The sequence below is a fragment of the Rhyacophila brunnea genome, unplaced genomic scaffold (genome assembly GCF_057557595.1).
Source record: "Rhyacophila brunnea isolate RB1 unplaced genomic scaffold, BYU_Rbru_1.0 scaffold_22, whole genome shotgun sequence".
NCBI lineage: Eukaryota > Metazoa > Arthropoda > Insecta > Trichoptera > Rhyacophilidae > Rhyacophila > Rhyacophila brunnea.
Window position 1 is genome coordinate 9,492,576 of NW_028232882.1, and position 288,358 is coordinate 9,780,933.

The following is a 288,358-nucleotide window of genomic DNA, read 5'->3' on the forward strand; positions in this document are numbered from 1 at the left end:
ATTATAGCCTCTGAGGGTCTCAAAGATTGGGTAAAGCCAGCAGAGCATCTCCCACCCGGAGCCAGTCTTGGGTACCGTACATGGAAAGCCCTAAACAGACTGAGAGCCATGGTAGGGCGCACTCGAGACAACATGGTGAAGTGGGGGTGAAATGCAAAGCATGGAGCACCTTTTTTCATGCAAGGCTTGCCCAGTGAGCTGTAATTTCGACGAGATCCTACAAGCCGAGGAAAATGGTGTTGACTTCGCCAACTTATGGAGCTATTGAAGACCTGACACGGCGAAGAAGATATTATTATCTGTGTATGAAGAAATGGGAGATAAATTTAATCTTAAAATTGAAAAATTAGTTGAATGTGTATAATCAGATACGTAAAATAGTAAAAGTCGAATCAACGCCACTGGAATTGTAAATTTCACAATATATAAACATAAAGTGGTCAAAAACTCAATTTTCTTTTGGCTATATTGAAATGTAGTGATTTTAGACTTATCGCCTGTTTTCCTTTCATTGACAGATTTATTGTTTCAAGCTATTCTCACGAGATTTTACTACAGAGGTACCTAGCTACCTATTAGCACTTCCATTATCGCATTAGCATTTATGCAGTTCAGAAAAAATACCTTCTAATGAATCTATAAACTGTTTTGCAATTAAAACATAAGCATACAGTAATTAAAAACTTTGTATATAAATGTTCGTTTGTTGAATGAATTCATACTATTTTATGGTTATTTTTATCGTCGTAAAGGACGTAAAGTGTAGTTTGATAATCAATGATAAATAAAATTCTCTCGAATGATTACGAAGATAATATATTATTATTTATAACTGTTCATAGTTTCAATATTTATTTAAAAACAATAAATAAATCCATCCGTCTTTATAGAAAATAAAAATGTGTGTAATTTGAAATTCTTTGTATTTATTTCGAAACGATTTTTAGTGCGTTATTGATTATTTCAAAAGAAGATTATCAGTAAAATGTATTACAATGTGACGTCATATGATGTAAAGCAGGTCATACGTTGTTTGGGGGCGGCGAACGATGTAACTAATACGATCATTACAACTTTTGAAAGCAGTGGCTGTTTTCCATAAATCGGATGATGCGGTCACTTTTAGGACTTTAGAAAGTACCAACATCTCAGTTTTAAAACTCATAAGGGGGCCTCCAAACTTGTCACTCTGTTTTGGAGTAGGTTTCGTAGAAATGTTCTAATCTTCAATGGCTGATATGAATATAATTTTTTTGAAGATTTGTAAATTTGTAAAAAAGAAGAGTGTGTAATTTCACGTATTTGGTCCATCTGCCACGCTGGGCCCCTCTAAGTCTGGGGCCCCAGGCTAGAGCCCTGCCAGCCCCCCCTTGTCCCCATGTCCCCTTGTACCCATGGGTAGTTATGGAATTAACAACTTTGCATGCAATTTGAAGCTAAATAATTACAAGGGTTACCGGGTTCAGGAAGGGCCCGGTGTGGCAAGTCGACCCGATAAATGAGATAAATACAAATCACAAATTTGCTCTAATGATAAAAAAGGTCGCCTGCGGCGCTATTTTACTTAAATGATATAAATAATTTAAAATATTTGATTTTACGATGCAATTTTTATTTAATTCAAATGGATGTAAGTACATAATAAAAAATACACAAAAAAACGCTAAAAATACACCTTAATTTTACCGCGTACACCATTTTGGAAAACGCTACTGTAGCGCGTCACACTGCCTTTAATCTTAGCGATAGGTAGGGGGTGGCACTAACCATCCCAGCCTGGGGGCCCGCTTCAGGATGTGGGGTCATGAGTCCACTATTCCATTGCAGCAGCAGGATAATTTTATATTACGGTAATGATGCGGATAGACGACAACCGAATTGCAATAATTGTGTTTAGCATAATTTACATTTGTTTTGATTTCCTGCACTACTTGCAACGTGTTCAATAATCTTGCAGAAGATTTAATGCAACATTATTGAGGCATGTTCATTTTTATTAAATAATGTGATCATAGCATATACGTAGACGTGTCAATGGTCGGTCACTGCATTTGAATCGCTGCCAACAATTTATTTATTATTATTTTTGTTTTCTTATCATCACGTCCTGACACTGGCTGACATAATGGACTTTATTTTTAAACATCGATTCTATACATTCATAACAATATTATTATGTCAATCAATTATGTAATTGTATATTTTACACAGACGTCGGCAACAGTTCTGAAACTGAGATGCAAAGTGGGTCATAGTAAACAAGCATTTTTTATAGTGGTAAGCTTCATCAAATCTAGCTTGCAAATATTGCATCTGGAGTATGGCGTTAAATCTAGCGTTTTGGGAATGGGATGACTGGCCTCCGGACAATTGGACGCCGCACTGTCGTAGACACGTATACAGAACGTAGACGAGGTATTTTAATCAGTTTCTATCTACTACTTAGTAGTTTGAATTCATTTTAATGTTAACATAATGTATTCTTTATCGCGGATTGAGAATTACCATGCCTAAGGCTTTATATAAAAAAAAAAAACTCTTTTTTCGTCGGAACTTAAACATATGCACGATTAAATCATTGTTTACGTCTGCATATTTACATTCTCACCAACTATTAAATCATAATATAATCATTTAAATATAAATAATAATATTGAATATACCTATATGTACCTAACGTCTATTTATTTTAGAATTCCGTGGCGTCCAGTTGTCCGGTGCCAAATCGTCCTAGACCCTTTTTTGTTACCCCGGCAACAGCTTAAAACTTATCATAATAAAGCTAGAATATTATACCAGATTTGCATGAAAATCTATATGCTGGTCTTCTGTATTTTATATCTGATGAATGTGACATACAAAATGATGAGTAAATTTTTATTTTCTTACTTGTATTAAAAATTAATATTGTTTTATTAGTTGTGAAGTTCAAAATTCCTCTTCGATCTTTCTTCTTCTAAAAAATAGATTAATAATTAAGAAATATTTTTTTGAACTATAGTATCTAGACATTTTTGAGTTTTGAAAGAATCTAGCATTTTTACTGCCATTTGGCTCATTTTCTTAGAGGTATTTCGTTCTACAGGGACAATGTTGTACGCTAAAAACGATTTGCAGTTGTGTTGGTGTTTTTTGGTAGTATTGACACAGGGTGTGCATGAAGAATTACGGTAAATAAGCATATTTTTACGACTTATTGTTTTCATAAAATATGGAATAAAAATGCGTACATTAGAACGTAGGTACCAGTATATTATTTACTTATACTGATAGTTACAATTCAATGAAAACATCGTGTATTTTATTTATTTAGTTGGAATTGGGAATATACTACAATGTTTTGGAATTTATCTGGCATATTTTTGTGAATGCCATTTGGCAATATTGGCATATGAGATGTCAGTTGCAAGCGGTGTTCGACTCGGGTCTATTATTATGTTAAGCAAAATTTTCGGTTAGGTACATGTTCAAACACGCACGTTAACATCATTTGACTCCCTACTTCAATTATAGTTTGTCAATTTATGGCTACGGCCGTATGTTGTAGCTTAACCACTGGGGAATGCCAAAATAAATGGCGTATTTCAAAAAAACACTACCTTATTCTTAGGTGAATAATTATTATTATAAAGCAATCATTATTCGTAGGATGTTTATCACACTTAAATGATCAAAAACATAGCTTATAATGAGTATCTTTAGAATTATCTTCAAATGTGTTAATCTTGCCCATTTTTTGAACAATAAAATGCCTAATTCTTGTCAAATTTGGTATCACAGAGATTATCAATATAATTTTATATCGTAAATATTTCACTATAATAATGTCGATATAAATTATACTGATGGTTTTATAAATGCGTTTAAAAATTAATAAATGTTAAAAATCTTAACACCACTGACTGCACATAGATGTACTGAAATATGACTATATTCTAAAACATTAGAGCGAAAGGTTTAAAAGAATACTATTTTATGTAATAAAAATACTTTATGCAGTCATCAAATGTTTAAAATAAATATAAAGGATAATAAGGCTTCAAAATTATGTAAATATATTATCTACAACGTTTAAGGAATGTCCAGGATCATGCTTTGAAAATAGAAAAAAGCTCCATTTTGACCCACGCTGAGCACGTCCGCCCTTAATCGATAATAAAATTGTAAAATAGAATTACTATTTTTTTGTATAAACAGGTATTGTCTCGATAGTTATATTCTCACGGTAAAGGGGTTGGCAGTAATTCCATGCACGTGTAGTGGAGCTAATAGATACTTTTTGGTATGGATCGTTCTTTGGATTTATTTCAGAGTTTTTATTGAATAAACGGCACTCGAGAATAACCTGTTTCCAATCACTGAATAATTATATGGTAGCATTATTGATTAGCTAATTAATTTAATCATAAAATCATTATTTTCAATACTATGAAGATCCCTGATCCATACAATGAGTTAATATCTCATTAAATAATATAACATTGTGTTTCTATGGCAACAACAAATTTGTATGTTCCAAAAAAGTTCAACTTCTATATTTATAAGGTAGGTACATAGTCAGAATAAAATGAATATTTTTTGTATATAACACATTTTAGTAGATAATGTGTTTGAAATTGTGACTTATTCGAGAATTATTATTTTCTTTGTTGGCAGAATTGAATGCTTGATTTAAAATATAATATTATTATCACTAAATTGGTCGTTTTGTTTTAGCGATTTTGAAACACCTTCAATGACACAGATGTTAGATAAGTCATAGGCGTCTGTCAATTCACGGGATAAAAACACTCAATCCGACAATGAGATACAAATTCAAAATGATGTAATATATGTACCTACTTATATAATATCATAGTGAACAGGGAACACAGAATTAACTGTTCTGTGATAGTGAACATGAAAAATTAAGAAGCATTTACAACATAACATACAAAACAAAGAAAATAAGTGTTAACAATGTTTAATTACTAGAAAATAATACCGGGTGGCAGTGTCACCTGACAACATTCTTGTCGATGCGCCTAATGCATTCAATGTGTTCAATGCGCGGGTAGAGAAGTAGTGTATGTGTGCGTGTTCAGTGCTGTACTGCGTTACAGACAGATAAATATATTATACTCAATGTAAAAAGACAGGTTAAATAAGGTGTGGTATTCGAATCCTGTTTATTTATTATAACATGTATGTTTTTGAGGTTTTTATAAAAATCTCACATGCCTCGTTAAATCATGTTTTTTGTGTTCTGTTTCGAACAAAAAAAAAAAAGTATTTATAAATTTCATCGATTATTATAAATGTATATTTTATTTACCTACTTTAAAACGAACTCTGCTTTTTCTGTCAGATGTCGAAAAGTTACTTAACACTTTCTTCAAAAACTACGCATTTTCTGTTCAGTTAGTCAGTTAGTGTGTGCCGTATGGAATATTATAATAACGTAGACATTTTGAATGTTTTTAACACAATTAAAAAGCATTTTCTTTCAGTACAGTCCTGGCAAATTGATCTCGCGGAATTTTATAATTATTAATCATTGTCATCTTTATTACACATGTATAGTAAGTACTTATCTATATTTAAAGAAAAGTGGGTAAATATAGTATATCTGAAAATCAAATAATATTAATACTCACGTGTATAACTTTTGTATTGAAATCTTCAAAATTGTACTGTTTTTGTTTTATTGATGTAAAATTATAGTATAATAATTTACGAATATACATTTAGCGTGGAAGTAAAATAATTATAGTACAGTTGGTAACACTATTGAATATAGGTAGTTATACAATCTATATTAATTGTGTTATATTATATGTCATATTAAGTACTGTATTTTTTGTGTATTAAGCATAACAAATAAAATTGTCTCTAAAAAGTAGGCGTCAAATAGTAGGTAGGTTCTCTCTGTATTGTTTTGTTTTTAAAGCAATCGCACGCGTTATATTTGGGAGTATGTTTTTGATAAAAATCAAAATATAAGCACAGTAAAACTGCCATTGTTTCATTTTAGATTAAATTATTTACGAAATATTCTCATTATCGTATGAATGTGTAGGTTATAGGTACCTACGTACGTGAAAGAAACATGTAACTGTGAAAAATATTAATACATTGCTCTCTTTTCCATTGCAGTTGCTGGTCCGTGATAAGACGAGTCGCTTCTGTCCAAGATAAGAGCTGATTGCTGCGGAGAGTCCTATGGTTATCCAGATAACACCGTTATCTCACTACCACGTGACTCAAGATAGAAGTGAACAGTGCTCTGTGGACTAGTCGACGCGATGCTGACATCCTAGTCGGCGGCGGATCACGGAACCAAGCCCTAGTTCACGAGAGCTGGCCGCCAACCATTCAGCTGACTTGCAATGTGCTGTGAAATCGCCGATCCGAGGCACGTCCATCGACCAGCCGACAGACCAACCACCATCCAGCCAGAACCCCCCGACAAGCCTACAACAAAGACCGTTGTTGTCACGCACCCTTCAAAGTCTAGGAGAAAAGGTATCGGAGCGGGGGAGAAAACTGTACGAGAAAACAGAGAAGTTTGCGGTCAGACCCGATGACGCGGATAGTTACCAAGTCCAACGCAGCGGCGGAAAGATAAAGTTGAAACTGTCTCCGCCTCCTGGTGACGTGTCGGAGAATCTTCGCGTCGATACGCGCTCGATTAGCATCGCTAATAATAATAATAACATCGTAAATAATACAAACAAGTGTTTTTGCGGCGCGCATGCCGGAGGGGCCAGTCGCAGATCATCCCACCTCGCGGCGAGTTGGTCGCGAAGAGTCATGAAACTGAAGGAGCGCATCATCGTCGGGCTCAGCGTGTCCGTGGTCCTGTTCACCCTGCTCCTGGTGATAGACCTGCAGATGGACTACGGCTTCACGGGGCACAGGCTGGTGCCATCGCACGGCCGCGTCAAGTACAAGACGGACAAGGACGTCAAGGGGTCCGCTTACAACGGATTCAGGAAGATGTTCTTGCAGAAATCTCAAAGGTAAGAAAAACATAATAAAATAAACACTATTTAAATTTGTAATGTAACGTCTCTATCAAGTAATCATCTGTGACCTAATTACCTGAATACCATTTACTAAAATATATCACAGTATTATATAATCTTACTAATTAACTATTCTACATCATTATTAAATAATGTTCAGGACCGGTTTGCTCCGTTTTAATATAGTATGTAATTTAAACTAATATTACTATATACTAACTAATTAAATACGACTTTCTAAGAGAATACAATTAAATTTACTGAGATTTAAAAATTGATATATAAATGTATAATGTGTTTTTATTATTTGTAAACTATGTGGAATAATTACTATTATATACATATTATAGTATTTTAATTTAAATAATACAAGGTATTTCTCACAATAAATAATTGACAGTTAGCAAATGTATTAATGAAGTCTCAGGTAATATACTAAGTTTTACTACTATAGATACTGTAGTTTTTTATTCACTTTTTTGAGACATGTAATTAACCAAATAATGGGAAAATGATAACCAATTCATTACATTAATTAATTAACGTTTAATTAACTAAGTACCTGATTAGTAGATATTATCCGTTTTTTCAACGTGTAGTTTTATTACCTGTCATAAAATCGTATCTAACGTGCAATATGTAGTTTGATTCGTAATTCAAAATTAAAGAAGTTCATCTGACTTATAAGTAGAAGTGTTTAATTTATTACACCATTTAAGTACAATCAATTCTTGACATGGTTTCCAATGCATATGAATTGTTTTAATTCTCAGCTCCTTACGTTATTTATATTCACCAGATACTTCTTACAATGTGTCACCTATCAGACACGCATTGATCGAATGTGTGTTGGGCAAACGAAAGCAGTCTGTATAAATAATGAGAATAAAAACCACTGGATATGTGTGTGTAAAAAAATTACGAAATATAAAGAAAATTTAGACAGGTAAACATATAAATTTATGTCACCTCCAACTAAGCAATATTGTACCGATTTAATTATTATATTAAAAGCAATTAATTATTCATAACATTAAAACCGTACTTAAGTGAATCGTTAAGCATCACTGAAAATCAGAGCAATTTAGACCATATTATTAACATAAAATGTCTATTTAAAAAATATATTTTAATATAATACTTATGTCTTATATAAAAGATTTACTTAATAACGACAGTTTTTTTGAAGTTATACTTCTTTTAGCGCGTTTGGGAAATCAGATCAGAGTGTATATTTGGCGTTTCACACGAAAAAAAACGCATTCGATTGGATTCGAACCACTGATTGTTCAGTTATCAGCCGAACGCACTACCTTTACGCCCCAGTATGATACTGCAATCGTGACGATTATACAGTATAATATTATAGTTTAGAATTGTTCCGTTGCATAGGCAGCGAATTTATTATTGTCGGCAATTTGCAATTCCTTACGTAAACAAACGATTAAATGTCAGAGTGACATTTGGTGCTTTAAAAATAAAAACAACTAGAAACTATTATATAATTTAGTAAAGTGTATAGAAATAAACCAACGGCGTTTCAATAAGCGGTCCTTTTTCTTGAGTGTGTAATTTACCAAGACAATAAAGAGCTAGTCAAAGAATCTATTTCATCACAAGTTTTGTTACGCAAAAGAAGTATAACTTCTAACGCGCGTACATAAGGACACACACCGTTTTTTTTGGTTTCTATTGGTACAAGTCGGTTTACAGGAAGCCAGGCGAGAACCGCGCTAATTTTCATAGACGATTTTGGCAAAATTCATGAATTTAAGAATGAAACCCTAACCTAACCTAACATATTATAATCCGGTACCTATATCAGCTATTTCCAAAAATTATTTGCCGACGGTTTTCTGTAAGCCGACAAGAACTAAATAATTAAAAAAAATCTATGGTAATTCATGATAATTAAAAATAATCTGTATTACCACATAAAATGAATATTCATACTTTTAAGTATCAACTTTTTTTGTGTTTTGACTTTAAAATCTAAGATAATTATTGTGAAAACTATATAATGCGAAAAAGTGGTGGTTGTTAAATTTTAAAACTACAATAAAATTGAGTATTAGGGTGGTAATTTATAAAGAGAAAATAGTAAAAAATGCAGACTAATTACGATTTAAATCGTTTTTTTTTTTTATTAATAGAAATTCTAATATATTCACTTTGCCCCCTCATAGTATTGACAATAATACATGTATCTACTACAATATTAACCGTAACGTTAAAAAATGGCACAAGTACTTGGTAAAGTTTCCTATATTTAGAATAAGTGATGGGATATTCGGGGCGCTAGGTCAAGATATACCTATTATAAAATATGGAAATCATTTTTCTGGTATACGACGAGGGTACTTTGAAAAGATTTGGTAAACTAAAGCGAGTAATAGGTACTTATACATTACTTTGTTTGTCTTTGTATATTGTTTTGATAGCTGTTTGGACTTGGTGTATAGTAATTGATCCAAGTTTTGTCAACATTGATGCAAAAAGTGTTTCGGATTGCGATCGCCAAACACTGCGCGGAATTATCTATTCGATTGTGTTTGTGGTCCATATTGAAGTTAATCCCTCCAAACCAAAACCCGCCATGCCAATGCATTCTTTTAGCCATCTTTTAGCAGAATTGATTCATTTTCAGTTAATTCTGTTTTGTATGGAAAGTTATTTCAGAAAAATCCGTAAAACGTAAAAGACTATTATTGGTTGCTAAGGGGGTGGTCCTAGCAACTAATTTTTTAATATATACGTGCGCTACTATGGAAATCAAAATAAAATGTCAAAATGACATTTCAGTATTCTATATTTGTTTAGTTTTTATTTACTTCATATCAAGTACAAGTCATATAGGTAGCTATTTTATTTCTTAATTCATTTATTGCAATATTCAGGGACTATAATTCTCTTGCGGACTAATTCGCAAGAATCTTCCCGTTTACGTCAGTAAGATAGACGCTGGACAGCAATCCGTATTAATTGTGTTAATAAAATTACAAAATATATTACTTAAAAACTCTATGTTTGCACTAAAAAAATTAAAAATTTCAATAAATATTTTCCTAGTATGGAAATAATGAAAAAACAATAACGATAGCTTTAAATTTATTACACGCATCATTTTGCGACTAATGTATAGGCTAAACAATAAATTCCCAACTCTTCTCAATTTCGTCAGTAACATATACGCTGTCAGCAACTTGTATCATATGTTATGTTAATAAATTTACAAAATACATTAAACTACTTAAAAACTCTATGTTTGCACTAAAACATTTTAAAAATGCAATGAACATTTTCCCAGCATGGAGATAATGAAAAAAAACGATAGGTTTAAATTTATTATAAGCATCATTTTGCGACCAGTCTATAGCTAAACATCAATTATATCGGTTCCGATTTTCAAATAAGTGGTACAAAATCTTTTTCGCAACCTGTAGCTATCGCGATATCAATAATTATGCGCGATAACCTTATATGTCAATGCAGATATTCATTGCCATTACATCAATAAACATTCTGTACATTATAATATTATTATATACATATAACAAGCACACTACATCTGATACAATATTGCTAAAAAATCAATACTTGTCAATGTAGAGTATCGGCCATATTAATATAATCGCAATGTTTTAAATAATGTTGCCTCTCAAATTACGTGTTCGACAAATTTGTGTATCAATCAATTAACATTGTAAAAAATGATAACATAAAAATATATTATGATGTAGTTGTAAATACAAATTAACAATCGGGAAATTGATTAACATACATTTAACTACAAAGTAGAATGAATGAGATAGATTAAAGGTGAAGAGTAATGTGTAATGTGTATTGAAGGTTAAACGATATAATTTAATGTGTTATTTTTATAATGGGTATACTATGGTATACTAGGTACTTTAAATGTAATGATTGATTCCCTAATAGCGTACTTAATGAATGATGTCAACGATCGTGAACTACTGAACGAAGCGTTCGACCCTTCCGTCTAGTCTAGGTCTAGAGGTTGTGATCGAGAAATCTCGCCCCAAGAATTCTCGAGATATAAAAAATAATATTCAGAAATTTTGCAAAATGCAGATACAGGTTATTATTATGGTTGGTATTATTGCTAGACTGCATTTATATCAAGCAAATTGTATCACTTTCCCTCGCTCGGTGTCTTATAATAATACTATACGGCCGGTAACGATGATGATAGATCTTTTATTCTTCTTCTTTTTCTTGTCACGTCATCACCTAACAAAGGTCGGCCACCATCAGGGCGATCTTTTCTTTATCGTCTGCTGCTCGGAACAGTTCGAGCTACACTCTTATCAATCATGTTGGTTCTTAAGCAGCGTCGTCTTCTGTTACGTTTATCGTTAATTTTTGATTGAACTTGGGGAATTTTGTACTTTATCCTCGCAAAATGTGGCGGACGTGATATAGGTAGATTTCTGGTTTTGATACTACGCAAAACTTATCGGTCCTTTCCCATTGTACCTACTGAGCACCTCAACTCTTTCACCCGGCCAGTGGAATTTTGAGGATACGAATTTTACCACTTACTCAGTTTAAAATACGAAATTTTGAAAAAAAACTCAGTAATAATTAGAAATAATTACAAGATAAAAAGAACTTTTTATATATAACGTTTTTAAATTTTCTGTTGAATCATATAAACTTGACTTGACTAGCTTAAACGATCCAAAAAAATTGTACTTGATAGAAATAATACTGAAATGTCATTTTGACATGTCATATTGATATCCATAGTAACGCACGTATATATTAATAATTTAGTTGCTAGGACCCCAGACCCCAGCAACTAATAATGGTGTCGAAATAACTTTTCATACAAAACAGAATTAACTGAAAATGAATTCAATTCTACTTAAAGATGGCTAAAAGTATTAAAAATGCATTGGCATCGTGTTATAATATATTCTAAAAGTTTCAAATGCCTAGCTAGTCGGGAAGTTAGTTAAAAATCGATTGCAAGATTTGTACCGGACAAATTAATAAGAAACTGAGCTGAGAAAAACGTTGTAAAAAATCCTATAAAAAAAATCAATTGGGATTTGAACTATCGATAATGATTCATCCGAATTATTACGAATAGCGATGCTGGTTTACGTGTTATAAATTCCGTCAGAGATGGCGACTAACTTTGTAATTTCAACCAATGTATTATAACATGTACCGTTTAAAAAAACGGTTAGATACATGTTCAAACACGCGCGTTAACATCATTTTACTCCCTACTTCAATTATAGTTTGTCAATTTATGGCTACGGCCGTATGTTGCAGCTTAACCACTGGGGAATGCCAAAAGAAATGGCGTATTTCAAAAAAACTCTACCTTATTCTTAGGTCAATAATTATTATAAAACAATCATTATTCGTAGGATGTTTATCATACTTGAATGGTCAAAGATATAGCTTATATAGCGAGAGGTTTAAAAGAATACTATTTTATGTAATAAAAATACTTTATGCAGTCATCAAATGTTTAAAATAAATATAAAATATAATAAGGCTTCAAAATTATATAAATAGATTATCTACAACGTTTAAGGTATGTCCAGGATCATGCTTTTAAAATAGAACAAAAGCTCCATTTTGACCTACGCTGAGCATGTCCCCCCTTAACATACGGTATTCATACACAGTACAAAAATTAAATTATATTAATGTTTATACACTTACTAACGAAACAACTGTTGCGTATTTGTTCGGGCTACGGTGTGTATACAAGTGGCAAAAAATATAAAGCAGTTATACAAATTTTAAATAATTTAAAATTCAATGAAATTGTTTAATATTTTCATGGCAGGTAACACGACTTTTGTAGGTAGGTATATACTAATAAAAATATTATTAAACACAGTTGTTTTCGTGTTATGATAGAACTTGTTTCTAAATAATATCGTTTGTCAAACTTCGCACGTGGAAATAATGCAATACGCCGTTTATGAATCAGTTATTTATAAACCATAGACAAAATTCTACGAGGTTAGTGTCGCTGCCAAGATAGTAAATACTACATTGAAGATAAATCCCGAAAATGTGTTATGTAATGCATCTGTATTTAGTTGGTGTGTAACGCATGTAAATTTATAAAACAGAAATCACATCTGTCCAATTGGGTCGTTATATGAACTACTTTTGCTATTTGTTTTGTTTATTGTTTATCTAGCCGAATACCGAAATACAAAGTAGATACAACACAATAAAATAAATAAAATGATTTGATTTTTTTTTTTTTTTTAATTTTTGCTGCTCTTCACACATCTAAAGCGTCAATTACATTGAGTTTCTTTACGAGCTGTTTGTTGGCGAATTGAAAAGCGGGCGATTCAGCTACTGCGATTTGATGATTACACACATTGATATACTACTGGATGAATCATATGCTTCTTAAAATGACGCCCGATTTTCAGCCACTCGGCCAGTGTTAAAACTTACTGTTTTAATATCAGCGAACTTAACTCGATATAAGCTCACTTAATATTTGTCTCTAAAACGACCTGGCAATAATTATGAGTAAGCCCGACCTAGCTTGCATCTTACTCTAACTAATAGTCAGCGCATGACGACTTGCTCTGTCCTCCAGACATGAATTTTTGGTAGCTTGCAAGCTTTGGGTTGCAGACACCCTTAGGGTCACTATTCCAAGAACGCAAATTTAGTTTTACAGACAGGGCAATACGGGTGAAATTCGGGAATCCATGTTAACGGTCATAACGCTTTATACATACAAGGAAATATTATAAGACGATATTCGTAATATCTTCTTTTGTGGTACATTTTTTAAATGACACTTGTATGGGAACTCCTCATTTAGTAGTATATCAATGATTACACATAAAACTTTCCATTTGCTGAGAAGCCACAAGCCAGCGACTATTTTGACAGAACGTAGTTCGTTTTTTTACCGGGAGGTTGCTACTGCGCTCTACTGCGCAGACGTAGTAGGCCCACACGCCGGCGTGTAGCGTGTAAAGTTGACCGGCTTTAAACTTTTCTTGGTAGAGTGTTTACAACCTGCTTGTTAGCTTGTTCGATGATTACACTGGGCGACTTTACAGGCAGATTATAAATTCGCCAACAAACAGCTCGTAAAGAAGCTCAATGTAATTGACGCTTAACTTCTGATTACTTTAACTACTCGTGATGAATAGTTGCAAGTGTGTTATTTTCGTGAAGTTTAAGATATTACAAATTAAACGGTACAAGTCGGTTTACCGGAAGCCAGGCGGAAACCGCGCCAATTTTCATAAACGATTCTGGCAAAATTCATGAATAATTAAAAAATGAAAACCTTACCTAACCTAACCCAACTTAACCTAACCGAACCTTACAAATAATTCAGTATATTGGGTATTTTCAACATTTTTATATGTCGATGGCTTCCCTTAAACCGACAAGAACTAATTAATTATTAAAGTATACTAAACTACTTGGTAACAACAATGCAGTCTAATAATAAGCTACTTATATCAGTTTCATAAATATTGGTAAAGCTTATATGAGTTATAACGGAATAAACAAATAGACAGATAAATAGAATTAAAAAAAAAGTTTTTAGTTAGGTATCATGGAAATCAGTATCAGATATCAGAACTCTGAGCAAAAGCCAAATATTTAGAAATCAGTAATGTTAACAGGTAGTAGTGCCACCACATAAATTTGTGAAATACTTGAAGTATTGAGTAGTGCATTGGTTTTCAAACTTGTTCGTGTCACGGTGCCCAATATAGTTTTTCGCAATATTTATAGTGGGCTATATGGCTACACGCATATAGCCCTCATGCACTGACACATTTATAATAGGCTGATGCTTATTAAGTATTCTCCTACGAGGGGGGTTATGTAGGGTTTCGGCTCAAGTGAGTCTGTGGCAATCCTCGGCACTGTCAACAACACAGTCACAAGTTATCCCACGTTACAACGCGAACGTTTATAATTTACAATTTTTATAACGTAATCATCTCAAACGGATATTAACTGTGTTTTACTTTGTAATCCTGTCAAACCAATCCTACAAACGTTAACTGGATTTTTTAAAGCATGTTGAGATGCACAGTTTGAATAACACTGCGGCATGATAAATACAGAGTTAACATTGAGACAGATGGAGCCTTTCACAGGGAGATAGTCGTGCTTAGTAAGTAGCCTCCGTAACGTCATACATACCAGTATCAGTTACGTGAATCCTCCGTGTGAAACCGCTCTTACAATTTGCGTAATTAATTAACTCATTGCCAAATAACAGAATGACGAATGAAGGCAATGAAAGAATTTAGCTTTTTACTACAACTGATAAACATAATGATGCTTTACCCTTCAGGTTTAGATTGTAATTATTAGAAAGCATAATACTGTTTATGAAACACTATAACAGTGATATGATGTATACTAATAAGTTAACTGAGAGATAATACAATCTACTAATAATTATTGAGTTATTATATTTGTTATGTACTTATAGAAAAGTCTGTATAAAATTAGGTTTTAAACCAATAGATATTTAGATACCATTAACGAGATTCTTTATCGACCTTTTGTGTCTATACCATCCATCAAAACACGATAAGAGTAGGGATTGCAATACCGAATTAAAATACCAACACCGGTATTTCCTATTGAATATCGGTATTAATACTGGTATTCGTAAAATATATTGAAAGAAACAGTATCTAAAAATATAAACATTTATCACATTAAATTTGATGTCTCATATCTAATGTAAATAAACAATTAATATTATGTATTAATTAATTACATACTTAAATTATTTTACATTTTCTCCATAAACTTTGTTATTTTCAAGATCCGCAGCTAAGTTTTAAGTATGTATAAGTACAATACACAGTGTAAATATCCATGACATAGATGGCCTTTAAATATTATGATATATCAAGTAATTTATGAAATGTATTAATTTGTAAGTTATTATTAGTATATCACCAAGGTTTTTCATTTTAATACTGCAACAGTCAATGAGGATCAAGGATTGTTGTAGTTACTGTGAAACAATTAAAGAAAAACACAAGCTTTGAGAAAATCACATACATACGAGACTATCGTACGAGAATCAATAAATTGTAGAGCCCCCTGTTGAGTAACCAATACCTTGGGGCATGTGACATATCCGCGCTGTCTTAACATATTACGGATACGAAACAAATTTTGAATATTATTATTAATGAATAGTTACATTTTAGCTTGATTTTGGCTGACTGTCTCGTAGTCAACAATTACAATATTTCTATGAGTCTTGGTCCACGTTGGTGGCATTAAAGAGACGAGATCGCGAGGGCGTGCGCCTTCCAGACGGAGCGATATAATGTATAAAATGACTGAATCAATTAGATCAGTGCAGGGTTTGAAAACTATAGTTTAGTTTTTAAAGTTCTTTGGACCACTTTTAGAATGGTTTACAGTTCAAAACTGCACTAACTTTGAATATACATTAATACATAATATGTGGTTTTAACGGGATGGAACCAAATCTTACACCACGTAACAAACAATAGTAGTGTTAATATGTTCTAGAGTAATAGAGTTGTTCTCTGATCATTTAATTTCACTTTCAGCGGCATGTGGGTACCTGCCAATAAAATCACCTAATTTAGCAATCCCAATATAATTTTTGCAAAGTGAAAAGGTATGCCACGGATATCGGAACAGTTGTAGGAAGTTTAGTGTTTTAGAACATTAGTGTTCTCCATATTTTTATACGGAGTCGAGTCATGGACCCTGAAGGCAAGGGAGCGGAAGGTAGTTGATGCCACTGAGGTGTGGTGTTGGCGCCGAATGCTTCGCATTTCTTGGACGGAGCACAGGATGAACCAGTCAACCATCCAGAGACTGCAGATAAAGTAACGGCTCTCGACAATATGTCTGAGACGAATTCTGCAGTTTTTTGGCCATATTGTCCGGTGCGGACCGGACAAACTGGTGGTTTTGGGTGACCTCCAGGGAAGCCGAAGCAGAGGAAGAGTGTCTGCGTGCTAGAGCGACCAAGTGAAAGAGCTGACTGGGGGCACCATTCATTCTGCCCTGAGAGAAGCGGAAGATCGAGAAGGATGGAAATTCTTGGTCGCTCAAAGGATGGCAAAATTAAAAAGTGATCACGATCCTCAGCCATGAGTGTACGACCAATAAGAGTAGAAAGTTTGTGAATAAATCGAGATTTTAAGGACCAACAGGCAGTGATGAAAAATGCCATAACGTTCACACTTAGAGCGATAAAAAATATAGTAATTAAATATTAAATAAACACATTTAAAAAATAAACAACAGTTATACCTATTTAATATTATTTTCAATATTATTGGGTCACCAAATCAGATGATGTCATTCGTCATATATAATAATACAATGTAAAAGATTTTCTCAATTAAATAAATTCTTAATTTGTATCAATCGGTCCCGAGGTAAAAAAAATAATAAAAATTTGTTTTTTTTTCAAGTAATCAGAAAAATAACAGTTGTTCATAAATCAACACTCACAAACAAAGCATATATTTATTAATTCGTCCCAATTCTTGTAAAACAGCAAGCAATTATTATTTTAATTATATATACGTATAATATATCGTCACTGTTCTGGCAGAAGACACTAATTCGAAAAAATGACATATTGAGTTTCCTATACCAAAATGTTCCTTATTTCAAACTTTACGATCTGGAAACCTTCTTAATAAATAAACAGTCTTTATTTTAAAGTCATTCCTTTTACGATTACTTAATAAACTCATATGATAGACCATTTCAAACATCTTAAAAGCTTCAAAGTCAAATTACTCAAAACTAGTATTCTCCAGTTAGTGTGTTCTGCCAGAACAGAGACGATATATGTGATGTCAGTCATTATCGGTTCAAGCGTGTTGTAATTAAATTGATAAATATTAACATCAACTTTTGTATGTGGAGTGATAACATATTATAATATGACTGTATAAAAGAAAGAAAACTATGACGAACGTGTAAAAAAAAATATATATGTATATTATATATATCAGTCGCGAAAGATAGGTAGGCTATTAGATTCGACATAAATAGTACACACTAAACTTTGTCAGTCACACTTATTTGTTTTCATTAAAATAAGATTATAACGTATATTATGTAGACTGTAGATAGGATTTGTTAGTTTTTAAAATTCAATCAAACCCTGCCCAATCCAAGACATACTAGATAATAGTAAATACAATTCGTTTATCTATAAAATATCTAAAATTATGCCATTAAACCATACATAATTTTAGACATTTTTTGGATAGATGAATATGATTTATTGATTATGGTTTGGTTTAGCAGGGCTAATGAATTTAAAAAATAAACTAACTAACACCATTATTTTTTGTAATATGTATTCTTAATTCATTGAAAACAAATAAGTATAACTGAAAAAATGTGCACTATTTTGTCGGATCGCCCATAGTATAACTTCGCTATTATGGTTTGGTTTAGGCAGGATTTAATTGAATTTTAATAACTTAACAGCACTATCTGCGAATTGTATTCTTAGTTCAATGAAAACAAATAAGTATGACCGACAAAGTTTATTGTGCACTGTTTATGTCGAATCTTAACAGAATACCTCCACCCTTTGCCATATATATATATATATAGCTCGGAGAAGAAACAATCGCTGGACAAATCTAGTCATTAAGTTCTGCAAAAGTACATGGCAACGCAATACACAGGACTGGAAGCGGAATCAGCTTGGTGAGGCCTTCATCCAGCAATGGATAGATTCAGGTTGATGATGATAGATATCATCCAGATAATTTAATAATGATGATAACAGTTTCGTTTGCTTGGGTGATGAACGTTGCTGAGACTATTCTGACAAGATAATATATTGAAGATTGAAGTGTACTGTTTGGTGTATGAATGCGAACGCCGCTCTAAGTGTGCTAAAAGGGATATGTTCACTTGAGAGCAAGCAAAGTATAAAACTAGTTTTGTAACAATTAGCCACCCCAATTACGATAAACTATCGTCGATAGTCGCCTTGTGTATATAATATGTATACCCACTGGTATGTTTATACAACCTAAATAGCTGTGCAATTAAAAATATATTATAGATAAACCATTTCTTTTATTCAACGAATAATTCACAAGATTTTGAGAATGTAACATTGTATTGAACACACATAACTTGAAAACACCTCAGACATACACCAGATACCACAGATATATACCACGTATATCGGCAATTAATATTCCTTGATTTAATACACAAAAAACGACAGTTAACAATAAGGCTACTTGATAAGGATTTCATGTATGATATACTAGTTTAAATTGTCGCAATTAGATAGGAGGCACAGTTGGCGCGATACCAGTGGTTATACGGATTCAAATCCCGTCGAGCATCGTATTTTTATTTTAACCCTTTATAGGACAACTTTTTTTTTTAAAGATATGTGCTTAATTATTTTTTTTTATGTATTCTATATTCATTTTGATGAACAGAAAAAAATTTTTTTTTTTTGAAATGTATATAGTTTTTTCGTAATTATCAATTTCCCAGCGGTCAGTTTTCTGACCGGTGTCCATTTAGGTAAAAAAAATATTTGTTCACAGAATTTTTTTTAATAATTTTTTTTAGGAAAAAATTATAATTTCATTTATTTCTGTAACAATAATAATTACTCTATTAATTTTATAGAAGTTTCTCAAAATAATAAACATTTCTAAGGCCTTGTTGGCTTTTTCTTTTGTTCAGATAATTGATACGGCATAAAACACGGTATGCAAATGGATACTTTGCAATTTGTTACCGAGCTTCGTATCACTTTCAGCGTAGTGCTGCAATAACCACATCTACGAAGTGTACATTTTTCTGGATAATGATTTGAATTGATATCGTCAGGAAATGAAGGTCGACCAACCCTTTTTCGTGAAGTAAAAGATCCTATCAGCTGATCAGCCAACTTGTTTTTAAAGTGAAGACGTGTAATAGGTTTTCTTTTCATTATCCAACATATATTGGTATTCTGTAATTCCTTCAAATAATCTCAGGAATGCGTCTTTACCCATGTCTTCAAGGTCTTTCGCACTAAAACCTCCGTTTCTCCCATTTTCCAACCTCAGAAAATAAAAACAAAATTTTGTTCTGCAATATAGGTTTCTACTTATACATATAACATTCCATAACTATTTTATTTCATTCTGAGATATTTATTTCAAAAAATTATTACAGTTTGAATGAAAACAAAAACAATTATTTTTACCCGCGATTTTTATGGAAAACATTTTTTCAAAGAATGACACATATCATCAAATAACTCGATAGCGACTAATTATCCACAAAAAATAAATAGTAATTGTGAAAGTTCACTATATTGTTATATGAAATTAGATGTATTGTGGTTTAGAAATTATTTTTAGTGTTTATATTATGTAAATCAAAAAGGATCCAAATTATACAATTTGAGGTTAGATTTTCGACATGCCACTCAATAATTTGATATTATTTTACTATAACACATACAATTTATAGGTGAAATATAAAAAACTATATATTTTTATGTATAGTATAAATATGCATACTTTGTTTTCAGTAGAAAAGTCACAATTTTCGAAAAACAAGAACTTAAAAACACTGTTGTTGAAAAACTGGCAGCTATCATGTCGCTAAATGAACACCGGTCAGATAACTGACCGGGACACATTTTTCGTAATATACTCAATATGTGCGAACTTCAGGGCAATTGGTCAGATTCAAGACCTCTGTGCATTATCTGAGAATGATTAAAACCCATAAGGGTGATTATAACTTGTAAAATTATAGAAATATAGACCTTAATGTTGCCGGTCTCAAAACTATCCGTTTTTCGCTTATGACCTATAAAGGGTTAAATATGATTTTTTCCAGTGGCTATATATCTGAGTTGTTTTCAAGATATATAATATGTTCAATATATTATTATAGAATTTAATATGATTTATATTAATATTTTGTAAAACGGAATTCTGCCAAATAAATACTGATTAAATAAATAAATTATAGATATTGTATTTTTATTAGTTGGTTTAATTTTTAAAAATATAATATAATGGCAAGTATTTTTATTGAAATTTGTTTCAGTCAAACATTACTAATTGTGCATCTAAAACAAACACCATCAAAATTTGAATTCAATAACGTTATATTAATTTTGAATTTAAAACGTGTACATTAATCAGAATCTCGACAATTTAATTTGTTTAGCTTTGTTCAATTTCGATGCGGCATTATTATTTATTTTGTGCAATTATTAGGCATTTAAAATCAGTGACGTCCCTAGGCAAAGTGCCACCCTTAATCAGACTTATAGTATTTTTTTATATACAACGTTTTAAAATTTTCTGTTGAATTATATATACTTGACTTGACTAGCTTAGACTATCAAAAAATATGTATATGATAGAAATAATACTGAAATGTCATTTTGACACTCATATTGATATATATGCATATCCATAGTAACGCACGTATATATTAATAATTTCCTAGCAACTAATAATAGTGGATTGGAAAACGGATTTATTCCGAAATAACTTTTCAAACAAAACAGAATTAACTGAAAATGAATTTAATTCTACTTAAAGATGGCTAAAATTATTTAAAAAAATGCATTGGCATCGTGTTCTGATATATTCTAAAAGTTCCAAATGTCTAGCTTGTCGGAAAGTTAATTAAAGATCGATTGCAAGATTTGTACCAGACAAAAAACCACCGGAAAAATAAGAATACGACCTAATAAAAACGTTGTAAAAATAGAAACACTTCTGGTTTCAGTATTTATTGAGAGTTAACAGAGTTGACTCAACAATAATTGAGAATACTTCAAACGAATTAACAAGATAATATGACTCGCTCGACCAAAATAACCAGATGAACTTGCAAAAGGATTAGTTCAGTTCAAGTAGCTATCACATTTGACAACTAGAAACCACACTTATCACGTAAGGTGCTTAGTTTCAAAATAGAGGACCTGTATGATCAAAACGGTCAGAGCTAATCAGACTAAGATGACTGACTGTAAGACTGTGAGAGATAAAAATTACGAAGTAAACATAGAGTTAAATCCTAATCTGTCTACATAGCGCTTGTGGCATCCAGTCAATGGTGCGCGCCATCTATGGGTCTCTTTTCGAAATCAAGCCGCTACAAACTTTAAATCCCATGCCCTTTCATTTTTATTTTTAAATTATCAGCAAACTCGTTAGATACCTCAGCATATACTCAGCTATTTAATTATTTATTTTCAGCTATCTTAAACAGACAAATAAATCTTTTTATTATCGTGATTCCCCCTAACGGATGCTAGCTACCATTAGACCGATCTTTACCTTAGTATTTGCTACGCAGAGCATTTCTAATTTTGCGGTAGCATTTTCTTCACGAAGTCAGCTATATCCCGTACGGATTATTTCTGGGTACGCTACTGGTATTTGGTTCACGTGGAAATCAATACGTATGTTTTAAATGAATCAATACTGGCATATGACGTGGTCGAATAGTATGTGATATTATTTCTCTATAATATTTATTTTAACGATAAAATAATAAATTTAATGGCATTGGAAATTTGCATACACAAAATGAAAATTCGCGATTAGTTTTTGTTGCAGACAAATAATATTTACAAATAGTCTGTGGACGCGCACCTCAAGAATTATTGTGTTTGAACAAGTGCATTCTATATTGCACCAGATACTCTTTGAAATAAATTATTACCTACTCATTTTATTCAGATTCTCAACAGCTTCAAGAACATTGTGTCCTAATTGCAATGTATTGTTAACGTGACCTAAACCAAAAAATATTACAACTCTTTCAAAACATTAATATTTTACATTTTAAAACACTGGTTTTCAATCTTTTATAATTTGAGATCCTTTGTTATAACAGCGTAACCTGCGAACCTCCATCTTTTACATATTGTGTAGAATGTTCTCTGTTAGGTGTGCACACCTACCAAAATGTGTCCGCACCAGCGCTCGGAATGGACAGGAACGCACCGGAGCGCCGTTGTGGTTCGTGGAATTCCAAAATATACCGCTCCGGCTCGTGGATTCATTTAAAATTGCGTTGCGGTTCGTTAGATTGAGATAATTATATATGAATGTATCTTTTAAAGTTTTTCTCAAAATTAAAAATTAACGAAGTTATGTTATGCCGGGCGTGCAAGGGTTAAAAATAAAAATTATGACATCCCTAAATTTCTTTCAACCTTCTTATTTTGTGTCGATATGTCCATGCCTAAATGCATTGTCTAAATAACAAGAAACAACCAGCTGCAAGCGTAAATTACTTTATTACCCAAAAAAATGTGCCTTGCTGACACTATTTGAAAACTCTTAAAAAATAAAGTATACATTGTTTAATAATTTCTAAAGGATGAAACATTTCAAATCTCAATACAATCTTGCCTTTGACTTACGCATTGTTAATTTACTTACCTACTAATTTATTATACGAGGGTGGGTCAATAATTCCTTAGAAAAAAGCATTAAAACAGTTTTTATTTTTGTATTTTTTTTTTATTTCTCAACATAATCTCCTTGGAGCTCAATACACTTGGTTAGACGTTTCTCAATTTTTTTTAAACCGTCAGAAAAATAAGTTTTCGGAAGGTCCTCAAAATAAGCGTTTGTCCGATCGATGACTTCTTCATTTGAAAAAAAACGTTGTCCACTTAGCCATTTTTTTAAGTTTGGGAAAAGGAAAAAGTCACTGGGGGCTAAATCTGGCGAATACGGTGGGTGGTCGACCAATTCGAACTTCAATTCTTCAATTTTAGCCATTGATCGTAAACATGTGTGAACACGGGCATTGTCCTGATGAAAGAGGATTTTTTTCCTGTTTAAATGAGGCCGTTTTTCTTCAATTTTGTTTTTTAGCTGGTCCAGTAAAGATGCATAATAATCCCCTGTTATTGTTTTTCCTTTTTCCAAATAGTCAACGAAAATAATTTCACGTGCATCCCAAAATACAGTAGCCATAACCTTACCAGCTGATTTTACGGTTTTCGCCTTCTTTGGACATGGTTTGCCTTCGCAATCCACTGCTTTGACTGTTCTTTCGTCTCGGGAGTATAGTGGTGTATCCATGTTTCATCTACAGTCACAAAGCGACGAAAAAATTCATCCGGATTGCGTTGCATGAGCGACAACAGGGCTTTAGAGGCCACCACCCTATTGCGTTTATTGTCGACTGTGAGCAAACGCGGCACCCATCTTGCAGAAATTTTTTTCATGCCCAATTTGTCATGTAAAATAGAAATGACGCTACCTTTTGAGATCCCTGTAACCTCAATTATCTCACTCAACTTTAATCTTCGGTCACTTAACACCATATCGTGGATTTTATTGATCATTTCTGGTGTAGTCACGTCTACAGGACGTCCTGAGCGTGGTTCATCCTTTGTTGATGTACGACCACGTTTAAATTCATTTAACCAGTTATAAATAGTTGCAAGTGAAGGAGCAGATATGCCGTGAACTAAATCCAACTCATTTTTTATTTCCTTTGCTGTTAACCCTTTTATATTAAAATGTTTAATAACAGCTCTAAACTCAATTTTCTCCATTTTCCATTTTTCCATTTTCCACAAGCAATTTTTTTTTTAAATGTACGAGAAACACACAACAACCCGACCAATCTGATTGAAACTTCGCAGCATACTGAATCGGTAGTGCCGCTGCATGAAAACAAACCGCTTACAGTACTAGTCGCGCCACCTGTCGGCTTTTCTAAGGACTTATTGACCCACCCTCGTATTATTTTATTCGGAGTGACAAAAATTATTACTTCGCCATTTATTTTCGGGTGAATGAATTGTGTTTTCGATGGTTAAATTAGTACAAAAAAGTTTGATAATTTGACTCGTGCAATCCGCTATAATATTCCTATTAGTTGCCTTTTAAAATATTTTGTATTATTTAAGATATAAATACGTTTCTAAACAAAATTGTTTATTTTATTAGTTTGGTGTTTTTTTGCTACATTCTAGTAAGTTTTGTGTTTTAATTTTAACGTGTGTGTTTAACTTGATTTTTTAATAAAAAATTGTTCTAAAAGTTGGTCAAAAATGTCATCAGGCGAAACGTGTTAACCGAAACTATTGAAAAATATTTTGTCGCAGGTAACGTAACGCTGGCCACATACCTACACAATTTGATCATTTAAAAAATGATATTGAGTGGTTATTTATAAAAATAATGAAGGTATAATAAAGTAGTAGGTAATTCGTGTAAATCTGCTAAAACCACATTACATTACATTAGGAATTCACTCCAATAACCATTGAAGTGGCAACAGATGGTATTCATCTCAACAATTAACTTTTGTTAAAAAAAGCTTATGACGTGTCGTAAACCCCTCTTTTTACGATGTTTACATTTGTTTTGTAATTTACATTATTGTTGAATTGCGACTATAGTACAATAAATCTTGTGATATAACTACTACATTCATTCATTTATTTGCCATAGGTCATGATGAGTATCCTTTTTTGTAAGTGAATTTTGTTGCTTCTGGTAAGTTTTGTGTTTTAATTTTAACTTTGTGTTGAACATATTTTTAATAACAATTTGTTCTCTTAAAAGTTAGTTAAAATTCTCAGCAGGCGATACGAATACCTTTATATCGTCGGTGTATTGTAAAAATGGCGAATTAACCAAAATACTATTACAGGAGGAGAATTTTTAACCTTTGACATTTATTTATTAATTACCTGTGGATGAATACTTTCCTTATAATAGGCTTTATAATATAATATTTTAAAAAGTCTATTATGTTAAATTCGCTTTTTCTTCGTAACACTAAGTGGATAATCACCCTTACAATTATCGTTTTTAATAAGTACTTTCCTGTGGGATACAAATTCGCCATTTTTACATAATTATATTATTACATATATACCTATATACTATTGTCGCTGGTATCCAAACTGATTTAAGATAATTCTGGCCACACGCACAATTTGATAATTTTGTGGATATTTATAAAAATAATGAAGGCTTAATTACGTAGTAGGTACTTCGTGTAAATCTGCTAAAACATTAGGAATTCTTTCCGGTGGACAATACAGTGGCAACATCTGTTCTGTGATTCAATAATTATTATCATCTCAACAACTTGACTTGTGTTAAAAAAATATTTATGATAAGTCGTAAACCCCAATTTTCACAATGAATAATGAATGATTTTTTCTACAAAAATGTGTTTGGGCCATTGATGGTTTGGGCAGAAAATATTGAATAGCCTTCTGCAGAGTTTATTTATTTGGGACGTTCCTATTGTATTACAATTATTATTACATGCATTGTAGCTTGTGACTTTAAAAATAATAGAAATAATACATAGGTAGTGTGGAGAGAACTTTTACTTCATTTTTGTTTGTAAATTTGTTTAAAAAAAATATAGGAATATCCTTTAATAAAAATGTACGACTATCATAATATCTGTATTGTATGTAGGTACCTATTATCATTTCCATGGCAATAATAACGTGAGTAGGGAAGGACAAACAACATAGATTGAATCGTTTAGAATAAGTAGGTACTAACAAATTAAGTACCTATGTGTCCAGTGCGGACATCTAATTATCTTAGGTGGTGTTAGTCATAGATTATTAAATAAATACGGTGGTAGATGTATATTACAATAATTGTAACCAAAGCATCACCATTGTAACATAACATGCATACAATACAATATTAGTCCTTATAATGTTGAATATAGTAGGTACTAATTAATGACAATTTTATATTATTCTATAAGAATCGCGCTTAGCAACCTGAGTTTCACCTTCCGTCATGTTTTATCTTATATAAATGAAAATGACACACCATTGGTAATTTAATTACAAATAATGCTATGTTTACGTTGTTTGGATGACTTGAAACTTTTATTAGATGTAGGTACGGCCTTATGCCCCTTATAGTGGAGAAGGTTCAAAATAAATCTTTGAGAATCCTTTAAAGCTGTGTGGATAGTGGATACTATCCATGGTTTTATCCGATTGATTTCTCAAGACGTATGCTTACATACTGTATTCTGAAAGTTAAAAAGAGAGCTAGGTATTTAGGCTACGTACTTTTTCCAACTTATATCTACCCAGTACAAATGAGAACTCTGCCATTATTGGTACTTAGTATTGATTTTATTATATATTATTTTATAACTTTCTTGATAATCTAAGTTGTTTGTTCTGCCAAGGTGCAATAATTGCTAATGATAATTGGGCAGGAAATAACTATGTTCAACCAAATCGCTTCGGATAATCGTATATTCCACCTGCGTGAGAACGAGTTTATGTGAACGCTATTTTATAAATTCTTGGTATAGGTAGGCACTTACTGTTTTTTCTAATACTATTTCTTTATTTTTTAAACACTATTTTAATACTATTTCTTGATGTTTGATATTCTGTGCTCGTATTTAAATGGAATTTGTAAAATTTTCTATAAGTACGTAAATATTTTTTTAATTTGAATCTATAAGGTACTTATGTGGATATGTTGTTTGTTATGACTAATTAATTACAATCTTATCTATCCCAAATGAGACAGTAAGTTATAATCAGTGACGAGTGGTGGTAAAGGTATCATGCACTGGTTATAGTGGTAGATAAAGTAAAAATAAAGAATAATACAATTTTTGACGGTATACTTTGTTAAAACAAGATTATTTCGCCTGCGGCGCTGACAATCCTTACCAACCTGCCCAATATAGATCCACGTAAGAAGTTTAAAGTTTATTGTTGCATTTTTATATCAAAAGTACGTACGTACGTAAAGAAAGGATTAGCATAAGTACTTAGTTTCGGAAAATTATACAGCGTTCCTGTTCGTGAAATTTTCCATTTCGAGCACTGGTCCGCACACATGTTTTCATCCCCCGTACAGTCTTCACACGTAATAAATAACTACAGGTGTGTTCAGTGTACGTAATAAACAAATCAAGTGAATAATTTAATTCCTTGCACAGTTATATAATATATAGTACAATTATTATACTTATTAATTATAGAAAACTTATCCCCTAAAAATGTCAAAAAGGATTGGAGAAATGCGATCATTAAAAAGAAACCTTGCGATAAATATAAATTGGAATGGCTCTCTGAATTCTTCGAAACAGAAATGCCATCTTCAATACATTCGCAAAAAGTAAAAAAATGGTGATGTATTATTGTTTATTCGGAAACAGATGATTGTGTCAAATGCATAATATGCTACGCAGCACATATGCAAGGAGAATTCACGTCTGGAAAGAAGTGGATTGAATGAAGGTTGTATCTTTTAAAAAGGCATTTAAGACAAAAAGTACTCCGGGATGGGATGCTGTTACGAAATTGAAAAGTTTGAAAAGAGGTGGACTTTTGAAAATAATGACGAAAACACCCAAAGAACGAAAGAATAGGATTGAGATCGCTGAGCGCATAAAAAAATCGTTGTCAGTCTCATTATTATATAAAATCACAGAAATTAATAAATACCTTAAAATATAAGTTTTAATGAAAAATTGTATGTGTCTGTGCTTGTGGGTGGTGGGAGAGGGGGTGTAAATTTACCGCACCGGATGACATCAACCCTAGTTACGCCACTGCTCAGAAGCGTTGATGATCTGCACACACAATAGAAATATTAGAGGGAACGTTGATCGTGTATTAACTTCATTGATTGCGGTACAGCCTATATAAAGACGTGGCTGTCTCCGCCTTCAAGACGACGGATCAACCCAATAAGCTACCGACGACCATAGTAATAACCTTGCATTTATTGTGTTATACATACACTATACGAGGTGTTTCAAATTCTGCCAATACTAACTTAAGTCATAGATGGTATTAGAATTCTTCAAAATAACGCCTTTGTGATTAGAGATATCACCCTGGAAACAAAATACGTGAATTCAAATCCCATTTGATCCACGAATGTGTCTAAGGCATAAAGCCCACCAAAAAAGCGCTCGACGCGCTCACTACTGAGTAGGCCCCCTCCCACCCGCGCATTACCCTTCACCTATGTTATAAGGGGCCCAAGAAGCACAAAATAATTATTATTACAGCGTCTCTCATAACAAAGCAATAAAAATATTATATTATTTCTCGGCGCTTGTAATTAAAATCGGACACGCAATAACTAAACAAAGAGTACACTGTTCTTATATAATGGCTTCTCGCCCGTCTTATCGACGACGCTTCGAGGAGCGTGATTTTGCTTGCTGTGTTCAATGCATAATGGACTACGTTGTATTTTCGTTAATTCGTATAGCTGAGAAGCGAAAAACAGTGACTCATGGGGCAGGCGGGCACAAGGCGTCGTCAAATCCAGTGTGCGCTGGCGTATTTGATTACGTTGTATTTCCGATGATTTACGCGCCACTTGTAGAAATTTTGCGCGAGCGCCCCACTCGCTGCGTCAATGGGTTTTATGCCTTATGGGTACAGTGCTGTCGCGTGGAGGTAGGCAGATTGAGCGTCGCTTTGAGATGGCAGTTACTCGAAGGGCGGCAAATCGAGTAGAATCATTCGGTATACACATATAGAAATAGCTACCTAAGCTTAGTAATACCTAACGAAAATATCTTTCCATTAACAGGACTGTAATTTTTATCGGGTTCGCAATGTCTAGTTAACTTCCGTTGCCCTTCATCGTCCATGGTCATCAGAAACGACACGTGCACGGATGATAAAAAATACTGTATACAAAAATGGGGCGGCATTTTGGCGCTGCTCAGGGGCGGCTATTTGTCTAGGGACGTCACTGAATGGTATGTTTCAGAGGTTTTCCTAAGTTACGTATTTTCGCGACATATTTAATAATGCTCGACCAAAGCAACTGAATAGTGTTTTGAATGAAGCCAATACCCGCCAAGGATTGTAATTAATAATGCTATGAATGAATTTTTGTTAAAGAATCTTACATTCTTAAAAATCGTCTCTGTTATGGCAGAAAACACTAACTAGAGAATACTAGTTTTGAGTAATTTGACTTTGAAGTTGTTAAAATGTTTGAAATGGTCTATAATGTGAGTTTATTAAGTAATCGTAAAAAGGATGACTTTAAAATAAAGACTGTTTATTTATTAAGAAGGCTTCCAGACGGTAAAGTTTGAAATAAGGAACATTTTGGTATAACTAACTCAATATGTCATTTTTTCGAATTAGTGTCTTCTGCCAGAACAGTGACGAAATATTGTGTATATTCTCTTGAATAAAATCAGACTAATAATATTTGTTTGTTCCAGTGCCAACACTTCAAGGGAAACAGACGAGACTGCATCTGCACATCCTCACATAGCAAGCCTACAGGCTGCTCTCGGCGGAGAGCATCCCCACCTTCCACCAGGCCGAGGGGTCCCGTCTCCAGCGCCTTCGGTGGCAACGCCTCCGGAGCCGCACGATCCGTTCAAAGACATTCAGTTATCTCTGAGGGTACTTTTAAGAGACAAGAAGCACAAGACTTCAGTGAATAAAGTGATAGTGAGACCCGCTGATGATGGGAACGCATTCAGATCTGATAATCCAACGATTACCGACATGATGGACGTGGATCCTTCGTAAGTCACTTTTATTTTATCAAATTTGTTTGTGAGCATTCATTGTCATATGTTTTAGCTAGAGTTATTACCTTGTATTTTCTTTTATGTAGCGATGTCATAATGGAACCGCATTATCCACGGTGTGTATTGCTAACTATGTTTAGGTCGCGTCTATTGGCGTCACTTCCATTATTTTTTTTCTTTCCTGCCAAGTTGGCCAAGTTGTCAAACTTTACGGTAATTCCATACGCTTATAGTGCAAGGCATGGCCCCCGCATCCTGAAGCAGCCCCCCAGGCTATGATATTTGGCGGGCCCTCCATCCTATCGCTAAGGTTAAGGGCAGTATAATGTCCTACAGTTACCCAAATGGTATTCGGCAGAACTCTAGGATTCCGTATATTTTTAGCGATTTTTGGTATTTCCAAATAAATACACTTGAATGTCGTATTATGATTAATATTATTATGAAGCACTGATCGCGACCCCTTTTGTGATAGCCAAATAACACGTGACCATTTGCCATATTGGGTAAATAGTCATTTTTATTAATCAAGAAACAATAAAAATAATTTATAAATAAAATTCTATTCGTTAAATAGCGTTGCGCCGCAGGCAATTTTTTTTTATTATTATAGTAAATTTGTGATGTGTGCACACTTAACTGGTCGACCTGCTACGTCGTTCTAGAGTCGGACTAGTCAGGCTAGAGCCCTGTCAGCCCCCCTCTTGTGGGGGCCATGGTGCAAGTATAAATATTTGACAATCAATAAAATTGCGCGCACAGGTAAATAAACCTTACAAGTAATCAGCAGTTAATTTTCATTTAATTACATTAAATATCTAACACTATTATTCTACGTATTGTGTTTATAAGTCAAAGTAAGTAATACGATGTCTTTTAGTTACCTACCACAGCCGAACTACCTTCAACAAGCACCCTTCACCACTCATATATTATGTAGAATTTCATTATTTAATACTCCCGTTCCTGTTAGGGATTGCTATACCGGTATCCCAATATTTTTTGATACCGAAATACCGGTTTTTAAAATCAGACAATACCGATATATTCGTTATTGAAAGTGGAAACATAATGAATCTATTAACATGAAAGTTGTTGCAGTTATCGGGTGTATTTTTAGATGTAGGTACGACATGTTTTAGTCTTTACTGCCCCTTGTTTGGTTGTTGGTGAAATCAGTAATACGCACGATGATTGGCTGAATGGTTTACACACACTTAACGAACGCCACGTCGATGTGGCATCGCCGCCTCAGTCACCCTACTATCGCTAATACACTACAGTCTTACCTACAGTCACTAATACATAAAAAAGGTCATCAAAAGCTGGAACAGAAAGTACCTATCTGAAATCGCTTCGTTTGTATAATCATTAGTAACCTCAGCCCTTGTGGGAAATATGAGCGATGCTGAAGAGTAGCTTATACAACAATGTAGAAATATTTTTTTTAAACAAAAAAGTGAAAAATATTGTGTTTGGTTTTACTTCTTACAGGATAAAAGTAAAGAAAATTCTAAGTGGAAAAAGTGCAATAAGTATACCAATTGAATACGTGTATTAAATAAGGCTCTAAGTACCAACAAGTAGTATTGCCTGTAGTTACAAAATACCGAGTCATTGCAGTAAAATTTCATGAAGCAGACCTTTTGAAAAGTGTAGTTTTACAGTGTGAAGCAATACGGCAGCTTCTATAATTTTAGGTATTAAGAACTCGGAAGTGTCAACACACCATCGTCAGCTATTTTATATTGAATGCCGTTGACCACTGCAGTGCTACTTACACCATTATAAATGAAACACGCCAACGGACTTACAACGTCGACAGGTTTAATTATTTTTCTGTATTTTTTTGACTTGCTTGAGGCACTTAGACTATAATTGAAGTTATTTTCGTTGGTATGTAGAACATTTTTCTATAAAAATGTCAGTTTTTATTATTTTGGTACTTAGCGCCTTAATTAATACACGTATTCAATTTATATTTATAATATTAATATCTATATTTAGTGATAGATACTTCTGTGTGTTTTTCATATATTTTACGAATACCGGTATTCAACAACAAATACCTAAATACCGGTATTGGAATTTTAATTTGGTATTGCAATCCCTAGTTACTGTAATATCACATTGGGTTAACCAGTCTATTAAACTGCAAATATTTCTGTTAATGGGCACTTGGTCATCTTAATATTTCAGCTCTTCCTAGAATTACTATTATTATATTTAATTTTTATTATAATCTGTATTATAATATTTACAAAATCGATAGCATTATCATGTCAATTTTCAGATGCTCAGATTTCATTTACCTGTCGTTAATTATAAATACACATTGCAAACAGCATCGTTTTCCATTTCCAAAGAGATACATCTAAAATTCTAAAAGTACCTATATGCGACAAAATAAACATACTTAATTGTGAGAAAGATATATGTGAGTAAAAACGTGTACAAATACTATAAAGTATATGTTACTAATTATCAAAATGTTTCATCATTTTTTTAGATACAAAAAATAGCAAATAATGACGATGTAATGATTATTAGACTTATTTATGTTGCCAAAATAACCATTTTTCTTTACTGTAATATTGTCAACTTTGTACGGTAACCTAAGGTGACATGACCAGAATGGACGTAGTTTATTAGCATCGTAAAAGGAAGGTTAAATACAATTCGCAATAATTATTAATACAATGCAATGTTACTTAAATCAAAAAGCATGTTCGTTCATTTGAACGGTGACATCAGCAGAATTTTCTTACTACTCTGATTAAAATTTACATATATCGATTATATCGATCTAATATTTCGTGAAATTTAATTTCTTCCAATCAATAAGTACAATACAAACGACGGGTTACGTAGAACGCCTGCGACCGCTTGTAATAGTCACTAACGCACGCTGTGATAACCATTTCTCGAAATCGGCCGCAACTTACAATGTAACTCGTGTTGATCACGGGGATGTATACAACTAGTGATAAGAGAGATAACATTGTGCTGATTATAGCAGAATATTGAGTAGAAATTCAACCGACGGTTATCAGATGATAATTTGCATGGTAGGGTTATGCAGAAAGGAAAATATCACAAATAATAAAACTGTCGTCATAGCAAATACAGGACTAAAGCCGACGGTCAATTTCTCGACAACACGATGCCGAAATACCATAATGCCGAAATCCCCCTATTTTAAATTTATTTATTAAAAAAAAAAACAAAACATCGTGGGCATAACAAATTCAGGACGTTCACAACATGAGATTTAAATTGAAAAAAAACCTTGTTCTAATCAAATAAAGTTGCGAAACGGCAAATAATTTTCAACTGTATGTAGAACGAAATTACGGCCGCGTTGTCATTCGGAGAGCGATAGTCGAGGCGTCTGCACGTCGATTCGTTTTGTCATGGCGTCGGATGAAAATATTCTTAAATCGTGTAAAGATGACAAAAAAACTTGACGTATGTACTTAAAAAAGAAAACATATCAATGAATATACTATTAATATTACGAATATAATAATAAACATAACATAAAAAGGACGCATGTTGAACTTTTATGGCAAATTATATTTCTTTCGGCTTCCGTCATTTGCACCCGTGACCCGCATTCCGCGCATCGCCTAGTCACGATCTTAGACCATGCCTCAGCTGAGGTATATATAGCCTTAAATGAAATACAATATACTTGTATAGCAAACATTATACAATAAAATAAAATTTCAAAATCTAAATACACAGCATCACTGAAAATGTATATATTTTTGGGGAGTGCATTGTCTAGTCTTGCACCTCTTACTAATGGTGCTTGATAAGCTTGACACAAGGAAACGGTCGTGGCCCAGAATAAGTCATGGCTGCGTAATTGAGAAGTTCCAATTATTTAGGACGCCAGGATTGGAAACCTTCCGTCGTCTTTAACAGACGATAATGTCTCAAGAGCAGAAGTGACCTACGAGAGTCAAGAGTGAAAGGCGAGCATGCCTTGTAGAATGGCAGTCGGAAAATAATCGTTTGACGAATTATCGAAATGAAAATAGTTAAATAAAGGAAAATAATATATTGTATTTTATCATGATCATCAGCCGGCATTGCTGGATGAAGGCTTCCCCTACCTCCTTCCACAATTATATGTTTAGTGTCATTTGCATACCAAGTCATGACAGCATTTATCCAGCGGTTGTCCACTTACCCAGCGACATATCTACCCCATGGTTATTTCATCTGATTAGCAACCTCTATCACATCGCGTATTTTTTGTCTACCTCTTTATCTATTGGTTTATTTTATGGTCTTTCCGCGTTATGCCCAACATGCACATTTCTACCCCACGTTGCGAGTCGTATTTTTAGATTTATCTTACATTGAGGGTCAACGTTACAAATATGCATACTAATTGTAGTATACATCGGTTAAACAATAGTCTAAGGTTGACAACTTTACGCCGAAGACACACTGAGGTCAGTTTTGAAAATATTACTCTGGCGCCCAAATGCGCTGCTTGCCAGTTTGACCCATTGAGAAAACTCGTCATAAATACTCGTAGCACCGTCAATTGACATTTGATATACAGTCGAACTCGGTTATCACGGAAATAGCGAGATCTCGGATGTAATGAGAAAACATTCATTGGCATTTTCGTTTAGGATTTTCTCCATACATTTATTCACTTTTATAACGAGCTGCTTTTCGGGTATACCGAGCAAAAATATCGTCAAAAATTTTCTTAAAACTGTTAATGTGTCGATCGTTTAAAAACATTTTCGACCTTAAGCAATAAAGTCCGACCGGGCAGGATGCCGCCGGGATCGGATTACGTTTATGACACTAGTTAAGTGTTTAAGTACCTAATTGGTGTTTTCGCCGACAACACTGAAAAAGTATTCACGCATATGGTTGAAATTGCATGTAAAAAATTAGGCAGCGGCTTAGCATTTCATTATAATAAACAACTTCTTTTGTGGTTTATGAATGCCATGCTTGTTTCGGGGATTTTTGCAATGGTTTTCAGATTTTTTTATGTTATATGCTGAAATTGAACTAGGCGCGAAAAATTTTATATAACGAGTAATGCTTATAACGTGCAAATTCAGTCGGTCCCATCTTCTTCGTAATAACCAAGCTCGACTGTACGTTGTTATTTACTCCCTCGATTTAAGTACCATTGATGAGAATTGCTCTCGGTTCAGCAAAGGATTATATCATATGGTATGTAAATTTGGTAAAACAGCCCGAAAACATTTAGGTAAATGTTTTATGTGGACCCCTAATTAGACATAGTTATGCAGAAAGTAGCCAGTCCACAAAAAATAAAAAAAATGAGATATGATATAGATCAAATGCGAGAAGGTTTTCTCTACGTTCTGCTGAAAATAGCCAAGCAGCAAAAAAATATTCTTGAAATAAAATACTATTTACAATTTTACATTTTGCATTTTACATAAATTTTTAATCATCAAGTTATTGCTAAAGTGCCATTATCTCAGCTCGACATTATTGTGGACTGGCTACATTCTGCATAACTACGTTCAATTTGTATTAGCCCAGGGTCCCAGCGTAAATCCCTGCCTATGTCTATTTTTTCCACTTACGCTTGTTTATATTTTTGTATGATATTGGTTAGTTTTAAAAAGTCAAATGAACCCTGCCTAAACCAAACCATAATAGTTTTGATATATTTTGGGCAATTGTTTGTATATTTTGGGCAACACAAAATTGTGGACACTTTTTCTTTCATACTTATTTGTTTTCGTTGGATTAAGACATTACATAATTATTACACGTATTGTTGGTTCATTTTATATTTTATTTTATTTCGTGTATATTATTTCATATTTTAAATGGTTTGGTTTAGGCAGGGCTTAATTGATTTTTAAAAACTAACCAATACCATCTATTAATTATTGTAGTCTTAGTTCAATAAAAACAAATACGTATGACTGACAAAGTTTAGTGTGCACTATTTATAGCGGATCTTAACAGCCTACCTCCACCCTTCGCTACTGGTACATAGTACATAAAGGGATACGATTTGACACTAACTTTTGCTATTAAATAAATATAATGACTACTTGGAATTCAAACATATTATGTAAATGTTAATATATATTTATGTTAATTAATAATAGTCTTCCATTCAAGAAAACTGATAAAAGTAGCACACCGGCATTATCTATGTGTAAGTAAAATGTTTCGTATCAATTGAGCTGATAAGAGAAAATATTATGCAGTCAGAAATTCTCAAAAGGACAACTCGTGTAAACAATGCAACTCTGCAATATTAGACAAATCTTCCGACATCAGCTGACATAATTGATGAAAACACTGTGTTAATTTTTACCCAGTTCAATAACAAGGAAATATGTAGATACATAAACTGTTATTGTGTATCACTAAGATTATTATCAATAAAATTTGCTACACGTCATACTAATATCTATTAATTCAACAAGCGCTTTCTCAAAACTGAGACAACATGCATCAAAGGTTTACCTTCCATATTCACTGTATAAAGATAAAAATTAAAGAATTATTCAGACTATTTTTAGGAGCAAGCATGAAAATCTGTAGGCTCTGAATATATGTATTATATATTTTAAATTACATTCATAAAAATATATTATAACGAAAATAGTTAGAGAAACACAATGTATTTAATTATAAAATAATCATTTTATGATAAATACTAACTTCAAGGCAGACAGTATCTAAAATCACATATTATTATACTTAAATTTTACCTTTAAGGCGATGTCTTTACCTACCAGAGGCACATAGCGGAAAAATACGAAGCTTGCAATTTGAGAAATTTTTTTGATAATTTACAATTTCAACACTGAGTTAATTAGTACATAATAATAATGTACATTGATCATTAAAAAGAAAAATATTTTTTTATTTTAAATCAAAAATAAACTTACAATTATTGTAAAAAAAATGTGAATTGGCAAATGACCATCTTAAATTTAGTTTATTAAGTTTTACATGTTGTACCTAAGAGATTTTTGACTAATTCGTAGGTGTTAATATTTTTTTATATTTATTTTATAAAACATAAATTTTTATATAAATATAAATGTGTATTCTTAACTTGAAATCATTTTTATTTAGCATTAGTAGTTTTATTACCTATTCGATAGGTTCCCAACCTTATTTTCATCAGGACCACATTTATAGCCAAAATAGAGAATACTGCATTTAAATTTAAACTAGATTTAAATAGCATGCTAATTATATAGAATGACCACCTTAATCGTTACGCGCTGGGCGCGTCTTTAGCGTCCAATGTATTAATGAAGTAAAATATTATTAAATAAACATAATTCGCTTATTTAAAAATACATCAAACAACACAAAATTCAATAATTGCAATTATTTTTAAATCGATTTAGTACCTAGATACTAAGTATATATTTGTGTCTTTATAATGTACAAATGAGTCTGTGGGCACATTCCAAAACTGTTCGCGGGCACCTACGTGGTTGGGAATTCCTGACCTATTTATTAATTTAATTGTAATACACATGGTATAACGCTAATAAATAATTTTTATAATGAATTTTTGTATTTGTAAGTATTTTTAGCTAGGATTTCAATTCCGGTATTTCCAAACCGGTATTCATTTTTTTATCGATACCGAAAGACCGGTTTCAAAAATCCAAAATACCGGTATTAAGAAAGCATACACTTGTATGTTTTTTCATTACTTACTACTGTATTGTGTATTAAATTTAGTGTATAAGACGTTTTATGCTGCCAAAACGTAAATATATTAACTGAAGCCAACAATTAATGTTAAATAATATTAAAAAAAATCCCCAAATATACTTTATAGAATTATTTCGAATAAGAAAATATTCGTGGAAAATATTTCCAATTATTCTATAACTATTGATGCAACGTTGATAGAACGTCCAACAAACGTTGAATTTCACACAGATTTTTTTGTACCCGGACTTAAGTATTTGTAAATATTATTTAAAGTTATAATCGATACATATTTACAAATGTCAATATAATCAACGTAGGTAGGTACTTAAGGTTGGTATAAAATAGTATGTTAAATAGATTTTGTTAGTTATATTAAAATTTATTCACAGGCACCTACTTATTTTTCTATAATATGTTTTGAGGAATACCGGTATTCAATAGGAAATACCGGTATTGATATATCCATTTGATATTGCAATCCCTATTTTTAGCGTCACTTTTATTTATTTTAGCTTCGTCTATTTGCCATGAGACAAATTTCTTTTTTGATTATACCTATCTATATCCAATTTGCTATCTCTCTAAGCAAGTAATTTAAATTTTTAAACAGCCTACCCTGTTATATTGCTGTGTTAAGTGCATAGGGTATCCATATAATTCTAATTCATTAGTTAAGTGTAATCCAAAATCTACCTGCTCGCACTCCTGGGAAATGACTGAGAGTGAAACGTGTTTGCTGAAGAGCAATAGAACCTTTTGTTTACCCTGAATATCTTTAAGACTTTATTGCAATCAGAAGAGATAAGCAATTTTGCTAAATTCAAGAATGGGGTAGGTTTCTACTCATATATTATTATAATAAGAAAGAACGCTGATATGCAGAATTTTTCGAGTTACTCCGAAAATATTAATACATAAATTATCACGCGTTGCTAATTTATCAATGTTTGAAAATTGGAAAGGTATTAATATAAACGGGCTAAATAAAAATGTATATAATGTGAATTTTGCGTAAAAATGTAATTTTCATGTAATTTACTATCTCCACCACAGAAAATGAGTTCCCTGATCCCCACTAGGCCCACGATAGCCGAGCGGCTTTGCGTCAGCAGGTTTGAATTCTGGGTCTGGCAAGTACACACTAATATTTTTTTTAAATTTGTGTTTGAGTCAGAGTATGGGTCTAATCGTATCGGAGAGGATGAGGAAAAGCTCCCTTCTGATGAATGGACCAAACCATAAATTCACACGCCCTGCGTTTCGAGGAATGCCGAGAGATGTGAAGAAGTATGCTATTCGACTATGATTAAGTGATACCATCGCAATAATATATCGACGACACGTGTGAAGCAATATTTTATTGTAATTGCGATCGATTAATCAAACGATGACCGAGCGGCTTACGCGTCGGCTTTATAATGTCGTGGGTCCCAGGTTCAAATCCTGTGTCTGGAAAGTACACATACATATTGTTTTTAAATTTGTGTTTCAGTCATAGTATGAGCCTAATAGGTTAAGCAAGTGGCTAACATCCATTTATCGTAAAAACAGAAATCTGTTAATACAAACGTCAACTTTGTGGAGGCACATATGATCTTATTAGAATCGAATATGATCACAAGAAAGAAGAATACAGAATTACATTTTCGATACTTAATCCATAAAATAAAAAATCGATAAGTAAATACCTGTAACGCACGCGATGGCTGAGCGGCTTACGCGTTGGCTTATAATCTAGTAGGTCCCAGGTACTGGGTCTGGCAAATACACACATTGTTTTTAAATTTGTGTTTGAGTCAGAGTATTGGCCTAATAGGTGGAGCAAGTGGCTAACACTAATTTCTCGTATATACAAAAATCTGTTAATACAAAACTTCCAATCTGTGGAGGCCCATATGATCATATTAGAATCGAACATGGTCAAAAGAAAGAAGAAAGCAGAATTACTAATCGGTGTCAGGATCTCAGGTATATGATCTTATTAGGATCGGACATGGCTTAAAAAAAATCTACTTGACAAAAGTTGTATTATTCGTATTTCTTCCTTAATCTGTCGTCCTTGTAGAATGTCTTGCCCTATGCAATGCACGACCTGCCTACCTGTACAGTATGTCATTTCCAGTAGGGTTATTTTTCTTCTTTCGACCATGTCCGATCCTAATAGGATCATATGGTCCTCCACGGAGTGGAGGTTTGTATTAACAAATTAATTTTTTACGAGAAATGGATGTCAGCCACTTGCTCAACCTATTTGGTCCATACTCTGACTCATACACAAATTGAAAAACAATATGTGTACTTGCCAGACCCAGGATTCGAACCTGGGACCTTCGACACTATAGACCGGCGCTTAAGCCACGCGGTCATCGTTAGTGTAAGTAGAGTTAGGGTTAGGGTTAAGTAGGGATATGTCAGTAGGATTAGTATGCATTAAATAGTAGGTATATACGTATTAAAAACCATCTCAACGTTATCTACTAATCAATTTTAAATGCAATTAAATTCCTCAATTTCAGTTATCGTTGTGATTTCAATTCACAATCAATAATTATTATTAATCGGCGTTATTTGTGTATTTTTAATTACGAGCATTTAATAAAATATCGAACACCGTTGTGTTACTTACAATTTACTTTACTTAACTTATTACTTAGATCTGCACGTGTTTCATAATTGTCAATTAAAATACATTGAAAAAGTTACTAAGTTGGAGTTGAATTTTCACGTTTTCCTGGCCGTCTGGGCTGCTGAAAAACACCCAAAAGTTTCAATTTGAAAAGTGCCACGAACAAAATTTAAAATACAAGCATTTCTAATTAATATTTCTTATACAGTAGTAAATAATTTTTTCCATTAAGAATGCACTGACGCGTCAGACGTAACCATAGTTTTGTTTAGTATTTTTTTTGTAATTATATCACCGCAATCATAACTCGAGAAATGAGGCGTCTAATTCCAAAAAGCGATAAGTCCACATTTGGTCAAAATCGAGAAAAAAATACGCACGCATCTTTGTATAATTTTACACAATATGTATTGATCTATAAATTCCAAAACGCGACATAACCCTACGAAAAAAAATATTTTAAGTCTCGATTTATTACAAAAAGCGCCAAGTCCGTGTTTCAGATTATTTAAAGGTTGGTTGATTTCGCGCGTGTTTAAGTCAACCAATAAGGGAACGTTCAATATTCGAAAGGGCGTCTCCCATGCTGTAGCATCTGGTAAACTCATGACAGTGCCATGGAAATATTATGTGCCTTATGCGGAGTAAATTAAAAAATGAGGTACAAATAGCGCTACGTCCAATTTTATTTTGCCTATATTTATTGCATTTAAGAGTTTATCGGCTGAAACAAATTGCCACTTGGTTCTAATTTCGACATAGAATAATACAACGGAAAAAAATAATCTCACGTTAAAACAAATAATAATTGAAGCTTGAAACATAAAAACTTTGTTTCCCGAAAATATTGAATTGTGGACTTATCGCTTTTGTAATTAGACGCCTCAAATGTAGTGTAAAATCAGAATAATATCGCAATTCGTAATTTCTGAAATAGTAGTCCTGTGGCTGTCATCGGATTCATGTGACCCAGATCTAAATTATAATATCATTTATTAAATATTCATTTTCACGTAGAATCAGTCAGTATTATATAATATGATTTCGTAATATTATGAGATAGCGGATCCGCAATTTATTGCATAATCATTTCAACATATTATTCCATAGTGTGCCGGTCAATAAATAGCAGGTCATAATTGATTGGACGTGTCACTCGATTATAAGTTTCCGTTAGAAACACATCTCACCGAATTGTCATTCATTACTAATTATATTTATTATATGTATCGAAATTTGCGGCGTCTTACTGCGGCGTGAATATCTCTTCACATATTTTTTGCTGTCCGTATAGAATATATAGTTTTATATTGTGATATATTATTTTTAATTCATTTTCTATTTGTTAATTCTCTGCGCCTTTTATCTCCCCAGCTCACTTGAAGACTTGGGTAACTGCTCCTGATTCCACAAATATTAATGTTTCATTTTTCCTCTGGCTGTTCTGTTTTGTCACTGTTCTGTTTTTTCATGGAACCGTGTGATGTCGCTAAATGTTCAAATATGATAAATTGATAAATAATATTGTATTCATATGACTTAAAAATGATACGATTTCTAATTTGAAATAAATCCACGGCATAAAGACATTATTAATATAATATGGTCTCCATTCGCGAATTTAAATGGAAATACGGGCAGCATGTTATTAGCTTTTATTGACGGAAATTGACTAAACACAATAGCCGAACGACATCTTATTTTCGTATATCGTTTTGCAATAATGTCGGTTGAATGGAGAACTGAGCTATCAAATTCACAAAAATAGTTAGATACACAACGAATACGTATCGTTGCCATGTCGTTGCCCGTGCTGGTGTTCCGTGATATAAATCTATTAGATTTTAATGCATTTGACGATGTTATATGCAAATAATAATATTGTATATTCTTTCATCGCTTGCGTAGGTTGTCTTATCATGTCTCTATGACTTTAAGGCCACTTAAACGAGCAGGTAAAACGCTGCGGTTCACCCGCTACCTACCGCGCCGTCTATTGGTTAACATGGATGGGAATAAATCGCACACCAGGTTAGTCAGAATTCTCACCAACAAAAAATATTCAAGTATATATATAAAAGTGAATATCTACCATTTCACGATTGTCTATCATTTGTGAAACCATTCAATTCCAATGTGAATTTCATCTTTTTAAATGTTGTCGGAATTTGTGAAAACAGTTTATTTAATTATGCGAATATATATTCCCTGTATAATATTAACTGGTGTGTCAGAAGACATATTTTTAATCCATAGATATACCAGACACCGCCTCTATTAATATATCCTGCAATTACAAAATTTGTGAGAGAATCGAATAATACATTCGGGAAGTCAGATTTTCAGCAACTAATTAAAGCTTATATTTATGTTGACCTGTCATCTGTAAAGCTGCATATTATAAAATATACTTATATGTAATCCTTTAAAATGGCATGTTAATCAATAGAACATAACAGTAAAAGTTACCCATCTCACGTCCCAGGAAAAACTTTGCTGGTTGGGTCGATCGTAGTGGCCCTCATTCCTTTCTTCCCACCTCCCTCGAATCCTTATTTATTATTATCACAAGACCACCAGTGACGGGTCATGATTGACCGTAATGAAAATTAAGTTCAGTCTAAATCTGTTACGGTTTGAGTGAACGTCGCATCTATATCATCCATCCTGAACTTATCATTATTATTCATCAACCTCTTATTCGAAAGCGCACCGTCCGTTTACCAGTGCGTGAAAGCGTAAACACCGAAGCGGCTCCAGGGCGCGCCAACCTTCTCGACATAAATGTCAGTGTCTGGCATCCTGTGTAAATCCCCCACCCCTGCTAGATCCGTAATCTATCTACCATTACCTTCAAATTACAGTCCACTGCTAAAAGCGCCAACACTTTGCAATTCCCTGACTACATTGAATGAGCGGTTGAGTGTGAAAGATTCGTATTTCGATTTCTGTGTGACTCCACTAATCTATTAAACTCTGAATAGATGTAAACAGTTTTGTTCAAATATGCGAGGTTAATTAATTATTTTATTGTAATTAACGGCAGCTTAAATATTACAATAATAATTGATAAGGCGTCGGCCATAAACGAACGGGCTGAAAACTGGAGCTTTTACGAGCTTTCGCGAAGGCTTACTGTCTTGAGGCGGCCATAAGCTTTTGCAAATAGTCACTCGGCCCGAACAACGGAGCTGGAAAACTAGCTTTAAGTCCGAAATTATTGCTACACCACATTTCAGATTGTTTTAATTACCCCCTGTAATTTTAGGAACGGCGTAAAATTACCAAAGCGCGCCATTTTAAGCGAATTTAATTAGGGAAAGTTTCTCTGTAATATGTCTGAGTGAAAAGTGCTTACGATTTCCGGTTGGCGCGCTTCGATAGTGACAAATTAGGCAATGTATTACAAGAGTTTCGCAAGACTTTGTCATAAATGATAATATCAAGTCGTCTCGGTCAAAGTAAACAATCCGTACTTGCATTATAATAATAGTATACCTTTCTGCTTCTTTCTGTGCTGTATCCGTTATCAGGTGTCGACGATGATTTTGGACATCGCTCATTTTAGAGCTCGCGGGTAACTGTAAAATGAGGCAGTGACCTATGTCTAATATTAATTTTAAAATTAGTTGCATCTCAATTTTCAATATTTAATTGACGTACTCTATAAAACAGTTAGCACGGTCATGAGAGGCCGTGTTAAAAGATAGTACGTTTGACGGTTAACTTCCCGTGATGATAACTGCGTGTGGGTCTATTCTATAGGTACACAAGGCGGAGAGTTTATCATATTTATGTATTGAGGCGCTAATTGTTACAATAAGTTAACCGTCTAAACTCTAAACTATGAACAAGTGCTATGTTTTAACAGACCCTCTCTTGGCTGTGTTAACTTTTAGAGTGAGATAGACAGTTTATACGACTAACTAATTGTTACAATTATAATAGGTACCTTAATTTTTTTTAGCAGTTGACTGTAATTTTAAGATGCTGGTGGGTGGATTACGGATCTAGGGGTGGGGGTTACCTAGGATGCTAGACACTGACCTTTTTATGTTGAGGGCTGGCGCGCGCCGGAGCCTGTTCGGTGTTCACGCACTCACGCACTGGTAAACGGACGGTTCGGAATATCACTCTCGCGGATTTTGGGATCAACGAGAATGATAAGTTGAGAATGGATGATAGACGTGACGTTCGCTCAAACCGTATCAGATTTAGCGCAACAAAGGTCAAACATATGCCTTTTGATTCACTCTGTGGTTAACGACGGCTAAGCTGTAACAAGCCCGCACACGATCGCCCTGGTCTTGTGACAATAATAAATAAGGATGTGAGGTAGGTGGGGAAATAAGGAATGGCGGTGACCACAATTGGCCCAATTATAGAAATATGATAATCTAGGTACCTTCAAAATCTACCGATAGCCGCCTCGTGTATAGAATAGACCCACTAAATACACAAAGTGATAAATGCGATATCTTTATAACATATATCACTTTTTTATTGCTTTTAGAGTATAGTGATAATATGTTAGAATAGCCTCGCCGGAACTGGTAAAGTGATTCGTAAGAAGAAAAATGTCGTTCTTAGTGACTTAAATGATCAGAATAAGACATGCAAATATATAATTGTCGCAAACACTTATAGTCACATTAAATCGACTCATTTTTCATCACTACTGTGTTGGCTCTAATGTTATATACATAATGATAATAGCAGATATTTTCTTTATAGATAGGTAATGTTCCAAGCCTTAATCGGATTCTTTCTCTCTCTTTTCCCTGTAATATCTCATTGACATGCAATTATTACGAGGATATAGAGCCCATTATACCAACATCCACTTTTTGTATAATAAGAATATAGATTTAAAATAGGTAATCGCGTGGAATAATGGCACAGCGAAGTGTCCTAGTAGTCGGCCATTGTTTTGCGGGTATTAAAGCGCCCTTAATGGAAAATCGATCCAAATGGTTTGCATTCAAAATGGAAATTAAAACTTTCAAACATGCTTTTGAGATATCCTAAGGTTTCGCCTCAGATGGTACGTTTACACAGCCATATGGGATGTAAACAAAACTGTGAATAGTAAAGTATTTCGTCACCCCAATTCGTCATTGGGATTTATTAGTTTTGAGTTAGATAGTGGAATTAAAATATTGAATTCAAATAATATGTACGATGTTATTCACCCTAGATACATGACTAACCTTACATTGGTGATTCCAATTGGGAGTAAAATAATAGTGCTTAACCAATTTTTTTTTTAAATAGCGTCATCACAAAGAAAAATTCTTCTACATAATAATATGTTTTGCTCACATGGTGAGCTTCACTTAGTATGTGTAAAATTTACTTTAAATTTCATGACGTTTCAATATCAAAATTACAATACGTAAGGCCTTGGCCATTCTTTCGGGAGTTTCAGGCTCAAACCCGGTGAGGTCACAATATATTTTTTTATCTGATTTTCTCAAAGATTGGGTATTTGTGTTTGTTTTACTTCTATTACTAATTACACTCACTAGTATTTACCACTACATTAGGAGCTGTCATTGGGCCACATGGCCTGGTGTCGTGTCAGAAAAGAATATATGTATATATATATTTATTAAACAAATTAGCATTATAAACTCAAACGTAAAATTTAGGTACTTATTTGATAAAATTCACCACGTGAGTGAAACACGTTTTTTTATATATGGCGAATACCATGCGAGAAACACATTTTGTGAATTATCATTGTGTTTATAATATGTCCTTTTATCAAGTACCCACGTTGACCCAGTTGGCCATTAAACTACAAATAATTTTAGATATTTTGTAGATAACTGAATATTTTTGAACTATTATCTAGCTGGCTTGGAGTAGGTAGGGCTTGATTAAATTTTAAAACCATCTACACACTGTAGTATTAGTTCAATGAAAATAAATTTGTTTTACTGGAAAAGTTTAGTGTGTACCTACCTGCTATTCATTTCGCATCTTAACATACTACCTACACCCTTCGCCACAGAAATATATAAATGAACTGAGAGTATTGCAATAAAAAACGGTACAGTTCGGTTATGAGGAATACAGCGGATAACACATTTTGAAAATACCCGATATACTGGATTATTTGTTAGTTGGGGTTGGTTTTTTTTTTTTTTTTTAATAATAACCATACCCTTGCTTTTTCGTACAAGGTGGTTGGGTGGGTTAGTTGCATTGATGTGTGGCTAATTAGGTGCCTCCATTTATATCTTTAATTTTCTTTATGGCCAGGATAAAATATTTTGTGTAGTGTTCTTGTGTTGTTCTATTTCTTAGTGCTTCGTGAGGCTTTTCGAGGTCAATTTCGTGATTATGTTGTCTACACCGAGTCCTGAGAGTCCATCGCTCCCTTTCTAGTATAGGGCAGTCGTTGATGACATGCCACACAGTTTGAGATGTGTTGCCGTCACATGGACAACAGTCGTCATCCCTCAATTTAAATCTTTTTAGATAAGCTCGCACCGATCCGTGGCCTGTTAGTATCTGTGTGAGTTCGTGTGATATTTTTAAGTTCCTGGCAAGAGTGATGGCACAGTTTATGTTTGGAATAAATTTCTTCGTTATTGATCCTGTGGCGGATGTTGTGTATCTGTGGTTCCATAGCTCTATGGTATCTTCGTTTAGTTTTTGTTTTGCGTAACTCAGAGGGAAGTGTGTATAGGTTAAAGGTCTTTTATCTGTTGTGGCTTGTTTAGCGTATTTATCAGCTTCCTCGTTTTCGGCTATCCCTGTGTGACTTCTTATCCAGAAGAATCTGGGGTTTGTTCCTATCATTCGAAGCTGTGTTGACAGTGTTAAAATGTCTCTTACAAGTGGGTGTGTCGATGATGGGTTTTGGAGAGCTACCAGACTGGATTGGCTATCTGAGAATATGTTTACATAGTCGTGTCTGTGGAACTTTAATCTTTTGAGTGTCCACTCGAGAGATTCTCTGATAGCAAATATTTCTGCTTGGAAAACAGTGCAGTAGCTTTCGAGCTTAAATTTTCGGGGGGTTATTAATGTTCCATTTTCGTAGGCTACAAAAGCTGCCCCTACTTTGTTATCGATTAGACTGCCATCTGTGTAGATCTCCAATCCTGTGATGTGGTATTTTGTTTTAGTGTCTTCGTCAACTGGGGTTGGTTTAGGTTGGGTTAGGTTAGGTTAGGTTAGGTTAGGCTTGGTTAGGTTAACTTAACAAATAATCCAGTATATCGGCTATTTTCAAAATGTGTTTGCCGCTGTATTCCTCATAACCAAACTGTACCGAAAAAACATTTCATAAGTCTCCATTTAGCTATAGTTCAAAATATTAAGTTTAATTATTTAATATGTTATCGATATTATCATTTTGTTTTAGTGCAAACTCTTTGGTTAGACCTTAGAGATATTTTTGCTTTACCGAGACTGTGAATAAACTTGTTACTATTGTCATTAGTCTCCTGTTATAAATGGTGAATAAATAATATTGGTTAAGATATTAACTGTTAATATCTTAAATGCTCTAGATGGAAAATTTATACACTACTAGCGACAGTTACTAAATCATTCTGAGAAATGGTAAGCGAGGCATGGGTGCTCAACCACCTAAATGTGGTTAGAAATTAATTAATTTCTTTGGTAATACTTCGAAATTAACTCAATGGATTCTGTATCGAAATAGACTGACTTATTGTGTATAATTATTTACCTCTTCACACAACGGCATTACCTTCTAAATATTTGTCTTGAATTATCTGTAACGCTCGATAGAAAATATATGAAACTCTGTAACTGAGAAAGCGAGGCAGGACAATACGTATTAACCACAGACGTATAATAGGCAAATTTTAAATTTGAAAAATCGTAAAAATCGTTTGTTTAATCGGGTCGTGAAAGAAAACAAATTATATTTTCATAATAGATTGACAGATGCTTACAGTGCAGTAATAGCATATCGAATGATTAAAGTATCCAGAAATTAGTGTGTTATCCAAAGGATTTAGGGGTAATTATAATAGGGATGAGATACTGTACCTAAACCCCATTTACGCGTGCATGGATTAACTTCTGACAGTACGTATTATCGCGGCCATAATCAGAAAATCCACGTGAAGTCATGTATTTTCCTGCAAGTTGCAAGATTCCATGCATGAATCAAAAAAGTTCGGAAGCTTCTGAATTTTCACGTGACACTTGGGACTTGTTGTATATCTCGCTTGCGCAGTAAAACGATAGTAGCGAATCTACCGGTAAAAAAACTAACTACATCACGCAGACTCATTTTGAGGTTAACCGATTTTCTCGACCTGTTAAATAGTACTATAAAATGACAACATTGCGTCTTGCTTACTCTCGAAGAATGAGATTGGCGAGACAGTCAGCACTGTTACATGTGAATTAAAATACACAATATTAAGTATTTCCCCCCCCCCCCATATAGTGAACATTACAAATTATTAATTTAAGACGTTCACAACATGACATTTGGAAACAAATAAATAATATTAAAACAGTATTAGAAAAAAAGATCAGTATTAAGTTATTAACAGTAGAAAAGTGTAAATACAAAAAATATATAAATTAGATAGGTATGTACAAGGAAATACACCGAATGAGCTACGAGTAAGCAGAATTGATAAAACAACGTCCTCACGTAGGTGGAATATATCAACATCCGAAGCGATTTGGTTGAACAGAGTTACCGCCCTCCCAATTGGCCATAACCAGACCTTATGATATCGTGTATATTTATAACATCCTCATCATATTTCTTTTTTGTCTTCATAATTTATTGGCCTCAACGAGCTTTTTGTGCTTGATTGTATTGGGTTCATATTTCGAATCTATAAAAAAAACATATTAGGTGGAATTTGTATTATATTACCATTTTAAATAAAATGTAGATAACTTAATTATCGAATAAAATACCGAATAATATGTACTTTATAAGCACATTACTTAGTAGCAATCAGGGTCGGTTTCGTTTTTATTTAAATTATATTTTATATATAATATCAAACTGTTAAAGAATAAAAGGATTTAGTTCCCCTGAATCAAAGTGACCCAATGATATCTACATTTTGTGGTTCGAAATATGCTTCCAATAAGTAACGTAGGGAGAAGGGGTCGATTTCGGGAAATGAAAAACGTAAGTTATGGCAACCCTGAGGCTTCACTGAACGGTCAACCGCGTTTTCCTCTATCGCAAGAAATTTCCTCGGCCATTTACCATACCGGTCCGGTACCTATCTGTATACTTGATAAAAAAAAATCTCAAATATTACCAATGTGACATTGGTGGACTAGACTTGCTTAGCTAATGAATACATGCATCTAGAGTTGGGTATTTCCCGAGAAAATCTCAATCTCGAGATTCAGGATTTCCAGAAAAGAATTCTCGAGAATTCTCGAGATATTGGGAAATTAAAAAAAAAACTGTAAAAACCTTAAAATCAGTGTAAAAACAGACTAATTCCATTATTTATGTAAGAAGACAAACAAAATAGAAGTAGGAAAACAAAAATAATTCAAAACATTACTTATTAAAATGTAATTTCAAAAAACACAGACTGTCAAAAGCTGCGTCGGATAATCGCGTACTCTTTTGAGACACAAAATTTCCCAATGTTGCAAAAATTGCGCTCATTTTGAGTCGACGTTGGCTTAATTTTGCTAAATGCCCCGATCATTCTTTGGACGTTTTGTGTTTTCTGTACACTTTTGTCATATAGAAAATCGTTTTTTCGATTAATATTTGATAATAAAGAAATCCCGAATCTCGAGAAAAGATTCTCGAGATCCGAGATTTCCCGAAATGTTAAAAATTTCAATTCTCGAGATTCGGGATGGATAATCTCGAAAATTTCTCGAGAATTCCCGCCGAGAAATTCCCGAAACCCAACTCTACATGCATCCAACATCAATGATAATTGATCACTAATCAGTTTTATTCAACGAATAATTCACAAGATTTAAAAATGTACCATTCTAATTGTTGAACATACATAATTTTGAAAAACACTTTCTGAGAAAATATAATATAACCAAATTTGGTCTCAGAAAATGTTTTTCAAAATTATGTATGTTCAATAATTAGAATGGTATATTCTTAAATCTTGTGAATTATTCGTTGAATAAAAGAAATAGTTAATTATAAATTATTAACAAGTTAAAGTAAGTTACATCTTAAAAAATATTGGAGAAATCCACGATGTCGGTTAGTGATTGAAGTAATAGGTATTTACTTTGATTCAATAAACAAAGATTGATTGCCAAAGTAGCTTGATTTAGAAGAGCGCTGATGAGTGGGTAATAAAAGTGGCCAATAGCTAAAATTTGTCGCAATTGGTATGTCACCGCGTAGCATAGAGGTAATGCGCGGATGGGGCGTAAACCCGGGAGATGCAGGGTGGCTTACTTTTTTCAAAAAAGATTTTTCTATTGATTATAATATATTTTCTCAGAAAGTGTTTTTCAAAATTATGTATGTTCAATTATTTTTAAAGTTTATTTAGACATAGTTTCATCTAATAAACCAGCATTTTTCTATATTTTAGGCAATAATAAGCTATAATATTCAAGCATTTTGTTGATTTATTCATTGTTTTGTTTATGTAGGTATTACTATTAAAATACTATTATCGAAATAACAAAATATTGATAAACATAAAATCAGTCGACCTAAATTAATATTACATTTACATGATAAAACAATATTTGTAGATATTAAATAATAAATAATAAAATATAAAAGCCCTACAAAAATATAATATTCAGATAGTAAAATGCACTGCTGTTTATTAACCAGTAGATAAACAATATTTGTTTTTATTATTTTATAGGAATACGAAAATAATAAAACATTTCATTGGAAAAATTATAATTGTTTTGTCAGACTTTTTGCCACAGATATTTCATACATGTATTGCAAAATTAATTGGTTCGACAGGCGTAACTTTGAACGACGTTTTTAATTAGTCAATAACGTTGTCGAGTATTAAAAAAAATATACTGATTTCGATATTAACGTTCATCAGATATACGCATTGTCTATCTTCAGGCAAAATGAGCTAACTATACATTTTTTATTTGTATAAAATAATCATTAAGGCGATACTTCAGTGAAACGGCAAATAATTTTCAACTATAGGCGCAACGAAATTTTGGACTCGCTGGCAGTCTGAGAGCGAACGTCGAGGTGTGAATACGTCAATTTATTTCGTGATGGCGCGGGGGTATTGATTCTTAAATAGTGTAAAGATGACTAAAAACACTATCCATTTACTTTAAAAAGAAAACATGTCAATGAATATTTTATTATTGTTACTAAAATAACAATAAACAGAACATTAAATGGACGCATGTTGGATTTATATGACAAATTATATTTCGGTCGACATGCGTCATTTGCACCGCGACCCGCAATCCGCGCATCGCCTAGCCACGATCTTTTTAGACCATGCCTCAACTGAGGTACCTATAACCTTAACAACTTATTAACATACATAACTTGAAAACACCCACTAGAAAAATCACATTTCAAAAAAATACGATGCTCGACGGGTTTGAACCCGTATATCCACTGGTATCGCGCCAATATGCTTTAATCAATTAAACTACAAGCCTCCTACCTAATTGCTATAATTTAAACTTATAGGTTCTACATAAAATGCTTATCAAATTGCGTTATTATTGACTATCGGTTTTTGTGTTTTAAATGCTACATTCTCAAATCTTGTGAATTATTATTTGAATAAAAGAAATGGTTTATTAACAACTACTTAATTAATTAGATGTTTTGTCAAAATGTTAAAGTTACAATTTTTGATTAAAATTTTGAACACTAGACTAGACCAGACTAGAAGACTAGTCCATATCATGAAATCAAACTCAATATTTCAAGAAAAATACTGTTGTTTAAAAGTATAAAATAGACTAAAGTATGTCAAATAAGCAAAGTAGACCCTGTTTAGGAATTTATGGACCAATTTCTACCTAAACTCATTCTCACGTATGTGGAATATGTACATATCTGAAACGATTTTGTTTCACACATTTAATGTCTGCCAAATTGTCATTACCAATGGTATGATAGCTAAGCATCATGGGAGAATGAATAACTGATGTTTCCGATTTTTACCAGAAACATACACTTCGAGACTTTCAATAACAGTTTAGTTCTCGTGTATACCGCGCATAAATCAGAAATAATTACAAGATAAAAAGAACTTTTTATATACAACGTTTTTAAATTTTCTGTTAAATTATTATGCTCAATTTGCTCAAACTTGTACTTGATATGAAGTAGATAAAAAACAAACAAACAATCAATAATACAGAATACTGAAATGTCATTTTGACATTTCATTTTGATTTCTATAGTAACGCACGTATATATTAAAAATTTAGTTGCTAGGACCACGCCGTTAGCAACCAATAATTCTGGATTGGATTACGGATTTCTTCCGAAATAACTTTTCATACAAAACAGAATTAACTGAAAATGAATTCAATTCTACAAAGATGGCTAAAAGTATTAAACGAATGCATTGGCATCGTGTTCTGATATATTCTAAAAGTTTCAAATGTCTAGCTAGTCGGGAAGTTAGTTAAAAATCGATTGCAAGATTTGTACTGGATAAACAACCATCGGACAAACAACAATACGAGCTAATAAAAACGCTTGTAAAATACGTAGCCAATTCGAGACATAGGTCTAGGCCAGCGGGGGGCAAACTGTGGCCCGCCGGGTATTTTTTTGCGGCCCGCCATCATTAATTGTACTTCTGATTACGAATAACTTTTTTATATATTTTTAAAAAATATTGACAATAGATTAAAATTTTAAGAATTTCTTGTTTCGTAAATGTATTATCTCAGTACGTCTTCCTTGCGTCTCGTCTCACACTATGTAACCACTATTTTCTACGTTGAACATCGATTTCAATAGATATTGATAGTGTGCCGACAGAGCTACAACTTGAGATTATTGATCTGCAGTGTGACACTGATTTACGAGAATTGCATCGTCGTGAAGAAATCTCCATATTTTACAATGCCCTTAATTCAGACAATTTCGACCAACTTAAAGATTATGAAAGAAAAATGTTCGTTATTTTTGGATCAACCTATATATGTGAACAAACATTTTCGATCATGAACCTCAATAAAAATTCTTTACGATCAAATATCTCCGATGCCCATTTAGAAGCAGCTTTGAGAATATCAACTACAAAATTAACACCTGAATTTAAAAAAATGTTAAAAAAGGTACATCAGTTTCATTTTTCTCATTAATTTTTTGTAATGTTTATTTTTCGTGATAATAAATAGTGTATATCTAAAAATGGTATTTTCCTTGCGGCCCGCCGCTCATTTTTAATTCTTGAATTTGGCCCTCCATCCAAAAAGTTTGCCCCCCCCCTGGTCTAGGCACTTGATAGTGAGCGTTCAGGTGATATATAATACCCATACGGGTGTTAAAGAAATATACCATTTGAGAACTTGGGGTTTTCAAGGTGTGGCTGTATCAGCGTGCCAATGAGTAAACTTAATTAAGACGATACAATAAAACAAAATAATTTATAAAGTATGTAGAGAATTCCTCAGTGATGCAACCTTCATAAGTGACTCAGTATACATGGCGTTGGGGATGAGATACGACTAACCCACTTTTGTTCTTTCCACACGTCATATTTGTTCTTTCCCAATGTCCATTGGCGATTGGAGGTAACAAGTTTGACTCCCGACTATCACACCAGTCAATTCTTGACTGGGCACGGTGGATTCACTGCGAAGTTTTTTGAGTTTGGACTTGTCCGCCGATAAACATGTCCATGTGGCGGAGAACTACAGGATGCAAACCACATCCTTTGGAGTATCCGAAAATTTGCACCGATAGGGAATAGATGGTCAAATCAGTCCAATGTGGTCGCCATAAAGGCCAACTATAGCGCTTTTAAAAATATAATTGCGGACGTGAAGATCTCTTCACATAATTCAGTATAACCGTATTATTTTAGCTTTATTTTTACATATATGTAAATTAATTAGATTAATTAATTTTTGTTAATTCTCTATGATCCTCTCTCTTACATGGGCACTTTAATTAGAAAGTCTCTGTAAACCCGGTCAAAGCACACTTGAATGCGTGGCGACCTCAGTCTTAGGCATCTGCTACTGAGACATACGAAGAGCGTCGTGATACGCTCGATTAGAACTACGGATTTCAATCCCGAGATCCCGAGCTATTTTCGATACCTATGAATCCCGGGATTGGTAAACATAATCCCGAAACTTTCGGGATTGATTTTTTTATCGATTTTTATGGAAAATAAAATAAAAACGAAAATATAACAGAAAATATACTTTTAATAACAAATAACTACATTAGAAATAAACTGAGTTTGAATGAAGTTTGACTTATACCCGTATTGTGTAAGTTGCCGATCCATTTTATTTTTTCACATACATTAATAAAAATGAGAAAGATTGGAAAAAACAATGCTTTGCACTTTTAACAAAGTAATTCCACCATGATCTCATACGTTTTACGGCAGTTTCATAGTTTGCTGACTAATTAGATTTATGAAGCGGAGAGGCCATACACCATGATTTGCTTTACTATTTTGCTAACCCATACATTAAGTCTTTACTATCACAAACAGCAATCTCATATTAAAATCACATTATTATTTATATTAGAATATTATTTACTCCAACTTATGTATTTGTTAAATGTCTTAAATAGTATAAATTATACAAGATTTTTTTATCAATTTTATCAATGCTATTTGCAAATATAAAATTTTTATATTAACTATGGAAAAAAATGCCAATCCCGGGATTGTCAAATTGTAATCCCGAAATCCCGGGATCAGAATTTTGGCTCGGGATTGGATTCCCTAATTAGGACTGAGTATGGTGCGGGGTGGCTTGGTTTAGAGGAAACTATTAGAAAATGACCCACTGCACTAAAGACGTCAAAAATCTTAACTTACGTTTTTGGACATTTTAGACAATCTAGTATATATATTAGAGTAAAGCTTTTTTAGAGTTTGTTTTGTGACAAATCATTTGTCCATGATTGGAAAACCCGAAACAACTTTCAACAATACTGACTTAAATCTATTGAAGAGCTAGTTATGTTATCTTCTTGTCATATAATATTATTTTGTGTTTAGTCAAACCTTTATATTATTTTGCTTAAGAAATTGTCTGAAGTGCGTCCTGGCTTTTTCCAGCAATTTCATCCATCTACACTTATCCGCAGTGACTGTTTTGTGAGACAAACGATTATGTTAATGATTAACTATAGGTTATTACTTGTTATTATATTTTGATTTTAAGCTATAACCATGTATTACTTTTTTCCTTCTTTCATCGACGTTTCTCAGAATAATCTTTCCCTTTAAAATTATCCCAAAATGTGGGTGAAGGACCAAGAACTAAAAATACGTGATAACACCAAAAAACAAAGTACAATAAACTAATTAGATTTCTATTGTCTACATCTGGTATTGTGAAATTATATCGATCAACACTTAATTACTTACTCAATTAAAACATTTTACTTGCAATTAAAAATACGTCAAAATAGCCAAAATTATCGCTCTGCAGTATGCTACTTTCAAACATTCGTAGAAGCGAAGTTTTAATTTTATTAGTTTCTCATAAAACTAAAAAGTTTTCTGCTACACTGTGTTTAATAGGCTTTGAATACTTACTAAATTCAAGATAATATTCTTGCAAAAGTTTTCAGAGGAAGTTCTTAATAAAGTGATGTACTATCACTACGGATAACTTTATTTATCAGTGAAACTTTGTCCTGATTAAAAAAAAATCTTTATTCTCTAATATCAGTTGCACAAATGAATCAGCCCGTTTGATGCAAAGCCACATAACACACATTGTTAAAATATTTCATAATCAAATTAATATGCATATCATAATTGATCATTGGCAAAACAAAGACAATAATTACAAGATAAAAAGAACTTTTTATATACAACGTTTTAAAATTTTCTGTTGAATTATTATGCTCAATATGATCAAACTTGTATTTGATATGAAGTAACTAAAAAACAAACAAATATAGAATACTGAAATGTCATTTTGATTCCCATAGTAACGCACGTATATATTAATAATTTAGCTGCTAGGACCACCCCCTTAGCAACCAATAATAGTGGATTGAATTACGGATTTCTTCCGAAATAACTTTTCATACAAAACAGAATTAACTGAAAATGAATTCAATTCTACTTAAAGAGGGCTAAAAGTATTAAAAGAATGCATTGGCATCGTGTTCTGATATATTCTAAAAGTTTCAAATGTCTAGCTAGTAGGCGGCTCTCGTGGTGCAGCGCGTAAGGCGCTAGCCTTTAACCCGAGAGTTCTGGGTTCGATTCCCGGTGAGGACACAACGTTTATGTGTTTATCTCAAAGCCTGGGTGTTTGTGATTGTTAAAAAAATGTCTAGCTGGTCGGGAAGTTAGTTGAAAATCGATTGCAAGATTTGTACTGGATAAACAACCACCGGACAAACAAGAATACGAGCTAATAAAAACGTTGTAAAAAATATGTACGTCGTGGATTCCTGCTAAAAGTTTGTAAATCTCAGACATGTTATGGAGTTATGGCCATTTTAATGTTTGACATATTTCATAAAAAAATCAGTCTTAGTCTAAATCTAATTGGATTTAGGTTTTTTTTATTTTTAAATAGATTTAAGCATATTCAATTATTTCAGTATGCTAAATAGTCCACACCCTCTACAAATTATATACAACTAAATGTTGTGTATTAACAAACTGTCATACTTACCATCCTTTGGTACATCGAGTGTACCAAGAATGTATATCACGGAAAGACTTATCACTATGGTCTTGTTTTCAGTGTATTTGATTCAATTATTTCGGTAGTTAAGTTAGATCAACCATGTAATATTTGTAATAATATATTATTATAATGCTTTAATTTTTATCCACAATAATGGGACTAGTAATTTATGTCTTCCAGGGATGACAAAATTGACATTGAAAAAAAGCATCAATTACTCTATTACATAAAACAAACTTTGTCAATATAGTTAAAAACTTTTGGCATAATATTTTTTGACTTATATAAAATACTATATTTGGCACCAAGTTTTACATAAGAATACTGTAATTGGTATTACAAACTTTTTGCTGTAGGTACATATATATTCGGTAAAAGTTTAACAATAATTGAACTTAAAGATATTGGTAGATAAGTGTTTACTTACTATTTTTCCCCTGACCACATATTGAAAAATCAGTAATTACAAACTTTTATCAATAATATTACTACCTGAAATTATTACTACCTGAAATTATTATTAATATTATTACTAGTCTGAAAAAAAATATTTCCGTGGACTATCAGCAGGGCTATTCTAAATAGTTTACACTGTAACACGGTTCCGTTATTTTTATTGCTCCAAAATAACACGAATATCACTCGGAGTAATTCCGGAGTATTTTGACGCCGACGATGGCCGCGCGGCTTAAGCATCGCCTATAACGTCGTTGGTCCCAGGTACGAATCCTGGGTCTGGAAACCCGTTTCTCGTAAAAACAAAACCTCCACTCCGTAGAGGCCCATATAATCTTATTAGAATCTGACATGGTAATTCCATAAACAAGGCGCTAATCTACAATATTAAGTAGGTATTAACAAAGTTAACACGTCTCCCATCAGAATCTCTTTGAATCCCATTAGAATTGGATAAACAAAAAGTTTAATGGGAGTGTTAACTGTGTTGCTTAATGACATTTGACAGTCGGCCGTGTTACAAAATATCACCCCTGACAGCTGATAACTTCCCGGGATAATTGACTGCATGAATACGACATATCATATTTATTATTTATTTTTTTACTAATTTTGGAGTTAAGTGATATGTTAGAATTCATTTTTGTTATTTCAATTTTAATTTCAATTTCAATTTTAATTTATTTTACATATTGTGGACATTACAAATTATAAGTTCAAGACGTTCACAACATGACATTTAGAAACAAATAAATATTATTAAAAAAAGTATTATGTAATATTGTAATTATGCAATATTAAGATATTCTATAGTATAAATGTGTAAATACAAAAAATATGAAGTATATAGGTACAAGGAAGTACACCGGATGAGTAAAGCAGACCCTATTTTAAGAATTTATAAAATAACGTCCACCTATACTCATTCTCACGTAGATGGAATATATCAACATCCGAAGCAATTTGGTTGAACAGAGTTATTGCTCTACCAATTGGCATCACCAATGGCAGGTTAGTTCTGCTCCTCGGGAGAACAAACAACTGATGCTCCCGATTTCTAAGATAGTTATCAGGGACACAAGTCAATATTACCAAGAATGGCAGAGTTCTCATTCACACCACGTATTAGTCGAAAAAAGTACGTGGCCAAATATTGATATCTTCTAGCACTTAAACTACAGTATGTTAGCATACCTAAGAGAAAGTCAGTTGGATAAAGCCACGGATAGTATCCATATAACCTCAAATAAAGGAGTCTCAAAAATTTCTTTATTATGTTAGAACCTGTATTTTAATTTTGAAATACTCTTATATTGGGCTACTATTTTGGTAACAGACTGCGACTTTACGTGACGGAACAATATTTTTAACATTGTAAGATTAAGGTTAATGTATCGTTTGTACAAAGATTAACAAGCATAAGATTTGGTTAATGTGTACTCTTTGATCTAATAAAATGTGACCTAATATCATTTCTCCTTCCACTTTCTTCCTGTGAATAGGATTTGCAAACAGGAAACAGATAATTATTGCCATAACAACAGTAACAAAGGTAACACTGTGGAAGATATTGAATGTATGTTTATGCCTTCATGAACAGTATAATTACTAATAATATGAAATTCTACAAAATTAGTTTCTTGTAAATAGATATTTCGGTTGTAACACTGTTGTGAAGATACGATTTGTCCTTGCTTACAATTATTATATTTTACTTATAGAGATAAAATCTCTTTCAAATCTCTTTCAAATCAAATATAATTGTTTAACTAATAACTTTTAAAGACTGATATATCATAGATATATCTCATTAGTTGACTCCATTTAACACAATCACTGCTGACTTTTTAATTACCTTTTAATTACCACATTTAAATACCACGTTAATTATATCTAATGGCCAAGTTATCCAAACGCGCCAGTCGCGGTGTTAGCACTAAACGAGTTAATTCCCAATACGTTACCATTGTTCCCAGAATGGATGATTTTACGCCTCTTGAGTGTAGTATTTTTATTGTTTATAATTAATTACTAATGATCTATTATTAGGTTTTGACGATTGATTATACGCTTATCGAGTGTATTATTGTATTGGTGTGTCATATAAGTTAGAGTTAATAGTATTAATTGTCAGTGTGTGTTTGCCTTTTGGTGAGTATACACAGTGGCTGAAAATGCCGAAAGGCGAAACTCTGGTCGCAAAAAAATACTCAAATAGAATAGTACAATACTTTAATCCATTAGATTTTAAATTCAAATTCCATCAAGTACCTTCGATTGATAGTATTAATATTAATAAATATAAAGTACATTAAACTATGAATAATGCAATAATTTATTTATGACCAACCAACAAAAATATTCAGGCCGTTACACTAAATTACGAATTACAATAGTAAGTAGTGCTAGTTATTATTACATTGTGGTAACCAATTCACAATAAATTAAGTTTTTTTGATTGCATATTTTGTTCAAATTATTACCATTTATTACAATATGCAACGATCATCATATTTTACAAATAGTTTACCATATTGCATTCGAAGTATGAGCAATAAATAGCACACTACCATCAAAGTTTACAGTTTCGTGTCATGGCTTAACTATTGTGAACATTTGATAAAAAAATTACATAATAAAATGTTTTAACATAAAACCGCTGTTCAGTGAAAGCACATTTTATATCATTTTTTTTTATATTATAAGTTTATCGTTGAATATATTTTTTTTTCCCATTTTAATGATTTCAGATAGGTAAATTTATATTATATTGCATATATAAAAGTCTATCACTAGATACCGCTAAAACTTCCTTAGCACTGCACTTTTTTTACCATGTCCGATTTTAAGAAGATCATATTTTGGGCCTTCACAGATTGGACGTTGTATTAACAAATTATTTTGAATTTACGAGAAATGGATGTTTGCCACTTGCTCAATCTATTAGATTCATACTCTAGGTCCAACCACACATTGAAAAATAATGTGACTTTTTTGCCAGACCCAAGATTCGAATCCGAGACCAACGGCATTATAGGCCGACACGTTAGCCGCTCAGCCATAGTGGGTATACTTTAACTAAATAAATGTGATTACTGTGTTATTAGAGGTTATTTATGATCAATTTATTTTTTGATAGTTTTCTATTAAGTTCAATCTGTTTTAATAAATTTAATATTAGCCTTATTTAAAAAAATGCACGCTTTCAGAGTTCATTAAAACTTCGCAATTAATTGGAATTGTTTTTACCCTCCCTCGGTACACATAATATTGCATACTCAGAATTGTTATCCAATCAGAGTAGTGGGATGTGAAAATATCCCGCTAAGTGGTTAAGTTGTCAAGAGGGAAATGGCAAACGTGCTAATTGAGATAGAGAGAGAAAATATTTACATGAAATTGTGTATTAACTGTACAGAGTTTGGAATATACCTGTGAATCCAGAAATAATCATGTAAATATATATATTGTAATACTTGACAGCGATTTCAAAAAGAATTTGGTATAGTTGAATTGGTAACATTAAAAAAATTAGTATGTTTACGTTTTCAGGATTATTTGTAAATGAAAAATATCATGGCCTGTTTTGTTTTACTTGCCAAATTAATACTATTGTAAATTTCTACATTTTTACGACAAATAGTTAGTTTAATTCCTAAAATCTACAAAAAAACTATAAAAGTATTGTATAATAATAATTGAGTTATTTATGATTGAATAAAAACTAATAACTAATCAACTTCAAAGTTAAATAATAATATGCAAATAAAATTTCAATGTAATTAACTGTTTCAAAATATAATATATGGTAAACGAGGTTCTATTTTCAAATAATTTAAGAAAAACATTTGTGTATCATTATTAAATTCAAGTTTTATGATATTTTAGTGTTTGAAGGTTTTCATGTTTAAATAACTAAAAAAAACTGCTCTAAAATATTTTTTACACAATTTAGAATATATATATACCGCGTTCCAATTCCATAGAATTATTAACAGATAGATTCTATTCCAGAATAAGATTAGAAGAAGACAGCATAGATATAAAAAAATATAAATTTAAATTTAAAAATACAATCATGAAAACCAGTATTGCTTCTACGGAGCGTAGAAGCGATAGTGTAGCAGCTCTACGCCGTCCCCTCTACGTTTCTCTACGACACGCCGTAGCATGTTTTATTTGCGGTAACCCTTATCTTTTTGTGAATTGAGAACGAAACGGTGACCTATCCTCGCAGAGGGTCTACGCCAGTCGACTAGTTCCCCACAACGAGCTTGCCATCCTGACCTTTCATTGCTTTGAGATGGATCGAGGGTTTAATGTCATATCGTCGAGGATTTGTTTCCCTTTTTATATTATTTAGTGCATTGTCGGGTTGAAAAACTGACTTTTGACACTTTATCTGGGTGTATGAACCATTTCACGTGAAATACACACACATACAATTATTATTGCAATTAAAATGTGAAAAAACACATTAAAAAAAAATCGGTGTGTGTACTTATGTACGCGCGTTAGAAGTTATAATTCTTTGGCGTAACAAAACAAAAACAAAACTTGTGATAAACTACATTCTTTGACTAGCTCTTAATTATCTTGTTAAATTACACACTCAAGAAAAAGAACCGCTTATTGGAACGCCGTTGGTTTATTTCTATACACTTTAACTTATATTACTAAATTATATAATGGTTTCTCGTTGTTTTTATTCTTAAAGTACCAACTGTCACTCTAACGTTTAATCGTTTGATTACGTAAGCAATTGCAAATGGCCGACAATAATAAATTCGCTGCCTAGGCAATGGAACAATTATAAACTATAATATTATACTGTGTAATTGTCACCATTGCATTATCATACTGTGACGTAAAGGTAGTGCGTTCGGCTGATAACCGTTACTTCGTTTTTTCGTGTGAAAAAATAAATAATTATGTGTTACATGTCACACGCCAAAAATATACTCTGATTTGATTTCCCAAACGCGCCAAAAGAAATATAACTTAAAAAATCATTATTTTTTGTATTAATTAGGTAGGGACTCTTTAAAAATGAAGTTTTGAAAAAACCTTACTAACCAACCAAATCAAGTAACAAAAAATGAGTGTCACAAAGACATGTGAGAGAATTAAAACCTTTTATTTTCGGATATATAAGTTACTAGTGCCGGCCGAAATAAATTGCATTAGTATTTTAATGTAATTTTTATTTTTATTGGAAATAAAATATTTTATTAACATTGGAATGTATACTGCCACCCATTAAATTCTAACACAAATATAACAAGTTTATATCAACGCCTGTTAATATTATCATAAAATGGACGATTTATTAGTTTAATTATAAAATTATAATTGTTTCTATAGCGATGAAGGAAAATAATTTAGGTTAAAAACTGTCACTCGCTCGATGGTCAGAATTGCATAATAGGCAGCGTACGCACTTGCTAATCGAAAAGTATATGGATCGATCTCGCTCGTTGATTTTTGGTCTTTTAGTCTGACAAATGTCTTTATACAGTAATACTCAATAGGTAAAAATGTTTTCAGGGTCACTCCGTTATTATTTAGTGCAGTGGAATCATTTATTTATTTCTTTATTAGAAGAGTATTATACCATTACAGTTATTCTTTTATGTGCATATAATACATATACACATAACACATACCTATAATACATAATAAAATACAGTAAGTATACAATTATAAATTGAAAAAAAGACAAATTAATTTATAATAACCAAAATAATACACTAAAGAAAAAAAATAAGTAGTAAGTTTTTATGTAAATATTAAAATAAAAATAATAATAACAATTACATATAAATTTAACTTATTTAAAACATTATAATACAGTTGTAAAAAAATATCCTTTATGGTGCTGTCAATTAGGCTAATAATATAGAAGAAAAAAAACTATTGGTCAGCTGCATTAGAACGAGCCAGAGAAGGCAAATATTTACAAAATGATACTACGAATATTACAAACGAACTATATAATGTTTGTGGACATGTTAAATAGGTTACATTTATAATTGTATATATTATCATGTTTCTTTAATATTTACATAAACACATGCTGTCTTTTCTACTTTCTTGTTATATTAGTTGTTATTTGTAATTCAGATATCTTTATAATTTTGTATTTATTATGTATTATGGCGCATTGGCCAATCGCTGTAATGCCGTAATACTCTTCTTCTAAATAAATAAAATAAAATAAAATAAAAATTAATATAAGTTAGGGGAGCAAGGGGGAATTGGAGCCTACTAAGGAAATTGTTGAAAAAAAGTAACAAAATGTTCTAATCGTTTATTATTAAGACTTGAAACGAGTCCTTTGGTTACATAGTAATAATATTACTGCAATTTCCACTCAAAAATTCTATAACTAAGGTACAAAAAAAAACGTTTTCCCAAAAAACACATTTGGCTCCAATTACCCCACATTGAGAGCCAAAAAATTACCAAATATGTAATGGGAACTTCATATTTTAATATGCTTACAAACACTTATACACATTATAACAGACATAGGTACAATAAAATGTTAAATATTTACTAATGTAATTCAACAAAAATATGCTCTAGTACTAAAAATATCAAAAGAATCAACAAGTCATGTTATGGAACTAAGCAAAAAACACAAATATAATCTTTCTGGTTTTAGAGGGCATTTTCCAACGAAGTCACCGTCCAACCAGCCTTGAAAATCGTCAGCTTTCTATTTCTGGGCATCTGGAACAATTAAAATCTTGTCTACTAGTAAAAGAGGTGTGGAATTTATATAGGGGTAATGGGAGCCCCTACGATCCAATTATCCGAATGTCAACCACTTTGAAGGTTGATAAATAGCGTAACCAAACCATTTTAAACCTTGATTCAGAAACTACTAAACAAAAATACATGTATCTGGCTATACAATGGACACAAAATATGATTTTATGTATGTACTTACGTTGATGTTTATGTATTGTAAATTGATATAAGCACCTAGCCCAAAACACACTTCCACTCGCCACGCGCGTGCACGTGCCACTAAGCAGCCGACAGCGATCGACGGGCTTAGCCGACGATTGACGAAGATGTTTTGGTTATTTCCAAGTCATTTTAGTGTTAGATGGTACCTGTTTTGCAGTCGCTCCCATTACCCGCAAGCTCCCATTACCCCACGCTCCCCTAATCATAATATTAAGAAAAAATATTAGCGATATGAAAACCAATGAGATATTACCAAGTTTATAATTAAAAAGGTCATCCAAAATTTGCGATATTATATTATAGACTTTTCTTTCACTCTCAATTTTTACATACTTTTCATAATATACTCCGGACTAGACATTGTGTACATAATTACTAATGTAGTGACAATAATATATTCTATTGATGTATCATCTTTGATTCATAATCTATATTTTATTAACTGTTCATAGTTTTACAATTATAATAATTTTGTTATACAATTTTAATGAGTTGTGCCTGTTATGAATTGTGAGGAAATAGTTTTCAGAATACTGACCTAATGAAGAGACCAAAACATCAGTCAATATTATGAAGATATCGAAGTAAGAGTATTATAATTACATTACTGACCCAATTAATCATTACGATAACTATCACATGTGGCACGATGATACTGTTTTGAATTAAGGCAACCCCACTATGACATCGTCGTAAATAAGATCGTCATTACATATTAATATGAGGTTGCGTGTAAATTTTTGTTTAATTAAGAATTGTAATTGGTAGATTTCAGATAGGTATCAAAAATCTAAGTAACGTATATCCAGTTTTAGCGAAATTGACTTATTTTACACAAATCGCCTGTTTTTATGCTGTAAAAATATTCTAATGGATTTAAGTTTTGTACTATTCCGTTTGAGTCATTTTTTGCGACCGTGTTGCTGTGTGCACTCGCAAGTAAACCATCATAATATAGATAGAATATAGCAATAGGCTATTAGGAAAGCTAAGTTGATCATTCAATTCAATTACCAGTATTGACGATTTTACACCTCTTGAATGTAGTATTTATTGATTATTATTTAGTTTAACGCTCCATTATTAGGCTTTGACGATCTATACGCCTATTGATTGTATTATTAGTGATATGGGTTTTTCACAAACACTTCAACTATTCATAATTTGTTGGATATTTTTATTGTGATCCTTGACTTAATAGGTGGGTGATAATTTTTTTACATACTTATTGTATTAATTTATTATATAAGTTATAATTAATTGTATTCGTTGTCAGTGTATATTTATTTACCTTTTGGTGAGTGCACATAGTGCCTGAGGATGCTGAAAGGCGAAACCCGGGTCGCAAAAAACGACTCAAATGGAATAGTACAAAACATAAATCCATTAGAATTTAAATTCAAATTCCATGAAGTACCTTCAATCGATAGTATTAATATTGTAAAATAATGTATTTCTAACTCAGGTAATTAAGACGATATTACAGTGAAACGGAAAATAATTTGCAACTATAGGCGCGACGAAATTTTGGACTCGCTGGCAGTCGGAGAGTGAACGTCGAGGTGTGAATACATCAATTAGTTTCGTGATGGCGACGGGGGTATTAATTCTTAAATCGTGTAAAGATAACTAAAAACGTTACCCATTTACTTGAAAAAGAAAACATGTCAATGAATATATTATTATTATTACTAATAGAATAATAAACAGAACATTAAATGGACGCATGTTGAATTTATATGACAAATTATATTTCGTTCGGCATGCGTCATTTGCACCCGCGACCCGCAATCCGCGCATCGCCTAGCCATGATCTTTTTAGACCATGCCTCAATTGAGGTATAGCCTTAAGGTAATATTGACTCATTTAAATACGTATAAATATATTAAGTTAATTTAACTTTCGATTTTTAATATATATAAACCTAAATATATATATATATATATAAATTAGATTTCTCAAAATATACAACACTGTAAATTATGACGTAACACAATATGTATATACGTTAATTCTTAGATATTGTCTACATTGATATAATCACTATAACCCAATCAAAGTTCAAATTAAGTAAGGTTAGAAGAAATCATACAATACATTATGCAAACATGTAACATAGAATTACTTCTATCACCGTAATTACCAAAACATCGCCAAAAATCAACCCTAAATAAAAGGGTTCTCGAAACAATTACCCAAATTAACTGGGTAGACCTGCGCATTATAATAATATGTAGAGCGTTACAGATACCTACGACTGGGATATTATTATTTGTCCAAAACCACACATAAAATTGGCTATCAGACAAGCGGCCCATTCCCTGTACCTCCATACCTAGTGTTATTATCTTACAAGCCTTAACACCGGTTCTGCCCTGGAGACAGTGGCGTTCTATATCAATGTATTCAAAATATACAGACTTTGAAAAGAACTCAGAGAAATATATAACCATTATAAAAAATCTTCAAAGACTCGAATGCGTGTCTCTGGGACTCGCGCGCATACGCTCTACCAACGATATGTGCGTCCTATCCAATTGCGACGAGATTAATTGATAGTTTTTACACTACTGTCTGAAGCGTTTTCTAAAGTTCGTTAATTGTTGGCAGTTGACTTTTGTATTTTAAATTAAAGTATTGGTATTACCATAATTACTAATCGGTATCAGGATCTCTCTAAATTTCAGTTATAACGTACTTGCACTAATTGCTAATGATTTAATAAAAAACATTTGTTGAATAAAAACATATTTTGTTGTATTAAATTTAAATTATAATTATTTATTTATTTACTATGTTCCGTGAGTATAAATCGGTTAAATTTGTAGTTATTTTTATCATTTTACTTTAATATTTACATAACATAATTTCTCTTGTAATAGTGATTATTATTTGTAATTAAATCATCTTTATATTTTGTATTTATTATGTATTATGGCGCATTGGCCAATATCTGTAATGCCATCATGGCCCCCACGAGGGGGATGGGCTGACAGGGCTCTAGCCTGGGGGCCCGGGCTAAGGGAGGGCCCGGCGTGGCGAGCCGACCAGATAAGTGAGATAAACACAGATCACAAATTTGCTCTAATGGTAAAAAAGTCACCCGCGGCGCTATTTTACTTGATAATATTACTAACTAAAACTATTTGGTTGTACGATGCAATTTTTTCCTGTGTGCCGATACTCGACAACTCCATAATTCAAATGGATGTACTCGTACATATTAAAAATATAAAAAATCGCTAAATATACACCATATGGATAACGCTTCTGCAGCGAGTCACACTGACTTTACCCTTAGCGATAGGTAGGGGGGTCTGCCAAACATCCTAGCCTGGGGGCCCGCTTCAGGATGTAGGGGCCATGAATGCCATAATAGGTACTCTTGTTTTCTAAATAAACAAATATATTCTATTGAGGACTATAAAATGTTTTTACAGGTAAAATGTAATCTACTAATAGTAGAATGATGGTTGTTTTAAAAGAAAAAGTTTTTGTTAAAAATGTTGACGCATGTTTCAGGCAATACACATATTACCAGAACGTGCCAAAGAAACCACACTATATTGTATTTGAGAAGGCTAGTACCCGTCTTTGGTTGTGGAACCAATTATTATAATATAAAGTCGAATGGTCCTTTCCTGCCACTGTAAAATCGCCTCTCAGTGGCGAGAGAGAGCCACCCCTAAAATAACAATAACTTAGAACCCTCCATAAAGCTGTGTGTCTCCCGAAAAACGTGCACTATGACCCTTACCGCAATAAATAGATAATCTGTAACCCCCTTCCCTCTCCCACTCCACACTCGACCGAAAGTTATGGTTTTGCTAGCGCCTGCCGAACGGGGTACAAAAAACCGTCCAGTTTAATTTATATGTGATTTGTTTTCGCCAGTTGCAAATTAATAGCTTGTTTCTTGGAGTGTGGCAACATTAACATAATGAAGAGTCATACGTCTTCATCATCAGGGTTGTTAGATGGGTTCTGGTTTCCTCAAACAACCTTCTCCGCATGTGCCTATCGATAGTGGCCGCTTTCTGCTTCGGTAGTCATTAATAGCTCAATTTAACCACCGATTTTTTTTCTGTCTTTATTTCTGAGTTATGCTCAAATTACATTGACAGATTGCGTCTGGCCCGATCGTCTTCCACGATTGCCAAAATCTATTATCTGTGGTTTTCCGGGATCGTGAACGATAGTGAGCAAATTGGAACCAATCCTATTTCCGTCTGCTACGATTCACGAAGATTGTCGAGAACGTACGAAGCTATCGCCCGCTTGCGAGGTAGGTTTGACAGCTGAGTTTTGACGTAAAATTGCGAGGGAAAACTGTTCAGTGTAGCCACCAATCTAATGAAGAAATAGTTTTCGGTCAATCTATATTTTTAATAATAGCAACACTATGTTTATTTTAAACCAATCAAAAGCAAGGACATAAAACATATTTTAACAACTAGTAAAATAGAGTAAACAGCTATGTTGTTAGCAAGGACGGCTATTTTTGTATACATAGTCATAAAGGGTTAATATATGACACTGCCAACTATATTCTATTTGGCATGCTGTAACATGTAACCTATACAGAAGGCAGTAAGCGAGCATACGGGGATTGAGATCTGGGATTTTTTTACTACATGTACTCGTTCCATTGGACATACTTGTACAATTTACTGGATGAATTATGTGCATATAGGATGCTCTAAAAATGACTACACGATAAACAGACGTTTAAATAAATATAATTGTAATAAGTTTTCAAAAAACTAACTTTATATACAGACTGAAAAATTGTTGCTAACTGAATCTATTTAGGGTTACGATTTAAAAGTAATTCAAACGAAGATAATGAATATGATTTTTAGTTATATACCTAAAACAATAAAAATAATTTATTAATCTGTTTTATTGTTTATTCAGTTTGAATGAAAATAATACAATCTATATTAATTTAGTTAGCTGTCAATCCTTGTTGATCTTTTAAATATAATAATAAAAAAAAACACTTCAAATGCCAATTTGTCATAATATAAAATTAGTAATTCAGAAATTATTCCTAATATTATGTACCTACCTACATTGTCTGATTATATTTTTATGCATAGTCATTTGACGATCGGCTTATAATGTCGTGGGTCCCGATTTCGAATCCTGGGTCTAACAAAATATACATATTGTTTTTCAATCTGTGTTTGGATTCAGAGTATGTACCTAATAGATTGAGCAAGTGGCTACTATCCATTTCTCGTAAAAACAAAAATCTGTTAATACATATGATCCTATTAGAACTGGACATTGTTAAAAGAAAAAAAAAGGATTACAATTTATTTACTTAAAAGAAAATAAAATGAATTATTTTTATGTAGCGTCCTGTATTTTGAAGGCTTTCGGGGTATGTAGTCACCATTATAAAATAAACCTTCGCTTCTCTTTATGGGTCGCATACAATTTATTAGTCTTTGTCATGGGTTGAAAATCAAAAACACTTTTACGCATTAATTAAAAAAACCAATACATTAAAATATTTAAATGTTGTAGATTATTTTCATTTGTCTTTATGTAGCTATCTACCATTTTTATATTAACGAGCATTCTGTATTTTACAACGTTTTTCTTAGGTCGTATTCTTATTTGTCCGGTGGTAGTTTGTCCGGTAAAAATCTTGCAATAGATTTTTAACTAACTTCCCGACTAGCTAGACATTTGAAACTTTTAGAATATATCAGAACACGATTCCAATGCATTTTTAATACTTCTAGCCATCTTTAAGTTAATTCTATTTTGTATGAAAAGTTCTTTCGATAACATTATTGTTTGCCAGGGGGTCCTTATTATTAATTAAATTATTAATAATATATACGTGCGTTACTATGGAAATCAATATGGAATGACATTTCATTATTCAATGTTTCTATCAAGTATATTTTTTTTGATCGTTTAAGGCGAAGTCTTCACTGAGCCTTTTTTAAAGAGGCACCTAGCGGAAAAATACGAAGCTTGCAATTTGAGACATTTTTTTGATAATTTACAATTTCAACTGTATTAATGAATAAATATGTATCTGAAAACATTAAAAATAAAAATATTTTTTATTTTAAGTCAAAGACAAACTTACAAATGTAAAAAATGTAATAAAATGTGAATTTGTTCTATCGGTCCGCACCCTATTATTACATATATTTTATGGTCATATTTGTTATTAAAATTTAGTTTATTAAGTTTTCTAAGCATCACCTAAGCGATTTTTGACAAATTCATAGTTTTAATATTTTTTATATCTATTTTAAAAAACATCGATTTTTATAAAAAATATAAATGTGTATAACTTGAAATCCTTTTTATTTATATCAAATCAATTATTTTTATAAGTATAAATAAAATATTTATATTAATATAATAAAAAAGGATTTCAAGTTATACACATTTAAACACACAAGTTATACACGTTATAAAAGAAACATCTTACATACTGAAGTTTGTAGTATAGTCCATTCAGATCCATGGCCAACTACACCACCACCATTTTCAGAGTTGTTTTTTTCTAATCGGTTACACTCTCTTCTGAGGGTGGCCCAGGGACCAAGTGCCTAGTGCAGTTCCTTCACAAACCTAATAGATCGATTGCATTTAGCAATGCTAATTAAAATGTTTTTTATTTAATGAATTAAATGAAAGCTTTTAAAATCCGACATTCTTCATTAAACACACATACTTTGGACTAACTTGAAGAACAAAGAAATTTCAAAATAACACGCAATTTACGTATTTTTCGTATGTGTAGTAATTTTATTATTGATGGGCGAATCTCACTGTCTTCAAGTCGCATTCGGTATTTATTTATTTATTAAAAAAATAAGACATCGTGGACTTAAGGTGACGCATCAGTGAAACGCCAAATAATTTTCAACTGTACGCGCGACGAAATTTTGTACTCGCTTCGCATTCATTGAGAGAACGTCGAGTCAGACATACGTCACTTTGCTGCGTGATGGCGACGGGCCAATTAATTCTAAAATCGTGTAAAGATGACTAAAAACGTTACCTATTTACTTTAAAAAGAAAACATGTCAATGAATATATTATTATTGTTACTAATAGAATAATAAACAGAACATAAAATGGACGTATATTGGATTTATATGAGAAATAATGACAGGCGTCTTTTGCACCCGCGACCCGCAATCCGCACATCGCCTAGCAACGATCCTTTTAGACCGTGCCTCGGGGGACATGCTCGTCGAAGGTCAAAATTGAGTTTTTATTGTATTTTCAAACCATGATCCTGGACACTCCTTAAACGTTGTAGATAATCTATTTATATAATTTTGAAGCCTTATTATCCTTTATAGTTATTTTAAACATTTGATGACTGCATAAAGTATTTTTGTTACATAAAATAGTATTCTTTTAAACCTCTCGCTCTAATGTTTTAGAATATAGTCATATTTCGGTACATAACTGTGCAGTGGTGTTAAGATTTTTTACGTTTATTAATTTTTAAACGCATTTATGAAACCATTAGTATAATTTATTACGAGATAATTTTTGTAAAATATTCACGATAAAAAATTATATTGATAATCTCTGTGATCCCAAATTTGACAAGAATTAGGCATTTTATTATTCAAAAAATCGGCAAGATTAACACATTTGAAGATGATTCTAAAGATACTTATTATAAGCTATGTCTTTGACCATTCAAGTGTGATAAACATCTTATGAATAATGATTGCTTTATAATAATTATTGACCTAAGAATAAGGTAGTGTTTTTTTGAAATACGCCATTTCTTTTGTCATTCCCCAGTGGTTAAGCTACAACATACGGCCGTAGCCATACATTGACAAACTATAATTGAAGTAGGGAGTAAAATGATATTGACGCGCGTGTTTGAACATGTACCGTTTAAAAAAAAATAAAAAAAAATTCGGTTAAGTACATGTTTAAACACGCGCGTTAACATAATTTTAATCCCTACTTTAATTATAGTTTGTCAATTTATGGCTACGGCCGTATGTTGTAGCTTAACTACTAGGGAATGACAAAAGAAATAGCGTATTTCAAAAAAACACTACCTTATTCTTAGGTCAATAATTATTATAAAGCAATCATTATTCATAAAATGTTTATCACACTTGAATGGTCAAAGACATAGCTTATAATAAGTATCTTTAGAATCATCTTCAAATGTGTTAATCTTGCCGATTTTTTGAATAATAAAATGCCTAATTCTTGTCAAATTTGGGATCACAGAGATTATCAATATAATTTTTTATCGTAAATATTTTACAAAAATTATCTCGTAATAAATTATACTAATGGTTTCATAAATGCGTTTAAAAATTAATAAACGTAAAAAATCTTAACACCACTGCACAGTTATGTACCGAAATATGACTATATTCTAAAACATTAGAGCGAGAGGTTTAAAAGAATACTATTTTATGTAACAAAAATACTTTATGCAGTCAATAAATATTTAAAATAACTATAAAGGATAATAAGGCTTCAAAATTATATAAATAGATTATCTACAACGTTTAAGGAGTGTCCAGGATCATGGTTTGAAAATACAGTAAAAACTCAATTTTGACCTTCGACGAGCATGTCCCCCCTTAACAAATCAAAATTAAAGACGTAGGTACACAACATGAGATTTAAATTGAAAATAAAGCTGGTTCTAATCAAGCAAACTTAAATAATTATAAGATAAAAAGGATTTTTTATATAAGTACAACGTTTTTAAATTTTCTGTTGAATTATTATGCTCAATATTCTCAAACTTGTACTTAATATGAAGTAAATAAAAAACAATCAAATATAGAATACTGAAATGTCATTTTGACATTTCATTTTGATTTCCATAGTACGCACGTATATGTTAATAATTTATTTGCTAGGACCACCCCCTTAGCAACCAATAATAGTCTTTTACTTTTTACAGATTTTTCTGAAATAACTTTCCATACAAAATAGAATTAACTGAAAATGAATTCAATTCTGCTTAAAGATGGCTAAAAGTATTATGTATTGGCATCGTGTTCAGATATATTCTAAAAGTTTCAAATGTCTAGCTAGTCGGGAAGTTAGTTAAAAATCGATTGCAAGACTTGTACTGGACAAAAAACCACCGGACAAACAAGAATACAAGCTAATAAAAACGTTGTAATAAAAATACATACTTGTATATCGACTGTGGAAAGGAAAAGGGGCGTAAGCCTCAGTTTTTGCAAAGTGGGTTTTATTTGTTATTAGCAAAGTATTCAACTCAATACATGGTATGCCCAAAGGATTTAAGCTGCAAATGACGAATTATTATGAAAATTTAGCTTTTAGTTTTTAGAAATGAAGGGCGTGTGAATTTTACTTCCAGGAAAAGGGGCTCAAACCACATCAATGACATTATAAGTCGTTCAAGCAATCTTTTGTGGTAAGGAAAAGGGCGGTAAGCAACTTAATCCGTAAATGTATGAGAATAATGGCAGTTTTACTAAACGCTGATAGCCGGCTGGGTCAGGTATGAACCATAATGAAGATTAAGCCACCTAATAGTCTCGCCCGCTCGTTTGACAGTGAACACGTTTTTCGACACTCTCTCCATTAAAATTCATTTAAAGTATACTAATCAAGTGAAAATGGCTATAGAAAGAAGTTAAAATATTCTTAAAATTAGTGGTGTTAACATGGATGGAATAAACAACACAAACAAAAATGGTAAGTCCTTAAAATTACGCCTTGAAATTGTTATGCCGCACAAGTGAAGTGTCATCGTTAATTCTCTGTAAATTGTTATAAAACACTATGTTACAACTTATTTTGTGTCTTAATCATTGGTTAATGATCTCTTGTTCATATTAGATGATAAAATTAATAAAATATTTGCTATATTTACTACAAACACCGCCGTGCGATTTATAGGTTATGTGACATGTCAAACACAATTCTAAACTGAACCCTATGTACGCTTATATTTACGGTTAAAATCATTGTAATGGACAACAGTTATAATTATGCACCCTATTATTTATAGTAATAACATAAATCTCGAGTAAAATGCGTTTTGTTTTAATTTGTTATCAGGAGCCACTGATCGACGTGACAAGTGATTGTCAAGAACCAAATAAATCCGCAAATATTGGTTATTTTGTTATAATTATTGTAAATAACTAAGATTAGCTTGAATCAATATACTTATGTCTATCTATATATAATAAAATATTTGCTATATTTACTATTATCATTATTACTATTATGTAATGATTATGTGTCATTTATGGTTTAATAAAATACTTTTTTCTGAAAATAATAAATTATGATTGTTCTAATTTTAACCTTAATATAATTAAACCATAGGAAATGAAAAAATATTAAATAAACACCTAGTGAAACACTATAAAGAAATACATTCCCAAGAATTTAATTTAAAATAAGTGTGAAAAAAGGCTATTTGCTATAAGTCCACTGTATTTTATGAATACGACATTTGAAATTGGTAAGGAAAAAGGATGTTACCATCATTTTTATCGGTTTTTCTCTAATAACTTACGTAATTAATGTCAGATTGGGAAAATAATACACCAACTTATTAATCATTATGCACTTTAAGTCTGTGTATATTTTTTATTTTGATTTTGACAGGAAATAATTGAAAAAACGTTTTTTGATCCTCCTGTAAAATTTGTTTTGTGTGGATTACGCCCTTTTTCCTTTTTACAGTCGATATCAAATATTATCCTCACAAGAGAGAAGAAAAAACATACTAGTAAAAAATAAGTTATACATTTAAATAAAATTTCAAAAACAAAATACACAGCACATCACTGAAAATTTCTATGTATTTGGGGAGTGCATTCACTAGTCTTGCATCTCCATTTTTTCTATGATTTATAGGGTTTTTTTAATTGTCAAAGTTTCTGAGTGTTCAAGTGTTGTGATGTCGTTAGTCTTGTGTTCAAATCCAGGGCCGGGAAGATTTATGTGTTTATAGACATCCATTTCTCGTAATGCTGTGGTCATGACGTGGCCAAGGTCACCATTGAATTATGAACACAGTGTCGGTGATGTTTATTGATGTAATGTGCAAATAAGAGTCATTATCTATGGGAGTTTTTAAAGTGGGGTTAAATTTATTTTAATCTATATAATATGATAATAATCTTATATTGAATCAATAAGTAACCTTTTCTTATATATTGTAAAAACGGTTAGTAACATCACTTTAATGTGCAGAGTTTTCGTTTGAATACAATATTATAAATAAATACAGATTGTTTTTGTTAGCCAACAAATTGAATTTTCGCGACGTAACCCTTTTAAAGTCACTAAAAATAAAAATGTCGGCCTCCGGTCATCTCGCGCGAGAGGTCTTTTTTATGGTGTGCCATAATTTTTTTATGCAGATTGTATCCCCCAGCATGGTCACGCCTTTTACTTTGGACGCAACCCCCTCCCCTACCCAACCCTTGGACCATCATCTCCCCAAAGTCGTAAAGGTTTGGGACACGTATTTTATATCAGAGAGAAAAACTGTTATCTATCACTGACCATTGCATCTTTGGTAATATAATATAACATGTCATGATGTTACCATACTTTAAAATATTAAAAAATTCTTCTATAATTTTCTTAACACTGTCATTTCTTAACACACCTTTTATTTGTGATTTTGAATTTGAATTTTTCAAATGGTTAATTTGCCTTTCAATGACCATTACTATTATCACTTAAATAATGTGGAAGCAAGTCGAGGAAGTTAAGTTGGTAAAATATATAAAAATTATGATCCCTCACTTGCCATTCTGATTTTCTTACATACACAATGGCATTTATTTTTTTAAATTCATTGTGATTACTTACTCTGGTGTAGTTATAAACGGTTGTACACTAATTTTACATGATTTTTTAACTAAATAAATAAATAACACTGTTATTTTTAGTAAGTTACGTAATATGTATACGTAAGTTATTGGTTACTTACCCACGCAGCGTGACGGTTATCGTTTTATATGCCTTGCAAATTGGAAAATAAATGTCATAGCAGTAGTGTAAAGTCCTCTGCAAATGAAACTGTGATTCGAATTCATTTCTGGCTAACTTATTCAGTGAATCAGTGGTACTTTTTTGTTTAAATTTCAAACATCATCTATATTATAGAAGGCTTTTTCAACAACTTTAGTCTTACTTCTGTATTGCGTGGCTATAATCGTAAAAAAATGTACAACCTAACAAAATCTATTGTAATAAATTAAATTTAACTTTAGTTTAACAAATTAAGTCTTTGATTTCGAAATATTTACTTTATTATAAGGGCGTATTATTTTTTGCTGTTTGTTCCGTTTTAATTAAAAAATAGCATAACCAATATCGATAACAATAATATATTACCTACTTGCAACGATAACTATCTTAGAAATATAGAGAATCAGTTGTCTATTCTGCCTAGGTGCAGAACCAACCTGCCACTGGTAATGCCAGTTGAGAGGGCGATAACTATGTTCAACTAAATTGCTTCGGTTGTTGATATATTCCACTTGTGTGAGGGTGGGTTTAGTTGGACGATATTTTATAAATTCTTAAAATATGGTCTTCCAAGCAAACTCGGTGTACTTCTTTGAACTTCTATAGATGTATAATTGTATTTTCACTGCTTTTGTACGTTTATATTATGTTCTCTTTTTATATTTTCATTTTTATCGTTTTTATTACTTTTTTATTTATAATTATGTTTCATATCATGTTATGAACGTCTATAACTACAATTTGTAATGTCCACAATATGTTAAAAACAATTGAAATAGAGGAGTGCGTGTGCCTGCATAAAATCCTTGTTTTTTTATCACACAAACTCTGAAAAAAAGGAGATCATTAAAAATGCATTCAAAAGATGCACTTGGTGATGTTTATATAGAAATCAGATAAGATTAAATATTTCTGGGCCCTCCATTCAATAAAAGTATACAATATAAACGTTTATTTTATCATAGTGGTAGCTTCTGCTATTAATTTTTTATTAATCTTAACATAGGTAACACATTTTTATCGCGTTAAAATTGGTGGCATTCTGTGCTGTACTGCGCATGCCAGCTCACCATTGTGCCCGGAAACCCGTCTGATGAAAAGCGCGGGAAATGTTTGCTTTTGCTTCGCTCGCCATCTGCCTGCAGCGCCGCCTGTTCCAAATTCAAAACTCTGCGTGACCGCTTATGGCACATTTCTTTCATACACAATCTGCGAAATGACATATCTGTTACATATTATGATTATATGAACACGAACATGGCTATACTATTACACAACATAACATAATATTACATATTATCAGACACGATTTAGAACTTTAAAATAATATAATGAATAATAAACTATTTCTTATATTCAACGAATAATTCAAAAGTTTTTGAGAATGTAATATTCCATATATTGAACATACATAATTTGAAAACATCTCACATACCCACTTTACTATAATATACACTGCTTTAATCAATTAAGCTACGAGCCTCATACCTAACTGCGATTTTTTTCTAGTCGGTATATATCTGAGGTGTTTTCGTGTTATGTATGTTCAATATATGGATTGTTGCATTCTCAATCATTTGTTGAATAAAAGATATAGTTTATTAAAAATTGTTAGAAAGTTCAAGTAGACGTTATAATAAAATAATTGACGAGAGCCGGCCGTCGGTTAGTAATTAAGGTAATTAATATTCCTTGATTTAATACACAAAAACCGATAGTCAATAATAACGCAATTTAATAAAAATTTCACGTATGACCTACTAGTTTAAATTGTCGCAATTTGACAGGACGCTCGTAGAATAATTGGTTAATGCAACAGTTGGCGCGATACCAGTGGTTATACGGGTTCATATCCCGTCGAGCTTCGTATTTTTTCAAGTTATGTATGTTTACTATAATGAAGCTCTCTATATTTTTACCGACTATCCACCATTGTAGGGCGCCGCTAATTAAAGACAGAAGAGACCCTTGTCGTCCATTTCCAAGGCACTGGTTTCTCACAACGGATATTATTGATTCGATTCCCGTCGAGGTCGTAATACATTATTTTATGTGATTATTTGAAGCCTGTGTATTCATGTAATTGTTTCAGTACTATATGGTTATCAAAAAGAGATGTTATATATTTTAGAGATATATCTCAATAAGTAAATCGACTGTGTCATGAGTAGTATGGCTTGTTGCAACATCTTGTTGGAACCACATATCTTCCAAATTAAAATCATTTAATCAATGCCAGAAAAACATATCAACAAACAAACAAACAATCATATGTGTCCATGTAGTGTTACCCACTAACAGTAACTGCATTGCCATTTTTGTTTTCAAAAATAATACAGTCCAATTACATCTCCAGACGTAATTGTTAATTTTTGTGAATAAAGTGTTTCAAAAATAGCAAGTGGGTTTTCATTACTCCAATTGCGACAATTGTGCTTATTTCCGAAGCCAGTTAACCGAAAATGAACTTTTTCGCTAAAGATGATTTTTTCATGAAATAATGGGTCTGTTTAAAGTTGCTCTAAATCCCAATCAGCAAAATTTTGACGCACCAAATGGTCATTTGGTTTAAGTTTTTGGGTTAAATGTATTTTATACGCCTTCAAATGCAAATCTTTTTGAAGAATATTCCATGTAGAAAGTATAACCATAAGAAAGTCCAAGCTCTTGAGAACGATGCGTAATTGATTGTTCTGGATTTTCATCAACACTTTTCGACCATGTCCGATTCTAATAATAGGATCATATAGGCCTCCACAGAGTAGAGGTTTATATTAACAGATTTTTGTTTTTTTACGAGAAATGGATGTCAGCCACTTGCTCAACCTATTAGGTCCATACCCTGACTCACACACAAATTGATAAAACAATATGTGTACTTGCCAGACCCAGTATTCGAACCTGAGACCCACGGCGTGATATTCCAACGCTTAAGCCGCGCGGCCACCGTGGCTGATTTTGATTTACAACACCAATATTTTCAGCAGTACGTTTACGTTTTTGATGGGTTAGATTCTTAATTTTACAAACATTACAATTTGAACGCGAATTTCCCAATTAAATTATGAATAGTAAAATTATATGTGTGTATTTGTGGGTGGGGTGTAAATTTACCCCACCCGGTGATGGGTGACACCAACCCTAGTTATGCCACTGGTCAGATGCGTTGTTGATCCGCACATATAATAGACAAAAAAAAGGAAACGTTGATAGTAAGGCCTGTCTTTGTCGATTATTCTGACCATAAATTTCACGTAATGCCCGAAACGTAACTCAAATACATTTGCATATACGGTGTACAACTGTGTATCTTTCCATGATGATTTGCCAGACAATACTAAACACAAATGTCAATTTTGGTGGTAATCAGAAAAAAAATGGCTGCTGTGACGATTTAAAAATCTATAGTACTAATATGATAACCATCTTCAAGGAATAAGAATTATTAATATTATAGATCACGATATATAATGTTGATTCAACTATCAGATTAATAATATCTATTAACATAAAAGCTTTTTGGTCTTTTATATTATATTTTATAAATTGACTTGCTACATTTCTCTATGATCATTGATTATTATCTATTATTTTTAAATCATTTCTGCCGGGTTTACTTTCTTAAGTTAGCATCGCAAACAAAATGGCGCGAAAAATATTCAAAAGATAATACTCGTAAACACTACATTTCCATAGAGCTCAATTCTCGTGGCATAGCACGTGTCCATAGACTTATAGAGTTATAGCTAAGCTCTCATGTCTCTATGGGTATAATGGCCTCATTTATATGAAATTCTTGGATTCCGGGAAGGCGTGCGGTGCTTTGCTAAAGATTCCGCCTTGTCTACGATGTCGTTACGCCAAAAAACAAAGTGAAAAATCAATTGAAAGTAATGGCGGAAGATGGCAGTTCATTTTCATTTGTTTTTATGTGTTGACAGAACTTTTCGCTTCTTTTATTCTCTTCTAATATAGAGCTCTGTATCTATGGTTAGTTTTTTAGTTCAGAATTATGATTCACAAGAAGAATTAATCAGTAATAACTAGGGTTGAAACTTTTAATTATTATTGAAAGCTTCGGTTCCAGTGGGGAAAAAATCAGTTCCAATTCTTTTAAAACTAATTTATTTACTTTAATAAAATATAACGTATTTTATGGTTATTCTGTTTGAATTTAAAACGTAATTTTTTTGTTTTAATACATTTTTTTTTGTTTTTTTAATATTTTGACTATGTTAAGTATATGAACACCACAAGTTGTAGACTTTGTAAATAAATGTTTTTTTTAACTTTACGTCGGATTGTAGAATTATACATATACTTATTATACTAATTATAAATCTAGTCATCCAGTGGGAAGTGGTACCCTAGAGGTACAAATCGTACGAAAGGTAAACCTAGAGGCCGCTGGATGGATGAAATGGTTAACTTCTGCGAAAGTACGTGGCAGCGCAACGCACAGGACCAAGAGAAGTGCAATCACCTTGGAGAGGCCTACATCCGGCACTGGATAGATTCAGGCTGATGATGATATATATTAATACTACTAGTTAAATTCGTCGTAATTAAATAGGATGCCTGTTTAATTGGAAAAACACACTGGCGCGAATCCAGCGGTTACAGTTTTGAGTCCCGTCGGGTGTTTATTTTTCTATAAAAACATTTTTTCTGGTAGGTATATGCATGAGAAATTTTCAAATTATGTATGTTCAATGTATAGAATATTACATTCTCAAATCTTGTAAATTTATTCGTTGAATAAAAGAAATAGTTTATTACTAGTATATGTCATAACTTGAATTATAGTTATTTAGATGAAAATCATACATATTGATTCAATGAGCAGACACTTTTAACTTTCTGATTTTATAATCGCCAATTTCATAATGAAATACATTTGACGGTTGTGAATAAATTGAATCGATGTGCAGTAGTATGATTGTAAATAGTAAGAGATAAGCTTCTAAACTAAGCTGCTGAAGTAGGTATGCAATATTAAAGTTCGCTTCGTATATTCTTCGATTCCATAGCACCACAAGTCCTCACTGCCGCAAATCTGGTCTGGCTCATACTGAAATGCCAGCAGTTGAAAACAAAGGGGCTTAACGTATTCTGTGCTCAGTGGATTAATAATATTACAAATCCTTTTTTGTTATTATGTTATGTGGACTCTATGTGGTGGAAAGCCACTATAAAATAATTACAAGATAAAAAGAAATTTTTATATTCCACGTTTTTAAATTTTCTGTTGAATCATATAAACTTGACAATTCTATGTATTAATAATTTAGGACAAATAAGGCAATTGTCAATAAATTATTTTTTTGCTATTTTGCAACAAACAAACAATTATAGAATACTGAAATGTCATTTGGATTTCCATAGTAACGCACGTATATATTAATAATTTATTTGCTAGGACCACCCCCTTAGCAACTAATAATAGTGGATTAGATTACGGATTTCTTCCGAAATAACTTTTCATACGAAACAGAATTAACTGAAAATGAATTCAATTGTATGCTCTTTATACCTAGTAATAGAACTTCTGTTTGTCTGGCCCAAATAAACTTCTGAACAAATTCGACACTGTAGCAATTAAAAAAACACAATTGGATTTAAAAATGTAGATACTCAGTTTTATTCCAAGATATATGTAGAAACACCCTTACCGATAATACTAATAGGTACTATTTTAGGACCGCTGTTTTATTTTTAAAAAATATACATAATTGGGCTTCATTTTGGTAAATGTTCTATATATAAATAGAAACGTAGTTTAATTAGGTAGTAATTTAGAGTACGAAACCGTTTGTTATAAACAGGAATTTTACTCAATTATATTATATCTGAAACCTATTGTTTGAATATATTATATTTCTTGAAAAATTATAACAGTCTTGTGAAAGTTATTTATATTGGTACTAAAAGGGTTGAACAATTAATTACTTGCAAGTTTGACCAAGAGAATGCGCTAAGAAGCTTCTGCATTAAGTTGCTCGGCTTACAAACTTACCACCACAACACATGGAAGAATTACATCTACAACTTAATTTATGATTATCTATAATATACAGTAGGTACATATCCTGATTTATATCTAATAAAGATTGTTTAGATAATTAATACAATATTGACTGAAGAATCCGGGAAATAGTTTAAAACTCAAAACAGATATAAGGTTCATAATATCGTCACTGTACTGGCAGAAGACACTAATTCGAAATAATGACATATTGAGTTAGTTATACCAAAATGTTCCTTATTTCAAACTTTACCGTCTGGAAACCTTTTTAATAAATAAACAGTCTTTATTTTAAAGTTATCCTTTTTACGATTACTTAATAAACTCACATGATGGACCATTTCAAACATTTTAAAAGCTTCAAAGTCAAATTACTCAAAACTAGTATTCTCCAGTTAGTGTGTTCTGCCAGAACAGAGACGATATTTTATATACAAATAATATATTCAAATATACATATATAAAAATATACAAATAATATATATAATTCCATGATTTGTTCTGGATTGGAACCGTTTTCTCGTGTCAAGCCTATCAGGCACCATTAACGAAGGGTGCAAGATTAGTAAATGCGCTCCCTAACGACATAGATATTTTCAGTGATGTACTTTGTATTTTGTTTTTGAAACTTTATTTTTCTGTGTAAAATTGTATGTTTTTGTTTCCAAAATTTCATTTTTCTGTGTTAAATTGTACTTAAGTATGTTTTGATTTAATTTGTTTTTCTGTTATTATTATTATTATATTCTATATTGTTATATTTGTTATAATGTCAATCTCATGTTGTGTACGTCTTGAATTTAGTTTTGTTATGTCCACAATGTTTTGTATTTTTTAAATAAATAAACATAAAGCCTCCAGATAAATCGTTAACCAGGCAAAATGTGCGCCTGTTCAAATATTATTACGTCATCATGAGAAGCAATATTTTATATGAAATCAAATCACTAAAATAGTCGTGAAATGATTCGGTGTTACGATATTTTTAATAATCATTTTTAGTATAATAAATCTAAGCTAAATGTAGTTTTATCGTCACGTTCACAGTGAGTTTGATTTTAGATAAAGCAGATTAGATGGATGCTTTGTCAAGTTAGGAAATTAAAAGTATTTTTTACAACATGGGTGTAAAAAAATAAAATTGAAAACAAAGATTGCTCGCAAAGTTGCTGGATTTTTAACATTCAATAAAGATTTTTTCCAATGACAACCGCCTATTATTAATTAAGGTTTATGGTTGGCATCTTTGGCGGCCTGTTTTGATGTTTTGTTATATGTTTAAGTGATTGTTCATGTAAATAGTGGTGAGTGAAGTGACGATTAATTTATTGCTTGCAGGTTTTGATATATTATGTGTGTGATAAGATAACAAAGTGAAGTTGGGTATAAATGAAACTACAATTCAAAATTTCTTGCATCTAATTTAATTATTATACTTAACACAATGCTTACGGGCCCTTTTAATTAATTTTGTAATTAACGTGTTAATTTGCATTTGAAAAGTAATTAGCAAAAACACAATTTTGTGCGGCCCGTAAGCTATGGGTTAATAATAATTCTAAATAGTTTTATGTTTACATCTACTTATATTGTCATTTTACGTTGTGACCGTATTGAATTTGAAATTTGGAAAGTTCCGTAATTATAATGTAAACTCAATAAACTTGCCTATAACGTCGTAGATCCCAGGTTCCAATCCTGGGTCTGGCAAATACACATATTGTTTTTCAATTTGTGTTTGACTCAGTTTATAGACCTAATAGGTCGGGCAAGTGGCTAACATCCATTTCTCGTAAAAACAAATCTGTTAATACTCGTACAAACCTCCACTATGTCGAGACCCATATGATCTTATTAGGATCGGACATGATCAAAAAAAAATGAATCTCTATTTTGATAAGGGTAGACGAAATGGTATGAAGCTACTGGTATGAGAGGAATAGAATAAAAATATATTAAGCTATTTTTTTATATTATATTAACTACTATGATACATTCAAAGCGTAATAATATTATGATAAAAACGAATTTATATCAAGGTTGTTGACTAATGAGACAATAGACAGACATCGCCGCAGGCAAAATGTTGATGGATTATAATATATTTTGCAGTTCTCCTTTGTAACATAATATTTCCCGATATCGAAAATGTTAATTGTTTTACCTTCACAGTATGTACAATGGCTACTGCTCTCTTCTAGTTGATTGCTTTGAAACTAAAACGCATTATTTGAGTAATTCCACGAATCAAATTGCAGTAACTATTATTTTAATCCTAGTTAAATATTATATAAAGCACTGTAAATTCAATAGATTTAATATGCAAAGTTTGATTTCTGGGTATTGCTGAGCTTGCAGAGTATTTGACTTTTCATATTTAAATGATAACCGATATTACATATTATTATATACCAGTAGTATTTTTAATAAACTATTTCTTTTATTCAACGAATAAGACACAAGATTTCAGAATGTAACATTCTATATACTGAATATAAAAAAATTGAAAACATCTCATGCATATACACACTAGAAAAAATCATTTTGTAAAAAAAATACGACACCCGACGGGACTTGAATATTAAACTACGGGTATCTTACTAAATTCATTCTGGCGCAATTTTTTTCTTGTGTGTACTATGCATGAGATTTTTTCAAATTATTATTACCTGTATAAACAATAATTAATGGTATTCGTTGTGATTGTGTATTTACCATCGGTGACTGCGCGCAGTGCCTGAAGATGCCAAAAAGCGAAACCCGGGTCGCAAAAAATTACTCAAACGGAATAGTACAAAACTTAAATCAATTAGAATTTAAATTCATATTCCATTAAGTATCCCCGGTCGCTAATATTATTTTTATAGAATTTGCGTTAATAAGTGTACCTATGCTTAATATGTCTTCTCCCTGACTCGCTCACTTACATATTTTCGCATCTTTTATTTATATCTTTTCAATAATCGATTTAAAAAAAAAATGAATGATTTTTCCGCGTTTGAGAAATTATAGTTTACCTATTACGTATTGTGTGAAATTGCACATTAAATATATAGGTACGTATTTTTGGCACGTAAGTCCAATATTATGGAAAAATTAAGTTTGTTCGACAAAATGACATATCAAAACCTCGGTTCTCTAGAAACTAGAGTCTAGACTAGTATGCTGTCCATCTGTCGACAAATTAAAAAAAAACTCGTAAGTCTCGTGGTTTCAAACATGGAATTAAAACCTCGTATTTCACTACCAGTGTTAGCAGATTCATCGATTAGAGAGGTGTTTAAAATATTGTTTTATTACTTTTTTTCCTTCCCGTCAACATTCTTCTCAAACAGACTTACGATGTTTTAGTAGTAAGCTGACGATGTATATATTGTAACATCGATTTTTTTTAATTATACGGTTCATATAACCTATTTACCTCCCTACACGGGACATCTCTGCAGCTACCCCCGTTTGACTTAAATCTTGAATCCACGTGAACTTCTCGATATTAATATATTTCGGAATTCAAACTCACGTTTGCAAAGACGGGCGTCTTATAAACTAATACAGCGAGAGGCTCTGGAGCATATCTCTTGTTACTTTCCAGAGAAATATACGCCAATATTTTTTTTAACCAAAACATGTTTATATTTTTCACAAGTTCGTCGCCAACGTTGCCAATTTCGATCCTATTGTACGACCATGACAAATCGTCGTGGCCGTCGTGAAATGCCTTGGCATCGCGATATATTACTCTTGAGGTATTTTCACGAATTTTAATTAAAATCTTTATCATTTAGGGATAAAAACTTGATGTTAACGCTATTCTTAATCGAGCAGACGCTTACAATCAAGCTTCTTTATAGTTATCTATTAATAATCTTAAATCAAGTTTAAAAAAATTCTGCGGAAGACAACGTTTTATGACAGATTAAACTTTCTGGTTTGATTTTAAGTTATGTTTAATCCATTGTGATCAATATAATACTACATTCGCTAGGCATGTTAACTGCAATTCTCCCTGTAAAGTGTGCACCTGTGCGCGCGCACACCTACCAGAATGTGTCCGCACACATGTTTTCATCCCCCGCACAGTCCTCACACAAAAATACTGTAAAAGAAAGTTTCCTTTGTCAGATTTTAGTTTTGCTAGAATACACGAAACCATCACACGCATAATTCTTCGACTCATTTCTCGGAAAGCGGAAGTGCGACTAACGCGAGCACGCAAGTGAAATTTTATGTCGAGCGGGATCACTATATCCGTTCCTAGGCCTAGGGTTGAAAAATTAATAAGAAAAATATTTGTTGCATCACCCCATTCGTCAGGGTAAAAATATTTTTTTTTATAAATGTTTATTTTGCATAAAAGTGTTTATATTGAACATTTACAACCCAACACACAAAAATATATAGATATAATATAAATAAAAAAAACGTTCCGCAAGTTAAGTATTCAATATATTTTATCAACGAATACTTTTTTCTATATTTCCTATTTTACAACGTTCTTAGCTCGTATTCTTATTTGTCCGGTGGTTCTTTGTCCGGTATAAATCTTGCAATCGATTTTTAACTAACTTCCCAACTAGCTAGACATTTGAAACTTTTAGAACATATCAGAACACGATGCCAATGCATTTTTTAAATAGGTTTAGCCATCTTTAAGAAGAATTAAATTCATTTTCAGTTAATTCTCTTTTGTATGAAAAGTTATTTCGACACCATTATTGGTTGCTTGGGGGCTGGGGTCCTAGCAACTAAATTATTAATATATACGTGCGTTACTATGGAAATCAATATGACATGTCAAGTAGCTAGTCAAGTCAAGTTTATATGGTTCAACAGAATTTAAAACGTTGTACTTATATAAAAAGTTCTTTTTGTCTTGTAATTATTTTTATTTACTTCAAAAATTACCTATCGATGTTAGTGTTATTATTATATAAAATCAGTGAAATTAATAAATACTACCTTAAAAATATAAGTTTTAATGACAAATTGTATGTGTGTGTTTGTGTGAGGGGGTGGGATGTAAATTTACCGCACCGGCCCGTCACTGACGGGTGACACCGACCCTAGTTACGCCACCGCTCAGATGCATTGATGATCCGCACACACAATATAACAATTGTACAGTTAACTTAACTGATGTATCATTATAATCGAAAATAACATTAAAACATACCCATTGACTTTAAACCCTCGAATCATTTTATTTGTTCGAAAAATTGACATAATATATGGTCGAACATACGGAATAAATTCTATACCGTAAAGAAAGCAATTTTTATGAAGCTTTAAAATCTGCTCAATATATCCAGGGACTGAATATTTTTTGTGAAATTAATAATTTTAATGGCAGGTATTTCCGTATCCAGGATTAAACAAAAACTACATCGTATTTTTGCAGTTTTAGGTTATATAATATAACTAGAATTGCACAGGTTAGTACATACTATAGATTGCAAATGGCATTCTCTTTGTCGTCAAAACTGACTGATTGATTTTGCTGTTCTATGACTCAGTGATTTACTGACTCGGTGATTCGCAGAACGGTCATCGATTGCTTCGGATCATTGTCAACAAGCAATTAGAGCAGAACGGGGCTCGGCCTGTTTGGGCTCGTTTTGTTAACCACTCCTGTGTACTGGAACCACCGACAAGAGAGTATTATTGTTGATAACCCGATGTAAGTTAATTATTGTATCACTTAGATATATGTATTTTCATTCATTCATTATCGATCTAGACTAGATTTAAGCACTGTAATGTCACCTAAGTTATTTAGCCCACTAAACTGCAAATATTTATAATATTAATACTATCTAGGGTACTTGGTGGAATTTGAATTTAAATTATAATGGATTTAAGTTTGGGTTTCGCCTTTTGGCATCTTCGGGCACTATGCGCTTTCACCAATGGTAAATACACACTGACAACGAATATAGTTAATTCTAACTTATATAATAAATTAATACAATAAGGTAAGTAAAAACTTTATTATCTACTTATTAAGTCAATGGTCAAGTATAAAAATAAAAAAGCTATGAATAGTTAATTGTTTGTAAAAAACCCTACCCAATAGAGAATTATATAAGTACCTAATCACACATTCAATAGGTGTATACATCACCCAACTTCATATAAACTAGCTACATTTAATTCGGATATACAATAATATACACTTGTAACTGAGCCTTTAGGGCTTGCGCAGACAGAGAGCGGTCAGGCGGTCTGCGTTCCGCGTTCGGAGTTCTGCGTTCTTTGTACTGTATGGACTTCATACTGTATGGGTACACAGCCGGCGGTCAGACCGCGCCGGTCAATTGGAACGCTAGCGTTTTAGAGTTCTATTCCCGGAATTACAAAGAACGCCATACCTCCCGTCCAGTCCCGTCATAGGAATTTGAGCAGTCACACAACATAGAGCGAAACCATACGGGGGAGTGAGTACGCAACAGCGGTGCTTTCTCACTTCCACTCGCAGTCGGAATATAGCGGTCTCGCATTATGCAGCGCCTGTGTCAGTACAACGTTTGTAAACAAATGGAACGCTTATTGTTGACCGCCACCTGTCTGCTGTCCCTGAACGCTAGCGGTCAACGGTCGGTTGAACGCAGAACTCCGACCGCTCTCTGTCTGCGCAAGCCCTTAGTTAAACAATTTTTCAAAACAAACTTTAATAACAACGGATATGAGATTGCTCATATAGATAAACTTAAACAAAAAAAATCTAAATTATTATATACAGGTATAGAGCCTACCATAACAGGCAATGCTAATTATTGTTGGTGGAGATTATGTTGGATAGGTAAGACCAGTGAAAATGTCAAAAAATATCTTATTAAAAATATCATGTGAATTTGCAACATGCGGAATTTCTACCCGCGGCTCACGACATAAAATTTTTGGAAAGATCCAAACACCGGTTAGTAATTAAGGTAAGTAATTAATAATTTGATTTAAAATACAAAAGCCGACTGCTAGAATTAACGCAATTTGTGAATCGCTTTAAAATGTAAAAACTACCTGTTTATTTCGTCGTATTTAGGACAGGAGTTACATTAATTTGATGGCAGAGCATGTTAGTGTTAATCCAGTGAACGCAGATTCGAGTCCCGCTGGGCGTTATATTATATTTCTCTGAGTTATTTTCAAATTATGTATGTTCAATAAAGATCTTGAGAATTATTCATTGAATAAATAGTTTGTCAGAATAATTATAGTATTGGGAAATTGCTTGATCGTTTAACTAGTTAACAGCTTTATTTAGTTAGTTATAGGTAAATCATTCTACAGTGGCACCATAGGCGATTCGCGCGTGTATTGAATTGCTTGCGACAATGCCTGTTTCAATGCTACGAGTAGCAAACAATACCACTACAACTGCAAGCTGCATTTGCCGTACCCATGGTGCCACTGTAAGACGATTTACCTATACAAGAATAACAGTTTCTTTGTTAGTCGAATATTTTTTTCTCGGTGTTTCTACTTAAGATGATTATGGAATGAAGTAATGTTTACTTGTCTAGACTGTCAATAATCAATCTTTTATAATTGCCGATACAATAGTGACAATACAATATGATCGCATTTTATTAAACCATTTAAACCTTTTTTATTCGACGTTTCAAGAGAAATTAATATCGTGTTTAGTCAATAGCATTAAATTGTGCTTATCCATATGCAAATTAATAATGAACACTTATCTACCAAATATTTAAGATTGTCTACTAGAGACCGAAAAGTTTAAAGTGAGGCTTGGCGGCGGCACTCGTATTGTTTTCGATTTCTCGAAGTATTGTGAACGTATTGCCAGGATTGGAAGATATTTTTTCCCACTTCCTTAAATAGGCATATAGTTTTGCAAATTTCAAATATAATGGTATACATTTTTCCCAATAACTTAGGATAAATTTTATATTGTAAAATTAATATTTCAAGTGTGTTTTGTACCTGTCATCGCGGCCACTCTTTCGATAACGTTGCTGAAAAGCCGAATGGGCTTATTTTGTCGTTTTTTCCTTCTTCACAGTGTGAAATAAGATGACTTATAATCTTCTTGCTGTCACTTTTCAAAACATTTGCGATTATTAACACGTCCAAATGACTGATACCGCGCACTTATAAGAAACCTCAAATGCTTTCAAGGTGTGGGGAATGTATACTGAAACGCGATGGTAGGGGGTTTTAGTTGTTCAAACCACCGCACATCAACTTACACTTTTCGCACTCTAATCTCAAAATAATTCGTAATGCCTCGATGGCGCATATATCAGTGTAAAAATTCGCGAGTCCATATGATTTCTTATTTCAGAAATTTTCGTCTGCTAAATTGAATATAATCGTAGTTTTAGATCGTTATTTTTATGTCGAAACCAATTTTTATTAGAATGCTTTCATTTTTTAATAGATTAGTTAGAAGCCGGCTTGAACGTGGGTCAATTATTTGGGCCGTTTAAATATGACCTCATGGTGGGGCGAGTTAAAAATAAATTTTTGAGACTCATTTACTTGAAGTTCTATGGATACTATTAATGGCTTTATCCAACTGGCTTTCTCTTAAGTATGCTTACATACTGGAGTTTAAACGTTAGAAGATATTTATATTTGGCCATGTTTTTTCCGACTAATACGCGGTGTAAATGAGAACTCTGCCATTCTTGGTAGTATTGACATGTGTGTCCCTGATCACTATCTTAGAATCGGAAGTTTCAGTTGTTTGTTCTACCAAGGTTCAGATTTAACCTTCCACTGGTGATTCCAATATAGCAAATCGCTTCGAAAGTTGATATATTCCACCTACGTGAGGATGAGTTTAATAACAGGTGAGCGGTGTTTTATAAATTCTTAAAATAAGCTCATTCTGTGTATTTCCATGTATCTACTTTATATATTTTTTTATTTACTCTTTATACTTACTGTTTTTATTATACTGAATTTCTTTATTTTTATACTGGTTTAATACTATTCCATTGTTTTTAAATGTCATGCTGTGAACGTCTTAAATTTATAATTTGTAAAGGTCACTATACCTATGTAAAAAATCCTCATACAGGATCGAAATGTTATTTTTATTGTATTATAGTTATATTGTGCAGTTTTGATAATTTTAATAGTGTAATAATTAGATAAAAAGAAATTTTTATATGCAACGTTTTTAAAATTTTTGTTAAATCATATAAACTCTACTTGACTAGCTTAAACTATAAAAAAAATGTATTTGATAGAAATAATACTGAAATGTCATATTGATTTCCATAGTAACGCACGTTTATATTAATAATTTAGTTGCTAGGACCCCAGACCCCTAGCAACTAATAATGGCGTCGAAATAACTTTTCATACAATTAAAAATAGCATTGGCATCGTGTTCTGATATATTCTAAAAGTTTCAAATGTCTAGCTAGTCGGGAAGTTAGTTAAAAATCGATTGCAAGATTTGTACCGGACAAAGAACCACCGGACAAATAAGAATACGAGCTAAGAAAAATAATGTAATAAAAAGTGACATTGCGACATCATGAATAATTTTTAATAAACTATTTTTTTTATTCAACGAATAATTCACAAGATTTAATAATGTAATATTCTAAGTATTGTACGTTCCTGCGTCTTACTTTTTCAAAAAGATTTTTTCTATTGGTTATATAATACATTTTCTCCTCAGAAGTGTTTTCAAAATTATGTAAATATGTCCATGAATAATTTTTTTACTTAAATATCAAAAAAAACTGTGAACGAATAATTTTTTTAGTTACTTAGTTTAATTAAAATATTTGCATTTGGCCTGTAATAATATATCGAATTATGATAAACATTCTGGGTACCTATGTTTAGTTTCGTTATACTTTGATTCACACTTTTATACGCAACGTAGTCTTAAAGATGTTATAAAGCGGTCGATCAAATACCGTGGATTAAATTTCAAAGCACATCCTTGTCATGATGCGGCAGCACGGCAGATCATATTATATTCTGGCCGAGCTGGTCTGCAGACAACACAGCGTGTGTTTGATATGCTCAAAGCATCACTCCGGATGTTCGTGTACCATCATAATATACTGAACCGTCCAAATATCCCATGTTTAAACTAAACTGTACGCAATGCATGCTGTGAATTATTAAATATCCATGCGTTAATCGGTCTGGGTTTAGTAATATATATTTAGTTAATATAATATACTAACTAAATTATCCGTTTTGTACGAGATCGCTTCTTTGATCGATATACTATATAATATCTTACTTAACAAAACAATAATAATAACCTTTTTCAGTATCAAAATAACTTACATAACTTGAAAACCCCTCAGAAAATATATTATAGCCACTAGAAAAAATCATATTTGAAAATAATTACAAGATAAAAAGAACTTTTTATAAACAGCGTTTTTAAATTCTGTTGAACCACATAAACTTGACTTATCTAGCTTAAACGATCAAAAAAAATTGTACTTGACATGTCATATTGATTTCCATAGTAACGCACGTATATATTAATAATTAAGTTGCTAGGACCGCAGACCCCTAGCAACCAATAATGGTGTCGAAATAACTTTTCATACAAAACAGAATTAACTGAAAATGAATTTAATTCTACTTAAAGATGACTAAAAGTATAAAAAATGCATTGGCATCGTGTTCTGATATATTCTAAAAGTATCAAATGTCTAGCTAGTCGGGAAGTCAGTTAAAAATCGTCCAATACAAATCTTGGACAAACAAGAAAAAATGTATACTGGACACACAAGACAAAATCTGTACCGGACAAACAAGAATGCCAGCTAATAAAAAGGTGGTAAAATAAGCAAGCTTTGTGAAGTCATCCGTGGTTAAAAAAATTGAAGGAACAAACAAACACTATTGATTTGATAGATTCACTAAGCAGAATTTTACTTGACAACAATTCAATAATATTTAAATAACTGTTTTTTGAATTCAACTAATAATTCACAGATTTAAGAATGTAACATTCTATTTATTGAACATACATAATTTAGAAAGCGCTTCAGTGAGTATTAAAAAGACCAATAGCTAAAATTTGTCGAACTTAAGTATGACTTTTTTAGCATAGTAGTCTATGTGCGTGGGCGCGATACCCGAGATATCCCTTTACTGCATAGTGTCGCAAATTTGCGACATTTCAAACTATTTCGGTATAGCCAATGCCATCTGTGTAAATTATCAAATAATATCCTTTTTCGATGCCTAGAAAACTGTTTTATCATAAGCATCCTACTTTACCGATTTTGTTTGGACATTTCAAGAAATAAAGCATTTCTGCACTATGGTCTCTGCATTTCTGCTTTGACAGTTGACGAATTCGTATGTACGCGAAAATCCGCATTTGTAAATAAATAAAAAAAAATATACAGAAGATTGAAATTGGTTGAATAAAAATATCTAGACATCAAACAAGGTGTGTACATTAGTTTTTTATAATTGTTATCATTTTGTTTTGTATTTTGTCATACTAAAATGTAAGATTTCCAAATGTCGTAAATCTGCGACACCACGCAGTAACATACAAAATTTAATGAAATTTTCGAAAAATATTTTTTTTATTATTTTTCCTTCATTCACAAGGCATTTTGACACCAAGAAAAAATAAAAATTTTCAAAAAAAAAATCATGCAGTAAAGGGATATGCAGGTTCCACTCATGCGGGCTGTCTTACTTTTTTTTAAAAGATTTTTTCTATTAGTTATAATATATTTTCTCAGAAGTGTTTTCAAAATTTCATATGTTTTATTCAATAGTAATTACCACTTTAATGGTATAAATTAGTAAATATTCGACTTTAGGTGATTCACTGCGTGAAATACGGAATCAAACGTAGAGATATACACAAAGACAAGATACACGGATTATATTTTTTTTTATCCAAATCAATTGTATATTGGTACATTGCTTAGATCTAGACGCTAAGTCTTCTGCCTGCACCTCACCCTACCAATCCACCGCTACTATGTGACCGTTTTACACACTCGTGATGAATAATTCATGTGTGAATATGGAACCTTTGAAAAGGATTCAAAAAACTTTTAAGCGATCCTTTGTTGTATATTTTTAATTTATGTTTAATAGCATACTTCAGTGAAACGGCAAATAATTTTCAACTAATAGGTGCGACGAAATTTTGGACTTGCTGGCATTCGGAGAGCAAACGTCGAGGTGTGAATACGTCAATTTGCTTCGTGATGGCGACGGGGGTATTAATTCTTAAATCGTGTAAAGATGACTAAAACGTTACCCATTTACTTAAAAAAAAAATAACATTAAATGGACGCATGTTGGATTTATATGACAAATTATATTTCGTTCGGCATGCGACATTTGCACCCGCGACCCGCAATCCGCGCATCGCCTAGCCACGGTATTTGTATACCATGCCTCAACTAAGGTATAGCCTTAATACAGATGTCATGTTATGAACATCTTATGCGTGTTTACAAACGCATATAAAAAATTAAATTAAATCTCGAATATAATTATTTTACATTCCTGTTTTTTGGCATTAGTGTTTCTGATCTCTATTTCAGAATTCCAAAGATTAGTGAAAACATGAATTTTCGTAAAATGTTATCAATATAATATACTAGAACTAGGTATAAGTTTCTGACGATTCTGTTTCTGTGATTTTTATATATTTACTTATATTTTTATATATTTTTCTATGATACCTGAGCACTAAGTGTATTTTGTTGTATGTTTATATATCTGCTCATTTACACCGCGTAAAATCGGAAATAAATATAGATATCATGTCAATATATAGTATAGTATATTACACACTATACCATATAATATATGGTATAGTGTGTAAGCATACTCTAGTAAAAGTCTATATATAGCAGTGGTGAAGGGTTGAGGTAGGCTGTTAAGATCCCACATAAATAGTGCACACTAAACTTTGTCATTCAAACGTATTTGTTTTCATTAAACTAAGGCTATGTGTCGTAATGTGTCGATAGTCTTTGTTAGTTTTTAAAATTCAATTCAAACCTGCCTTATCAAAGCCATAGTACTTTATTGTCAAAATATTAGGGATTAATGAATTAAAAAAAATAAACCTACACCATTTATGTAATGTATATTTTTAATTCAACGAAAAAAATAAATATGACAGAAAAAGTGTGCACTATTTTTGTCGGATATCTATGGTTTGTTTGGGGCAGCGTTTAATTGAATTTTAAACAAATAAGTATGACAGTTTAGTGTGCGCTACTTGTATCGTATCTTAATAGCCTACCTCCACCCCTCGCCACTGATAGATAGTATATAATTAGTATATACATTGCCTTTTAAAAAAGTCTGTAAGATTTCATTTGAAATATCTCCACCATAAGACTGTACTCTGAGTGATAGACCCCCTCTCAATATATAATTTAACGATTTGATGTTTTCTAAGATATGTAACCTTCGTAGAAGCTTAAAACTACTTACCTAATACCATATAATACACACTTTCACCTATAAAATACCGTGAAATAGGTCTAATGTACTAGATTTAAATAGCACGATCCCCTTTCTTCTCTAAACAGTGTCCCAAAGAGTCTATAAGATTTCTTTTGAAACATCTCCAACATAAGGTTGTAGTATGACTGATAAACCCACTCTTGATAAAAAAAATTAATGCAGACCAACAGAATGACTAAAACCGGTAACACACACTACTCTGCTTTATAAAATTGTTTTCTAGGATAAGTAACCTTCGAGAAGCTAAAACCTACTTACCTAGTATCATAATAATATAATACACACTTCACCTATAAAATACGTTAAATAGGTCTAAAGTACCAGATTTAAATAGCGCGACCCCCTTTCTTCTCTAAACAGTCTCCCTATCTTTTTGTCGGTCTACAAGTCCCCTACCACGTGTAATCCAGTCACGTGGCGGCGCGGTGTTAGCATTGGGGCACCGCGACGCTTGTTTTGAGGCGTCGGGACGTTTAGCAGGGAGAGACGCCGCGAATGACAAGCGTCGCTGTACACAAAAGCCACGACGTAGAGAAAGACTGGTGGGATTTAGAATGTGGGGCAAGACCTTTTGCATAGTTCGAAGCGGGACGCAATATTATAATAATATGATTTTTTTTACTTAATTAATATAATTCATTGATAAATTTAGGATAATATGAGGATATGATTACATACATAGAAAATTTAAGCAAATATACTTAAAGTTGTAACAATAAATTTTTGATAAGCCAAGAAAATGATTTTATTTATTCAATTAAAAAAAGACACGTTGAGCACATTATTAATTATCAATTCAATACGTTCGCAACATGACATTTAGAATCAAAAGTTCAAGTAAATCAACTAGAGAAAAAAACAAAGCAAAAAAATAATTTCATAGAAAATAAATAAAAAATATAAGAATTTTAAAAACAGAATGCATAATGCATCGCTAAAAATGTCTACATCTCTAGAGAGTGCATTGACCAGCCACACAGCCCTCGCTATAGGTGCCTGGTGAGCCTGAGATGACGAAACAGCTTTCATCCAAAATAGGTCATAATATGTATAAGATTAAAATACAAAATAAGACTTACAGTCATACTTATGTACATAAACAGTAAAAATTTATAATTATAACATATTATTACAATAATTATGTAAAATATGTTATTGTTTTGTCGGTCTAGTGGCGACACGAAATTTGATCATCATATTCAATAGATAGTTATAAAAAGAGTATAGCGGGGATACGAAACTGAATCATACGCTAAAGTCTAAACTAAGCCTTCGTAATCTACTTAAGAGCGTACTTCAGTGAAACGGCAAATAATTATCAACAGTAGGTGCGACGAATTTTTTCACTAGTCCCCAATCAGAGACCGACAGTCGAGGTGTCTGTACGTCGATTTGTTTTGTCATGGCGTCGTATGAAAATATTCTTAAATCGTGTAAAGATGACTAAAAAACTTTACGTATGTACATAAAGAAAGAAAACATGGCAATGAATATACTATTATTATTAGTAATATAACAATAAACATAACATTAAATGAACGAATGTTGGATTTTTATGACAATTTATATTTCGTTCTGCACGCGTCATTTGCACAATCCGCGCATCGCCTAGCCACGATCTTTTTAGACCATGCCTCAACTGAAGTATAGCCTTAATACTTTTAATTGAATCAATCAACAGATTTTAATATCTGTTAATTTAATTAAAAAATTGAATATTGAAATAATTTATATTTATATCTAATCGAGCTGCTCCATAACAATGGCGATATTTTTTGTAATATTTGAAATAGTTTTGTAAATAAATCTCGTGTAAATAGTTTTTAAATAATATAATGACTCTAATAAAATTGTCTGTAATAATTGGTAATAATAATCCATCTGCTGGCTATAAATAAAATTATAGTTTTATATAGCAACAATTTACACTATTTTCTCTGTAGTTTTGTCAAAGTTGTTCTTTCAGAAAATTGTACTTAATTGCAAACCCTTAAGATCTATAATATCCACAACAATCCACCTTAGACCCCACTACAATTTACATTATAAAACAAAAAATTAAATATGCCAAACGATGATTGCGAAATTCTTTTGATGTATTAAAATAAAATTGTCGCGGATCCAAATAATTCTATTCTAGCGCAGGCCTAGTCAAGACGTAGATTGTGGTCCACCGGCGGGCCGCCAAATTAGGGCGACCCCTCTCAGTATTTTCAAAAAATATATTATTTACGCAATATCCAATTGAATTTTAATTATAAACTATTTTTTTATTGACAAGATTTAAGAATGTAACATTATTTTATTGAACATACATAATTTGTAAATACTTCAGAGAAATATATAACCACTAGAAAAAACCTTTTTGAAAAAAATACGTACTTATTACATAACATAATACAGTAGGTACATAACTACTTTAATATACTAAACCCCCTTGTTTATGTAGATAATTAAAGTTTTTCCCAGAATAAATTATCCGGTGGTATCAGTATCCGATGTATCAGTAGTGAAGGGTGGACGCAGGCTGTGTTGATTCGACATAAATAAAGTACACTACACTTTGTCAGTAAATACGATACTTATTTGTTTTCGCTGATCTATGAATAAAAATTGCAGTTCGAATTGTTTAGTTTTTCTAATTCAATTAAACCCTGCCAAAACCACGATGGCCGCACGGCTTAAAGGCGGACGTGCTCAGCGTGGGTCAAAATTGAGCTTTTTTTCTATTTTCAAAGTATGATTTTTTTTCATCAATTCAAAGCATGATCATGACAATTTATCTCGACATTATTATAGTGAAATATTTACGATAATAAACTATATTGATAATATAATTTTTTATCGTAAATATTTCACTATAATAATGTCGATATAAATTATACTAATGGTTTTATAAATGCGTTTAAAAATTAATAAATGTAAAAAATCTTAACACCACTGCACATTTATGTACTGAAATATGACTATATTCTAAAACATTAGAGCGAGAGGTTTAAAAGAATACTATTTTATGTAATACAAATACTTTATGCAGTGATCAAATGTTTAAAATAAATATAAAGGATAATAAGGCTTCAAAAATATATAAATAGATTATCTACAATGTTTAAGGTATGTCCAGGATAATGCTTTGAAAATAGAACAAAAGCTCCATTTTGACCTACGCTAAGCATGTCCCCCCTTAAGCGTTGGCCTATTGCGTCGTAGGTCTCAGGTTCGAATCCTGGGTCTGACAAGTACACATATTGTTTTTCAATTTGTCTATGAGTCAGAGTATGGACCTATTAGGTTGAGTAAGTGGCTGGCATCCATTTCTCGTAAAAACAATATCTGTCAATACAAACCTCCACCCTGTGGAAGCCCATATGATCTTATTAGGATCGGACATGGTCGAAAAAAAAAACACCAAACAATAATAAATAAAAAATATTCTTCTATCTATAAAATATATAGAGTTATGTACGATTTAATAATTATATATTATGGTTCGCTCTAGGCAGAGTTTGATTGAATTTTAAAAACTAATCAATACAATCTGCAATTTGCATTCTTAGTCCAATGAAAACCAATATATTATATGACTTGACAAAGTTTAGTGTGCACTATTTATATGATATCTACAGCATACCTTCACCTTTCGCCAATGGTACATGTGGCCAATTATTTTAAAGATATATTCGACGTTAAGAGTAATAAACAAATTGTTGCTGGGCCGCGAATCTTGTAGAAAATGTTGTGCAACTCCTGGCTTACAAAGTCAACCCAAGCCTCTTGTATGTAATTAATATACAGCTAATTCAAATGTACAATTACGAGAATAATTATGTATAAAATATTGGTGTGCATTCTTGGCCGTTGATCGAACATAAGTCAGTTGTTTGGCTTTGTCGCTAATTTCTCATTATCACTTTTGTTTTATGTTGGATTACTTGGACAAATTTGTTTAATTCGAAGTGACTTTGTTAGATGCGCTCCGAGTGAAATACAATAAACAATACATCACGACTAGGGAATCCAATCCCGGGATGCGGGACAATTTTCGATACCTATGAATCCCGGGATTAGTAAACATAATCCCGAAATACACGGGATTGATTTTTTTATCAATCACAATCAATTACTATGTATAAAAAACTATGTTCGTAAAGTGTATGAACCTGCACATATCACATGTCACAGGGGGAATTACCGGATACTCACGGATAATAAATAACCATTTTTTGTTGCCAAACACAATCGTAAGAACATCAGAAAAATAATAAATTCTTTCTTTAACCAGCTTGACGCCACTGACGTTCTGACACGCGAACGGCGTCTAACCGCTTATACCACAGACGTGCAGGCAGGCACTTGTTTCTACGCCAAATTTTATGAATGTTATCTTTTCTTAAATAAATAATAAAAACCTGTTTTACTTTCACATTATTATCTAAATTACATACTGCATTAAATCTATGTATCTACAAGATTAAACGTAGACAATATCAAAAATAAATATCTTAAATGGTAGGTATAAATTAGACTAGATATTTTTACCAATTTTATCAATGCTATTTCTATGTATAACAATGTATATTAACTATCGAAAAAATGCTAATCTCGGGATCGTCAAACTGTAATCCCGAAATCCCGGAATCAAAATTTTGGCTCGGGATTGGATTCCCAGATCACGACGATAATACGCAGATGTAACACTCGCAGTCGGGAATGTGCATTTAGTAGACATTTTCGATAACTGGGTACACGAGTATTTATATTTAATCAGTCACTTGTCCTTCTAGAATCTAGATTCTAGCTGATTTGGATTATGCATAATATGTATAGCATCGTTTTGAGAGCTTGATTGTTTTGAGTGTTGTGTCCACGATGGTTCGCATCTCTACTAGACTATGCTTTTACTTATAAAAATGTATAATATTTGATGGGGGTTGTTCCTGTATTTCGCTGTCTTGGCAATGGCGTGTGCTACTTTATTTTTTGTATAACTTACAGATGGTACTTTTTACCATGTAGGTATAAACCATTTTTTTTATTCAATGAATAATTCACAAGATTTTGAGAATGTAACATTCTTTATATTGAACATTGAAAGCACCTCAGATCACACTAGAAAAAATCATATTTGAGAAAAATACAAAACTCGACGGGTTTGAACCCGTATAACCATTGGTGTCGCGTCAATCTGTGCTTTAACCAATTATGCTACGAGCCTTCTATCTAATTTCAATAACTTGATAATCATTTCATTTATGACCTACTAGTTTATATTGTCGTAATTAGATAGAAGGCTCGTAGCATAATTGATTAATGCACAGATGGGCGCGACACTACTGGTTATACGGGTTCAACTCCCATTGAGTTTCGTATTTTTTTCAAATATATTTTTTTCTAGTGCGTATATATCTGATATTTTTTCATGTTATGTATATTTAGGTATTATAGTTTTTTTTGTTATCCAGTGAACTGAATAGACTACCAATCGCAATCACGATTGTTTTTGAGATTTTGCCATAAATTCTATTAAATATGCCAATACGAGGGTGGGTCAATAAGTCCTTAGAAAAGCCGCCAAGTGGCGCGACTAGTACTGTAAGCGGTTTGTTTTCATGCAGCGGCACTACCGATTCAGTATGCTGCGAAGTTTCAATCAGATTGGTCGGGTTGTTGTGTGTTTTTCGTACATTTAAAAAAAAAATTGCTTGTGGAAAATGGAAAAATGGAAAATGGAGAAAATTGAGTTTAGAGCTGTTATTAAACATTTTAATATAAAAGGGTTAACAGCAAAGGAAATAAAAAATGAGTTGGATTTAGTTCACGGCATATCTGCTCCTTCACTTGCAACTATTTATAACTGGTTAAATGAATTTAAACGTGGTCGTACATCAACAAAGGATGAACCACGCTCAGGACGTCCTGTAGAGGTGACTACACCAGAAATGATCAATAAAATCCACGATATGGTGTTAAGTGACCGAAGATTAAAGTTGAGTGAGATACGAGGGTGGGTCAATAAGTCCTTAGAAAAGCCGACAGGTGGCGCGACTAGTACTGTAAGCGGTTTGTTTTCATGCAGCGGCACTACCGATTCAGTATGCTGCGAAGTTTCAATCAGATTGGTCGGGTTGTTGTTTTTTATTTTCGTACATTTAAAAAAAAAATTGCTTGTTTACAAAAATGGAGAAAATTGAGTTTAGAGCTGTTATTAAACATTTTAATATAAAAGGGTTAACAGCAAAGGAAATAAAAAATGAGTTGGATTTAGTTCACGGCATATCTGCTCCTTCACTTGCAACTATTTATAACTGGTTAAATGAATTTAAACGTGGTCGTACATCAACAAAGGATGAACCACGCTCAAGACGTCCTGTAGAGATCAACAAAGGATGAACCACGCTCAAGACGTCCTGTAGAGGTGACTACACCAGAAATGATCAATAAAATCCACGATGTGGTGTTAAGTGATCGAAGATTAAAGTTGAGTGAGATAATTGAGGTTACAGGGATCTCAAAAGGTAGCGTCATTTCTATTTTACATGACAAATTGGGCATGAAAAATATTTCTGCAAGATGGGTGCCGCGTTTGCTCACAGTCGACAATAAACGCAATAGGATGGTGGCCTCTAAAGCCCTGTTGTCGCTCATGCAACGCAATCCGGATGAATTTTTTCGTCGCTTTGTGACTGTAGATGAAACATGGATACACCACTATACTCCCGAGACGAAAGAACAGTCAAAGCAGTGGATTGCGAAGACAAACCATGTCCAAAGAAGGCGAAAACCGTAAAATCAGCTGGTAAGGTTATGGCTACTGTATTTTGGGATGCACGTGAAATTATTTTCGTTGACTATTTGGAAAAAGGAAAAACAATAACAGGGAATTATTATGCATCTTTATTGGACCAGCTAAAAAACGAAATTGAAGAAAAACGGCCTCATTTAAACAGGAAAAAAATCCTCTTTCATCAGGACAATGCCCGTGTTCACACATGTTTACGATCAATGGCTAAAATTGAAGAATTGAAGTTCGAATTGGTCGACCACCCACCGTATTCGCCAGATTTAGCCCCCAGTGACTTTTTCCTTTTCCCAAACTTAAAAAAATGGCTAAGTGGACAACGTTTTTTTTCAAATGAAGAAGTCATCGATCGGACAAATGCTTATTTTGAGGACCTTCCGAAAACTTATTTTTCTGACGGTTTAAAAAAAATTGAGAAACGTCTAACCAAGTGTATTGAGCTCCACGGAGATTATGTTGAGAAATAAAAAAAAATACAAAAATAAAAACTGCTTTAATGCTTTTTTCTAAGGAATTATTGACCCACCCTCGTAGTATAAGTTTTGGGGATATATCAAACGCTATTATGAATTGACAGTTAACACCATAAAAATGTTATGAATTAAATATCCATGGCCGTATGTATGAGATTCCGAAATTCTTTATAAGCTATTTAACCGATTTTCCCGCTATACCATGTAGCGTATAGCACTGTTTGTGACGTAAGCAATCTGACGTCACACGTCATTCAAAATGGCTGCTTCATCTGTCACTTCCAAATGTCATTTTAACAATGCATTCATTACAACAAACGTTTGCTTGAGGCCCTCGTTCTTTTTGTAGACTCTGTAAAACATTTGAGAACTTTAAAAACAGTTCCTAGTCGTGCTGTTTATTCATTTCATTCCTTCATTTATTCTTTTTCCGTTTTGAAATCTCATAATAGAAGTGATTGAAGTGAAGTTAGTCATAATATAACTGTATGTATTGCCAACAAATGGAAATGTTTACTGGGAATACTTTATTCTTTCGTACAGTAGAATTATAAAATAAATCTAATAAAATAACTGATAAATTATTTAAAGTTCATAATAATTATTCATTTATAATTATTAAATTTATATGGTACCATTCGCACACTTTCAGACACATTTACAATTTTAAATTATTGATCGGGGAATGAAATTTTATAAGTTTGCCATTATAAATCCATATTATGGACGCCATGACAACGGATTGGTCGGTCGGTCGATATTGGAACGGTCGCTAACCAACGGATTACATTTGCACTCATGAGTACAAATGAGCAGTATTTAGCTTATAAAGTATTTGGGAATCTCATGCATACGACCCTCAGAATAAGACGATTAACCAATAAAAATGAAGTCATGACACACTCCTCTGAGCAATGTTTGTTATTTGCTAATCGGATTCCTTCTGACATTCTTAGAGCAACGTTTACATTCATATACCTACACTATATTTCATCATAAAACATAAATAATAACTTGATAATGCCCTCTGCAACGAGCCTGAAACGTTGAGGAAAGAAGGAAGAAGTACACACGGTGGAAACCCAAAAATCTACTACGATAACGTATATAATTTACGCGAATTGACCACTTATAGATTTTCAAAGTAAATTTGGTAGCATTTTGCAATTTTCCAGACTGATAATAAATATTAAAAAATGAGCACAGTCTTACAGCTCTGTTTGACAGTTAAGTTATATCTAAAAAAATCAACCCGTTATAAAAATAGTGATGTTTACTAATTGTTTTATGATTATCTTATTTATACTATCTATCCAATATTGAGATGTTTTATTTATATCCTTACATTTTATAGTAAGTATATATTATATTGAATTGTAAAGATAACATGATAAATCACGCAAAAGCTATAAATCTTACGATGCATTAATAAATCATACGCCAGTACAAGAATAGCACTTTAATATTATAGAGCTGTCATGCAAAACTACAATCTTGATATCGTGCACTTTCGTATTGCACATAATTCAATAAGGACTGCAACATAGCTTTAAATATGAAAAATCAATCAAAAATTTTCTTTGTTATTTCTTGGCAAAAGATAAACATAGCAACGATAAATAATCATATAAGTATGACATATTTTATAAAAATTGCAATATCAAATTATTTCGACGACGAGCTGTAAAGATAGTCGTAACTCTAAATTATAAGATAGACAATTTAAGATTATTTATATTGTTAACAGCCTGCATACACAAAAAAGATGTCCCAGAAGCATGGAAAAATGCCAGCATTGTCATTCTTCACAAAAAAGGTGACAGAAGGGACCTAGCAAAGTATCGTTCAATAAGTCTACTCCCTATTCTCTACAAGACGTTCACAAAAATTCTCTCAAACCGCCTGCAAAATGTACTAGACGAGAACCAACCGAGAGAACAAGCCGAATTTAGAGGAGGATACAGCACTATGGACCATATCCAAGTTGTCAGAGAAATCATAGAGCGGTGCCAGGAATACAAACTGCTACTATGCATGGGTTTTATAGACTATGAGAAGGCGTTTGATTCGATAAAGAAATGTTCAATACTCGACGCACTAGGAAAACAAGGAATACCTGGGCGCTATATAAATATTTTCAATGATATATTCAGTAGTGCAACAGCACATAGCTCGAGGAAGAGACAATCGGTGGACAAATCTAGTCATCCAATGACACGACGGTGAAAAAAAAACTAATGAAAACAGTGTCGTTATCATTTGCAATGTACATACTGAAACGCTGTACGGGAACCGATTACTGTGTGTTGTTATCACAGTACTTAATCCGTCTAGTCCCAGTTGTTACAATTTTCTGCAGTTTAGAATGAAGAATATTATAAAGGGCTGTCTGACGTAATCAAATTTCACCCTGAACTGTAGAGCAGCAAATAATTAAAAGAAACTCTTATCCAACTCAACCGAAACAATGGTTTTATGAGCTAAAGTATTAATTCTTAAGGGGGGACATGCTCGGCGTAGGTAAAAATGGAGCTTTTATTGCATTTTCAAACCATGATCCTGGTCACTCCTTAAATGTTGTAGATAATCTATTTATATAATTTTGAAGCCTTATTATCCTTTATATTTATTTTAAACATTTGATGACTGCATAAAGTATTTTTATTACATAAAATAGTATTCTTTTAAACCTCTTGCCCTAATGTTTTCGAATATAGTCATATTTCGGTACATGAATGTGCAGTGGTGTTAAGATTTTATACATTTATTAATTAATAAAGTAAAAAATCTTAACACCACTGCACATTGATGTACTAAAATATGACTATATTCAACATTAGAGCGAGAGGTTTAAAAGAATACTATTTTATGTAACAAAAATACTTTATGCAGTCATCAAATGTTTAAAATAAATATAAACGATAATAAGGCTTCAAAATTATAGAAATAGATTATCTACAACGCGTAAGGAATGTCCAGGATCATGGTTTGAAAATACAATAAAAACTCAATTTTGACCTACGCCGAGCATGTCCCCCCTTAAGTCACGCTAAAGTAGCCTAGATAAATGACTAATTGTATTAAAATGTCGCCGAAGCAAAGATCGTCTTCACGGTCAATTTACCTGCCAGTTGTAGTGGCGGTATGCAATTAATTCAACACAAACGAACAGATGACTTGACAACTACGGCACACCTTTGAAAAATAAAACTTATCTGATATTTCCACAGCAAGAACAACGTATCTACATATTTAAGTAAGGGCATCACCAAATAACGTATTCTTTACCTGAGTAAAAGGATGCACATACAGTACTCTCTCAGTAATCCGTCACCCCAAAAACCAGACAAGTGTCGGCAGAACGGTGGATTATAGTGCATAAATACAAAATATTGTAAAAATTAAGACATGTATTTCGTAAAAATAGTTTTTATTGAGAAATTTGTACTAACAACTTACGGTTTTTATTATCAAAATCAATTATGTATTAAATTATACATATTTATTACAAACTAAGTTTATTGACTACATACAATATATTAAACAGTAAATTACTTAGCATTTGTTTTTTTCAGAATATCGTTGGAAGATTGTGTCATTTCGTAATTTATGCAGCATGATGAATATGTTGACGATTTATGAGCTCGTCTTTAGTCGGAATTAACGCATACTCCTCAGAACTTTCTGCTATGCATTCTTCTAAAACATTTCGCGTTAGCTTTGAGTTTTCAGTCGCTCTCTGAATCAATTCTTCTAATGGAACTAAGTCTTCCGGTTCCTAGTTTTCACCATCTTAATTCATGGAAGGCCACAGCTTTTTTCACGATGAAATTATTGCTAGTCCCGGTAGGTTGTTCCATGCCTCAGCTACGTTATATTCGACGGCGGACAGCTGATATAGGCACGCGGCGGACTACTGAATTTTACATACGAATACCGGTGAAGTATAGAGCTTGATTTTAACTAGCAAAAATAACGGCGGATTATAGTAGTTGTCGGATAATCGAGCGGCGTATTACCTAGAGAGTACTGTACTTTGAATGTCTTGTCTTCCGGTCCGATCCGGACCACTCTGTTCCAATCAAAAAAGCAACAGTTAGAGAACGGAATATTACTTTCTACGGGATATTAAAATAAATTTTTGGTTTAAATATTGCCGTACGGTATATCTAGAAGGCGAGATAGCGCGGTGCAGACGAAAAGAATGAGCACTGAGTGTCACGCATACTCGATAACAATAATGAATGTGAATCATATCCGAAGATCCCACCAGAAGTTATGACAACATGCTGTCGTTCGACATGGAGAATGTACCTTGAAAGATGCGAGGGTATGCGATGCAAGCGACAAAGCGCGTTAAGTAGTGGGTGCATGGACCCCACAAGGGGGGCTGACAGGGCTCTAGCCTAGAGGCCCGGGCAGAGCGGGGGCCCAGCGTGGCAGTCGACCAGATAAGTGAGATAAACACACATCTAAAAATATATGGTTGTGCTACGCAATTTTTGATTGTAGTGTGTTAAAAAATCTACCTCGAACACCATTTAGAAAACGCCACAGTAGAGCATCAGACTGCCTTATCCTTAGCAATAGGTAGGGGGCCCGCCAATGATTCTGGCCTGGGGGCCTGCTTCAGGATATGGGGGCTATGAGTAGGTGGGCCAACTTTTCAAATTCCGTAGTGACTTAAAATTAGCAACCACTGCAAAATGTGCAGTTATTAGTTTTCTCAGTAGGTAGACTATTTTTGTCTTGACAATTATGGCTATACCTCAGTTGGGGCATGGTCTAAAAAGATCGTGGCTAGGCGATGCGCTGATTGTGCAAATGACGCGTGCAGATCGAAATATAATTTGTCATATAAATCCAACATGCGTCCATTTAATATTCTGTTTATTGTTCTATTAGTAACAATAATAATATATTCATTGACATGTTTTCTTTTTCAAGTAAATGGGTAACGTTTTTTTTTCATCTTTACACGATTTAAGAATTAATACCCCCGTCGCCATCACGAAACAAATTCACGTGTTCACAGCTCGACGTTCGCTCTCCGATTGCCGGCGAGTCCAAAATTTCGTCGCACCTATTGTTGAAAATTATTTGCCGTTTCACTGAAGTACCGTCTTAAGAACATCCACTAGGACGAAACCACTCTTGGATTTATAATAATAATTGTAGAATAAGTATGAAACTTATATACAAACATTTGAAGTATTTGTTATTTCTAATTACATGTTGTTCCATTAAGAATTAAAAGTAGGTATTGTATTCAAATTGTAATAAAATGAAATTAATAATCTAGTCTAAGTATACCCCTTTTTCTATTTTTCTATGCGCCGGATATTGGTTTTTAATAAACCAACAAATCTTTACTGTTTCTATAATATAATAATATTATGCCTGTTTGCATACACTTTCAATGTCTTTCGCTTTAAGTGCTGACGAAAATCGTAACGAAATAAAGGTGTCGAGGAATGGCGTGCCGCGCGTTCTCGTCTGGCAGTTAACTGCCGATATTTGGCCCAATGACAAGGAGACCAGTCACCAAATGGCCAGAGAAAAAAAGACTTGTTTAATAATATGTGACATCGTATACCAACCGATGTCGTTAATACACGATGAATAGCTTATCCAATTTTGTTTTGACATGAACACAGCTCGACTCAAAATGAATGAAATCTAATAATATTATTCAAACTACTTCGTGAGATTTTTGGAGCAACTATTGATGGAAATTGATTTTTTTCACCCTGGATTTAGCCATTCGGCATCTTTAGGCTATTTATATACTTACGGTATGAACTGATACTTTGAGAGGAAAATACTAAATATGGTATTATAATATTATGCATATTCTGGGTGCCGGACGAAATCCCGAAGGCTGAAATCCCGAATGGCCGTAATCCCGAAAACCTAAATCCCGAAAGCTGAAATCCCGAAGGCCGAAATCCCGAATACCAAAATCCCGAAATCCCGAACGCTGAAATCCCGAATTCTGTAAAAATTTGCGCAATCTTAACACTTCTATTGAATTGCGCAATTTTTACCCATTTTTGCACAAAAATGGTTTTTTGTCTCTCTTGTAAAATTTGCGCAATTCAAGTGTTAAGAATGCGCAATTATTACTGTTTGTATTTTTTTTAATTTCGGGATTTCGGCCTTCGGGATTCCGCCCATTCGGAATTTTGGCTATTCGGGATTTCAGCGTTTGGGATTTCGGTATTTGGGCTTTCGGCATTCGGGATTTCGGCTTTCGGGATTTAGGCTTTCGGGATTTCGGCCATTCGGGATTTCAGCATTCGGGATTTTGGCCTTCGGGATTCCGGCCTTTGGGATTTAGACCCAAACCCGCATATTCTATGTGAAAAAGCAAAATGCAATTAAGCATTAAAATTGAAAAATTAGCAAAATATTCCAAATTTACTATAAATCAATTCATTTGAATTACTAAATTTCAAATAAAAATATAGAAATTCTAATAAATTGAAGTTATGTACTATTCCATTTGAGTAGTTTTTGGCGAAAGGCGGGTCACCAAAAACGACTCAAATGAAATAGTACATAACTTGAATCCATTAGAATTTAAATTCAAATTCCATCAAGTACCATCGGTCGATAGTATTAATATTAACAAACAAGGTGACGCTACAGGCCATATGGCGACCGCAACTATCGACTTATTGAAATGGACCTGTCAATTCACCTCCAAGATAGTGCGATTTGACGCCCGTAGATTATTTCCTGCAAGGCTACATGAAGTAATTAGTTTATGCTAATAAACTATCCACAATAATTGATGGGTGGGTAATAATGAATGGGTTAAGTTCTTTAAACATTAAGCATAACAAAAGGGTACTTTTGACCAGGCACACAATGTTTTCCACGTCAGTTTGGTTCAGCAAGAAATCTTGTCATTCATACAATATACTCGTTAATCCGTCAATTGACATTAATTGTTGTTTTAGAATTAAAGAGGGTAGTTATATACTTTTCAAAAGTCGAATACAAATTTTAATTAATCAACTATTTAATTTCCAGTAAAGCCAATTTTATCAGGCGGTAAGTGTACGTTTTGGAACTTCGGGTTCAGCTGTTTTTTTATTTGAAAATATAACTTGTGTAAAATTCAGCGGACACCAATGGCGTGCTGGAATAATAATTATAACTCCTTTGTTTTGCAATAATACCATAATCAATAACCACGGTATAATAAATAATAATATAATATGTGCCATAGACAAGCAGTTCACACGGCTAGTACTCGCATATTATGCAATATAATTTGATTGTTGAATTATGCATTGGCCATTGGACAATGCAATATGATTTCCCATTATATTTCATTCAAATTCAGGGGCATGAGTGATGCAACAGACAATATTATTAACTATTTACATAATGTACACACGACTGCTTAGTTCACAGTATTCATGTACATAGAACAACCACTGGTTGTAGATCATGGATGGTGAAACTAAGGCACACATGACATTTCGCAACAATCTTTCGATTTTTGGCTACGCGCGGGAAAATCAGAATGTTATTTGTTTGCAAAACTTTGGTAAAGTTGCCACTTCATAACTTTGCACTCTGGCTCTAGGATGAAAATGATGTAATATATTCTAAAATTATATTTTTTACATATCGCAGTTCTGGTGCAACGTCACAAGTGCTAAAAAAATAAAAATGAGATTACGTAAAAAAAACCTACCTAATAGGTCTCCGCACCTGTGGGTCTATTCTATACTTATCGAACACTAAATTGATAAATAGTATCAAACTTAGGGTAGGTTTGTATCAAAATATTAGCACTTATTGTAACAATTACACGAAGCCGGTTTTTATTGTTGCAATAAGTGCGATATTTTAACAGCAGCAAGATAGGTGCTGTTAAAATATAGCACTTATTGCAACAATAAAAACCGGCTTCGTGTAATTGTTACAATAAGTGCTAATATTTTGATACAAACCTACCCTAAGTTTGATAATATTTTTCACTTTATCACTTTAGCGGTCGATAAGCATAGAATAGACCCACTGGTGCGTCAATGTTATAAATAGGTCAAATCATGAAACCATGAGACTATCTAGTTTACAATCTTTAAATCCTTCTGCTGAAAAAAAGTGTGTTTTTGCACTTATGACGTTATTGCACCAGAGGTGCGATATAATATCAATTTATTTATTTATTACCAGATATTATATTAATACAAATGAATATCATTTGATATAATTGTGTGCGAGGTAATCAGGCAAAGAGGTGTATCAGTATAGTAAAAATTGCAAAGTTATAAAGCGTATACTTTATTAAGCGTAGCCCAGACTGACATAAATAAAAATTATTTAAAATCAGTTTACAAATAATTGTAAAATGTTCATGCTATCGCACAAACGTATAAATCTGGGACTAAAAAACGTTTCAGAATTTTAAATACAGGACATGTTTTATTTTTTAAAAAGACCTGCATAATTTATATCGGTTTTGTAGCACCACTACAGACGCTAGGAGGATCGGCCATGGTGATTGAACCCTTAAGGTTGTACCACAGGGGCACGGAGTATCGCAGTCTCTGGTGGCATTCGGAGCACATATCCCAGCCACGTGAAGCATTTCTTCGTGACTATTGCAATCACCGAGAGCTGCCGTGTCCACTCACGATCTCGAGTGTTTGTAACGCAGTCGTACCAATGCACTATTGGGTGGATGTTGTAAGATGTAATCTTACCACCGATGTTATGTATATAGGTTCTGATTGTTGCGCCGTGTGAGTGTCACATATGTTCGGGCAGTGATGAATGCAAATACGAGTTGGTATTTTCTTGGTTTATATTACGGCAATAAAGTTTGGTAACACAGCACTACGAAATACAGTATATTAATTCTAGTTTCTGCTTAAAGGTTTAAATTATACTTTAGAATTTAGATATTAAAAAGAGACGCAGACGAGCGGCGCGTGTCGACTACATAAAGTAAAGCTCAATGATAACTGTCATTTTCGTTGCATCATCGTGTATAGGCTATAAATGACCATAGATAACAACATGACAGTTGTAGGGTTATACAACCTCTACTCACTCCTAAGATTCGGTGCAGACATATATGCAATTCAAAAGTCGAAATGTCTGGATACTGTAAGATACCATGTCTCACAGCCATACAGGATCACAGGACATTTGGCGTCACTTAAAAGACTATTTTTTTTATTTTTAATGTAAGATTTAAAGAGAACTCTGACAGCTACTTCGTCAAAATATTTTAGTCTTTGATTTGGCGTAATTTTGTAGAACTAGGTCTGATCTCACTGTTATAGAAGGTCCCCTAGTTTTTAAAAGCCGTAAAATAGTTTACTCGGAATGTCACAAAACTACAATCCACAATAAAATAAAAAAATGTAGGTATCTAAATATTTACAAGTAAATATTTTCCCTTTTTTTCTTTTCAACACAAGCCACGAGGTCTAAGCATATTAGTGTAGAGTAGTAGTGAAACAAACACATCAATATATGGGATTGAAAAAAAACATTGAAATATATTGTGACCTCATATCGAATCCTTATCCAGTGCTATTCGACTAAGAGAGTCGAAGTTATACAGTATTCAGTCTGGTAATATTTTTTTATAATATAAATATTAATAATGATTTAAAAATAACCGTGGTGAGGTAAGCTGTTAAGATCCGATATAGTCAGTCATACGTATTTTTTGTTTTCGTTTAACTAATACAAATTTACAGATGGTGTTAGTTAATTTTACAACGTTTTTCTTAGATCGTATTCTTATTTGTCCGGTGGTTCTTTGTCCAGTAAAAATCTTGCAATCGATTTTTAACTAACTTTCCGACTAGCTAGACATTTGAAACTTTTATATCCGATTGCAATGAAATTTTGATCAAGTTTTGTGCTCACGCCCGCAAAAGTTTCTGAATTGATACAACTATTTTCTTCTTCTTTTTCTTCTATTCTATCTTCTTCTATTCGTATGCGTTCTTATACCATTCATCCGATTGTGATGAAATTTTGACCAGTTGCTGTGCGCACGCCCGCAAAGGTTTCTGAATTAGTACAACCATCTTCTTCTTCTATTCGTATGCGTTCCTATACCATTCATCCGATTGCAATGAAATTTTGATCAAGTGTTGTGCTTACGCCCGCAAAGGTTTCTGAATTGATACAACCATTTTCTTCTTATTTTTCTTCTATTCGTATGCGTTCTTATACCATTCATCCGATTGTGATGAAATTTTGACTAGTTGCTGTGCGCACGCCCGCGAAGGTTTCTGAATAAGTACAACCATCTGCTTCTTCTTCTATTCGTATGCGTTCCTATACCATTCATCCGATTGCAATGAAACTTTGGTGAGTTGTCGTGCGCATGCTCACAAAGATTTCTGAATTAGAAAATTATATTCTTCTTCTATTCGTATGCGTTCCTATACCATTCATCCGATTGCGATGAAACTTTTGTCAGTTGTTGTGCGCACACCTGCAAAGGTTTCTAAATTAGTATTATATAAAATACAAAGTTTGTTGTTTGTTTGTTCCATCCAATTTTGATTTTTTTTAATACATATTAATAACATTTATAACGTTTTCATATTATGGATTCGATTTTAATTTAGTGTTCTTTTGTTTGACCTTAACTCCTATTATAATTATTTTCATGTAGCCATATTGTATTACACAGATATTTTAATATTAAAAAAATAATTACCTCTTATTATTTTTTAAATATCTAAGATAAATATAACCACGAAGCGACCCTGTGCGAAGCCGGGTACTTCAGCTAGTTATTAATAAATTATTAATGGAAATCAATATGACATTTTTTTGATCGTTTAAGCTAGTCAAGTTTATATGATTCAACAGAAAATTTAAAAACTTTGTATATAAAAAGTTCTTTTTATCGTGTAATTATTTTTAAATCCATTTAAGCCCTGCGTAAACTAAGCCATAATAGATAATAGTCAAAAAATATTCGTTAGGTAGGATTTTATCAAATTTTAAAAACCATATTATGCAATGTGTATTATTAGTTCAATGAAAACAATATTAAGTACGGCTGACAATATGGTACACTATTTTGTCGGACCTCCGCAGCCTACCTCCACTATGATGGCTTGGCTTAGGCAGCGTTTAATTGTAAAACTAACCAGAACCATCCGACACAATATGCATTCTTAGTTCAATGTAAACAAAATAAGTATGACTGACAAAGTTAAGTGTGCACTATTTATGTCGGACTTTAACAGCCTACCTCTACAGAGACCGGTATCATGGATTGACCTCCGAGATATTAAATTAAATATTTTTTTCTTTTCCAGGCCAAACGCATCAAACCTGGAGCTGTTCCAACTGAGGATATCTCAGCATGAGTTGTATCCTCCGAGCGACCAGCTGGTGGAGAAGGTCATGCAAGACATGGTGAAACTTCAGATTCTTCATGTTGGTAAGTAAAAAAAAAAACCATTATTATATTAAATTAAAGGGTCACAATTTTAGTTCTAAAGCAAAGCGCATGGACCTCTATTTAAAGTATGTCAGTATTTGAATATACTTTATGTAATAATTGGCTTTTGGATCCCATTAGATCCTTGCATTTAAAAATGGGTTAATTGAACCTAAATTTGATCCAGTTACAACACACGAACTTGTGACCCATGTAACAAGAGACTTATATATACGCCACTGTCCCATGATTGGTATTTTGTATTATTTTCCCCTTGTTCAATACACTTATGTAAACGGAATTCATTCCATCGGTCTCAAACAAGCCAACTAACAGTAATTAACCTTATATGGTGGTTTTTATTTATTTATAACTTTAAAACACTTTGGGCCCACGTTGGTCGCAAGTTTTATGTTTTAGTTATAAAATAGAAACACTTCCGGTTTTAGTATTTATTCAGTGTTCACAGATATTGATCAACAATAACAGAGAATACTTCAACGGTACACGAAAATAGATTAACATGATACGATGACTCGCTTGACCAAATAACCAGATGAATTTGCCAAAGGATTAGTTCAGTTCAGGTAGGTATCACATTTGACAACTAGAGACCACACTTATCACTATAAACGAATATAAAATAGTGCTCAGTCTCATAATAGAGCTAATTAGACTAAACTAAATGACTGTAAAAATTTGTCGCAATTAAGTATGACTCCTTTAGCATAGTGGTCTATGTGCTTGGGCGCGATATCCGAGAGATGCAGATTTTTTCTATTGGTTATAATATATTTTCTCAGAAGTGTTTTCAAAATTATTTATGTTATATAATAGTATGATCCATTTGTGGTTAATAACTTAAGGTAATAGTTTAATACTTATTTACGTCACTCGGTTAAATATTATTTAATAAGTTGAACGATTAATTAAGATAATTAATCTCCCGGATTATTTAACCAAGTTCATTAAATTATATTCAATTTCTCACTTCATTTATTCGGCGGAAATATTTTTAAATTAAATCACCATACAAAATCATCAACACCGTATTAAATTATAATAATCAAGTGATATAACTCGAGATCAATTATTTATAAGTGCACCACAATTGCTTATATTTTTTATGAAAGTTCCTAATGATTAAATAATTAATTAAAATATATTATTTCTAAAAAATCGTTAAAATTAGTATCGCCGTTTCCATTCTTTTAACGGTGTTAATTACTTTCAATTCTTAATGGAAAAAAAAACTCAATATGACGTAGTACTCATTTAATAGTATTATTAAAAACATATTGAACTATAATATTGTTGTAAATGAAAATCCTTGTTCTAATCAAATATGGAAATTATTTTAGTAGGAGAAAACTATCCTTTTTTAATAAAAAAAAGGAGCATTACTGTATAAAGGTAATTTTAGATTATGTGTTTCAGTATATTTTTAACATACTCGTAACATGCGTATATTCCTTTGACTGACGAGCCATGCTGCCAAATTATTATGTAAATTCAGTAACATTATCAATATTCAATTCTATAGTGTTATGTGAAACATATTATTTCGCTTCTCCAATATAACAAAGGTTGTACATAAATATTATATATTTGTTTTATTTTTTAAATAGCATGGGTATACACTAAGGCCCGTTTCAGACGGGACACCGGTGTCGCGCTCGATATAATATAGAAGGCCTTTGTATTCGAATAAACAGGCCTTTGTATTATGTTTATGAACGCCCCAGAGCTAATGAGTCAACGCATAATTTCGCGTTATAAATTAGAACATAAAACGGGCTGCGGTAATAAAAACAAGTGTATCGGCGGCTTGAGAATGTAGCTGCCGACGGAAAAGTGTATCGGACACGCGTTGACTCATTAGTTGTGGGGCGTTCATAAACATAATACAAATTCCCCTTTATTCGAATACAAATGCCTCCTTATTATATACGAGCGCGACGCCGGTGTCCCGTCTGAAACGGGCCTAAAGCATAATTGACACCTACTGAATAGCCATAGCTATAACAATATGGAAAAAAAAGAATTCTATTACCTATTATAAAAGCTTATTTTATAAAATTATTATTCAAACATTACTATTCAAATCTAGTTTAGGAATATAAATCTTTATCAAAGCGATGATTTCTCACGTAACGGGGCAATTGTTTTTAGTATGTTTGTAATATTAGACTAGAAATGGTCAACCGTTTTATGATTACGACTAGAAAATAAATTTAATAAAATAGGATCGATTTTTTCCAACAGCGAAAATTCCAGCCTAAATCAAACTCCACTGCATTTTTTCTGGCTCTTCTTCTCAATAAAGAAACGGTTGCTATGCCTGTCAGTGTTTGAGGTTTTACATGGTTTTCGCGTGCCTAATAGGTCGCTGAATTAAAAAAATATCGCCAGCCTGGAACTAGACCGTAGTATCTCAAAAAAAAAACTACCTATGCAACTTTAATCACTATTAGAACTGTCGCATCTAATTCAATTTTATTCTGGAATTATTACAGTTAGAGTTTAAAAATACAGTCTTACTCCTAATGAAACTATACGTATACACCGGAGTAGACGAATAAAATACTAACTACAGTTTATCCATGAGTCAAAGTTTATTACTTTTAACTTAATATAATATAATATACACTATTGTCTGATACCACTGTCATTTCTGGACTCTTATAGTTACTTAAGATGACACTACAGACCAGTAAAGTCCATGGCCAACTGCATAAATGTACTCCAAGCATCTTTATCACGGACTTTCTCTCTCTAGTCAGTCACACGTAGCCTCTGTGTCCCTCCGGGGGTAGCCCATGGGCCAAATACCTATAAGGGTTTCTTCAGAAACTTTATGGAGAGCTCTATATCAGTCGCATATAACGATGTGACCGTCCCATCTGAGTCTTCGAATCCTCGAGACATTGATTATATTGGGTTAACTATATACCTATGACCAAATATACTGTATGTGCTGTTTTGTGACTCGATGGCCGCGCGGTGTAAGCGTTGGTTTAGAGCATGGGTGGCCAACCTTTTCAGCAGCCGGGCCAGATTCTAAAAATGAGATTTCCTACCGGTTTTTTTTACTACACAAAACAAAAAAGATATATTAATAAAATAAAATAAAAATGAGAATCAAACATATTTATTAGATTAGACTTTTTTAAATAATAAAAATTTAACAAAATAGGTAATATAAAAATAATAAATTGTAGTGATAAGTTTGATTTTGTGTGGCAGAACTAAATGCATCAATATCGATACCGGGTGAGGTTGTTCCTACACGCAAACAGTTTTCCAAATGCACATCAGTGATTCGTGTTCTCACTCGGGATTTGATATGCTTCATCCGCCTAAAAGGCTATTCACACGTGTAAGTGTTTCCAAATAGCGAAGTCATTATTACAGCATGTTTGTAAAATGCAGGATATTTCTCCTTGTCCAAATATGTTTTGTAAAACTCTTCCAAACCAACGTGGTCGAATTTCTCCTTTAACTGTTCATCGCAACTTATTTCACAATGTTCCATTTGTAAATTTCCCGGTAATAAATTCACGTCTACGGAGAATGGCGTTGCAAATGCAGCAAAAACCACATCGTGCTTTTTAAAATCTTGATCCAATATTTAATCTCAATTTGCGAAATTAGCTCATCTAGCGGCAGCATTTAATATTATTTTTCTTTTCTCACTGCTCCGCGGGCCACAAGTTGACACCCAGCGGGCCGCGGGTTGGCCACCCATGGTCTAGAGCGTCGTGGGTCCCAGGTTCGAATCCTGGGTCTGACAAGTACACATATTGTTTTTCATTTTGTGTATGAGTCAGAGTATGGACCTAATAGATTGAGCAAGTGGCTGACACCCATTTCTCGTAAAAACAAAATGTGTTAATACAAACCTCCACTCTGTATTTTTTTTATGTATTATGGTTTGGTATAGGAAGGGCTTAATGGATTTAAACAAAAACTTACCAACGCCATTTGTAATAATATGTATTCGTAATTTAATGAAAACAAATGAGTACGTATGGCTGAAAAGGTGTGAATTATTTTTATGTGATCTCCCATAGCATACCTAAACTATCATTTTGTTTAAGGCAAGGTTTAATTGTATTAAGCTAACCAGCACCATCCGCAATGAAAACAAAATAAGTATGACTGACAAAGTTTATTGTGCACTATTTATGTCGGATCTTGACAGCCTACTTCCACTCCTCGCCACTGTTATATCTAAACAATGATTAAACGGGTTCTAATTGGGTATGTATTTATTCTTTCACAGCAACACTACGTCAGTAGTGACTGGTGGATTACCAGACGAGATATGTATATTTTTTAAACAGTTGATATAATAATAATTATGTATAACAATAAATACTACTTTGTCCGATATATTTATTTTTTAAGTTTTGAACAATAGTTTTCAGAGCAACACAAATTCACTTTGTCTGTTTTTGACAGTTGGTATTTATAAAAAAAACAAACAATATTGTTAAGTGTTTACAAATGTACTTATGCAAATTTCAGCCACTAATACAAACTATGATGACAGGTTTTTTTTTTATTGTAACGCTAAAAGGCGATTAATTTGAACAATGGCGTGTTTTATTGGAAACAATGTGATGTTAAACTTTCTTTTTGATGTGAACTCAAATAAAACATTAACTTCGCTCTAATAACGTAATACATGTTTATAATATATTGTGTTATAATTATAATAATATGTTAAACTTGACACATGAAATACGTAAAGATGGCCATTGTATGTGGAAATAACAAGGTTTTACATGCAAAATAAAATGACTAAAATCCCTTATAACTTTATGCTTGAAAAACATACCTTATACTAGGTACATACATATTGACAAACAGCTGATATACTATTGAATTAGGTTGATACTGGGTTTTGATGGTCTCGTAAATATGAGTTGGCTGCAGTTTAGCTAAGAATTTTAATGTATTACGTTATGTTTTATGTCAAAACTTACTTTAGTTTTGTGGCAGACAATAATTTTATTATCTGCATGTTTGACCAGTGAAGTCGTTTCTGAGAAAGTCAAAGATTCGTGTCAAATAAAAAGCCACTAATGAGCAGGAGACGATTAAATATACTCAGGTGTTTTTTTTAATTAATATATGTTATATGCAATATCCTTTTTTAACACTAGAATAGGCCATGAGGCCCAATTACAATACTGTATAGAAACATAAGTGTACTAGTAGAAGTGAAACCATCACATAAATTAATATCCAGGCATAGAGAAAGCCACATGTTGTATAATATATTGTGATCTCACCGGGTCGAACCCGGTGCTGCCGGGTGGGAGCCCAGTGTCTTCCTCACTGGAACACGAGAGCTATCTTATCCTACAAAATGCTGATAGCCTGTGTTGGTTGAATTCTAATAAAAATCGTTCTCCGCCAAGTAGTTGATTACTGCATTTCAACCATAATTCAATATTTTTAAAACGACTGTGTTGCATTGATTATAAGACGCGTGTTATTTTGTTATTATTTTAGTGACTCTGAGTTTGAGGTACCTACGTATTATTTGATGGCATCTTACAATTTAAGATGCCATCAAATTATTTTATATTCTAACTTCAAATCCTTCTAATCTTTCAACGATATTTTTATTTGAAGGTTTGGTTGATTTAAACCTGATATTTTTATCGTCAAATGAATCTTTGTTTAAACAGTAATATAATTTGTTTCGCCATGTTTATTTATTTAAAAGTTATAAGCAATTTTAAAACCTAACTCATCTTTTTAGACAGCATCATCGACAGGTTTTGGCGACTTACCTTATCGAATACAAAAACGAACGTCAAAAAATAAAACTATTACCAACCCACGGAGAAAAAAATACTCATTGAATAAACAGGTATCAGAGTGAGGTGCACCAATAAAGGTGGTGTTAGTACACAGGTTAGCAGTGAAGCACATTGTGCAGGTGTCGAAAATGTTGATAACACAGGTCATTATCGCGATAATGTTACTGCGGTTATATTAAATGTTCCCAGTGGCGTACCCATCGTAGAGAAATATCCAAAAAAACAAACGATTTTTTTTTCATTACAACAGTTGATGTCGATTTCGCAATGTTTTTACTATATTTATATTATTGGTAGCCATAGAAAATAATATAATAAAAGGTGGGGAAGTGTTTTGACGTTTTGTTATAATGTAGATACTGTTGTCAATTTTTTTTCTTCTTCTTTTTTCTGGCAGTGAGGTATTGACAGGTTCGGAGGCCCCCTTCAAAAACTCTTGCTTGTGCGATAATCATCGAGTCTTATGTTTTTTTTATATTTTTTTATATTGGTATGATTGATTTTTACTCACCTGCTCTCTCCTGGTCTCACCTGCTCCATGTACAATCGTCAGTTTGATAAGCCTTTCTTGATTTTTGTTTTCCCATCTGGCTATGTAACCAAATATCTGCAAAACTCTCTGGAGAAATATTTTAGAGAGCTAAACCTTCGCTTCTATATTTTTAGAAGGGAAGTATTCGTTCATGTAATAATGTATGTTGTTAATGAACTATTTTTTGTAATCAACGAATAATTCACAAGATTCAAGAATGTAACATTCTTTCATTAAAAATACATATTTTGCTTCGAATCTGCGCTTATATTATTTATAGTTATAATATATTTTCTCAACAGTGTTTTCAAATTATATATGTTCAATATAATATTGTTATATTCTTAAATCTTGTGAATTATTTGTTGAATAAAAAAACAATTTATTCAATTATTGGCAAGTTCAAGTACGTTATAATAAAAATTTGAAGTGATCCTGACATCGGTTAGTAATTAAAGTTATTATAATACTTTGATTTTAAATACAAAAGCCAATTATCAATAAGTAACGCAATTTAGAGAGTATTATAAAAACCAGTAGTTAGCTTCGTCGCAATTAGCTAGGACACGTATAGCTTAGTCCCTGTCCACATGGCGCGTGTCGTCACGGCGTGAGCGCTTGTGGATGGCTCAATTAGGTCACATGTCAGGCACATGGGCGCGAATCCCGGGAGGTGCAGGTTCGAATTGGGTGTTTTCAAAAAGTTTTTTTCTATTGGTTATATATTTCTCAGAAGTGTTTTCAAATTATGTATAATATATTATGAATCTTGTTAATACCTTCTCTTCTCTTCTTTTTTCTCGGCACTACATCCCGGGGCGGGATTTGGCCTCCTCTACAATTGTCCTCCACATGCTCCTTTCCCTGGCTGCTCCTCTCCAGTCTCTAGCTCTCCCCATCTTTCTCCAGTCCTCTTAGATACATTGAAGTTAAAGTCCCTCCACCAAACCCGCCCCGTACCACCCTCGGTCTTAATCGAGAGTATCACGGGACCCGTCAATTGGTGATGTGAGGCATCTAAGAATTGGCCTGGAAGTGTCCTGGGAGAAGATGCCCAAGACTTAGATTGCTACGCTCAAAGTGAGCTCTGACTGAGTTTACTGAGTTTACTCTAATGCAAAGTGCCAGGGAGAGAAAAAGCACATGGAAATTACTAAAAAGAAAATGAACCTACTTGTTTATTAAATTAAAGAACGAAGCTAATCATACAGGCAGCCCACTCTACTTTAGTCTGCCCCTAGACCGTTTCCACTGTGGGATCCACTTGGTCATGATTTTTGGCGTCCTGTGCTCAGGCATTCTCTCAACGTGTCCAGCCCATGTTGTTAATACCTACCTAATGAAAAACCGAAAGCGTAATGTTAATGACCTTTTTTGGTTTGTGAAATTATTTCCCCTGCACTTCCACGCCCCTGTGTTATTGGCAAGGTCCCAGAAGTGTGCACCGTGCGAAGTGTTAGCACTAACCGTGTTAAAACGCCACACTCGTCCGGTGGCAGCAAAAAAAAACCGACCAAAGTAATGTTCAGAACATTCAAACACCCTACGTTTAAAAACAGCTGAGGCCGTGAAAAACACAGTGCCGAGGTCGGACATTCAGGAAAATCATGTTTGATATTGGGTCAATTAATCCTTTTAGTTTATTTTCATACAATATTAATGACAAGATCTACATATTTTGCCGTCCACTATAATCGCGTTGAGTCTGCGTTCTACTTTGCGACTTTTATATTAAGTCTACGTCACCACGGTCGTTTCCCTAAAACTCGCCCTGCGCATTTAATTTCACCGCTATTACATTCCCCGCGCTGCAAATTTAGTATGTGTTCGATATCGTGTGGAGTTTGTTTAACCCTTTGTTGCTCCGTGGTTTCACTGAGACACCACCCGCTATTATTTTGGGTCTAGGACGGTTTGGCGCCGGGACAACTGGACGTCACGCAGTTCGAAATTAAATATACGTTAGGTACTTATAGGTACTCTTAAGAAGAATATTTAATAATATTATTTATATTATGATTTAATAGTTGGTGAGAATTTAAAATATGCACACGTAAATAATGATTTCATCGTGCATATGTTTAAGTTCCAACGAAAAAGAGTTTTTTTTTTTATTTTATATAAAGCCTTAGGCATAATAATTCTTAATCCGCAATAAAAAAAAAATTGGTAAGAGTAAAATGAATTATAACTACTAAGTAATAGATAAAAACTGATTAAAATTCCTCGTCTACGTTCTGTATACGTGTCTACGACAGTGCGGCGTCCAGTTGTCCCATCCCCATTATTTTTGTGCTGCCATTGCTACCTAGTTTTAAGTAACCACATTTTTATAATGATATACTATACAGTCATATATGTATTAAAAATAACGTTCACGATCTAAAAATAATTTAAAAAAAGATTTATGCCAAACGATTGTAGGTACCGAAATTAGACATTTTGAGTGCTGTCGCATGTGAGAATTCAAGCAAAATTACACTATATTTAAAACAACAAAATATTGTCTGGTCAGTATTTCTAAGTATAGTTTATATTATGTAGTAGTAATATAAAATTAATATAATTCATTAAAAGTACTTTCAATTAATTTTATGTTAAATTACATACAAATAGTTGCTATTTTCTATGTGTAAATATATGTTTTTTGTTCTAGTTGCCCAGTGGTTAATACGTATAATATAACCACCCTAAAAACTGAATAAGTACGTAAAAAAATATATAAAAAAAATATTTATGATAAATACATGTAATTTAAGGCGTGTGAGATGCGTTTAAGGTGGTTCAGTGCGTAAGGCTCTTGCCTTCCACCAGAGAGTTCCTGGGTTCGATTCCCGGTCAGGACACACAATATTGATGTGTTTTTCTCAAAGCCTGGGTGTTTCTGATTGTTCAAAATTACTAACAACCACCTTGTATGAAAAAGCAAGGACATGGTTATTAATAATTCTAAAAAAAAAAGCATGTAATTATAAAACCGTTTTTAATTTTCGTTTATTTAAACAATTTGAGGTCTCGGGCTGCAGCAGACGAAAAGCATAATTTTGAATGTAGAAGTAAGTAGAAGTAGTAGAAGGAAGTAGGAGAAATAGAGAAATGCTTTCTCTTAAAAATCTCAATGAAATTATCTAATATTACAACTGAAAGTACACACTTTTTACATTTTCACGTCTCAATTCGAATCGATGCGTCGTAATGAATGAAAAAAAAATGTCGGTAAGCTAAAACGTATGACATAGTGCAAAAGATGACAATTAACTTTGCAGACAATAGAATGTTCGGCATTAGATGATTAACGATTTATCTGCAAGCGTACAGAAACCCCGTGCGGGCTCTGTCAACAAGCAAAGCAAACACAACGAGAGATGATTTATCCGCTGATAATTTTGTCCGGCGCAGTAGTGCATACAGTCAGTAGTCGAGCACAATATGCGCTCATTGTTTTCCAGCGGACAAACGAGCTGGTTGAGGCAAACAAATTTGCCTGATGACAATTTTAATCAATGTGGTATTATTGGCTGGCTGTATCCGTGTAGTTCCAATCAAAGATTTAACTGTCACGGTTAAAACTTTCGGTTGTTGAAAGTTAAAATTTTCATATTTTAATCTGTACAGTTTTATCTGATGATTTAATTTTTCCTTAGCATTAAGTAGGAGTACCTGCAGTTAAAACTATAGTACAACATATTTAATATAAGGGCACACGTTTTTGCAATGCACTTTAAATATGATTGTATTATAATAAATTTTTAATCGCCTAAGTCTAAGACAATGGTATTTTTTTTAAACTACTACCTACTACACTTTTGACCTCTATGCCTTTGTACAATAAAGTATAGTATAATTATTTTCAACCATATTATAATCATGAAACTGTTATATTTGTAAATTAAAAAATGGAATACTTATCGCCCATATATTAGGAGACTAGGTAAACAAAAAATATTATTGAACATACATAATTTGAAAACACATCAACACACACTAGAAAAATCATTTCGTATATAACAAAAACGACACCAATTCGATAAGCATTTTATGTAACAACTACTAGTTTAAATCATCGTAATTTAGTAAGATGCCCGTAGCTTAATCGGAAAAGCATACTGGCGCGAATCCAGCAGATACAGGTTCAAGTCCCGTTGGGTGTCGTATTTTTTTTCTACTTTCTTTCCTAGTTTGTATATGCACGAGACGTTTACAAATTATATATTTTCAATATATAAAGTGTTCTATTCTCAAATATTGTGTCTCATTTATTGAATAATAGAAATAGTTTATTAAAAAAATACTATGAATTTATTTTATTTTAAACTTAATCATCTAAAATAATATGTAATAAAATTCGCTGTGGTGGCAAAGTATTGTGTTTCACATTGACTATAAAACACACATATACTTTTTAAATATATCAATTAACATTAGCTCTCTTATAGCATTTTACCTAATTTTGGCAATCCACATCTAGCAGTTAAATCTCTCGCTCAAAACTGTCGATAAAACTCTTTGTATATTCATAATAAAAGATTAACAGATATTCCAGCAAAGTCAAGTCAATCTAAAATGCAGTGAAAATTCAATATTCGGCTCACATAATTAACAGTAGTTATTCATCTGTATACATTATCTCATATTTGCTCATTTCAATTCCTGGAGAATGAAAAAATTGCAAATCCTGCTATTCAATGTTTACCGATAGGTTATAGTTAGTATACTTGCTGTAAGTTCATTTCTATATTGTATAAGGTTTATGATATTCTTCGTTAGAAATGAGTTTTGTAAGACGATCTTTGTCGGTTTTTTTTAATTAATAGATAATTTTTGATATTAAATACGTACATATTATCTTCTTCTTTTTGTACCGTCTACTATCGAAGGTATGCAACCAACTTGCAGAACCTACTCCTTCCTAGGCCAGTCGAATCATATCCCGAATACATTGGACATTAAGCCATTTACGGAATCTCTGTTACCTACGCTTCATCTGCCTTTTACCTCCCTCTGCATTATGAATTAGAGTAAATCATATTTCACTGTAGAATGAAATAAACGTTCGTTACGATTTGATACATAAAGTAGACGAGGAAGTTTAATAAGTTTCTATCTACTAATTAGTAGTTTTAATTGATTTTGCTTTTAACATAATGTTTTTATTGCGGATTGAAAATTATTATGCCCGACGCATCATATAAAAATAAAAGAACTCTCTTCTCGTTGGAACTTAAACATATGCACAATTAAATCATTATTTACGTGTGCATATTTAAATTATATGACCATCATATGGATCATATGGGCCTTTACAGAGTGGATGTTTGTATTGACAGATTTTGTTTTTACGATAAATGGATGTTAGCCGCTTGGTCAAACTTTTAGGTCCATACTCTGACTCATATACAAATTGAAAAATAATATCTGTATTTGCCAGACCCAGGATTCAAACCTGAGACCCACGAAGTTATAAGCCGATGCTTATTATATAAGTATTAATAATATATATTCTAAAAGTACCTATAATTCACAAACGTCTATTTATTTTCGATTTCATTCAATTGCGTAGCACCCAGTTGTCCCGGCGCCGAATCGTCCTAGTACCGAAAATATGGCTGAAGTATGCAGCTTTTCTGCAGTTTATGGTATTTGCAAGTTCTATTGTGTAATTGGCTCACTTTAAAACCTGGTCTTTGGTAAGGTAATCAGCCTATGATATCTTCATGGTACGCCTATACAGCAACATCTCGAAAGCTTCCGGTTTTATTAAGTTTTATTATTATCCAAGCTTTTGAGTCCGTATAACAGTATGAGTATGACAAAGCACCATGGCCCCCACATCCTTAAGCGGGCTCCCAGGCTAGGATGTTTGGCGGGCCCCCTACCTATCGCTAGGGGTAAAGTCAGTGTGACGCGCTACAGTAGCGTTTTCCATGGTGTATACGGTAAAATTAAGGTGTATTTTTAGGGATTTTTTGTATTTTTAATATGTACATCCATTTGAATTATGGAGTTGTCGAGTATCGGCACAGTTAAAATTGCATCGTACAATCAAATATTTTAATTATTAATAATTATTGAATCAAACTTTTTTTTACTATTAGAGCAAATTTGTGGTCTGTGTTTATCTCACTTATCGGTTGACTCGTCACGCCGGGCCCCTAGGCTAGAGCCCTGTCAACCCCCCCCCCCTTGTGGGGGCCATGCATAGCACCTTATTGCCCTCCGTCGAATGCCCAGAGCTATGTCTCAATTGCAAAAGAGATGTTTTATTTTTAGAAAGTGTTTTTTGCCATCTTAATACTGATCTTAATCTTATGAGTTTAGCTTCAATCTTCATATAAATAAATATAGAATATTTAAATGCTTATCAAATTAATAGCAAATAAATTATAAAACTAAATCGTAATTATCCCAGAGCATTTAAAAAAGTGCTACAAAAAACCATCCAATTTACAGCACAAAGTAATTTTCTTTGAAACGGAATGCATTCTTTTACAAGACAAAGACAAAACACCGAACGTTAATGGGGTTGAGTAAAATCGTTTACAGCGTGTAGCTACAGGGGATGCCTTTAATCGTTTTTAATTGACAATAATTTACTGCACAAAAATAAAACTAATGAGAAATTTCTCTCACGCACGATAAGCATTGGTTATAGCATGAAACTCATAAAAACATTAATAATATTATCACCATTATAGGCAGAGATTTGCCAATCGGGGGTGTTCAGGGTGCAACACCCGGACGGCAGTATTCATGGGGCGGCAAAAGTCCGAACAACACACATTGATCATCATCATCATGTATGACACTACAGCCCTTGTTGGTTCTTGGCCTCCTTCAAAAACCTCCTCCATCCTCGACGATCCAGCGCCGACACTCTTCAATTGCTTTGACCGAGCATTTTTAAATCTCTCGTGGCACAGTCCAGCCATCTTAATTTCCGCCCAGGTATTCTCTTGCCATCGGGGGTTGCGTACATAGCCCGCCTCGCCAGTATATCCTCCCGCATTCTATACACGTGGCAGATCCAGCGCAGTCTTCAATTATATTTGATTTTATTAAATTATTTTAGATATTATATAGATAGAAAAATATTTTTATCGTTTATGGTTTGGTTGAGGCAGTACTATTACACCATCTGCAATATGTATTCTTAAATCAACAAAAACAAATAAAAATATGACTAAAATTGAATAGTATTTTTGATGATGGGAAGGGGGGGGAGGGTAAAATAGCCAAACTCGTGTGACGTCATATGTGGACGGCGCCTAACGTGCTAGCACGACTTGCTAATAATTTTTATTCAAACTATTTTTAATTTCACGATATGTTTGTGTTTATAATCCAATATGTTTGTGAGGTATTCGAAAGCATTTGCTTCATAACAAACACTACATTTTAAATAAATCTTGAATTAAAAATAATTTAATTGTTTTAATATATTATTTTTTTGATTCCACTCAAACTTCATATGCACGTGACTAAGCTGAACCTACTTAATGGCGTCTATGAATGACAAGATGGAGCCTCCATTGTCTATTAAGCTCTGTCCAGTACATGCTAATGGCAACGGGTAATCTCCATATTGACGGTAATTCGTCTCCTGCACCGGATATTGATTGAATCTTTAATCAAATGATCTTTGACGTCTGATTAAATTACAAATAAGTATCTATCTATCTCTGTACATCTAGGTTATATTTATAATACCGCGAATCATGTAGCAACGTTTAGAGCACTGTTTTGATAATCGGTGAGACGTATGTTCTAATCCCTCTGGCAGAACCGTAAAGCGCGAATCAAAATTAGGTACATGTCGTCTACTGTCACGTTGTCGCGGCGACAAATTTAGTCAATGATTTCGGTCACAATCGGTCACAATCTCTGTAAATTCACTGAAGAATGACACGGATGAAGAGTGCCAACTATAATGTATTAGTAATTTGAATTATTATTAATTATTCATGCTAATTTCAATTAATTTTAACAGTTGCGTACGTTAAAATTACTTGCGACATGACATCCATAGATAATATTTTGAACGGAACCCAACCTGCAGACCATAGATAATAGACAACATTCTTATAGAAAATACATAGTGCCAACCGCTAAAAACAAAAAACGACATTTCGAAAAGTGTAGGCATGTAGAAAATGATAAAAACGTTAATTGAGTCATGCAGGTGTCGATGCAGTGCAGCTCAATGTGAGGTGATCTCATTGTTGTTCTGTTTATTGCGCCAGATTTTGCTAACTGCCAATCTACAAGGCTCAAAATGTGCTACGGGATGGGAGCATCAGTCCGATAACATTTTTAACACCAAGAAAAATGACATTACACCCTTTTTTCCCGTAGTGGCAGCTTACTGTGACGTCACGTGATAGTAGGCGACATGCACCTCAATTTGATCAGAACTTAGGTACCTGCCTATACCGTCATTCCAGTTCATTTATTAGTGCTGAGTTAGACCATACCTAACTTGCCTTGTTGCTTCGACCGTTGAGCGGCCGCCTCTCCCCCCAGCTCGCTCTGATCAAATTGGTGAACAGCTGGGCTGTAGCTACGATATATGGTAACCATTGGTGAGTATTCTCAATGAGCAATGGTTACGTTCGGTCGTATTGGAATAAGTTTGAAGATTGAATTCAATTAATACATTATATATGCGATATTGATACGGCAGAGTAGAATTTCGAGTCGCAAAAACTTAAGCCGATTCTTCAATGCTGAATGCATACAAAATCCACACACATTTATGATAGTTGATGGTAAAGCACAATTAAAAAGTGAGGTGACCTTATTATGACAAATAACCAAACTAGCATAATGTAGACAGTACGTCCATGTACGACTTGCTTTTTCCTTCACCACCCGCCACGTCTCCACACCCGTTACACAGGCGTATACCGTGGCGTAACGAACGTTAGGCGCTCTTCAAATTTGTGCTGAAAGTGTCCCAGGAGCAACGTCCCAAGACCTTGGTTAGCTTGCACTAGAGTGTGCGTGATTCCTAATTCAATATAATGTAATTAAAACTACATGAGTCAGATCCTGCTCATATATCAGTCATCTACGTCTACAGTCTTCTACGGCCTACGTGAATGCGTTATGACTGACTCTTGATTTCATTTCTAAAAAGTTTCTTTTCCATAGTCAGAGTCAGAGACTACCAGTGAAAAAGTTATTGTTATTAGCATTAATGCCATTGCAACATACAGTTTAAAGACATCATTTTCTTAATTCACGGCTTAATAATATGATTCTTTCTTCGAGAGCACTAAAGCTTCATGAATGATAAAGATTCAAAAACAGACTCGCGTATTAAAATGCTATTGCGCAATGTTTTCAACTGTCTCAAATACTTAATGACTGAAATTGACTAATCAATCCGAACGGGTCTAGGACGATTTGGCGCCGGGACAACTGGACGCCACGCAATTCGAAAATAAATAGATGTTAGGTACTTATAGGTACTTTAAAAAAATATATTTAATATTATTATTTATATTTAAATTATTATATTATGATTTAATAGTTGGTGAAACTTTAAATATGCACACGTAAATAATGATTTAATCGTGCATATGTTTAAGTTCCAACGAAAAGAGTTTTTTTATATTTATATAAAGCCTTGGGCATGGTAATTCACAATCCCCAATAAAAAAACATTATGTTAAGAGTAAATTGAATTAAAACTACTAAGAAGTAGATAGAAACTGATTAAAATTACTCGTCTACGTTCTGCGTACGTGTCTACGACAGTGCGGCGTCCAATTGTCCCGGTGTCCAGTTGTCCCATTTCCATCCGAACGGATCATTACCTCTAATTGAATGAAAGTCTCCGAGTCACTATTGAGAGACTCGATTCTCATGGGTAGTGGGTAGCGGAAAAATCGAGGCAGCCTCGTAGTATGTCCTGACCCAATGCATGATTTACTACATCTGTATTATTACTTAATTTATATATCCGGCAATAATATTATTTAATGTTTTTGTTTCAGAACAAAAGGAAGGCGGTACTCAGCTCAAACTAGTGATAGTATATCCCAATGGTATCACAGCTCTCTTCAAGCCGATGAGGTGAGTTTTATTGATTTAATTATCTATGCTAACTAACTACATCGTATCTAATACACACGTATTTTTAGTTTGGAGTCGTCTTCTATGGAAGGTTTGCGTCCAAAAATACAAAACACCTCCGTATCCTGGACTGGACTGGTCGTATTAGATCAATAATGTCTTGAATATCGAATCACTTACGGAGGTTCCTTGGTAAATAAAATCTCATTTCACGCACGTCTCTGATGTACTATATGAATACCTTTCTTTGTAAATATTATGAGGTGAAGAAAAAGTATTTTTCATCTATGGAAATTATAGTATATTAATTATGATTTATAGAAATCATTATCAACTTCTTCCACTTACACTGTAGGGATTCTCAATTGTTTCTGGATGATAAAATTATGTTTAAAGAGCAAAAAATGGCAAAGATTTACAGTTTACGCCTGTTACGCAATTCTAGAGCGTATTTTTCAATAAGTTTGTATTACTACTTAATTATTATTTAGTTCAATAGACAATTATTCGCTAAACTACCAAACCATATAACCAAAATAAACTTTAAAGAATCTTTAATTGTTTCATTGGTTTATTGATAGGTTTATATCAAAATCATTATAATTCTATCTATCACGTAAACGATTTATATAAACACTATTTACAAAAAGTACTGTGTTATATTTTAGTAATTATTTTATTCTGATAAACTGCATAACTAATAATATACCCACTTGAAGTTAAGATCACTGCTTGTTCATGGCATTAAAATGCGTGTACTCTATCAATATTCACCAATATTATGGATATATTTAAGTCTATTTGCTTCAGTTATTGAGAATAAAAATTCATTGTCATTCTTTTCGAAAGACACACCATATTTTATACGAGGAGAGAGATGACATACGAGCAGTAAACTATTAAGCTTATCGAAGATTAGTCACTTATCCAATAATAATTCTATGGCGTTTGATTTGAACTTTGGACATATTTTTTCCCGACGGCGGAAAAACAAATTCCCGGAAAACTGAATTATTAAATGAAAAAAGTCTATAAAGGAAAATGGTGAAAGTTTTCTCGCCCGTCAGCTCGATGACAAATGTTTTTTTTTCAAAGCACACTTTCTTGACTTTTTGCACTTTTTTTATCGAATATAGTTTACTTGTAAACTTTTTCCGATGTTTCCAGGAAACGAGCATATGAATGACTTTTAAAGATATATACTGAAAATTTTAAAATTATATCATCTAATCTAATCAATATCTTTGTCATATTTCATTGTTCAATATATTAGAAAGCATCAGGACACAGTGAGTTGGAGGTAGGCTGTTAATATCAGCCATAAATAGTGCACACTAAGCTTTGTCAGGCATACGTATTTGTTTTCATTGAAATAAGACTACAATTATTTATAAATGGTGTTGGTTAGTTTTTAAAATTCAATTAGATCCTGCGAAACCGAGCCACAGTAAATAATTGTCAAAAAATACTCGTCTATCTAAATATATGCAATTTAATCATACATAACTTTTGATATTTTATAGATAGAATTAAATTGTTTATCTATTCGAGTTTGGTTTAGGCAGGGCTTAATGAATTTGAAAAAAAAATGAACCAATAATATGTTTAATATTATGTATTCTTAATCCAATGAAAACAAATAAGTATGAATGAAAAAGTGTGCAAAATTTTGTCGTATCGCCCAAAATATACCAAAACTAATATGGTTTGGCTTAGGCAGGGCTTAATTTATTTAAAAAAAACTAACAATACCATCCTACTACACATGACTGACAAAGTTTATTGTGGACAATTTAGGAAGGATCTTAACAGCCTACTTCCAACCTTCGCTACTGTCAGGACGTCCATTTCTGAAAACAATTCTGAAATGCACATGAGTCTTCTGCGCAGTAAACACATTATCTTGAAATAGACGGCATTATAAAATCAATACCGTTTAAAAAAATCGGTTAGGTACATGTTCAAACACGCGCGTTCACCTGATCTTACTCCCTACATTATTTATCGTTTGTCAATTTATGGCTACGGCCGTATGTTGTAGCTTAGCCACTGGTAAATGCCAATAGAAATGGCGTATTTCAAAAAAATACTACCGTATTCTTAGGTCAATAATTATTATAAAGCAAACATTATTCGTAGACTGTTTATCACATTTTAATGGTCAAAGAGATAGCTAATAATCAGTACCTTTAGAATTACATTTAAATTTGTTCATCGTGCCCATTTTTGAATAATAAAATGCCTAATTCTTGTCAAATTTGGGTTCAAAAAGATTATGAAATATAATTTGTTATCGTAAATATTTCACTATAATAATGTTAACATTAATTTTACTAATGGTTTTGAAAATGCGTTTAAAAATTAATAAATCCAAAAAATCTTAACACCACTGCACATGGACGTACCGAAATATGACTATATTCTAAAACATTAAAGCCACAGGTCTAAAAGAATACGATTTTATGTAATAAAAATACTTTATGCAGTCATCAAATGTTTAAAATAAATATAAAGGATAATAAGGCTTCAAAATTATATAAATCGATTATCTACAACGATTAAGGAATGTCCAGGGTTATGCTCTGAAAATACCATAAAAGCTCCATTTTGACCTACGCTGAGCATGTGGGCCGTTAATGAATTTAATTGTATAGAATTGTACCTTTTAAACATATTCACAATACAATTAATACGATTTCTATACCTAATATACTATTTAACAGTATGCTTTATACGAATTTAATGAGCTCGAACCCTACATAGGTTGCGGGTAAAACCATCACCATTCGCTGTAACCATTCGTAGCGGAACATGGTTTCGATAGAGATTCCTCATTTATCGTGGATACAACCATTTTTTAAAACACTAGCGGCAATTTTGAACAAAGCCTCAGGCTCATATTTACCCATGGATCTGAGTACTGGCCCTCAACAATAAATAATGATAAGCGGAAACAGGATACATTTGAAAAAAAAATATTGATAAGTATGTAATTAGGGATTGCAATACCGAATGAAAATGTCAATACCGGTTTTTCGGTATTTATTATAGAATTTCGGTATTAATACCGTTATTTATTAAACATTAAAAAAACAGAAGTATCAATAAATATAGCTATTAAAATCTTTTAAAAATATTATTTTATAGCAAAAACCTATATACCTACATTTATTATGTAGACATTTGAACCATGAACCATGAATTGGAAGAGCTGATTGAACAGCAAACAATCATAAGGTACTGTAAGTCCCAAAGACTACGATAGGCGGGACATGTGGAGAGAATGCCTGAAGTTAGAGCGCCAAGGATCATGACGAAGTGGCTACCCCAACGGAAGAGACCCAGAGGCCGTCCGAGAAGGAGATGGGCTAATGCCGTAGAAGTTGACTGGCTTCATATAGGAAGACCCGGTAACTGGAGAAGTGTGGCAAGAGAACGGAGCGAGTGGAGAGCGGTTGTGGAGGAGGCCAAATCCCGGGATGTAGCGCCGTGGAAGAAGAAGAACATTTAAAAATATATATTGATCATAATTGTAGAACTAGTGATTTTTTACAATTAATTTGAATATATTGATAATTTTAACTAAAGCCCTCAAAAGTTCATCAAGTGCAAATAAGTCCGGCTGCATGGAAATCTTCTTAAATTCAATGCTTGTACAGTCATCAATCATTATAATAATATAATTGAACATTTTTGTCACTGATATTTTACATTTCGAAATAATATTATGATACTTCATGGCAACAATTACTTCTTATATAAATATATTTAATGAAATTTGTTTTATTATTTTTTTTTACCTCTGTTGGATTCACTTACCATATTAGCATTTTAGCAGCACATAACTTATAATTCATTTTCAAAAACGTAAACGAGTGTGCTTTCTTAATACCGAAAATCCCGATATTTTATATTTTTAAAATCGGTATTTTAGTAGTGATGAATACTGGATTACCGGTTTTTAAATACCGGTACTGCAATCCCTATATGTAATGATATATTTTTTTGTAATGTTTGACCCATAATAATCAAAAAGAAATATATTATCTCTCTTAACATAAAACAACCTCTTCTTACGTTATACCTACAATCAATTTCTTCGTTTTATATTCTTGTACACCAGGTATGGCCAACAGGTTGATCGTAAAACAATTTTTTAATGAATTGCGGTCGTTTTCGTTATTTGGCAACGTTGAATTTATTATTTTTTACACATGCCACCTTTATGATACCATTGGCTGGGATTCAAGACTAGACCCAAGCACCATACATATTGTGTTATTGTATGTAGAATTGATTGAAGGTCGTGAGTCGGCGTGGAAATATCAGAATTATCAGGAAATGTCTAGACCTAAAACACAATCGCCGATAGCTAAAATGAACGAAATTTGATAATCATTTCAATGTATAAAAACTACTAGTTAATTTTATGGTAATTCGATTGGACGCCCGTGGCTTAATTGGTAAAGCATATTAGTGCGTAATTCAGTTGCACTGGTTTAAAGTCCCGTTGGGCATTGTATTGTTTTCAAATATTTTTTCTATTAGGAACTTCGGAACCCAGGAAGCGGACCTCCGTATTTTTTCGGTCATATTCCCAATACCCAGACACTTTACACTTTGAGTATAGCTATGGACACGTGTGCATCTATGAGATATAGCGACGTCTCACATTCAGGCGTAGCTATCGAATCCGCGTGGTCTAGCGGTCGTAATTAATAGGATAGTCAGTGACCGTTTGTGTCGTTCGCGCTGTTTTGAAATAATCTTCTATTCATCAGAATAATTTAGTTTCTATTTATCCACTCTCTTGAGGGGGGTCCGGACCCTGAGACCTCTTCCCGTTGTGTGTACGCCTGTTATTAATACATTGATTTAAAATAATTACAATATTTTGTTACCAATATCGACGAAATTTGAAAAACACCTCAGAATCTGAAGCTCATATTATAGATTGAGTTGAAAATGTCTCTCTGAGGCGGCGAAATCAGTCCAGATTTAAAAAAATAAAGTCGAATAACTACGATAAAAATTTGCGTTTAATTAAGTTAAATTAATAATACAATGCATTTCCACCATGAATAAAATTGACAGTTAATACAATAAAAGAAATCATAATACATTGTTAGGCAATTTGTGGGTTCAACTCCCATTGTTTTGATTTTCGTTCTAATATTTTTTAACATGTATGTTTCTAGGATTGTTCTGAAATTATGTTTCTTTTTTATATTTTAAAAAGTCAATTGCAACAAGAAAGAAATTTACTATCCCTGTTATATACAATACCTATATTGTCACTTTTTATATGTGAGGTAGGCAGGTATGTACTACTGCCATGACGTATTAATAGTATATATAATTATTGCTATAGGGTTATAAAAGACGCAATGTTAATATTTTTGTAGAAAATTACTTATACCAATGACTGTCAAAGTTTATACATTCAAGTACCTTCTATGCAGGAGCAGCTCTACCTTAAGGGTTCGTAGAGAGCATTCCCGCACAATTTTCATGTCAAAAGTCCGATATTTTTATCGTTGTCATAATATACCTACTTAATTACATGATTAAATGAATCATTAAATTTTTTTCCCATCTAAACCCGTCGCAATTTTATAGAGATATTAATTATTATTATACAAATAAATAATGCAATGATTGTTAATTATGTAATAACACAATGTTGATTACGCGGTATAGAAATAAATAACTAAAATTAATACGCCCTATTTCACGGTGAGACCTATGTACAAATTAAGAAATCTATGGCGTTTATTTTTCGTTGACCGGGGTCACTCAGTCTCATACCGTCGCGGCAGTACAGATCTCGTTCTATAAATGATGTGCATGCATTAGCGTTAGTATATGCATACTGGGGAGCGAATCAAATAACCCCTAGGTGAGGAAAAACGCTCGCTGTATGTTGTTGTTCAAATCTGATAATGATCAGTCTATTCATATAATTATAACAATCAAATTATATTATTTAAGTAGCTTGGTACATAATGTATAATATGGAAAAGTAGGAAGGTATGTATATTTAATAATTAATGGCTAAGCCCCACCACCTAGAAAGTCGTCGAGCCGCCACTGCTTCTATGTGTTTTCAAGATCTCAGATTCAATCTTTAAGTTCTCAAGTATCTAATAAGAGTTAAGGAAAATACTGAATCTTTATTACAGTCAAGTGTAATCTGTATGGAGGTAATTTTACCAAATGACTATTCCCATATTGTTAAGGCAACGCAATACGTTGAACGTCTTCTGTCGCATATAGGGTACCATAAAGATTATATAGGACCCATTTCAATGTGGTTTCGCCTTCTAACTTACACTGAAGCGCTCCAGTAGCTGGATCAAGTGAACATCGTATTTTTTTTTTTTAAATATATGAAGATTACAAAGACAAGTGTTGATTGGATATAATAATTACATTAAGCCATAAATGTTAAAAGTATATTCTATTAAATTTATTTATTTTAGCACATGTAACAGATTAAAGATAATACAGTACCCGTTTCGACGTGGTTTTGTCTTCTACGTTACACGGAGGCGATCAACTAGTTGGAATAAAAGCCCGAAATGGAAAATTTTATGAACCGGAGTGCTCGATAATTTTCGAGCACTCCGGCTCGATAATTTTCCGAAAATATTCACATATTTATGTTTATGTTATAGGTATGTTAATTTTTTGTTGTATATCTTATTAACTCAAACGGTCAAATGGAATAATATGTAATAGTCTTTAAACTTTTGGTGTGAAATCATTGTCAGCGCCGTAGTAAAAAAAACCAGGTTGTACGACACTAGGGATTGCAATACTGAATTAAAATTCCAATACCGGTATTTCGGTATTTTCTATTGAATACCGGTATTATTACCTGTATTCGTGAAATATAAGAGTATTATGAAAAAAAACAGAAGTATCGACTAATAAGTATAAAAATCACTGTAAAATATTTATATTTTATAGCAAAAATATCTAAATAGGTACATATAATAATATATACTTAAACCTTTAAAAATAGGTAAAGAAAAGATACGGTAGATATACGGATGTTTGTCATGTTAAAAAAATGTTAATTAATGCATTGTTTCCACGTTAAATTAAGAATATATCGGTACTGTCTAATTTTTAAAACCGGTATTTTGGTATCGAAAAATACTGATATACCGGTATTGCAATCCCTATACGACACATCATACATATTATTCTCTTACTATGAGTCCAAGTTCTGTATTAAATTTTTAAAGTAGGCAGATTATATAAAATTAGTGTCTAGTCAGTCTTATATACAACCATAATTCAAAAACTCTATCTACTTATATAATTTTGTCGACATCAACAAATCACCTGTTAGATATACATTTAATACACTGGACGTACAAAATTATCAATGGGAATAATAGTTTGGACTACCAACAGAAAATTTGGTATGAGGATGGTGGTTATGAGAAGGTACAATTTTATTATTCTTGGGATACACTTAAACACATCTTAAAGAATATAATTATTTTCAATATTTTCGTCGATATCATAATGTGCATTTAAGTTTGTCACGTAAACGAAAAGCGCATTCAATACTGGTGATATTTGAGAACATTGGGCGAGTTGTTTTTCCTGGGGCTTACAGCCCGGCCATTTTTAAGTGATAAACTAAAATTGGCTTCAAAGTCTTGGTCTATGGCGACTGAATATCTTATTAATCTCTTCTGTGGGTGCCCATATTTGACACGTATCAAATATTATCGAGCGACTATTTTCCATATTCACGTCAGCGAGCAATAGTCACGCGATTTTATTTATTTGTATATTTATTTAAGAAAAAGAACATTGTGGACCCAACAAATCTAAATTCAAGACGTTCACAACATGAGATTTACATTAAAACAAATATCACCCTCACAAGAGAGAAGAAGAGAAAATATTAAATAGTAATAATAATTTAAAAAAAAAGCAAAGTAATTTTATACAGTTAAATATTTATATCGCGCAATAATATTCGCTGCGTGTAAAATAGGGATAAAGCCAGATAATTAATTTTACAAGATCTCTGTCCCATTCACAAAATATTGTGTACGAATCCAAAATGCACCCCGTGTTTTTTTTTCGACCATGTCCGATCCTAATAGGATCATATGGGCCTACACAGAGTAGAGGTTTGTATTAACAGATTTTGTTTTTTACGAGAAATGGATGTCAGCCACTTGCTCAACCTATTTGGTCCATACCCTGACTCATACAGAAATTGAAAAACAATATGTATACTTGCCAGACCCAGGATTCGAACCTGAGACCCACGCCGTGATAGTCCAACGCTTAAGCCGCGCAGCCACTGTGGGTGTCACCCCGTGTTTTTAAAGGATATTTATTGCAATAATATCTCCTAAATAAACACAGTGGTTGTCATTATTAATAATATACTCTATCTGCATTTAGTGGAATCAATATATTGAATAACATAATATGAATTACGGGAAACGGAAGGAAGTTAAGACGTCGGTATATGGTGGCCATTTTATTTACCTTGGCGGAAAAACATCGTCAAAATACCGCCACTAGAAATACCTGCTGACTGCTGAGTTCGACGCGACATGAAGCTAGACTGACTTGTTTTTGTACCAAAAGCTATTCGCATACTTTTGGTAGATGTGTGATTTATTTGAGAATTTGAGATTGGAGCTTTCAACGTTGAGACTTTAACTAACTTCTATCTGGAACGACCTTATGTTGCTTTCAATTATTATCTATAAGTACATAATATCTGTACCAGAGAGCTTTTGTTTCTTAAAAGCAATTCAATTAATGTAATTATGATTTTATGTTAGTATTAAGAGTCTCAGGTTTTTCTGTAATACATCCAAAAGGTAATTTTACTCTAAAATATATGATAATATTATGGTACTCACTTTCACTTTCATCAGAATCACCTAAGCATTTAATATAACATGTTTTGATACTGTTCGGTTATCAGGAATACAGCGGAAAACTCATTTTGAAAATAGCCGATAAACTGGATTATTTGTTAGGTTAACCTAACTAAACCTAACCATACCTAACCTAACCCAACCTAACCTAACTCAAACTAATAAATAATCCAGTATATCGGGTAATTTCAAAATGTGTTTTCCGCTGTATTCCGGATAACCGAACAGTACCCATGTTTTTAATAAACCATTTATTGTATTCAATGATTAATTCACAAGACTTTGAGAATGTAACATTCCATATATTGAACATACATAACATGAAAAATCAAATTTGAAAAAAACACGAAACTTGACGAAATCTATGCATTAACCAATAATTATGCTCGAGCCTCCTATCTAATTCCGACAATTTAAACTAGTAGGTCATACATGAAATGCTTATCAAATTGCGTTATTATTGACTATCGGTTTTTGTGTATTAAATCAAGGAATATTAATTACTTTCAAGTACTAACCGACGCCCGGCTCTCGCCAAATATTTTAGTTATAATGTCTATTTGAACTTGCTAACAATTTTTAATAAACCATTTTTTTATTCAATGAATAGTTCACAAGATTTTAACTAACTGATTAACTAACAAAGTTTAGTGTGTACGTAGAATCTTAACAACCTACCTCCACCCTTCGCCACTGAATGGACCCACAGTAAAAGAAATATTTAGAACTTTAGAGTATCACAGCGTGATATAGAGAGGTGCACGACGAACATAACCCGAATGAACAAAAACGGAATAATAATTTTTAATTAACTATATCTTTTATTCAACAAATAATTCACAAGATTTAAGAATGTGTCATTCTAATTATTGAACACAAATAATTTTGAGAAACATTTAGACTTGAGAAAATAGTGTCTTCTATTGGTTATTTTCTCAGAAGTGTTTTTCAAAATTATGTATGGAATAATAATTGTTTAAAAGAAGAACTAAGAATATGTGCTGTATAACAGTTAAATATATGTCAATATATTATTATGTACCTACATGAGGAAGATAAGTAAAAAAAATATTTATATTTCTTTGAAAGCATTGCAAGAAAATATAACTCAATCACATCATATGAGGCGGTATAACTAGATAGACACATCGTTCTGTTTAAGAACAGGGTTGAAAACACACTCGCTGAGGTGAAGCGAACGTAAAAGGGGTATGTTTTGACGCAAGGGTGTATTGGGGGATGGGGTGGGGGCGTCTCAATATCGAGAACTTTGCCGTCTCGACGGAAAACGCATTTTAGGAAAATACTTTCACATAAACAGGGTTGGCGTATATTTGTGTTATCGGGAGGTAAATTGATCAACCGAGAGGTCGTTTAAGAGATTTATAATGCGCGTAAAGTAAATTTGACTGTGTTATGCATTTTTAGATGAAACAAAGTTCTAATATACTTTGAGACAATTCACTTTAAACTTTTATCATTTCGCAAATATGCAATTGACAAATTGGCATTTCATTAAAAAAACTTTTCAAAATAACATGGATGTACATTTTTGGCTCCAAATTTTTTTAATATATTTATTTTTTATTACCAAAACTGAATAATATAACAAAAGTCCGTTTTTATTGTTTTGTGAAAGTTTCGTGTATATTGCGGACAAACGCAGTATGCGAGGAACGATTAATCAATTGAGAGATTATTTGCAAACTGGGTGATTACAATTGTTGATATAAAATAAACTACACATTTTAATTTATATAATATAATATGAGGTATTCAGTTAATGCTAGATTAATATGTCAAATATTTTTAGTTCTTCATTGTCTATAGAGATCGTTAGTTTTATTAATGTCAATATATGTTACTATAAACATGCTAATTATGACGTATGTGAATCTGTAGCACACCCGGTCTAAGGCCCGATTCAGATGGGACACCGGTGTCGCGCTCGATATAATATAGGAGGCCTTTGTATTATGTGTATGAACGCCCCAGAGCTAATGAGTCAACGCATAACTTCGCGTTATAAATTAGAACATAAAACTGGCTGCGGTAATAAAAACAAGTGTATCGGCGGCTTGAGAATGTAGCGGCCGACGGAAAAGTGTACCAGACATGCGTTGACTCATTAGCTCTGGGGCGTTCATAAACATAATACAAAGGCCCCTTTATTCGAATATAAAGGCCTCCTATATTATATCGAGCGCAACACTGGTGTCTCGGCCAAAGTTCTAGAAATTTCTAGAAATTTACTAATATGTTTAGTTCTGAGGCGTTTTCAAATTGTGTATTTAATTTTTCATTTATACAGAGGTTATATCATATTATATAATTAATATATGTATATGTTACGCCGAATGTGCAAAATTGACTATTAGATAAAATGTTCTAGATTTTTTTTGGGCATAGTAAATGGATATGAACGTCATTGTAGTTATTAATTGGTATATTTTTATATTATAATCAATGACATTTGACACATCTGGTTAGTTTGATTAGTTGCAAAAAAACACCACCGGAGCACGACCATATATTTTGACCAATGCATGAGCATTTGACACATTTGGTTTAGATGCATAAAACACCGCCGTAGCGCTACTATCTAATTTACCCAATGCATGAACTAGGCAGAAAAATTACTGCCGAATTCACGCACTTGGTAAATATTTTACCTAATTCACGAATAAGGCAACGGGCTTGCATTTTTCATGATTTAGGCAAAATTTTGCCCATTTCATGTAATAGTCAATTTCGCACATTCGGCGTAACATTATATATATTTGACAGTATGGAGTATGGTAGACAGAAGGTCGCTATTGTTTGATTGTTGAGATGAGAGTTTATTGGTTGATACAAGTTTAGTGTACACTGAATACAATAATCAGGATTATTACGTGAGATTATAATCGCGAGGTAATGATGTACTAGTAAGATCGTTACGATCAAGAGATGAATTATTATGAGAATGCATGTTGAGACTTGATTCGAGTGGAATAACGGATGTACTATGTCGAGTGATGAATTCGTGACAATAGCATCACGTCGTGACGGACTCGATGAGTTGAGTGAGGATTCATATATTGTCATTCTTATTTATATTAATGCAATACATTATTACAATATATATTGTTGTAATTAACAATCAAAACAAACACTACTGAACTAGTTATGATTGAGGAAACGCTGACAATTATTATTGTTATAATGTTTTGTTTTAACAATAAAACCTACATATTAAAGTGTGTCACTTATTATAACATGAGGCGTCTAATTCCAAAAAGCGATAAGTACACATTTAGTCAAAATCAAGAAAAAAATACGCACGTATTCTTTGTATAATTTTACACAATATGTATTGATCTATAAATTCCAAAACGCGACATAACCCTACGAAAAAAATATTTTAAGTCTCGATTTATTACAAAAAGCGCCAAGTCCGTGTTTCATAATATTTAATGCTTGGTTGATTTCGCGCGTGTTTAAGTCAACCAATAAGGGAACGTTCAATATTGAAAATGGCGTCTCCCATTCTGTAGCATCTGGTAAACTCATGACAGTGCCACGAAAATATGTGCCTTATGCGGAATAAATTTAAAAGTGAGGTACAAATAGCGCTACGTCCAATTTTATTTTGCCTATATTTATTACATTTAAGAGTTTATCGGCTGAAACAAATTGTCATTTGGTTCTAATTTCAACATAGAATACAACGGAAAAAATAATCTCATGTTAATACAAACAATTAAAGCTTGAAACATAAAAACGTGTTTTCCCGAAAATATTGAATTGTGGACTTGTCGCTCTTTGTAATTAGACGCCTCATATATATATATTTTATCGATTGTCATTGACATAAAAATGTGTAATATTTTAGAATCCACGAACAAATTATTTGTGTACCTAATTTATTCTGTATTTTATATGGAGCAGTAAAATATAGAGTAAAATAAATTATTACTTTCATTAGAAGAATTATTATATGTTAGGTCCTTCGGCCGATATTTTCTATAGAAGAAAATAAACAGATCGTTGCACGGGACGGTGCGACATTTTTATTTTACCGGTTTTGTGGACCGTGGTAAACAAGTTTTATGAGTTTTTTTTTCAGTTACCTTTATTACCGAACACTGTGGGTCTAAGGATAACAAGTTACTACAAAGAAAAGGCGTTTATTCTGTACAGGCAGGCTGTGAGATTATTTTGAGCCTTAGGTAGAGGATTTGCTGACAATTTGAGCTATGGTAGTATGCTAAATTAAAAAAAAAAAAAACAAATAAAAACAAGCGTGTCCGGAAATGTTTACGTATGCAGTTAACCGTATCACATTTCACCGTCGTAGATAGCCGATATTGGGATGCAATTCATGTCTAAGTAAAACACTTAAATAATTACAAGATAAAAATAACTTTTTATAAATACAGCGTTTTTAAATTTTCTGTTGAATTAACAAGCTCAAACTTGTACTTGATATGAAGTAATTAAAAAACAAACAAATAAATATAGAATACTGAAATGTCATTTTGATTTACATAGTAACGCACGTATATATTATTAATTTAGTTGCTAGGACCACCCCCTTAGCAACCAGTAATAGTGGATTGGATTACGGATTTCTTCCGAAATAACTTTTCATACAAAACAGAATTAACTGAAATTGAATTCAATTCTACTTAAAGATGGCTAAAAGAATTAAAAGAATGCATTGGCATCGTGTTATGATATATTCTAAAAGTTTCAAATGTCTAGCTAGTCGGGAAGTTAGATAAAAATCGATTGCAAGATTTGTACTGGATAAACAATCACCGGACAAACAAGAATACGAGCTAATAAAAACGTTGTAAAATACGTAATAAAACCACCGGAATACAAGGGAAATACAATCATATCTTATATATTTATACAAATTTCTGTTAAGTTGTGATAAAATCGAGGTTCATGTCGCCTACTCTCACGCTGTCGTGTAATTTGAATTATTATTAATTATTCATGCTAATTTCAATTTTTTTAACAGTTTCTACGTGTGCGTACGTTAAAATTACTTGCGACATGACATCCATAGATAATATTTTGCCGTATTATTCCACATTCGAGTTCGGTTGCCTGCTTCTCCACACCCGTTAGGTATTTCAGGCACCAAACAAGAAGTCTCCAACCTTCGCACTGGATTAGCCAGTTCCTCACCGGCCATGACAACTTCGCCGCCAGACTCCACGAGTTTGGATTGATAGTAGATGGGCCGGGTTGTACCTGCGGGCATGACCACCAAGATGTTGAACCTCAGTGGGATTGCCCGCTTATGGAACTTGAACGAGCGGAGCTGTTTGCCAGGGTCCGTCCTCATACGGGCCCAATTGATCATGGAGATCTGATAGCAACCGAGGCCAACTTTGCGGCATTCGAGAAATTTACAGCGTCGTATGGGGAGCGGGATAGTCCCGACTCTTCTGTAGACTTATCCATTTCAATTCGTGACACAAAGCGCTTAACGTCAGCGGATAGCAGAGCCAGTCCAAAAAAAAAATGAAAAAAAAATCTTTCTTAACTTTATTCTTTAAGCACTACGGTGCATGGTTTCAGCATCAGTCCCGTGCGGCTCCACTCCACTCCACTTAAAATCACTTCTTTCAGACACGTTTAAAGCGTCATAGAAAGCGGCCGTGCATATCCACGGCTGTGTATATATGACGGGTGGTGGTGGGAACTTTAACGTAGTTCCCATCATTCCCTGGTTATATAATATCTGGATACGAGTTGTTGGTGATTTTATTATAAACAACCTTTTTGGATACCTAACAAATTCGCTTAGAGGTCTTAGCGTAAATATAAAAAAATATATTTATATACAGTTTGGTGCACGTTTGTGGATATTGAAAATATTGTTGTTACGACGAATGGGAATGAAATCTGATCGATAAGTAAACTTTTATATCCTACGGACAAAATAATTCGATAAGAAATATTTTCTATCGGAGTATAGCATAATATGTAAGTATAGCTTTATCTCAATTGCCAGAACTTTCACTCTTTCGGATAAACAAGCTTGTTATGTACCAAAAACGTTGAATTAAACCTTTTTTTATATAGACGAAACCTATATATTATGAAATTATGGCTAAAACCGGTAAGGGCCAAGGCGCAAAACCCCAAGAGCCTAAGTAGATTAAATCAGGTACATACATACAGGTAATTTTGCACTGCAGATTCAGCAAGTTTCACATTACTATTACACGTATCTGTCAAAAACCGCAACTATTTCAAAGTAATTTACATTCAATAATTCAGAAACTTACATCTTAATTGAACATACATAATTTTGAAAACACTTCTGAGAAAATAGATTATAACCAATAGAAAAAATCTTTTTGAAAAAGTGAGACACCCGCAGGAATCGAACGTGCATCTCTAGTGTATCGCGTTCACGCACAAATACAACTATGCTAAAAGAGTCATACTTAATTGCGTAAAATTTTAAGTAATGACTTTTAATATGTACTCTCTGTAACGTTTTTCAAATTGAATTACTATTGGCAATCGGCTTTTGTATTTTAAATCAAAGTAGGTATTATTTTAATTACTAACCGATGTCACGGATCACCCCAAGATTTTTTATTGTAACTTACTTGAACTTGCTAACAATTAAATGAATGTTACATTCTTAAATCTTGTGAATTATTCGTTGAATAAAAAAATAGTTACTTACATTTTAATTATTAAATGTACACATATTATAACCAAGATACATTTGAATTTGTTATGAATGAATGACATTATTGTTTTATTAAATACTAAAAATATTCTACTTGTGTCAGAACCAAAGGATTCACGTTCAAATACAAACTTTGTAATTTCCTTTCAATGGAAAAACCGCGTCAATTTCCATACGCAGATAAGCAACCAAATTACCGACTCATAGTTCTTTATAATGGTTAGATGAACAATCAAAAAAAATCCTTAATATCCTACATACATAATAACGACACGTCAAAAGAAGCTGCCAAAAGCTACAACTAAACACTATTTTAAAACGCCAACGTGCAGCATACTATGTTTTATATTAATTTTGTACATATTTGTTCGCAATAAAGACGTTTATAATTCGCCTTCAAATGTTGTAACACAAAACCAATATAAAACTCCTTTTACATACCCTCTCCATCCATTTTTTCTTGACTTCTGAAACCGCATGACTGATAAATGCGACCCAGATGATCTATTATCAGATAGCTTTCTTTGCTGCTGCAGGACCGATCCTAGTGAAAAACTCGTAGAACTGTTGATCTTTTTCATCCATTTGGAGGAAGCTATATTTTAGTTTTTGTTTCCTTTTTATCGTTCTCTCATAGTTATCTGTTATTAAAGTTTTAACGTCCATTTTGCAAACTATAATAAATTATTCTATACCAGCTTTCACGATCCTCTCTCACGGAGTCCAGACTGTCAGCATTTCACTTAGTGATTCTAGAGCTATGAAGATCTTTCTAGTGTATGTTTTACTTCAGATTTACTAAAGTTGTTGATTCACAATGATGATTGATGTTTAAATAAATACCATTATATAGTTTTTCTTTTATGTTAAGTTTATTTATTTTGTGGCTCTTTTACTGAATAGTTATGAAAGAAATCATATATTATCTATGGTTCTCATACGTGCAAGTATTATCCTTTGTCAGCCAACGTCAATAAACTACTTGGAAACAATTCATTTAAAAAATAATGTCACCGGTATTCCCGATGATAGTCTCTCAGCGAGAAATCTGTCACGGTAATAAAACGAAATCGCTTTAGGAAACCAAAATAACAGAAAACTTTCCCTTCCTAATGCGCCGATTGTGATGTCAATAAAAAGTTTTTTTCCACATTATCGGGGTGCCTGGATGTACTTCGCAGTTTCCATAACTATAAAATTAAAACTGCTTTTATGTCGCGGACAGTTTGGGGAACTTTTACTCTTAACTTCTTTACGGTATTTTTTTATGGTTTTTATTGCCAGTGTGCATTTTTCAGGTGTGAAATTTATGAGCAATAAAGAATATGCTAGTTGTGTTAAGTATCAACGACCACATATGAAATGACTATAATCTGATTAATTAGTAATGCAGAACATAACTTGAGGTTCCGGACAATAATCCAAAGGCTGAAATTCCGAATGGTCGAAATCACAAATAGCCAAATTCCCATAAGCGAAAATCTTGAATGTAATAATAAATAATGGTTCTTCCTATGAGGACATAAAATCTTTTGCCCATTTTGTGGCATGATCTTAGTTTCATTTGGGTTCAATAAATACCATGTAATGGAAATCTATTCACATGTTTATACACATTTTATTTATCGGCTCAATCTAGTCTTATAATTTTGGAATTCATTGACTGTAATAATTCTTCTATACAATTCTTGGCTAATATATTTTGATCATTGCTGCATGGACTTATTAGATAATCGTAATTGGCCTGATTATGGTTTTTGCATAGGTTAATAATATGGGTTTACACATGTGTAGCGGTCCTGATTCAATCAGTCCATTGCAGGCCTCGGTAGAAGGCACACGCATATCACACAGTTATGAACACAAGTCCAAATAAACATTATATATACAATCATATCAAATAAATCTATATTAAAAGTGTGCTCACGTATTTCACTGATCATCTACCAACACCAATCCCACAATGGTGACCCCGACTCATTTCATTGAACATTCCACTACGAGGGGGGTCTTGTAGCGGCCCTGATTTAATCAGTCCATTGCAGGCCTCTGTAGTAAGCACACGCATATTACACAGTCATACAATATACAAGTCTAAATTAAGATTATATACAATCAACGTAGATAAATTTTTCACCAAAAGTGCCCTCATGCGTTTCATTGAACACCAATCTCAGAGATACAATATTATGTACTATGGTATATTATTTATTTAGATTTTCAATGTGTTTTACTTATTTTGACATCGTATTTGTGCCTATTAATTCAATAAAGGGATACTTCCCTTGATTTATAAATTTTTATTTTACTTGTCACTAAAAATTATATATATTTTTTATTATAATTACAAAGTATACCTATCTTAATTCAATATTTCTGTATTATCTTCCCTGTTTTCTTTTTTATATGATGTTGCAACACGCTCTCTTTGTATTAAGTAAAATTGTTTGCATAAAACAAAATCGGAATTTTTGCAAATGTTATTTTTATAATGTTGCCATGTTAAAGCACGCCTTTCCTCTAAAATTATATAGCAAAAAAAAAACAAATAAATAATCGTATTCTTCTATCTGGTGAAATTATTTTTGTTTCTCATATTGCCGTAAGTCACGCAGTAGATTGGCCCATTTTTGGAAAGCAATAATGTAAACTACAAATTTTATAATAATCATATTGTTAAACTAATATTTATTGCTACATTATGTCAGATAATATGGTTTTTAACATCTCGTTACAAATTTAACGAGCATTTCAATATGAACATGTAAATAACTATCGTTTTGATGGCAATCTTGGTTACCAAACGGTTAAATTTAAGGCTATACCTCAGTTGAGGCATGGTCTAAAAAGATCGTGGCTAGGCGATGCGCGGATTGCGGGTCGCGGGTGCAAATGACGCATGCTGAACGAAATATAATTTGTCATATAAATCCAACATGCGTCCATTTAATGTTCTGTTTATTGAACACATTCCCTGGGATTTCCAGCTTATGGAACTCGAACGAGCGGAGCTGTTTGCCAGGGTCCGTCCTCACACGGGTCCAATTGGTCATGGAATTCTGATAGCAACCGAGGCTAACTTTGTGGCATTCGAGAAATTTGCAGCGTCGTATGGGGAGCGGGATAGTCTCGACTCTTCTGTAGACTCATCTATTTCAATTCGTGACACTCAGTATGCGGGTACACTAAGCGCTTAACGTCAGCGGACAGCAGAGCCAGTCCAAAAAACAAAAATTTTCTTTCTTAACTTTCTTCTTTAAGCACTACGGTGCATGGTTGCAGCATCAGTCCCGTGGGGCTCCGTCTCGGGACGGAATGAGCACTTAAAATCACTTCTTTCAGACACGTTTGAAGCGTCATAGAAAGCAGCCGTGCATATCCACGGCTGTGCATATATGACGGGTGGTGGTGGGCACTTTAACCTATGTTCTATTAGTAACAATAATAATATATTCATTGACATGTTTTCTTTTTCAAGTAAATGGGTAACGTTTGTAGTCATCTTTACACGATTTAAGAATTAATACCCCCGTCGCTATCACGAAACAAATTGCCGTATTCACACCTCGACGTTCGCTATGCCAATGCCATCGAGTCCAAAATTTCGTCGCGCCTATAGTTGAAAATTATTTGCCGTTTCACTGAAGTATCGTCTTAATAGTATTTGTAAAATGCACTGAATCATATTTAATTCACTAACTATACCTTTCCTAGTATCATTACCATTTATAAATTATACCTATATTGTATGTTATAGTGGCCAAAAACTCGATATTTAGTATTCATTTAGCGTTTATGTCGTAAAAATGATTTCAATACAAAAAATTTCCAAACATAATAGCGCCTGTACACGTGCATGAATTTACTGGCAGCAATCGTGTGTATTTTAAACTATCGTTACAACTGTTTACACGTAAAAGTGCTGACTGTCACTCCAATCTCATTCTTCAAGAGTAAGCGAGACGCGATGTTGTCATTTTATGGTACTATTTGACAGGTCGAAAAAATCGGTTAACCTCAAAATGAGTCTGCGCATGTAGTTCGATTTTTCGCCAGCATCATAAAAAAGTTCCAACCTAGGGGCGGCATGGTATATGAAAGTATGGTGAAGCCGGCAAGAATGGTGAAAAAGTATGGTGAAACAGGTTGCTAATCAATTTGCGGCAAAATTTCCACGTTAACATTATATTATATGGGTACGTTATACTGACCAAAGTAAATCCTCCGTGATGCCCTGCATTTTTTTATCGCGTCGCCATTTCTCGGCAGTTATCGGCTGTTGTAGGCATGCTTCATTCAGAATGAGGAAGCCAAATCGTTGCCTATCTCTACTTTTAATACATCTATGGTTCCAACTGTCGCATGAAAATTCAGAAGCTTCCGAACTTTTTTGATACAAAAAAATAGTGTTTACACGTGCATTTTCTTGTTATGGCCGCGATAATACGTACTGTCAGCAGTAAATCCATGCAGTGTAAGTGGGTTATAATACTAACAAGACAATAATTGTCACAATAGTGACAATTTATTGATTATTGCATTCATAAACAATGAAATTGAAACGTGAGAAACGGCGACATCGTTAAATACAAAGAAATTAATGGGTCTGCAATAGTAACTAATATTTCTATGAACAAATGTAATGTCGCCTAATATTTTAAATAAACTAAACATATTATTTAGTTTATATATGAAAGAAACAATTCCCGCGCGTTATGTACTTCTTCTTCGATGGCGCTACAGCTCAAGTCGACCCCTGGCCTCCTCCACCGCCGTCCTCCAGCCGGAACGGTCCTCCTCACGTCTTTTCCAGTTCATGATTTTTAGCAGCTAGTTGGCATCTTTTGTAATGTTGTCGCCCCATCGTGTGCGTGGCTTTCCCACTGGCCTTTCCCCCCTGGATTTTCTTCGAGGATCTTCTTCGGACTCAGGCATGCGCTGGACATGGCCTGCCCAGTTCAGCCTCTGTAGTTCTATGAAGGTGGAGAGTTTTGAATCTTGGTATAAGCGGTATAGTTCCGTGTTGTACTTAATTCTCCACTCCCCACCATCATTCATGGGTCCATATATCCGCCTCAGGATCTTTCTCTCAAAGCAATCCACCATTTCAGCTGCTTTCACATTTATCGTCCATGACTCGCATCCGTATGCAACGACTGTGCATATGACGGTTTTATAGAGCCGGGTCTTAGTTTTTCTGTGGACATTTCTGGATTTGAATATGGGCAGCGTTATGTACTACAATTATTATATTGCTAGTATTTAAAAGACAATCCACGTATAAGTTGACAAGATCATAATTATGGCACCTAAGCTCGATATGCCCATTAAATCTCGAAAGACAGTAATACAAATTAAACTTTTGTTAAACCCATTTAAACTGTAAAAATATTGGTGAAATAAATAATAATACTTAGTTATATATTATATATTATAAAAGTGTCTGTGATTTTGAAATATTTGCGCTTTGGTCAGTTTTGCTTCTTAAGGAATTAGATTTAAATTTGAACCATTTCCTCTTTAGCCCTTAAAATGTATATTTGAAGCGCCTAGTTTTAAAAGCCCCTAAAACGATTTAAAGTAGTTTTGAGAAAAATGAGATAAACGATTTCAGGTAGTTTTAAAAAAAATGAGGAAAAATCATACCTATAAAATCTGTGAACATTACTTAATTCGTTACATTCTAAAGAGTATTTTGTCTTTCCACTTTAGAGGTATTTGAAAAGCACACCCTACCATTTTATCGGCTTTTGAAATTTACCATTATTTATGATCATACGTATTGATGGTTTTTAGCGTTTTTTAAAGATCAATTTTTAGCCATCATATAGGTAACAAAAATATCTATCTAAATACATTTATCTAACTCAAAAATTTTCAAAAACCGTTTTAGGGGCTTTTGAAACTAGGCGCTTCATTTACATACCAATATTTTTCAATTCAAATTTATTTATTTTTACATACCGTGAACATTGCAAATTATAAATTTAAGACGTTCACAACATGACATTTAAAAACAAATAAACAGTGTAAAGAAGAAATAAATTTATGCAGTATCACAAAAACAGTATGAAAAGTAAAGTAAAACGTACAAAAATTATAAAACATATAAATTATAAAGCATGGAAGCACACCAAATGAGCTAAGTAGACCCTATTTTAAGAATTTGTAAAACAACGTCTAACTATACTCATCCTCACGTAGGTGGAATATATCAACACCCGAAGCGATTTGGTTAAACAGAGTTATCGCCCTCCCAATTGGCATAACCAGATCTTATGATATCGTGTATATTTATAACATCCTCATCATGTTTCTTGTCTTCGTAATTGGCAACACCAATGGCAGGTTATTGTGTTCTTGAGTGTTATACAAGTCGGGATTTTGATAATATAGTTATTTCAAGATGGCCAATATAAAATACAAGATGGCCAACTGAGAAGATGAAAGAGAAATTTGGCGCTTTTGTCCTGTGCGGGTACATTCATTTTCATGCAATAGTTACCTGACTTACCACTACTATGATACTGTAACAATTATTGTAACACCGTAAAGTAGATGTTTGATGCAAACATTTTAATATGTTGAGCAAACGTAGGTAGGTAGCAAAAACAATAAAGTTTTCCGCAAATAATGCTGCAGTAGGTGGATTATATCAATTCGAAATTAAAACAGAAGTCGCAAGAAGTTTGCGCAAGTTTCAGGTCGCGCGGACAAACAAGGTGGGGAGAAAAGTTTTGTGTCGACTGCGCGGGAAATGTAATATGAGGAAGTGGGTGGTGGGAAATAGAAATGTACCTATTGAAAGACAAAGGAAATCATTTTTCCACAATAATCTTTCTTAGAAATAGCTTTAACATGTACTCAGAAGCTATTTTCAAGGAAGCCTTACAAGGTGAATCGGTGGGTATTTTGGTTAATGGCAAACATATTAACAATATACGATATGTCGATGATACTGTGCTGATTGCTGATAGTTTAAAGAGTTTACATCAACTGATAGAAAAGGTTAATGAGTTCAGTAATTCTTATGGTGTAAAAATGAACCTCAAGAAAACAAAACTATTACTGGCATCAAAAATAGCGAGACCAGACACCAACACAAGTTTTGTCATTAACAGCGAGCCAATCGAACGTGTGATCCATTATAAATATTTAGGTACATGGGTCAATGAGAAATGGGACCAGTCTCAGGAAATAAAAACTAGAATTGAGATTGCAAGGAGCGCCTTTCTCAAAATGAGACGCCTTCTTAGCAATCGAGACCTTAACCTAGGTCTGAGACTGCGTATGGTACGTTGTTATGTTCTCTCAATTCTTTTCTATGGTATGGAAGTATGGACGCTAAACCAAGAGATGCCACAGAGACTTAAAGCTTTCGAGATGTGGCTGTATAGACGCATGCTCAAAATTCCTTGGACTGACCGGGTGACAAATGTTGAAGTTCACAATCGAATGGGGAAGGACCGAGAAGTTCTGCGTAGTATCAAAACCAGGAAACTACAGTACGTCGGCCACATTATGAGAGGACAAAAATACAACATTCCGCAACTTGTCATTCAAGGAAAGATCAATGGAAAGCGTAGCAGAGGACGGCGCCGCAATTCGTGGCTTGAGAACCTCCGTGATTGGTACGAGTGCAGCTCCACTGAACTGTTCCGGGTAGCAGACGACAAAGATAAGATCGTCTTGATGGTAGCCGCTAGGGGATGGCACAATAAGAAGAAGAAGAAATAGCTTATATATTTAGCTTACCACAACCCATTTTCTCAATGTCGTCTATCCGAAGCCTACATTTTGACGGTACACTTTATAAAGCCTCAGAACAACCGTATACTTAGTAAACAGTGAATATGAAACTAGACCATGCACCTCATCACATTACGAATGAAGAAGTGACGTTGGACGTAGCTCGGCTAGGTGCCTCAAGAATTTTTGAAGTTATACTTCTTTTGGGGAGAATGTGAAATTGAGAGCTGCGCGCGCACACCGTTACGACAGTATGAAAATAGCTGCAAATCAGTCAGCTGTATACCAACGCAAGTTTGATAGTAGAATTATTCCGTTCCCTAAGCAACGAATTTATTATTGTTGGGCATTTTCAATTCCTTACGTAAACAAACGATTAAACGTCAGAGTGACAGTTGTTACTTTAAAAATATAAACAACGAGAAATAACAAGATAATTAAGAACTAGTCGAAGAATCTAGGTCATCACAAGTTTTTTTTTTGTTTTGTTACGCCAAAGAAGTATAACTTCTAACGCGCGTATATATGTACACACACCGATTTTTTTTATACATGTAGTGCATACCAAGACGTGATGAATATTATATTTTATGAAGAGATATAACATTATTTAAGAACCTGTGTAACGTGACTTGGCGTCACAAAACGGACAAGGTTAAATGCCTAATCCGTTAATTAGGGGAATGGGACGACTGGCCTCCGGACAATTGGACGCCGCACTGTCGTAGACACGTGTAGACGAGGTATTTTAATCAGTTTCTATCTACTACTTAGTAGTTTGAATTCATTTTACTCTTAACATAATGTATTCTTTATCGCGGATTGAGAATTACCATGCCTAAGGCTTTATATTAAATAAAAAACTCTTTTTTCGTTGGATCTTAAACATTATATATATATACATTAATGCACGATTAAATCATTGTTTACGTCTGCATATTTACATTCTTACCAACTATTAAATCATAATATAATCATTGAAGTATAAATTATAATATTGAATATTTTTTTTTAAAGTTACCTATAAGTACCTAACGTCTAATTATTTTCGAATTCCGTGGCGTCCAGTTGTCCAGTGCCAAATCGTCCTAGACCCTTAATTAGTGTTGATTATTAAGGTTGGGCATGGTAAATTATTCAGTAAATACACACCGATTTCTTCAACGTCAATCTTTCAGAATTAGCGAACCAGTAAAATAAATGATTCAAGGACCTACCTTACAGTTGAGAAACGGACTAAGTGTAAATTATATCAATCGTCCATCACTGGGGCGTGTAGATTACCATAATCTCTCCTCGGTACGTCACTGCTCTTCTGCGCGAGTGTGTCTGAGGACAAATTGCGGCCCCTCCTCGTGACAGCTTTTCAGGTATTCAGGACACGGTACGCCACTGTCACGTTGGCGATCAAAGAGGGAGCGAGATCACTTTAAAATAACAATCATTCACAATTAATACTGTCATTAATAAACTGTTTCTTTTATTCAACGAATAATTCACAAGATTTTGAGAATTTAACATTCCATATATTGAACATACATCTTGAATATGGGTCGATAATCTGGTGTCCTTATGAGGTTTCTTAGAACGCGTTCAGAAGAAATTTCTTCGATGTCTTTATTTTAAGACATTTAACTATTTTCCTTTCGATAATTCCGACTGCCTTTCTATATGGTACGCTTACTTTTCACTCTCTTGAATCTTGTCGGTCTCTTCTTTTCTTGAAACACCTTTTCCTGTTATCGCGAGGGATGGTTTACAATCCTGGTATCCTAATGAATTCTGAATTTACATGCGCCTGTCAATTACCTACGTGGTCGCAACCATGATTTATTCTGGATCGGAAACGTTTCCTCATGTCAATCATATCAGGCACAATTAGCGAGGGGTGCAAGATTAGTAAATGCGCTCCCTAAAGACATATACATTTTCAATGATGTATTTTGCATTTTGTTTTTGAAACTTTATTTTTCTATAATTATTATTATTATTATTTTCTATAGTATCTTCTTCTCTTTTGTCATGGTAATATTTGGTGTAATCTAAATTTCATGTTGTGTACGTCTTGAATTTGTTATGTCCACAATATTTTGTTTTCTTAAATAAATAAATAAATCGCTTTGACTTAGAATACAACAATCGATTGCCTACCGTAACTCAATTTAGAGAGCGCTTATGAGCAAGTATTAATAAGGACAATAGTTAAAATTTGTCGCAATTAAGCATGGCAGTTATAGCATAGTGGTAATGCATAGGCCGTGAAACCCAAGAGACGTAGGTTCAATTCCTGCTGGGTGTCTTACTATTTTCGAAAAAGATTTTTTCTATTGGCTATATTTTGTGTGTGAGTGTTTTCAGAATTATGTATGTTCAATACCATTTTAAGCGAGTAGATTTCTTAATGCCATAAGTGCTGGTTGCAGTCTGGCGCTTTCCCAATGCAACCCCTGGCCCAATAAAAGTGAGGATCGGATTGCAATAAAAGTCTCAATCGTATTTGCATACCCCGCAGAGAAGAGACAAGTGACGGATTATCGCGCTCCCTCTTCGCGTCTCGCCACTGCGACCGAAAGCGATCGGATTGTTTTTCCAATAGTAATGGGACGCCCCGCTAACTCAGTGGCGTCGCGCGGCTGGCAAACGACGAGGGGGGGCTAACGACGCCGTCTCCTCATGACGTGTGACGGCGACGTATTGTTTCATTAAGTCTTTCGCTTTGAATGACGCCAATAGGATACATTCAGGATATGGTTTCCGTAAATGGACGCTGGAGAGTTACGATTTAATGATATATTATTGTCTTTTGGCAGATGTTGGACATGCAATTTAATACATTTATTGAAGATAGACAACGTCAGAAGCTGAACGCCTAAAGGCTTAATTACATTGGCAGACGCGCAGATCCAATCAGATCCTACGATCCACGCCGACCATCGTGACCAATGTCTTCACACTATAAGTAATTACAAGCAACGATTTGAGAGCTTTTGATTGGCATAAAATAAACATAGTGTTGCTATTATTAAAATTAATATAGGTTGACCGAAAACTACTTCTTCGTTAGATTGGTGGCTACCCTCGCAATTTTACGTCAAAACTCAACTGTCAAACCTAACCTCGCAGGCGGGCGGTAGCGTCGGATATTTTCGTACGTTTTCGCTAATATACGCTTGAATCTTCGTGAATCGTGACAGACATAAATAGGATCTGATCCAATTTGCTCACGATTCCGGAAAAATATAGATAATAGATTTTGGCAATCGGGCCAGACGCAACCTGCCAATGAAATTTGAGCATCAAGCATGCAGATATTACTTGTAATGCATACCTACTATCCCTTGGTCTACCGCGACATTTTGCGATTTGCAGCATGTAAATCCTGCAGCGCGTAGATCACTTTTAGATAAACGCAGCAGAGTGACGGAGGGTTGGCCACAGTGAAGGAATCCTTGAGGCTGTGTCATAAGGATATGAATTGTCGCACTCTCCGGCGGTATCCGAAACACATGTCTAACCCGCTTCGTGAAAAGACATGATCGAAATTAGTATATTGTATCGTAAGAGAAAACCGGTTTTACTTATAATATTGAATAATGTTTGTTACGTTTTTTAATTGGGTTAAAGTCGACGTCCAACAAGCGATATACATCTTTTCAATTCCCACTCGCTTTTTTTTTCTGTACAAGATTTATTTCTGGGGTATTTCTGGGGCATTTCTATAATCTATATGAAATACTACACTCTTATATATTTTGTATATTCAGTATTGTCGCAAAAAAGAATAAATTTGATTTTCAGTTATTGCCCATTTTTCAAAAATAAATAGCTGCCATCTACGGAAATTACGATTTAATGATTGGGTATTGGTTCGGCCAATGTGAAAGTAGTAGAGTTTGACATACCTACATATTATTTTAGAATTTAAATAATTAAATATTACTTTTGAGATTTCATTGTTATGTATGTATTATTTATAATTAAGTTATTTAATCAGTGTTCCTTCTGGTAATACAATATAGAAAATTGATTTCCTCATTGCTCTATTGAATTAAAAAACGTATGTAAATATAATTTAAATATATTGGTATACCTATATTGTATAAAGCATAGTTTATAATATTATAATATGTATGAATTACAGTTACCTACTTATGTAAATTGTACGTATTACATTTCACCGTAGCACAGTTCACCGTGAACTTTCTTAGCGAGGTGAAAAAATTACGCGTTTTTCGTGGACCATTGCAGACAATAATGAACCTAACCTAACCTAACAAATAATCCAGTATATCGGCTACCTATTTAAAAAAAAAATATTGTTTGACGCTGGCTTCCTGTAAACCGACAAGAACCGTGTTTTATTTAGACATGAATTTTATCTCAGTACTAAACGACCCAAAGAGGTTGGACGGTCTCACCGCGGACTAGATAATGATTTTTAATTACCACCTTTAAAATGCACGTTAGTTACATCGATCGGCCGCCTGGTCATTACGCGCCAGGTGCGTCTTCAGCGTCCAAAGTATTAAAATATTAAAGTATTAATACGACGCGTACGACCATATATTTTCGATACAACATTTCACGGTGAAGTGTGATACGGTGAACTGCATACGTACAAATTTCCGGTCACAATGAATGAAATTCTCTATATAGTTTTCATGTATCTAGCAACCCTGTACCATCTCAATTCGAGCTTTTTTATGTCTGTATGTAGTATTACCGTACATGAGCTTTTTACATTTCGATTTTTTTGCGCATACATGACACATAAAATTAGAGGGAACGCTTCACGACGTCTTGGTGCAAAATCCAATATCCGGTGTGGCATAATAGACCTCGGCATAGACATCAAGCGACATCCTTTACAGTTTACTTGGAGCAACGTTTGCTCTCACCGCGCCATAACATTTTCGATATACACCTCTTTTGAACAACGAAGTCTTTGTAATAGGACCAAAATACCGAGCATAGGAGAACAGATCTCAGTTTGGTTATATTCGTTAGGTTCAGGTATAGAACAAAGAATGGATAAATGTGAAATTGGTCAAAAATCAACAAAGTAGCGTTTAGATAAGAAATTAGTGTATGATCATATTATACACAATAAATCACAAAGATAGATACATTATGGATGAGGAAGAACCATTAGTTAAGCATCCCTACACCAAAGTGGTGACTCTTGTGATGCCAAATATGTTGAACAAACAGGACGCTCTTTCATATTAGAATAAAAGAGCATTTAAGCTGTGCCAAAAATGCTAATTAGTCTTCTTCTTTTGGAAATCATTTATTTTTAAATAATCATTCTTTTAATATCATCAATTCTACATTTAAATGAGAAATCTAAAAATTGGTTAAACAAAAAATCCTAGAGATTAATAGACATAGTAATTACTTACATTTTTGCCTAACTCTAATTTTTTAATGATCAATTGAATTTTGTGTCATCACCGTTATTGTATCCTATATATTATAGTATATATAATATTCAGGATTGTCTTATTATTTTAACATTTCTTCATAGATTGTACATTATTTTTGACTCATATTTTCGTTTATATTTTTGTATTTATACTCGTTTGTCCATCAAATCAAGTTATTAGGTACAAATATATTGTGTTATTAAATATTGATTAATCATAACTATTTGTTTAGTGATGTAGTGAAATGTTATTGTAAGTACTTATTGTTTCATAATATTTTGTTTTATGTTAATACCTAATTTAGAATATTTTGTTTAGTGTCCTTAATGATGTAGTATGAAATCTTAATATCAAATTTCATTAATATAAATTGAATTGTTATTGACAAAGTATTATTACACGGATAATTCAATGTATTTGTAGATGATTTGTGTCACCTTTTGAATGTGTTTTGATAGATGTCTGTTTTGTAAAGATTATTCAGTTGAAAATCTCCCTCTGAGGCGGACGAAACCGGTCCAGATTTATATATTTATTTAAGTGGAAAAAGTACTGAATTAAATCAATAATATTAAGCATCCTCGCTTGAAAAATGAACGAGTTCGAACCACATCCAGTAATTTTGACAGGTGGCACTGCCACCTGGTATTTTTTTCAATGGTTTCAAATAGTTTAATTACTTCATTTTGTTTATACCTCAGATTCTTTTTTATTTTTCTGACATATATGGTCCTAGGAGTTTCGCTTAAATTTATATATTATCCACCTGTTTATAAACCTGACAAAATGATACTTAATTCTTAATTTACAATATACATAATACTACAAACTTGATTATTACAATAATATCTACTACTGTTTTCGACTTCACATTTAGACCATGCACGGAATTATCCGCCATGTTGCTTATGAAACGTCATAAATAAACATTATGGCGCCAAACTCTTGCAGCGATTCTGAGATGAAAATTTTTCGAGACGCTTTTAGCGCACGACAGGTGTCCACCTATTGACCGTCAACCGAAAACACGCAATAATAGTAACGATATTTATTATTATGACCTATTAACTTACTACTTGACGTGATTGTCACATGGAAAGGGCGGGAACAGAAGAAAAAAGACAGTGAGCATTTTCTATGGACGTTTGTAATGTTTAACCCTGGTCACGTTTAGCACACTCTGGTGAGAGGACTTGAAACCGTTTTTGTAATTTAAATAGTATCCTTATCAAAATATACGAATGATGTTATAATAATGTGACAGGAATGAACTCTCAATTCTATTTAAATTTAGTAATTAATACACAAGTAATTAATTAATTGTAATAAATGTGCCATTGTGAAAATAAATATTTATTGATATGAAAGTGTGTCCATTTTCAAACGACAATATTGATTGATGGCACACATGATAATTGGCCGAAATACAACGTCTGTGTTATGCGTTATATTCGGATTTTAAATCTCTGTAAAAATCTAAAGTTTAGAAATGGCATTACTCAATATTAATTACATAATTTAAACAACGTCTAATAGTAATGTAATGGCTCAAATAGACTCTATGACAATCGGTCATATAAATGCCGAAAAACCCGTTTCTTATGTTGGCATCCTGTGTCACAGGGTGTCACAGAGTGTAAATACGATGTCATAGCTGTCATACAATATGTATGTATAAATGTCGGAATGGCATAGATTTGATCATAGACACTAAAACGCTCTTAGCATATATGTGCCCGATCGTCATATAGTCTATTTGAACCATAACTAATACATTATTTTAAGTTTACTTTTTTCATTGCATCATTGTCGATTAATAAACTAGTAATTTAATATACCTATATGTCACAATTTTAATCGACACTGATGCAATTAGCAAAGAAAACGTCCTTATCTATTCTTATACTCTAATTTATTATTGATTTGAGTTTTGTACTATGTATTCCATTTGGGTCGTTTTTTTTTTTGAACCCGTGTTTCGCCTTTCGGCATCTTTATGCATTATCTTTACCCATCCAAAGTAAATGCACACTGACAACGAATACAATTTAATTATTGCTTATAAATGTGTATACTATTTATTCAATAAAAGAAGGTAAAAACCTGTTACCTAGGTACTAATTAAAGGAATACAAGTGTAAAAACAAACATGTATAAAATAATTACCTAAGTATATTATTTTACACCTGAATATCATGTATTGTTGTAAAAAATGGTTGGAAAAAAAATACTCGTAGTTTTTAGTTAACTGGTTTTCTTGTACATGCCCAAAATATACCATTCGTATTAGAATCGATCTTATCGCCAAAGGCGCGAGACAAAATCACAAATCTGTCATTTATAATAATATTTTCGAAAACGACTTTAGCAGTTTCCATTAAAACAGGCCCGGCTCGGCAGATGGGCAGATGCGATAGAGCACGGCGTGCATTGTATTGCGAGGCGGCAATCTTAACCACTCCGCCGAGGCTCGTCTTCAAACGAAAACCAACCCAGACGAAACTACTTGACTCGAGCCCCGAATTGAATGCCGTCCATTGTCATCTTTTAAAGTTCTCATCAAGCGCCAAATCGGCGATTGTAATAAAAATTTCACACTCTAAACTAATTGTGATGCCATCTATGTTAAAATTAACGTGATTTATTTTCATACTAAAATAATAATACACATTTCTAATTTCTATGTTCTAATTTTGAATTTAAATTTCGAGTCTAGGTTCGATTTACACTAATGAGTTGCCAATTAAAAATAATGAGATTCGAACCGAATTCTAGAAAACATGATAAATGAAATCGTGCTGTCGATGAAATGTCAAACTTAAAATAATTTATAATTTAATGATATCCTGTCAATCATGCGTATTTCTATGAAACTAATTGATTCATGACGTATAATAGAAATTACCTACATAAAATATTTTAAATAGATATTTAAATCAATCTGAATATTTTTTAGTAATAATTAACTATCCGTATAACAAAGTCGAATAATTTGCTTTGAAGTACCATGCGAATAATAAAACTTTACACCTCCACTTATTGATAATAAAATTATTTGTTTATCAATAAAAAAAAAACATTCGTATTATAGAGTTTTCAAAATATAATTGGGTAGTAAGGAATCAGACATTTAAAAGTTCCTCAGAGAAATCTTGGTTCATTAAATAATAAGGTAAACGAATATTAATATACCTCATTAGTCATCACACTGTTATGGCATTTAAATTAAATTTTGAACTTAAGAATGCCACAATCTCTTATTATAATTTACTGTGGTGAATTGAGCAAAGAAACAGCTCTCATCAATGACAATCGCTTATGTACAATGGGTTCATGTTTTACATTTCTGATTAATGTCACCACCCAATGTTTAATGTCTATCTCCCATGAGCACTTTTTATTAGAAAGTATTTTTAAACTCGGTCAAAGCACACTTGAGTGCTTGGTGACCACAGTCTTGGGTAGACATTCCCAGGCGTATAAAACTGCTGATGCTTCACAATCAAACGTAGGGTCTCGTGATACAGCAATTTCAGACCCAAGTGTGGGACGGGGCGGTTGATTTGGGGAGGTCTATATTATATTTTTGTTTTTTTTTTGTTCGCAATAATTAATGAAGATTTTCTATTGCATATTTCGTTCAAATCATTATTATTTTATCTTCTACAAACAGTTTACCACATTGCATTCGAAGTATATACAATATGTTCGATCCAAAGAAGATCATAATGAGCCTCCACATAGTGGAGGTTTGTATCAACAGATTTTTGTTTTTACAAAAATTAATGTTGACCACTTGCTCAACCTATTAGGTCCAAACTCAGACTCCAAACACACATTGAAAAATAATGTGTGTATTTGCCAGACCCAAGATTCTAACCTGGGACCCACGACAATATAAGCCGACGCATAAGCCACTCGGCCATTGTAGGTGTCTAATAATATTATATACTTACATCTGTGGTATGTGGTCTAATTATGATAAGTTAAAAGTTATTAATTTCAATAAATCTAAACAGTTTTGTCAGCTACGTCGATTGACTATTAACTGTGTTTAATCAAATTGCTTTGGATGTCGATATGTTCCACTTACGTGAGGGTATTAGGTGGACGTTGTTTTATATTTTTTTAAGATATGGTCTATCAAACTAGTTCACTCGATGTCCCTCCATGTATTTTTATTTTTTATTTTATTATTTACTCACTGTTCCCTGTATTTGTATTTGAAAAATTGTTATACTTACTTTTTCTCATGTCGTAAACGCTTTGAATTTATAATTTGTCACGTTGATTATATATAAAATAATTAAATTTGAATTTGTATTTTTTGATAAATATTATAACATTTTTCATTGGAGTTTCTTTTACGTTTTACAGGGGAAAATCTTAGGTCTAAACCAACGATCACATAATATAATTTATATGTATATTATACAATATGTATTTACAATTATTATTTATAGAGAGACCTCTGGTGCAAATAATATATGGTTAGCCATTAAACACACTTGGTCCCTTCCTATATTGAATATACGAATGCCAAGGAATGAAATTTACTTAGTAAAATTGTAATCACCCAAGTATATTGCATACCTAGTAGATTATCAGTGAGCGTTTAGTACCTGAACACCCTTAAATCTTTCAGTGGACATTTTTATCATTAGCCACATCGCTGATTCATCTACTTGTGGGACGCTTTTCAGCGGTACTACTCCCTAGGCTCGGCACATCGGACACACCTTTGTGACCGCCAGTGATACATTACCTTGAAACTTTAAGTATTTTTTTTTAATTGCTGTTACCAATATCAGTAGGTAAGGAATGTATTATTTTGATTAAGATATTTTTAGACCAGTATTTTAAATGTCAATAATTTCCACTGGATTAATCAAAGTATTAATTAAGCAGTGGCGAAAGGTGGGGATAGGCTGTTAAGAAAAGACATAAATAGTGCTCACTTATCATTTAAAATCAACGTTATCAAGACTAAAATGTAAGGTTTGTTATTTTTTTAAATTCAATTAAACCCTGCTCAATCCTAACCATAGTTGATAATAGTAAAAAAAACTATTCGTTTATCTATAAAATAATTAAAATTATGCTATTAACCCATATATAATTTTACATATTTCATAGATAGAAGAATATTTTTATCGATTATGGTTTGGTTTGGTTAATAAATTTTAGAAAACTTACCAACACCATCTCGTCTCTGTTCTGCTAGAACACACTAACTGGAGAATACTAGTTTTGAGTAATTTGACTTTGAAGTTGTTAAAAAGTTAGAAATAACGTTAATAATCATGTGAGTTTATTAAGTAATTGTAAAAAGGATGAGTTTAAAATAAAGACTGTTTATTTATTAAGAAGGTTTCCAGACGGTAAAGTTTGAAATAAGGAACATATTGGTACTTTAACTCAATATGTCATTTTTTCGAATTAGTGTCTTCTGCCAGAACAGTGACGATCTGTAATATTATGTATTTTTCATTCAACGAAAACAAATATTTTTTATTGAAAAAGTATGCACTATTTATATAAACTATTAATGTTTAATTTAGACAAGATATAATTGAATTTTAAAAACTTACAAAAACTATGTGCAGTTTGTATTCTTAGTTCAATAAAAATAATTAAGTATGTCTGACAAAGTTTAGTGTGCAATGTTGATGTCGGATCTTAACAGCAAATGCAATTAAATGCACTAATTGCTAATCGACCGACCGAATTACTCCAATCCAATAAATACGGATTTTTACCCGTCGGGGGTTGTATTTTTTAAAAACCATTTTTTTCTCATAGATAACTAAACTGAGGTTTTTTCAAATTATGTATTTTCAATATAAAGAATGTTATATTCTCAAATCATGTGAATTATTCGATAAATAAAAGAAATAGTTTATTTTATTATTGGCAAGTGCAAGTATATTATTATACTTATGGCTGTAGTTAATCTTTCACTTGTTTTTTTTTTTACTGTAATTTACATATTATTTAAATTCAATACACAAATACTAAATTAGTGATAATAATCAGGGGTAGTCAACCTGGTCTCTACTGCCAACTAGTAGGCGTTCCAGCTTTCATGGCAGGCGGTAGTGGTTTTAAAAACATTTAAACTATGTTTTCATAAAATTCCCAATGAATTAATTAGATGTAATTTCATCAGACTTCATGCTTCTATGTATGCAAGGTATAAATAATAAGATAGATTTAACTACAGTAAGTTGTTTTATGAAAATGTATTCTGTCAAACTTAGCAAAAGTGAGCTACTGCTAAACTACTGAGCGTTCCAGCTTTCATGGTGGGCGGTAGGGGTTTGAAAACCTATGGCAAAATAAAAAAAATGCTTGTCTTATATCCAAATATGTAATTAATTAGATGTAATTTCATCAGACTTCATGCTTCTATGTATGCAAGGTATAAATAATAAGATTGATTTAACTACATTAAGTTGTTTTATAAATATCTATTCTGCCAAACTTAGCGAAAGTCTGACATAAAGTATTTGGTAAGTAATTATTATTATATGCTTTTACGTACTGTAACTCTGCTTTATAAATTTTATAACGTAAAGTTACTTCCCTATTTTATAAAAAATACCATTACTGTGGAACCGATGGGCGGTTAGAAAGTTTTACTACTAACAGAGACACAAAAGTTATCAGTTAATTTTAATCATGGTTTCAAGACTTTTCTTATCAAGATAAATAAAAAAAACGCTTAGAATAAATGCGCTTGCAAAATATTGAACAAGTTTATCATCTCTGCGAGCTTCGCAAATAAATCCTTTACCCAGCAAAGCGCGAAAGCTGTGCTACCTGCTCGACGCCGTTAAACTTTTATCGTTGTCGGATGGCCTAAAAGCTCCCAAATTGCCTAATCTCTCAGGTGACAATTACTACAAGAATACTAATTGACACACCACTGTTTCAACACTTTATTTAACCCAAAATGTGCGTTTATTTATTGTCTCGTTTTACTGCTTGCCTATCAAGCTAGAAAAGAGTATCTCTCTTTCTCTTTCTCAAAAATAGTGTCATGTATTACACTATATCTATGAAGCTGCCATCTTTTTTGATGTTACGCAAGGGTGGTCAACTTTTTTATAATTACCGCCCACTTTTGTATATATTTTAGTAGTAAAACTTTCTAACCGCCCACCGGTTCCACAGTAATGGTGATTTATAAAGTACGGAAGTAACTTTACTTTATAAAATTTATAAACCAGAGTTACATCAAATTAAAGCATAATATAATAATAATTAATTACCAAATACTTTATGTTAGCGAAAGTCTGGTAGTTTGGCATAATAAATCTTTATAAAACAACTTACTGTAGTTAAATCTATCTTTTTATTTATACTTTGCATACATAGAAACATGAAGTTGTCATAGGGAATTTTATGAAAACATAATGAAAATGTTTTTAAAAAAACCTACCGCCCACCATGAAAGCTGGAACGCCCACTAGTGGGCGATAGGAACCAGGTTGACTACCCCTGGGTTAGATTATCTGTTAAGGCTATACCTCAGTGTAGGCATGGTCTAAAAAGATCGTGGCTAGGCGATGCGCAGATTGTGCAAATGATGTACATACCAACATGCGTACATTTTTCTGTTTATTGTTCTATTAGTAACAATAATAATATATTCATTGACATGTTTTCTTTTTCAAGTAAATGGGTAACGTTTTTTAGTCATCTTTACACGATTTAAGAATTAAAGCCCCCGTCGCCATCACGAAACAAATTGACGTTTTCACAGCTCGACTTTCGCTCTCTGATTGCCAGCGAGTCCAAAATTTCGTCGCACCTATAGTTGAAAATTATTTGCCGTTTCACTTAAGTATGCTCTTAACTAGCAATCTATGTTGGAAGGATATTAAATTAATTAAAATAAACATAAACTATGCAATTTTTATTCTCCATGATCTAATAATGATCAGTGGGTCTATTCTATACTCATCGAACACTAAAGTGACAAATAGTATTAAACTTAGGGTAGGTTTGTATCAAAATATTAGCACTTATTGTAACAATTACACGAAGTTGGTTTTTATTGTTGCAATAAGTGCGATATTTTAACAGCAGCAAGATAGGTGCTGTCAAAATATAGCACTTATTGCAACAATAAAAACCAGCTTCGTGTAATTGTTACAATAAGTGCTAATATTTTGATACAAACCTACCCTAAGTTTGATAATATTTATCACTTTATCACTTTAGCGGTCGATAAGTATAGAATAGACCCACAGATGCGGTTTCGTTCAATTTCGTAGGATATTAGCAATTGATACAATAAGAACATTCTTAGTTCTTTTTAAAGTCACAACTGTTTAGATAAAAAAATGTTTATTGAAGACGAATACTAATTAAATACAATATTCTAAGAAATTTTTCTGTTCAAAAATTATACAATTAAAGTGTATAGCTTCACGGGCTACATTAATAATAATATACAATAGTGAGCACCAGCGTTGCCAACTTTACCATTTTTGCCAGATCCAGCATTTTTTAATAGACATTTAACTTGCAAAATTCGTACCTGGCTTATGGAGTTAAATCTAGCGTTTTTCGACACAATTAACAATTCAAAATTAACTAGAATATTAAAAATGTTGAAAAACTAGAATATTAATTACAATAATTTCTTTGAAAATCAACACGCTGGCTACTTGAACCTTATATTATCTTACTAATGAATTAAATGTAACATACGATACACGACTAAATTTCGTACGTGATTATTTTTTGCTTGTATGACTTTGGTATTTATTACACCTAATTTTCCTTCAATTAATTTTGATTTCGCTAAATAATGTGACTTATTTTTTCGTGCTAGTGTTAATTTCTAGACATTTTTAATTTTAAGAAAATCTACCTAGCATTTTTCAGCTATCTAGCTTATTTTCTTAACCTATATGACATATTTTTGTCAATGGTAGATTGCAACACTGATGTGCAGGTGTTTCGTCGTGTTTTATTCAATAAGTGTCAATTAATCAAATGTGAACAAGGCTTATAAAGATGTCAGGCTATTAAAACTATCCACACGAAAAATTATATTGTGTGCTTAACGGGGGGGGGGTTAAACCCGAATAACGATTAAGAATCAAGGATTACAAATAAAACGCCAGTAAAACGTCAACGAGAACAGCTAGTTTTCCTGAATCCTGAACGATCCAGCGCCGACACCCCTCAGTTGCTTCGATCGAGCATTCTTAAAGCTCCAGTGGTGCATTCTAGGGATTGCAATACCGGTATTTCAAAACCGGTATCTCAGTATTTGTCAATACCGGAATACCGGTTTTAAAAATCAGACAATACCGGTATATTCGGTATTTAAAGTGGAAACAAAATAATATGTTAATTAACATAAAAGGTTCAACAGGACTGTACATTTTTTGTCGGATTACGCGATGTCTAGTTTACTTCCATTGTCATTAGACGTGTACCTAAGTGTAAAAAGTACAATAAACTAATAAAATATTAGGTTGAATTATCAGTGGGTCACATACCTACACATCTACGATCACTTAGACATTTTTATCACATTATATAAATTTATTGAAAGATCATTCGAATACGATAGTGCCAATCATTCAACTACTAAATATTTGTAAACATAAACATCTTTACCTAGGTTTATATATTATTATAACATGTACGTATTTAGATATTTTTCTATGAAATATTAATTGTATTTATACCTATATCTATTAAGACATTTATATATCTAAATTTATTGGTACATAGTTATTTCTATGTTTTTTTTTATATATTTCACGAATACCGATATTAATACCGGTATTCAATAGGAAATACCGAAATACTGGTATTGGTATTTTCATTCGGTATTGCAATCCCTAATTCCAGCCATTTCAGTTTCGGTCTTCCGTTCAAGTTCTTCCTTACTATTAGGGGTTGCGTAAGCCCGCCTTGCTAGTTTCTCCGGCACTATATGATCCAGCGCAGTCTGCCTTTTCATATTCCACATGATCTGATCCGGGTCACTATTCTCAGTCACGAGGTCGTAATGAAGAACATAAGAAGAAGTAATATTCAATTTATCTAAATAATTTGTAATTATTTTTTTCCATTAATGGGAACCCTCTCCCTGTGTGTACGCCTCTGCAGTTAAAATATTCATAATATAAGAACAAATGAATGCATATGTATGTTGAACTTTTACGATCTATTGCACTCTTTTGCTAGCGAGGAAAAAAGCAACATCACCTGCAGTATGCGGAATCAAAAACAAACCTGCGGCAAAAACCCTCGTCTGTCACTTTTGTTTGCGAAATTATTTATCGAAAAATGCTGTACCGCACGGCAACACATCAAAAACAATGGCGGGAAACTTTTACGGCGAGTGCTGCAAATGTCCACCAGGGCGGCGCTTATCTCCATACACATATTCACAATATTCGCCACATATACAACGTATTTAGATGTACATATATTTATATACAATTGGATCACACACATTTTCGTTTCGACTTTTTAATAATTCATTATTGTCACATCAGTTTCCGCCCCCTTACATGACAGATAAAAAGCTTACAATGGGCACGTTTTAACTGGCATGGCTATTTCAGTATATTTACAGAAAAAATAATATTTTCAGTAATTTACGTGTGTAGATATTGATTCTATTAACGACTTTCCGCCCTTAACTTACGAATGACAGAATTTTCGTTTATAACGGGTTATTCTTGCCAAATCTATCAAATCTTTCAGTAATCTTATCAGACATATTAATGACGTTAAATCTAGCGTTTTTTCATATCGAGAGAACCTATAGAGCTTTAATAAAAATCGGTGTGTGTACTTATATGTACGCGCGTTAGAAGTTATACTTCTTTGGCGTAACAAAACAAACACAAAACTTGTGATAACCTAGATTCTTCGACTAGCTCTTAATTATCTTGTTAAATTACACACTGAAGCTTATTGGAGCGCCGTTGGTTTATTTATATACACTTTAACTTATACTACTAAATTATATAATTATTTCTCGTTGTTTTTATTTTTAAAGTAACAACTGTCACTCTGACGTTTAATCGTTTGTTTACGTAAGCAATTGCAAATGGCCGACAATAATAAATTCGTCGCTTAGGCAACGGAACAATTCTACTATCAAACTTGCGTTTGTATACAGCTGACTGATTCGCAGCTAACTTCATACTATCGCGCATTTTCGTAATGCTGTGCGCGCGCAGCTTTCAATTTTACTCTCTACCAAACGCCCCAAAAGAAGTATAACTTCAAAAACCTTGCATTTTTGTCGTTTAAAATACTCACGGCCTATGTTTGTGCAATAACTGGAATGTGGGCTAATCCAATAATCGCTAAGAATTTGCGGTCAAGAGGTATTTATTTAGAAATAATGATGATTACACCGCATACATACAATAATTAATTAATACTTATTTAATTTAATAAATTTTGTAAATGGCAAGTGACGACAATCTCTAGTCATCACCCCTTCCTGCTTTCCCTTTTACCTGAGCTGTCGTATTCGTTAAGATTCCGTATGCCCTTTACCAAATGGCTCACGGGCAGAGTATTTTCTTTCAACAGACAGTCTCTTAAATTTTACATTGCACATAGTGTATACTTTGCACTTTTTACTACACTGATACGCCTCTTTGCCTGATAACATCACATAAGATTAGATCAAATTATTATGTTTGTATTAATATAATATGTAGTAATAAAAAAATAAACATATGATACTATTATAATAGTATGTAAAAAAAAATAGTATTAGAATACATTTCATCATTTTCATCCTAAAGTCGGACTGCAAAGTTAAGAAGTGGCAACTCTACCGTCTATGGCCGAGCGATCCCATGTCGGCTTATAATGTCATGGATCCTGGGTTTGAATTGCAGATATGGGAGAAATTCACATTTCGTTTTTCAATGGAAAATAATTTTCAACTATAGGCGCGACGAAATTTTGGACTCGTTGGCACTCTGAGAGTGAACATTGAGATGTGAATACGTCAATTTGCTTCGTGATGGCGACGGGGGTATTAATTTTTAAATCGTGTAAAAACGTTACCCATTTACTTGAAAAAGAAATCATGTCAATGAATATATTATTATTGTTACTAATAGAACAATAAACAGAGCATTAAATGGACGCATGTTGGATTTATATCACAAATTATATTTCGTACGGCATGCGTCATTTGCACCCGCAATCCGCGCATCGCCTATCCACGAGCTTTTTAGACCATGCTTCAACTGAGGTATAGCCTTAAGCGTAAAAACTAAGATAAAACATTAATATGGGCCTCCTAGGAACGAACAAGGTGCTGTATTGTGAACTACTGAGGTTGTACCACAAGGATACGGAGTGTCGCACTCTGGCGGGATTCAAAACACATTGCCCAGCCACGAGAAACGTCTCTTCGTGATTACTATAATCACCTAGGGCTGCTGTGTCCACTCACAAACTCGAGTCAGTGACGTCCAATGGGGGGGGGGGGGGTAGGCCGATTGAGCATCGTTTTGGGGCGGCAGTTACTTAAGGCGGCAAATCGAGAAGAATCATTGTATATATAGAAAGAAATAGCTACCTAAACTTAGCAAACAGTCACTGTAATTTTTTTGTCAGGTTCGCGATTTCTAGTTTATTCTGTTTATTTAGATTTTAGTCTGTATCAAAGCGTCGCGACGTCATTATATCGATTATCGATTTAGTAATACATATACGTTTGCGATCTCAGACTAAAAATATCATTATAAATGTTGCCAAGTTTTGTGAAGAAGAAAAGCGACACGGATCGCCCTTAATTCCTCAAGATGGAGCAAATTAATGTCTCGCAAAAATTACATGCAAGTACCAGCGTCAAAAAAATCCCACAAACATATTTATAAATTTAATTTTGTATGTTTTAGTGGTTTTATTAGTAAAATAAAACACCTTTCTTATATATTAGAGTCATGAAAGAATGATAAAAAATACTGTATACGAAATCGGACGGAATTTTGGCGCTGCCTAGGGGCGGCATTTTGTCTAGGGACGTCACTGACTCGAGTGTTTGTATTCGGTGAATAGTATTTTACTTTTGTTTTACATTATAAATCTCAATTTATCACGAAACGTTGGTTAATCTAAAATGTGCGAAAAAGATTAGCTGATATAATGTATTAATTTTTTTTAAATGTTGTTTAAACTTTTACGTAAATGATTTGTGACAAACCGCCGCCCCTTTTGCAATGTTATTACCCATATAACATGCTGGGAGATATTATCTTATGGGAAAACGTTTATTATTCAACCCTGATAAGTTCATTCCGTTTTTCATATATTATACGATAAGTTAAATGGCCACATCGTCTATTTGACCCAAGGGGTACGGAGAGGTCGTAAATATTTCGGTCACGTACCAATAGATGGCGCTGTCGTTGTTTCAACCCGCGAGTAGTGAGTACTTATACTTCGCCTTAAAGTATAATATGGGGGATGCTACGGTCACACAATCGCGGTGTAATAAATTTTATCCACAACTCTCTGGTATTCGTAAAGTTTATTATTTTTTTTAAATTGTAACCAGATATGGTTCTCAGATGCCCTATTTTTCTGTACAAGTCTTCTTTTTTAGGTAAATGTCCGGGATTTATATATATATATATATACTTTCACAAGACCCGAAAGACCTCCAAGATAGAATGCAAGAACTCGCGGATGTCAGTCAAACGGTCGGCCTAAAGATAAACGTCTCAAAGACAAAAGTGATGAGGAACTGTTTTTCGGACCCTGCAATTATCTGTATTAATGGCACCCAACTCGAGCAAGTCAGCAGCTACGTCTATTTCGGACAGCAGGTGTCCATAGACGGAAGCATGCACGATGAAATGCTCGAAGAACAAAGCTGGGATAGAGTGCTTTCGGACGTCTGAATAGTATCTTCAAAAGTGATCTACCATTGTCTCTTAAGCGTAGGGTGTTCGACCAACGTGTGCTACCCGTGCTCACGTATGGCTGCGAGACGTGGACCCTCAACACGAGAGATGTCCAAAGGCTAAGAGTCGCACAGCGAGGCATGGAGAGGTGTATGTTGGGCATCACGCGAAAGGACCGTAAGAAAAACGAATGGGTTACGAAGCAGACAGGAGTACGCGATGTAATAGACGTTGCCAAACAACTGAAATGGAGATGGGCAGGGCACATTGCTCGCCGAAAGGACGGCCGCTGGACAAATGCCGTCATCCAGTGGTACTCAAGGGGCACAAAACGGCCACAGGGTCGCCCTAAAAGCCGCTGGATTGACGAACTGGTACAGTTTGGCGGAAATACGTGGCAGCAAACGACACAGGATCGAGAGAGATGGAAGAAGCTTGGGGAGGCCTTCATCCAGCAGAGGATTGACCCCGGCTGATGATGATGATATATATAACGAATATGTCCACTTTTTGTATCACAAATATTTAAAGCTCATATTTTTTAAATATAGTTATATTCTTCTGGCATTGCGGTAACGACAAAATCACTTTGCAACGGTGTTAGTGTCATTTTGATAGTAACGCTACCACACCAAACGAGTCGCCTGCACTGCCAAAAGAATTTACACCATTTCACCAGTTATTGCCAGTGATACTTAAGTAAACTGGTAATATAAACTAAAAACTTGTACGTATGCAGTTCGCCGTGTCACATTTCACCGTGAAATGTATATATGGCTGTATATCAAAGACCGTCCAACCTCTTTGAGTCGTATAGTACCGACATAAAATTCATGTCTAAATAAAACACGGTTCTTGTCGGTTTACACTGTACAGGAAGACAGCAGCAAAGAAAATTTGAAAATAGCCGATATACTGGATTATTTTTTAGGTGAGGTTAGGTTGGGTTTTCATTTTTGAATTGTATGACAATCGAATTTATCTTCATAATGAATCTAATAAAATTGGATTTTATTATTAGGAATTTCTTTCCGATAGATATCTCACGGCGAACTGTGCCACGGTGAAATATTTTACGTACAACTTACATTTAACCCAATATACCAGTCTTACTAGGTTAAAATAACTCCTATCTTGAAATCATTCACTTAAAAGAGACGCTTTGCATATGCATAGTGCTAATACCCAACAATAAAAACCAATACTCGTGCATGGTGTGCTACGGCCGCCATCTTGGAAAATGGTGGACAATTATTTTTTTAGACATTATTGGCTATAAAATGGAATATCGAAAAATATTTAAAATAAACGTTTGAGGACATTAAAAATACACATATTAAATTATTTAATGCGAATAAATTTTACGGTATCTGCAATGGTTACCAAAGGGCAGAAAAAGTGGAAAAAACATTTTTAATTAAAATTTTAAATTTTGAATTTATTGACATTATGATTCTGTCGATTTTTTTTAACTCACTGAGAACCGCGTGCACTGTGTTTTTCAATGGCTTTTAATCAGCCAATATTTTCCAAGATGGCGGCAGTATCTAATATTTACTGGAAACTAGTACTATGCATATGCAAAGTCACCCCTTTAGGAAAATTACTGCCGAGTAAAACATGTTTTGTAATAATCAACATTACTTTTAATATAAATATACAATCCCGCGAAATATAACTGAAAAAATTACATTGTAATATAATAGTATATGTGACGAGATTGCTTATATGACGAAATTGGTATGTAATATTCAATATACATTTAATATAATTTGTTTGTTATTAATCGATCATTTAAAATTTTCCATTGTCATCGTACCGACGTGACCGTAGCATCTTTGTTAAAATATGGTTGGAGACAATTTAAATGGAGGACGGGTGGCATAAAAAATGCAATCGGGTACCTCTCTAAATCAAGGAGTCGGCCGTGTAATGTTTATCTTGTTGAATTGAAACTGCCTGTCGCAAAAAACCTGTACGTTATTCGCTGCCTTAATGACTGGTTAGTATTAACTAGTTTAGCAGTCAACTAGCTTCGAAAGACTAGAAAATTCGGTAATTCTGTAGTCTTGTTCTCTTGTAATATTATGATAAGCAATAAGCATAGAAAATTTTATCAACAAGCAGTTTGCATATAGAATTATTACTATTAGCAATATGGTGATTTAAAAAAGGAACAGTATTATAAAATCGCCTGAAACAAAATAATTTCAGATCAAAATTGGTTATTTCATATAAAATTTTTCATAAAGTATCAGGGCACCATGATATGTCAGAAGTTACTCGGCTCGATTCTAATACAGCGAGTATAATGTAGTTAGCATATTGATGCAACCGGCGCTAATGTCACTCATAAAGCAAGTTGACGTTAATTTAAGTTACCATGTATGCGATTTACCAGGCACACCTTCATGTAAAACCATAAAAATAAAGATAATTATGAGAATCAAAATATATAAAATGGTTTGTATTGTCAGAACAATGAATTTAGATATTATAACACAAATTTTCATATTACAACTAGGGAATCCAATCCCGAGCCAAAATTCTGATCCCGGGATTTCGGGATTACAATTTGATAATCCCGGGATCCCGGGACTGGTCCCGGGATTGGCATTCTTCCATAGTTAATACTTTTTTTTTTAATATTTACAAATAACATTAATAAAATCGGTCAAAAATAAATCTAGTATAATTTATACTATTTAAGACATTGTTATACAACGTTTTCATTAGCTCGTATTCTTATTTGTCCGGTGGTTGTTTGTCCGGTACAAATCTTGCAATCGATTTTTAACTAACTTCCCAGCTAGCTAGACATTTGAAACTTATAGAATATATCAGAACACGATGCCAATGCATTATTTTAATACTTTTAGCCATCTTTAAGCAGAATTGAATTCATTTTCAATTAATTCTGTTTTGTATAGAAAGTTATTTCAGAAAAATCCGTAAAAAGTTGAAGACTATTATTGGTTACTAAGGCGGTGGTCCTAGCAACTAAATTATTAATATATATATACTTGCGTTACTATGGAAATCAAAATGAAATGTCAACATGACATTTCAGTATTTTATATTTATTTGTTTTTTTATTTAATTCATATCAAGTACAAGTTTGAGCATATTTAGTATAATAATTCAACAGAAAATTTAAAATCGTTGTATATACAAAGTTCTTTTTATCTTGTAATTATTATTGTTAATTATGTTAATTGTTCAACCTTGATTTAATCTTGATGAAGTTTAATGGAGTAAATAATATTGTAAAATAAATAATAATGTGAATTTAATATGACATTGCTGTTTCTGGTAGTAAAGACTTAATTAATGGGTTAGCTAGATTTAAAATAGTAAAGCAAATCGTGGTGTATGGCCTTTCCGCTTCATAAATATAATTAATCAGCCAAATATGAAACTGCCGTAAAACTTATGAGATCATGGTGGAATTACTTTGTTAAAAGAAAAAGTTAAAAGTGCGAAGAATTGTTTTTTTCCAATCTTTCTCATTTTTATTGATTTATGTGAAAAAATAAAATGAATCGGCAACTTACATATGGGTATAAATCAAACTTCATTCAAACTCAGTTTATTTCTAATTTAGTTATTTGTTATTAAAAGTATTTTTTTCTGTTATATTTTAGTTTTTATTTTATTTTCCATAAAAATTTGATAAAAAATCAATCCCGAAATCCCGGGATTATGTTTACCAATCCCGGGATTCAAAGGTATCGAAAATAGCTCGGGATCCCTAATTACAACGTTTTTCTTAACTCGTATTCTTATAATGTCCGGTACAAATCTTGTAATCGATTTTTAACTAACTTCCTGAGTAGCTAGACATTTGAAAATTTTAGAATATATCAGAACACGATGCCAATGCATTTTTTTTAAACTTTTAGCCATCTTTAAGTAGAATTGATTTCATTTTAAGTTAATTCTGTTTTGTATGAAAAGTTATTTCGGAAGAAATCCGTAAAAAGTAAAACTATTATTGGTTGCTAAGTGGGTCCTAGCAACTAAATTATTAGGTGCGTTACAATGGAAATCAATATAACATTTCAGTATTATTTCTATCAAGTACAAATTTTTTGATCGTTTAAGCTAGTAAGTCAAGTTTATAATATGATTCAACAGAAAATTGAAAAACGTTGTATATAAAAAGTTCTTTTTATCTTGTAATTATTTTTACCTTTTCTCACATTTTTGTAATACGCACTGTTGAATGTATGGATGATGTCACATATTTTATTATTACAACTCTGATTTAAAGGCAATGTGACACATCTATAACGATGACATGTCTGGAATGACTGTAATGATGTTAATGATTATTTTTATACACACACATTATACTTTAATAAAAACAAATGTCGCACCGCCAAATTGTTTTTCACCCGTATGTGTCATTTTATTATGTTTTAAGTAGTGATCGGCGATCGCTATGCTTACCAATAAAAACATCGCATTTTATTTTTTAAATATAAATATTCACTCTATAAGGAGTGGGGTCGCTCTGATAATATATAATAATATACATATACTTTAAAAACCGGAGATTAATTCAAAAAATATGAAATAAAATAAATATTTATACATAACATAATTAAAAATAATTCTACTGGTAATGAATTAATTGTTTTTCGACGTCGTTTTCAACTAACATTCTCACCCGAATTGGATATAAGCAGATACTGCTTTTTTACAAACCAATTGCCAACAACTTTTTTACCCCATTAAGCAAAGCTAAGTTAAAACTACAACAACAATCAATATTATATTAATGTCAAAATATGTTTGTTTGATTTTCTTTTTCCACTTAGCCCCAACTGATATCTATATAATATGAAAAATACAAAGTTTGTTTGTTCAAATAATTACCTTTCTTGCCTATTCCAATTTTGAATCTTTATGACAGATCAAGTAAAGTTTTAATATTGTTTTGATTCAATTTTAATTTTATGTTCTTCTATTTTACACAGCTGTCAGAATTATTTTCATTTTGACATGCTGTATGACTAGATACAGGTATTTTAATATTTAAGAATGTGAATATTGTTTTCTTTGGCAAAATAAATGTATATCGACCAACGAAGGGGCTGTGTTTAAATGCACAATGACTATAATTGATTTATTGATTTGGTGCTAAGTTACATATATCTACATTTTGAAAGTTGTATCATAATCTCACTTGAAACTGTTCAAAATCAATACACTTTTGCAATACATCGCGTTTGAAATATATAATGCACACTTTGACAAACGAGACAGTGTATTATTTCTTGTTGTCAGTTTATTTATGTGACGTGTTTTCGATGCAGGGCATGCATTATTTCTCTTCCGCTTTTCTCCGTTCTTAGACAAAGAAAATGGGAGCGCTTGCCATTGCAGTCATTTTGTTTTTATTGAACACTGTGACAATAACTGCATTACTGTACTACACCGTTCAGTAGGATATCCTAATTACGTACTGAAGGATATTTAGTTCGAAACAAAGAACGACAAATGATTGACTTCTTTGAAATGAAATGAGACAATTTTATAATTAACTATTTATTTTATTCAACGAATAATTCACAAGATTTAAGAATATATCATTCTGATTATTGAACATATATAATTTTGAAATCTTTTTTTAAAAAAAGTAAGTCACCCCGACGGGGAATCGAACCCCGTTTCTCCCGGGTTTACGCCCCATCCGTCGCATTTAACCAATATGCTACGGGCCAATATTGCCAAAGTAGCTTGATTTGGAAGAACGCTGATGAGTAGGTATTAAAATTGACCAATAGTTAAAATTTGTCGCAATTAGTATGTCACGCCGTAGCATATTGGTCAAATGCGACGGATGGGGCGTAAACCCTGGAGAAACGGGGTTCGATCCCCGTCGGGGCGATTTACTTTTTTCAAAAAAAGATTTTTTCTATTGGTTATAATATACTCTCTCAGAAAGTGTTTTTTGAGACAATTTTAGTTAAAATACATAATTTTGAAAAAAACCTTAGAAGTATTTGTTGTTGAATAATAATTTAAAATATATTATTTGTTTAAGCACCAGACGCCATCTATAATCATGTTAGTAATTATTACAAAGCTGTTTGCTTTTTCACTGACAGAATTTGAAAGACCTCATATAAAGTAGTCGTTAGAATTCATTTGTATGCCTCATAGACGGGTAAATAGATTAACGGATAAAAACACTCGCCCTGATGTAAGTACGTGAGTTCGAATCCCACTCGATCTAAATTCCTACAAAAAAATAATATATTACAACTTTACTTCTTCTGGCAATACGCAGCGACTCGAAATGATGACAGATTTGGACGACCCCTTACCACTTACACTTACTACAGGGAAAAGTAAACTAATGGTAAACGGGTTCAAAAGTAGAAGTGTCATTATTTCGTTGTACGATTTTAATGTATTTAGATAAAATGCATAAAAATGCAACAAAACCTCAATTGATATTCTAATGTCGGGTACTCATTAGTAAGCCGTAACTGAGACCGTCGTAGATACAGTGTCCAGTATGGATGCCAAATAATTAGTTCACGAGCCTAATAAATAATTATTTCGCACTTATAGTTGGTAACAGCTTAAGCCGCCAAATTATCTTTATTTTTAAATTATTTATTTCATTTGATTTTCAACTATTATTTTTTTTGTAATAATTGGTTAGGTTCCAAGTTATTGAGTTTTCTTGTACTTATTTTTTTGACATTCAGGATTTCGTCTTTGGCGATTTCGTGTTTCGGTAACATTGTTTTCGGGATGTCGGCTTCGGGATTACGGTGTTCGGTATCATTAATCAGGCCCTTATATTATTTTATTATTACATCGTTTAGGATGCAATAGATTTTTAAATAATTTTATAATTAAGTAATATAATTTTAACATATTACTTATTCTGATCGGCATATAGATATTAAGACGGTACTTCAGTGAAACCGCAAATAATTTTCAACTAAAGGTGCGACGAAGTTTTGGACTCGCGAGCTGTGAACACGTCAATTTGTTTCGTGATGCCGACGGGGGTATTAATTATTAAATCGTGTAAAGATGACTAAAAAACGTTACCCATTTACTTGAAAAATAAAACATGTCAATGAATATATTATTATTGTTACTAATAGAACAATAAACATAACATTAAATGGACGCATGTTGGATTTATATGACAAATTATATTTCGTTCGGCACGCGTCATTTGTACAATCTGCGCATCGCCTAGCCACGATCTTTTTAGAATGGTACTGAGGTATTAACCTTAAGAAGATAAGAAAATGTCTAGTCGTAGAAAAAAAATGGGATATTTTTCCACCGATCTGTTTGTATCAAAACCAACCTTTTACATTTCGAAAACACACAAATTACACTGTGGAAAAAGCGCAGGTTTTTCAGTCAGGTCTCTTTCTGACATCATTTTTCACGTTCTTAGTATTCCGCGGGTATAAACACTTTCAAAACTTGACGGAGCGATTATTTTAATCGAAAAATATTATTCGGATTTCCCGCGAGAGTGGGGGTCGGGGGGGGGGTGGTTTTCAGCGGTAATTCCATTTGTTGCCATGGAGACCCGACGCAAAAATTGTGAATATTCAGTGACGGATCTAGTATTTATTGGCCCCCCGGCACGTGCCGTCTATTTATAGTATCTTTCGTTTGAGCTCATACGATATATTTTTAATTCTGTAGCGAATTTTATAAAATTTTAAACTGACCGACAATTACACTAGGTAGGTAATATTTCATAATACAATAAGCAACGTTTTTTCACGCGGTATAGTTTCCAATCTCGATATTCTGGAAAATTTTGAATTTTTATGCACCCGTTTAAGTGAAAGCTGTTTCCTCGTGTCAGGCTCACCAGGCACCAATAGCGAGAGCTGCGCGGATGGTCAATGCACTCCCTAGAGATGTAGACATTTTTAACGATGCATTATGTATGTAGTATTTTTTTTTTTTTTATTTTTTTTCTATAAAATTATATTTTGCTTTGTTTTTTCTCTGGTTGATTTACCTGTAGGTACTTTTTAATATAAATGTCATATTCGTCTTGAATTAATAATTTTTTATGTGCTCAATGTGTCTTTTTTAAGTAAATAAATACATGTTACAACTCGTCCATCGCTTTTGCTTTGATTTATTACACATAGGTAATAATACTATCGACTGAAGGTACTTTGAAGGAATTTGAATTTAAATTCTAATGGATTTAAGTCTTCTACCTATTCCGTTTGAGTCGGTTTTGGCGACCCGGGTTTCGCCTTTCGGTATCTTCAGGCGCTGTTTATACTCACTAAAGGCAAACACACGCAAACACACTTTAGTGTAGCCAAAAACGACTCAAATTGAATATTACAAGACTTAAATCCATTATAATTTATTACACATATTTGAATGTTTCTAATACGCCCCTGTTTATCCGGCTGCAATAATAATATGATTTTTTATTCCATTAACTTGATCATAATTAATTTCTGTTGAAATCGCTTTCTCGGTCGCCCGTTACTTTTCGTCGCTACCGCCCTTTGTACGGAGAGAACTTTAAAACGACTTTCTTACGACTGATTGTCTGGGGAGATTGAATAAAAAAATACTTAGGATTCTATCGTTTTATGTGAAAATGAATTATAAATTTTCCAACACCCTTCTATTCGACTTCATTAGAAACAAATTAAACGGTTATTCTTCTGGTACAATTAAGTCGTGTAAGCCATTGTTGCAACTCAAAATTTTTAATTGTTTCTCTTTTAAGTATTTTTTTTATTATGCCCGACATAGTTAAGTTGTTTTTACTTAGGTTTTACTAAATCATTATCATTATTTATGGACCAACACATTTAATATTATCACTAGTACCTGTCAACATTTTCCATCTGTCTCTCTCTCTCTCTCTTTCTCTCATAGATTTACGTGTATGTTCAGTGTTACTGTATTTTTTCTGGTGTTTTAGACAGCATGGTAAAATCTTTGTAGAGTCTCCTGACTTTAACGAGCATACAATCACTGAACACATGCATTTGTCAAGCGGCATGCTTCGTGATAATTCTTCCTCATCCATGTGTCTATTTTTTTTATTGATAGTGTATGTTACTTAAGATTACAGTAGGTTACGGTACTCCATTTATATTGTAATTACCGTTAATTCTCATTGATAACACACTAATTTCTGGATATGATATTATCTTACTGTAAGCAACTGTCAAACTATTATAACAGTATCACAGCAGCAAAGGGTGGAGGTAGGCTGTTACGATCTGCCATAAATAGTGTTACAAATAGAAAAAAATCAATTAAACCCTGCCTAAACCAAACCATAATCGTTTTGGTATATTTTGGGCGACATGAAAAAATTTTGCATTCTTTTTCATTCATACTTATTTGTTTTCGTTGGATTATGAATACATATACTTAACTCATATTTTTGGCTATTTTTTTTTCAATTCATTAAGCCTTTGCATAAACCAAAGTGTAATAGATAAAAAATATGAATATATCTATAAAATATCCAAAGTTATGTATGATTTAATTGCATAATTTTAGATATTTTATAGATAGACAAGTATTTTTTGACTATTATCTATTATGCCTTGGTTTTCGCCAGGTTTAATTGAATTTTAAAAACTAACCAACACCATCTGTAAATTGTAGTCTTATTTCAATGAAAACCGATACGTATGCCTGGAAAACTTTAGTGTGCGCTATGTATGTAGGAGCTTAACAGCCTACCTCCACCATTCGCCACTGGAGTATCATTATTTTTCTTTGTCCGATTAAAATAAACGACTCATCTGATTCATTGAACATTATCAGCCTCTTGTCGTTGGCAAAAACTATAAACTATGATATTTTACTCATATACCTATATTATGATGAAGTATACATGTTAGTATGAATAATTTGTTCCGAGTTATTGGATTATTACAAACACGAAGCTTATCATGAACTACTTATTTCTATCCACAGATTTCCTCGTGAACAAGAGACGCTGCCAAACCATTTCTACTTCTCTGACTATGAAAGACATAATGCAGAGATAGCTGCCTTCCATCTTGACAGGTAAAGATTAATATTTTTGTTTTATTTTAATGTGGAAACTAAAATATAATAAATCCTATTTTATCCATAAATATGTGTTTGGGGATGAAGCGGATGATGGTGTGATGAGATGAAGTTTGATTGTCGAGAGTAGTTGCGTGTCATTTTGATAAAAGGTAACAGCGAGGTGGATATTTTAGTCTGAGGCACGATGATACAGAGTGACAATTCTTTACAAAGATAAAAGCGGAGTGAAATAGTCATTCAATCGTAATAGGTAGCCTATTTATTTACCCCATCACGATTGAATAATGCTGACACTGAGTAGCCCATGCCTTTGGTGAGAAATGCATTTTTCTATAATAAATATTAACTCGCGGTACCAGGAATACAAACTGCCACTATGCATGGGTTTTATAGACTATGAAAAGGCGTTTGATTCGATAAAAAAATTTTCAATACTCGACGCACTCAGAAAACAAGGAATCCCTGGACGCTATATAAATATTTTCAATAATATATACAGTAGCGCAACAGCATCTGTAAATCTCCATAAACCATCGCGCAGATTTCCTATCAGCAAAGGAGTCCGACAAGGTGATACAATATCACCTAAACTATTTACAGCTACCCTTGAAGACTTATTCAGGCAACTTGACTGGAATGACAAAGGGATCCCCATAAATGGAGAATACCTGAGTCATCTGCGCTTTGCCGATGACATAGTAATTTTCTCGCAAGACTCAGAAGACCTCCAAAGCAGAATGCAGGAACTCGCTGAAGTAAGCAACAAAGTAGGTTTGAAAATAAATGTAACAAAGACGAAAGTCATGTTCAACTGCTTTGCAGGACAAAAAGAGATCCTCATCAATGGCACTCAGCTCGAACAGGTGAAAAGCTACATCTATCTGGGACAACAAGTATCTATAGATGGATGTATATTTGATGAAATTGTTCGCAAAGTAAAGCTAGGCTGGAGTGCTTTTGGCCGCCTGAATAATGTCTTCAAAAGTGACCTTCCACTGTGCCTAAAGCGCAAAGTGTTCAACCAGTGTGTGCTTCCCGTGATGACATATGCGTGTGAAACATGGACCCTAAGTAAAAGAGAGATCCAGAAACTTAGAGTAGCACAACGTGGTATGGAGAGGTGCATGCTGGGCATAACGCGAAAGGACAAAAAGAGGAATGAGTGGATAAGGAAGCAGACAAGGGTTTGCGATGTAATAGAGTTTATTAAAAGCCTTAAATGGAGATGGGCTGGACACATAGCTCGAAGAAGAGACAATCGTTGGACAAATCCAGTCATCCAGTGGTATCCAAGAAGTACAAAACGTCCACAAGGTAGACCTAGAGGCCGCTGGATCGATGAAATGATAAAGTTCTGCGGAAGTACGTGGAAACGCAATGCACAGGACCGAGAGAAGTGGAAGCAACTTGAAGAGGCCTTCATCCAGCAGTGCATAGATTCAGGCTGATGATGAAATATTAACTCATATAGTGCTGACAACACGACTGGCGCGTTTGCATCAGTTGGTCATTAGATATAATTAACATGATATTTAAATGTGGTAATTAAAAAATAATTAACTGGTCAGCAGTGAATGTATTGATAAATATTACTGAGGTAAAGTTTGCAATTGGTAATTAGATTCGTGTGAAATTTGTATGTATTAACTCATTTATTTAAATGTGGTAATTAAAAAGGTCAGCAGTGATTGTGTTTTAAACAATCTTATTTTCAACGTCAGCGTTTCTCACTGAGTAATCACTAACTGATACCCTGACGACCTGTGAAAAATGTATGAAAAAATAATTAAATAATATTTTCGCGATCGATTCGTATGTCACTGATTTTGCTGACATTTGTGTGTCATGGTGAAGTTAAAACTGACCTTCTAACTATTTTTCTTACTTGTCTGTCATTTATAATCCGTTAAGTCTCGGTCTTTTATATATTTAGTTTATTGGTTTTTCCATTATATGTGTACCGAATAACGTTTAGAAGGAAAATCGATAGTACCTTTGTTTTCCCAAAAAGTATGTACATATAAACTTTCTCTTTTACATTTTCGTCACTCAGTTTTCTTCACCTCTTATCCGTCTTAGAGTAATCCCGGGATTTCCGGGATTATCCTCTCACTACATATTTTCTCTTAACTAAGTACCGTAGCCGGGAACACACAATAAGCCAGGGAACGCGAACCTTTCGTCTATTAGATTTATTTGGAATACAGTCGAACTTGGTTATTACGGTCACGGAAATAGCGAGATCTCGGATGTAATGAGGAAACATTCGTTGACATTTTTGTTTATGATTTTCTCGATATATTTATTCACTTTTATAACGAGCTACTTCTCGGGTATACCGAGCAAAATTATTCATGTGTCGATCGTTTAAAAACAACATTTACGACCCTAAGCAATAAAACGACCGGGCAGTTAACTAGGCCGATGCCGCCGGGATCGGATTACGTTTATGACAATAGTTAAGTGTATATGTACCTAATTGGTGTTTTCTCCGACAATATTGAAAAAGTATCCAGGCTGAAATTGCATGAAAAAAAGCTTTGTGAAGTCAGAGGGTGCCTATCAGCACCGGCGGCTCACCACTTCATTACAATTTACAACTTCTTTTGTAGTTTATGAATGTCATGCTTGTTTCGGGGATTTTTACGATGGTTTTCAGATTTTATATGTCATATGCTTAAATAGAACGTGGCGCGGAAAATGTTATATAACGATATGACGAGTAATGGTTATAACGAGCAAATTCAATCCGTCCAATCTTCCTCGTAATTACCAAGTTCGACTGTAGTTTAATAGCGTTTGGATTTATTTTTAAATTATTTTATTTTGTTCGTCAAATAGTCATAGTAATCAGATGACAGAAGTGATCCTCGTCTTCTTCGAATTATGCCCTGGGTAAGAAAGAACACGAAAAGACCGAGTAATGGTATCACTCTGCCAGGAAAGTAAGCACATCTTCAGAGGATTTAAGTACATATTTAAAAAAAGAAAACTACATCAATGAGCTATACGTTTCTCGAGAGACAATGTCATTAGGATAAAGGGGGAAAGTACGTCGTCATGTAGGCATCTCGACAATACGTTGCAAACTATCACTGTTTAAACTGACTAAAACTAACATCGTCCTTGTAGTAGTACCATAATTTCTTCATTTTGTGACAGAAGCTAGTATGTATTGTGACCAATATAATTATCCAACAGTAAAAGATGTGAACTGATGGTATTATTACGGTTGGGAATTAATTTAGGTAACTCATTTGATTTTACCACGTTTTTCTTAGCTCGTATTCTTGTTTTTTCCGGTGGTTGTTTATCCAGTACAAATCTTGGAATCGATTTTTAACTAACTTTCCGACTAGCTAGACATTCGAAACTTTTAAAATATATCAGAACACGATGCCAATGCATTCTTTTAATACTTTTAGCCATCTTTAAGTAGAATTAAATTCATTTTCAGTTAATTCTGTTTTGTATGAAAAGTTATTTCGGAAGAAATCCGTAATCCAATCCACCATTATTGGTTGCTAGGAGGTAGTCCTAGCAACTAAATTATTAATATATATGGAAATCAAAATGACATTTCAGTATTTTATATTTGTTTGTTTGTTGCAAAATAGCAAAATAATGATTTGTTGACAATTGCCTTATTATTTGTCCTAAATTATTAATACATAGAATTATCAAGTTTATATGATTCAACAGAAAATTTATAAACGTGGTATATAAAAAGTTCTTTTTATCTTGTAATTATTATTTAAGACATATTTTTGCGGCTTGGAAAAGTTTCGCATAATTGTCATAGGTGCAGATCGACCCGTTTTGAAAAAATACTCAAAATTATCTTCTATATCTTTTGACCAAGAGATATCTACTTATTCGCTTGACAATAACAGCATGTTTGTGAAGTTTATAAATTCTTGAAATAGGGCCTGCTTAGCTCATTCGGTGTACTTCCTTCTATTTAATTTATATATATATATATATATATTAAATGTCATGTTGTGAACGTCTTAAATTAATAATTTGTAATGTGTACGATAGGTATGTAAAAAAAATTTTCTGTTGTAAAGTTCAATGTATTCATGTCAAGTCACACCGGTATTATCGTAGGCTTGAAAAAACAGGTCTTACCTCGAAGCTCTCACTTCTGATTATTTTTTTTAAATATTGTATTTAATTGTAATTCTGATTTACTTATTCCTTTCTTACCAATTGTAAAAGTATCAGTCAAAGCTAAGTGCACGTCCTGAGTGGCAACGTTGAGCGTTTTGCGCAACTCAAACGTATAACCGTGTGTGAAAATGTTCGTAGACAATGTCTTTTTTTGGTTATACACTTATACGGTTATACGTTTGAGTTGCGCACAACGCTCAACGCTGCGCCGAACGCTGGCACTGAGGCCTCACACTTAAGGTTACACTGTATTATATAAATCCAAGGAAGGGCTCACTTCATGAGTCAAATGAGTAGTATTTTTGAAAGTTTTAATGTCTGATGAATGACGTTTAATTTTTTCAAATGCGAACCTTGCTATCTCAATGTTAAATTTGGTTAGATTAAATTCTAATGGATTTCAGAGTTGTACTATTGCATTTGAGTCGTTTATTGCGACCCGTGTTTTGCCTTTCGGCATCTTCAGGCGCTGTGTATACTCACCAAAAGGCAAATAGGTACACACTGACAACGAATAAATATTAACTCTACCTTATATATCAAATCAATATAACAAAGTAGGTAAAATCTTTATCACCCACCTATTAAGTCAAGAATCACAATAAAAATATATAACAAACAAATTATGAATAGTTGAAGTGCTTGTAAAAAAACCCCTACCTTATAATAGATCATTAGTAATTATAAACAATGAAAATACTACACTTAAGAGGTGTAAAATCGTCCATTCTGAGAACAATGGTAACGTATTGGGAATTAATGGAGATAGCTAATGAGATGTAACACCCACGACGGCCGCGTGGCTTAAGCGCCGGTCTATAGTGTCAAAGGTCCCAGGTTCGAATCTCGGGTCTGGCAAGTACACATTGTTTTTAAATTTGTGTATGTGTCAGAGTATGGACCTAATAGGTTGAGCAAAGTGGCTGACATCCATTTTTCGTAAAAATAAAATCTCTAAATACAAACCTCCACTCTGTGGGGGCCCATATGATCCTATTAGGATCGAACATGGTCGGGGGAAAAAAATATAACAAATCAATACAACAAAGTAGGTAAAATCTTTATCACAAACAAATTATGAATAGATTAAGTGTTTGTAAAAAACCCCGTACCTTATCAATAATAATACACTCGATAAGCGTTAGTATATAAATCGTCAAAAATTATCATTAGTAATTTATAAACAATGAAAATACTACACTAAAGAGGTGTAAAATCGTCCATTCTGGGAACAATGGTAACGTATTGGGAAATAATGGAGTTAACTAATGAGATGTATTTATGATATCAGGCTTTAAAAGTTATTAGTTAAACCTTTATATTGGATATATTTACAGATAGTTTTGCTTTAGAAGTGAAGGTTGCCAGCTCCTGCGCTAGATTTTTAACAGCCATAAAAGAACGAAAAAAGAAAAGAGAGCATGTTCCCGACTACATTATCGGTTTAGAAGAATTATAAGGGATAAATCTTTTTGCTACAACTGCGTCCTTAGCGGAGTTTAATTCATTTAACTTTCCTTTTTTAACTTACTTAATAATAATTATTTCTCGCAATGGGTTTATTCTAAGAAAAGCTTTCTAAACGGATTAAATTCTAAATGATTATTTTTCAGTTGATATTATATTTCAAAGTTGTTAAGCATTGTTTTTGTTAAATTAAAAAGATTTCAAGCATCCATTTATTTTTATAAAAATGGATGTTTTAAAAAAATAAGTAAACAATATTACATTAAAATTATGAATTATATTATGAAATATGTAATATTTACATAAGATCTATTGACGAATGAATATTTTATATATTTTTCTAAATTATATACTATTTTTAAGGCAGGGAACTCAGAAATAATGGGAACTGATATACCTAACGAATAATGAGTAGCAGGCAACCGATCTCGAGTAAGGAAGAATCCGGAATAAACTTTAAAAAATGTCAAGAATTCTTCATACGTCGAATACTGAAAACTGCTCTCGGTTTATGCATTGACGCTCATTTAATATTGGTGTATTACACACACTATTGCACGTGCATAATGCGTGTTTCATTTTCGTAGGACACTCACACATTAAACCTCTGGATCAAAATGTAGTGTATTGAATATAGCCTATCGAAATTCTATTTATTCATCTGTTCTGTGATTTGAGGTTAATTTTTCTTTCTTTTTATTGAGCATTTATTGATGGTTTCAAACTTCAAGTTTCGTATTTTTTCCGCTAGTAACTCTGTTGGGCGAAGCATTTATCCAAATTATACATGAATACGTAAAAAAACAGACAAATCTATTAAATATGTGCGAAAAAAGCAGCTACTTGCTGCAATACAATGTTATATTACAGTAAAATATTTAATCTCTAATCGATTTTGATTCGACACTGTAGACAGAACAGAAGGGCATAGAAGGTAAATATTTCTCCCAGAAGTTTGTAGTCTGAACTGAATTACCTACTCTATTCATATCATCATCAGCCGAGGTCAATCCACTGCTGGATGAAGGCCTCCCCAAGCTTCTTCCAACTCTCTCGGTCCTGTGTCATTCGCTGTCATTATTTCCGCTGAACTTTACCAGTTCGTCAATCCAGCAACTTTTAGGGCGACCCTGTGGCCGCTTTGTGCCCCTTGGGTACCACTGGATGACGGCATTTGTCCAGCGGCCGTCCTTTCGGTGAGCAATCTGCCCCGCCCGTCTCCATTTCAGCTGTTTGGCAACGTCTATTACATTGCGTACTATTATCTGCTTCCTAACCCATTCGTTTCTCTTACGGTCCTTTCGCGTGATGCCCAACATACACATCTCCATGCCTCGCTGTGCGACTCTTAACCTTTGGACATCTCTCGTGTTGAGGGTCCACGTCTCGCAGCCATACGTGAGCACGGGTAGCACACATTGGTTGAACACCCTACCCTTAAGACATACTGGTACACTCTTGAAGATACTATTCGGACGTCCGAAATCAGTCCATTCCAGCTTTGTTCTTCGAGCAATTTCATCGTGCATGCTTCCGTCTATGGGCACCTGCAGTCCGAGATAGACGTAGCTGCTGACTTGCTCGAGTTGGGTGCCATTAATACAGATAATCGCAGGGTCTGAAAAACAGTTGCTCATCACTTTTGTCTTTGAGATTCATATAATATCTTAGAATAATAATATCATTCATATAATATCCATATTACTCCCTATCGATTGAAATAATTAAAAACAACTATATCACATTAAATTTAATATTATATGCTTTGCAAGGTTCTCATTATATACGAGTATTGTATTAACTTTATATTCAAGAAAATTTAAAATGAATGGCACTGCTTTCTTTGCGATCTATAGTAATCTGTTGTACATTCGTTTAGATTTATACCAAGTATTTTTCAACTTCATTTAGTATATTGGAATAATTATTGTATACCTAGTGATGTATCTTACCAAATAATTAAAGGCTTTTTAACATATCCATGTAGACGTTATTATATAGTTTGAGTGTAGCCAATGATGCGTCGCACCAATCCGGCTCCGCCGCTCGAGAAGTGACGTCGCTTTTCAGAATTTCCCACTAGTACTTGTATGAGCCGACGTCAGGTTCTAACCGAGACACACGGCGTAAGTGGAAAACCGGCGAAAAAAAACAACCCTTAACGAATGTGTTTTTTTCCCTTTATGTGTTGTTTTCCCAATGAATCTGTTTATAGAAATTTATTGATATTATGTGTTATATACCCACCGGTTAAAATTATGACTATACTTTGTTTTAACCCACTGGAGACAATCGGCGCCAATTTGGCTTCACTGTTACAGATTGCAGGATATGATGAAAATCAAATATTTTATTTTTTTTAAGTTGAAGTTACTTAATCATAAATGTAGCCATCATTTTATGGTGTCAAACATATTTTTTAAGAATTATTTGAGTTATAAAATCTATTTTTATTTAAATTTGTCAAAATAATGACAAGTTTGGCAGGTATGAGGTGTTTGAGTAAGTAAAAAATATATAACGGCCCTCCATCTTCTAAATATCTTGAAGAATATTATATTTAGCTCTAGTTTTAGTATATCTTTATTTTATTAACTAATTCTATCATATACTTTATACCTTTGTCATTGTGTATAAAAAAAAAGGCTAAAAAAACACAAAAACCTATATTTGACATGTTTTCTTGATTCCACTGATACACAAAATTAACTTAAAATATAATTAGTAAATATACTAATAAAAGAATTCAATACATACAAATATTTAAAGGATTTATTTGAATTAAATGAATAATAATATTAGAGTTATATCAATTTTAGTAATCAGTGCGCCTTTTTAACTGATACTCAAAAATTAATTCTGTCTCCAATGGGAAGGGATAATGTAATGCTACAATAAACATATAGTAGCTGAATACGACATGTTTTAAATGATCAGTAATTTATGCATCTAAAAATAATGAAAAGATAAAGAAATATATTGAAAGAAAATCAAAGATAAATAAGTATACAGTTTTAAAAAATATTATAAAATGTGAGTTTTTTGAACAATTTCATGCTATAATTCATGTTGTTTCATCTATATTTATTATTACTACTATCGACCGAAGGTACTTGATGAAATTTAAATTCTAATGGATTTAAGTCATGTACTATTACATTTGAGTCGTTTTTTGCGAACCTCTTTCGGCATCTTCGAGCACTGTGTACACTCTACCTGAAGATGCCGATAGGCAAAACCTGAGTCGCAAAAAACGACTCAAATGGGAAAGTATAAATCTATTAGAATTCATTTATATTTTTTCAAAACTACGGTTTACTAAGTTCTTTTGGATGTTTTGGAGAGGTTTTTGAATAATTTATAGTCTTACTTTATTCATAAAAAAAATAATTTGTTTGTATTTATATCTAATCCAGCTTCGATATTATCACAAAACCAATTTATCAATTATTCTAAACGATGAAATTCAAATGTTTATTTATCATTGTTTTAGGGTTTTGGGCTTCCGGAGAGCCATGCCGGTCGTTGGAAGGATGCTTAACGTTACGACAGAGATCTACAACGTCGCTGATGGAGACATCCTGAGGACTTTCTTCGTCTCCCCAGCCAACAACCTCTGCTTTCATGGAAAGTGCTCGTACTACTGCGACACTGGACATGCAATTTGTGGAAGTCCTGATAAGCTCGAAGGAAGTTTTGCGGCTTATCTTCCAAGCAGTGATATTGCTGATAGGCGGGTCAGTATTCAATACAAGAACCCCATGCCACCGTAATATTATTGATATATGTATGAACATCCATGCTCTAAACGCGAAGCCGAACACCGTTATGCATAATATTATTGTCTATGACTGCAGTTTTGTCCAGAATAATAAATAATAAGATAATTAAAAAAAATCTATGGTATTCGATCACATATAAATATAGATTGTTTTTAAAAATAAAAAAAATAAATGTATCTACTGATTTTTGATGTGTATAAATATTTAGGAAAATATATAATTTAAACTCATCGCTCAATTTTATATCATCAGTAAGCTATTGAAAATTCATCGATTTAGTATGTTGTTGTCATTAGTGTGTACGTACTTACTTAATTATCAGTAGTAATATCGTTATATCTTAAGGGGGGACATGCTCGTCGAAGGTCAAAATTGAGTTTTTATTGTATTTTCAAACCATGATCCTGGACACTCCTTAAACGTTGTAGATAATCTATTTATATAATTTTGAAGCCTTATTATCTTTTATAGTTATTTTAAACATTTGATGACTGCATAAAGTATTTTTGTTACATAAAATAGTATTCTTTTAAACCTCTCGCTCTAATGTTTTAGAATATAGTCATAATTCGGTACATAACTGTGCAGTGGTGTTAAGATTTTTTACATTTATTAATTTTTAAACGAATTTATGAAACCATTAGTATAATTTATTACGAGATAATTTTTGTAAAATATTCACGATAAAAAAATATATTGATAATCTCTGTGATCCCAAATTTGACAAGAATTAGGCATTTTATTATTAAAAAAATCGGCAAGATTAACACATTTGAAGATAATTCTAAAGATATTTATTATAAGCTATGTCTTTGACCATTCAAGTGTGATAAACATCTTATGAATAATGATTGCTTTATAATAATTATTGACCTAAGAATAAGGTAGTGTTTTTTTGAAATACGCCATTTCTTTTATCATTCCTTAGTGGTTAAGCTACAACATACGGCCGTAGCCATAAATTGACTAACTATAATTAAAGTAGGGAGTAAAATTATGTTAACGCGCGTGTTTGAACATGTACCTAACTGATTTTTTTTTATTTTTTTATAAAAGGTACATGTTCAAACACGCGCGTCAATATCATTTTACTCCCTACTTCAATTATAGTTTGTCAATTTATGACTACGGCCGTATGTTGTAGCTTAACTACTGGGGAATGACAAAAGAAATGGCGTATTTCAAAAAAACACTACCTTATTCTTAGGTCAATAACTATTATAAAGCAATCATTATTCATAAGATGTTTATCACACTTGAATGGTCAAAAACATAGCTTATAATAAATATCTTTAGAATCATCTTCAAATGTGTTAATCTTGCCGATTTTTTGAATAATAAAATGCCTAATTCTTGTCAAATTTGGGATCACAGAGATTATCAATATATTTTTTTATCGTGAATATTTTACAAAAATTATCTCATAATAAATTATACTAATGGTTTCATAAATTCGTTTAAAAATTAATAAATGTAAAAAATCTTAACACCACTGCACAGTTATGTACCGAAATATGACTATATTCTAAAACATTATAGCGAGAGGTTTTAAAGAATACTATTTTATGTAACAAAAATACTTTATGCAGTAATCAAATGTTTAAAATAACTATAAAGGATAATAAGGCTTCCAAATTATATAAATAGATTATCTACAACGTTTAAGGAGTGTCCAGGATCATGGTTTGAAAATACAATAAAAACTCAATTTTGACCTACGACGAGCACGTGGGCTGGGCCGTTAAGTATATTTGATAAGTGTGCTTTTTTTCTCTGATCTCCATGGCCCACATCTTTCGAAACGTCACCCTTTGCCACTATCCGGTGGCCATTGCGTCATATTCTTGGCAGACCTCCTAAAATGTGTAAGGATATCTGGGATTCAACTTCGTAAACATCTAAATAAAACAAACCTAATGGACAATATTCAAAAGTCACCCCTCGCCACTGCCATGATGAAAAATTTTCATCCATTCATTTAGCAAACGAAAAAAAGTACTGTATAAATATTTTATACAATGAAAATTAGAGTACACAATATACTACTTAAATTTCTACCTTTCTGTGATAAATCAACACATTACCTATGTACAGTGTTCATACTTTTATCTACGTTATTCGTGCTGTTGATATGGGACCAATCTGATATTGTATTAATACTGAGCATATATTTTAATATAAAAATGAGCAACCTTAATATCGCTAATTGAATAATTATGTATTATCAATGCCCCTCAAAAAACGAGAAAAATACACTGGATAACTGTCGGTTCTATCAATGTAGTTTACTCACCATTAATTATTGTCTAGGGCCAGTGTTTTCCAAACTTTCGACACCCGTGTACGTCTTCTATAATTTTCGTAACACTTAGTACCTCTCGTCAAAAAAATACATATACTTTAATAACAATCAAAATATATTTATTTTTTTCTTTTTTAGTAGGTACATAACAAAATAATAATAAATGAAAAATTAAATCCTTTCATAATGAAATATAAATAAAAGTTATAGTACGAGTATTATAAATAACATTCATTATAATCAATAAGAAGGATGAAATTGTTTATGTTGAGACAGATCATCATAATTTTGTTCCCTGGTCGTTAATTTTAACCTGAGATGCGGTTCCACATCCTAAAGCCTGTTCCTTTTTTTTGACATAATATTTAAAAATGCTGAAAAAGCAACTTCACATAGATATGAAGTTGGAAAAGGCAAGATGGCAAGACAAAAACCAGATGACTAGTCTTCTGGTTCACGAAGTGTATTTCTCTGACCCTTCCCCTGACAATTCATCGTCTCACCACTAACCATAAACACAGTCGCCATCGCGATAGATTCGTCGGAAGATTTATAAGGGAGTCTAGACATAGTCCAAATTATCTAAACCATTTTTCATTTCACATTTCAAATTTAACATACAATATCAGCAACCTTCAACTAACATCAAAGCATAATCGTTTAAGTTGTACACAAAAACATAAACCATGCATATTATTATCAGTCATCACTATCATATTCAATAATTCTTAGTTAATGTATAATATGATTCTAGGAAAAAGTCACTTTGATACTTTACTATGTATATAAATTTGTATTTGGAATTTAAGGTTTTTATTTAAATTTTTGTCGTGAGTGGCCTCAAAATCGTTCAGTATATTGGGCCTCCACGTCCCTAAGCCTACAATTGACTGTCACATTGAATGAAATATATTCTCGTCTTCACTGTATGCGTTCTTTCCCTATCTCGATGTCATTGATGTTCATTCGCGTATTTCTAGTCAGTTGTACATGAACGATACGTGTAATTTATATACTTTTGTCATGAATCAATTATTAATTATTGTCGATTAAGTACCTAACAATTCATTTCTCTTATTGGCTAAACAATACCAAACAATTAAACAATTAAAGTATGACTTATGAGGTAACTCCCAGATGATTTGATTGGCATCCTGCAATAATTGGTCACATAAGCAAGTATGAAATACTATTTGGTAGAGTTTGTCTGTAAAAACAGAAAAGTCGATACCACTGAATACCGATCCAATCATCAGGATAATTATTTGATAATTATACATGCAATAACGAATGTCTTTATTACAGATATGGAGGCATCCATGGAGGAGATCTTATCACAAAAGAAAGAAAGCCCAATGGGAGACGCAAGATGATTATTGTAATTTGGTAAGTTATAAATTAATTATAATTACACAATAATACTTATAATATAAAATATTACCTTATTTTCCTATCCTATTATGTAAGTAAGAAGCTAAAATTGTATATTTGTATAAAAAATGCGTGGTATTTCAAAGATACATTTAAAAAAATGACTATAAAAATAGTTTTAAAGCTATAATAGCAACTATTTTCAAGACATTGTTGAGCAAAAACGGTGGAAAATTCGTTGATAAAAAATGAGGTTGATCAGTTAAGGGGGTACATGCTCGTCGAAGGTCAAAATTGAGTTTTTATTGTATTTTCAAACCATGATCCTGGACACTCCTTAAACGTTGTAGATAATTTATTTATATAATTTTGAAGCCTTATTATCCGTTATAGTTATTTTAAACATTTTATGACTGCAGAAAGTATTTTTGTTACATAAAATAGTATTCTTTTAAACCTCTCGCTCTAATGTTTTAGAATATGGTCATATTTCGGTACATAACTGTGCAGTGGTGTTAAGATTTTTTACATTTATTAATTTTTAAACGCATTTATAAAACTATAAGTATAATTTATTACGAGATAATTTTTGTAAAATATTCACGATAAAAAATTATATTGATAATCTCTGTGATCCCAAATTTGACAAGAATTAGGCATTTTATTATTAAAAAAATCGGCAAGATTAACACATTTGAAGATGATTCTAAAGATATTTATTATAAGCTATGTCTTTGACCATTCAAGTGTGATAAACATCTTATGTATATATACCATGATCCTGGACACTCCTTAAACGTTGTAGATAATCTATTTATATAATTTAGAAGCCTTATTATCCTTTATAGTTATTTTAAACATTTGATGACTGCATAAAGTATTTTTGTTATAAAAATGTTTATAAAATAGATTATCTACAACGTTTAAGGAGTGTCCAGGATCATGGTATATATACATAAGATGTTTATCACACTTGAATGGTCAAAGACATAGCTTATAATAAATATCTTTAGAATCATCTTCAAATATGTTAATCTTGCCGATTTTTTGAATAATAAAATGCCTAATTCTTGTCAAATTTGGGATCACAGAGATTATCAATATAATTTTTTATCGTGAATATTTTACAAAAATTATCTCGTAATAAATTATACTAATAGTTTTATAAATGCGTTTAAAAATTAATAAATGTAAAAAATTTTAACGCCACTGCACAGTTATGTACCGAAATATGACTATATTCTAAAACATTAGAGCGAGAGGTTTAAAAGAATACTATTTTATGTAACAAAAATACTTTATGCAGTCATCAAATGTTTAAAATAACTATAAAGGATAATAAGGCTTCTAAATTATATAAATAGATTATCTACAACGTTTAAGGAGTGTCCAGGATCATGGTTTGAAAATACAATAAAAACTCAATTTTGACCTACGACGAGCACGTGGGCCGAGATAGTTAAAAACTGATTTTTTATTTCTCAAGAAATTATAAATGTCTCGAGGGACATACGAAATACAAAAAAACGTTACTCTGGATTTCTCACGCAGTGATCTTTGAGGGGAAGCCATTAAATTTGTATGAAAACAAAATCGGAAAAGCTGAAAAAGCTTCTGATAAAGAATGGATAAAAATTCAAACAGAGAATAATTGAAGAAAAAAAACATATATTTCTCTCCCTAGAGTCTCGAGAATCAGAAAAAAATCGATAAATTAGAAATTGTAGGTTGATGAAAGGCTCATTTGTTATATTATGTACTTAGGTACACTTGTAATTTTTAATATGTATCTCTTGTTCTAAGTTATTATAATTATACATTTTTAGTTTCGAAATAATCGTCATTGAAAAATAAATCAGTACATATTCGGTGTTGATATATACGTCAAAGTAGAATTTCAGATTGCAAATACTTCACAATAGACACTTTGTAAGAGATAAATGTATTATTTAAACAATTATCATAGTAAGTCGTGTTTAGTAGCGACCTCTCTTCAGTAGATACTGTCATTTTAACAATTGAAGGGGTTATCGCAAGACAATGATATGCCACATAATTATGAATTTATTAATTTTGAATAAAACCTATTCCCAGGGCATACACTCACGTTTTTCTAGACACTTTAAATAAAAATACATAGATATCTCAACATGATCTATGTGTAGTTCTTGCAAATTCAAATTTTTCTCTAAAAATGGCTATAACATGATATGCCACACTAGTCAAAATAGACACTGGTCAGTCATCCACGCCATCTTGCTCCAAACAAAATAATTATTTGTGTGATATATCCAATGACATTATTAATGGGCAACGCACTCAATACAGTAGCTAGCAAGTATTCGCGCATAGTGACATTGGCACATGTATAGGTAGACGTCACGCAATTTCCATTATGCGATATCATGCATCGGGAATTTATAGCAATATCACCTTTATTGTAATGGCGTTAGAACAGTTTTTCTAGTATCAATGTTCACTTGAGAGAATCCGTTCGATCCGAACCATTTGGCAGACCCGACTAAAAGCATAGGGAATTTATAGCAATATCACCTTTATTGTAATGGCGTTAGAACAGATTATGCCATTCGGCAGACCCGACAAAAAAGTGAGTGTCATTTTGTTTTCCAGATGCTTCGTCCATATTAATATTTTAAATGAGGATATTGATTTTTCCTGTTACAGTAGTGATGTTGATCAAGAATATGTGAACAACGAACAAGAACATTCAATTGCTCATATCCCCAAACTATGTTTCTGTGGCATATCATTGTCTTTCAATAACCTCTTCAATTAGGGCATGATTGTTAAAATGGCGATAATTCTAACATTAACTCAAATAAATCAATTGTCTCTTACGAAAAGTTATACACGAGTTGACGATTTCAATAATAATTTTCGAGTATTGATTTCGAGAACTATTTCGGAGTATAAACCCGATACGGATTTATATCGAGAAACAGCTGGCAACTTGAATACCTCCGTAATTATTTTAGAATTATAAAAAAAGCTTATTATTCAAATATTAATTACACCTATATGTTCTAATATCAATTATTACATGCTTATTTACAGATAAAAGAAGTCCCCCCTTACGATGAAGGCAGACGATTATTGGACATCATGGATATGGCAGTCTTTGATTTCCTCATCGGGAACATGGATCGTCATCATTATGAAACTTTCAGGTATCTTTTGACATTGATTGTTTATAATATCTAACTCAATTCTTCTCCATACTTCCAATCACCATATTATATTTTTTTTAAATTACACATATTTTGATATCACCGACGTTGTATATTTTTACTGTTTGATACACATAAAAAACTCGTCTTGTAGAGTTGTAGCACCGTGCTAGTAATTTACTCTTTTTGCTGCTATTTTGAAAAAAAAACTTTCAGACAAATTTTTGTTGACTACTATATTATAATTATGTTATGACATGCATCAATCAAATCTAAAATCATATAAAAAATATGGACCGAGTGGAATTCGATCACACATTATTTATCGCTTGTGGGGGGGGGGGGTCTAGGACGATTCGGTACCGGGATAACAGGGCGTTACGCAATGAAATTTGAAAATGAATAGACGTTCGCAAATTATAGGTACCTACCTATTCATCGATAATTTTCGACTGTCTCCTCTCATGCCCACTGTCCATTTGCTCGTTGGCTGCCAATTTATTATCGTTGAAAATTATCGATTTTCAATAACGTATATCTCGGAAACCGTTGGGAATTCGACAAATATGTACAGAAACAATTTAATTAGCTTTAATTTTTAAACACATTTTTTTCTACATGCACCGTTTCCGAGATATAAGCGAAAAACTAAAAAATGGGACTTTTCGGCCCCCCTCCCGCCTTTAGCTCACCTCCCAGGGGCGGGGACTTTTAGTATGTATACTTACTAACTACCTACTCCTAACAAAGTCCTGAGGTCAAAAATTCTTGCATATTCCATGCACTCTACACCCTTCTTTTGAGCACTCATTGACTGGACTATTATATCATTAATGAACGTTATTTCATTCGACAGTGCAGCGCCCACTTGTTCTGGCCTCAGGTTTTCCCAGTGACCTTGTGGGGACAGTGTTATTTTAGTTACAACCATAAAGCTACTGCTACAAATTAGTATCATTTTTGCAGATTATTTCTAAACCTACATAACTGAAATGATTTAATTTGTAATATGATGACGACCAAAGATTCTTTATTCTTTCATTACTTATATTATAATTATATTTTTGTCTCGCAGAATGTTCGGAAATGAAACGTTCCCGCTACATCTTGACCAAGGAAGAGCCTTCGGGAAGGCGTTCCATGACGAGGTATCGATTCTGGCCCCACTGCTTCAATGCTGCCTCATCAGACAGACTACACTTACAACACTGTTGAAGTAAGTATCCACCAATTAGAAATTATAAAATTCCCTTTTCTATTCTTTGTGTCTGTCAAAAAAAAGTTAACTGCCCGATGGGCGATGGTCCTAACAATTAAAAGATGCTACGGCATTTTTAGTACTTTCAGGTATGCATGCAACATAATGCAGGGATCGGTAGATATTAAAAGAAGTTATAATACTCAGCAGTATATAATATTATAATTATGTTATAGGGTTTTTTTATGAGTGTGCAATAATTTTTAAATTAAGAACAGCACTTTTATTGTGATGATCATTTTATTCATTTGTTGGTTTTTTTACACTGTGTATTTTGCGGTACATAAGAGGAACTCGAATAAAACCGTAATATGTGAGAAAATTATTTAATTAGGAGTACATTTTTAATTGGCAGCTAGTCGAGTTTTAGTATAGGCAATCGCCTATAGTATACTAACAATTAAAAGCATATTGTGTACAAAGAATTTTTTTAGAAATTCACCGAAAGGATTTATATTGTAATAGTTATTACAACGGAATATTGTGCAACAGTTGATTACATCGATATTATACTATAAATTAATGTTGACAAAGTCTTTATTTCATTTTTTTCTTTCAGATTCCACAACGGAAACAAGAAACTATCCCACGCCCTGCGAGAATCCTTGCACAAGGATCCAATAGACCCAGTCCTTTGGGAACCTCACCTGACAGCTCTCGACCGCAGAGTCAAGATCATTCTGGAAGGAATAAGGCAGTGTCTCCTGAGAGCGGAGGAGAGCGAAGAACTCTTCATGGGACAGCTGGCTTGATGTCTGATGATGCTCGCAAAGACTAGAGAAGCAGCCCAAAGAATCCCGTCCAGGAGTATGCCATCCGCGTACATCATAAAATACTTTACCATTATTTGAAGTGGAATGTAGAGATTATCAGTTAATTTGATTTTTTTTAATTCAAAGACTGGATAAGTAGGTATCATTTTATTTCAATACGATGACTCCTTTGGGGGCTTAAAATCGTCCTTATTATCTAGAAATGTTGATAATTGTATGCAGCTGACGTTTAAAATACCACTATATTAAGTATATAAATATTTTAACAATATTCGATTTATTATTGCTCAAAATTACATATATGTCATACAAAAATAAGAAGTTGAGAGTATATATTTCAAACTCAGATATTTTAATAGCTTCGCCATAATTGGGGTGTTGAGGATAAAACGTGTATAAGTGACTTTTAATTTTTAATGAGTCAAATCTTCATATTATCACCATATACTTAATATGACATGTGAATCAGGGTTCAAACATGTAAGTATCTTTAAAATATTTCATCCGGAACATTGGATTATATCCCATTCGTATACAATGGTTCATAGTGACATAGTTCATTTGAATGTTTTTGCCTCACGTGTCCACTTTAAAACATTAATAAATATTTTTTTAAAAAATCATACTTTATCTTATAATAGTAATTTTATGAATTGAAATCAATTTAATCAACTTGGTCACTGGTGCAATTTTATTCATTTAATCCTCAGCATCTTAAATAGTAACTATAATTTCGACCGCATTTAGCGGTTGACACGACTGCAAATTGCAGTCGGCACGGCCACAAATTGGAGTTGACACGGCCGTAAATTGCAGTCGATACAGCTGCACATTGCGGTGTTTAATATATTACGAGTAGCATGTAATAAGAAAAATACAGCCTTTTATATTGTTAGTTAAATCTATATCTCTACATTTCACATAATAATAAATTACTAAGTACTACGATGATCTTTTACTAATAATATAATGATGAGGACAATTTAATGTTTTTGGGTAATATATTGAAAATAATACTATTATAAAGATGATAGAGGATTTTTTTAACATTCATGACTGAAGGTTTTTAATACTTTAAGTTATTTTAAATCAATCTAAATGGTACTGATGGGGTTAACATAATATATTATAATATATATATATAATATAGTTAGGTTACCTATTTTTAGTCGAGTCGAATATATGTGCCACGTCAGATATATGATAATAGATATTGAATGAAACAAAAGGAAATTTAAGAGGAGTATCAATTACTTTATACTATTAATGCTTTTCTAGTCCTTATATTGTTTCTGGCATATAAAAATAATATAATAAAAAAAATATTTTAAATTATAAAAGATGTGTTATAGAGTTGTGGTTTAATTTTATCAGCTGGTTTAATACATTGTTTATTTTAATGCCAGAATATATAAAAACATTAATACGCAAAATAAATAATTATTACTAAAGGTAGTGTTATATTATCTAACTCTAAGTCTAAGCCATGTGTAGCTAAGCTCACTAACTATGGCCATCATTGGTTTCCAGACACTGGCGACTGCATTTCGTATATTTTTGTATAAGTAATACGTTTGCACACACATGTTGTATCTGCGCCCTAGCCTTAGTGGCGGAGCACTCTGAAAAAAGCCGTGCGATGCGCGCAGGGGCCTAAACGCTTCTCGCGCATCGCACAGCCACTCGCAGTGTGCTTTAGCCCTAAAAAGCGCACATGATAAATTAAATGCTGTACATACTTCATGTCATTAAAGATAAATGACGGCAGAGCAAGTCAAGATTATTTTTATTTAATAAAACTCGCTAAATCAGTCCCGTGCAGTATCGCTTTGGGACAAGTAAGTGTGTCACTAAAATCTTTTCATTTTGATACGTGTATAGCGTCAAGGAAGTCGGCTATCCACAAACCGCGGCTGCATATACGTGGCGGGTGGAGATGGGGTAACTCAAATCATGTACATAGTTCACTAAACTTAAAACCTAATTAACATTGTTTTAAAGTGAAAAATAAATTTGTACGCGTTATTTTTTCAGTATAAAGACTATTTGGAAGTATAATACGAATTCCAGACCTTAGAAAGTTTTCATGAATCTATAAACTAAAATTCTTACTTTTGTCGTCGAGTAGGCCTTTTAGTCGATCCCATAATATGGGGTGCCATCATTGTAATGACGTGTTACAAAATCCGTTGTATTTTTTAACAGCTAAAACTCAGTAACTAATCACAAAATAAATCAATTGACTTAAGACATATAATATGCCTACATCCGTGACGTATTTTACCGCCAATTTAATTTTAAATTTCCGTCTATACAAACGCAGAATAACTGTATTGTGAACATTCTGTACACTTCCAACGTAAAAATAGAACGAACATTTACAGAACCTATGCTATTTAAAAATCCATAGAATGTATTTTTTTTATTTCTGCATAAACGTTTTGACAGCGCCATGAAAACCAAAACAATTTCAATTGGAACAATACACTCTCACGAATTCAAAATCATTACTAAGTGTACGTTTTTGACACTCCTCTTATATAACTAAAATATTATTATTAATGAAAAAAAGTTACTATTAGTAAATCATTGTAATTAAATTGTTATAAATATGTTTTTTTTAATCCAGTGAGAATGTTATTTTCGATATTATTAACTAGGATTTATTAGTTATTTGACAAATCATTTCTGTAAAAGACTTTTTGGATAATTAATGTACATATTATGTAAACCGCAACATTTTTTCATTTTAGGACTAAATCAAAATTTGGCCTACAATAAACGATGTTACCAGTGTAATTAAATTCTTCGCTGAAATCGAATTCAATCATGAAATTAATTAAATCATTCGCATTTACTATGGCACTTTGTATTTTATTTCAACCATTAATTAAATATTAAATTTAATTTAATCGAGAATTTTAATTAATTATAATTTAGAGGGCTCATTGGGAAATCTACAAGTGCAACTTTACTATATTTTATTGAATTAAGTTAATATCATTATTATTAAGGTTTATTTAGACACATTATTTTATGGTAATACGTAAAAAAAATGTTAATCTCAAAATTAAAAACAGACCAATTGAACTAATAAGTGCGTTTAATATCACGATATTAAACGCACTTATATTAGTTACCACGGAAACGTAACCTACAATAATCTTGTACATAAGAGGTAAAAGGTCGGATGTCAGTTTTTTTAGCGAATTTTATTAACTTTTTTTTTCTTCATATTAGTAAAATAATGGATGATGTCCAATTAAAAAAAAGAAGGTCCATAAATTTTAATTTATATCGGATGTCTTAAGTTTTTTTAGAAGTTTTTTAGTCTAAGTAAAAATTAAAAAAATATGAAATTGTAATAGAATTAATACACAGAAATAATCGGTTAATTAATATAAATAATTACAAGATAAAAAGAACTTTTTATATACAACGTTTTTAAATTTCCTGTTGAATCATATAAACTTGACTTGACTAGCTTAAACGATCAAAAAATTTGTACTTGATAGAAATAATACTGAAATGTCATTTTGACATTTCATATTGATTTCCATAGTAACACACGTATATATTAATAATTTAGTTGCTAGGACCCCAGACCCCTAGCAACCAATAATAGTGGATTGGATTACGGATTTTTTCTGAAATAACTTTTCATACAAAACAAAATTAACTGAAAATGAATTCAATTCTACTTAAATATGGCTAAAAGTATTAAAAGAATGCATTGGCATCGTGTTCTGAGATATTATAAAAGTTTCAAATGTCTAGCTAGTCGGGAAGTTAGTTAAAAATCGATTGCAAGATTTGTACTGGATAAACAACCACCGGACAAATAAGAATACGACCTAATAAAAACGTTGTAAAATGGAATAATTCAGATTTCAATTTAACCATTGAGTATGTGCCAAAACAATAATTGCAATATTTTACTTCACTCTGTGAAGAAATTCAATGTGTGACATCCGACCTTTGACTTTTGACATACAGAATTATTATTGATTATCCTTTTTAAATGATTTTTATTTTAGATACATACGTATAATAATCACTAATTGCAATCGTCTACGTATTAGAATATTATCAATTTCATCAGATATTGAGGAATCGTATTAGTATTATACTAAACATTAAAATATACAACTTGCAAAACGATGTGAATAACCAGCCATTTTTATATTTTTTTGTTTAAAATAATAATCATTGCCACGGCATGTAATTATAAATGTTGTCTTGGAAAATATTTTTTAAAAGTTCATGCAATTTTTTTTTATTTCATACATACTTAGAATGATTTTAATCTTTATGTTTCTAAATAATTCATTAATTAATATTCTTCTAATCACATGTCATCAATAATATATTTACATATTACATGATTTAAATATATTTTAATATCATTTACATATCGTTACTCTTGTTAAATAGGAAAACAACTAAAAATCACCTTGTGCATAAATTCGTATTAATTTAAAATCCTTGATTTTTGTAAAAAGGTGTATTTTTTTCCTTAATAGATTTTAGCAATACTCAGTGATTTTTTTATGGTTGAATAAGTAATTAAATGAATCCTAAATTTTATTAACATATTATTTGTTTTTATCACTTAAACTAGTTTCATAGCCGAATTGTAGATGTACAATATTTTTAAGCTAAATGTCATCATTAACCTTGATTTTTTTATTTGTTTCCGTATAAATCTAGGCTTTCGATATGTTTATATGATATAAAAATATTTTTATTATATTGATATTGGCATTTATACAAAACTACCCGCGAATTGTATGTCTCTATATAACTACAATATAATATTAAGTCTACAATATACCAGTCCAGACTAATACACGTCATATTGCCCGCAAAAAAAATATACAATTGTTTGTAAACTTAAAAAACAAAACAAAACAATGCAAATCGTCACCTATGAGCAGTTAATATTGCTTATAAAATTTGTTTGGATCCGTATCTTCTATATACTCTCCGGTAAACAAATTTGAGTGTGTTAATCGAAACAACATTCCACGAGACCACACGTCGCTACTTCCGATGAAATTGTAAAAAATCGTGTAAATGTTTTTCATCATCGAAGAAATTAATACAAAAACAGTTTTTATACAGCATTTATATCTTGTTTGCGGGCTATTAGATTTATATCAGTCTGGACTAAGATTATTGTGAAGCAACTATAAATATTATCCTAAAAAGATCTTTTGGAAATATTATTTCTCATTTTTTTTTAATTTGAAAAGCCATAATTAAATAAAGTTATGTATTCTTATCGAAATATTATTATTTGAGATTTATTATGAATATTTTTTCATAAATTAATATTATAATTTTGTATCGCTTATAACAAGAAATAAAGACGATAAAGCTTTATTGATGTCCTACATTATTTATTTCTAAGCAAATATTTATATGATATATTAATATATTATAATAATATCAAATGAAACTTGGATATCACGTTTTTTTGTATAAAATTGTTTGTATATTGATTCATTTTACTATACTTAATAATAAATTACTATACTTGTGTAAAAAATATATTAAATAATGATGGTGAGTGTTGAAAATAAATGTTCCAAAGAATTTGTTACCATTTATTTAATAAAAAAAATGATTTGGAAATATATTCCGAGTTACCTACTAGTTGTATAAATAAATCATTATGTTATCTACATATATATGTAATTGAACGCTATTGTGAAGTATCATTAATCAATAACATGTTAAATGTATATTCTTAGTTTTAATAATTATAATTTTATTACTATTATTATTATTAATGAAAAAGTAAATGTGTTTCACGTGTTAATAATTTTTCTACAACTTTTCCTATCACAAACTAAAAATTGTAATTATTATATTTTTCAATATCATAATTGAGTCCTTCAGTGGGAAAAGAGCGTTATTTCGTTTACGCTTATTTTCGGTAAATCAATTTCAAGTTTTTTTTAACAGTAAATAATCATCATTTTTAATCTACAAGACAACATAACATGGCATTAAAAGTAATGACATGCAGCACGTATTATTTTATTTTTATACTAGCGCGTACTGTTTAAACGTTATTAACTCAAAATATAGAATTTTGGATAAAATCAGGTGGAATATTGTAGGCAACATTTTAGTGGTGTCACAACACAACTATGTGAAATCATCACAGATTGTCATATAAAACAAAATATATTATATAAATTCTATGGGAGTAACTTGACTACGGGGTATTTTTCAAATGACTACATATATGAATTTAGTAACACTATCAAAATATAAATATATAATGATGACCATAGCTATGTCTTAACAAAGCATCTTGATTAGATACAAATAAAAAAGATAATATGTTATTTAAACACATTTATCATACACACAGAAGTTGTAATATGTTCATTATTTCCTTTTGCCACCCTGTACCTATGGTGCATTACCCGCCTACCTTTATGAAAAGGTATTGTAGGTTATTTAGTGCGCATATAAATTAAAAAATATAATTACATAAAATCGTATTGCTACATAATCAATTTTAGTTTCAACTGTCTATTGATTGACAGTTGACACTAAATTTATAAGTGGTAAGTGCATTTCAATACTACAGTTGATCAACTTTTAAGTTGAATTGCATACAATAACTTATTACTTCATAAAATTGAGATTCATTATTTTGTTCAGTGCACTATCACTAACTTTTACTTCGAGATAGAGACTTCGGAAACCAAAAATCATGGGAAGCCAACGTGATTAAAACTATCGATTCAATCTTAATTAATATGTCATCATTCCCATTTTTTCATTCAATTATTATATCATTCAACAGACAATTAATTAAACAAAATTGACACGTGGGGACGCGGCATAAGGGATTGAAACTATTCAAACTGTCAAAAATATAAGGGTGTTGAATCCCTTTTCAATATTTATACAAAACGTGTCCTGGTAATAATTTTTTTTTAGTTGTGTGATAAGAAAAGTTGTACAAATAATAACATTGTGAAGTATTAATTTGCTGCAAAATGCTTTCCAATTTGTTTTGTTTAATCGTAATTATATTATATTGTTTTTGAAAGATTTTCTATTTAAATTCTTACAAATAATATATTTTTTGAAGTTAATTTTTATCATATTGAAAAATGAGTGGCGTTTTCAAATGAAGAGTGATTTAAAATTGTTTTAAATTAAATAGTAGATAATATTATTGATTATAAATTCACATTTGTATTGAATTTGTAAAAAATGCATTTTCTATGAAGGATGGATGTAAAACAAATTAATATGTTGGTTGAATAAATTATTTTCAAAATACATTTTTTTTCTTGATTATTTTCTACCTTTTTTACCTGTATAATTACCTAGATACCGTTACTTTTGTTGATTTCGTTAACAGCGACAAGCAATATTACATACAGCGGTCAGTACCTTGTGTTGTATGTCGTTAGACTCTCGCCGTTTTCGAACGGCTAGCCGAAAATAAATAAGTATGTAACTAACGAATTTGCAGACAACATTTTTGAAACTAAAGCTTTTGTTGCATTGGTCGATTACTCAAAAAATACGAGACTGAAACTCCAGTATCGAGCTAATGTATTTCAATGGCGGCTTGCTGACGGCAAGACTGGAATCTCTCAGTTTCAAAACGTCCGCAACTGAAACCGAGGAGACGCGACATGCTAGTCTCCCAGTCTCTCAGTTGCCAGTCACCCATTAAACAGTGGTACAAATGTAAGTCAATTCTCACAAAATTGGTAGCACTGAACTAAATAAGCAATAACAAGTCAAGAGGTCAACAGTTAAAGATGGGCGAACCGATTTTTAATCTAAAATACTTGGCAGGTGTTGAGAAATACTCCTGCCTGTATATACAGGTTGCCATAATATTCCCGTAAAGATATTACGGAAAAAGCTTAGAATAAAGTAGAAAAAACAATGGGTTTGGCAGTTTGAGGTTATGAGATCATTAGGTTTCAGTAGCGCCGTGTGCGGAGCATCAGTCGTTGGTCAGTTCATGAATTCTATCACAAACCAGTTCGTCAGATTTTAGTTTCTGCGTGAGCGGATGGCCTTACTGAGCATCTGCCACGATCGCCCCCGATCGTAAAAAGTCAATTTTCAGTCATTCCATGTAGTCGTGATCGAATTGAAACAATTGCTATTTGTGGGGAACGATTGTGTCGAAGATTCCCGAGAATGTACGAAAATATCCGAATTAGCGTTCTGCTTCCAAGTGTGGCCGCACCTGCGTGTCCTGTCTTGCGTTTGACATACAACATAATAATTGAGTTGATAGCTGAATCGTTCCGTGTAATTGTTATCTAAAGTCGACGATGGGTCAGCAAGTCTGCTGGTATAATTAAGCCTTAAAATGAATGGAAACTGCTTACGAGCGGTATTTTGCCCAGGCATGTCACTGGATTTAGTAACTGTTCATGTTGTCAAAGGAACTTTGTTGATATAGTTTGGTGATGCCGCAATGAGATCACTGCATTCGTTCATCAGGCCATTAAATTAATATCCTCTGGGTCACGGATGACCTTCCCGCCGTGGCGCACACTTTAAACACCGCTGATTCAGTACATAGTAATAGTTTATGAGTGTACTTAGTTCGATGTAAAATCACTCCATGTAACAATATACGGATATTATAAAATAAAAGCTTGCATACGCAAAAAGGAAGTCCCAGAGGCATGGAAAAATGCCAGCATTGTCATTCTTCACAAAAAAGGTGACAGAAAAGACCTAGCAAATTATCGTCCAATGAGTCTACTCTCTATTCTCTACAAGACGTTCACAAAAATTCTCTCAAACCATCTGCAAATGTACTAGACAAGAACCAACCGAGAGAACAAGCTGGATTTAGAGGAGGATACAGCACTATGGACTATATCCAAGTCGTCAGAGAAATCATAGAGCGGTGCCAGGAACACAAACTGCCACTATGCATGGGTTTAATAGACTATGAGAAGGCGTTCGATTCGATAAAGAAATGTTCAATACTCGACGCACTCAGAAAACAAGGAATCCCTGGGCGTTATATGAATATTTTCAATAATATATACAGTAGCGCAACAGCATCTGTCAATCTCCATAAACCATCGCGCAGATTTCCTATCAGCAAAAGATTCCGACAAGGTGATACAATCTCAACTAAACTATTTACAGCTACCCTTGAAGACTTATTCAGGCAACTTGACTGGAATGACAAAGGGATCCCCATAAATGGGGAATACATGAGACATCTGCGCTTTGCCGATGACATAGTAATTTTCTTGCAAGACTCCAAAGCAGAATGCAGGAACTCGCTGAAGTAAGCAACAAAGTAGGTTTGAAAATAAATGTAACGACGAAATGTAATAAATGTAGACGAAAGTCATGTTCAACTGCTTTGCGGGCCAAAAAGAGATCCTCATCAATGGGACTCAGCTCGAACAGTTGAAAAGCTACATCTATCTGGGACAACAAGTGTCTATAGGTGGATGTATATTTGATGAAATTCTTCGCAGAGTAAAGCTAGGCTAGAGTGCTTTTGGCTGCCTGATTTATGTCTTCAAAAGTGACCTTCCACTGTGCCTAAAGCGCAAAGTGTTCAACCAGTGTGTGCTTCCCGTGATCACATATGCGTGTAAAACATGGACTATAATTAAAAGAGAGATCCAGAAACTTAGAGTAGCACAACGTGGTATGGAGAGATGCATGCTGGGCATAACGCAAAAGGACAAAAAGAGGAATGAGTGGATAAGGAAGCAGACAAGGGTTTGCGATGTAATAGAGTTTATTAAAAGCCTTAAAAGGAGATGGGCTGGACACATAGCTCGAAGAAGAGACAATCGTTGGACACATCTAGTCATCCAATGGTATCCAAGAAGTACAAAACGTCCGCAAGGTAGACCTAGAGACCGCTGGATCGATGAAATGATAACTTTCTGCGGAAGTACGTGGCAACGCAATGCACAGGACCGAGAGAAGTGTAAGCAGCTTGAAGAGGCCTTCATCCAGCAGTGGTTAGATTTAGGCTGATGATGATGATGATGATAAAATAATAGTACGTCAGTATCAAAGGTACAATTATTTTAGTTACAACATGCCTCATATGGAACCCGTAGACACCACGGCTTCAGTCAACAACGAAAAATGTTTGGTGCAATTAGTCGTCTCATGGTTATGTTGAAATATTTTGTATAATATGTGCTACAATTATGTACCTACACATGTAATAGGAAATTATTTTACAGCTGACTTTATGTTTAACAAATATATATCAATGATTTTTTTTTAAACATTATTAATATCGAACATACATAATTTTGAAAAACACTTCTGAGAAAATGTATTATAACCAATAGAAAAAATGTTTTTAATTAAATCTCTTTAAAAAAAAGTAAGACACCCGGCAGGAATCGAACCTGCATCTCTTGGGTTTTCGCCCCGCATTGCCCATTGCGCATTACCCATTATGCTCCTAGGTGACATACTAATTATGACAAATTTTAACTATTAACCTTTATAATACCTGCTCATCAGCGCTCTTCCAAATCAAGCTACTATTGGCAATCGGTTTTTGTTCATTAAATCAAAGTAGGTACCTACTACTTTAATTACTAACCGACGTCACGGATCTCTCCAATATTTTATGTTGTAACTTACTCGAACTTGCTAATAATTTTTAATTAACTATTTCTTTTATTCAAGGAATAATTCACAAGATTTAAAAGAATGTACCATTTGAATTATTGAACATACATAATTTTGAAAAACACTTCTAAGCACTTCTCTTCAAAATATACGATGTTCTATTCAATTTATATTGTAATATTTTGTAACTTTAAATCTTCAATTAACAATATTTTGTTAATTATTAGGAAATTTAAATTTTGATTGATTAATTATGTACGTTTTTTGTAGCTGTTATTCTATTTCGATATATACATATTATGCATGAGATTCTGGCGTTATTTCGATTTAACGCAACTCTATACCATGCATCTCGGCATAAAATGTTTACAAGTGAAAAAAATTCGGTGTGTGTACCTATGTACGCGTGTTAGAAGTTATACTTCTTTGGCGTATCAAAACAAAAACAAAACTTGTGATAACCTAGATTCTTCGACTAGCTCTTAATTATCTTGTTAAATTACACACTCAAAAAAAGGGCTGCTTATTGGAGCGCCGTTGATTTATTCTATACACTTTAACTTATATTACTTACTAAATTATATAATTATTTCTCGTTGTTTTTATTTTTAAAGTAACAACTGTCACTCTGACGTTTTATCGTTTGTTCACGCAAGGAATTGCAAATGGCCGGTAATAATAAATTCGTTTGTATACAACTGACTGATTCGCCGCTAACTTCATACTGTCGCACACTTCCGTAACGGTGTGCGCGCGCAGCTCTCAATTTCACTCTCTACCAAACGCCCCAAAAGAAGTATAACTTCAAACAAATTTATTTTAAATAAGTCATTTTTATATATTAGTGTACATCACGGTCCACGGGTTAAAATTAATCCGAATGACACCGTTTCGTTATCTTGACCACCCCTGATTCAGACGATGTTACTCGAATCCAAGAATTTAGGCAAGATAGTCTCTATTACATTGTATGTAGCAATGCATAGTATATGTAGCGGTTAAATTTAAATTTAAATTCATTTTTTTAAATAACGTAAGGGTGTTCATAACAACAACATGATTGGCAGGCGGCAGCGAAATATGGAATGGGCCCGAAATAACAATTAAAATTTTACGAGCACACCGCACCGCGCGCCAGGACAAAAGCTAGGCTAGGTTAGGTCATGAATAATTTTATCCACATTTGATAAAATCATCTCCCGCCTGACAATCTCGGGTTTTTACGCGCGAACCCGCCATAACGCGGGGACTCTAACCTCAAGATCTCATCTTGCCGAAATGCGGAACGCCGCACATCAAAAATCGACACCCGGCGACAACATGTCGGTATAGGTACTAGAACATATTATTCTCTTAGGTATGCTTACAAATCTTCCTATAATTAATAAATAAGATATTTAAAATTTTTCAATATACTGTAGTTTAAATACTAGAAGATATCAATATTTGCCACGTAATTTTTTCTTCTTATACGTGGTGTAAATGAGAACTCTGCCATTCTTGGTAGTATTGACTTGTTTGTCCCTGATAAACAATCATAGATCGAAAGATCAGAAGCATCAGTTATTTGTTCTCCCAAGGATCAGAACTAACCTGCCATTGGTGATGCCAATTGGGAGGGCAATAACTCTGTTCAACCAAATCGCTTCGGATGTTGATACATTCCACCTACGTGAGGATGAGTATAGGTGGACGTTGTTTTATAAATTCTTAAAATAGGGTCTGCTTAACTCATTCGGTGTACTTCTTTGTATCTATCTAATATAGTATATATACCTATACATTTTTGTATTTACACTTTTCTACTGTTAACTTAATACTGATCTATTTATTTCTTTGTTTATGTAATACTGTTTTAATAACATTTCTTTATTTCTAAATGTCATGTTGTGAACGTCTTAAATTAATAATTTGTGATGTTCACTACATGAAAAAAAAAATTAATTTGAATTTGAATTATTTAAGCAGAAAGCAACTAATATACAATTGAATACTTACCTGAAATAAGTAAATGGCAAAAAATAAGCACTTAGGATTTTAAAAAGTTCTATGTGACCTATCTTTCGTTGTATTAAACATACATAATTTACATTTAAACATTAAAAACATTTCTGAGACAAATTATATAAGTAACCACTAGAAAAAATCTTTTTGAAAAAATATGGAACCTGCGCCCCTCGGAATTCGCGCCCATGTGCATTGACTACTATGCTATACGCGTCTTATTTATTTGCGAAAAATTTAACTCATAGTTTTTACAATACTCTCTGAAGCGTTTTCTAAATTGTGTTAATTATTGGCTGTCGGATTTTGTATTTTGAATCAAAGTATTAATTACCTTAAGGCTATACCTCAGTTGAGGCATGGTCTAAAAAGATCGTGGCTAGGGGATGCGCGGATTGCGGGTCGCGGGTGGAAATGACGCATGCCGACCGGAATATAATTTGTCATATAAATCCAACATGCGTCCATTTTATGTTCTGTTTATTTTTCTATTTGTAACAATAATAATATATTCATTGACATGTTTTCTTTTTAAAGTAAATGGGTAACGTTTTTAGTCATCTTTACACGATTTAAGAATTAATACCCCCGTCGCCATCACGAAACAAATCGACGTGCAGTCACCTCGACGGTCGGTCTCCGATTGGCGAGTACTGCGAAATTTCGTTCCACATACTATTCAAAATTATTTTCCGTTTCACTGAAGTATCGCCTTAATTACTAACCGATGTCAGGATCACTCCAATTTTTTGTAAAACGTATTTGTCCAAGCACTATTTTTTTATTCGATGAATAATTATTAAGACTCAAGAATTTAATATTCATTTATTGAACATACATAATTTGAAAACACTTCACAAATATATAACCACTTTTTTTCAAGATTTAAGAAACTTCTGAGAAAATATGTTATAACCAATAGAAAAAATCTTTCTGAAAACAGTATGACACCCCGCAGGAATCGAACCTGCATCTCTCGGGTAGCGCGCCCACGCACATAGACCACTATGCTAAAGGTGTCATACTTAATTGCGACAAATTTTAACTAATAGCTTTTAATACTCTCTAAAGCGTTTTCCAAATTGCGCAACTATTGCCGATCGGCTTTTGTATTTTTTGTATTTTAAACAAGTTTTCAAAATTATGTATGTTTATATAACCACTATATTAAGCTTTGTAATAATTTTAATCTCGTCAAACGATTCTTTAAAAATTACCCATCGCATCGTACGCGTTTTTAAGTAGCATTTTTCATATTCTACAAGTCAAATCGAGACGACCACCCTTATCTTCTGCACCCGTTCTCCAGCCCAAACATCCTTGCATTTATGTTGACAATATTTTCCCAAAAAACTGATGGCTTTCATGCCAGCCTCTTTTCACTCAGTGCGACATCGATAGAATATTTTGAACAGCAAAATTGACTTCTAAAAATAATATATTTTCATATTAATAAATACTGGGATTTAATCATATCATCAAAATATATACGGGATACATCAGTCTATCTCTTATATATTATTTTTAATATCATTTTCCATGTTATGATAAATTACTGATGCATGAAATTAAGATGCCAAATAAAAAAATACATTTGCTATTGAGAGACAAAATCTAAGACAGATATAACGTAAAATAAAAGAATTGCCATACACGATAAAAAGGGTTATTTATTTTCTAAAACATTAATAATTATACTGTAGATAATTTTGTTAAATATAACTCTTTATAGGGCAAATTCTTTTTTTTTATTTTCAGAACTGAACCATGATATTTATAAATACTTATGATATAAATGAAGTAAATTTGGTAATAAAAATAAAAGATATTTATTAATAATTCAGAACAACTAAAATTTTCATTGGTCAATATATTAGCCAATGGACATGTACAACAGCTTGTTCATCTGTTATGCCATCAAACAAAAATTTAAAAATATCATCTTGATTCATATTATCAAGTTCTTCAAAGATATATGTATTTTTACAACGTTTTTCTTAGCTCGTATTCTTATTTGTCCGGTACAAATCTTGCAATAGATTTTTAACTAACTTCCCGACTAGCTCGACTTTTGAAACTTTTAGAACAAGTATATCAGAACACGATGCCAATGCATTTTTTAATACTTTTAGCTATCTTTAAGTAGAATTAAATTCATTTTCAGTTAATTCTGTTTTGTATGAAAAGTTATTTCGACACCATTTTTGGTTGCTAGGGGCCTGGTGTCCTAGCAACTAAATTATTAATATATACGTGCGTTACTATGGAAATCAATATGACATGTCAAAATGACATTTCAGTATTATTTCTATCAAGTACAAATTTTTTGATTGCTTAAGCTGTTTTGTATGAAAACGTATTTCGGAAGAAATCCGTAAAAAGTAAAACTATTATTGGTTGCTAAGTAGGTCCTAGCAACTAAATTATTAATATTAATATATACGTGCGTTACTATGGAAATCAATATGACATTTCAGTATTATTTCTATCAAGTACAATTTTTTTTGATCGTTTAAGCTAGTCAAGTCAAGTTTATGTGTTTCAACAGAAATTTTAAAAACGTTGTATACAAAAAGTTCTTTTTATCTTGTAATTATATTCACTTTTGCTGAAACAAAACAGAATAAATTATAGCGACCTCTGAAATGGTTGAGGATTATTTCATGAAACAAGCAAAAATGTTTTATGTCTCAATAAATAAATTGAAAACTTTACCGATCGCAAATGTACTCATGAAAAATAAAAATATATTACGATAATACACTATTATCTTTACAGAAATAACTAAAAAAAACTACGCCGCAAAATATTAATTAATATTATTGTAAAATATTTTTAACAACACTAAACTCAACTTCAACTAATTAAATAATGTATGTTGCGAATCCTAGATATAAAGATACTCAGATAAGAAATTTGTGTAGTTTTTTTAATGTCAAAACAATTGGCGGGGATATACATAGAGTTATGTAATATGGGGAAGAGACCACTGAAAAAAATTCTAAATTAGTTACACAGTACAGGGGTGGGATTTTTTGTTAAAAAAACCCATGAGGATGGAGCAATTAGGATTCAAAATACTATTAATTAATGGTGTTATGTAATATATTCGTTTATTTATATTGGAAAACGGCAGAACAGGGAAGATTGAATGGAACAGGGACTTTGAAAGTTATTTATTTATTTAAGAAAACAAAGCATTGTGGACATAACAAGTCTTAATTTAAGACGTGCGCAACATGCGATTTACATTATAACAAATATTACCCTCACAAGAGAGAAGAAGAGAATATATAAAATAATAATAATGGTTATAATAAAAAATAAAAACAAAAAACATACAATTGTATGCAGAAAAATGAAATTTCGAATACAAAATACATAGCACGTCACCGAAAATGTCTACGTCTTTGGGGAGCGTATTGATTAGTCTTGCACCCCTCGCTAATGGTGCCTGATAGGATTGACAAGAGGAAACAGTTCTGATCCAGAATAAATCATGGCTGCGACCACCTAGTTAATTGACAGGCGCATGTAAATTCAAATTCATTACGACACCATGATTGGAAACCATCCCTCGCGAAAACAGGCAAAAGTGTTTCAAGAGCAGAAGAGACCTGCGTGATTCAAGAGTTTCAAAAGTAAGCATGCCTTGTAGAAAGGTAGTCGGAAAATAATCATTTGGCGAATTATCTAATTATTATGTCATACAATGGACAAAAAAAACAGATTGAAATGATAATTGTATTTTCTAGTCGTAAGTGGTAGAATTCATAAGATTCGTTTGTGTATACCCACTATATAAGACAGTTTCTTGAACCTTTTTCATACGCGAACCCTTTTCCAGAAGACAAAATTTTTGACGACGCTCTTCGTAGTATGAAATAGTGGGCTTTTTAAAAGGGAATATGAACGACGTACAAAAATCGACGGGTTTCAATCCACTTTTTCGCATAGCAAACGTCTTATGACTAAAACTTACTAGTCTAGTCAATGCACTTTCCAGAGATTATCTTTTTTTAAATTTTATTTTTTTTGTACTTAGCTTGGGCCGTCCATATGTAACGTCACGCTCTAGGAGGGAGGGTGCTGATATAATGTGATGATTTGTGACGAAGGAGGGAGGGGGTTTCAGAGAAAACGTGACGTCACAAAGTAAACAAAAAATATAATGATTACAAGATAAAAAGAACATTTTATATAGAACGTTTTTAAATTCGGCTGAATTACTATGCTCAATATGCTCAAACTTGTACTTTATATGAAGTAAATAAAAAACAAACAAACGAATATAAAATACTGAAATGTCATCTTGACATTTCATTTTGATTTCCTTAGTAACGCACGTATATATTAATAATTTAGTTGCTAGGACCACCACCTTAGCAACCAATAATAGTCTTTTACTTTTTACGGATTTTTCTGAAATAACTTTCCATACAAAACAGAATTAACTGAAAATGAATTCAATTCTGCTTAAAGACGGCTAAATGCATTGGCATCGTATTCTGATATATTCTAAAAGTTTCAAATGTCTAGCTAGTCGGGAAGTTAGTTAAAAATCCATTGCAAGATTTGTACTGGACACCACACCGGACAAGCAAAAATACGAGGTAATAAAAACGTTGTAAAAATATAAAATATTACTCCGCAAAATATATGTGTAATCATGACATGACGTGTCAGATTAATCAGTAGGGATACGTCAGGATGCGTCGAGCAAAGCGGTGCGATGTTAACTTCTAACACATATTTTACGTGTCTGACTGTAATAACTAGAACATTACTTAAAAACTCTATGATTGCACTAAAAAAATAGCATTTCAATACATATTTGTAAGTACACTACACTGATTAGTCAGTGCCTAGAAATTCAGTATGCGCAACGACGCTCAATAAATTATTCTCTATACGAATACATACAATTTGAAATAATAACTACAATATTTTTCAATAGTGTGTATTTTCAAGAAAAATAGTAGAATATTTTTAAATCTTGTGTCTATCCAAAATTGAGTAGAAAAAAATATCAATAGCTGATACTTATAGCGGCGTGACTTCGAAAAGAGACCCATAGATGACGCGGCCCATTGACTGGACATTAATTTGGTCGAGCGAGTCATTTTATCTTGTTAATCCGTTTTCGTGTACCGTTTGAAGTATTCTCTGTTATTGTTGATTAATCTTTGTGAACTCTGAATAAATACTAAACCAGAAGTGTTTCTATGTTTATAAATAAAAAAACATACTATAACTGACACCCAACGTGGGGCCCAAAGTGTTACTATTTTATAAAACTATATCTTAGAGACCATATATACATTACTATATACTCCTGATTGCAACTAGAAGAAATCATATTAGTAATCTTCTTCTTCTTCTTCCACGGCGCTACATCCCGGGGTGGGATTTGGCCTCCTCCACAACCGCTCTCCACTCACTCCGGTCTCTCACCACACTTCTCCAGTTACCGGGTCTTCCTATATGAAGCCAGTCCACTTCTACGGCGTCAACCCATCTTTTTCTTGGACGGCATCTGGGTCTCTTCCATTGGGGTAGCCACTTCGTCATGATCCTTTGCGCTCTAACTTCAGGCATTCTCTCCACATGTCCCGCCCATCGTAGTCTTTGTGACCTACAGTACCTTATGATTGTTTTCTGTTCAATCAGCTCTTCCAATTCGTGGTTCATTTTTATTCTGTAGTTCCCATTTTCCAACGTGGGTCCAAAGATTTTGCGGAGTATTTTGCGCTCGAAGACAGCTAATTTGTTTTCCTCGCTTTGAGTTAAGCACCAAGTCTCACAGCCGTAAGTGACCACTGGCCTTATAATTGTTTTATATATTAGAAGTTTACTTCTTCGGCCTAGAATTTTAGACCCCACCAGTCGCTTGCAGGCATGCCAGCATTTATTCCCGGAGATAAGGCGGATTTTTATCTCCTCTGCTGTCTTATTTTGGGTATTTAGGCTGGATCCGAGATACGTGAACTTATCCACCCCTTCATATGCATGCTGTCCTATGTCTTTTGCCTATGCCCATACATGCCTATACTGTCCTATACCTATACATATTAGTAATACTTGGTTTAAATTATAATGTTGGTAGCCATTTCTTGCCGATTCATAGCGTGGTAGCAGTTATCTGTAACTATAATAGGTGAATTGGTAGCTCAATATATAAGACCGCTAACCTGATATTTAAATATTCGAGCTAAAATCTCACTCGGTCCAATATTTAGGTTTGTGAGGATTTTCAAAAACTATGCAGTTAAGCTAGGCGTATGTTTTTTTTGTTAACTCGTATAAAAATTGCTTTTCTTTGAATTTTACTTTTACCAATATTTTCACGACCCCTATGTTAAGAAACATAGCTGGCATATGGATATTATTGGATAGCGTATAATAATTGAAGCATATTTTATGTTTAAAGAAAGATATTAAATTTTTCCAATATTATCAGTAATTTAATCAAAAATTGACATAAATATTGAGAACAAAATATTTACGACTCATTTTGATAAAGTACATAATAATGTGCCATCTCCAATGGTAATATATAAATTTTATTACATCTGAGTATTGAGACAGAAAATACACTGTGGAGTTTGCTTTCCGACTGTTACAATTTAAAGTACCTAGCATATTGCTGTATTTTACAAATTGATAACATATAATTATTTTATTATACTAAGGATATCTTGTCAATTGAATTTTCATTTTGATTAGTAGAAACTAGGGAATCCAATCCCGAGCTAAAATTCTGATCCCGGGATTTCGGGATTACAATCTGACAATCCCGGGATTGGCGTTTTTTTCCCATTGTTAATATAAAATTTTTATATTTACAAAGAACATTGATAAAATTAATTATCCCGTATAATTTATACTATTTAAGGCATCTATTGGTAATATTGTATATCTACGTTCAATCTTAGAAATACATAAGTTTTATGTAGTAAATAATATTGTAATATAAATAATAATGTGAATTTAATATGAGATTGCTGTTTCTGATAGTAAAGACTTAATGAATGGGTTAGCGAGATTTAAAATAGTAAAGCAAATAATCATGGTGTACTTATGGCCTTTCCGCTTCATAAATCTAATTAGTCAACCAAATATGAAACTGCCGTAAAACGTATGAGATCATGGTGAAAGTACTTTGTTAAAAGTGCGAAGCATTGTTTTTTCCAATCTTTCTCATTTTTATTAATTTATGTGAAAAAATAAATGAATTGGCAACTTACACATGGGTATAAATCAAACTTCATTCAAACTCAGTTTATTTCTAATGTAGTTACTTGTTATTAAAAGTATTTTTTCTGTTATATTTTCGTTTTTATTTTATTTTCCATAAAAATTGATAAAAAAATCAATCCCGAAAGTTTCGGGATTATGTTTATCAATCCCGGGATTCATAGATATCGAAAATAGCTCGGGATCCCGGGATTGGAATCCCTAGTAGAAACCCATTATGAGAAAGGCTTTCATTATAATATTATTTACCGTTGACAGATCAAAACGATTGATTTTTATGTTGTTAATAATATAGTCCCTTGACACGTTAATCCTACATATAGGTATGGAAGATCTAGTGGCAGTGGTGAAGGCTCGATACTAGACGATTATTTAAAGCTCATCTTCTAAGAAAAATAGAGTAAATACATTATAAAATCTGTCGTCAGAATCTTCTAGTGTAGAATTTAGAATCTGTATCAAAGGTAAAAAATATGAAACGGCGACATTGTATTTTATATTTATGTTGTTAGGAATTCAGATTTATTTTGTATGACCGTCAGGTCACGTGACATCAGCACCGTCTACCAAAATGTATGCATTACGGTAGGCTCAAAAGGTGAAGCTTAAAAATGTGCGCAAAATATTATTGTCTATGCTGCAGCTCTGTCTAAAATAAAGAGTGCACACAGTGTCTGCAAATGCCGAAAGGCGAGTCCCGGGTCGCAAAAAACGACTCAAATGGAATAGTATAAAACTTAAATCCATTAGAATTAAAAAAAAAAAAACAAATAAGTATGACCATGGCCCCCACATGGGGGGGCTGACAGGGCTCTCGCCTGGGGGCCCGGGCATAGAAGGGGCCCAGCGTAGCGGGTCGACCAGCTGATTTTGATTAACACACATCACAAATTTACTCCAATAGTTAAAAAAAAAGTCGCCTGCGGCGCTAATTTATTTCAAGGCTGTTGAATATTTTGATTATGTGGTTGTGCATTGCAATTTGGTGTGATATGATGATAGCTATACTTAAATGATAATTTCACTATATAATTTGGGAAATATTACTGTATCTACACTATCATCACACTGGTCTTTACCTTAGCGATAGGTAGGTGGGTCTGCCAAAGATCGTAACTTGGGGGCCCGCTTCAAGAAGTGGGGGTGATGAGTATGACTGAGAAACTATTTATGCCAGGTCTTTACAGTCCACTTCGACCCTTCGCCACGAAATTCGTGCAACGTCATGCAAAGGCTTAGTTCAAAAAAAGATAGATCTACCTTTACGTAAATTTCATATTTATATTAGTAGCATTACTTACATTTGAAAGAGTTACACGTGGCTGAACGTGGTGTACTTAACATTATTTTATTACACACAAAACAAATCAGGTTTCTATAATACACCCCTCAATACGGCGACATCTTCATCTGGAGTGGACGCCGGGGGATGCGGAATGTACTCAGGACAAAAGTCATACAATCATGCCACAATGGCCGACAGGGGAAAATCCCTCGTAAAATAAATGTATGCGGAGTTACATCCCTTATCTTTTGCGATTTGGTTAAAAGGTACATTTATTACGGTGAACTCACTGACCGCACAATTGTATCTGTATGTCGTAATATTATAATAATATTATCATTTTAAGAGGCGGACAAAGAAATCACGATTCAGCGAGTACCGAGGGGTGCTTCTCAAGCAATCGGAAAAGAGGTGAAGAATAACAATGTGGTGTAAAAGCACTTAAGTCATGAAATTACATTTATCGTTATCTCCGTTGACACTGTCCAACCACCGGAGTCTAGGCCTACCGATCGGGCTACGACCGTCCGGTCTGGTCTCCAGGATTCCCCTCAGCGGTTTAGCTAGTAGCGAAGCGTGTGGACAGGCTGTTAAGATCCGCCATAAATAGTGCACATTAAACTTTGTTAGTCATACGTATAGTTAAATCTTTCAACAGAGGCTACATAGGCGACACGCGAGTGTATTAGAATCTTATACTATAGACACATCTAGACGCCACCCATTGCATTGCTAAATGAAGCTGCGTGCCGTGTGTTTGGTTTGTGGGCGAGCGAACGCATTCGTATTTAAATGTTCGAGACCATAGTACCGCTAGTGCTCGCCCAAAGTGCTCGCACTAGGCGCTCAGAATTAAAATATATTTTTCTATTTTTTAGTTATATAGTATTTTTAAGCCGTCAAAATGCAACCATTAGGTAAAAATATCCATAATTTAAATTATTTTAAAGAAACACGGTCACTTGATATTACAATATATAATACTATACTATAATATATGTATCAACTTACCTATGAAACGTAATACCATCTTCTTATTTATCAGTAGGACTACCACATTTTAATACAACACACAGACTATTTTGCTAGTGCTCGCCCAAAGTGCTCGCACTAAACGCTCAGAATTAAAATATAATTTTCTATTTTTTTAAGTTATATAGTATTTTTAAGCGGTCAAAATGCAACCATTAGGTAAAAATATCCATCATTTAAGTTATTTTAAAGAAACTCTAGGTCACTTAATATTAAAATATATAATAATACACAAATAAATTATCACGAACATGTATCAACTTACCTATGAACCGTAATACTATCTTCTTTCTTATCAGCACGGCTACCACATTTTAATGCAACACACAGAACCATCTTTTCTACTTAATTAACTAAAAATATTTACCACGAACTTTATGTTTAACACAAAAAATAGCAATTTTAGCAACACGGTTATCGACGCTTATTTAAGCAATAAGGTAAGATTTGGCAGCTACACCGTAGCAAACCATTTCATACATCTGTAAACCTTTTATCTTACTCTAGCGCGTGTCTCAGAGATTATAAGGGTGCCGAATACTTTATCACTCTCACTTATGCATCGTTTTTGTTCAGGCCTGATTAGAATTGTTTTCTGCAATGCTTGTTTCTATGCTAGCAAAAAATAACACTATAATAATTGCATGGTGCTTTTACCGTATCCATGGTGTCACTGTATACCTACTGATTTACTTATATTTGTTTTTATTGAACTAAGCCTACAATTTACAGCTGATGGTGGTGGTTAGTTTTTAAAAAATAATTAAACCCTGCCTAAACCAAATCATAATAGTTTTGGTATACCTACTTTGGGCGATACGAAAAAAAATTGCAAACTTTTTCATTCATACTTATTTCTTTTTGTTGATATTGTTGTTTTTATTTAATAAAACGCATTTTTTTTGTAGTACTTATTCCACTTTTAATCAATAGATTACTACCGGTTTCGTCCGCCTCAGAGAGAAATTTTCAACTTTTTGTTGGATTAAGAATACATATTACACGTATTGTTGGTGCTTTTTTTTAAATTCATTAAGCCGTGCCTAAACCAAACTATATCTAGGTACCTACTAGATAACAAATATTATTCTATCTATAAAATATCCGAAGTTCTGTATGATTTAATTGCATAATTTTAGATATTTTATACATAGACGAGTATATTTTGACTATTATTTATTATGGCTTGGTTTCGCAGGGTTAAATTGAATTTTAAAAACTAACCAACACCATCTGTAAATTGTAGTTTTATTTCGCCAGCCTAAGCAGTTCATTATTCAATAAACCATTTCTTTTATTGAATGAATAATAATTCACAAGATTTGAGAATGTAACATCTTATAACTTCTCAAACTTTTTTATACCACGGCCCCGAAATCAGAAAAATAATCCAAGACCCCCTCCCCAAAAATTTTAGTCTTTAGTGACCAATTAAAGAGTACTTTATTTACCACTAATTATTACTATATGTAGATTTGTAATAAAAATAATAGAACATTTTTCATTTAATCGCTTGTAAAGCAAAAATCAACAATTTTATTACAGCTACAGCCTACAAAAACAATTTAATAAAAGGGGTGTGATTGGATATTTTTACATAATAAATCAATATCCGGTACAATGTTTGAAATGTTAATTCGCAGGGTTTGCTCCAAACTCTCCCTTAAAAGACACGACATGTGTTTATTCTTTATTACCAGTAATGATGAAAATGCTGTTTCGCATAGGTATGTTATGGCAAAAGGAATTATGATTGACAATGCTGCTTTTGCGATTTACGGATATTCTTGCTGTCGCCTTATTCAAAATTCTGCAAGACTTCTTTCATTAAATTCGACCAAGGGAATTATCTAATTCTTCTTGAGCTGTCCACGTAATATGGTCATATTTTAAGGATTTAGCAAATGGTGTTCCTATCCAATAAAATTGTACTTTTGGTCATTTAAGTTTGGGAGATATATTTTGTTGAAATACTGAAATATTTAGCGGCTCCCTTGCAGAAGCTCCAGGGCCCCCTAGGGAGCCGCGCCCGCCCCTAGTTTGTGAATTACTGGTTTATATCGAACATAGATTGTTTTAAATCACCTTAAATATATACTTTTTTTACACCCACGATGGCCGCGTGGATTAAGCGCCGGTCTATAGTGTCGAGGGTCCCAGGTTCGAATCCTGGGTCTGTGGCAAGTGTACATATTGTTTTTCAATTTGTGCATGAGTCAGAGTATGGTCCTAATAGGTTGAGCAAGTGCTGACATCCATTTCTCGTAAAAATAAAATCTGTCTACTCTGTGGAGGCCCATATGATCCTAGTGGGATCGGACATGGTCAAAAGAAAAAAAAATATATACTTAACAGAAAAAATATTTGAAAAAAAATACGACATACGTATCCACTGGGGATTCATGATAATATGCTGTACCAATTGAGCCACAGGTGTCCTATCTAATTATGACGAAATTAAGTAATAGTTTTTAGATATTGCATTGTTTCGTAAAAAAAATACTCAAATGGCATTACAAAACTTAAATCGATTAGAACACAAGCATCCGTTTCCGTCTAGGTAATCTAGGTATTTTTATTTTAATAAGAAAGCTCGGCTCACTTGTAAGCTTGGCTTCACAAGTTAATATATTATTTTTACTATTAATAAAGATATTTTACAATAAACACGAACAATAGAAAACTATCCCAGCACATATTATACTACGTACAAGAAAGCATTTGGGAACAGCTGTTGCCGGGCAGGCGCTTCGTTCGTCGATCGAATCCCTAAGTTTTGAAAACAAATGAAATTTGCGAGATATGCATAGCAACTTGTTCCGAGGAAGTTGGTATCTGGCAATATTGCTCAATAATAAAATCTTCCAAACAAAACGCTCCCTGGATAATTTTTATCATGAAAACAATATCTTCCTATGAAAATTTTACTTTGTTACATATGAGTTTTATTACTCCAATACTAGTTGTATTTTCACATCGTAATGTTTGTACTATCAAATCGAATGGAATTATTATTATTATTTATTTAATAGGTACTGAAAACTTTATAAAGTTTGAAGAATGTTTAATTCTTTATTAAGGCTATACCTCAGTTGAGGCACGGTCTGAAGAGATCGTGGCTAGGCGATGCGCGGATTGCGGGTCGCGGGTGCAAATGACGCATGCCTAACGAAATAATATAATTTGTCATATAAATCTAACATGCGTCCATTTAATGTTATGTTTATTGTTCTATTAGTAACAATAATAATATATTCATTGACATGTTTTCTTTTTCAAGTAAACGAGTAACGTTTTTAGTCATCTTTACACGATTAAAGAATTAATACGCCCGTCGCCATCACGAAACAAATTGACGTGTGCCCAGCTCGACGTTCTCTCTCAGAATGCCAGCGAGTAGTGAGCGAGTCCAAAATTTCGTCGCGCCTATAGTTGAAAATTATTTGCCGTTTCACTGATGTATCAATATGCGGGTGCAAATGACGCATGCCAAACGAAATACAATTTGTCATACAATCCAACATATGTATATGTGGGAGTCATCATACGCTGCTAGATTGCAGCAACGCGATAGCCAGCGCACTACCCAATTATAGCAATTCACTTCATCTACGGTCAGTAGTGTGACATAATTATTATGTCTGTGAGGGTCAACAACCCCAATCCTTGTCAGCGAACGCAACGTTACAGTCAGCGCATTACCCAATTGTGACAAACATCAATAATACCTGTCCCCAATTTATTAAAAGTTCATTTTCAGCATTATTCAATTGCGAGTACCTATTTCAATGAATAGCTAATCACAACTCTCTCTCATCGTGTTTCGGACTGAGCATATCTCACCGCGTATTACGCGTTTTAACTGTTGCATCTGTCATTGTACTTATATATTCAATAAATAAACTCTCTAACGGTTAGAGAGTTTATTTATTGAATATATAAGTAACCCAATCCACGCAATCTCACCAGTCTATTCATCTCTAACACCATCACTCCAAATATATTAAGTATGTACTTATCGTTTAATTTTTGTCACTTATTTTCTTTAACTCTTTTATTGTTACAAAGTATATATTTTTTATTATATCTCAATGTAATATACTTATATGCATGTATTTGTTTGCAATAAGTAATAAAAGACAAGTTTGAATTAAAAAAAAAAAACTTAAATGCAGAATGCCTCATGATTGGTTGAATTTGAAGTAAGCTCAGTTTTAACTTACTTATATATTAAAAATTATTCACACGATTCAAATACGGATCGATAGATAGCTTAGAGGCGAAAGTACTCACCCAAAAAAGTGAAAGATTTAAGTTCGAGTCCCACTCGGTCCAACATAGAGCTTCCAATTAACCGGGGTAAAAATACAAACCGGTTAACGGTTAATTTAGGACTAGTAACCGGCTAACCAGTAATAACCGATTTTTAAAATATGTACGAAGGTAAAAATATGTATGCAAAAGACACGTGCACTCAACTTAGGGCATTAACCATAAAACCCAACGCAGTTGTGGATACCCCCCCGGCGATCACTATAGATCAGCGATACTCAACCTTCGGCCCTTTAAGCTTTTATGTGCGGCCCGAAACACATGTATTATCAGGAATTTCGTATATCTTGAGATTCGTTTCGACTTTGACGCACAGATAGTGACACCCGAAGAGGATTGTAATTATGGTCCACATCAGATCTGGTATAAGAGTGTTGCTATTGCACACGATTAATTTTTAAAATCTCAAAAATGTTTTGTAAAAAAGGGGGGGTTTCATGATTTTTTTCGTCACACCAGTAGTGATGCGGCCCGCGTTACTTTACAAATATATGTATTTGGCCCGAAGAAAAAAAAGGTTGAGTATCATTGCTATAGATAAATAGATGGACGTGAATCTTGGGACAACTCCTCAGCTGTATACGCGTAATCATTTAAAGGGTCTCGCCATTGCCGACTCAAGTAGAAAGCCGATACATTCACAACGACTGGTCCAACTTTTTCCGCCCCTCCCGCTGTTGTCTATTGATGACATGTCATTGCCTGTCATTGTTCTATAGAGTGCTCATACTGACGCGTCTGTCGTGTTCACACAGGAAATGGTTTGATTTGAATAGATAAGTTACATGATAAATAATGCACTAGCATTAACCAGTGGCGAAGGGTGGAGGTAGGCTGTTAAAATTCACTATAAATAGTGCACACGAAACTTTTTTAATCATATGTATTTGTTTTTATTGAACTAAGACTACAATTTACAGATGGTGTTAGTTAGTTTTTAAAAATCAATGAAACCATGCCTAAACGAAACCATAATAGTTTTGATCTAATTTGGGCAATACGATAAAATCGTGCACACTTATTCATTCATAGTTATTCGTTTTCGTTGGATTAAAAATACATATTACACATATTGTTTGTTATTATTTTTAATTCATTAAGCCCTGACTAAACCAAACTATAATAAATAAAAAATATTATTCTATTTATAAAATATTCAAAGTTATGTATCATTTAATTGCATAATTTTAGATATTTTATAGATAGACATGTATTTTTTGACTATTATCTATTATGGCTTGGTTTCTCAGGATTTAATTGAATTTTGAAAACTAACCAACACTATCTGTAAATTGTAGTCTTATTTCAATGAAAACAAATATGTATGTCTGAAAAAGTTTAATGTGCACTGTTTATGGCGGATCTTAACAGCCTACCTCCACCCTTCGCCACTGGCATTAACACACCTTCTACAAATGTAATGCATAGATCAATGCTACATATCTTTTGGAAATCGATATTACTAACGGTTTTTGTGTGAACTTTGACTTTGACAGGTGATGAATAACAGGAATGTATATTATTTATAATTTATTAATATATTTGATTTGAGAATTTTTATAATTCAATTTGAAACGAGAAAGGGTGAATCAATATGTCAAGTAATCTGGGATCTGATTTTGACAGCTGGACAGTGGACCACTAGTTGCTTGTGCAAAAAGATTTGCTCAGGCTTTATTAATCTAAAGATGGCGCTGGTCTCGCTTCGCCATTATTTTTATTCTTGGAAATTTGAACAAACAAAAAGGCCGCCGCAATACCTACTAATGAGAATAAGTAGGTAATCCATTTAAAAGATACGTAATAAAGTAATTTTAAGTAGGCGACGTTATTTTTTGTTGTTAATTATTATGGCGTGGTTTCCTGGAATAGCTTTTACAAATATTTTGGTTATGGTTGTCTCTTTAGTTCATTTACTTATGTGGGTACTAAGAAGATCAGTACCAATGTACCCCTAAGATTCGGCGGAGACATCGATTCTCAAAGCTCAAAGTACGACCGCGTTACAAACACCCGAGTTCGTGAGCATACACAACACCCTTGGGTGATTGAAGTTATCACGAAGAGACGATTTACGTGGCTGGGACACGTATTCCGGATGCCGCCAGAGTGCGGCACTTCGTACCCTTGTGGCACAGCCCCAAGGGTTCCGTCGCCGTGGCCGGCCCTCCCTCACCCTGTAGCTGTGCTACAAAAGCGACCTACGTGCTGCAGGTCTGACATGGCGGGAGGCGCAGGAGTTGGCGATAGACCGAGGGAAGTGGCGCCAACTTGTGCTTGCCCTATACCCCAACATTGGGACGTGACAGAATGGAAGAAGAAGAAGATCAGTTAACCGTATAAAATTACCCGGATATCGGTTAATTTAAAAACCCACGATTACCCGGTTCGCCGGTTTCGGTTAAAACCGGTTTAGAAGCTCCAGTCCAACTTTTTTTGTTCCCGGTTTTTCAAAATTGTGTTTTTTTTCAATTATGTTAATCATTTATTTATACTACCCTTTCAACAATTTCGTTTTATAATTACCTATTCTAAAACAGGTTTCAGTACGGTCTCTGTATATTTTGATACTTCGATATGTTTGACGTTAAACGCCTGCCATTGAAGGATGAGTATGTATCACACGCAGACGATATCCTCCACATCCGTTTCTGATCTAGTTTAAACCCCTCCGTGAAGCTTGATTGAAACTTTGCCCTGTCAATATGCACTGGAAGTAGAAGTTGGTAAGTAGGTACACGCTTTTGGCCTGCTCAGAGCATGGCTAACTTAACTTATCAGACAGTTTAGGGAGTTTAAGCTCTGGTTTCTGATCGCTGTCTTAAAACTGTCTGATATATTAAATTTATACTTACTAAAACGCGTTTCTCAAGCGTACAAAGGATATAATTAATAATTAATAATTAATATTATTGGTTATTAATATATTCTATAGTTTTTAGTCAATTTAACGTGATAAGTCAAAACTCAATAATATCCTTTCTGTATATGTGTAGAAACTAAGTTAATAGTTTGATGTTAATAAATTAACAAAAAATAGATAAACACTTACATAATAGTATATTTAAAGTATTTAAATATACTTAGTAAAAGCTTTAAATTATATTTTACGTTTTCTGTTGCTATATATCTACAGGAAATTGACAGTATAAATTTAATAATACAATAATAGTTAGGTATTGTATATGTTGTAATATAGCAGGGATGGCGAACCTATGGCACGCGGGATGATTTTGCATGGCACGCGAATGCTTTGTGCTGAAAAGAAAAAAATAGATATATAATTTAAAAGATATTTTTTTTTACAAAAAGTTTATAAATACCAAAATATATATTTTAAAAATGTGTATTTTCTTATATATATATATATATAATATTGTTACCAATAATATTTATCAATAAGCATTGTAATTAATTTAAATTGCATAGATGGGTCCTTAGGTTTTATGCGTCACACGCACACGTCACATTATAGCACTGATTTCATCAGGCGGCGGGGCAAGCCGTGTCGTGAACCTCTGATTTTGATCGATTTACAATCATTTTACAATGCTTGAGACCACTGTAGCGAAAGGGTGCGTCATCTGATCCGAGAAAATTTGGCGTCAATTTGTGTGTAGAGAACCAAATTAAGTAGGTATTATAGTAATATTTAAGAACTCAATGATTACTTATAAGTTTTAAACATTTTTAATAGAATTCGTATAACTATTTTTTTAATTTTCTTTCTGCTCGAACAACTCGAAAAACTGCTCGGCACGTCAGACAGTCGTAAAATAATATTTGGCAAATTTTAGCACGCGTACGTAAAAAGGTTCGTCATCCCTGTAATATAGGTTGTGGGGGGAAAATAAAAAAAATGTCTGTAAGTACCTATTTTTAACTGATGTATCTATCTTCTTTAAACCTGCTTTCAGCTAGCCAATTATAGAATTTACCCTAACATTATGTTTTTACTTCGTGTGACGGTGTATTTAGTGATATTTCTCATTGTTAATTTCATTAAATTCCAAACACATTACATAGTTCGATTAGCTACTAGTAGTACCTACTGTAGTACTAGTAATGATATTTTAATGTGCCTACCTACTGATTGTAGGTATTAATAATATATAACCTATTTACTACCTACGGGCAGTTTAAATATTCAAAATATTACAAAATGTTTTTATAGCTGACCCAGCGCTCGAAATGGAAAAATTTACGAACCGGAGCGCTCGACAGTTTTCTGAAGTTTTTTACATAGTAAAGTTTATGTGTTTTTTTTTTTCATAAAAAATAAGTGTGTTAGATTTTTTATTATAATATGGCCTATACAGCTCAAACGGTCAAATTATTTATTCCACGAGACGGAGCGATAATTTTACCGATTTCACGAACAGGAACGGCGGTCCGGTGCGTTCCGGTCCATTTCGAGCCCTGAGCTGACCCTTCTTTACTCATGTCATAAGGTTATTAAACCTTATTTTATTGTATTACATTGCTATAGTCAGTGTGTATTTTCCATTGTAGTGCGTTAAGATGCCGAAAGGCGAAACCCGGGTCGCAATGACTCAAAGGGTCGTATGCATGCATCCAAATACTGCTCATTTGGATGCATGAGTGCAATTGTAATCCATTGGCTAGCGACGTCACGATGTGACATCATAATGTGTCATGGTGTCCATATAATGGCAAAATTATGAAATTTCATTCCCCGATCATTAATTTAAAATTTTATTATTGATATTTTTAAATATATTTTTTAGATTAATTGTAAATATATCTGAAAGTATGCGAACTGTATAGAGTGCAAACTGTGCGAAGTGTATAAATGAATAATTATTATGAACTTTAAATAATTTATCAGTTATTTTATCACATTTATTTTATAATTAATACGAAAGGATAAAGTATTCCCAGTAAACATTTCCATTTGGTGGCAATACGTACAGTTATATTATAACTAACTTCACATCAATCACTTCTATTATGAGATGTCAAAACGGAATAAGAATAAATGAATGAATGAAATGAATAAACAGCACGACTAGAAACTGTTATTAAAGTTCGCAAATGTTTTACAGAGTCTACAAAATGAACGAGGGCCTCAAGCAAAAGTTTGTTGCAATGAATGCATTATTAAATTATTTGAAAGTGACATATTAAGCAGCCATTTTGAATGACGTGTGACGTCAGATTGCTTACGTCACAAATAGTGCTATACGCTATATGGTGGAAAATCGGTTAAATAGCTTATAAAGAATTTCGTAATATCATCCATACGGCCCAAAGAGAATAGTAAAAAAAACTCAAATCAATTAGATCTTTTTGGGCACCAGACTGTTCCCGATGTAGCTTTAACACCAGCCGGGACGACGCCAAATGTTCCGAAATTGTACAGGGTACCAACAATACGTAGCACCTGATAAAATTAGAAAATCTAATAGGATTCTGGACTTATGTTTATTTTGAAATAATTTATAATAAAAAAGCTGATTGGAAGGAAATCTGCAAAAGGAATTTTGCGAAAAAAGCTCTCGACTTGAATTCTGATTTTTTTTATTAATATCACGAAAATTAGGACACCTACTGTTTAGCTTCAAATTCTTGTTCACACTTCACAATACTATTTTTTCTTTAACCCCTGGCACGCCATCGATTATTAAAAGTATGTCGTCACTTAAACATAGGGACATATTCACCCAGGGACGTGCCAAGGGTGTCTGCCGGTCGGATGCTTACCCAAAATTACCCCTCCCCCAATTAAAATATCTTTTTAGTAAAAATATGCCAAACTCAAAGAAAATTAGAAATATGTAATATTATATTGTCATCATGTGCGTATACCTAAATGGAAAGCGACTTGAAACTATCGATATGTATCGAGGAGCATGAAACGACAAAATTATAGAATAATATTTAATTAAATGGAAGAAAATTGCGTCGTAAACGTCTTTTTTCTGTCCGTGAAAGAGTCTCATGACACAAATAATTGTTTTTCTTTAAATATTTTACCCCTATGACCTTAGACCAGTGGTCGGCAAACTCATTAGTCAACAGAGTCAAATATCAACAGTACAAGGATTGAGATTTCTTTTGAGAGCCAAATTTCTTAAACTTAAATTATATATGTAGGTACACTGTTTATTAACTTAGCAAACTTTAGTTAAAGTTTTAAGTCTTAATGAAACTATAGGTACACTGAATAAACCTTGATATTATAGTAATTTAATAATGATCTTATTTATTGATAAAAATTACATTGTAAGTATGGTATCCATTAAATGAAATTAAACTGACAAACACTCAATGTAAATAATGGCCTTACATCTCCTTGGAAAGTTTGGGTAAATCAGGTTTGTATGTTGTTGTTTTTAATTTTATTTTAAGCACGATTCCAGTTTCTCGTCAGTAAGATGACTTCTCAAATTTCTCTCTTAGAAATCCCTTTACTAACCACAAAACTTGCAATATTTACACTGTTGGAGGATTGTATTCAGTAATAATTAAATACAGAACTTGATTTTTATTGTCTCTTCTAAAGTTCCTCAACTGCTTTCTTCCTTGCATCACCAACAGGATATTTAGTACTAAATGACGCGTGTTTAGTTGTAAAGTGTCTCTCCAAATTTGACTTCATGTTATGCGCCAATTTTTCCAATATTTTAACACAAATTTTTAAATATACAGGTCAGTAGGCCATTTAAGTTTTGAATAAACACGAAAGGCTCCATTCAACTTTAAATTCACGGTTCTCGTCTTCCGTTTTTCTTTGCTTCTTCTTTGTAACCATGTCACATAGGGCAGAGGGAATTTGTGGCAGAGCCACACTCAAGGGGCCAAAGAGCCGCATGTGGCTCGCGAGCCACGTTTTGCCGACCACTGCTTTAGACTATAGATACATCCCTATGACTAATTTTTGTGTCTTGCCGCCCAGGTGTTTCCCATCCCTAACACCCCTGTTTCGCGCGGTTACATATAAATTGTACGTAAAACATTTCACCGTGGAACAGTTCACCTTGAGCTTTCTATCGGAAAGAGATGACCGTATACTATACGGTCTCCAATTTTATTAAATTTAATATAAACATTAATTCAATTTCCATGGCTGATTTTGGCAAAATTCATGAATTCAATAATGAAAACCTAACCTCACCTAACAATTAATCCAGTATATAGGCTATTTTCAAAATTTGTTTGCTGTTGGCTTCCTGTAAAGTGTAAACGTAAACCGACAAGAACAGTGTTTTATTAGCACATGAATTTTATGTCAGTACTATACGACCCAAAGAGGTTGGATGGTCTTTAATATACGGCCATATATTTCCGTTACCCCATTTCACGGTGAAGTGAGATACGGCAAACTGCATACGTACAAGTTTACGGACACGGCTTGGGGCGTCCCTGGATTCACGACACCTGGAATATAATATAATCACCTCATTAGTATAGAATGGCCATACGTAAAATCCATTGACTGTTTAAACTTTAAAATAAATATAGATTTACTACAATGTTAGTAGGTAGGTAATTTAAAATGAAATATATGGTATATATCAGTAGCGGAGAGCTATTTAAATTTTGGCTGATGATACTATAAACGTATGCTTCGGACATAATATCCTAACAACAAAAATCACACAGAAAACATAACCTCAAACTTTTTTGTTTGGAAAATTATTCCAAGCTTATACGACACGGTTGTAAAGGGGGTATAATATAGCGAGGTCGCAAACCATTCTTCAGCACGCAGTAGCTTTGGAAAGCCACCGCCAGGCGACATGAATGTTTAATTTTTCGTTTTACTTGTAGCGAGCTGCGAGCATTTTTCCACTGTTTACTGGCGGGACAAGCTAACATGCCGCGGTAAGAATTTTAAATCAATTTGTCAGGTGAACGGGTACTTTATAGCTGGTGGGGTAGACTGGGACACCGTGGCACTGTGGAAAAAATGCTGCAAATGTCGAGAAAAATAATATTAGCAATGAAATCGGTCTTGATTTATTCGTTTGTAAAATATACTTATAGTACAGGGTGGGGCGTGGGAACTTCCTTTTTTTTAAAACGGCATGGTGAAGTTAGTGGGCGTCACAGAGGGGAGAGGAAGGGCTCAATGAGAGGGGCTAAATTTAAGGTTTATGTTTGTGTGATTATATAACCCAACAAACATCATGCGAGCTGCTGGTTGACACCTTACCCAACGATGTACTTGTATGCTTCTCTGACGAGGCACATTTTCACCTAGTGGCTGTGTTAACAAACAAAATATGCGGTACTGTAGTGAAACAAATTTCAGGGTACTTCATGAGAGACCTCTTCATTCGGATCGTGCTACGGTATGGTGTGCAATTTCAAGAATTTGCTTTTTTCAAGAAAGCGGTTGTGCTGTAACCAGTGACGTCCCTAGACAAAATGCCGCCCCTAGGCAGCGCAAAATGCCGCTCCATTTTTTATAAAGTATTTTTTATCATCATTTCATGACTCTAATATCTAAGAAATGTGTTGTATACAAATATTACTCACAAAATATAATACCACTAAATCTAATTTAAATGCCATCTATACTTCAATAGACAGTATTGCAAGTCCACGGTTTCAGATACATTTAAAAATACGCCTGACAACTTTACTTTCAAAACTCGCGAGTGACCGGCGTATGTACCTACTTATAATTCAAATACAATTCGCAAATCTGCACATATCATTGCATCAAGGACATGACATCCAAGGACAACGGAAGTAAACTGGACATCTCGAACCCGACAAAAAAATACAATCCTGTTAAACCTTCTATGTCAATTAATACATTTTATTTCCAAGCAGTGAGCTGATTTTTTTAATGGAAAGATATTTCCGTTATTACTAAGTTTTGGTATCTATTTCTATATATACCGAATGATTCTCCTCGATTTGCCGCCCTTCAAGTAACTGCCGCCCCCAAGCGACACTCAATCTGCCTACCCCACGGGACTTCACTGGCTGTAACCGTGAATTCAGACCGTTATTTGACAATGATCCAGGAGTTTTTTTTTGCCTGGTTTTGAAGAAATGGAACCGGACAATGTGTGGTTTCAGCAAGATAGAGCCATAACCCACACTGCCAGGTTTCAATGGATGTTTTGAGACAAACCTTCACCGGGCGGTTGATCTCACTGAGAGGGGATGTAAACTGGCCTATGCGCTCACTTGATTTAGCCCCCTGTGATTATTTCCAGTGGGGTTACCTGAAATCTTTGATTATTTTATAATGATCGTCCACGGACCCTGGAAGACCTACAGAACAACATCCGAGCTGAAATTGCCAATATACCGGTCGGCATGCTTAAAAGAGTAAACAGAAACTGTCGAATTCGACTGAATGAGTGTGTTGACAGTGGAGGGCGATATTTACAAGATATTATTTTTAAAACGGTGTAAAATCAAATCTCCTGTATCATGTGAATTGAACGGTGTACAGTTTTTTTTATCTCATTTTCAAAAAATAAAGTTCCCACGCCCCACTCTGTATAATATTAAATAAGCATTTACTTACATGACATAATATTATGTTGATATACTTCAATTTAATATATTATGCATGTTATTTTCGTTTGGAAAGTGTTTTGGAAAGAAGTAACATAATTCCGGACACGTTAAATTTAGTAATGAAGATCTCTTCATTTAGAATATTTAGATAGACGACATTGTTCATTAGCTCTTGTTTCATATTTTATTATTTTTATTTTCTCTGTTTTCCGTGCCCCTTTCTCCCGTGGGCACTCTTACCATACGACTGCGATCGAAATAAACCAGAGTTCACCGAAAAGGGGCTACAGTTCGAGTAAACTTCGAAACTATCGCTCCGTCTCGTGAAAAAATTAATATTGCGTCCCGGTCCATGAATAAAATCATTAACAAGTAATTTAATTTACTTACTTTATAATATATATACTTAAAGTTTAATATAAAACTTGCCAGGCTCATGGTGAAAAATAATATTTATGACGTATCGTAAGCCCCGTGTTTCAATTTAAACCACTTATTTATAGGTATATATCGACTGTGTTTGGGAAAAAGGTCGTAACCCTCGATTTTTCGAAAAATGCTTTTATTAGATATTAACAATCTATACAACTAAATACACATTCTGTAAAAAGGAAGTAAGCCGCAAATGCCGAATTATTATCTAAATTCAGGTTTTAATTGAGCTTTAATTAAGTTTTAATTTAAGGAAAAAAGCATTTACCCTCAATTTTAATGATTTTTCTGTAATAACTTCTTTAATTATTATTAGATCGAAAAGATATTACACCAAATCATCAATCATCATGCACCCAATGGCTGTGTTTATTTTTTTTTAATATTGGACCAAAGTCATTCTAAAACATTTTTTGCCCTTCCTGTAAAATTTGTTCTGTGAGGGTTACGCCCCTTTTCCTAAACACGGTCGATAATAATACTAATACACAACATTAGATAAATTATGTTAATATTTTCTGAAAAATATCGAGCGTTCCGGTTCGTATAATTTTCCATTTCGAACGATGCCTTAAGACGATACATGAGTGAAATACAAATTTAAGTTTTTGAGAGAAAATATTTTTTTAAATAGAGAAGATTGTTTGCTTATGTGAATATGAATTTATTGTTATATATTATTATACCTAATACATTTTATTTGTTTATTATTTATCAAATACTCAGAGATTGATGTATAAAAATTGCAAGTACCAAACGTTTGTATCGGAATATCAAAGAAATAAAAGCGATAATCGTCTGGTTTTTTAAACCTACCATATTGTAATAATATTTAACTGTTGATGTAGTTATTTTATATGTTGATTCACTTCGAAATTATATCAATAATACGTCATTGTATTATTGTGAGAATATTTCTCTAGAATCGCGCAAATCCCTTTTATTTTCGCCATTTCTTGCTGTGACACTCATCTCGATAAAGCATGTACGTCGACGTAAACCTGCTACAATTTTTGCATGGCACGAAAATAATAAAAAAAAATATCGTAACCTTAAAATCTATTACTTACACATTTTTTTTAAAATTCAAAAACCATATATATGATAACGTGAATTTGACGACAGTAGATTAGTTGTCGTGCATAATTCCAATGATTCTGGGACTATTCCATGACTTGAATATCATGTAAGCTCAGTCAAAGCATATTTGGATGTGTGACGATCTCAGTTTTGGGTAACTGTTCTTGAAGCATTACCAAGTGATGCTTCACATTCAAACTTAAGCCCTGAATCGTGATTAAGACAAAAGTGTACTGTCCGACAACAAGATCTCGTCGATAACCGGACGTCGCTGTAGTCGCATATGGAAGACTTTTCAGTGACGTACCTGTCATGCAACGCGTGTTTTTAATAATGTATCAGCTCTCTTTTTAGATGCGACTTCTTTTCTTCTTCGCCATAAACCAAAAGTTTACTTATTAAATATTTTAATATCACTCTTGATTGTTTTATACGTATATATTTATTATAAAAACCATCAAATTACGTAAATTGATAGACCCTTACACCACGGAAGCGTAAATTGAAATGATAAATTTAGGGGCGATCCTCTTTTGAAACGGAAGTACGATTAACTGCATAGGAGGGGCTTGTTAGTTCACAGTTTTAATACGTAGGCAATAAGTTCTTGTTCGACAACTAATAGTCAGGGCTCGAAATGGACCGGAACGCACCGGAGCGCCGTTCCGGTTCGTAAAATCCACAAAATTATCGCACCGTCTCGTGGAAATATTAATGACTGTCTGAGCTACATATTTAATGTAAATAAAAAAATAACACACTTATTTTTATAAATCATATTTACAATTAATGTTGTATAGTTTAATATAGTTGATATTTTCGTAAAATTATCGAGCGCTCCGGTTCGTAAAATTTTCCATTTCGACCGCTGCTAATAGTGTGATACTGATTGGTTTTGATTTTTGGTTGTGGATATACATAACTAATATATTAAAATGTTAGTTATTTTTAATGCCATCTCATATTCTTCAAATTATTGAAAACCATCTCACGTGAGACCAGGCAAAATGCTTTATATTTAAAAGCGTAATGATACTTATAGTCTATGTATTATAATAGGTATATCGTTTTCCGTTTTTTTTCTCTTTAATCTTACCTGCCAATAAAAATAAAAAAGTATTCGATGAGAAGTTCACAACTGAATTATTAAATACACGGTCAAATTCGATAATATTATTTTCTTTTCTTAAATTTTAATGGCTTCTCCAACAAACTAAAGTCAATAGAAAACAGGCTGTCTTTTCGCAGGGCGAGTGCTAAAAGCTAAACCATCACGAGAGACTAAAATAAGAAATAACCAACAGACTGTTTACTTGTATGCCGAGTCACTCCACGGGAAGGTCCCGCGAGACCTCTAGCGCGAGAGTGACAATTTAATAATATTTGTTTCCAGGATTTATATTTCCGTGGGCCTTTTTGAACCAGTCTCCCCATTATATATTTAATGGTGTCTGTCAAAATGGTGGCACGATTGAAACGCTATCTGACGGGTCTTATAAATATTTTGCGTTTTGCTTTTTATTACGTGTCATATTGTATAGATGTCATTGCCAATAATTTATTGTCAGATTTCTATTAACTCAATAGGTATAAAACATTATAGCGGGGTTGGCGAACCTTTTTACGTACGAATGCCAAAATTTCCTCAATATTATTTTTCAACTGTCTAACGTGCCGAGTAGTTATGGGGAGAAAATAGTTTTTGAAAATTCTATTAAAAAAATGACGATGTTCTAGATACCACTCACAGAACATAGCACACATAATTATAGCTTAATCACTTTTTTTCAATAACGTCCATTTCGAAACCGTTTGCCAGAATTACTACTACTAGCTTCACCAAGTTTTTGTTTCTTAATTGCTGCAGTATTTTTTTGTGGGCAGAAAAGAAATTATGTGTTAATATATTAATTAGCTTGGTCATTTATGCACAAATTGCTCCGATCAGATGGGGCATTCTCTCGCTACAGTGGCCTCAGGTATTAACAATCGATCAAAATTAAAGGTTTGCGGCGCGGAATTCCCCGCCGTCTGATGAGGTTAGTACGATATTATATGTGACCCATAAAGTCTAAGGACCGATCGATGCAATTATATATTCAAATTAAACGTAATACTTGTTCTTGAGTATTTGCCTGCCATTCTTTTTACAATGCGATCTACCATTTACTATTATTATTATAAGTATTTTTTATCATTAAACGCTTGCCATACAAAATCATCTCGCGTGCCGCTGGTGACATGCGTGCCGTAGGTTTGCCACCGCTACATTATAGTATTTATTACCAACCTACTTACTCTTTTCGAGAGTTTTAGTATTTTATCATCATCAGCCGGGGACGACCCACCATAATCCCCACAAAGGGGGGGAGCTGACAAGGCTCTGGCATGTCGGCCTGGCATGGCAGACCAACAGGTAACTGAGGTAAATACACATCACAAATTTACTATAATCATAAACTTGAAGACTTTCGACAAGTCCATAATTCAAGTGGATTTATTCAAAAATATAAAAAAACCTGTAACACCATTTGGAAAACTCTTCTGTAGTGTGTCACACTGCCTTTAACCCTAGCGATAGGTAGAGGGGTTCGCTAAAGATCCTGGCCTGCGGGCCCACTTCAGTGTGTGGGGCCATGTGACCCCTTACTGGATGAAGGCTTTCCCTAACTGCATATACTCTTCTTGGTCCATAGTTCTTCGCTGCCACGTACATCCACCGAACTTTATGAGTTCATCCACCCAGCGGGTCTTAGGGCGTCCCTGTGGTTGTCTAACGCTTCTTGGGTACAACTGTATGACGGTAATCTACTCGCCTGCTCATTTTAACACCATCTGCTTAGAGATCTCTTTTACGTCGTGTACTCTTGTTTGCTCCCTTATCCATTGGTGACTTTTGTGTGTTTTTTCCTGTACCTTTCCATGGCACGTTGCACTACTTACTCATAATTTTTTGATTTCTGTTAATTTAACATAATATGTGAATAATGGTAGCACTCATTGAGTGAACACGTGAAGCTTAAGACACGCGTTCTTGGTATTAATTATAAAGTGATATACTTTATAAAATATTATTTATTAAAAGCGGTCCTCGTGGTCCAGTGCGAAAGGCATTGGTTTCTCATCCGGGGGCTCCGGTTAGGTCACATCACAATTACGTAATTTTCGGAAAGTCTATGCGTTTGTGATTGTTTCACTTCTATTACTACACTACTGTTTCACTACACTACTCGTCGCTATAGGATTTGTTTCCCGAATATCCATTTTTGTCGAAATCGACATTTTAATGCAGTTCAATTTCTTTTATCGAACTCTACCGAAATCATTTATAAAAACGATATATTTTTATCTAGGAACAGAGATATTTTTTTAAAAAACCCGAATACGCCATGTTAAGTTACAATTACTCCGTGGTGTTCTCCCGAATATCCAACTATTCGTACCTGAATATCCTAGTTAATTTTGGTCGAAATATATCTCTGGCTGAGTGTTTATTTCCCGAATATGACTTTAGCCAATCAAACCGCGCTCACGCCGTGCATCTCGCTCCCACATTCACGCTGTCTAGCTCTAAAACAATCACGCCCACTTTCATATGTTTCGGCGGTCCGGAGACTTCTTTCAAATTTCGTCTTATTGATATTGTTTTTAACGTTACTATTGTTTTAATAGTGAATTCATCAAATTTGAAAAGATCATTCATAGCTGATACATCACCAGTTCGCCCTGAACTTACAGTAGAGTTGTGGAAGTGACTATTTTAACGTAAATAACTGCATTTTGTTTTGATAAATGACACAAAATCCCAACGGTTATATGAATTCTACAGTATGACCCGGCAACTACTATGACGTAAAAAATAATTATTATTTCAAATTATTATTAATCAAACATTGTTTGTCTTTATTTTACTTTTAATCTAGGTATTTCTATGAAAATAAAGGCGATGCTATTATTTATTTTTGAATGCGCTGATAGTTAATTTAATTTAATATGTATGTTAGTAACTATTTATTTGGTGGATATTATATACTAAGGATATTGGTACCTACCTAATATTAGCAGCTAATGGTAATTAATTTATACATGCTATTATTTTGTGTTGTTATTCCTTACAATAGTAAATATATAATATTTATTTGGTGGTTTGTAATATGTTTAATTGTCAATTATAGAAATATATAGATATAATAATATACAGATATATTTAAATAGTTTTTTTTTTTTTTTGGAAAAAGTATTAATATGAAATTGTTAGCAAGTACGAGTAAGTACCATCATAAAATATTGGAGAAATGACCGTGACAGCGGTTAATAATTGAAGTAGTAGATAGTAGATACCTTATAATATATTTTATCAGAAGTTATTAAAAAATATAAAATATAAAAAAATAGTTAATTACTTAAAAACTATTTTATTACTTAATCCGAAAAAAAACCGAAAAAGCGATTACCGCATGTTATTATTACATACGAACTTGGGTAATTACGATCATTAAGTATTTAAATAGTAGAGGTAATTATTAACAATTATCGTGTAAATAAATATAACATTTGAGGCGCGTACTTTTTGACCACTCAGTAATCTGTGGGCCGTGCAGCAATACGCTACGGTTTTAAATCCCGAACGTCCATGTTTTGTCCCGAATATCCATTATTCTGAGAGAGCGCTAAAAATTTCCCGAATATCCACAGTGAATACTTGTAAATAAAACGCATTTTCTGTGCATTTAATGATTTATACCAGTATATTACTCTTGGAATCTATTCTTAGATAATTTTGCAATCATACAGTATTGAAAGAATGATTGATACATCTACTGATATTAAAATATACGACAATGAAATTTGTTTTTCGTCTCCTGTAAAATTGACATTTGGTCTATTCGGGAAACAAATCCTATAGCGACGTACTGTCGTTGGGTCCCATGGTCTGCTATGGTGATAAAATATGTGAACTGTACCGAAGTCTAACTTCTTCACATCACGACAGTACTGGTAATTGCTGTTACTGATGCGATCTTCTTTGACGAATATAACGCGGTCGATTCGTCTAAATATTTAAAAGGGAGTCTCGAAACGGTTCAAATCAGTCATACAATTATTAAAATATACCAAGATATTTAAAAAATGCATATTTCTCATTAAACATTACACAAAGCATAACAAAATCGCTGCAACAATCATAACATCAAAAAGATAACATAACCACTCAAACAAATACGTACTTGTACACAAAAAACCACAAATATTATTGTGCCTCATCTTGATAAATAAATATTTTTAATTACAGGATTTGAATCCATGAATCCATGTTATAGTGGGGGGCCTCCTAAACAGTGATTACTTCGGGTCTCCACAAATCTAAACGCGCCACTGCATTCGTATACGCATAGATCGTATAGTCATAGTGTATCCAAGTCTATCCAATCTTTTACTGACATAATATGCAAACAAAAGTTTTGTATAATCTAAAATTTAAAAAATACTGAAGATGAAACAAAATTAAAATTCGAGTCCCGTAAATATGTAAAGCCCACGATGGCTAAGCGGTTACGCATAAGTGTTATAATTTCGTGGGTCCCGGGTTCAAATACCAGGTCTGGTAAAAATTTACATGTGTGTTTGAAACCAGAGACCTGGAACAAGTGGCTAACATCCATTTCTCGTAAAAAAAAGAAAATCTGTTCTTCCAATATGTGGAGGCCCATCTTTTTAAGATCGAATATCGTTTAAAAAAATATATACTTATGGCAATTCTAGGATTTTTTTTACAGTTACCAACCACAGCCTACTTTCGTTCAACATGCACCCTTCGCCACTATAACACACTATGTGTATAAAAATGGCAAACACTAGCATGGCCGCCACATCCTGAAGCGGGCCCCCAGGCTAGGATGTTTGGTGGGGCCCCCTACCTATCGCTAATGATAAAGTCAGTGTGACGCGCTGCAGTAGCGTTACCCAAATTTAATGGTGTATTTTTAGCATTTTTTTTAATTTTTAATATGTACTTACATTCATTTGAATTATGGAGTTGTTGAGTATCGGCACACAGTAAAAAATTGCATCGTACAACCAAATAGTCTTAATTATTAATATCATTAAAGGAAAATAGCACCGCAGGCGACTTTTTTTACCATTAGAGCAAATGTGTGATCTGTGTTTATCTCGGCATGGTCGGCTCGTCACGCCGGGCCCCCAAGCTAGAGCCCTGTCAGCCCCCCCCCTTGTGGGGGCCATGAACACCAGTGTCGGTACTCCACCACACCAGCCATGTCTTTTAATTTGCTTAGAAAAATTGTTATATATAATATCTTAAAACAAGTTGTCAATTATTCTATACTGACATTTTTATTTACAGTAGACATTTCTGCCAATGCATTACCACATGGAATAATTTATCCACGTATCACCTCTATCTTCCGTGTCACTTCGCTGCCACTGGCTTCGGGTTGGGAGGGTTTGGAAACGGGGCTTATTGTATAATTCAGGGGAACCATTAGTTGCCGCAGATCAGCTCGGGCTGTCACTGAGCAGTTTTCAAAATTAACAATTAACCTTAGCGGGAGGTAAATTCAAAATGCGATTTCCAGTTTACCCCTTTCGTGAATTTTGCGGCGTACGTACAAACGGTGCAATGGAAAGCGACATACAATAATAAAAATCATTATTATTTAAAAATATGCTAATTATTCTTACGATTGGGAGAGTGGCGAATCCAATAGTTAGGGTGGAGAACTGTAAATTTATAATTTAAATATCAAGACAGCGTACAATTGTCAATAATAATTATTAATCTATAGATTGATAGGAACCACCGGGCGAGGGACAAGCCATTGCCGACTCAAGTATAAAACCGATACATTCACAACGACTGGTCCTACTTTTCCCGCCCCTCCCGTTGTTGACTATGGATGACCTGTCATTGCCTGTCATTGTTCTATAGAGTGCTCATACTGACGAGTTTGACGTGTTCACAAAGGGAATGGTTTGATTTAGATAGATGAGTTACATGATAAATAATACACTAGCATTAACACACCTTCTACAAAATAATGTAATGCATAGATCAATGCTACATATTTTTTGAAACTCGATATTACCACCGGTTTTTGTGTGAAGGACTAGTCTGACTTTCTCAGCTGATGAATAACAGGAATGTATATTATTTATAAATAACACTGATAGTTAATATATTTGATGTGAGAATTTTTTATAATTCAATTTGAAAGGAGAAAGGGCGAATCAATTTGTCAAGCAATTTGGGATCTGATTTTGACAGCTGAAAAGTGGACCACTCGTTGCTTGTGCAAAAAGTTATGCTCAGGCTTTATTAATCTAAAAATGGCGGTGGACAAGCTCATGACTGGTGTTACTTGCAATCAGTGACATCACATTTTTATACAGTATTTTTTATCATCCTTCCATGACTCCAATATCTTACTTTAAATCATAAATACCTACACTGTTAATTAATAGTCTCAACACTCAACCGTTAAAATAAAAAAACTTTCCTGGCCTTTTTTGTTGCAAAGTCAGTAACTACGAGTATGTCGTCCAAATCTAATTTCATTACCATAACTGCTTCAATAGACAATATTGGGAGTCCACGGTTTCAGATATATTTAAAAATACACATAATAACTTCCAAAACTCACGAGTAAAATGGCAAATATATTCGGATAAATTTTAAATTAGGTAAGTATGTACCTACATAATAATATAATTCGCAAATCTGCAAGTGTCATTTCTGGTCACTAAGGACGTGACGTCCAAAGTAAACTAGACATACAGTCCTGTTAAACCTTTTATGTTATCTAATTAATATATTTTATTTCCAACCAGTGAGCTGATTTTTTTCATGGAAAGATATTTACGTTATAATTAAGTTTAGGTAGACATTTATATATATATATATATATACCTAATGGTTCTCCTCGATTTTCCACTCTTCGGGTAACTGCCGCCCCCGAGCGACGCTCAATCTGCCTACCATCACGGGACGTGATTGCTTGCAATATTTCTAAGACAACAGCAAATGACGATAACATCGAATAGTCGTCCCCTCTCAGTGCCAAGCGCAGGTGAAACCTTCTTGGAAATGGCTCACTGGTAGACCATTCAGGTAAAGGTATGTTACATCTTATAAAATATGTGCGAAAACATAAAATATAAAATATGTTGTTTTAATCTTTCCTAAATTGCAGTCAACTCCAGGTTATAAAACTGACAGAAGCCTGTTCAGTTTTATGGATGTTACTATCATCTGATTCAACTCGTGACAGCCCTTGCCGAAATTCCACCTCCATCAGGGTGATCTTCGCTCTGTCATACATTATCAGGAACAGTTGGTGGAACTGCAGTCGAGGAGATTCTAACTCGCGAATTATGTTACGTTTACCGTTGATCTGTAGTACTCTTCAGTACTCGAAATGGAAAATTTTACGTACCGGAGCGCTCGTTGATTTTCTGAAAATATTAACATATGGCCATTCTAGCTTAAACGATTAAAATATATTTTCCACGAGACGGAACGACAACATAGCAAATTTTACGACCTGGAACGACGCTCCGGTGCGCTCCGGGCCATTTCGAGCCCTGTCTGTCTTTGAATGATGGTTGAAGAGTATCATACTTTTGTTCTGTCATAAAATGGCGGAAGTACTATCGTTTTCTTGTTTTAATACAACGCAGAATTTCTCTGACCTTTCCCATTAATTTGAAGATGTCAACATAGTTGTCACCTTATCAGTCCAATGCATATCGAGGATGCCGAGGAGGAGAATACAGTCATGCCTTCAAAGCTACAACTATCCATGACATCTCCTGATCATAATGGTTACAGTACCTACATTCCTTAGGTGCCACGGTTGCCAACGATCAGTGACGTCCCTAGACATAACGCCAAAATGCCGCCTCAATCTTTGTACAGTATTTTTTATCATCCTTTCATGACTCCAATATCTATGAAGTGTGTTGTATGGATACATTACTAACAAAATATATACTGTAATTATTCGCATATCTGCTCGTGTCGTTTCTGGTCACCAAGGACGCCGAAAAGGAACGAAAGTAAACTAGACATCGCGAACCCAACAAAAAAATTACAGTCCTGTTAAAGCTTTTATGTTAATTAATAGATACATTATGTTTCCAACCAGTAAGCTGAATTTTTTAATCGAAAGATATTTTCGTTATTACTAAGTTTATGTAGGTATTTATCCCCGATTTGACGCCTCCAAGCACGCTCAATCTACCGGCCCCCACGGGACGTCACTGCCAACGATGGTGGTATTTCCAGTGAGCTTGGAATCCGCATAGGTATGGCTGCATTCAACAGACTTGGAGTCGCATGGAAAGGCTGTATTCTGTGAGAAGCAAATGTCATACATACAACTTTGTTCAACGCATGCGTGTTACCTTGTGCTCCTGTATGGCTGCAAGACATGGCATATTAATAAGCAAAGGTCTCGGCTTTTGACCTTTGAGAATCGATGTCTTCGTCAAATCTTAGGGGTACATTGTTACGACAGCGTTACAAACACTCGAGTTCGTGAGTGGACACAGCAGCCCTCGGTGAATGAGATAATCACGAAGAGACGCTTTACGTGGCTAGGACATGTTTTCTGGATGCCGCCAGAGAGTGCAAAACTTTGTATCCTTGTGGCACAGTCTTAAGGGTTCCGTCGCCGTCGCCAACCCTCCCTCACCCTGCAACGATGCTACAAATGTGATCTATCTGGCGCAAACGTGTGCCTACCCTATGCGCCAATGCTGGGTGAAAGAAGAAAGAAGGAGACTTATATTCGGTCTTAAATAAATAAAAGAAAATAAGAATTCATCGGTTGTGTGTTATTACATTCAGTTTGAATGTCGTACGCGGTGACTTGAAACCGCGATCAGAATAGATTGGGGTGGATTGATTGACGTTTTAAAGGTACAGCAAAGGTCAGGACAAGTTATCACACCACCATATTATACTGAGAATCTAAATAGGGGTGGAATTCTACAATACTGCAGTGTGTCCATCGTGGCAGTACAGTTATTAGTGTGTATAAAAGAGATTGGACGGTGCCAAAACAAACATTTTGACGTTTGACATACCTAATATGCAACGTTCCCTCTAATTTTTCTATTGTGTGTGCGGATCATCAACGCCTCTGTGCAGGGTTGGTGGCAAAGTTTAAAACTTAAGTCAAAGTTCGACCAATTCGAACGCATAATATTCGGGAATATCTGTGTATTTAGGTACGTGCTTATGAATATCTTGTACAGAAAGTGTAGAAGCTTTTATTTGTATAGCCAATAATAGTACATTATCGATTAACACAAAAACTAAATCGTAAACAGATTTTTTGCGCTCAGCGATCTCAATCCTATTCTTTCGTTCTTCGGGTGTTTCTGTTATTATTTTCAAAAATCCACCTATTTTCATATTTTTTTGAATTTCGTAACGGCATCCCGGTGTACTTTTTGACTTAAATGCCTTTAAGTTTAATATACAACCTCCATTCAATCCACTTCTTCCCAGACGTGAATTATCCTTGTAAATTTGCTGCGGATCATATTATGATGCGTTAGACATAATCATCTGTTTCCGAATAAACAAATATATCACCAATTTTTACTTTTTGCGAATACATTGAAGATGGCATTTCTGTTTCGACGATTTCAGAGTGCCATTCCAATTTAAATTTATCGCAGGATTTTTTCTTAACGGCCCACATTCGCCACGTAGGTCAAAATGGAGGTTGTATGGTATTTTTAGAGCATAAACCTGGACATTTCTTAAACGTTGTAGGTAATCTATTTATATAATTTTGAAGCCTTATTATCCTTTATATTTATTTTAAACATTTGATAACTGCATAAAGTATTTTACCGTTTAAATAATACTGTAAGAACTGTGATGTTTTCACAATAAGGACTACTATGAGATTAGAAAATGTAGAGGACCCGGCACACAGGTGGTCATTGCTAAACACTAAAATACGTATCTTTTTTTCGTATACTTTGGCATGCGATAGAGCGGGACGGATATGGTGATCTCTTCTTGAAACTTTCTTTTACAATATTTTTGTGCGAGGACTGTGCGGGGGATGAAAACGTGTGTGCGAACATATTTTGGTAGGTGTGCGCGCGCACACCTTAGAGGGAACATTGCTAATATGTCGAGATCATAATAATATTATGATCTCGACATATCTTTTCGATCTTTTAGGAAAAACTCTCCGTGTATTATTAATATTATACATAGTACCTATGTTGTTCCGAAATGCTGATATTCAATTGTATTCTTCCATTAATAAACACTTTTTAGCCGACAAACATGTGGCAATATCTTTGTAAACTACAACCATCTATACCATAATTATGTATCTTCCACACTTAATACATCAGAAATACTCAGTCATGATAATAGATGACAGTACGGTACAAGGCCAGTTCAATGACCAATCAGATCTCACCCATGGCCTAGCCAATCAACACTCGAGCTGCGAGACTATTTGTCACTGATTTCACGTCATTATTTTCAAATTTTATATCAATTCTACATGATATTTTCAAAACAAAAGCAATCGTGCCATATTTTTCCAAGATGACATTGATGTAAATAAAATAAAATATTATAATATAGGTAATAGTGTCAGAATAATATTGAGGTTCGGCCTTTTTAAACCATACTGATTAAAAAGTTTTGCAATTCGTACAGCTGATTATAAAATAAATTATTGGGTAAGTCTACTTTTATTATAATATTATGAATGTCCCTGGAAAATTCTTTGCAGTCATGGCATCGAATTAATGATAGTACGTATTGTAATTTCAACATTTGCAAATCCACCGACGCAAACATAAATAATATATAAAGAAGTTTATGTTTTAGTAAATTACATATAAAATATCTATACTTATTAATATTATAATTGCGCATTCTTACAAAAGTGGTGACCATTGTCATTTTATTTTTTGACATAAAATTTTTAAATTATTGTTTCAGAATCTACATTAATATGATGTCGATCGTTAGGTTTTTGGCTGCGCAATATAATAGCAAGCAATGAAAATAAAATAATGAAATCTTCGGGCAACATATAGGAAATTAACGAAGTCATCAATCTGACAGGAAGTGCTGACAAATAATTATCACCAATACTGGAAGTGCGTTACGATTATGACCTCATAAATTCATGATGTTATTCATAATGTCAATATTATTATCATTTCAATAAACTCTATCTGACTTGAAACATCGACTTATTGACGAGAGAGATGAGAAGTCTTGGTCGCTAAAATTATGACAGAATTTTAACATAGTGAGGAATAAGACAACCAAGAAGAATAAGATAGTTATTCAGTATTGAATAATAAAATAACATATTGCTATGGCCAACCCTGACATTAGAATATAATAAGGTATATTTAATGCGTATACATACATAATATAATACGTGCGTAATAATTAATTGAAATGGCTAGAATAATCTTCATTATTGCAATGAGATATGTGTTCACGAATTCAGGAGAAACCCTGATTAATACGTACACCATCAGACAAGAACATGTTACTATAGTAGGTACCTATATAATGATGTTATCATAGTATGTATTATAAATTATAATCAGTCAATATTTCGGTGATTCGTATACAATTTAATGATAATAGAGTGAAATTATGTAAATAATTTAAAATAAATAGGTACCTATCTAGATTTAATTTCATCATCATCGACTTCAAAGTAAGGCACAAAGCCCAGAAGAAGTTTTCGGGGCGACCACTCATCGAACATACAATGTGTTTTAATAACAATTATTCACTCCGCACAGTTGATAGCATTGCGTATTTAGCCAATCGATTCTTTGTGGTTGGTTTTAAAAAGGGTGAAATTATCACTTCGGGGCATGCTTAGTTTTTTTTTTTTACGAAGAATAGCCATTCGCTATCCCATTCGTCAGAATTTTCTGGGAAACTCGTAAATCCCATTCCCGTATTTCAAATTCCTATTAACATCCTCTAAATTATTGATCACCAGCCATTCCATTCAGGAATGGCTGGAAAAACATTCAACTCGATGCGGAGTGTCTGAGACTCACGATTGGACTCGTTCAAAACAAAATGTCGCCTATTCGACGCTTGCATTCTGACAGTGCTGCTTTACGGTAGCGAATCATGGCACCTTACGAAGGCTTCGAATACAGATGTTTGCGACGGATACTGGGTGTGCGGTGGTATGACTTTAGGAGTAACGAGGAGATAAGAGATCGCACCAAGTAGCCTCTCATCACACTGAGGGTGAAGAGGCGACGTTGGATCTGGCTCAACCTCTTTCTGCGGATGCTAGAAGACAACTTCAATCTGACTTGCCTGTTCTTCAAACCAACCAGTTTCCCGCGACCTGGAAGACTGCTAAATACTATATATAGATTGTATACGGCGGAGCTACGGGATGCTGGTTTGACCTGGAACGACGCAAGAAGACTGGCAAGCGACAGGGATTCTTAGAGGCGCAGCGTGGTGTCCATAATGCTACAACTAAGTGGCGGATATGGACGAAGAAGAAAAAGAAATTGATCACCTTGCGAGTATTAAGCCGGAACTGACTTCTGACGATCTTATAACCAGGAGTTGACTGGAATTTAGCTAAGATTAACATGTTATGTTTTTGTGCTTTATGGCACCATAAAGGTTGATTTGTTTTTTATTAACTATATAATGTTTGTGGACGTATTAAATAGGTTAAATTTATAATTGTATATATTATCATGTTTCTTCAATATTTACACATGCTGTCTTTTCTACTTTCTTGTTATATTAGTTGTTATTTGTAATTAAGATATTTTTATATAAGTATTTGTATTTATTATGTATTATGGCGCATAAGCCAATCGCTGTAATGCCGTAATACTCTTTTTCTAAATAAATAAATAAATATTTGATTAGTATTGAGAATAATAGTAAGGAGTAAGTAAGAATAAGTAATGAGACAAAATATTTTCCCAATGAGACGTTTCTAAGAAGACCACACGGTATCTCCGCCTTTTAGCAGAGGCGAAGGGTAGAAGTAGGCTGTTAAGATCAGACATAAATAATGCACACTAAACTTTTTCACTCAAACGTATTTGTTTTCATTGAACTAAGACTACAATGTCTAAATAGAGTTTGTCAATTTTTTCAATTCAATAAAACGCTGTCTTCAAGCCATAGTAGATAATAGTAAAAAAATATTCAGTTATCTATAAAGTATCTAAAATTATGCCATTAAACCATACATCATTTTAGATATTTTATTTTAGGCCACGTGTATTTGGTAACCACCAATTCAAAAATCAAAATTACAAAAAAAAATAAGTTTGCCATGTTTCCACTTTTAAATTTCTGCGCCAGATATATTGAAGGAATCAAAAATCTACTTACTGAGTTCTTGGTTAGTTTGCTAATGCACTTTTCATATTATTTTATTAACAGTAAAAATTCGCTGCCTTCTTTCGCGACTATTAAATATTTTAAATATGTTATTGTGCGTTTCAATTTGATGTGATACCTTTTTCATTTTGTATTAGTACATTGTTGACTTTTGAAAGGTGAATGAAATAAAGGGGGAGAGGCGCCAAGATTCGATTTTTTAAAAGGGAGGCGTAGTGACATAATGTTTGGAAACCACTGCTATACACTAAACCAGGGGGGGAAAACTGCGGCCTGCCGGGTATTTTTTTGCGGCCCGCCATCCTTAATTATACTTCTGATTACGAATAACTTTTTTATAATTTTTTAAAAAATATTGACAATAGATTAAAATTTGAAGAATTTGTTGTTTCGTAAATGTATTATCTCAGTACGTCTTCCTTGCGTCTCGTCTCACACTATGTAACCACTATTTTCTACGTTGAACATCGAGACACATCTCCGCGTTCCAAGGAAAAAAATATATGCCCATGTATGGTAAAAAGTTTGAAATTTCAATTAAAACTCAAGTTATTCCTTCGACAAATATCAAATAACAGCGTGGACCACTTTCCAACTTTGAAGTTGCTGAATATACCAGAATATAAATTTGAAGAATATCGTAAAATTATTAAAGCTCTGAATGACGATTTTTCACAAAGATTTGGTGACTTCCGAAAAATTGAGACAAGTTTAGCAATAGTACACGATCCATTTTCAATATATATTGATAGTGTACCGACAGAACTACAACTTGAGATTATTGATCTGCAGTGTGACACTGATTTAAGAGAATTGCATCGTCGTGAAGAAATCTCCAAATTTTACAATGCCCTTAATTCAGATAAATTCGACCAACTTAAAGATTATGCAAGCAAAATGTTCGTTATTTTTGGATCAACCTGTATATGTGAATAAACATTTTCGATCATGAACCTCAATAAAAATTCTTTACGATCAAATATCTCCGATACCCATTTACAAGCAGTTTTGAGAATATCAATTACTAATTAACACCTGAATTTAAAAAAATGTTAAAAAATGTACAACAGTTTCATTCTTCTCATTATTTTTTTGTAATGTTTATTTTTCGTGATAATAAATAGTGTATATCTAAAAATGTTATTTTACTTGCGGCCCGCCGCTCATTTTGAATTCTTGAATTTGGCCCTCCATCCAAAAAGTTTGCCCCCCCCCCTGCACTAAACGGTTAACGGTAGCTATCTCCAATTCGTAATAAGGCGATAATTTAGATTGGTAGACATGTTGGTCAAATTTAGATAATATGTTCGTGCTGCCGAACCCAATCGAATAAGACCGAACACAAGCGGATAAAGCCGAACCAGCGCCATCTAATCGGTAATGAGCCGAACACAAGAATTTTGTATTGACACGTCAGACGTATCAACATAACCTACAATTTTATTAGTCATGACATTGCTATTGCAGTAAAACAAATAATATTATGTTACTACCAGCTGCTAATAGCCATTCAATATTTGACAGGTCGCGGGGAACTATGAATTAAGACAACGGCCGTGACGTAATCATATTTCAAAACAGTTGGATCTTGCATCTCAATTCTTAATAATATGTAAAATTGCCGTACTCTGGTTCTCATAGTTATCACAACCAAGAGAAGGACTGTTAAAAGATATCACCGTCAGAATATGTAAAGTGATAAATATTATATATTTATCACAATTAGCTGTTTTTTGATGCTAAGTGATATGTTAGAATAGGCTTCCTGTTAGATTTTGTTTATTTCACCCCCTTCCGCCGCCTTTTAAATCAATAATGAATTCATATTTTAATTTTTCGAAATGAACCCTCCCAGTAACATTTATCTGTTATAAATGTAATAATAAATGGATGTGCTTTTAGGTTTTCTATATTCAAGATACTTTTAAAGCTTTGGCTAAAAATACTAGGGAGGTTTTAAAATAAAAATTTCCATGCGAGGTGGATATTTGGCTTTAAAATGAATTCAGCGTACGAATAATTTTCTGCGAATATATCCATTCCCATAATAATGGCGTCACATTGTAAAGAGGAATTATAATTCAAGAAGTCTACGAACGGGCGATCGCGGTATTTTATTGGGCGAAAGGTCTCGACGGTACAGTCGCTTCTATGAGGGAGTCCATGATATTAAACGCTGTTCTCATATAATTAATAATTTAGTGTTAATCTTTGATGAAAGGGTCTGGTAATTAAGTAAACATGACCTTTTTGTTTTTCTAGTACGGCAATACTGACTTTGTCGGTTTGGTTCGGTTGATTATAATGTCGGATATTCTATTAACGCTACCTATATGCAAAGGAGTAGAGGTGGGAAAACTGGTCGATTTTGAAGACTAAATATACTTACTACGAGTATAAAAAAATACTTAGTATCGAAACTTGTTCCAAAATATTTACTAGTATTTGGGATATTATATAGAGCGTTTGGCGTGCAAAGCTGTCAGTGCTTTTTAGAAGCCATTTTTACAGAAATTGTTTATATAATTATTATCCATTTACACAATCACGCATACAATTTGAATTCAGTTTATAAGTTCCAATGATAACACTAAAAATCGAGAAACTCAACGTGACGAAACCAGATAGACGCGTAAATACTTATCAGTCTCCATACTCAACTGGAACTAAAACTAACTCCATATTATTACTATAAAACGAACTTGTCACAATTTTTGTCCTTCACTATACCAACTTTACAACTGGGGAGAAAGGGAGACCAATGACGCCAATGACAGTTGAGTATATCACGGCTCGACATACGTGTATTATGCTATCTCGCTCGCGCGCATTTAATGTCAATAGTATTAAAGGTCTCCGGCAGTACCAACTAGCGAGTCGCGACGATGATCTCACCGCATGCGTTCGAACTTCGAACAAGTTTCTTGGAACAAGTTTATTGAGCCACACGTACTGAGTATGGGTACTAGCATGCAAAATGGTGACAGCATTTCTAACTCACCCTACTATGGGTGCGTGCGTACACTTTGTAAAAAAACGTTTCCCACCTCCACATATAGAATTTAATAAAAATAGTATTTGATACCAAATTTTATTTTGCCTAAACAGATAAAACAATGGCCGACATTTTATTACACCGACCAGATTGTTCGACATATTACGTATGTTTTCACGGTATTATATTGTCTTCACATTATTTCTCGGCATTATAATTTGATAAGTTCATTTATCTATGCAAAAAATTATGAATATCTCCGTATGTATTACCTATATCCGAATACACTCTAAAAATATGAAAAACTTTGGTCCAAGCTGATGAATGTTTGAGATTGAATACTGTAAAAAATGCCGCCTATTCGACACTTGCAGTGTTGCTTTATGGTAACGAATCATGACACCTTACGAAGGCTCAGAGCAACCGTACGCTCATGTTTAGAGCATAGACAATGGCGAGTTGGAAATGACAGTAAAGTTGTCTAGAGACCTTCAATATATATAGAGGTTACAAAGGCACTCAGCCCTTTTCCAAATTATCAAGTTAAAAGAATCAGGATATTGATGTAATAAAAAGAATAAAAATAATAAATGGTGACATGTAATGATGATTCATGCCTTTCAGATCCAGTGACTGCAGTCATATAAGATAGGATAAGTATATGCTCAGAATATCAGTCATATGCGACATTTCTTTTACCACGGGAAAAAAACTCGGCTATAAATCACAGTCCTCAGTTCCCAATGAATACGACAAAATATTCATCAGAATCACCACCGCCTTGCGCTACAAAGAATTTTCCAGGGGTTTTGCAAGGCGGTTTCATAGGCCCTGGCCGAATACAAATTAGCAATACCCGATGCGGGTAGAAGAATAGTTTTCAATAACGCATATTCTCTCAGCCAGCACAATTTTCATTGGACTAGCATCAAGTAGAGTAGTTTGCGTGCCAAAGTCCTTAAGAAACCTCGATAGTAAATGCGAGGTATCCATAAAGGCAGCTAGAAAAAAAAATCAGGATAAACCTTTACACTCAAAAACATAGCTTAATATAACTGCATACTATCTGCCGTGTAATATCATTAATGTATTTGTGCCATATAAATGATATAAATACCCACGCGTGTTTTCCTTCAACACAGCCCATACAATATCACATGTCACATGCAAAAGCAACCGTCTGAATATAAACGGGAGTAGTTGACTAAACAAATAACAACTACTACCCTTATAGACTTTAGGAGTAACGAGGTGATAAGAGAACCAAGAGATTGTCATCATTCTGAGACTGAACAGGAGACGTTGGACCTGGCTCGGCCACGTGCTGTGGATGCCAGAAAAAAATATCGACTTGGCTTGTTTTTCAAGTTAACCGGATTCTGGCATCCTGGAATGCCGCTAAATACTATCTATCAGTGGCGAAGGGTGGAGGTAGGATGTTAATATCCGCCATAAATAGTGCACACTAAACTTTGTCAGTCATATTTATATGTTTTTATTGAACTAAGACTACAATTTCATTTATAGATGGTATTAGTTAGTTTTTAAAAATCAATTAAACCCTGTCTAAACTAAGCCATAATATTTTTGGTATACTTCGGGCGATACGACAAAATTGTGCACATTTTTTCATTCATACTTATTTGTTTTCATTGGATTAAGGGGGTACATGCTCGTCGAAGGTCAAAATTGAGTTTTTATTGTATATTCAAACCATGATCCTGGACACTCCTTAAACGTTGTAGATGATCTATTTATATAATTTTGAAGCCTTATTATCCTTTATAGTTATTTTAAACATTTGATAACTGCATGAAGTATTTTTGTTACATAAAATAGTATTCTTTTAAACCTCTCGCTCTAATGTTTTAGAATATAGTCATATTTCGGTACATAACTGTGCAGTGGTGTTAAGATTTTTTACATTTATTAATTTTTAAACGCATTTATAAAACCATTAGCATAATTTATTACGAGATAATTTTTGTAAAATATTCACGATAAAAAATTATATTGATAATCTCTGTGATCCCAAATTTGACAAGAATTAGGCATTTTATTATTCAAAAAATCGGCAAGATTAACACATTTCAAGATGATTCTAAAGATATTTATTATAAGTTATGTCTTTGACCATTCAAGTGTGATAAACATCTTATGAATAATGATTGCTTTATAATAATTATTGACCTAAGAATAAGGTAGTGTTTTTTTTTAAATACGCCATTTCTTTTGTCATTCCCTAGTGGTTAAGCTACAACATACGGCCGTAGCCATAAATTGACAAACTATAATTGAAGTAGGGAGTAAAATGATATTGACGCGCGTGTTTGAACATGTACCGTTTAAAAAAAAATAAAAAAAAATTCGGTTAGGTACATGTTCAAACACGCGCGTTAACATAATTTTACTTCCTACTTTAATTATAGTTTGTCATTTTATGGCTACGGCCGTATGTTGTAGCTTAACCACTAGGGAATGACAAAAGAAATGGCGTATTTCAAAAAAACACTACCTTCTTCTTAGGTCAATAATTATTATAAAGCAATCATTATTCATAAGATTTTTATCACACTTGAATGGTCAAAGACATAGCTTATAATAAATATCTTTAGAATCATCTTCAAATTTGTTAATCTTGCCGATTTTTTGAATAATAAAATGCCTAATTCTTGTCAAATTTGGGATCACAGAGATTATCAAAATAATTTTTTATCGTGAATATTTTACAAAAATTATCTCGTAATAAATTATACTAATGGTTTTATAAATGCGTTTAAAAATTAATAAATGTAAAAAATCTTAACACCACTGCACAGTTCTGTACCGAAATATGACTATATTCTAAAACATTAGAGCGAGAGGTTTAAAAGAATACTATTTTATGTAACAAAAATACTTCATGCAGTCATCAAATGTTTAAAATAACTATAAAGAATAATAAGGCTTCAAAACTATATAAATAGATTATCTACAACGTTTAAGGAGTGTCCAGGATCATGGTTTGAAAATACAATAAAAACTCAATTTTGACCTTCGACGAGCATGTCCCCCCTTAAGAATACATATTACACAATATACCTATTGGTTGACTTTTTTTAAATTCATTAAGCCCTGCTTAAACTAAACTATAATAGATAATATTCTATATATAAAATATCCAAAGGTATGTATGATTTAATTTAATAATTTTATACATTTTATAGATAGACGAGTATTTTTCGACTATTATCTATTTCGTAAGGTTTAATTGAATTTTAAAAACTAACCAACACCATCTGTAAATTATAGTCTTATTTCAATGAAAACAAATAGGTACGTTTGACTAACAAAGTTTAGTGTGCACTATTTATGGCGGATCTTCAGCCTACCTCCACCCTTCGCCACTGCTATCTATATAGTGTATACGGCTGAGCTACGGGATGCTGGTATGACCTGACATGGCCGAAGAAGTGTAGAGCAATTCTGTAAGGTATTCATTATATAACAAAGTTGTTACGTTTTTTCAATTCTCCTGTAGGTAGTAGGTATATAATGGATACCAGGATACACAAAATTATTGGGAACTGGCTGAACACAGTCACTGCTGACCAGTTAATTACCACAACTCGGTCAGTGCTCGAGACACACCTGACGTGTAGCAATTAGCATGATACTTCATCATCATCAGGGGCGCGACAACCCGGTGTGGGTCCTGGCCTCCTCCAACAGCTCCCTCCACCTGTCCCTATCCAGTGTGCCCCCCCAGAATACGGCAGAGTAATAATGTATTCCACGTTCCAAATCGTATTTCCTTAAAGCGTTTGCCAGGTTGTCTGAGTTTAGTGTCCGGTTTCCCAGGCTGTTGTTGTGGTTTCGTAACAATGTGTTTTTTACGGGGTGAGGTTGTTAGCCCCACGCTCAACCCCCTTTTCGGAGGGCCATTTCTTCCTTATCCGTTAGCCCTGACTACACTTTCCACCAGGGTTGACTACTTGATCTTAGGTGTAGTTGCTCAGGCTTCCAGGGTTCACCACGTGGAGGTGGAGATAGGAATTGAGTAGGAGAGGCTATGCGACACTATCAGGATACAGTGTCGTGCGGTACGCATGCACTACCCCGTTAGAACCCCAGCGTGATACTTAAATATGGTAATTAATACTTTGGACGCTGAAGACGCACCCGGCGCGTAATGACCAGGCGGCCGATCGATGTAATCAACGTGCATTTTAAAGGTATTTTAAGGGGTAATTAAAAATCATTATCTAGTCAGCAGCGAATGAGCTGGTCAGCAGTGAATGTATACGTATCTAATGGCCACACGCCAGGCGTATTTTGAGCATTGACTGTGTTAACCTACTAATTGGGTGTGGTATACCAGGGTACGGATCTCGAATGTGGATAATTTATGTGAGATAAACTTAAACATGTGTTAAATAGTATGCGGTGTTCAATAGTTACGTCATTTAAGGACAGTTGGTACTCTTTATGTTTCTTGAGTTTTTGACCTAATGGTCGTAATATAATAAAGATAGCCCTGTCTTAAAACCTTGGTTCAAGGCAATTTGCTTTCACGTGTGTACCTTAGTAAGTCACTTTTATTACAATGGACTCCTAAGATTCTCAAACTGTATTTTATAATCCGGTGCAAGATCGTTCATCAAACCGGAAATTGCATTTAGCATTGGCTCCATTGACTTTTTGAGCACCATTATTATGGTCGCCGCCGTCTATTTTATCTCAAGCTCAGCCATCAATGAATTTTACATATGATTATTTAAAGAATTTTTTTCGTGGTTTGGCACAATAATTAATTTTAAATTTTCTACAAGTCACCAAGTAGGTTTGAAGATAAATATCTGATAAATGACAAAATTTTTGATGTGGATGACCCAAAGACAAATTTATAATCAATAGTGTCTAAGCTCGAGCAGGTCTGTAACTACATCTATCTCGGATAACGATATCTATTCTGGGACGTCCCAAGTGTGGGTGTAAAGGGTGTGAAACATTCGGGCGGCAGGATTCTGGGGGCGAAAATGTCCGAGAAAACCATTTTCAAATGATTTTATTATTAATATTAATACTATCGACCGAAGGTAGGTACTTAATGGAATTTAAATTCTAATAGATTTAAGTTTTGTACTATTCTATTTGAGTCGTTTTTTGCGTCCCGGGTTTCGCCTTTCGGCATCTTCAGGCACTATGTACACTCACCAAAAGGGAAATAAACACTGACAACGAATCATATTAACTCTAATTTATATAATCAATCAATACAATAAAGTGCGTAAAAACACCATTACCTACCTATCAAGTCAAGGGTCACAATAAAAAAATATAACAAACAAATTACGAATAGTTGAAGTGTTTGTAAAAAAACCCACCCTTATCAATATTAATACACTCAATAAGCGTATTATAAATCGTCAAACCTAATAGATCATTAGTAATTATGAACAATAAAAATACTACACTCAAGAGGTATAAAATCGTCCATTCTGGGAACCATAGAAATTAATGTAGTTAACTAATGAGATCCTATCTATGATATATCAGTCTTTAAAAGTTATTACCTATTCAACAATAATATTCTTATATGATACCTACTTTTTCTTTTTTTTTAATAATATTATTTTTAACTATAACAAATCCACAAATAAAACCCCCTAATATATATATTTATATAACACACATACCTATATCCGCATACATACATCCACATACATACATATTAAGCCATCGATTTAAGTTCACCCATATTTCTCCACACTCGCGATCCGTATCCTGTAGACCAGCGATACTCAACCTGCGGCCTGCGGGCCACATGCGGCCCTTTAAGCTTTTATGTGCGGCCCGAAACACATTTATTATCAGGAATTTCGTATATCTTGAGATTCGTTTCGACGATAGTGACACCCAAAGAGGATTGTCATTATGGTCCACATCAGATCTGGTATAAGAGTGTTGCTATTGCACACACACGCATAATTTTTAAAATCTCAAAAATGTTTTGTAAAAAAAGGGGGGTTTCATGATTTTTTTCGTCACACCAGTAGTGATCTGCCCGCGTTACTTTACAAATATATGTATTTGGCCCGAAGAAAAAAAAGGTTGAGTATCATTGCTGTAGACTCTCGCAAGCCCATGTTTTTAAATGTACCTACCCAAATACTTACTAATCAAAATTGTGCAAAATAACCACACACCTAGAATTAACGTAATTATATCTGAAATATGGCCTCTATGGAAACTGCCAACACCCCCTCTCCTCCGTCTTGCACTGCGTGAAACTTACGAGTATTTCTTCGTGAATTTCATTCATCACTTTGGCGTCCACAGTGATGTCGCCGAACCGTCCATGGCCCAAAATATAAGTAATTTTATTTGTTAGAGAGAATTAATATTCAATACAATACACATAGTATTAGCTTGTTTAGAACGACCGTTTCTGAAGCCGTGGGTCGCGAGCTCGATCCCGTGACTAGCAATACATGCATGTTGTTTTTTTCCGACTTGTGTTTGATCTAGTGCAAGGCTCCGGTTAAGCGAATGATTAACAATAATTCTTCGTAAGTTAATATTAACTCCATTCTGGTAACTCTTCAGTATGATCAGTAGAGACCGGATTATATGCATTTGCATATTTAGCCCATTCTCACCGGTTATTGCATATTTTACCTAAAATCTAGTGATGATGCATATTTTCGCTATATGTACAAGAAGCATTTAACGATTCTAGTATTAAAAAACATAGCTGTGAATAGCACTCATGTTTTCCACATACTTGCAATTATTAAAAACCTTGAAACTCGAGGTTGGGAGTTGACTAAATCTATTCAGTTAAGGTGATACTTCAGTGAAACGGCAAATAATTTTCAACTATAGACGCGACGAAATTTTGGCAGTCTGAGAGCGAACGTCGAGGTGTAAATACGTCAATGTGTTTCGTGATGGCGACGAGGGTATTAATTCTTAAATCGTGTAAAGATGACTAAAAACGTTACCCATTTACTTTACAAAGAAAACATGTCAATGAATATATTAATATTGTTACTAATAGAACACGTTAAAGTTCCCACCACCACCCGTCATATATGTCTAGCCACGATCTTTTTAGACCATGTCTCAACTGAGGCATAGACTTAATGAATAAAATCCGTAAAATGAACTCCGCGTTACCAGAGGTATTCCCGCGTAAAATTAAAGTAATGTTTGAAAACATTTTGAACAATAACCCAGTCTTTGAACCTTTGTGTCAAATTGATTGTTTTATTAATGGGACGGGTGAACTTTTTCCAGAAACAATAAGTGTTAACATAGTACCCAAATACTGCCCAGTTACCTCAGTGTATGTGGAACGGTCCTTTTCCACTTAAAAAAATATTTTGAGTAATCGAAGACACAATCTTACTACCGAAGTACCGAACATTTGAAACAGTACCTGATTGTTAACGTTTACAAGAGTAACAAAATGGTAAATTATTGTTAATTAATAATTAATAATTACCGTCGATACTGTATGCTGATTTTGAAATAAGAAAACTAAAAATTACTATTTTTTTTATTATTTAATGTTGCATATTTTGACACTTTTCATGCATATTTCAAGCTTTTTATGTTGCATATAATCCGGTCTCTAATGATCAGCTTAAGAGCAAACAATTTGTGTTAAAATAAATAACAATTAAGGGGGGACATGCTCGTCGAAGGTCAAAATTGAGTTTTTATTGTATTTTCAAACCATGATCCTGGACACTCCTTAAACGTTGTAGATAATCTATTTATATAATTTTGAAGCCTTATTATCCTTTATAGTTATTTTAAACATTTGATGACTGCATGATGTATTTTTGTTACATAAAATAGTATTCTTTTAAACCTCTCGCTCTAATGTTTTAGAATATAGTCATATTTCGGTACAGAACTGTGCAGTGGTGTTAAGATTTTTTACATTTATTAATTTTTAAACGCATTTATAAAACCATTAGTATAATTTATTACGAGATAATTTTTGTAAAATATTCACGATAAAAATTTATTTTGATAATCTCTGTGATCCCAAATTTGACAAGAATTAGGCATTTTATTATTCAAAAAATCGGCAAGATTAACACATTTGAAGATGATTCTAAAGATATTTATTATAAGCTATGTCCTTGACCATTCAAGTGTGATAAAAATCTTATGAATAATGATTGCTTTATAATAATTATTGACCTAAGAATAAGGTAGTGTTTTTTTGAAATACGCCATTTCTTTTGTCATTCCCTAGTGGTTAAGCTACAACATACGGCCGTAGCCATAAAATGACAAACTATAATTAAAGTAGGGAGTAAAACTATGTTAACGCGCGTGTTTGAACATGTACTTAACCGAATTTTTTTTTATTTTTTTTTAAACAGTACATGTTCAAACACGCGCGTCAATATCATTTTACTCTTTACTTCAATTATAGTTTGTCAATTTATGGCTACGGCCGTATGTTGTAGCTTAACTACTGGGGAATGACAAAAGAAATGGCGTATTTCAAAAAAACACTACCTTATTCTTAGGTCAATAATTATTATAAAGCAATCATTATTCATAAGATGCTTATCACACTTGAATGATCAAGGACATAGCTTATAATAAATATCTTTAGAATCATCTTGAAATGTGTTAATCTTGCCGATTTTTTGAATAATAAAATTCCTAATTCTTGTCAAATTTGGGATCACAGAGATTATCAATATATTTTTTTATCGTGAATATTTTACAAAAATTATCTCGTAATAAATTATGCTAATGGTTTTATAAATGCGTTTAAAAATTAATAAATGTAAAAAATTTTAACACCACTGCACAGTTATGTACCGAAATATGACTATATTCTAAAACATTAGAGCGAGAGGTTTAAAAGAATACTATTTTATGTAACAAAAATACTTCATGCAGTCATCAAATGTTTAAAATAACTATAAAGGATAATAAGGCTTCAAAAGTATATAAATAGATCATCTACAACGTTTAAGGAGTGTCCAGGATCATGGTTTGAATATACAATAAAAACTCAATTTTGACCTTCGACGAGCATGTCCCCCCTTAATCAATAGAAAAATATATTTTCAATAAACATTTATTTTATTCTACGAATAATTCACAAAATTTTGAGAATGTAACATTCCATATTATATTGAACATACATAATTAACTTGAAAACACCTCAGATATATATAACCACTAGAATAAAACATATTTGAAAAAAATACGATGCTCGACGGGATTTAAGCCCGTATCACCGCTGGTATCGCGCCAACTGTGCATTAACCAATTATGCTACGAGCCTTCTATCTAATTGCGACAATTTAAACTAGTAGGTCATACATTAGATGCTTATCAAATTGCGTTATAATACACCAACGGATTTTAGTTTCACCGTGAACGAAAAGTTCATAATATATGGGTATCGTCTTGATTTGCGCAGAGTTAAATTAAATTTTAAAAACTAACCAAAACTATCTGCAATTTGTAGTCTTAGTTCAATACTTAGTTCATACGGTATAGTGAAAATATATTTCCATGAACAGAAATCATAAGTATAATAGGGTACACGGTTCAAAACCACATACCATGTAAGTCTATGCATGGTCTTTAAGCCGGCTCTCGACTCATCTGCCGCATAGCCATAGATCAAACCTTCCAAGAACGATGATCCGGTGTTCAATATGAAGACCGCGCACATCTACCTAGCGACAATCGCACGTAACCTTCGAAACGTATAGAAATTTGGATATGACGATCGGTGAGCCGATATAGTAATGACCAATTCGTAGGTTTTCGTATGCGTCCTGGCATCTTCAACTCGCAGCCTGAGAAGCATGTAACTTATCGATTGCAACAGTAGATGTTTTTTATACTAAAAAGTCGCATTCGACCAATCTGTGGAGCTCCATTTGGCAACGTGTGTTTTGTGGATAACGATGACGTCACATCGACGTATTTGACACGTCGCAGGCGAGACGAGTTTCTATGTGAGAGCCGGCCACTACGAATGTTTTCGTGAATACTACTTAATATAATTTATTTTGCTCTATAAATTAAATAAAAAGGCTTGCTGTACTTTTTTCGCCAGCTTTTGTAAATTCTCGTCAACTTCTAACACAACTCACTGAAATACAGAGTTGGGAATCACTGTATGTCACGTCACTGCCAAGTTGTACCTCAATTTTTTGCTGCTTTAAAATTGAAATTTTGATCATTCATAATTAAGAATTCAACATAACCAGTTTCTTATATATTTTTTCTTGGAGCGTCTGTAACTTATTTTGAAGTCGTTATGTGAAGTTAGTTTTTAGTTTACAATCTAAAATAGTGAATCATAATGATGCGTAAAATAAATTAAGCCGAAGGTATTATATTAAATTTATCTATTTTTGGAGCTTTTAAGATCTCACTGAAGTGCTTTGTGACTCGTGAAAGGAGCTTTTTGAATCCCTGTTGTTTAACGCTTTGGTTCCTGTGAAAACATTGATTACAGTTCAGTTTCAATTTATATATATTATGTTCTAGGTCGGAGGGTAGATAGGGGGGTCTATTTTTTTTTTTATTAAAAACTCAAAAAGATTTGAATCTTTAGCAGTTTGTAGCCCCAATAAAAAATTGTCAGCGCATAGGTACTAATTATTAGGTAGGTACCGTAACTTCATGGCTTTTGTTATTTTTTCATAATATGGACGACAGAGGTCAGACAGTTTCCATGTGGTGATTATTTAAACAACAGATTTAAGCTAAACCATATTTATTTTAATGGGCGAGGTGTGTGATACGTAAAGTAATACCAAGCTGCATATATTTTTAGTTTGACATGATCCTTTGACCTCTCATCAAATTTTATTCTTTTATAATAAACAGAAGAACTCTACCTGTATTAAATATAATACGTAGTTCTTTCCGTGTAATATAATAATTATGTATGATACATAACTATAGTGCTTTTTCTAGTATTTTAATAATAATATTGCATACGTAATAACATTTATATTTTTTAAATATCAATTTTTGCAAAACTTAATTTTACCCATCTGCATCCAGCAGAAATAAAGCGCGAATCAAATTGAGGTGCATGTCATGGTGCATGTCGCTTACTGTCACGCTGTTGCGGCGACAAATTTAGTCTATGGTTTTGTTATTTTGCAGAATATTTTTAACCACCGCCAATTATTATTAATTATTCATTCTAATTTCAATTAATTTTAACAGTTTCTACGTGTGCGTACGTTAAAAATACTTGCAGCATGACATCCATAGATAATATTTTGTACAGAACCCAACCTGCAGACCATAGATAATCGACAACATTATTATCGAAAATACAAAGTGCCAATCACTAAAAACAAAAAAAACGTGATTTTAATATGTTATTCGAAAAGTGTAGGCATGTGGAATATGATAAAAATGTCATGCAGGTGTCGATGCAGTGCAGTACAACGTAACGTAATCTCATTGTTGTTTTAGTGATTTCGGCAGATTTTGGCAACTGAGAATGTTCGTTTAAAGGTTCAAAATGTGCTACGGGATGGTAGCATCAGTCTGATAACATTTAAAACACCAAGAACAACGACATTACACAGTTTTTCCCGTAGAGGCAGCTTACTGTGACGTCACGTGATGGTCCGCGATATGTACCTCAATTTGGTTCGCGCTTAAGGGGGGACATGCTCAGCGTATGTCAAAATGGAGCTTTTATGCTATTTTCAAAGCATAATCCTGGACATTCCTTAAACGTTTTTTTTAAATGGTACATGTTCAAACACGCGCCGTATGTTGTAGCTTAGCCACTTAGAAATGCCAATAGAAATGGCGTATTTCAAAAAAATACTACCTTATTCTTAGGTCAATAATTATTATAAAGCTAACATTATTTTTAGAATGTTTATCACATTTGAATGGTCAAAGACATAGCTTATAATCAGTATCTTTAAAAGTATCTTTAAATGTGTAAATATTGCCCATTTTTTGAGTAATAAAATGCCTAATCCTTGTCAAATTTGGGATCACGGAGATTATCAATATAATTTTTTATTGTAAATATTTCACTATAATAATGTTAACATAAATTTTACTTATGGTTTTAAAAATGCTTTTAAAAATTAATAAACATATAAAATCTTAACACCACTTCACATGGACGTACTGAAATATGACTATATTCTAAAACATTAGAGCGAGAGGTTTAAAAGAATACTATTTTATCTAATAAAAATACTTTATGCAGTCATCAAATGTTTAAAATAAATATAAAGGATAATAAGGCTTCAAAATTATGTAAATAGATTATCTACAACGTTTAAGGAATGTCCAGGATCATGCTTTGAAAATAGCATAAAAGCTCCATTTTGACGTACGCTGAGCATGTGGGCCGTTAAATGTCGCCAACTATGCTCACTATAATAACTTTTAGCTTATAGCTTGTAGTATTTTTAGAAAACGCACCCCGATAAAATATAATTATATAATATAATGTCAAAAAGCATCAATCTCAAGCAAAAGATCTTGGGATAATTTTTTCATAATCTTTTTACTTGCATATAACTTATACAGCTCTACGTTCGAGTAAGCTTCTAAGAATAATCATGCGACAAGCCAAACCATTCAAGAATCCACACGTCATACGTACACTCTACGTCTCGTTAGTGCGTAGTATTCTTGAATATGGGTCGACTATCTCGTGGCCTTATGAGGTTTCTCAAAAGCTTATTCGATTTGTGTCGCTACATTTCAAAATCAGCCTGTCCACCTTTAGGTATTTTTGATTTTTTTGTGAATTGCTGAAGAACTACTGCTTTCTAACATTTATACATTATCAAAATGTGGAATTTATTAATTTTAAATACTCTATACTAGAAATAATATAAACTTTCACCCTTGTGACTGTGTATTTGAGAAAACAAAAAGCTGTTTTCCTCCTATTCATCTATTATGGACATGGCTGATTTTGAAATCTAGCGACACATTTCTTTATTTTAAGACATATGACTATTTTCCTTTCAACAATTCGACAAATGATTATTTTCCAACTGTCTTTCTACAAGGCATGCTTTCTTTTCACTCTCTTGAATCTCGTATGTTTCTTCTGCTCTTGAAACACTTTTGCCTGGTATCATGAGGGATGGTTTCCAATCCTGGTGTCCTAATGAATTTGAATTTACATGCGCCTATAAGTGGTTACAGCCATGATTTATTCTGGATCCGAACCGTTTCCTTATCAGGCACTATTAGCGAGGGGTTCAAGACTAGTCAATGCTTTCCCCAAAGACAGACGTTTTCAGTGACATCCTTGTTTATATTTTTCTGTATAAAATTATATATGTTTTTTTATATGTTTTCTTCTCTGGTGAGGGTAATATTTGTTATAATGTAAATCTCATGTTGTGAATGCCTTACATTTAGATTTGTTATGTCCACAATGTTTTCTTTTCTTAAATAAATAAATAAATTATTACTTAACGGCCCACGTGCGCTACGTAGGTCAAAATGGAGCTTTTATGGTATTTTCAGAGCGTAAACGTGGACATTCCATAAACGTTGTATATAGTCTATTTATATAATTTTGAAGCCTTTTTATCCTTTATTTTTATTTTAAACATTTGATGACTGCATAAAATATTTTTATTACATAAAATAGTATTCTTTTAAACCTCTCGTTCTAATGTTTTAGAATATAGTCATATTTCAGTACATCCGTGTGCAGTGGTGTTAAAGTTTTACAGACTTATTAATTTTTAAACGCATTTATAAAACCATTGGTAAAATTATTTACTTTTTAAATAATATAAATATTTACCTACTATAAAAAAATATATTTATAATCTCCGTGATCTCAAATTTGACAAGAATTAGGCATTTTATTATTCAAAAAATGGGCACGATTACCAAATTTGAAGATAATTCTAAAGATACTGATTATAAGCTATGTCTTTGAATTGAATTTAATATTATTACACAAAACGGAGGTATTTTGCAGCTCTCTGAAACTTACCGCTAGGGTGCTGTGCACCCCGCAACATCCCTGCTTAGCGCGGCCCTTACTTTACCTTTGACATAATCCAGAATCATAAAAAATATGAGGATTAACTTTGAAGTTTTAACGTAGAATACGTTTATTGGCAGGTCCTAACTTAAACAAACAAATATGGAGGTGTCACACAAAATTGAGACGTTTTTGTCAACATTCGCTTAACAATTTGAATGGAAAGGATAATTTTCATGACGAATTTGGGCATATTATTAACCAGGGAATTTCAATTTCAATTTATTAGTTTTAGCATATTGTGGACATTACAACTTATAAGTTTAAGACGTTCACAACATGGCATGCAACATTATTATAAAGAAGGGAAAAAAAGTAATAAAAGCGATAAAAATGAAAATATAAAAAGAGAACACAATATAAACATAGGTACAAAAGCAGTGACAATACAATTATACATCTATAGAAGTTCAATGAAGTACACAAAGTTTGTTAAGGGGGCCCTATTTTGAGAATTTATAAAATAGCGTCCACCTAAACTCACCTCACGCAAGTGGAATATATCAACACCCGAAGCAATTTTGTTGAACATAGTTATCGCCCTCCCAATTGGCATTACCAGTGGCAGGTTGGTTCTGCACCTTGGGAGAATAAGCAACTGATGCTCTCTATTTCTAAGATAGTTATCAGGGACATACAGGTCAACACTGCCCAGAATGTTTCGTAGATATCTAGTATAGTGGAGGGATTTTCCAATATGCTGTCTTCAAATAATACAATTTGTTTAAAAAAAAAACGTCACTCGGGTGACCACACAAAAGTATGAGACAACCATTTTTTAATTGTTTTTCTATTGGAGGTTTAACTTATTTTTTTCATTTTAGAGTGATTCCGCCATCTTTAGGTACCTATAATTAGTTGAATTGCAATAACATGCGATGTTATTTTTTATCTCCATAAAATACAGAAATTACATGACCAATTTCGATAAGCTTACTTACTATTCTATGGTAACGACGGCTTGACAGTTGAACGAAAAAATAAGTTAGACCTCCAATAGCAAATAATTAAAAATGGTTGTCTCGTACTTTTGTGTGGTCCGCTACCACTTACTACACTTATGGGACACCTATTTTTTGTTTTTAAACAAATTGTATTATTTGAAGACAGCATATTGGAAAATGCCTCCACTATACTCGATATCTACGAAACATGTATATCTCAAATCTTGACTAAGAAAAAAAATATATTTATACTGCCCTGGACACATACCAAAATTTCATGAAAACTATATAATTTGTATCTTTCTATTTCAGATTTGATGTGCGAGACACAATACATAACAGGCGTTATAATATTATTTAGCTCTGAGGATGATCAACAACCGCAGAATGTTACTATTTCTTGAATTTATCTTTGTTAGTCATTTTATATATTGTTCAAGTGGCAGTGAAGATCAAAAAAAACTGTTGTATAATTGCTTCAAAGAGACAGCTACGAATAATAATAATTGTGAGGATACGCGAATCACAATTGGTGAAAATTTCTACGAATGTGAGACTGTCATTCCTTTAGGTTCTCCTCCAAAACGTATCCTCGTCAAGGATGAAGAAATCTTCTTTTCTTCTAGAGGAAATTCGTATAGAATTAATAAAAATATGACAATTGAACGATCAAGGAATATAGTTCCAATTTTAGGGGAAGTTTCCGACAATAAAGGAAACATATATTTCGGAGAAGCCGGGAAGACATTAGTCTTTGAAAAGGAAACAGGCAGAGAAATTAAAATTATTGTTAACGAATATAATAATCACATTCAATATGCAATAGATAACAATTCAAATAACTTATTTATTCTGTCGATTTATCCTGATAATGATCTTGACAATACTGGTCAGTTATTCACACTATCTACGGATCCATTAAAAATTGAAGATGAAACAATTAAAGCTGAAATTGCAAAAAATGTTGGGGATCAAATCACAGCTCTGGCAGTTCAAGGCGAATTTTTGCTTCTTGGAATAAAAGAAAAGAATGGTGGAAAGCTGATAAGATTAAAACGCAGAGGTTTTGACCCGTGCTCAGAGAATTCTATGAATAAATATGCAATTTTTGATTTCATTAAAAAAATGCAAGATCAACTCTTCGGTCTTCTTGACAATACGTTTCAAACTCTTTCTAAATACAGTTGTATGGCAGTAAAAGATGATAATGCCGTAAATTTATTAATCATGGAAAACAGAGACCTTAAACGGGAATTATCCATACTGACAGCGACATTTTACAGGTTAAAAATGAACACGCATATGGCATTAAAACGAAATAGCAATTATCGAGCTTTCCCTCCTCCACCCTTGCTTTCACCTCTAACAACTACACAACGTCCACCACCTCCCCTATATAATACTGATTTTTCTACAGTAAAACCAGTTATACCACTTCCTCCACCGAAACGGCCACCACCCCCACCCCCACCACCTTTTCAATATGCATTTCCAATTACAGACCCTCCATCATCAAATCTTCAATCATTTAACCAATATCAAACACCTCCTCGGCCACATATATTTCAATATACACCACCTCCACTACCTCCCAAACCACTTCCGGCTACACAATCTCCCAATTCTTTTTTTCCTATAGAAACCACGGTAAGTCACCATCCACAAACCGTCCCAACTAAAACTCCAGATGTATCAAAAACCTCAATGAAAACTAGTGATGAACTCACTTGTGATGATCTTAAAAATATTGATAACAAATTTAATACATTGTCTTTCCAATACTCATCTTGTTTGAAAGAAGTGGAAGCACTTACTCTCGAGATAAATACTTTTAAGAAGTCTACAGATGAAACTCAGACGATTTTTTCAAATATTTTAAGTGTTCTTGGATAATCTGCGTGTCTATTCTATATACAAGACTGTTTTTCGACCTCTACGGCAGCTATCTATCTAGGGTAGGTTTGTAGCGAAAACTTAGCACTTTTTGCAACAATTACAAAAATACGTTTTTGTGTTCCGTTCAAAATGCCATCTCGTATATTCAGAGACTTAAAATTGACTACACAAGTGATATTTGGAGGCAGTTCAGTACTTTAAGCATGAGGTCTCCGCACAAAGTTCTAAAAAAATAACCTTTTCGTTAATGACGTTATCGATCTGAAACTTTTACTAATTAATTCGTCGTGGAAAGTTTCCACATATAAAGAGGGATATTGATGATTTACATTTCAAGTATCTGTCCATCGTCTTTTCGGCACTCGACATGTGATATTTCACGAACCGGAACGTTCGCTAATTTTCCTGATTATTAAAGTGTGTTCGATTTTTTGTTATACACACACCTCGTGTACCTTAGATCCATGGAACATCACTAATTTTGTACATATTAATTAATAATTATCACATTATAATGTATGTGCATATTTTTATGCCTCCATACTTTCGAATTATTATAATAAAACATAGAAGAATTATAATAATCATATTATACGTCTTATACGATTAGGCAATATTCGTATCTCTCGTGGTGCAGTGCGTAAGGCTCTGGCATTTGAGCTCTGGGTTCGATTGCCGGTGAGGACACAATATTATATTTATGTGATTTTCTCGAAGCCTAAGTGTTTGTGATTGTTTCACTTCTTTTATACTACATTCCACGTAACCTTGCCATTTGGAATAGATTTTTTTGAATTATCTTAAATTATTTTATGAAATCAGCCAATCAAGCACCTGGCATTTACTAACACACTAATACGCAGTGCGTATTACACAAAAATCTTGTCACTGTGTACAATTGCAAAGTTACGTGGAGGATACTCTACTAAATAGGGTCTAGGACGATTTGGCACCGGACAACTGGACGCCACGGAATCGAAAATAAATAGACGTTAGGTACTTATAGGTACTTTAAAAAAAATACTCAATATTATTATTTATACTTCAATAATTATATTATGATTTAAAAGTTGGTAAGAATGTAAATATGCAGACGTAAACAATGATTTAATCGTGCATATGTTTAAATTCCAACGAAAAAAGAGTTTTTTTATTTTATATAAAGCCTTAGGCATGGTAATTCTCAATCCGCGATAAAGAATACATTATGTTAAGAGTAAAATGAATTCAAACTACTAAGTAATATATAGAAACTGATTAAAATACCTCGTCTACGCGTGGTTACGACAGTGCGGCGTCCAATTGTCCGGAGACCAGTCGTCCCATTCCCACTAAATACGTTACTGTTAAACTACACCACTGTCGTTGGGTCTCTAGGCCTGTTTTAGTGTTAAACAATATATTATTGTATTCCTTACATTGTAAAACAGAATATTTTTTGACACAGTGGGCTATTTTTTATGTACATGTAGGTACATATCTATTTGACTGGTCTTTTTATATATCTCTTTGGTGTTAGTTGCAGTGATTTTGTCATGCGTAATGTAATGTTTAATGAAAAATATGCATATTTTTAATATCATGGTATAATTCATGTCAATGACTAGTTTGAACTGTTTCAATGCCCCCTTTTAAATATTCTGACGAATCTATCGCGCTATGTGCGTCAAAAAAAATCGCCACTGATAATCTTGTAGTGTATAATGGCTATAATGTCATGCAAACCTCCAATTGGGTATTTTGAATTTTCAAGATAAAAGTTATCGTATTTTTTGGAAAGTGTTTTTGAATATAATTATATCTGAAATTATTATCAAATAAATATTAATTTTACTTTTCTAAAATACAATACATGTGTGTAGTTTTGTGTACAGTTCTTAAATATGGTGGCATTATATTATTATATAATATTTGTAAATATTCTCAATAATCTTGTTACATTTATTATATTACAGTTTTATGTGCTTATTGCAATAATTGGTAATGATTAAACACCGTAAAACATAATAATTACAAAATAGTATTTTATTCTCGATTACATTAATATTATTCAGTACTAAAAACACACAACATTTCGGAATGTTGAAATTGAAAAGTTCATTTCATACTATTGAAACTACAAATTTTGGAAAACTTCCATGACTAAAATTTAGACCGAATAAAATTCAAAATCACACCTGTGATTGTCCAGGTATCATTTAAACAGCGTTTCTTAACCTATGTACCTATATTTAGTGGGTCGTGGACAGAGTGAAAGAAGAAGAAAAATTCATTAGAGTGGGCACTCTCCATCATTGCATTTATGGAGATAGTGATCATTCAAAATATTCTGCGGGATGACGAAACCATAATATACTAAATCTGTCGCCGTACCAGCATGTGACAGTATGTGACGTGATTATAATGTAATTATTGCGTAAGTATTTAATAAAAATAAACACTATGTCATCAATAGCTCAAACATAAATTAAATGGTTGACTTATGTATCCGTCAAATTCTTTAAAAAAAAGTTTAAATATAGTATTGTAACAATTTTAATTATAATGTCAAGGATTTTTATCAAATATTAGACATTTCATTTCATAGCTTCTAAATGTGAAATATTTTATTCATAAAATAACCATTATTTGATTTTCTGTGGTTCCAAAACTATACTGCGAGATAAAATACCTAGAATTTTAATACTTTTCTATTACAGTGATGGTGAATTAAATGCATAGTTCCGGTTATAAATCGACTCCTTTCTCGGTACCTACTACACCCAGGACGGAATTTGGCCACCACACTCGGTTTTAATCAGGTTTTTACGGGACCCTACGCTCGTTGTGAAGCATATTTTTTTATTACTGGGAATGTCTCAGGAGCAGATGCCCATAGACTGAGATCGCCACGCATTCAAGTTTGCTTTGACTAAGTTTACTGAGACTTAATTTAATAATAAAAAGCGCTCATGCGAGAGAGGAGGACAAAGAACAGATAATAAATAGAATACCGATAGACTATATTCAATACTCTGCATCTTGATGCAGGGTTTTGAATGTGTGAGTGTCCTACGAAAAAGAAGCACGCATTATGCACGTGCAATAGTGTGTGTAATACACCAACATTAAATGAGCGTAAATGCATAAACCGAGAGCAGTTTTCAGTATTCGACGTAAAAGGTATTCTTGACACGTGTGTAAGTTTAACACGGATTCTTCCTTACTCGAGTCGGTTACCTGCTATTGCCTTACCCGTTATGTATTTCAGTTCCCATTATTTCTGAGTTCCCTGCCTGTTATTATGTATTACCCCCTGTATCTTCCATGTATTTTACCCATTATGTATTTCAGTTCCCATTCATTTTGTGTTTCCTGAATGTAACATAACTAGGTAAAATTTTAAACATATACATATTATAACCAATTTATCAACATAGCTGTAATAATTAAATTGAGAATCGCTGAGTTTGGTGGCATTAAATAACAATACATTGTTTTTACGTAAATTTTCTTACCGGTTTAATAAGTTAATTTTATGGTCCTCCGACTCGTCATTCTTTTTTCAATCTTCGTAAGAATACATAATATTACTTTATTTGTCAGTTTAAAAAAAATACAATTTATCACTAACGCTGTCATAACAACCTTTGACATTCGTCATATTACTGCAGTGCAAAGTTGTTTCCGTACGAAATATCAATCGAAAGTATTATTTTTAACACGAGAATAATATTGTTGGGTCACTACTGTGGTATTCGATGTGTGGGTTGAGGATGATGATAATGAAGTCTACGATGTAGCAGGGTGAGATTTATTAACAACGTATCGGTACAATAGTATATTATACAATGATAGTTACGAGCTAGGTACTTGGATTCGAGTGACACTTAGATAAATTATTCTTCGTTATTTATACAATAAAAAGTAATACATTAACATAAAATTCTGGTACATAATCATATTGGACTAATTATAGAGTCAGCGTTTTAAATCAAGTAGTTTGTGAAATATTATTTATTATTACCGTCGTAAGAAAATATGATACCATGAAAAATGATTATTCGGCTAATACACCGTAATGATATAATGTGCTGTGATATGATGTAATAATATACCGTATCTAATGTCGCCAAACAACTTGCTGATCTAGCTAAGAGTTGTTTGCTGGAAATTGATTCGCTGGGAATATATTACTGCAGAGTAATTTGATACATTAAACAATAGATATCTGATCGCTATTATTCTGCAGCTACAATATTATAACAATGGAAATATTATGTGCCATGATTTAAGCCCTAATATGTTATGATAGTGGCACGTTTATTGACGTAGAGGCCGTACGCACTGACTGACTTTTCAAAATTTCCAAAATATCCATACATTTAAACGATTTTACATACATACATAAATACAACATACATAATTTAAAAACGCCTCAGACCCACTAGAAAAAATCATATTTGAAAAAAATACGAAACTCGGCGGGATTTGAACCCGTATAACCATTGGTGTTGCGACAATCTGTGCATTAACCAATTATGCTACGAGCCTCCTATCTAATTACGACAATTTAAACTAGTAAGTCATACAAGTTTTCAAGTTTCCTATGTATGTTCAATATATGGAATGTTGCATTCTCAAAATCTTATACAGATTTCATCACGAGTAGGTTAATTGATCAGATAGCAGCGGTGAAATGGTGAGGTTAGTTGCGGGTAAAGGGGAGCGCATCCATATCCAAACGTAGAATAACGCACATGCAACAATTATTCATCGTGAGAAGTCACTGTGGTCAGATTGCAGTGGTAACCGAGGGGAAATGATGAGGTGAGGTAAGGGTACAAATGCGTGCGCCTAGATCCAACCATTGTCTATTTAATCGATTTGGGGGGAGGAAACAAATCAATTCAGTTTATCTCTTCATTCCGTATATCTATTTCACGAAGACGAAGTCACGGGCAACAAAAATCAACATCTGAGAACGCAACACCTAAGCTTATTATAGTTAAACTCCAAACTTTTTGAGACCCAACGAAAATGTAAAAGTGTTTTTTTAATACGATTGTCTAGTATTAAATTTAAGATGAATTCGTTGATATATAAGAAAGAATGCGTATCGAATTTCCCGTACGCCATAAACAGTGTACACAAACCATTTTCCTAAGTGATTATTTACCCGCGTTTTCCAATGTCCATATATTTTTTTCCCTGCCATCAGATTGTGTATAGAGCCATCAAGAAATTACGTCGAGCAAGATAAACACTTTTGTCTTGGGATGTCATACTGAATGAAAGGATTACGACCAGTGGCGTGGCCAGGTCAGGGTTGAAAATCTCACCCTGTCGTATTCCTGGGCGTCCGTTTTGCTGAAACTTTATATATATAATTTTATATTTTAAATATTGTTATTAACAACGAATTTGCGATTAAACGTGTGACCCACTATACATATTAAATTTAGGAAGATGTATCAATGAGACATATCTTACAAAAATCGTATACCCTCCAGCGCTCGAAATGGAAAAGTTTACGAACCGGAGCGCTCGACAAATTTTCTGAAGATATTTACATAGTCATCAAATCGTATGTGTATTTTATAAAAATAAGTGTGTCAGATTTTCTATTCTATGGCCTATCTAGCTCAGACGGTCAACATATTTTTTCCATAAGACGGAGCGATAATTTTACAGATTTCACGAGCCGGAACGACGCTCCGGTGCGTTCCGTTCCATTTCGAGCCCTGATACCCTCTCAGAACAGCATAACTGCTCTATAGACTTACTGTTATATTATTATCATGACTGCACTGCGGCCGTCTGGAAAATTTTACGTATGCAGGTATCACAGTTCAACATGATCCTGTTGTATCGAAAAGAAGATGGCCGTATAGTATTGAGTTTAAATTCATGTCTTAATAAAAGACTTTAAAAATGCGTAAGAAGAACGAAACAGAAGAAAATATGTACGTAAGTAAATTATAAATACAATCTTAGCGTACTTACATATTTATATAACATTCTTAATGATTCAAAAGTATGTTATCCTATAGGTGCTCGTGGAATTTTTCACGAATAACGCCTTATTTTTTAATCTCAATCGGCTCACAGTGAATTGTAATACGGCGAACTGCATACGGTCAATTTACATGAATTAATATTATTGGCTATGCCCCCCCCCCCCCCCACTGGACTCCCTTCAGTGTTTTATACTTAACCACTTTGAAATCAATGCAATGATATTTCGATTGTAGAATACCTACTAACAACGTTAATTTAATAATTTCTTAAACCATATTTTCAAAACAGATTCTAAGTATTAATCATTATAACCAAAACGGAATCTATCTTAGTACTTTCCAGTACCTAATCTCCTAAATAAGTACAGGAAGGTATCTACATGTATACTTAACATTGAACAAGCATTGCAGAATTATATTGCACTTCCAGACACTACACTACTTGAATAGTTTAAGCCCGTTTGTTAAATGCAACAATTCGCAATCTAACTAATAAATAATAAATTCAAATGTATGTTTTGTACTCTTTCATTTGAGTTATTTTACACGAACCGGGTTTCAATTCAATCTTCTATTTTTTTTTTAACATATTGTTTACATTACAAATTATAAGTTTAAGACTCTCACAACATGACATGAAACATTATTATAAAGAAAAAAACAGTAATAAAAATGAAAATATAAAAAGAGAACATAATATAAACCTACAAAAGCAGTGAAAATACAATTATACATCTATAAAAGTTCAAAAAAGTACACCGTGTTTGCTAAAGAGACCCTATTTTAAGAATTTATAAAATAGCGTCCACCTATATATCGCATAGTGTCGCAAATTTGCGACATTTCAAACTATTTCGATATAGCCAATGCCATCTGTGCAAATTATCAAATAATATCCTTTTTCGATGCCTAGAAAACTGTTTTACCATAAACATCCTACTTTATCGATTTTGTGTCGACATTTCAAGAAATAAAGCATTTCTGCATTATAGTCTCTGCATTTCTGCTTTGACAATTGTCGAATTCGTATGTACGCGAAAATCCGCATTTGTAAATAAATAAAAAAAAAATATACAGAAGATTGAAATTGGTTGAATTAAAATATCAACACATCAAATAAGGTGTGTACATTAGTTGTTTATAATTGTTTACATTTGGTTTTGTATTTTGTCATACTGAAATGTAAGATTTCCAAATGTCGTAAATCTGGGACACCACGCAGTAACATACAAAATTTAATGAAATTTTCGAAAAATATTTTTTTTATTATTTTTCCTTCATTCACAAGGCATTTTGACACCAAGAAAAATTAAAATTTTCAAAAAAAAAAAATCATGCAGTAAAGGGATATATCAACACCCGAAGCAATTTTGTTTAACACATTCATCGCCCTCGCAATTGGCATCACCATTGGCAGGTTGGTTCTGCACCTTGCGAGAATAGACAACCGATGCTCACTATTTATAAGATAGTTATCAGCGACACACAGGTCAACAATGCCCTGATTGGCAGAGTTCTCATTTATACCTCATATAAGTCGAAAAAAAACGTAACGAAATGAAGATCTCTTCTAAATTGCAGACTACGTCATCTAACACTATCCACACTCACTAGTGGTGAAGGGTGGAGGTGGGCTGTTAAGATACAACATAATCAGTGGACAGTAAACTTTGTCAGTCGTACGTATTTGATTTCATTGAACTAAGACTACAAATTGCAAATAGTGTTGATTAGTTTTTTAAATTCAATTAAACCCTGCTTAAACCAAGCCATAATAGATAGTTGTAGTCAAAAAATATTCGTATATCTATAAAATATCTAAAATTGTGCCATTTAATCATATATAATTAGATATTTTATAGATAGAAGAATAATTTTTATATATTATGGTTGGCTTATTGAATTTAAAAAAATCTATCTAACACCATCTGTAATGCATTCTTAATTCAATTTTGAAGTATTTTTAAATAATATTTTTAGCCGATAGATATTTCACGTTTTATGTCGTTATTATACCAATCCATTATCTGAAAACCAAAATAACATCCAATTAAAAAATATATTGTATGTAATCAGATTCAATAAAACTACTTTTTTTATGCAATGCATAATTCACAAGATTTGAGAATATAACATAATTGTAAAGAACAATTAGGTATAATTATTTGAATAATTTGAAAACAAATCTCGTTACCTTCATTTGGCCGCAAAAACGGATTGCAAAAAACGCTTAATTATGATGTAAAAACTACTAGTTAATTTCGTCGTAATTAGATAGGATACACTCGGCCCAAATAGTAGAGAATTATTATAATACGTCAGTGCCTTGTTAGTAAATATTATATAAAAGTGTGGTTGGGTCGATTGTGGTCGCACTCATTCCTTTCTTCCCACCTCCCTCAAATCCCAGTATTAATGTCACAAGACCAAGTGACCGGCAGTCACGGGTCATGATAGACTGTGATGCAAATAACATGGAGTTAGCTCGAGTGTCATCAAGTAAGCGGTCGCGTTGCGGGCTTCTGATAGCTTAGCCGTCGTTAACTACCGAGTGACTTAAACATATCTATTCAACCTTCGTTGCACTAAATCTGTTACGGTTTGAGTGAACGTCGCGTCTACATCATCCATCCTGAACTTATCATCATCATTCGTCATTGAAGTTAATGGCCCCACCAAACCACACCCGCCCCGCACCACACCCGGTCTTAATCGGGCGTACCCATGGGATAGATGAGCACGTAGAGGCAATATTAAAATTGTATTATCATTCATCAACCTCATATCCATCCATCCAAAAATGTATCGTCCGTTTACCAGTGCGGGAGTGCGTAAACACCGAACCAGTTCCAGTGCGCGCCATGGTCAGTGTCTGGCATCCTGTGTAAACCCCCCCCCCCCTAGATCCGTAATCCACCATCCACACGAACACCTTCAAATTATACAGTCCACTGCTAAAAGCGCCACCAAAGTGTTTTTTTTTAGTAAATTGGAATAAAACAACATAAATCAAAACTGCTCAAGTATAGTGCTAAGGTATTTCATATTTCCACAGGGTTACATAATTGACTGTAATGTGTCTTACGTACTTTTACCCAAATGCAGAGTGAACAATATAATTTTATATTAATATTATATATTAGACTTATATTATTATGTAGTTATCACCGAAACACACATAAGTAAATTATTATTATTGACAGCGTCTACAAAATTCTTTTTTGCTGATATTACAATGGTTGCGTGATTTTAAAAGTTGTCTGTGTGTGAAAAACAAACATACACGGTGTTTCAAAACTCGAGTGATTTTTGTAATGTTTAAGTTGGCCATTTCCATAATGGAGGTCGCTACGTGCTGCAAAAAAAATATTTGAGATTTTCAGTTTGCCTAAAGTGTTTCGTGTTTGTTTTACAGTGATCGGGAACATTTTATTTACGTGTGTTTTCCAAAAGAAAAGAAAAAATACTAACCATAGGTACTTTTTGTTATTTTTATTTTCTTAACCGGCTCATGTGACAGTCGTTTTAAAATAAATTCGACCATGTCCGATCCTAATAGGATCATATGGGCCTCCACAGAGTAGAGGTTTGTATTAACAGATTTTGTTTTTTTACGATAAATGGATGTTAGCCACTTGCTCAACCTATTAGGTCCATACCCTGACTCACACACAAATTGAAAAACAATATGTGTACTTGCCAGACCCAGGATTCGATCCTGAGACCCACGGTAAAATACGGTTTAAAATAAATCAACCACGGGGAACCCGCGTGATCTTGTCGTTCACTTGATTCGTATTACCGACCCCATGAGTAAGAAAAAGAGAGTTTGTGAATGCTCGCGCTTTAAGCGGAGGCGTAGTTCTTCTTAACGTTACACTGTAGGAGAATAGTTTGACGGCGATCTATGTGTAATGACTAGGCTTAGAATTTTTAGGTGCTAAAAAATGAATAATATGTACCTAAAATATGTAGATATAATTGGAAAATATGTGATTAAAATTTCATAATTAGGTACGTGCTAAAAAACAAAAATAGGTGCTAAAAATTTAAAAAGTACCTATTTACAAACAGAAAACGCGTTAATGTCAATAAATAGTAAAATTATTCTTCAAATTTTCGAAAGTGAATCTTTGACGATTTGATCGTAGAATTTTTTTATAAATGGAAAAACTTCTTTCCACCTCTACATAATTATGTTATTATTGCGTATGTAAATGAAACTATTTCTGAAGTAGAAACAATTGAAACATCTGAGACATCTGATGGATTTTCCAAAACATCTTTAATATTCTGCTGCGTTTGAAGTCCAGTATTTTTATTTAAAACACTACATATTTAATGTACTTATTTCTATTCCAATTGGTCCAGGAACATTGAAATTTTGTGCTTATGTAAGTATGTATGCGTAATGTGCTTAACCCTAGAATATGTCATAATATGTATTTATCCAAAAATATTTAAAAATAGGTGCTAACAAATAGGGCTTAAATGTTTCAAAATTGTCTGAAACTGATAGATATTTTAGATATTGTGTTGTGGGGCCGCTCAAAAAAAATATTTAAGTACCTAAGAATCCTAAGCCTAGGAATGACACTCAGAGAATATTGTAAGATCACTACCAGTTTTGGTACTGCATCACAGGCTACTTGAATTTGCATACGCCTATTATGCGCCGGCTAGACGGCAGCGGCTTGCCTGCGCGGTATAAGTTTGTGCAAAAAATACGGAACACTTTCCAATACTTTTCGGTTTGCGTGAGCTACAGTTTTCCCGTCCATATACACGGGCTTCCCGATACAACCCGGTTTGCGCAGGTAAGCTTGTGGTAAAGCATGAGCGTCTAGCCGGCTCTTTAAGGAATATATACAGCTACATGACCCCCCTGTTGTTTAGATATTTTTTAAATATTGCAGTAGACATTTGTATTAATAAAATAACGCTATGTTTAAAATAAATGGTTTTTCCTGCATGTTTGCCATTGCGGTTATAATACGAGTATTATAGTATCGTGTAAATAATATTCTCTGTAACGCACAATGCCAGTTTCCCTAATTTGCGAATGTCATGTTAAAAAAGGAAGTTCATAATAACACAAGAATACAAAGTTTCTTATCACTATTCAAAGAAAGGGGAAATGAGGGTTTACTTGAACAGCCATAGCCGACATCTGCATTCTTCCCACGGCGTCCAACAAAATATGATTGTGCAAATATGCCTTCTCTCCCTTTTTCTGCACACTACAAAGAAACAATACCACATATCTACCAGACAGTTCAACTTAACACATCAAAAGAAAAATAATTTATACTATACCTACTGTAGTAACTTTGATATTATTTATTGACAATTTACTAACATTACATATAGTTTGTATTAAAATTTGTTTATATAACTATTTAAGCTTTTAACAAACGATATATTTTGATATTAAATTCTGTTGTGAATACATTGTGATTGTTTCATACGTGGTATTGGAATTACAATGTTTGTATACCAAAGCGCGTGTTCCTTGCATTGTAAATACAGTGACGTGAACGACAACGCTCGTAAACTGCACTCAACTTGTATTATACAGGAAAATATTATAAACGATTGGCTGAAAAATAAACAACATTATTACCTATTACTACAGTATCTTACCATTAGTATCTCGTCAGTCCTAACATAATATGACTGCTTTTCCAATATTTTTTTCTAAAAAGGAGACTTAATTATTAACCTAAAGGGAATTTTTTATTTGGATTTATATTATAATGCTAGAGTAATTACCAATTCTGCGTAGTTAGGGTAAAAACGGAGTTAAGAAATTTAGGGAAGGCATAGTGTTGGTAAAATCATTCAGTAGAGGGTGTAGGATTTTTTTAATGAAAACAGAGAGGATTTTAAATATTGTGAACGAATGTATCACCAAGTTAATCTTATTCATCCCCCACACCTTTTTTCCATCTATCAATTAAAATGAAGCGCTACATCAATACTTTGTTCGTCCATACGTGTCACTAGGCTGACTCATGGCAATAGATGGTTTTTGATAAATCTGACGACATCGGGGATATCAAACAGCTCATGATTGTAGCGACGTCGCAAATGAGGCCAAAGATCTCTTTTTAAAAAAAACTGACTTTATTTAATTTTTTTTTCGACCATGTCCGATCCTGATAGGATCATATGGGCCTCCACAGGGTAGAGGTTTGTATTAACAGATTTTATTTTTTACGAGAAATGGATGTCAGCCACTTGCTCAACCTATTATGTCCATACCCTGACTCACACACAAATTTAAATATATATAGTATATAATAGTATATAATAAATAAGCGTTGTCTTATTGCAATCGTGAAGAACTCTTCACATAGTTTTTGTATGTCCGTTTTATTTAGCTTTGTTTTTGTAGTATATTTATAATTAAATTCATTTTCTTTTATGTTAGTAGTCCGTGCCTTTCTCTACAGTGGATTAACTTAATTTAATTCAGTGAACTCAGTCAAAGTTCACTTGAGAGCCAACTCTTGGGCATCTGCTCCTGAGACACTACCAGGCGTAAACAAACTGGTGATACTTCTCATCTAAACACAGAGCCTCGTGATACGCTCCAAGTACCAAAGTACAAAAGCTACCAAGTGTGGTGCGAGGCGGGTTGGTTTGGGGGGGGGGGTGTCTCTGTTTGTGTTGTTTAATCTCTTAGATTGCCTACAATTATTACTGTCCAAAGTAAAATAAAGCTACTTACATACCATTTTATAATAAATGAATAACTAGAGTCAATGAGGTTTTTTTTTCCTTATATTTATGTAATTCATAATAACTTTATGTACTGTTTGATTTAATAATGCTTTATGTGGCCACATATTATGAGTACCATCGCTAATTCATTTATTTAAATACTACATTCATAATTCTAAATACTTATATGATTAGTTATGTTATCTTAAAGCATTTTCGCTGCTCTCGCGTATAGTTTCCCAATCCTGATATTCCGGAAAATTTTAATTTGTATGGCCCCGTCAATTATATATTGCGTTGACCTATTTTGGGTGAAAGCTGTTTCCTCGTGTCAGGCTCACCAGGCACCAATAGTCTCAGTCTGTGCGGGTTGTCAATGCACTCCCTAGAGATGTAGACATTTTAGCGATGCAATATGTTTAAAATTCTATTTTATTATTTAATTTGTATTTTCTTGAATTATTGTTGTTTTGTTTATTTTATTTCTTTTACTATACAATTATAGTTTGCTTTATTTTTTTCTCTACTAAGTTGATTTACTTGTACTTTTTATTCTAAATGAAGGGTTGATCACAAAAACAATATATATGTCAGAACTGATCAATTTTATAAGAAAACAAATAAACTTAATAAAATCTCTTCCTTGTGAATTATGATTTTTTTTCTTTTGATGTGATAGGTACTACACAATATGTACTTATTTTTCAATGAGAAATTAACAATCATTAGAACTTTTAAAGTACCTAACAGAAAAATATGTAATA

The 288,358-nt window shown here is 33.1% G+C and overlaps 1 protein-coding gene and 1 long non-coding RNA gene across 2 annotated transcripts; one reads left to right on the forward strand and one right to left on the reverse strand.

Moving 5' to 3' along the window:
• The first annotated feature begins 6,747 nt into the window (after positions 1 to 6,747).
• LOC147070022 (extracellular serine/threonine protein CG31145) lies at positions 6,748 to 203,970 on the forward strand. Its single transcript, XM_085949963.1, has 10 exons — positions 6,748 to 7,001; positions 30,273 to 30,584; positions 115,310 to 115,434; positions 131,802 to 131,880; positions 184,580 to 184,672; positions 193,812 to 194,055; positions 197,708 to 197,788; positions 200,849 to 200,961; positions 202,037 to 202,177; positions 202,779 to 203,970. The coding sequence occupies exons 1-10, from the start codon at positions 6,793 to 6,795 to the stop codon at positions 202,969 to 202,971; spliced, it is 1,590 nt and encodes a 529-aa protein (XP_085806089.1). The 5' UTR covers positions 6,748 to 6,792; the 3' UTR covers positions 202,972 to 203,970.
• Positions 97,875 to 100,065, reverse strand: LOC147070023 (uncharacterized). The gene is made up of 3 exons (XR_015070987.1): positions 99,821 to 100,065; positions 99,538 to 99,600; positions 97,875 to 99,370 (listed from the first exon to the last, which is right to left on the reverse strand). It is a non-coding gene; the product is annotated as an uncharacterized LOC147070023 (long non-coding RNA).
• Positions 203,971 to 288,358: the final 84,388 nt, after the last annotated feature.

Bases quoted from the DNA above. Each gene is read 5' to 3' on its own strand.
- LOC147070022 (XM_085949963.1), top strand. From the start codon at position 6,793: ATGAAACTGAAGGAGCGCATCATCGTCGGGCTCAGCGTGTCCGTGGTC. The intron at 30,585-115,309 runs GTAAGTCACTTT...TTTCTTTTCCAG, and splicing joins ATGATGGACGTGGATCCTTC to GCCAAACGCATCAAACCTGG. The intron at 184,673-193,811 runs GTAAAGATTAAT...TCATTGTTTTAG, and splicing joins GCTGCCTTCCATCTTGACAG to GGTTTTGGGCTTCCGGAGAG.